We start from the raw sequence: 288358 nt of genomic DNA on the forward strand, positions 1-288358 counted from the left end.
TCGAGAATTTTTTAAGCTAATCGAGAAATTTTTGCGCAGAATTATAAAATTCGTTCATTTAAAGATAATACCGTGCAAAATAAAATGAAGTAAGTACTTATTTTTTAATTTAAATACAGTCGAAACAATATTGCATCATTTTTAAGAATGTAATTTCGCAAAGCAAGGTACAAAATTTAAGTGAAATTGGTCGAATGGTTTCTTATATATCAAATTTTATTTTTAATTATTTTACTTAATAACAGTTAGAAAATTTTTGAACAGTTAGTTTGCAAATTTTTACATCATTTTAAAAAAAGAAATTTTATTTTATATGAATAAATACAGAATTTGAACGAATAGTTTCTGAGAAATCGAATTTTAAACATACGACTTCTTTAAAATTCGATTTCTTAGGAATATGGCGAAATACGCAAAAATTAAGATTAAAATTAAGGCGTTCAAACTTAGGAGAATTCTCCTGACCAAATTATTGAGACCACGACCATATATATCCTAGATTGCAACTACCTTCTATATCAGGGGTGGCCAACCTGCGGCTCGCGAGCCACATGCGGCTCTTTGAAGGATTATTTGTGGTTCTCGATAAATGTACCCGAGTTCTCTTTTCATTTTTGTGCTATTATATTTTAAAAAATTATTATCATTCCATATCTTGGAAATTTGTAACAGAATCGAAATATCCTGAACTGCTTGTCGAATTATTTCAATATTCAGAACAACGTACTTATGTGAATAATTTTATTCCACTTTAAAATTCGTGTAACACCGATCAGTCTTAACTAACCAGCATCTCAAAGAATTACTGAGAAGTACTGTCAACAATTATTCACCAAATTTTAAAGAATTATCAAGAGAAGTAAAATAATTGCGTTTAATTTTTAATATTTAAATTCAATACACATATTTTGTACTTTTATTTGTATGTTTTCAATAAATATAATTTTTGTAAAAGAAAAATTTTAATACCTTTTTTGCATACCTATTAAATACGTATTTAATGGCGGCTCGCGAAAAATTTAAAATTTTGAAAAATGGCTCGACTATCAAGAAGCTTGGCCACCCCTGTTCTATATTTTGAGGATCAAGAAACGAACTCCGTCTGGAAAAAGGTATGTTTATTTAGAAAAAGTACGCTATTGTGTCTGATTTCGTTACGTAAAATATCGTGTGCACTAACTAATTAGTGTATCTGAAGTCACCCCCTTGAAACTCTTAAGTTTGAGTCCTAGTCCATGAAAATCCGATCATTAGATTGAAAGTTATTCAGGGTAGTTCTTTTTTAATTTGTGCTCACACTGCAGTATTATTTTTTTTTCTTTTACATGCAAATTATATTGCTTTTAGATGGTGTTATTATTTAAGTTAGGAGTAAAAAAGTAAGCAGTAGGTGTGAGCTAATTGGAGGGAAATTGTGTGTTTATAACGGAATAGACGCGAGTTTCAATTGGTCCCGCAGTAGTCTGATCGTAAAGACACGGTTCCCAGTAGAACACCGAAGTCAAGCATCACTGGCTGCGGTCAGTGTGCGGGTGGGAGACCACTTGGATCAGTCTGCATGGAGACCGAGGGTGTGCGGTATGGGTCCTCGTTAAACTGTTCGACCGTAAAGTGCTCGACTTCGCGTGCAGGTTGTTGGCTACCGAAGCTGGGGTGCCATCCCCTCTGCAGAGGCTCAAAATTGTGATGGCTTGTCTTCGGATCATCCTCAGGGATGTTTCCCAGACCGTCGCCAATAGCTCATTGTGCAGCTCTAGTGCGACGTAAATTAACTACAACAACCATCATGAATGATGTAGCCAATGTTAGTGGATTTGTCTGATATATCAAATATGCAGTATCAAGAAGAACTCGCAGAATGATGAGTCAGTTAAAACTTTATTTAATATGAAAGGAGTGATGACATGGCTTAACGAGGAAACAGAAATCAAATACCCAAATTCAACCAAATGTGCAAGAAAACTATTGTTACCGCTTCCATCTTCATTCTTAGCTGAATGTGGATTTAGTGCTGTAAATGATTTACTGGTAAAAAAAGAAATCGTCTAGATATAACACAACGAGGAGACTTAAGCTAACCAAATTGGAACCCAACATGAAATCTTTGTTCAGCAAGCATCAAGCGCAAGGATCTCATTATATTGCAAATTATATTGCTTTTAGATGGTGTTATTATTTAAGTTAGGAGTAAAAAAGTAAGCAGTAGGTGTGAGCTAATTGGAGGGAAATTGTGTGTTTATAACGGAATAGACGCGAGTTTCAATTGGTCCCGCAGTAGTCTGATCGTAAAGACACGGTTCCCAGTAGAACACCGAAGTCAAGCATCACTGGCTGCGGTCAGTGTGCGGGTGGGAGACCACTTGGATCAGTCTGCATGGAGACCGAGGGTGTGCGGTATGGGTCCTCGTTAAACTGTTCGACCGTAAAGTGCTCGACTTCGCGTGCAGGTTGTTGGCTACCGAAGCTGGGGTGCCATCCCCTCTGCAGAGGCTCAAAATTGTGATGGCTTGTCTTCGGATCATCCTCAGGGATGTTTCCCAGACCGTCGCCAATAGCTCATTGTGCAGCTCTAGTGCGACGTAAATTAACTACAACAACCATCATGAATGATGTAGCCAATGTTAGTGGATTTGTCTGATATATCAAATATGCAGTATCAAGAAGAACTCGCAGAATGATGAGTCAGTTAAAACTTTATTTAATATGAAAGGAGTGATGACATGGCTTAACGAGGAAACAGAAATCAAATACCCAAATTCAACCAAATGTGCAAGAAAACTATTGTTACCGCTTCCATCTTCATTCTTAGCTGAATGTGGATTTAGTGCTGTAAATGATTTACTGGTAAAAAAAGAAATCGTCTAGATATAACACAACGAGGAGACTTAAGCTAACCAAATTGGAACCCAACATGAAATCTTTGTTCAGCAAGCATCAAGCGCAAGGATCTCACTAAATTAAAATATTAAATTACTATAGAAAAATCGTTATTAAAATTATTTCGAATTTGAATTTTAGTTTTTCATTATATGTTTTGAAAATTTACTTACTGTGTTTCGTTAACAATTTCCTAGTGATTTCTTCCTAAAACCTATCATTTAAGTTTCTTAAGTGAACAATTGAATTTTTTAGTATTAAAAATTATGTATATGCTACATGGGGGGGGGGCATAAAATTATAGAAAGGCTTAGGTGGGGCATGGCACAAAAAAGGTTGGGAAACACTGCTTTAGATGCATCAATTAAAAGAATGAACTTTTACTCCAATACTTACAGGGTTCTAGAAAATATAGTTATATTTTGAATTCATTCTCGAATATTTTGCCTGTTGAAACTTATGATCAGACAGAATGACAAATAAATATATCTATTCATGATGTCATGTTATCATATTTAACAAAACAATTATGACAAGAAACTAATCTATATATATTTTTTAATATTCCAAAACGAAAAATGAAAAGTCAAAGCTTTTTTGCTCATTAAAAAAAATATTTTTGATGGTTTATCATGACAATGAATGATTGGTTGTTTTAATGTTTTGTCATCAGCAGTATTTATAGTTTCACTAATAAAATTTTCAAAAATGTATACTTTAAACTCAGAAAAATAATACTTGTAAAAGTTCTCAAAAAGTTAATAAGCACGAATAATAACTTTGACTACCCTATAAACTTTTGATTTAAACTATAAAAATTGCGCTCAACGCTACCTCCTACGGAAACAAATTGTCCTATTGTTACGGAAACAAATTGTCCTATTCTTAAAAATATGTTGTTGTTGTTGTTGTTTTTTTTCTAATTAAAGCAGCTTTTATTACTGATAATGATAACATTTATGAAATTTTTTAATGAAACTTTTGTATTAAAAATATTTTTCGTTATTTTAATTGTTTAAAGTATAAGCTGAGGTTAATGTTTTGTATTAGAATAAAAATTACCTTTGTTTATGTAAATTATTGGTGTGTAAAGGATATTTTATATTGTTTATTTCAAATAAGAGAGACATAACGTGGTTATCATATAAGATAAGAATAAAGTAGTAAATTTAAAAGAAGATTAATTGCATTATCAACCCAATCGTGTTAATTCCCCGCTTTTTGAATTAACGGTTTTTCTTCTTCTTTTTTTAATTTTCTTTCTTAAGTATATAAAACTACAACATGCACCATTTTTGTCAAAGGACTTGAAATTAGTTTCATTTCAATAAAATAAAGATAATACTGAAAGAATCGATTTAAAAAAAAGTATCTCGTAAAAGTAAAAAGAATTATCGGAACGACGAAATAAAATAATTTTTTCGAAGAACTTTATTTTTTGCGAATGTCTGAATATCAGAAGGGGCTATTATATTACCCCCCCCCCTCAATTTAATTTGATAGGAAAATAAAGTTTTCTATTTGAAAAATATTTTAAAATTTGAAAAATAAGTTGTTTTTTTTTTCTTTCTAAAATAGCCAATTTTACTTGCCTTTATTTTCGTAATTATCTAAATTTCAGAAGCGGGGAAGCTCATTTATCAACCTTTCACTTCAATTTCAGAAGAAAATAAAATTTTCTTTCTTGGAAAATAGTTTCATAGTTTAAATATTTTTCTTTTTAATTAACAATTTTTCTTGTCTTTAATTTCACACACTTTGAAATTTCAGAAAGGGTGAAACAATTTTGTTCGCCTCCTCATTTCAATCTCCTACCTGGAAAATAGAGAGAAAATTGAAGAAATTTTTTTTTCTTCTTTTTTTTACTTTACATTGTCAAATGTCAAAAGGCACATTATTCTCTTCTTCAATTTCATTTAAAAAAATCAGATTTTCTGTTTGGTGTATTTGCTTCGAAGTTGAGAAAGAATAACTTTTTTTTTCTTTAAAATTACTAATTTTACTTGACTTTGTCTTGGCAAATGTCAAGATATCAGAAAGGGCAAAGCACATTCACCCCTACACTTAAATTTTAGAGGAATATAAAGCTTTCTATCTAAAAAATAACTTCAAAATTGAAAAGAATATTTTTTTCAATTACCAATTTTTTTTTCTCTGAAATTGCTAATTTTACTTGACTTTGTCTTGGCAAATGTCAAGATATCAGAAGGGACAAAGCACATTCACCCCTGCACTTAAATTTTAGAGGAATATAAAGTTTTCTATCTAAAAAATTACTTCAAAATTGAAAAGAATATTTTTTTAAATTACCAATTTTTTTTCTCTGAAATTACTAATTTTACTTGACTTTGTCTTGGCAAATGTCAAGATATCAGAAGGGACAAAGCACATTCACCCCTGCACTTAAATTTTAGAGGAATATAAAGTTTTCTATCTAAAAAATTACTTCAAAATTGAAAAGAATATTTTTTAAATTACCAATTTTTTTTCTCTGAAATTACTAATTTTACTTGACTTTGTCTTGACAAATGTCAAGATATCAGAAGGGGCAAAGCACATTCACCCCTACACTTAAATTTTAGAGGAATATAAAGCTTTCTATCTAAAAAATAACTTCAAAATTGAAAAGAATATTTTTTTAAATTACCAATTTTTTTTTCTCTGAAATTGCTAATTTTACTTGACTTTGTCTTGGCAAATGTCAAGATATCAGAAGGGACAAAGCACATTCACCCCTGCACTTAAATTTTAGAGGAATATAAAGTTTTCTATCTAAAAAATTACTTCAAAATTGAAAAGAATATTTTTTTAAATTACCAATTTTTTTTCTCTGAAATTACTAATTTTACTTGACTTTGTCTTGACAAATGTCAAGATATCAGAAGGGGCAAAGCACATTCACCCCTGCACTTAAATTTTAGAGGAATATAAAGTTTTCTATCTAAAAAATAGCTTCAATATTGAAAGGAATTTTTTTTTTAAATTACCAATTTTACTTGACTTCATTTTTGTGAGTGTCTTAATTTTAGAAGGATTGAAACAAAATTGTTTGCTTCCTACTTAAAATTTAGAGGGGTGGGCTGCCCCCTCTAAAATCGAACAACTACGTCAGACAGAAGTACAATATGCAGAATGTGTTAACAATCAACTACATGCAGTTTTAGCCTTTCCTTCTATCTGAGAAGCGTTTTTTGATGTTTTGAGGGAGGGAAATAATTTTCAGAAAAAGTCCTGTTACCGTTTTTTACCATTCCCTTTATGTTAAAGTAGATATGCAACTTCAAACAAAGAAAAGAAACAGACACAAGTCACACACACAATTCTTAACAATTGCTTTTCTATAAAAAAAAATTTAAAAAAAAGAGAAATTTATTTTTGAAAAAATGGGATGTCCCTTCATATGGGGCCCCCTTAACCATATCTCTTCATATGGGAACGGGCCGATGCCCCGGCGTAGTCACGGTTTTTAAAGTTTTTATTAATTTTAAGTATGATGTACGAACAGAAGATATTTATGGATTATACATCAATTTTATTCTTATTCAAATAAGCAGCTTTTCCCCACCAAACCTTTCCGAAATTCAAATTTTCGACCCATTCTATTGCACTTGGTGATCTTATTTTGTTTAACAGGGGTATAATAAAGCAAATTTTGATGCAAGCATAATATTACTAAGTTAGCTATATTTCAACTGTTTAGCGATAAATTTTTGTCAAAGGACTTGAAATTAGTTTCATTTCAATCAAATAAAGATAATACTGATCTTAAAGAATCGATTTAAAAAAAAGTATCTCGTAAAAGTAAAAAGAATTATCGGAACGAGGAAATAAAATAATTTTTTCGAAGAACTTTATTTTTTGCGAATGTCTGAATATCAGAAGGGGCTATTATATTACCCCCCCCCCTCAATTTAATTTGATAGGAAAATAAAGTTTTCTATTTGAAAAATATTTTAAAATTTGAAAAATAAGTTGTTTTTTTTTTCTTTCTAAAATAGCCAATTTTACTTGCCTTTATTTTCGTAATTATCTAAATTTCAGAAGCGGGGAAGCTCATTTTTCAACCTTTCACTTCAATTTCAGAAGAAAATAAAATTTTCTTTCTTGGAAAATAGTTTCATAGTTTAAATATTTTTCTTTTTAATTAACAATTTTTCTTGTCTTTAATTTCACACACTTTGAAATTTCAGAAAGGGTGAAACAATTTTGTTCGCCTCCTCATTTCAATCTCCTACCTGGAAAATAGAGAGAAAATTGAAGAAATTTTTTTTTCTTCTTTTTTTTACTTTACATTGTCAAATGTCAAAAGGCACATTATTCTCTTCTTCAATTTCATTTAAAAAAATCAGATTTTCTGTTTGGTGTATTTGCTTCGAAGTTGAGAAAGAAGAACTTTTTTTTTCTTTAAAATTACTAATTTAAAATTACTTATTTAAAGAATATTTTTTTAAATTACCAATTTTTTTTTCTCTGAAATTGCTAATTTTACTTGACTTTGTCTTGGCAAATGTCAAGATATCAGAAGGGACAAAGCACATTCACCCCTGCACTTAAATTTTAGAGGAATATAAAGTTTTCTATCTAAAAAATTACTTCAAAATTGAAAAGAATATTTTTTTAAATTACCAATTTTTTTTCTCTGAAATTACTAATTTTACTTGACTTTGTCTTGACAAATGTCAAGATATCAGAAGGGGCAAAGCACATTCACCCCTACACTTAAATTTTAGAGGAATATAAAGCTTTCTATCTAAAAAATAACTTCAAAATTGAAAAGAATATTTTTTTAAATTACCAATTTTTTTTTCTCTGAAATTGCTAATTTTACTTGACTTTGTCTTGGCAAATGTCAAGATATCAGAAGGGACAAAGCACATTCACCCCTGCACTTAAATTTTAGAGGAATATAAAGTTTTCTATCTAAAAAATTACTTCAAAATTGAAAAGAATATTTTTTTAAATTACCAATTTTTTTTCTCTGAAATTACTAATTTTACTTGACTTTGTCTTGACAAATGTCAAGATATCAGAAGGGGCAAAGCACATTCACCCCTGCACTTAAATTTTAGAGGAATATAAAGTTTTCTATCTAAAAAATAGCTTCAATATTGAAAGGAATTTTTTTTTTAAATTACCAATTTTACTTGACTTCATTTTTGTGAGTGTCTTAATTTTAGAAGGATTGAAACAAAATTGTTTGCTTCCTACTTAAAATTTAGAGGGGTGGGCTGCCCCCTCTAAAATCGAACAACTACGTCAGACAGAAGTACAATATGCAGAATGTGTTAACAATCAACTACATGCAGTTTTAGCCTTTCCTTCTATCTGAGAAGCGTTTTTTGATGTTTTGAGGGAGGGAAATAATTTTCAGAAAAAGTCCTGTTACCGTTTTTTACCATTTCCTTTATGTTAAAGTAGATATGCAACTTCAAACAAAGAAAAGAAACAGACACAAGTCACACACACAATTCTTAACAATTGCTTTTCTATAAAAAAAAATTTAAAAAAAGAGAAATTTATTTTTGAAAAAATGGGATGTCCCTTCATATGGGGCCCCCTTAACCATATCTCTTCATATGGGAACGGGCCGATGCCCCGGCGTAGTCACGGTTTTTAAAGTTTTTATTAATTTTAAGTATGATGTACGAACAGAAGATATTTATGGATTATACATCAATTTTATTCTTATTCAAATAAGCAGCTTTTCCCCACCAAACCTTTCCGAAATTCAAATTTTCGACCCATTCTATTGCGCTTGGTGATCTTATTTTGTTTAACAGGGGTATAATAAAGCAAATTTTGATGCAAGCATAATATTACTAAGTTAGCTATATTTCAACTGTTTAGCGATAAATTTTTGTCAAAGGACTTGAAATTAGTTTCATTTCAATCAAATAAAGATAATACTGATCTTAAAGAATCGATTTAAAAAAAAGTATCTCGTAAAAGTAAAAAGAATTATCGGAACGAGGAAATAAAATAATTTTTTCGAAGAACTTTATTTTTTGCGAATGTCTGAATATCAGAAGGGGCTATTATATTACCCCCCCCCCCTCAATTTAATTTGATAGGAAAATAAAGTTTTCTATTTGAAAAATATTTTAAAATTTGAAAAATAAGTTGTTTTTTTTTTCTTTCTAAAATAGCCAATTTTACTTGCCTTTATTTTCGTAATTATCTAAATTTCAGAAGCGGGGAAGCTCATTTTTCAACCTTTCACTTCAATTTCAGAAGAAAATAAAATTTTCTTTCTTGGAAAATAGTTTCATAGTTTAAATATTTTTCTTTTTAATTAACAATTTTTCTTGTCTTTAATTTCACACACTTTGAAATTTCAGAAAGGGTGAAACAATTTTGTTCGCCTCCTCATTTCAATCTCCTACCTGGAAAATAGAGAGAAAATTGAAGAAATTTTTTTTTCTTCTTTTTTTTACTTTACATTGTCAAATGTCAAAAGGCACATTATTCTCTTCTTCAATTTCATTTAAAAAAATCAGATTTTCTGTTTGGTGTATTTGCTTCGAAGTTGAGAAAGAAGAACTTTTTTTTTCTTTAAAATTACTAATTTAAAATTACTTATTTAAAGAATATTTTTTTAAATTACCAATTTTTTTTTCTCTGAAATTGCTAATTTTACTTGACTTTGTCTTGGCAAATGTCAAGATATCAGAAGGGACAAAGCACATTCACCCCTGCACTTAAATTTTAGAGGAATATAAAGTTTTCTATCTAAAAAATTACTTCAAAATTGAAAAGAATATTTTTTTAAATTACCAATTTTTTTTTCTCTGAAATTGCTAATTTTACTTGACTTTGTCTTGGCAAATGTCAAGATATCAGAAGGGACAAAGCACATTCACCCCTGCACTTAAATTTTAGAGGAATATAAAGTTTTCTATCTAAAAAATTACTTCAAAATTGAAAAGAATATTTTTTTAAATTACCAATTTTTTTTCTCTGAAATTACTAATTTTACTTGACTTTGTCTTGACAAATGTCAAGATATCAGAAGGGGCAAAGCACATTCACCCCTGCACTTAAATTTTAGAGGAATATAAAGTTTTCTATCTAAAAAATAGCTTCAATATTGAAAGGAATTTTTTTTTTAAATTACCAATTTTACTTGACTTCATTTTTGTGAGTGTCTTAATTTTAGAAGGATTGAAACAAAATTGTTTGCTTCCTACTTAAAATTTAGAGGGGTGGGCTGCCCCCTCTAAAATCGAACAACTACGTCAGACAGAAGTACAATATGCAGAATGTGTTAACAATCAACTACATGCAGTTTTAGCCTTTCCTTCTATCTGAGAAGCGTTTTTTGATGTTTTGAGGGAGGGAAATAATTTTCAGAAAAAGTCCTGTTACCGTTTTTTACCATTTCCTTTATGTTAAAGTAGATATGCAACTTCAAACAAAGAAAAGAAACAGACACAAGTCACACACACAATTCTTAACAATTGCTTTTCTATAAAAAAAAATTTAAAAAAAAGAGAAATTTATTTTTGAAAAAATGGGATGTCCCTTCATATGGGGCCCCCTTAACCATATCTCTTCATATGGGAACGGGCCGATGCCCCGGCGTAGTCACGGTTTTTAAAGTTTTTATTAATTTTAAGTATGATGTACGAACAGAAGATATTTATGGATTATACATCAATTTTATTCTTATTCAAATAAGCAGCTTTTCCCCACCAAACCTTTCCGAAATTCAAATTTTCGACCCATTCTATTGCGCTTGGTGATCTTATTTTGTTTAACAGGGGTATAATAAAGCAAATTTTGATGCAAGCATAATATTACTAAGTTAGCTATATTTCAACTGTTTAGCGATAAATTTCCGTCAAAAAAAAAGTGGGTGAAATGGATGGTGAGATAATAGTGAAATTAAGAAAATTGAAGGAAAAAAGATTACAGTTTTTCTTTAAAATTCCCTGTTTTTTCCAAGTTTTTACCCCAATTTTATTGACTTTTCCAGGTTTTTTCAAAATGAAAAAAATTCCTGGCAATTCCAGGTGGGTGGCGACTCTGCAAATTTTGTAAAAGAATGAAATTCTAAAGAACCGTTTTACAAGGAAATGGGATGTAATGCCATCATTGTGATGATGTAATTTCAAGGATAAAGGTTCTTAAGAAGGAAGAAAAGATTTCCCCAAAATTAATGTAGAGGGAGAGATCAAAACAGAGAAACATATTAAAAGGTACACATATTACGACTAATAATAGTCGTAATGTGAGTAGGCCTGTGAGTAGCTTTGCGGGGGTCTTATTCTTTTCCTTATGCTTTTTAAAATAAGAAAAGCGATAAACATTAGAAAATTGCCCCTAGGGAGGGGAAAAGGAACTTTAGACAGGTTATTGATGTTTATTTTTTTATCCAGAATTGAATATAAGTTAACCCAACCCGATAAGATTAACAGTTCAAAATTTAGTAAAGTATTTGAATTAAAAGTACAGTTCTGCATCTAAACCTATTTACATGTGTATTAACATAAATTTTGTATCAAGCCAAGTAAAATAGTTTTCTGGATTTTTTTATGCACTAAATCAAGTGAGTCCAAAGCAAAGTTAACACAATCAATAAAATTATATAAGTTTTTGGACAAAAAAAAATTATACCTACTTACACATCCAACAATATTATGTAAACAATTAATTCAGCATTATTTCAAAGGTTCTTGTTTACACCAAATGCAACAAAACCAAAACATAATAAGGTGACAGAACAAGTAGTATAGAAGTAATGAGTATTTTATGAATGAAAATTGTTTTTTTAGATTAACCTTCGACACACACAACTTCTAAAATTTTAGAACTATTATTTCTAAATACTTAAAAATAAGTAAAACATAACTTAAGAAAGAATACCACACTTGCTTAGATAGCAATGTCAAATGTGTAAATAGGTCTAAATACAAAAATGAACGTATTATACATGGAATCTCAACTTCTAAACTATTATCGACTTGGGAAGTGTTGTCATTTGATTCATTAAAAATTATATAAAAACATTATCTTATTTGTGTTGAGAGTAGTGTTTTCATATTCTCCTTCCCCAGTAAGGGTCTCAAATGTCCATCATTGTTTTTCTTATTCTACAATGCATAAGATAAAAAATGAGGCTACTCACAATACTTACTAAAACGTTTGTTTCCCGAAATGCGGAAGTAGACAGAGTTTAAGGACAAACTAATTCTGATAATTTCCCAATTCCTCATATTGAACCGTGGTGTCTCAGGAGATAGAGCTTTCTCCTTCCAATGAGATGAACCGGGTTCGAATCCCAGCGTTGACTGGTCGATACGAATTCCATACCCTTGCCGTCAAGCTAACCTTGGGAGGTATTCCTCTCAGTGTAACGCAAATGCGGGTTAGTTCCATCAAAAAGTCCTCCACGAAGGCAAATTTCTCCCAATACTTGATCCAGGAGTTCCCTTGTCTTCTGGAATGGGTTTAAAATTACAGGGTTACAGAGTTGAACATTAGTAGTCGTAAACTCAAAATTAGGTCTGCTGTTCAATGACGGTTATAAAATATAATTCTTCATACAAATGAGCTTCTGGATACACAGCATGTGCATGTTGATAGACTAACAAAAATGGGAGAAAGGATTATTCTATTATCTTACATTGACTGTTAATTTAAAAGTAAAGGTATCTATTGTTAGACAAAGAGTTAATATCAGAGAAATTTCTCACAGTTCTAAGGAAGGATTTAGAACTAATGATTTATAATTAGAAATTCACTTTACGATGAAACTTGGTGTATTTTAAATATATCTAAACGGTGTTTATTCTTTAAAATAATAAAACACACTAGCCAACAGATTTTTGAGAAAAACACATTTGAAAATTAAGCATAATTTATAGACTAGTTAAATTAAAATTTCAATAGTGGCTATTTGGGTTTCTGTTCATACAATGGATTTTTATTTGTCATCTTAAAATAGATCTACGTAACGCAATTCTTTATAAACCAAGCTAGTATTGTGGGTGTAAACAATGAAATTTGCAGTCAGGAATTCTATAACTAAGAAAAGCAAACCAAAATTGATTTAATTTTTTGTTACTTGTTCTAATGCAGCATAAAAATTGCTTTTTTTTTCATCTTTAATAAATATTTAATCGCATATTTTGTGTTTTTAAGTATTTGTATCTAAAAATTGTTTTACAATACTTTATAACTGATCTCTTCCAGGCTAAAATTGCCATATTTTATAGATAAATTTAAAGATAAGTAAAGTGAACTATATAACACAAAATTCAGGGGGCGGACATACTAGACCCAATTCTATGTAGGATCTTTTGAGCCTGTATTGCCTCTGGGTATATACCTCACTCTTGTAGGAATACCAGGGTATTTTTCATCCCAAAACCAGGTAAAGAAAATTACTTTGAGACTAAAACATTTAGACCAATAAGCCTCACTTCCTGTTTGTTGAAAGCTATTGAAAAGCTTATTGAAAGATATTTTAGAGACTCTGTACTCATAGATAAGCCAATGTCCTCCTCACAGCAGTTTATCAACCTGGCATGTCAACAGACTCTGCTCTATATGAGCTCTCATATATGCATGAGAAAACTATCTCAGATAAGAGATTGCTCTGGCGTTGTGTATTGATATCGAAAGTGCTTTTGATTAAGTCCCTGTAGAGACACTATCATCAAAGCACTTAAAAATAGAGGCGTAAATTCGGTAATCACCGGGTGGATAGCCAATTTGCTATCCTCCAGGTATGTTTGTTCCTCTTTATTGGGTACAAGCATGAGAGTTCATGCTACCTCAGGGAGGGGTTTTATCCCCTATTCTATGGTGTATGGTTATGAACTCTTTGTTAATTCGGTTAAATGATCTTGGCGTTCCCAGTGTTGAGCATGCTGATGATGGTGTTATTGTTGTCAGAGGCAAGCATGGAAAAACGGTCTCTGAAATCATGAATGGTGCACTTCTAGAAGTAGCTAGATGGTGTTCTGACTCCGGCTTATCTGTAAACCCTTCCAAGATAAGTCTTGTAGGAATCACTAGAAAAAGACGTCTTAATCTATGTAATGTGCATTACCTAGACCAGGTGTGGCGAACCTTTATGCACCAACGAGCCATTTTTTTCTAAAAAAAATTTTAATGTTGTCATAGACGTGCCGACAAATAGTTTTGATTTCGTGATTATAGCGTAAGTAATAATACTAAATACTATCAACTCAAAAGTATTACGAAATAAAATACATTTTGCAATGTCTCAGTTATACGCATACGCGTAATTCAACTTTAAGTAGCATCAATGTGACTTCTGTTGTTGCAGATTAGATGACAAATAACTTATATTAGGGTTATAAGATGTTAGTTTAAACAGAACTGTTAATTAGTTTGCTAGTTATTTATTGTTAGCTTGTTTTTTTATGGTTATTAATTGCTTTTTTGCCTTTTGTTCAGTTTTTTGTGAATTTTAATTTAATTGTTATTATTCTTCATATCGGAACTTCGTAATCGGTAGCGTGCCCAAAATATCGTGTCACGTGCCATAAATGGCACGCGTGCCATTGGTTCGCCATCCCTGACCTAGACTATAGATTGGAACTCGCTGAGAATGTCAAGTTTCTCGGAGTTTATTATGACTCCAAACTTAACTGGGGTTATCATCTAGAATACTGTATCAGCAGGGCCAAGAAGATTTTCTGGTCTTGCAGAAATGCTATTGGTAAAACTTGGGGATTATCCCCCAGGATAGTTTACTGGATATACTCAATGATTATTAGTCCTATCATATGGCACAATTGTCTGATGGTCTAGGACTAGGTTGAACTCCGTCAGGTCTATTCTCAACAGACTACAAAGAATGGTCTGCGTAGCCTTGTCAGGCTGTCTCAGGACCACTCCCACAGCTGCTCTAGAGAGCTTACTTGGGCTTCTCCCATTGAATCTACGCACTGAGGTTGAAGCTCAGACTGCTATTAAGCGTCTTATGTACCTTGGCTTACGGAAAGAATACTTCAAACACTTGTCATGGGGTTACCTTATCTCATAAGTGGTGGATATTACCTCTGTTATTATGTCTAGTGATTACATGTCAGATAGGCTTTTCCTCCCTTCAAAAGTGAGTGATTATATGTCAGATAGGCTTTAAGCCATTCAAAATCATTTTTCCTACGAGAGATGAATGGCTTAAAGGCAAATGTCTAATATGATACACTGATGTTTCAAGGCTTGCTCCAATGATTGGTACCAAACTTCACTTTCCCTTAGGTAGTTATGCCATTATCTTGTGCTGCAAGATATGCTTAGACAGGGGATATCAAAATATGCCTGCTCTCCTATCACTATTAAGGTGTAAATTAACCTCTTTACTTGTGTGGGAGTGCTTCTTGGTCCTATGTGACCTCTCTACTCATAAAAAGATATACCTACATTGGGTACCTGGACATATGGGTATTCTTGGAAATGAGCTAGCTGATGAGGCAGCACGCACTGGCTTAAGTGCGATTTTCTAGGGCCCTGAACCAGCTTTGGGAATTTCTCCCACATCATTTAGGGCATCTATAGTCAAGCTCTATTGCAAAATTGCCCATGAGCAATGGCACAACACAGATGGTCAGAGACAGGCTAAGGAGATGAATCCTGACTGTCCCAGCGTATGTCAAAAAGAGCTTCTTAAGCTAAACAGGAACAGTTTGAGGAAGATCATTGGTCTTCTCACTGGACACTGCATCCTCACGAGACACCTATATGTAATGGGTAGTAAAACCATTCCTCTCCGTAGTGGTTCTCATTTTAGGAAGAGACTTCAAGACATATACTTTGTGATTGTGAGGTTTATTCTGCTCAAAGATTTCAGCATTTAGGACAACACTGCATTAAGGCCTGAGATGTGCAAAATGTTCCTGTAAGTTGTTTGCTGAATTTCATTTCAGCCATAAGGCTTTCTTTTTAATCATGATTTAGGGTTTGGGTACAATAGACCTCTGGTCTATGTGCCCTGCTCTTTGGAGCTGCACAATCTCTAAATCTATCTAATTTAAATATAATTTTGTTTAATTTATTGTATTTTTTAAATTATTAAATATTTCTTGATATCTAAACTACAGTAATAATTTTTTTCAATAAAATAAAAATGGTTAAAATAATATTTATAATTAAAACTGAATTCAAGACAAATATCCACAACTCGATATTTTAAAATGCTGGTACTATTAGTTTGTTATAAAAAGGTTCACTTGGTTTCATGTTTATACATTTAATAAGAATTAATTTTATAAGAACAAGCAATTAATAAGAAAAAGGTGGTTTTAACCTGTATTTGTCTGGCATTCAAATAGTGTTATCTGAAGTTGCCTTTTAACATGAATTTTGGTTAAATAATGATCAAGAAATATTAAATTCTTATTTCTTTTTAATACAGTAGGATAATAAACAATTCATACTCTTTTCAAATATTTCTGCCTGAAAAATTATTTTTAAATATTCCATATTTTATTTTTAAAAATGCCATACTTTTTCCTGGAGCACTGTTTTGCAGTGTATTTTGAGAACCTCAGATTTAGATAATACTGGAATTGACAATTTGAATTATGACATAACATAAAATCAGAGACATAACTTGGGACTTCATAATAATAGTATTGCCTGTTAATTAGTTTTTTTTTTCCTTTCAGTACCTCTGATGGAGCTTTTAGGTTTAGTCAACCTGGCTTATGTTTTATTTTGTCACTACCAAAATTTTGTCCGCTTTGCTTTTTATTTTAAAAAAATGATCAGTTTAGTTCGGCCAATTATCTACTGAAATTAATAATTCTGTCATGGGAGCAACATGTCTCCAAACATGTTGTTTTATTATTTAACTTGTTATTAAGGAACAGGGATATATATATATTTTTTTTACATGACCAATAATCATGTTAAACATATCCTCAGAAAAGTACATGTAATAAATGGATAAATATTTATTAACTGAAATAATAAATAAATTTTTTATTAATAAGATGCATCACCAGCTTTTTCAACAAAATAAGCACCTTTTAAGCACTTAAAAAATATTTTTAATCACTTTCCAAAAAAAAAAAAAATCACAATTATGATCTATGTAATAAAAAAAAATTCTATCGTTTAAAGTTCTCAATTTATAAACATAAAATCAATAAAATTAAAAAACATTTTTAAAAACTTTACATAATCATTATAAAATAACTAGTTTCTGATAAATATTGAAAGAAAACTGAGAAAAATCATGAATTTTTTGCAATTTAGAACGACAATCAACACGGCAAAGAAAAACAAATCTCTTTTTAAAAGAAAGAAAATTAAGCACTCTTTACAAACCCTGAATAAAAAAGCACCTTTAAGGGCTTTTAAAAAACATAAATAAAAAATAAGCACTTTTTTAAAACGCTACACACCCTGATTTATTATTATATACAATGGCGACTCAATAGAACAGCCCTTCTGATGTTCTAAAAATTTAATGCTATGCTTTCTAAAAGGAGATAATAAGAATGTCAAGTTCCAAATTATCTCCTATCTGCAGATTTGAGTACTAAATGCTTTAGCAATTTTATCGACATATTCAAAGGAAGAGGTACACTATTTTTTTTTTATACATTTAGCCCAGTACATCACTGAAGGTTTTAAACAACTCACATTATTTTATGTACACCCAGTGCTTCTTTTAAATTGAGTAAATAATTTTCGCTCTATGAGTCTCAAACATTTCTTTTCTTAGGCTTCAATCAAAAGTGTGTGCAAATTTGATTTAATTGCCCTAAAAAAATAGAAAAGCGATATAACCTCAAGTTACATTCTTTACATAGCTGCCATATTGTCAAACAATTTTCATACAGCAACGTTGGTATAAGTGGCAGACTAATATAATTTGTTTCAATTAGCTGAACGCTAATTTGTTTACTTAATGCATGAACACAATTTTTCATAAAAACTATTCTGTGTAGTGATAAAAATCTATGTGATTGTTAATAAATTATCAATAAAATTACATGATAAGGAAAGCTAATACTTTCTATCCACCATAAGGAATAAATTTTTAGAAATTTTTTTTTTTTAAAACTTAAGATTGTGTACCCACAATAACATTCAAGGAAATAAAGAACAATTTGAATTTCATTATAAAAAGTAAAATTTATTTTAAGAATAAAGATAAATGTTATTTCATTATACAAGGTGGGTAGGTCATTCAAGGTAGGGCTTCTCAGCCACATTGTTAAATAATCAATCCAGAAGAGCAAGGCATAAATTTTATTGGTATTAATACATTATAGATCATTATTGAGGTATTTTAAAGATGGATAAGTCAAAATAATAAGATGTTTGTAACACTTTGTAATAAATATTTTCACCACCCTTTTAACATCTTTTTCGAAAATGGTAATATCCTTACTACTTGCAATTGTATACTTCCTTAATGTATTTTTTATCAATTTAAATGTATAATAATTTTTCTAAAATGTTTAACTGTAATTTTACTCTGTAAAAATATATATATATATATATATATATATATATATATATATATATACTTCCTAATTGACACTGCCATATAAAGGGAATGGCACTTTCACTTATTTAGTCAAATATTTTATATTATAACCGTCGTTGAACAGCCGACCCAATTTCATGGGTTTACGACTACTAACGTTCAACTCTGTAGCCTTGTATTAGTCAAATATTGCACAGATGATGACTAAAATCAATTTATTGTCATATTTGCAATAAATTTAATTACAATTAAATTATTATATTTAATATAACAATCGCACATGATGGGACATAAAATCAAAAGTACTTCTGAACCCTTAAAAAATTCATTCATTTTACTAAATCACCCGAAGATTTAAATTAAATATGTCAATTATTAATAATTGAATATCCACAATTATCATTCATTGAAAATAAGAAAGAATGAGGAAAAAACATTAATTCGTTATAAATAATGAGTAGGATTAATTTATTAAGTCTTAAAATTGCTTTGTTTGAATATATGAATTATGTAATATTCAATGTTCACAATAAATATACAAGGAAATAAAAAGAAATATTAATTTATTACATAAACATAATAAATATAAGCAACAATATTAAGATTAATTCACTATATAAGTCACTTAAAGATTGTTTTGATTTGAATATGGCAGTTATCAGAAATTGAATATCTACAATTAAAATAAAATCAAAAAGAATCTACATTCTCTACAATTAAAATAAATCAAAAGGAAATAAATATGGAGCAATATTAATTCATTCCAGAAAAAAAATCTTGTATAGCTAATACTGTCAGATGTAGAGCTTCTTCTGATTGACTCTCTTGATTGATAGAAGTGAATTCAGAAAATTTCAGAAGCCTAAAATAAATAATAGATTATTTTTCATTGCTTAAAATCTTGAAATAATCTGTCACTAAGCCATTGTATTCTGGTCACATTATATAGAGTACTGAGAGGCATCTGAGTTTTAACTATAGTTTATTCACCAGGAGTTGGCACTTGGCTCCATTTTCATCACATGGTATCTGACAATGCTTTTTTACTATTTTTGGGAGAAAGATGTGAACAATCCTGAACAGGATTACTATTTGGCCATTGTATGACAAAAATATTTATTTTGCCATCCTTATTGGTTATTTTTTAACTTTAAATAATTAAATAATTAATAAATTTGATGACATTTCTCTTATTTGAGTGAACAGTTTGTCCTTTTTGAGACATTTTGCTGCAATATATTTAATTAGCTAGAGTAACGAAAGGTATAATAGCAGATCATAAAGTGAAGTAAGTAACTGAAAAAGAATTCACTGTTTACGTTTGGCGTGCATTAAGGGTTGTCTCAATTTCAAGGGTGGAGACTTTTCTCCTCTTATTACAGAGCGGAAATGAACTCTTCATCCGAGGAGGTGGGGCCGCCAACTACTGGTAAACGAACTATACACATGTAATTCAAAATTTGAAAGATAATTATACAAGCAAAGCAAAATAATACATTTTTTTGAGATAAAACTATAGTTTAATGAAAAAAAAGTCATAAATTAAAAACACCAGATTGATATATGTATAAAATATAAAAATAAATATATCTTTTGAATGTTAAATTAGACGAAACATTAAAAGTATTTTTTTCAACAAAAATCTAATTTAACACCATTATCACTTGAAAATGAGTAAATGTTTTAATTGAAACTGTGGTACAAAAACATTAGACAGTGATCGAAAGCTACGGATTAAATAATGATTCCCGTAATTTCAGGGAGATACATACATGATTTAAAACATTAAATTTTGGTATGTGTATCAAACAGGGTGGCCTAAACGTTTTTTTTTTTTTTTTTTTTTTTTTTACTACTTGGGCTTGAAAATTCTATTTTGTTGAATTGATTCTCTAAAATTTCTTTATAACTGTTCACCTTTTTATCTTTTGCAGCAATCTATTTTTATAATTTAGCATCAATAATAATTTAAAGAATTAACAATGTAGGAGAAAAACAGTTTGCAAAAATGTAACAATAGTGCAACATAGGCTCTGCCTTTCAAACAAAGATTCTCTAAAACGAATGAGTGGGATGAAATGCTGAAATAATCTATCATGAGGGTCAAGCTTATCCCCACTTTCAGTTGAAGGTTAACTTCATTATTGTACTTGTATTTATTATTCAACTTAATTATTTTTACTCGTATCTGAGTTTCAAAAATATACGATTTAGATGTCTAAGTAAAATGATGTTCCATGATAAGCACGTGAATAAAAAAGGAATGCATGAACTACTTTATTCTATATTTAATGCTAATTTTAACAAATTTTAGCTGCTTAATAACTTGATTTATTTATAACTGGGATATTATGAAAGAAGTAATGCGTTTGAAATCATTTCATGCTTTAATTTTACGCAAAAAAGAGATCATTTATTTATTTTTTATATATACCTTTTAAAAATTATTTTAAAGGTCCTTAGGTGTTTATCTTTGTTTTGTGTCGAACAATTTTATGACAAACAAGATTTATTTTATTTTATTAAATTATTATTATTTTATTGAATTATTGTAAGGATTTTTAGCTGTTTAATCATGTCTTTTAAGAGTATTTAGGTATTTAAAATTAAATCACAATAAAGCGACCTGATGAGATCTCGATTGTTCCATATGGGACAATTTTGCATCTAATAAGATTATTTTCATCAATTTATTGTTTTGATACCTTATTTTTTATTATATTTAAGTTCTTAATCGCTCTGTTTACATATAATTCAAGTACTTTAAATTGGTATTTATTAACCTAATGCATTAGAGATTGTGTTGCATCTGAATTGTGCATAATTGTAAATGGTACAATTTTGCGTACATTTGAAAAGTTATGATAAAAATTATCAAAATAAATAATGACTGATTTTTTAGTAAGTTCGCATACAGTAACTTATCGTATTTTCAATTATTATTTAAATGATTTTTAAATATTTAAAAACTTATTCTGTATATAACTTGTTATTTAAAACAGGTGCGTTAAATCCACAATTCATCATGCAGTAAAAATTTTTGTGGCACATCCAATGGCACAGCCTTTCAGATAAAAAACTTTACCTTTTTAGTCCAATTTCATTGGTGTGGCCTATATCCCAGGGCAGCGTATCTCCGCAAAATTACGGTATTTTAATCTTAAAAAACATTAAAATAGGAACTTGCAGGGTTCCCACTCTTTCAACAAAGCAAAAATTAAGCACTTTTAAGGAGTTTTCTGAAAAATTAAAGACTTTAAAAATAATGTAATTGTTTATCATTGAATATACATATACCACCAGTGACAGTGCTACTTATTTACCTTCCTAAAAAATTCAATAAATAAAAAAAATACTAAAAAAACAATTTTATTATAATGTAAGCAGAGATATAATTGTATTAATAAACAGGGATCGCCAAAAGATAACCAGGAATTTTTGCAAACCCGGGTCAATTTCTTTTTAAAAATAAGATTTTCAGATTGTTTAAAGTTAATGTCATTCAGATTGTAAAAGTTAACATATGAAACTAATTTGCATTCCCTTTTAAATGATTTCATTTAAATTGAACTGTAAAATTGAGTTCAGAAATAAAGATTTGCAATTTTTTTCCGGTATATTTAAAAAAAAAAAAAGAGTAAATAAAGAAGTTTGTTTAAAAAATTGAAAAAATTGTTTCATCAGGTTTTTATATTTCGCTACTAGATCAGCAAATGTGTTACATTTACTTTTATGATGAACTTAAACAAAATCATTTCCAGCCAAACCTATTATTAGGAAACTTTACATAATGTAACTAAACATTGTGGCAAAAAAACAAGAACTAATTTCAAAGCAACCAAAAATTTGAACAAAAGTTAAAAACAGTATATTAAGTTGCAATGTTAACTGAATAAAATGATTATTAAAAATCAAAGGATCTTTTAGATGAGTAGATTTAAATTTGTATGTAACAATCTGCTTATCCTTAAGAAATAAAAATAATAGCATAACAATCTAAAACTTCAACAAAAAAAATATATATTTAAAAAAAAAACTTAGTTTTCATCAAAAACCTAATAAACCCCAGGTTTTTGATGAAAAACCTAGGTAGGCAGGTTTCTTCAAACCCTGTTTCTTACAAATCTGTTTGATTTTTAGTACAATCATGTATTTTAAAAAAATTTTATGCTTTCTATGAATTTACAGTTACTTATTACAAATTGAAATATTATTTGGATTTATTTAAATCTTCCTAGATTTTAGGTAATAGTTTTCTAGCTCAAAATTTTTTTGACACTTCTGTTCATGGCGTTTTACTTAATTCCTATAAGCAGATGCGTTACCAGTAGAACTGAACTTCTTGAATTCTGTAATTTTAAAGGTTAGTGTGAGTCTTCTACTTATGTACCTCAAAACTGCCCCCCCACCCCAAAAAAAAAACAACCATCTCTTTTAAGTGCAGTATTCACCTTGTCCACACTGTTCTTTTCTTTTAGAATGCTCCACTCTATTCACACAGAGAATCATTCTTGGCAAAGGGCCGAATACATTAATGAAAAGACCAATATAATAATTAAAGGACTTGTTTTCTTCCCCTTGCCTGAAGCCCTCCCACACACATTACTTTTTGTCTCTCTAAAATGCTTTACCCTCAATGCATGGTCTAATTCTAAGTGATAAAAGAACAACATTTTGTTTTAAAAAATTGTTCATATCAACCATAGTGATTCAGAAAAATTAAGGATTTTTAAAAACCTTGAACCAAAATTAAGTACTTTTAAGGGCCTTTATTTTCCAAAATAAAAACTGAGCAGTTTTTAAGGTACCATGGGAACCCTGACCTGGCATTTAAAGTATAAAAAGTAATTACAATAAATACAAACAGCACTTTTTTTAAAGTGTTTTTAGACGGGGGCATAAAATTTTTCTAAATTAATGAATAAATAAAACAATTGTACGAGATTAGATTTTGGCTAGAAATTTATTTTTTACATTATTTAGAAACAAAATGGGCCTTGATATTATGGTTTTAAAGATGAAAAAGTAGTATAATAATTTCTTTCTGCTTCTCTATTAAATATTAACTTTTTAAACCATTTTTTTAATTTGTGGAATAATAATTTTAAAAAAGTGCCACCTTAAAAAGAAAAAAATTCAAATTTATAGCATTTTAGAAGGCAGGGTCATTAAGAATTAAATAAAATAATTGATAATTTGTAGCAGAAAAACCTTGAGTTCCCTAATATTGTTGAACTCCTAAGTATTTTTAAAAAGTATACTGCATTAGAATTTGGAAATAAAATCTCTGTAAATTATTTATAATTGGAGGTGCCAATACGTAAGGTTGCTTTCAGTAAGATTGGGAACTCTTCCTGTGATTACCAGAAAAGGTAGCAGACATATTAAATTTTTTCAATACTATAAGGTATTAAAAATATGTTGTTTGGTAATCTTCTCATTAATGCATTTTTAACTGAAAAGTATAAGTAATCCCATGATGTTAACATACTTAATACATGCAGTCTGTTTATTATTTTTTTAGAAATAAATGCCAAAAACTGAAAGTTAGGTGGCTTATGCCCATATAAAGTACAATTAATAGTTATTCATTTTATAAAAGAGTATTGAACACAATCGTGAGGAGTCTAAATCCTTATACGGTCAAAATCTCAGCATAATAAAATCCTAACAAACTAAAATTCTGACGTTATCAGATACCTATCATATTATTTTAATACTTTATTACACATTTTTTATTTGGGCTAACTAACTTTAGTAATTGGATATCTGAAGATTGATAACAGCGTGGTTTGCAGTTGTCTTGATATTTAAGGCTTGCAGTTGTTGATATTTCCGATTTTTTTTTAATGTCTAAAACATTCCATTTTCTACAAATACAGATGTGCATTTTAAAGGGACCATTTTGATTTTTATATTAAAATAGCACCTCATACTTTCCAACATTTTGAGATTTTAGTGAAAAATGTTTTAAGAGTAGTGAACTAAAGCAGAAATTTTGAAACAAAAACAATTTTTTTTTAAAAACTTTTATCATTGCTTCTAAATATGAGTATTTGTTCACTGTACATTTATATAACTGTTAAAATAAATTATATGTACTGATGACAAAAATTCCTTTAAATCTATTTTATTAAAACATTAATACAACACCTTAGTTACCACAAGAGAATATATTTTGTGTGACTACAGAAATTTTGAGGCTATTGAAGGGTGTGTAGTATTTCTCTCTTTATTTTACCGGTTTTCTCACAGAATTTATATAAAAGACTAAGACTTATTCAGCAATAATTTGTTAAACATTAATTATCACATTTACTAGTTATTAATATATTCAAAGTGACCTCCTTAACCCAGTAATATTATAACTTAGTAAGTTAAATTTAAATGTAATTAATTAGTTCTTAGTATTTGTTTTTGATAATGCTGACTGTACACTGAAATATGAATAAATTTTAAGAGACAAGAAAGTATGCTTATTAATCAAACTGTCATTTTCATCAATTTTGTAGGATTGTCTATGTTCAGATTTCACCCAGACCTTTATATATAGTCTATTAGAAAGAATTCCTTTTGAACAAAGCAACATGAATAGAGTACAAATCAGGGTTTGAAAAAACCCGGGGATTTTTGAAAAAACCCAACCCGCCTGGGTTTTATTGAAAAAACCCGGGGAAAATTGGGTTTTTTCATTTAGTGCTCATAAATTTCACTGTGAAAACTGCCATCACACCCCCTTATTGCACTTGTCTTTGAAAGTTTGCAGTTACTTGCTCTATCATTAAATCATAATTATTATTAATCATTTTAATTATTAAATCATAACTACAGACACTTAAAAACATACATTTATTATTTTATTAATATATGCATGCATTTTAAATAAATTACTAAGCTAATTAGCTCAATATATATGTTAATTTATTAATAAAAATTAGTAATTAATGATTGCTTTGCTAGTTTTAGTAAAAAAAAAAAAAAATTCTTTTACTAATTGACAATGTTTTTTAATAGAACGTGTAAAGCCCATCGAAAGAAATTATTGCCTTTTTAGAATAATAATGCCCTTTTTTTAAACTTTTGCACCCTGCCCTTTTTTCTGCCTAGAATGAGCTCTGAAAAGCACCAAGTGGGTTTTTTCAAAGTGGGCCCACTTGGGGAACCCTGGTTATATGTATTTTATATTAAGTTTAAATAACGCATTATCACTACCTATTTGAATCTTCTTTATTGTTAAGTGCATTACATTTCATAATTTTTTAAAATAGGAATTATAAAATATAAATGCAGTAATATAAAAGGAACAAGTTTATTAATCTTTTTGTTTTCACACACATTTATTTACTATATTTATTAAACATATGGATATTATCTATTATAAAATTATAATCTGTAAATATTTATAATCAGTAAAAACTAAAATTTCATCTGACTTGAGTTAAATAAAAAACTGAAATAAATATGTAATGGTCTTACATGTTTTTATAATAAGGTTAATAGAAAGTGAAATTAAAACTACGTATAATTATAAAGAGTATCAGTTACTTGTCCCATTTGTTTTCAAATAATTAACCCTAGGAAAATGATTTCATTTTTAGATAAATAATTTTGAAAAGTTCTCTTATAAAAAGTTTTAGCTTTTTTTTTTTTTTTAAAGCCAGAAAATAAAACTGTTTAAATTTGTTAATGTATCACTTGGTAAAAAAAGAAAAAAATTGTTTTTTTTTTCAATTTTTTTAAACATATGAATTAAAAATAATAACCTGTTTATAAATATATAAAGCATGCAACTATATTTGAAAAATTGATATTTTCAGAGTATATTATTTAAATTTTTATTTGATTTAATATCATTATGTTGTTTGGTTGAATAACACAGAGGCTAATGCCGGCAAATAAAGTATTTATTAAAACATAATATGAGGAAACAATAGTTCGCACACACAGTGCTACGCATCTGAATCAACCAACAACTAGCTAGCTTCTTCAACAAATATATATCTATTTCCCCTATCGGGAAGTCGTTGTATTACATCACGCAACTCGCGCAACTTATTCGAGAAGGAGAGGAAAAATGAGATTTTATTTGCATATTAACAACACTCCCCCTGCGAATAAATACACATTTTTCCACAAAATATAAAACATAAATATACTAAATTTCTCATACAACTTTAACTTATTAACAATTAATCAATTAAATTTATTTGTGACACAGTCCAAGTGAGCTTGTCAAAAGTTACAGCTTTAGTTAGGAAATCTGCGATCATTTCGTCCGTTTGCACATACTCTACTTTAATAATTTTGCCAATTATATCCTTTACGTAATGAAGTTTCAAATTTATATGTCTCGTTCTAGAAGATGATCTTGCACTATTCAACCAATCAATTGCAGATTGATTGTCAGACGAAATGGTCACAGGTTTCTTTACAAATATAGAACAATGCAATTCTTCCAATAAATTTAATATCCACATTAGTTCTCTACAGACACCACCTAAAGAAACAAGTTCCGTTTCACAAGTAGATAGAGCAACTGTTTTTTGTTATTGCTCTTCCATAAAATTAAAGAATCACCTAACATTACAATTTCTCCTGAAAATGATTTCCCATTTTCAGCATTTCCCCAGCTTGCATCGGCATGAGCATTCAAAAGTCCTGATTTGTTACTAAAAAATAATTTTTTATCCTTTGTACCATTGAGATATTTTAACACTCTTTTAGCTAAATTAAAATGTCGTTTCTCAGGTTTATGATTAAATTGAGATAAGTAGCTCATGACAAATGCTAAGTCTGGTCGTGTTCTGTTCGAGAGATATAAAAGTTCCCCTATTAATTCTTGATATTGTGTTTGGTTAACCATTTCGTTTGAACAATTAAAACTCCTATCCTCACCTCTTACGATTGGTGTTTTTACACATTTAGAATCAAGCATACCATGTTTCTGCAGTAAATAGTTTATATATTCAGTTTGAGACAAAGTTACGCCCTTCTCACTTTTATTTATTTCTATACCTAGAAATTTATTCTCTTTACTTTCTTTCACTTCAAATATCCGAGATAATTTTCCCACTATATCATTATACATTTGCAAATCTGAATAAATAACTATTAAGTCATCGACGTATATTCCAATATAAAAATACTTAGAATTCTCTATTCTAGTGAAAATACAATTATCCGAAGCTAGCTGTTTTAAACCAAGCTTTTCTAATTCCCGTTTAAGATGTAAATGCCAATTTCGATCTGATTGGGGTAATCCGTAAAGACTACGTTTTAACTTGCATACTTTATTTTCACCATACAAATGTTTAAAACCTGGGGGAATGGTCATATATACAGTTTCTTCTAAATTACTATAAAGATATGCAGTTTTAATATATAAAAATTTTACTTCTAAATTTAATTTTGCAGATAATGCTAACAACAAACGCAAAGATTCGGTACTTAACACGGGTGAATAAGACTCTAAATAATCGCGATTTTTTACTTGATTAAAACCTGCTGCTACTAACCCAGCTTTGTATTTATTTTCTTTCATAGTAAAAACCCATTTACTCTTAACTAATTTTACCTTTTCAGGTTTATCAACTAGATCCCAAACATCGTGTTCGTGAATAGAATTTAATTCTTCATTCATGGCTTCTTCCCATTTTAACCAATTTTTATCAAGTTTAGCTTCATCAAAATTACCCGGAATATTAGTTACTAAGTTTGAACTTGCTTTTTCCTTTATTCTATCTGATCGACGTACACCTAGGTCTAGTAACCTGTTCTCGTTTTCAATTATTCGTTGTTCATTTAATTCCCTAATCTTTTCTTTAGTTGAACCTACTGGACGACCGCGAGTTTTAGTTTCACTTAGATCTCTGGTATCTTTCAAATCCAGTGGAAATTCAAAACCTGTATTTTGGTCTTCTACATTAGTTTGGATATTAAAAAATTCATCGATGTCATTAGATTTATCCTTACTAAACAAATTACTGCTACCTAATAATTTCTCATTAAATTTTACTGAACGCTCTTCGATTACTTTATTTCTTTCAGGGTCGTAAATACGATAAGCTCGTCTTTCATTCGAATATCCCAACATAATACCTTTTTTACCAGGAATAGAAAGTTTGTGTCTTAAAGCTTTAGGAACGTGATAGTATACTGTAGATCCAAAAACACGTAGATATTTATAGTTCTGCTTTTTATTAAAGAATAATTCTTTTGGAACTTCAGTTTTACCTTTTCGAGGAGTTAGGTTAGTAACATGTGTTGCATAGGCTATTGCTTCAGCCCAAAAATTTAAAGGAAGTTTACTATCATAGATTAATGTTCTAGCTCTATCTAACAAAACTCTATTAGCTCGTTCAGCTTTACCCAAACTTTCTGGGTTGTACGGCACAGATTTTTCATGTGTAACTCCGCATTCAGTGAAATAAAACTCAAGATCTTTATTTACAAACTCAAGACCATTATCACTACGGAATTTCTTAATTTTCTTATTTATTAAGTTTTCGAATTTCAACTTAAAACTTACAATTTTATCAAATACTTCAGTTTTGTTCTTAAGAAAATAAGTGAAATACATGCCAGAAAAATCATCTACTAATATTAAAAAATATCTTGAATTACCTAAGGACTTAACTGGGAATGGTCCACACAAATCACCATGTATTAATTCTAAAGTTGTTGAACTTTGAGGAGTTAAAATACTAAAATGAGGTTTTCTGGTAATCTTAGAAATATCACATGATTCACAAGACAATTCATTATCAATTTTTAAATTTAACTCTTTACACATTTCACGCATATAATCAGCATTTAAATGACACAATCTTTTATGCCAAATTACATTCATTTCATCGTTATTTTTAACTTTGTTACACTCAGAAAGACATACCTCGTTATTAACATTAGGTTTTAGCTTAACTTCCAATTTTTTATTCACATTTAAAGCTTTCAAAACTACTCGTCCATTAGGAGCAATAATTAATACTGAGTTTGAATGTGATTTTACATTAAACCCCTTATCCATTAAACATGTAACTGACAGTAAATTATGACGTAATTCTGGTACATACAATACATTACTAATTATAATTTTGCATTATTACTTAGTGAAATAGCTTTAACAGTTCCGGTTCCTTTAGTATCTAATGTAAAAGCCTTACCTGCCTGGTATATTTTACTGTCGCAAGCATCTATAGATTCGAACCAGCGTTCATCCTTGCACATATGAGACGTGGCTCCGCTATCCAGGATCCAACATTCATCCACTTGTCCTTTCTGTTCAGCTGAAACTAAGGCGTAATCATCTGGAGTAGCACTTTCGGATACCAATGTCTCTTGAAAATTTGGTTTTCGGCGACCTTTTGCTCTGCTGGTCAATGTTTTGTAGCCCCTATCTGTTCCCACTTCTTGATGTTTCGAATAACAATCCTTTGCTATATGTCCCGGGAGTCTACAGGAGTAGCAAATTTTTCTAGGTAAACTCTTCTTCTGAGTAGCATATGCGGATTCCAAATTTCTATGTCCACGGGATTTCTGTAGTAAATCTTTTTCTTCTTCCCTTAAGACTTCAAGTATTTCTTCTATCGACTTTTCTCGTTGCGTTTTTAAAACTTGTTTTATGCGCTCATATTTTCCAGCTAGACCTCTGACCGTATAGAACGCCAATTCTCTGTCAGATATCCTCAGTCCCAAGGAAGCACACTTAGTCGATAATCCTTTAGCTCGAGCTATATAATCGTTTACGGCTTCTGAATCCAGCATTTCTAAGCTCTTAAGTTCGGCACCCGCATCAATCTTTCTATCTTCCTCAAGTCCAGTGTAGGTAGTTTTAATTCTTGTCCACAAAGCTTTTGCATTCTTTTCTTCTGCATATTGCAAAGCCTGTTCGTCTGATAGAGACAATTTCAAGTATGATACGGCATCTTGGTTTGTAGCTTCCCATACTTGCAATTTACCAGGGTCAGTTGGAGCTTCCTCTGTCACTGCCGACATTAGTTTCTTGAGGTTCAAAACTGCTTCCATTTTCATGGCCCAAAGATGATAATTAGTTCCAGTCAACTTCGGAATTCCAAAAGCTAAGTCTTTCTCCATGATGATCGTAAACCACGCTCTGCTACCACTGTTGTTTGGTTGAATAACACAGAGGCTAATGCCGGCAAATAAAGTATTTATTAAAACATAATATGAGGAAACAATAGTTCGCACACACAGTGCTACGCATCTGAATCAACCAACAACTAGCTAGCTTCTTCAACAAATATATATCTATTTCCCCTATCGGGAAGTCGTTGTATTACATCACGCAACTCGCGCAACTTATTCGAGAAGGAGAGGAAAAATGAGATTTTATTTGCATATTAACAACTTACTAAATATTACTTAATATAACTTAAATATTACTTTTTGAAAAAACCCACTTTAAGTTTTCAATAGTAGGTACCTACTATAAAATTATATGAAGATTCAAGTTTTTTTTACTTTACTAATATTAAAAACTTAATCATATAAATCATGCAACTCAATTTGACAAATTTATGCTGCACTATAAATTATATAAAAGTAAATGCAAAACAATAAGTTTTAGTAAAAAAAAATTTTTTTTTTTGAAAAAACCCACTTATCGTTCCAAGTGGGTTTTTTCAAGGTGGGCCCGCCCAATAAAACCCGGGCGGGTTTTTTCAAAGTGGGCCCACTTGGCGAACCCTGGTACAAATACTAATAAATTGGTTTTATAATAAAGAAGCATTCTCATTGTGGAAATACAGACCCAGAAGAAAATAACACGAACTACTTATAATCCATTATTACCTGAATTTGGGAAAATGCTTTTATCACCGATTCAGCAGTTCTTAAACCACTTTGGTATGCCCCATGCGCTGACGAAAAAGCATGCACATCTAAAGCTTCTCCAGCAAACATAATAATTGGCCACTGAAATAGATTTATGCAAACTTTAAAAAATTGTATTTCCCCATGAATTAATTTAAGAAATCCTCCACTGAAACAGTTATAAATTAAACAATTACAATGAAGTCTTATTATTATATGATTAATTTACAAATACAGTAGAGAACCATTTATCCGGTATCCAGATAACCGGGAAACCAGAAAACCGGGAAAAATTTTGCTCGAATTTCCCGCCATTTTAAACTAGAACGATTTTAAACTAGAACGAAAAAAAGCGGAAATTGGACTCATCCTTGAAGTTGAGTAGAGGAAAATGTAAGGAAGGGGAAGAATTTTTTCCCGTTTACCCAGAGAAACGTCATTTCCTCCGTGACCTTGAAGGCAGGCAAGGGAGGAATGTTTTATTTTTTCCTTTAGGCCGTCAATCAAACTCAAGGGTGTGGCATGCTGATTTCGTTTTCTGCTTGATTTAAGAGGGGGGTGGGGAAAATGCATTGCATGCATATCAGTGAACAGAAAAAGAAAAGAGAAAAATATATTTATTTGACATCGACTAATAAAAATAAAATCTTTTTCTTTTGAATAAATTCTTATTCTTTGGAAGTGCGGTATCAATTACAAGTTTTTCTTGGTGTGGAATCACATCTGCTGTAATTAAAAATCTTGTTTTTATCAACAAAAAAATAAAATAAAAGGAGAATTGTTTATTATTTTAAACATAGGATTATTTTATGAAGCAGATTGCAGTTTTGTTTTTCTGATTCCACTACGTTTGATTTTTTTTCTTTTCGCGATAAATTTCGCACTCAATAAATTCATTCTTTTTATTCATAAATTTTATCATTAGGTTTTTTTTTTTTTTTTTTTTTTTTTGAATTCCGTTGATCTTGCCTTGTTTCGGGTTTTAATATTTATGCTAGTGCCTTTTTTAATTATCGTTTCGGTTCGATAATTTTCAGTTCGATAAAGTTCTCCTTTTATTTTATCGTTTCCCCCGTATAATTAGGTATGAAATATATTGGGTTATTTAATCATTGGTTTTGTTTATATTATTTAATTTAGGAATTGTAATTATTTTTAAAAAATAAATATGAGAATTTTGTATTTTTTAAACTTGATTTTCTTGTCTAAACTTGCAAATTTTTTTGTTCTTTTAAATGTTATATTTCTACCATTTTTTTTTTTCTTTTTAAAGTTAGGAGTACCTTTCTTTTTTCTCTTACTTTATGCATTACACTTTTTCCTTGTAGTTCGGGTTCGATAAAACATCGATTAACGACACTTTTTGGTCGATCCAGAAAACCGGGAAATTCAGATATCCGGGATAGCGATGGTCCCGAGCATCCCGGATAATTGGTTCTCTACTGTATATATATATACAGTGTAAAGTCGTGTATCCGGAATCAGTGGGACTTCCAGAAGTCTGTACAATAGATTTTTCCGTATAATTGACCCCCCAAGGTAAACAAAGCTTAAAATGATTTAATAAATGATCTGAATCTAAGAAGCAAAAAATAAATAAACATTATTTTTAAGGGGAATAATGTTTTAGCATTAGAATATCTAATCAATCAAATATTAAATATTTTAGAAAAAATATATTATTGCTGAAAATATGGAAAACGATAAAAAAATTAAAGGTTACGAAAATATTTATCCGCCATTTTGAACTAGAACGATTCAAGCAGGAAGGGGAAATTCATGTCATTCTGGAACAAAGCTTTAAATGATCTAAATCTAAGAAACAAAAAATAAATAAACATTATTTTTAAAGGGAATAATGTTTTAATATTAGAATATCTAATCAATAAAATATGAAATATTAAAAAAAAAAATTGCTTAAAATATAGAAAACGAAAAAATATTGACATGTGAAAATAATAATCCGTCATTTTTAACTAGAATGATTCAAGCAAGAAAGGGAAATTCCCGTCATTCATTAAGGTGGGTAGGTGGAGGAGAAAAATTCATTTCCTCCTTATTTGTGAAAGAAAATAAGTGTAAAGAGGAGATCATTTAAGTTGAGGGTGGGGAAGTAACAAATTATTGTTTTCTCTCCAATCATTGGCTATCAATCAAGCATAAAGGCGGGGCACGCTGATCAGATTCTCTTTATTTTTTTCTTCTATGACTGAAAGAATCTGCTAAAGAAAGAACGTTACCCCCTTTCCCCCCGCCTTCTAAATATTGCATGGTATGGGGAAGAACGAATGTTTTGTTTCTCAAGGACGTGTATCCTTTTAGACCTATTCAAATTTTCCATTTTGACTCCCCCTCCACCTTAACGCTTACCCCGTTTACCCTTTTCCACAGTATTTCTTCTTTCAATAAAAAGGTTCCAGGAAATGCCTCTTTTACTAGCCACCTGCATGGGAAAGGAGGGGGGGAGGGGACTCAGTTGCGGTCTTTTGAAAACAAATCTCCCTCTTTTTCCTACATTCCAAGGGAGGAGCGTCACTCAATGATCTTGGTAGATCTTCACTTCCCCTTTCTGGTGATTTATGGGTTTGATGCATAAATCAGAGGTTCAGTGCAATCTAGAAAAAGAGAAAATGTGTCAAAAGACCTTTTTTTTTTTTAAAGGAAAGGGGAAGATGGAGAGATGTTTGTTTATTTTGATTGTTAAAAAGTGTCCGGGAAATCGACCCTTCCGGGGAAAAGGACGTCCGGATATGGGACGTTACACTGTATATATATATATATATATATATATATACACACACACTTATATATACACTGATTGCTAGAAAAATTGAACTAGTAAGTTGTCAGAACGAAGCAAATTTTTTACATATGTAAGTATAATGGTGATATAAGTAATTGATTAAAAAATCATAGCAAAATTATCATTAACTGCAGGGAAAAATAAAAATAGAGTTTTTAGTACCATCTCAGATCACCTCTGCAAATGCAGGATGTGATACAGTTGGGCATTGAGGCATACAAGTATCTTATGATGTCCTGCTGGGCAGTGACATTTTTGCTATGTTGGCAGAGCATTGCTTTGTTAAAAAATGGCTCTTGGAAGCACTGCCATGCGTGGCAACACATATGGCTAACGGATGTCACATACCTACAGCTTAGTAGTCATGATGATATGGATCGATATATGGGGTGATCGTGCATCGTATGCGATGGCACCCCCATACCTGCCAACCGTAATTTTTTAAATTGCAGAACATTTTATGCTAGGAGTGTACCTTTTGGAATGAAAGACCACTAGTATAGCAGGTAGATTAATGAGGGACCGTACTCATATTTAGTGATGTTTGCAGAAAATATGATCATTTTTATATAAACATTAGTCTTAGCCGTTTTTTTTAATCAGTAAACTTAATAAAATATTTGCATAAAAATTAAATACTTTTAATTATTTAAGTTTATTTAAAAATAAAAAAAACTAATACAGTTGTAAAAAACTTTTTCCATTTTTCATAATAATTAATTTATCGTTTCCTCAAATTTTTCATGGTGCAATAATGTTGTACAGTTGAACCTGCTTATCTCGAAAGCCTGTATTTCTCGAAATTTCTTAGTTTCCCGACATTAACGATTTAATTTTAATGTATTTTTCCAAGTTTATCTCGAAAGAATTTCTTTCAAAACCCGAAGGAGAATGTACATCATCGTAACCGATGCCTGGACAGCAGAACTTGTTCAAACAAGTTACATTAGAAGAACAGAAAAATTCCCAACCCCATGGGAAGTAAGAATGAGCAGATTGGGGGGTCGTTTCTTGGAATTTCCGGTTACTATTGTCACAGTCTCCCACCAATTGAGTGTATTCGGACAATGAAAAGTTGATTGATGAGGGGGGCGTCACCACTGGGCATCAGTTTCCACACATGGATAAGAACAACACAAAGAGAAATTCATTTTATCAGTAGAATTTTTTTAGGAGGTCGTTGGTTTGAGCGTCTCAGTTTTTTTTAAAACATTGTTCAATTGAATTTTGATTAAGTATGGCAGGGGCTAAACGTAAATTGAATGTTCTCTCCATTGAAGAAAAAATGAAAATTTTAACATTCTTGGACGGAAATCCATTAATGAAAAAAAAAACGAAGTTGCAGTGAAGTTCGGTTTACCAGCAAGCACTCTTTCTACAATCATTAAGAATCGAGAAGCTGTGGAGCAAAAATTTCATAGCAGCAACAAGAATGCGAAAAAAAGCCGAAAATGCACTTTTCCGGACGTGGATGAATGTGTTTTAAAATGGTTTACACAATGCAGGAGCAGCGGTATTCCTATCAGTTCCTATTACCAGCAAGCACTCTTTCTACAATTATTAAGAATCGAGAAGCTGTGGAGCAAAAATTTCATAGCAGCAACAAGAATGCGAAAAAAAAAGCCGAAAATGCACTTTTTCGGACGTGGATGAATGTGTTTTAAAATGGTTTACACAATGCAGGAGCAGCGGTATTCCTATCAGTGGACAAATAATGCAACGAAAAGCTGAGAATTTTGCTAAAGAGCTTGGCCATGAAGATAATTTTAAAGGCAGTAACGGATGGCTAGAAAGTTTTAAAAATAGGCACGATATTATTTTTCGAAAACTTTGTTTTGAAAGTGCATCTGTTCCGGAAAGTGTATGCGAAGACTGGATTAAAAACATTCCTGATTTAGTGAAAGGCTATGAGCCAAAAAATATTTTCAATGCTGACAAGACAGGACTGTTTTATCAATGTTTGCCAGACAAAACTGCTATGTTTAAAGATGAAGCATGCAGGGGAGGAAAACAAAGTAAAGCTCGTTTGACATTGCTCTTAGCTGCAAATGAAGCAGGCACAGGGAAACTTCCTCCTCTCATGATCGGACGCTCAGAAAAGCCTAGATGCTTTTCTAAAGTAAAATCCTTCCCTTTTCCATACAAAGCAAATAAAAAATCTTGGATGACGAGTGAAATCTTTGGAAATTGGTTAAAGTCCTTAGACAAATCCATGCGATTAAAAAAAAGAAAAATTATTCTTTTTATAGACAACTGAAGTGCGCATAACAATCTGCCTGAACTGAAAAATGTTTGTGTTAAGTATTTTCCCACAAACACCACCTCAAAGCTTCAACCTATGGATCAGGGAGTAATCAGAAGTTTTAAAGTTAACTACAGAAAACAGTTGATCCGCAAACTTGTAAATGCAATTGATGAAGGAAGTACCCTTCCCAAGATAAATGTACTGGATTCTATCAGAATGACAGACCACGCATGGAGAAATGTAACACAGAACACCATTCAAAATGGTTTTAAAAAAGCTGGGTTTAAGAATGAGTGTGAAGAAGAGACTGAAATTTTCAAAAAGGAAGCTGAAGAAACTTATATCACTGATGAGGAAATGATCAAAATAAATTCACAAGATTGGAATGCAATAAAATCTGGATTAAATGTGAACATTTCCTTTGAAGAATTTTTGCAAGTGGATGACGCCTTGGCCACATGTGGAACTTTGACAGATTCGGAAATCGTCGATAATGTCAGATGCATTTCTGAAGACGAAAATGAAGTAGACAAAGAGCATATAGAAGCACCGAAAGTGACAGTAAAGGAAGCTGAAAAAGCTGTGGAACGTTTAACAAACTTTCTTGAATGTCAAGAAAACGTTGGACACGAGGGGTTTGCTGCTCTCTCTAACATTCGAAAAATTATCGAATCAAAGAAAATCCGACGTCAGAAATCATTAAAAGACTACCTATGAGGTGCGTATGACTGTTAAAAACTTTTATTAGATGTAATTAATATGTAATCATAATTAAATTCTTTACAACATAAATGATTTAAAGTTTCTTTTAATTAAACATTGCTGCTCGAAATTCATTTTTTAAACTTACCTGTATATCTCGAAACCTCTCCATCTCAAATTTTTTTCCCTTTCCCGCGAGATTCAAGATAGGCAGGTTCGACTGTATTAAAATATCAGGATTCTAAATAACACATACAAATGCATGGTGCCAACTACCAACACCATGAAAAAATAAATTATATGTACAATGAAATATGCCCAAATATATTGTATCAAATAGTGATGATTTAAATTTGCGATTAAAAAATTGCATGTCGTATAAACATCATAGTTAAAGTAAGGATCGTAAAAATCAATAAGAAAAGCATCGCAAAAATTTATTTTTTTTAAAAAAAAGGATTAAATTTAGGATGAAATTAAAGTGAGTAATGCTTACCAAACAAAGTAATTATTGAAATACTTGATTTAAAATTCAGATGCCGCAATAAAAAGCAGAATATTAAAAACTATGTGAGAATGCATTACAAAAATTGCTAAGAAAATGATTAAAAAACAACTTGGATTTAAAATACAATCGGCAGAAATAATAAATACGGAAAAAAAAGTAATAAATTAAATGCACGATTTATAACTCACGAGGCATGTTATCGTAATAAATGTATAGGGGTAATTATAAACCAAGTGGAAATTCATAGTTATAAATGCCAAAAACAATTTAAACATCAACTGGATCTACAGAGCACGAATAACATAGCATGTAAAGAAAGGATTATTTAAATAGGCGATTTTAAATTTACATGTCGTAATAAAAATATGGGATTTTCACAATCATGTGGAAAAACATTCCAATTACTTAGTCTGAAAAAAATATTAAACATGCTTTCCACCAGATATCATCTCTGAGAGAAACTATGAATTAACGAAAAGAAGAATATTAAAATAGTCAGAGAATTACTTCCTTCTTCAGTAACAAGACAGGATCTTCTTTAAATTTGATTTTAGGTGTCCACACCTTTAGCTTTCTCATTACATATAGTTATTTTCAAAGTTTTAAACTTGCCTTCAAGACAGTTCAATTTACCCACACTTTCGAATGGCAGTTTAAAATTTTTTGTTGGTACTAGTATTATTCGTACCATTTAGATGGCCCACTCATTTTAATAAAATAACCCATTATACATAAATATACACTTTATACAATAAACATTATACAAAAATTTTAGTAAATCATTTTCAAAGAATGCAGATCATTTCATTAAGCGATTAGATCCATGGTTTGTTACGAGGGTCACTTGAGCTAAAAACACTAAAAAATACTCGTTTTCTTTCATAATTTATTGTAGGTCTTTCAAACCTCTGAAAGCTTATGTCAAAAACTGAAAATTTCTCTTCAATTACTGTAGGGTAGTGTGCATATATATAGCAAATATATATACACCAAAATTCATTTTGCCTTTTACATAATTTTTTTCCTCTCTAGCTCTTGGTTGTTTCTTGTGAAGCATTTCTTGTGAAACAGAATTTTAATTGTATATGCAAAGCAACACCAAGGGGAAAATATCTGATCTATTAGGTGAATTATGAGACATGGTTAAATTATACTAAATGACATAAATGCCAAAATTCATTAAATAATTTAAAACATAAATAAAATGCTTACCTGCAATTTTAGACCTGTGTTTGCAGTATAAGTAGAACATAATGGATATTGAAGGTCATGTAAGGTCGATTCAAATTCATAATAGCTTAGAGTGCGATTGCTGTATGCACCCCTCACATATGGATTTTGATACCATTTTGATCTGGAAAAAAAATTTCTGGTTTTAATAATTATCTTTTTCCTTTGTTTTTCAAAAGAATTATTTAAACATTTAATATTCACAGCAATCTTCAGTTAAACATATTGAGAGTATTCACTTGAGATACCTCCGATAACTGGCAAAGAAGATAATCTCAAGTAATCACTGTTCATACCTACGTTATATTATAGGTAGATTGCTAAGCAATTTCTGAATTGCACATAGTATGAATTGTTTATAAATAACTTTTTTAATAAAAGCTTTACATTATAGTAAAAAATATATTGGGGGTGTCCAGTTATTATATTTCTACTAACTGATAAAGGAGGTAATCAAAACTAAAAGATAGTTTAAATTCACAAGAGAGATGTTTTAGCCATCTAAAAAGTATATTGCTTTGTTTTCATCTTAAAACAATAGCTACAAATTATAAAGTAGTAAATAAACTTTTGTAAATTAATTAGGAAAAGTAGCATGGAAAATACAAATAAGATATACCAACACAATCAATAGACGGTGCAACTTAGGATTCAATGTTTTTTAAGCTAATAATCTGTTGACAATATAGCTCAAAATAAAATTCTAAATTTTTTTTAAAGGTATTTAGTACTTGTTTAAAATGTGTGTAAATTTAATCTTTTTTTTTTAATATTTCAAAAGCACCAGGCAGATGTGAACTTAGCTTTTCTGACAAAAGAAGATACAGAAATAAAAATGGTACAAAGGAGAGTATAAACAAATAAAATTAAACTATAAAAACAAAAAGGAATGAGTTAAAGTTTTAAATTATGTAAAAAGTTTCTTAGCCTCCTAACAACAGAAGTACATCCTTTATTTAGGGACAGATAGAGAGTGAGATGGTATGCAGCAAGCTGCTGCCTCCTAGGAGGCAATCAGAATAGTTGACGATATTATGTTCATAAAGGTGATCTTAAACGCAATTTTGCATGATCTTTATACCTGGCCAGCAGAATTGTTCAATACCTAGTGTAATTTCAGTCTTTCCCCTGATCTTTATTTTAACTTCTATGCATGCAAATTTCTCAAGGGAAAATTGATTCTTGAAGCTACAGATCTAAAGCACATTTTCTCAAAGGGGGATTTATTGGATAGTTCACTCTTTATTCGCCAAATGAAATGATGTATCAGAAAACCAGGGTGTGATATAAACAAACTAACTAGACTTCTAAATGAAATGAACTATTTGCTACTTTTGTACTTAGAACTTTTTTTTCTCCACATAAGAACTATAAATAACATGTATTTACACATTTGGCATTCAGATGCCCTTATCCCCAGTAGCTTAAATCCTTAATCAATTATTTCGCATAGTAAAAAAATCATTATTATTAGCTATTTTGAGTCTTTTAATATAGGTTTAATAAAAACTTATATAGTTTATACCTTTAGCCTTTACCAGGCTTTCTTTGTGTCATAAATTCCAAGTATAATATTACCTCAGTTAATCTTAAGAATCACAGTGTGGAGTCTGCTTAAGAGAAGGACATGCTAATTGAGAAATCCAATAATATTAAAATTATTTTAACCAAATCAATATTATGGTTAAATAAGTTCTTCAATCTTAAATCATGTTTTTTTTACAAGACAACAATTTTTCTGAAGTTCTAAGAAGAAGATATATATGAATGAATGATTATAAATATTATTATGAATGGTTCTGAATTCCCATAGTATAAAATGCTACCGTGATGTACACTGGTGGACAAAATTAAGAGATGGAAAGCATTTTCGCACATGCAAGGTACCCGCACACCGCTCCATGTGTTTGACAATGGTTCCATGAATGCCCAGAGGTACAGGCAGGAGGTCCTAGAGCCCAATGTGCGTCTTTTCAGGAGTGCTGTTGGCCCTGAGTTCAATACCTAGGGCCAACTAGGGTCTCTTGGGAGAGCTATTGCGATGCGTCATTCTCCCCCCAGAACCATTCTGAAGTCAAAAGTTGCTCTGGTGGAAGAATGGGAGGGTCTTCCACAAGTCCTCCTTAACTCCCTTATTAACAGCATGCATACTCGTTGTGCATGCTGTCTGTTTGTCAAGGGTGACCATACACCATACTAGAGGCAACACACACTGTACAAGCCTCACTTTTATTGTCATCTTTTATCCTTAAGTTCAGACTACATTGGATTTATTGGCAATAGGTCTTGCCAGTGAATGGCACTTTCATTTTTGTTTTGCATACTTTATTATCATGGAATAAGCTATATCCATACCAAATTTCATTTATTTATATTCAGTATTTTTTGAGATATTTGGGAAAATGTCTTCCATCTCTTAATTTTGTCCACCAGTGTAATGTTACAAATACTACAGTAATACTTACTTGGAAGGTGCAAGCTCCATTGAATTTTTGAATATGCATTAAAAGTAGTTGTGATGCACAATACTAACTCCCAATAATGTAAATAACCATTAGTCAAAAATCATAGGCAAAGTTTGGTTCACTATTTCCTACTTCTCACTTACCCACATGAAAATTTGTCCCCAACTTCACTTTAATAAATTATTTATAAAACTTTGAATTATTATTTATTTGAAAACTATACTATGTTATTATTTATTTGAAAACCTTGATTGAATTGCTATGTTAAATTACTATTACTTTGAATTACTATGGTATTATTTTGAAAGCCCTAAAAATTGATTTTTATTTCAAAATTTATGTTTAAAAGATGACATACAAAAAACAATTAATAATAAGGAGGAGAGCCCACTTTAAAGGGATTTAAAAGCTTTTTTTAAAAAGAAAATCACAGTCTGTGCCAAGTTAAGAGGGTGTTCACCTAGGAAGGGAGTTAATATTATGGTTAAAAAAGTTCTTCAATAACAGAATTTTACAGTTTAATGGTTTTTTCATAGAAGACAGCACATAACTTTGAAAATTGTGAGGTGTCTGCCCAGGAGGGGTAAAATCAGGTATAATGATGTTTCACTGTAAATTTCAGATGTATTTATTTCTCATATTTATTAATACATACTTTTTTCAATCTTTATCTTTTCAATAGATTTTCAATTATATTTCATTTTCTCATCCTTGTGTTGAACACGATTTTTATATTATTGCATTTAAAAAAACAAATATTGGACTAGAGGCTAATATAGATTATGAGTTGATGATTTTATGGAGCCTTTAGAAGTGATAACTTGAAAGTAATGGTACCTTTCCTACAAATTTAAATTTTTTATTGCTTGAATAATTAATGAAAATTATGAAAAAATTTATAATTGATAGAAAAAAACTACATTAAAATTTGGAAAAATGCAAACAAAATCGAACTGTACCTTCTTTTGCCTACTATTTTCTACCAGATCTCTGGAAACAATATATTACTTTTGGAACAAACACAATCCTGTAACAGATACAAAATAACTGTTACAGAAATTACTAACTATTTTTGCAAGTTTAAACGGCTTCAGCTATATATTTCATGATAGTCACAAATCAAGAGAATCAATGACTTCAAATTTGAATTATTTTATGGAGTTATATCACTTATGCATGTTAGATCATTTTGTTCAGATAAACACTAGGTGGCACTGATGCCCTGACAGGTGAAAGAACATATGAGATTACCAAAGAGTTAGTTTATTATTGAGAACAAAAAACGGAGAAGAATAAATAAGCATAAGAATAACTCAACATAGGAAACAAAATTAAACTTCATTTGCCCACAGCCATTGACAAGCATTTACTGAGACAAACCTAAGCTACTAATTATACTTTAGGTTAATTTTTTAAATACATAGCAAACTTTAAAAAAATCCATGGCTTAAAGAGTAAATATGTTTAATGAGGTCTTAGAGGTTGTAGAAAATTACCAATAACTTTTTACAGAGACAAAGTAGATATAATTGCTCAACTGAGATAATTTTGCTCAGGCAAATGAGGTTAAGTTGCTTAGGCTAAGTTTGAAATTTTTAATGAAATGTTCCGAAAAAGCAAAATGTTTTCATGGAAAAGTAAAATAAGTTTGAATGCGGGTAAGAAAATAACATTTCTTAAATCCATGATTAATGTCATGTCAAAATAAAAAAACTCTTCAAAAAAACAAAATTATAAATGGAAAGTTTTTTTTAAACCATATTTTTAAAGCTACAATTTACTCAAGAACCTACATCTCAATTCATTTGTTTGTATTTAGAACTGCAAAAACATTAACCAACTAAGTCTCCTTTGTCATCCATTGAGAAAATTGTGGAAAAATATTGTGTGTATATATATATATATATATGTAATAAGCGAGGCAACAGCCTCTATGTTATCCCGCCAGATGTCGCTCATCTGAATGAAATGCATAGAACTTTCTCGATGTAAATGAAGTCAGTCAGTTAATATTGTTTCTAAGTGAAACGGGTAACCTTAGTGGTTAAGACTCTAAGTTACTATGATATTAGTTAATTGAAATATGTTTCTATGTGAAACTTGGAACCTGTGTGGTTCAATCTTAGTTGTTTAAGAGTCTGTGTGACTCATGTTTTTATTAAAGAATAAGCATAATCATTAAATGTCTTGATTGACTTTATTAATGATAACCGAGGCATTTACATATATATATATAATGTGGAAAAGTATTGTAAAAAAGGCTGCTCTACATTCTTGAGTTAAAAATTCTTAATTTTTTCTTCTTTTTTTTTTGTCATCTTGCTGCTAGGACTGCATTTTTTGATAAGAATAATTATTTGGTAGCGAAATTTTCTTTTGATATTCTCATTTTATAACTTGCTCATATATTTCAAAATCTATATGTTTTCATTAAACAAAGTGGGATAGCTGAATAATAGAAAAACTTTCAATGTAAAAAGATATATTTAGTATGAAGTTTCATGCTTTTATTAGACAATTAATTTACATTTAATATTAGTATTGTTGGAAAAAAAAAACTTTTAAGTCAATGTCAAACTCAAATTGCACTCTGTAGCATGAAAGTTGTCTGAAGGTTTATTATCATTTCACTGAGATGAATTTTTTTTTTGTGTTCATAGTGGGATTTTAAAGTTACATTTGATATTGTGATATACTATTGTGATATTTATTGTACAAATGCTGCAAAAGTATACATTGAAGCAGTAATCATCTGTCCAAGCCTTTATTAAATTTAATTATTTTCTACAAAAAAATTTGGTCACATCATTGATTTTCATTTTTTTTTAAAGAATTTTATGAATAAAATAAATTTCATGAATAAAAACCGAAATTCAGCAATTTTTTAATTAATAAATAAAAATTTATAAGAAAATTGAATAATTTAGGGTGATATAGGGGTCATATTTTTTTAATGGTAACTGTTTTATATTAAACTGTTACTAAATATTGCTTTCAGACAGACATTTTATGTCATTTCATTTCACAGCCATCGTTGAACAGTCAACCAAATTTTAGTTTACGACTAACCAGGGTTGGGTTTTTGACGTCAAAAAGTAGTTTTTGACATGACAAGGGTATAATACTGGTTTAAACCGTCAAAAACCCGTCAAAAATGTCAAAAACTGAAGTTTGCCAAGAAAATATATAAACTTCAAAACTACCAACAGTTGCCATGCATTATATTGAAATTTAATTATACTACAGGTAATCAGCAGGTTTTAAAATATTTTTTAATTAAAATTAAGGTAAAATAACAGATTTAAAATCTCAGAAATTTATATTCAAATGCATGTGCAGAAAAATTTTGCACAAAAATTGTTTAAATATTTACATTTAAAAAATTTTTTTTCTTCTTTTTGATACTTAAGAAAATTAAAAGTTTATTACTATGCATTTTTGACATATAAGGAACATATAACTAATATTTATAAGGAACTTACAAGTTATGTTGTATAAATACAAACTTGATACAAGATACAAGTGTATAAAATTTTTTTTTTAATGTTATACCGAATATCTTTATTATCCAGTATGTTAATTTGAATTTAAAAGTAGTTATATTTATGAATAATGATAAATAAAATTCATATTGTTTATTACAATTATTTATAATTATTACACTTATCATTTTAAAACAATTTTTATCTCTTAATTTTTTTTTCTCCACTCGTATTAAGAATACAAATAATGCATATCTTGAAAGCAAGAAGTAATTATTCAACAGCTGAATATTTAGATATTCAACAAAACTATATCATATTCAGCAAAATGAATAGGCTGAATATACTGTAAATCGACAATAACTACTCTGTGTATTTAACAGAAAGCACTTAAATTTGTATTGTCTTATGTTAAAAAGATTATTAAGAAGATTTAAAAAAATATTAAAAAGATTTTTCTTTAAAAGAAGATGTCTAACAAAACTGCTAATGTTTATCTTTAAAAATGTCTAATTTTTAGTATAATCTATACTATACTATACACTAAATTTGGTTATAAATAAATTTCTTAATATTATCACTGCAGATTTTCAATAACACATGAAAATGAATACATAATATTACAAAAGATGTGAGTTTTCAAAAGTACAAGATTTTGGTTACTATTCAAAATATAAATGTTTCTTCAAAATTTAAAATTTATTTTTTCTAGAACATATTTAGAAACACTATCCTTTAAAAAATATATAAATTTTATGTATTAATTAAATTTCACATATGAATATAGGTTTTTGACATTTTCGACATTTTTGACAATGAGGTTTCTGACGTGACGGTTTAAACCATGGTTTAAACTGTCAAAAACTGTCACATGTCAAAAACCTGCCAACACTGCGACTAACAATGTTTAACTCCATAGCCTTGTACTTTTGAACCCAATACAGAAGTGAAGGGAACTCCTAGAGTAAGTATAGGGTGAAATTTGCCATCATGGAGAACTTTTTGATGAATTTTAACCTGCATTTGATTCAGAACCATTTTACTAATAACCAAATCTATCTCCTACATTTATTTCTTACCCATATTAATTTGGAGCTGATTGAGGAGCCATGGCCCACGCTACAAAAATAATGAAAGCAACAGATAATTTTTGACATGTTTAAGAAATAAGTTTAACCAGGGATGAAGGTACCAGTTAGCAAAAAAAGCTGAATTCTACATAAACGCAATCAAACATTATGAAATTAATAAATGTATGGATATTAAAAAGCTTTGAAAAAAACTGAATTCAGAGTAAAAGCTGAAAACTTTCATGCCTGTTTAACAGTAATTAATTGGGTTCATTTTAATATTTATTTTTTTTAAGTACATTTTGCTTTTGTGTCATTTTTTAATATCACTTATTTATTATTTAAAACGTATTTATATATAGTTGTTACAATCAACGCCTGACGTCTGCACTTGCACATTTAATCGCAGTATTGGTCCAGAAACATTGAAACTTGTATATTTCTATTGGTTTAAGTAAGATATCTGAAATCTAGAAATTTTGGAAATCAAGACCTTCCAAACCCCCTGAGTAGTTCGGTTTTTGATGTCATACTGTTACTTAACATATTAAACTGGAGTTTTCTTTACAAAATTAAATTGTAGGTTTACCTACAATTAAAATTAAATTGTAGGTAAACAGTTTACCTATATACTTTAAGCGGACTTGGTAGATCACTTTGATTACAGAAAATCTTCAAAAGTTTTGTAGAAATGAGGCAAATATCATCATCGCTTATCTCTTCACTTAGTTTAGCCTCTTTGCCACCAATCCAGCCTAGTAAAACATTCGGCAATTTTTTATCAATATCAAATCCTGTAATACCACGCACCCAAGGATTCTAAAAATATATTTTTATATCAGAATGCAACAAAAGTATAAAAAATAATCAATAAATACATATTTTGATGAGTACTATAAATTCAAATTAAATATTTTACTCAAGAAAATTTATACGGTTTAAACAAAAACCAAAGATTACTATAAAACCATTAAAGTACAAAATAAGATTCAATATTTATTTGGTATCCTACTACAGATATTATTTCAATTTCTTGAATTGTTAATGGTTTCCTAACTTTTAAATCGGAAATGTTTTCTTTATCATTTTTTCCCCTGAAAAAAGCACCCAAGCAGCAAAAAATTAAAAAAAGAATTACAAACAGTGAGCAGCTTTAAAATTAATGTTTTTCAACACTTCTCGAATTCCTCTTGTTGTAATTACACTGTATTTAAATATCGGGATTCTGTATTACATTGCATTAAAATATCGGAATACATGGCTTTAACTGCCGGGGAAAAAATTTGGATTGACGACAAAATAGGAGCCAAAATTGTATCAAAAAATGATTATTAAAATGCGTGATTAAACATATGCCCACCGTAATATCATTGTAGTTGTAAAAAAACACAGTATCGTCTAAATCACTTGGAAGAACATTACAATAGTTGCAATAACAACAAAAAAACACCACTTAAATTATGATAAAATCACAAAGAAAATATAGTGTGTTAATAAGTAATTATCTAAATGCACTATTTAAAATTTGCATGTCATAGTAAAATTCAGCATGTTCAAATGTAAAGCTATAACTGCTGAAAAACAGTAGAAAAACAACTGCGATATTTGATAAAATCAGTAAGATCAAAGAAAATCAGATAGCGATTATTTAAATGTGCAATTTGAAACTATCCTGTCATAATGATTTCGGAGTAAAAATTTGTCAAAATCATGAAAAAAAGTGTAGCAAAAAAAGTCTTTTTTTAAAAAAATTCATTCCGTTTTACAATGAAATCAGCAAAAATAAAGAGAGTCAAAAAGTATGTGATTAAAACGCAGAAAATACTAAATGCATGATTTAAAACTCACAAGTTGTAATATCGCATTAAATTTATTGGAATTTTAATCACATAGAAATTCATAAACAAACTGGCAAAAAAAAGATAAAAAAAATCACTTGGATTTGAGATGAAAGTAGCAATTTAAAAAAAAGCGAGACAAAAAGTGATTACTAAAATTCAAAATTCGCGTACCTCAATATTGTTATAAAAGTATTGAGTTTTTTAGAAACCGTGCATAACTCCAAAACACTTAAACAGTAAATTAATTAAATAGAAATTTAATTTTCTCTTGTTTCAATGACTTTAAAAATGGTTTAAATATTTATGACTTTGCATTTATTTATTTTAAAGTGGACCCTGTTTTAATTATCTCTGTAGTTTCTAATAACCAATAACCAGTACTAAATTTCAAAGTTTTGACAGTAATCAAAAGTAAAGAAATACCCAAAAATTTGAAATCTCAGAAATTTCTTTTAAGAACAAATTATTAAGAATGAAGCAAAGATATATGTTTAAAAAATTTACTTTTTATCTGAGGCTTTCTAGCAATATTACTTATTTAAGTTCTCAAGTGAACAACAGATTAAGTAACATATCTATTTTACAGGGGTTTTTTTTAAGAAGTTTTAGAATGTCAGATTTTCTACCAATGTATAAAAAATCAGGAGAATGATTGGTTAAACCAGGAGAAAATAAAAAAATACAGTAGTCTCATGAAAAATGAAATCTAACAAAGATATGCAATGTTCGAAAAACAGTGTCACTTTTTACACAACCAGGGCCTGAGGTAAGCATTCACCAGTTCACCAAATGCCATAAAATCTTAAAGTTGATGAATAAAATTGTGTTTTGGTGAATGATTTTTCCCACTGGAAAAAATATATATATATATTTAACGCAACCCTCAGAATTACATCAAAATGAATTTTTCTGAACAAATCAGTATTTTTTATTTGATTACTGTAATTTTCGATAGATGCACCGCACGACCAATTAGAATTAGGTCCAAATAATATAAGCCTGAAATAAACTACTGTAAAATAGTTTTCTATGGGAAAAAATTAATCATACAAAATTATTAAGATTTGTATTTGGCAAAGACTTTCAAAAATTGGCGAATACTTTTGATATCTGGCTAATAATTTGAAATCCTTAGAGCAGGCTCTGACAACAGACATATCTTATAATTTGATACTTAAGGCTAAATGCCAGTACAACTAATCTGAAAACTTAAAAATTATGCAATCTGCATTTTTTAATTTTTTTAAAAAAAGGTATCAATAATTGATTTTGTATTTATGATATGGCATTGGGTTGAGGAAAGTGATTTTCTGCCCACTACAATGAAGTTTCAGTTAAAACATTTTTGCTTATAATAAAATCATTTTTAGCTGATTATGTAATTTTTTGACAAATATTAACATTGATGGTTCTAACAAGATTAAACCACTGATTTATTTTAGCAGTTCCAAAATATTTTTAAGTTCTGTTATAATATGTTGAACAATTAGTTGTAATTTTTAAAAACAAAACACTTAATTTTAGAATATTTAAAATATCAAAATAAAGAAATAAATTAACATGTTAAGTAAAAATTTATAACTAATTAATGAAAAATATTAAAAAAAATTTACTTCAGAAATTGATGAAAAGGGTGGTTGGGGGAAACAAAAGGGGAAAGATTTAATTTTTAATAATAATTTTTTAATAATGGTTTAATTTTTACAAAATGGTTTGCAAAACAATTTTGATCTCAATTTGAACAAAGGGATGCTAATAAATGAATAGCAACAAATTAAATAATTAACAAAGATAATTTGACCTATTATTCTTGAGAGAAATGCTTATTTTTGTAATCATCACAACACTTTGCAAAGGCCTTAAAATATTCTCTTTTTTCTATGCCATAATTCAAGTTCCAAGCTACTATAATTTAAGTTCCAAGATTTTCTCTTGTATTACTGAAATAAATGTTTTTTACCTTTTAATTTCATTCTTTTTAGAAATGAAATTGAGAAAAAAATGAATTTTTTTCCTCCTTCTATTTCTCTTTTTTTCAAAATTTGTACTATCGTTTCATTTTTATATACACAATGTTAGTGGTCCTTACAATTGATGCATTTTAAATTTAAGGGCTCTTTTTAAATAATCATCCAAATATGTTTAAATAAATCTTATTTCCTAATTTTGATTTAGATGATTTTTTTTATGTAGGTCCCCTATAAACTGCTTTTCTTCCTTATGCTAAATAAATTGGTATAGCTATGTGATAAAATTGAGAAGAGGATTTTAATGTTTCAAGTGAATTTTTTATGACTATTAAAAAACGAGGTCCAGGGTAAATACTACAGCTCTGCATATGAATTCAATATTTTGAAGGAAAAAAAAAGCTAAACCTAAAAAGGGTAAATAAACATTTCCTATACAGTCACAATAAAAAATAATTATTCAAAGCTGATTTTTCTTTCTTTTTTTTAAAATTTTATCTAACAAATTAATATGCATAAAAAAGAATTTTGGAAAAAAATAGCATCGAAAAATAAACTACAAGACCTGAAAACTTTGACAAAGTACGTAAAAGACACATAAGCTTCATTTTCCGCTTTCATAATAACAAAATTACACTAGCATATAAATCTTTAGCAATTTCATGAGTTTCAAATTAAATATTTCTCAACGCTTTATGAATGTTTTAATGAGTAAAAATGTGAAAGTAAAAATGAATAAAATTTTGGGAATTAAAAAATATACATCAAGAAGTCTTTTTTTCTCTATATCAAACTCAACTATCAAAGGAGTTGAGCTTGATCAGGTTTGGTCTGAGAAATTCTTAAAGTTATACAAAATGGAGAAAGAAATTATAAATATGTTTGAATCATCTTTGCATCTTACAACCAAATGGATGTAAAATACAAGGCCGTCACCCACTCAGAATTTGATAAAAATAATATGCTGTACTTCAGATTCTTTATTTTTTTTTATTAAATTATACCAATATAATTTTAAAATCAGTATTGTTTGAAAGGTAGTTCAGTATTATACATTTGTCAGTTTTTAGATTTTTGCTCAATAGCTTTTTGCATGTGTAATTCAGGTTAAGATCATTTTTCAGCAAGATACAAATTGGTTTTTATACAATAAAAAATGTAAATTTAAAAAAAATCGTAAACATGAACTTACAGCATTAAATTATATAATATAACACGCAATTTTACAGGTTTACATTTTAGAGAAAAAATTCATAGAAATTCTAAAAGTTATCAAGCCTTATTTCTCCTTGTCAAAAAAAGCAACATTGTAATTTTTGACCTTCTTTAAAAGATTTAATGACGTTGAATGATAGTTTATCATGAAAAATTTACAACGAAAATAAATAAAAAATAGGAATTAAAATTTTACATGAAATCCAAGCAGGCAAGGGAAGGGGATTAAGAACAATGTACTAGATAAAATCTTGTTTATTTACCTCATTCAGTAACTTTTGATTTTCTTCATTAAGATTTTCATCCCAAACAAGTTGAATTCCAAGGTCATCTGGGTGCCAAAATGCTTTTTCATAAACTAAATAAAATTTGTTAATAACTCCAAAACCAAACCTATTAAGAGCATCACACTTATTATAAGGTAAAGATGGATTGAAAAATGAGTGACAGTTTTCTTTAAGGAACCCAAGAGATGCGGTAACAATAACACAATCAGCAGAGAAGGTTTCTCCATCATCACATTCAATTAAAACTGGTTTTTCATCTGAAAATTTTTTCTGTTTAAAATCAGGCTGCCATGTCAGTGTTTTAACTGGCTTATTTAGAATTAAATTACTTTTTGGCATGAAAGTTGCCAGAGCATCAATAATTGAAGAAAATCCTTTCTCAGTCATTATATGGTATACATCTGGATCACAATCATCCCAGTCAGCGTAACTTTGAGACGCAATTGTTTCTAGAGATTCACAAGCATTATCTATAAGTTCAAATCTTATATACCAGTCATACAATCCTTTTAATAATGGGATCCTCGATTGATCATTAATTGTGGTAAGATAAGAGTCAAAGGCATCTGAGAAGGCACTTAAAACAGATATTTTTTCATATGAATCTGCTTTCTCTAACATTGATTTAACATCATCTAAAACAGTTTTTACCTCATCAACTAATAAAGAATCAACAATATTTCCAGATGAAGTATAAAATACTCCTTTTCCTTCACAAGAGGAGGTATCTAACACAGAAGGTAAAATTCTGTTCTCTTTGGCAAATTTGTAGAGTTCATTATGAGAACCATGAATCCATTGAGCCCCTAGTTCGAGGAAGCCATTACCTAAATTTAAAAAAACTGAAATTTAATGAAAGTGTATTGATTTTATAATAAAACATATCTATGACAGGAAATAACTCCAATTTTCACACACAGTTTTGGTTGCTTTTTGGATGGTGGTTTTCCCAGTTTTAAAACCAAAACTGTGAAAAAACTGTTTCACAATTTCGAGTTGTTCCTCAAGGTTCATAAAATAAATATATTTAACTCTATTTGCTTTCTTTGCTATATTGAGTATTTTATAAAGTAAGAGCGATTGATTGTAAAAGAAAGAGTAACGCAAACATTAGAGCAGCCCAAAATTTTTCAAAAAAGATGTACTAAACCTAAATATATTTCCAAATAAGATGGCAAATCACTCTATGTAAAAAAAAAACATTTAAAAATTACTGGCACTGTTGCCACCATTTCAGAAAAATTTCCCCATTGGATGAAAAAATAATAAGTTTTGTGCATTTTTTGAAAAACATTTAAAGGAACTAAAATAATATTGATTATTCTTTGTATCCAAGTTATAAAATGACTCAGAAAATTGAAAGTCTTGGGTCCAAGGACATAAAGTCTAGTGACATGACTGTGGAGTTATTTTGGAAAGTATCCATATATTTTCTTTTGGAAGAACAAAATATCCTTTTTACAAAGGTAAATTTTCCAGATTGGGAGCAAGCAATGTTTTGATAGCTTTACAATATTAAAGGTACAAATTAAAAAGTAAAAAGATAAAATTTTGAACCTGAAACTTGGAAATATAATAAATACTTTATTAAATCAAACTAATTTAGTATAAAAATACCAAACATTGTGATGTGTTATTAATAAACTAAATTTTTAATTTATTATCACAATTGTTTATCATAATTAACTTTATCAAAGATAGCTACATTAATGTGTCCACAGTAGCCCCCAAAAACCATCTATCCAAACTAACCACATTGTGTCATTTATTCATTTAAGCACACTACCAAATAATAATAAGGCTGTTTAATTTTACATAATATATAAGCCTATTTTATTTTAACATATCTTCTAGTAATAAAAAAGAACTTACATTTCCACTACAAAAACTTTTATTTTTTTATTGCTACTAAACAATTGTGTTGGTATGCAACTGCACAAGATAGTTTTATACAGTTTTGCCATTTATCCAAAATTTATAGACAAATGAAATGACGGAAATATTTTAACAGTCCATACTAGCCTCTCATCCCCTAAAATCAAAGAAAAATAATTTGAGCAATATAAATGCTCATAAATTTATGGATTATACATCTTCTAAACATTTTTATCAGTTATTAATTATGTTTTCATAATTATGCTTTGTTTTCATTACTACTCATATTTTGAGGTTTGTTGAATTGAATTGAATGTAGGGTTTAATGGCACAAGATCCACAGAAGGACATGCCGCGTCAAACAATCGGTTTCAAAACGAATCTAAGGTAAAAAGCTTCCTGCTATTTCTTTTTCTAGAACTTTACACAACCTAACAAGAGTATTCTAAAGTGAATAAAATCAGCTAAAATATAAATACTATAAAACAAGATGAAACAGGATCAAAATGTGAATAAAATCAGATAAAAGTGTAAATAGAATAAAACAGTTATATACAGTATAAAATACCAACTGCGCCTAGAAACGAAAAAATGTTATCTTCATGGGTGTCTCCTAACAAATCCTCCAGAGATAAAATAGAACTACCAAAAAAGATCAAACGATAAAATTCAAAACATGGGAAAATAGTTAAAATAATAATAGAGCGTAAAACAATATTATATTAGAGTTGCACTGGGGAGGCGGTTCTCCAAACAGTAAATGTAGATGTGTCAAACGAGTGTGGCCGATTCGGAGACGGGTTAGCTTAACATCTGCGTGACGTAGACGTAATGCAGGTAAAGGGTTAATATCTGGTTCAACTGAGTGCAATTTGTTATTAATTTTAAGGTCCCACTGTTGTTGCCAGAGAGATGTGATAGACTGCCGAATGTGATGTTTTATGTCTGAGAAAGGTATGGATATAGTTAAAACATTGGTGGCAGATCGTGCAGCCAAACCAGCCAAGTTGTTCTCTGGTATACCGACGTGACTCGGTACCCAGCAGAATAGAATACTGAAACCATTATTGTGGAGAGTAATCAGCAAATGATTAATGAAATTTTGTGGTTTGTTACACAGATATGCTGATATCAAGTATGCATATATATAACGACTTAATTAGCAAACATTTGAAATATCTACAGTTTTTAAACTAGATTCTAAATTAATCTGCAATAATCACGTTATGTTGATAAAGCAAACTACGTCCTTCATCAAACAAGTACAGCATGGCAATTAGAACTTAATAATTTAAGTTTTTATAAAATTCTGATGTAATTATATGATTGGAAAACTGTATATAGATGATTTTATTTTATTTTGAAGGTGACATTGAAAAGGTAATGACTCTAATTCAAATTGGACATCAGAGATTAATGATCAATAAGAAAAATATTATGATTAGAATTAGTGTATGTGTATATTGATAAAACAATGGTTTTTATATTAATAACTATATTACAAATAACTTAATTATTAAAGAATATTTTTAATTCTAAATGCAATGTGCCTATTTCTCAAGATTTTCCTTAAAAAAACTTCTGAAGATGAGGACTCAATTAAATGAATATTTTCAATTGGTTCTTTGTTATTCGTTACTTTCAGGACAAAGCCATATTATGTCAAACATATTTTGTTATTACTTTTATTTCATTTTTATTATAAAACCAAAGATACTGCTTTATTCATGTTACATTATACAATTATTTATATTAGAATAATAAAAAATTCTCACAATATTGTTCACTGAAATGTTGAAATCAAGGAGTAATATTTAAGCATGTACCTTCTTAATATTTTTAAAGTATAAAATTTAAAACACAAACCTACAAAGTTCATAAAAAATTAATTTCATTAAAATTCTTTCTAGAAAAAATTCTGGTATTGATGCCCATATTTTATTATAAACAACATTTTTAAGTAGGAGAGGCTTTGCTATAAACCAATATTAAAAATAAGATGGAAATAACTCCATATAAAAGTTTAACATACCATGTTTAATAGAATTAATTCTGCCACCAATTCTATTTTGAGCTTCTAAAATAAGAACATCAGTAAAATGGTTTTTTGTGAGATAGGATCCACAAGCAAGACCAGCAATACCTGCTCCTATAATAACAATTTTCACTTCTTCCCTTCCCTTTAATGATAATAAATTTGCCATTTCACTAGAAATGCTATTTATTTCATCAAAATGTAGATGATTGTCTAGATTTCTAAAAAGAAAAGAAAAAAAAGTGTACATTTAGATACACAATTTGAAAATACTGAAATAATGTGACACTTTTAAATAAATTTTATTCACTCTCCATTTCTAAGCCAAGATAAAAGAGGAAGGCTGTGTGATGAGCTGAACAACCACATATAAAAGCAGTGTTTAGAGAAACCACAGACAGGGTGACTACTTTTTCTAATGCTGGCGGTGTGGTGACCTGTGGTTCTCCTGCAGATAACTGATTGACTCTAGCAAGGAGCCGACTATGATAGGAATTGGGCAAAGTCGCTAGGACCCCTATTCACAGACAAGGACACTGACCCAACTGAAAATCAAACTAAGGATTGGGACATGGAATGTTAGGACAATTCCAAGTTGCATAAAAAGTAGATTGTAAATGAATTGATAAATTATAACAGATATATTAGAAATTGTGGAATCTAGATGGTCACTTTTCAGTGAAGTAAGGACAACTTTTTGTTACCCTATCCTGTTTTCAGGAAATGATGCAAAACAGGAGAGGAGTTGCGATAATGATTAGTGAGAAGCAAGAAGAAGTCTACAGAACTGGCATCTGGTCAACAATAGAATTATTAAGACAAACTTCTATTCTAAATGCCAAATTAACAATTATGCAACCATATGCACCAACTGACAATGGTAAACGGTAAAGAAAACACAAATATGGAGTTTCAGGACAAGCTTCAAGAAACGATAAATAAAACACCAAAGTACAACCTGCTAATATTAATGGGGGATTGAAATGCTCAGGCTGGAAAGAGAGAAGTGGAAGAAGAACGTGACATAAGGTACAAAGGGATTGACGAGAGAAACAAAAATAAAGAAATTTTTACATCTTTTTGCAAAGTAAATAACCTTATAATAGGAGGTAGCTATTTTAAACATAAGGGAAAATGGACTTCAGCAGACAGTAAAACAACTAATCAAATTGACCACATTGTCATTAATGGTATTTTCAAAAGGTCATAACAAGATGTAAAAGTTAAAGAGAAGTGGGTGTGGCATCACTACTTTCTAATAATGGCTGTAATTAAACTAGAAATAGGCAGACACAATCAGAAGAAATAGGAGGGAATCAAATCAGGGGTCTGTCCAGACATTTTGTGAAAGGTCCGTTTTCGCAAAATTGTGAAAAAATTACTTGTAATTTATAAATATAAAACAAATGTTAAGTCACAATCTTTCAACCAGGGTCCTGCTTTTATGAATTTGTGCAAATAGGGTCCTGTTATTGCAAAAAACATTGTTTTTTCAATGAGTTTTTAAATTGTAAATTGATACAAGATTATACTCAACACTGTAAAACTATAATTAAAAAAAATTAATTTTTAAAAATAAACAGCAATTGCTGCTTCTAAATTAGAGATGCAACATACAAATATCTGGTATTTAGCCTGCTGAACGCAGAATATTCATTTCGGAAGAATATAGGAAGACGCGTCTGCCGAAGACAAAACTTAGATTGTTTACATCCGTCTTTATTTTTTTCCCCTTGAGAAGGGTTTATTCGATTAACAAAACAATAACAAAGATAAACAAATTTGTGAAGGGTCCAATTAAAAGAAAAATCATTTTGTGAAGGGTCCATTTTAAAGTTACAATATTTTGTGAAGGGTCCGTTTTCATGAAATAATATTTTGTGAAGGATCTGTTAATGGACCCAAATTTCTTCTAAACAGATCCCTGCAAATACAACATCCAAAAACTTTAAGATTAAAATTAAAAAAAAAAAATTTCATCATGGGACTATGGGTGTTGCAGAGATTCAATTTTTGAGGGGAACAAAACAAATTTACAGTCACAATGGTTCTCTAAATTCCACACACAAGAAAAAAATTCTTCAGAGTGTAAAATACTGGCAATAAGATTGTTCCCCCCCCCCCCTCTTTCTTGTTTATAGCTTTAAGGAATTTAAATCATAATAATTTTTAAAAAATTTCTTAATTTGACAGAAACATTGAAGGGGAGTTCAATAATTGAGGAGACATATATGCCAAAGAAACCCACCCATGGAACTGAAAAACAGATTTGCAGCTTTAGAGGAGAGGCTATAGATGATAAAATGCAAGAAGAAAAAAAAGAGAGAGTGGATCTTATAACAACCAAGAGAAGTTCTTGGAATAATGGGAAAAGTAACTAAGAAAGAATTGATAGTTGGAAATACACTAATATTTATAGATTAAACAGGGTACATATAGAGACAAGAAGAAAATTATGTATTAAGTCCTTAAAGGAGTCAAAAACTTTAAGGACTTAATACATAATATGGTTAAAATATTTTTTATGCATTGGGAATTAATATAAAAAATATTGCCCTATTCAAAGGTAAAAAAATACTTTCATTTAAGTTTTTATTCTTAACTCTTATAACAATTTATTAGATGCAAGAAAACACACATTTTCAAGAAAGAAAAAGAAACTGAGAATTATTAGAATTTGAAATTCAGGATTTTTACATTTGATCCAATACTATTTTAAAATGAATTTTATTATTATTTAATTTGCACAATTTTATTCAAATATACAGTGGGCAAGAAAAAAAGAAAAAAATATCGCCCTGAATAACTGTTATTCAAATGATTGGAATTTCACATATTAAGTGTCAATCCTAATGGTTCCTGGGAGTGACCTTAAATATGCAAATTCAGTCGAAATTATTATTTTAATAATTATTCTTTTTCTTTATTATTTAAATTAATTGTAGATGAAAAATTTTGAATTATGAGGTATAAATTTTTTTTGTACCATATTAATCTACGTATTTTTTTTTATTGCAAAATCTTAAGTTTAAACAATTTTTATTTGATAGAAGCCGACAAAAACTAAAATAAATTATTTTTAAAAAAGTAATTTGGAGACAATGAAGAAAAATTTAAATGGGGTGATGAATATTTAAATGTGGTTAACTTACAAGGAACTTGACTTACGAGTAAAATTTCATTCAGATGTTTTTTGCTAATATTCAATAGCTAATCTTTTTTTTTTTAAATTATAAAATACGATGTTTCTTTTTTAGTCGTCTAAAAATTTATTCATAATTTAATAAAGAGATTTGAATAAAACATTATATTCAACTAATGTTGAGTTTTATAAAAGCATGTTTTTAATAGAACGTGATTATACATCAGTTTTTTTTTAATTTAATTTTTTAGTTCTTTTTATTTATTTATTATTCTGCTATTTGAAAAACTATCAAAAAGGAAATATTTTAAGTACCTATAATACTGAAATAGTCTCTTAGCTTCACGAAAACCGCTTTCACAGGCTCCATGTACAGTAGAAAAATAATATTCATGAGAGGCTTCACCAGCAAATAATAATACAGGAGTCTGAAATAAGAAAATTAATTTGCAAATTGCATTAGAAATTTGACAATATTGTCCACAATATTTATTAACAACTATTTATTTATAAAATGTTAAGAAATAAGCACCCATAAATACTAAAATTATTGGAGAAACATACATTAAAGACAAATTAATGTCAAGTCAACATAAGTCATTCTCTGTACCATTAAAGAAACCCTCACAAAGTAACTTTATAAATATGAAATATTACATTGAAAAAATGACGCTTCATTAATATAAAAACCTTCGCAGTCTAAATCTGTAACTGAAATACCAGCTTTAAGGGTGCTACCCCACAGTGGGCATTAGAGACTTTTAGGGAAGAGGGGCACTAGAGCTTTCCACAGAATCAGTAAGAATTTGCAGAAGAAGTTTTAAAAAATAAGTACACTTGGAAATTAATAGTTTTGTTAAAATTTTCTATTGAAAAATCAGTTATAAGTATTTTAACTCAGCATTTATTACATTTCATTAAAGTAGTAATTAATACAGCAATAAAATAAAAAAAGTATTAATACATTTTAGTACGAAAAAAAAACACTTTTACATTGCTTGATATCCTTAAATTTTTTTGTTGTCTATTGAAGCTTTTAAATGTAAAGATTAAAAATGTAGCAACCACAGCGCCACCTGGACAGGCAGTAGATGCTCAGACTTTGGACAGAATGGACCTTTTTTCCCCTCCTTCTCATAATTATTCAAATTTATGTTTTTGCATGTGCTATTTGTTATTAATAAAAATAATTGGCTTTAAGCTTTTCTTTATTTAAACCCCCGAGATCTAGCCAGGGCCACAAACAAGTACTGATTTCGTTAGAAATAATTATTGGACAACTTGCACCAAAATCCTTTATCTTAAAATTAGCAAGAAGATTCTGTAGTGTACACTTAAGTTGAAGAGCCGTGTGACATTATTTGTTTTTTAAAACTAGAAACTGTGTTCACTCGGCTACCCCATAAACATCAGTCTCTATTTCCCCTAAAAGCTCGAAAATTGTTTGACATATTCAAATAAGAATTTATTATCAAAGAAAAAAATCTAATTTATTTTTTGAGAAACTAAAGGTATATAGACTTCCCTTGCATATTTTTCTCAAAAGAACTTTAGATTTATAATAGTTATTTTTTAAAATGCAAAACTCTTTAATAAATTTGAAATGTGTTTGTTTCAGAACTAGATTTACTGGTGATAGAACATTGATAGATTTCAGGCTACCTCATTACAGTCCAAAATCACTAAAATTTTAACATATAACACCATTTTTCAAACAATTGCATAAAATATGCGAAGTATTATAACTGATTTTACAAAGTAACTTCAAAATAATTGATTATTCAATTTTATGGTGATGTATTGAATTTTAAACTATACAAACAGCTTCACATGAAAATTTTCAAAAATAATTCTTAATAGTAATACATTTGTAAATCGAAAACCTTTAGTAAATTAGCCTTCTGATTCGAGAATATCTTATGAAAATGTTCAACAATAAAAATAAAAAGATTTTTTTTTAAAAAATTCCCTTTGGGGGCATAGAAAATTTTTTGTCTTGTAAAGTTGATGAACCAAAAAAGGTTGGGAAACTAAGTTTTAAAGGAAGGCTACTGTAGTTAATGTACTTTAGTTAGGTTAATTGATCTTTGAAAGCAATATTAGCATCAAAACACAACCATTATTTCTTCTGTCTCAAGGAGTTGAAATTGAGTCCACAATAAACAAAATAGCTTGTTTATTAAGTTTCATGCCCTAACAAAGAAAATATCATTTCTGGCTCCTTTTTCTCTTAAAACTTTCTGTTTTTTTCTCTTCTTTTTGATTATTTAATGAAAATAAGTACTGTTTGTTCTCTAATGGTTTGCATCATGTTGTGTGCAATTTGTATGTAAAATGGATTGCAAAGTCAGACTTGTTTTGGCCTCACCACTAGTCTCCCTTACCCTTGAGAACTATAAATCAAAATAGGATTCCTCCTGATTTATCAAGGAAGACAGGTTATTATTATTTCTAGCACTATTTTAATAGAATCAGTATGATATCTTTTGAATTATGCCTTCTGTGTGGGAATGCTCCAAATTAAAAGATGTTGACACTGGAAATACTTAAATTTTGAACTTTTGCATTTATATTGGACGGCATAAAGCCAATTGGCCGAGACTGGGGGTAGGATTAAAAAAAAAAAGAGATTTTGTGCCAGGGTTTCTTTTTTGAAATTATAAGAAAAATAGTTTAGAGCCTTGTGAAAAATATCTCTTTCAAAAACAAAGGTCCTATTTTTATGAAATATACATATCATGGAAATATAAAAACTTTTAAATACTAAAAAATAAAATGAAGAAATGCTTTTGAAATAGAAAAGTGAATTAGTCTAAAGGAATTTTGTAAAAAGGTTTTTTCTTGGAGCTTTTATTTAGAGATGGATCTTCTTTTAAAATTTGGAGTTTTGTGAAGGACTTTTTTTTTAATAAAAAATAAAATAAACAAGTATAAGGTGGGCTGTTTGGCTTTTCAAAAAAATAACAACAATAACAATAAAAACTTAATAGGAAACATCTTTAGTAATGCTTGACTTACAGATAATTTTGTACAAGTACCGAGTAAAAGTTTTGTTGGAGAAATTGGCAGCTTTGGTTCTGATAAGAGAATATAATAATTATCAAATAAGAAAATTAGGACACCAATTTAAAATCAGGGCAATTTTAAGTGCACTAAATATAAGATTATTTAACTTATAGAATATATTTAGGAATAAAATAGTCAAAAAAAAGTGCAATATAAATATTTTATACTTTTTGTCAAATAATAAATAATTTTATTAGGGAAAATATTATTTAATTTAATTTTTTTTAATAAATAAAAGCAAAAAGAGACTAATGACAAAGAAATCGTATTCAATAAATATTAAGAATAAAATACATAAAATCACAAAAATAAATAAATGATTATAAGGTTGAATGTTGTATAATCAATCAAATAAAAATTTTATAAAGTAACATAAAAATTGGAACTGCAAAACACACTGACAATAAATTTTTTAAAAAAGAGAGAATCCAGTAAAATTAGTAAATAGAAATTTTTTAACAATACTAGCAATTTCAAAAACATGTTAATGAAAGAATTAAGAAAATTATACTTAATTGAAGTTCACGTCGAACACAAGTCAACATTTTAGATTCCCATAACCCCACCACCACTATGCTCTTTTTTTTTCCTATCCCTTTATTGTTGATGACTAAAAGTAATAAATATCTATCAAAAATCTATAACAATTTATCAAAAAATATAAATGTATGAAAAACACAAGGTACACATGTCTTTCAATAATTACATGTTCCAACAAAAGTTTTGATTAGTGGCTGGAAAATAATAGTTGCTTTTAAGGGCTTGGTGCAATAAAGTGATTAATTAGAGTATTTACCAATTTTTTTTTCAATGTGGGCTTGCACATTTCGGAAAAATTAAATGCACCTTTAAACTTTCACTTTAAGAAGGTGAAACATAAGTTCAAAATCAAGAGATAAAACAATTTTCCCTCACTTAACATTGCTGGAATACTAATCATAAGTAAGAGTTTTCATCTTCTAATATCATTCAATGCTGTTTTTTTTCTATTGATCTGGATTTTCGGGATTCATTTCATTTTTTAAAAAGACTCTTATAATTTAGTTAAACTACTTTTCTACTATCCTGTTGTTTTAAATGATTGGAAATAATTTTTTTTCTTAATTTTTATATTATGTAATGCCTGGACTTCTTACCATACCACACTTCTTATCTTTCAACTTTTGTTTAGTTATCTTATTTAAGCTTATTCCATTATCTTTATTGCTTTCCTATATTATTTTTTTTCTATATCTCATTGTTTCCCTCTTAAATTATGCATTTTGACATACAAAAAAGTACTTCATTATTAGTAAAAAAAACTAAAGTTTGTCTTTACGTGCCATTATTTCTGCTTTTTTCATATTGTTTAGCTTTATTCATATATGATTTTTTTTTTTTCAATTGGAAACACAGATCTGTATGTCCGAGATAAAGGACACCAGGTCCATTTGTTTTTAAATTTCAGTTGATACCATGCCCGTGAATTAAACTTTTCACTCTATCTATGTCCCAACATAATTATATATATATATATATATATATATATATATATATATATATATATATATATATATATATATATATATATACATATTGGTGTAATTAGTAATAGAAAACCTTCTGTGATTAGCTGAACAATGTTAAAATTAAGTTGAAAAAAGTCTCCTCTCCTCAAAAATTACATTTTTGTGACATGTCTTTGCATCTAATCTACAGATATAATTCAAAGAACATAAAACAAACCCCATGAGAATATTCAGGATCAGCAATATCTTTGTGCGATATATTTTTACTGTCACAGTTCGTGGAAACATATGAATAAGAGCCAAGTGTGTAAGGATCCTTAGACCAGGATGACCTAAAAAGAATTTCAAAATACACATTAAATACAATTCAAAATAACATTTAGCTAAACACATATTGTTCACAGAAGGTAACAAGCGAAAGTACCCAATTTCAATCAGCATCTAAAAAACAGTACTCTATCATCTGTAACGTATGAAACTGTTTGTAACAATCTATTTGTATCTTATGAAACTGAATTTGAAAATTACGTATGGAATTCTCTCAGCTTTCTCTACCAATGTATGGTTATGGTTTACTGCATTCTTTTATCACCAATAGTATTAGAGGTTTTTCATTTTGACCTCTTTCATTAGGTATCTTCTATTTATTTAGCAGGTCCGAACATTTTGTTTGTGATAACTTATATACAAATAAAAAACATTTTTTGATAATAAATAATGATTGTTAAATAAAGAAAAAATAATTATAGCAATAAAAACTTTTAATTTCAAAATAATCATACCCATAAATAAAAGAATTTTCTTTTTAATTAAGAATTTAATTTTAAAGAGAGAAAGGTTGTTAAAAGAAAGATTTCTTTACAATTCTATTACTTAAGAAAAGTAATAAATTGTGCTTATCATATTTAAAATTGTACTTATTCGGTGTGAAAATGAGATTTTATAAATACTGATGTAGTTGCCACTTCTGAATTTTATGAAAAATATCAGGAAATAACAATATATATTGAAATAGTTTAAATTAAAACACCAAGGAGCAAGTTAAAACATCAAAAAGGGTGAAAAATGTGATTAATTTATTAAAAAAGGTGACTCTCATTAAAAAAAAAACTTTAAATTAATACTTTTTAACTCTATAGGAGTTTAATTTCTTTATTTCTCTTGTAATTTCTTTTCTAGCTCTTTCTCTTGGGTTTTTTTTTTTTTCTTTTTTTTTTGCCTCTCTTTTATTTCTCTCTTCCAGTATCTTTCATTTTTACATTCTTCCATGTAGATCACAGATTTTATTAGCTTTTTATCTACATTTAATCAGTTTATTAAAATTTATCACTCAATGGCACAAAATAAGAAAAGTTAAAAATACTCTTTTAAAACATATTTTATGGTTAAAACTGCTTTTAGATATCTGTCATTGCTGTCTTATATTCCCTTAAATCATAGTTTGAAACTGAAAACCTCTGCTTTTTATTCTTCATGCAATAGAGTGAGAGCTGCTCTGATAATTTTCCCAACATATGAAAATTGATAATCCCTAGAACGTCTTTCTTTTTTTTCTTTTTTTTGGAAATATATTTATGTCAACAAGTATAAATCTTTATATTTGCACCAAGGTCACTTTTCTCAATTGAAGCAATTTCCTTCCAGGAAATAACTTCAGGAACATTAAAAGACATCATTTTAGCAGCTGTAACTAAATATCTACAACTTTGTTTCTGCCTTTCACTTGGATTTAAAAACCCAAATGCTTTTAATGATAAATTTGACAAGCATTTAGTATGTTTAGTGGTTGCAATATAATGCTCTTGACCTTTAGATAAAAACTATTTCATGCCTGCAATTGAAAGTTAAGAGTTTTCTTCTTAGACCTCTCCACTAACTACTAACGATTGAAAAGGAATAAGATTTACCAGATTTATTTAGTTGAAAACAAAGTATTTTATGGTATATGTATTTAAATTTTTATTGACTATAATTATTTGCAAGCATGCTTTAAATATATTTTTGTATAGACATCCATGTCTATACAAATAGTAGTATAGAGAGTAAATTACTCCAAATCACCTTCACTAAATTTTCCTTCAATTTTATTTTTTGAACATCCAGTCCTGATTTAAACGTAGTGGATATATTTAAAAAAAATATAAGCTTATGTTTTTATGTATGCATTTTCAAAACAATCATATTTAGAAAAAGGTTTTTTACTACCATGATAAAAAAAGGAAAACACTGTATTTAAAAATATAAGTTTAAAATTATGCCTAGCTAAACCGTTTTGGCAACTAAGAAAAAATAATTAGGTGCCATTGCACCTAAATGTCACAAAAACTATTGGTTAGCATACCAAAAAAAAAAAAAAACTACTTAAAATTTAGAAAGAGTTACCTTAAAATATTTGATGGTGAGGACAATTCTCTTTCGAAAATGTACTCTAAAAGAAACAAACAATCTTCTATAACTTTTTCATCTGATAAATACTCTACAGAAACAGCACCTTTACCAACAACCCAAGCACACAACATGTTCGGATGATGAAGAGTGTAAGCAAATCTATTGATATCTTTAATCCATTCACCAGTCTGAAAGAAAATTAGTTTTTAACATTATAGGAAAGACCATTCATTAAAATATTTGAATAATGCCTTTCAAAACTTGAAGAAACTCGAAACTTTTATTTATTGTTACATTAACCTAATAAAATTTTAATTAGTAAAATAGGAAATATTAGTGCAAGCTTTCAGATTATTATTTGTCACACATGTATATTATTTAAGTAAATAATTAATGCATTTATTTAAAGTTTAAATGAACTTTAAAATAAAGGTGAATTTAAAATATTGGATTAGAGTAAACTGCAGTTAAGACGTTACCTCCCCCAAATTTTATTGCAATTAATTTGGTACTTATTACAGCATTTGGTACCTTGATTAATCTAAAATATCTTATTTTCATGTTTTCTAATAATTATTCTCAAAAATTACATTCAAATAGGCTCATAAATAGTTATTTTATCATACAGCTCTAATAGAAATAGCTATTTTATTGTTTATTGCTTAACAAACGATGTTTCCCTAGTGGAAAATTTTTTTCCAGATTACATATATCAGACTACTTTTAAAAAGAGCAGGCAAACTAAAAAAATATTCTTAGTTTCATTTAAGTATAATAAAGACAATTTTTATTACAAAAGAATTTCATTAAGTTACTTTGCTATATTGTATTTTGGTATTTAATTTTTTTTTTTTTTTTTAAGTCACATTAAAAGTTGTCAGATGTAAAAAAAATATTTGAAAATAAAAAGAAGTTTTTGTCAAGGGAGAAAAAAAAAACATTCTTTTCCTGAAATTACCAATTGTTTTTTACTTTATTGTAGTGAATATCATAGTTTCAGAAGGGGCGAAGCACATTATTCTCCCTCATAATTCCCTCTAAATTTCAGAGGAAAATAAAGTTTTCTATTTTGAAAAATAGCTTAAACAGGATGTGTAGTAGCCAAATTTTTCAACAAAAGCCTTTAAATGCCTTTTAAGCACTATAAAGAAAATCATAATTAGGGTCTGTGCACTAATAAAACCTTTTTCTTCGTATTATAGAAAGTTATTCATATATATATATATATATATATATATATATATATATATATATATATATATATATATATATATATATATATATATATATATATATATATATAAGCTCAAAATGAAGAATAAAACAAAGAAAAATTAAAGACGTATGAAAAAAGGGGGAAATAATAAGTAAAAAAATAACAAACAGTTTTAAAAAAAAGGGATGAAATTTTATTTAAAAAACCGGAAAAAAAAGATATAATCTTTTCATCAGCCCACACGATTATATCCGTAAAACAGAGTGCTTTCTGATATTGTATCAATAAAGCCAAAGCAAAATATATTAATACAATAGTGTGAGGAGCACTCAAATATTCCCTTTTTTTTTTTTTAAACTGTTGTTTGTTATATTTTTTACTTATTATTTCCCCCTTTTTTCATATGTCTTCAATTTTTCTTTGTTTCATTCTTCATTTTGAGCTTATCTAACGGGTTCTGTTTACTTGCAGCTTAAGAGCAATAAATGAAACTTATTGTTTTTCTTAACTTTCTTCGTGCTTTCGTGTATTTATTTATTTATTATATATATATATATACAGTAAGGGACCCCTAATCTGGCATCCCAAAATCCGGCAGGACCCGAAATTCGGTACTTAATCCTACCTAAATTTTTTTTAAGAAATTTTTTTTGATATGAGAAAAAAAATCAGTCATATTCTCTTTTTATTTGGAATTTTTTCTCTTGAAGTAAGTAACTATATTTTATCGTTTAAAAATAAAAAAAAAGCATGAAAAAATAAATAAATCTGTGTCAAACAAAACATCTGTTCCTGAAGCAGTTTAAAATAAAGTGAAAGTAAAAACATCTGCATTTCCAATGAACAAAATAAAGAAATACAAGTTGGGAGAAACTGATCAATCAATCTTGACAGCTGTGAAGTGCTTTACTGGTTTGTTCCCATATTTCCCCCTCCTGTTTGACCATAAATTAGCCACACCCTGTTGACATTGAAACTACCATGTGGTGTACAAAATGGATTCTATCATTCTATCTCTTTTGCTTTTTTTTATTCGATTCATTTATTATTAACTGTAACTTTTGTTTGTTAATTGTTAACTTGTTTTTTTTTTTTTAATCCTTATTAGTGGTTTGCTTCTTTTTTGTAGTTATTCACTGTTAGTTTCTTAGCATTAATTGCTATTTTTTTTTTTTTTTTTTTTTGCAGTTTCTTGTTAGCTTTCTTTCTTTTTTGCGAGGTGAGCGTCTTTTGTTAAAACAAAATGTTATGTAAAGAAAAAATGAGAACAATAACCTTGCACTGAAGAAATAACGATTATTTCTTTTTCGGAGGATTCAGATTATTTCATCTTGAATTATTTCTTTAGATTATTTCTCCTTGATTATATTATATAGATTATTATTTTAATTAATGAAATTTCTTAAGATGGGACAGTTTTAAATTCACCCCATCATAATCTACAATTGGAACTTGGCTAAATGTATTGGTTTTTCTGAAATTATCAGCATATTTGAATTATTGTAATATATGGGCGCCATATTAGAATTTCCGGAAGAGGTCTGATATTCGGCAAATTCCGAAATACGGAATTTCATCGGTCCCGTGAGTGCCGGATTTCGGGTCCTATACTGTATATATATAGGACAAAATAATAGGAACACCTGTGAAAGTATGGAGTCGTCCTTCGACCCCCCAATAAACGGCGGACACATGTCGCAAGAGTGTGCCACCTAGTGGTGATGAAAGGAAAGGTATCAAAGGTATCTGCATACCTGCCAACTTTTACACATTTGGCGTAAAATTTTATTTTCATATTTAAAATGGTAGTAAATATAAACTATTTTTTCTTTTATAAACTTAATTTTTAAATGATTTTGATCACCACTATTCTTAAAAAAATTAAGCACATATATTAATATGCGTTACTATCATTGCTGTCAGCTTAATTATTTTTGAATACAACGTATTTTTTTTTACTTAAAATTGAAATTTTAATTCCATTTTAATACCACTGGGAAAAATGATAATGGAAGGGATTAAAAGTTGGCAGGTCTGTATCTGTCTAGCATTTGGCAGTGTGTGTTGCATGAGGAAAATCTGTTCCTTGCAATGCGAGATTATGTCCGACCTCTCTGAACTTAAAAGAGGCATGATAATTGGAGTTCGCGTTGCAGCAGCGTCCTTGTCCAGTACAGCGAACCTGGTGGGTCTTTCAAGGACTCTGTCGGCATACAAAAAGTTGGGTAAGGTGTCTTCTACAAAGCACAACAGCGGCAGGAAGTCGAAGTTGTCGGACCGTGATAGATGGGTGTTAAAGAGGGTAGTCACTCGAAAACGCAAGACAACACTGCCGGTGATAACGTCCGAGATGAATACCACCTTCAGAACATCCATGACAACTATTCAACGGGAGTTGCATGCTGCTAACATTCATGGCCGAGTAGCTATTCTGAAACCGTTAGTTTCAGTGCGGAATGCTTTAAAGAGACTACAGTGGTGCCAAGACCACCTATAATGGACACAACTGCAATGGGCAGGGGTGATTGTGAGCTCAAGTCAAAATTCCGGAAAATTTCTTGCGTAAAAAAGAAAAAAGTTTCAATCGAAAAAAATTTAAACAAGGTTTTTTCCTTTTTCTCAATATTTCTAAGTTTACTTAAAATATATTTAAAACTTTACACATACCTATACCATTTACACATACCTATGTGGACTTGGAGAAGTAATTGAAATTTAGAAACATGTCTTTCTTTCTTGAGTTTATGATTATAATAACTATTTACTGATAAAAAATGAATATTAATCTTGCATATAAGCTTATAAAGTATCCGGCTCTCCCTTACAAATTATATAAACTGTGTTTTTTAAGATTTGAAAATTGAAACCTTTAAAACCTTTGAATGAAAAATTAACCTTTGAAAATTTGATTTCCGGAAACTTTTGTAATCAATTATTTTTTGAAATGTCTGAACCTTCGATATCCGGAAACTTCCGGATCGGTTAGCAAAAAATCCGGAAATCCGGATTTTTTCCAGAGCACAATCAGCCCTGAATGGGAACAAATCATCTGGTCTGATGAATCCTCCTTTCGACTATTCCAGACCATCGGACGTATGTTCGTGTGGCGAACGCCGGCAGAAGTATTTCATGTTGACTGCCTGGTTCCAACCGTGAAACATGGAAGTGGTTCTGTAATGGTGTGAGGAGCTATATCTACCCGTGAATTGGGGCCTCTCGTTGTCCTGAAGGGGGTGGTCAAAGGTGACCATTACCAAAGAATTCTCACAGATCATCTCCACCCTATGCTTCATACTCTCTCCAGGAGAACGTCCTGTGTTCCAAGATGACAATGCCTCTGTTCAAATGTCTCACTGAGTTCAAGCAATGGTTAAATGAGTAAATGAGCAGAATAATGAAGAGGAACATCTAACGTGGTGTGCTCAGTCCCTTGATCTCAATTTCCTCCTCCACTCTCTGAACTCGAGACGGTTCTGCAAGAGGAATGGCTGCAAATTCCGATAAACTTTGTTCAAGACCTTTATTTGTCAATCCCACGTCGAATGCAGGCTGTCATTCAGGCCAAGGGTGGCCCAACTCCTTATTAATAAAATACTTTAATTTTTTCACAGGTGTTCCTATTATTTTGTCCTATACCGGTATAAACAAAATGCAAAAACGTTATCAAAAACTTAACATGATTAAGAAAAAATAGCTAATTTCAGAGAGGCAACTCTTTTCTTGATTATATTAACCACCATAAAACAATTTAAGAAGAATTTTAAATATATTCAATATTGATTTGAAATTAAATTTTGTGAATTAATAATTACTTTATTTGATAACATAAAAATGAATGATTATAATTCAAAATTATAATTAGTTAAACTATAATTTGAAAAGTTATCGGGTCTATTTTTTAGATTTAAATAAAAGTTATTTATATAAGAATATTCAACAAAGCATTAACAAGATTAACATTATTGATCATACTGAATTTATAAAGATATTTAAAAAATGAAGCAAAGAAAACTTAATAAACTCATATTACTAACATAAATTAGTGAATGGTTCCTATTAAATTTTTATTAAAATTTGTTACTTTGTTCAGCATTTCATTAATAAAACTATTAAAAAAAAATTCAATAGTTTTGGAGTCTAAATACAATTAGTATTGAAGCTAAATATTTTTGTCAGAAGTAAATTATTATATAGCCTCCACATTTATATTTAATAAATCTGATAATTGAATTTTTATTTAAATTATTTTTAAATCAAATCATCAAGAGATGAATTGAAGTTTTTTGGAATGAGACATCCAAATTAATATACGATTTTTTAATGCATTTGCTAAATTTTAAAATATAAACCCCTCACTTCACACTTTTTTAAAAAATCTTGCCTTAAAATATTATTGAGTTTGTTTCATAAAATAAATTAAGAGCCCTGAAAATTTTATAAGTAATAAAGTGCAATAAAAAATCTAAACTTTTTAAGCAACTAGTCGACGGTCCCTTAGGTAAAAGATTATATGTTTAAAAACATCAACTAATTCTTTTCTTTATTAAATTTAATGAATAAAAGAGAGACATTTTGAAGTGATGAAGCTTTGTAATTGTTGACTGCTCTCCACATAAAAAGACATAATTAGTGAATGATCCCCAAGTCAAGTTCAAAGATTATGGTACTGATTTATAAATAGAATAGTGCAAGGCCATTGGCTTGCAAGTGCCGAATACAATGGTACTTCACCAGACATGAAATTAACAAGAGAAATAAAATTTTCTTTTGCTATTAGGGAAAATTTTTGGGAACGTTTAGTTGGTCCCCATAACCAGCAAAAATTCGAGAAATATTTTTTTAATTCGATTTCAAAGGGTGAAAAATGAAGCCTGAAATCAGGAATCTCTTGCAAAATGCAACCGAGTTGCTTATAAGAGTTCAAGAACCCTTCCAACCGAATCCAGCTCAATGTAAGCACGTGCGGACTTGCAAGTACTTCATCAAACATGTAAAATAATTGGCGCTTTCTTAAGGTACGTCAATTGTTGAATGGAAGTGTTGAAAGGAAACATCACGAAAACCACCTTTTTTGCATAATTCGTGGCAGAAACCGGTGAAGCAAAAAATCTCTTTTTGGAAAAGGGAAAATTAAGAACTTTTTAAAAACATCCAATGAAAGAAGCAATTTTAAGGGGTTTTAAAAAACAGAAATAAGCACCTATAAGCACTTTTTAAAAATGCTATGCACTCTGTTAAAAGTTGAAAAAAGAATACTAATTTTACTTGTATTAATACTACTAATTTACTTAGATTATCCAATGAAAAAAGCAACTTTAAGGGCTTTTAAAAAACGGAAATAAACACCTTTAACCCACTGGCGGTTAAGGAAATGGGCAAAATTGGGAAAATGTTTCTCCCCTACACACAGTTCCCCTATCAGTTTACATGGGAAAACCGGTTTTGCTATGCAGAGAAGACTGCAGGTTAAAATGCGACTTTTTACGTGCAGAACCGTCAGTGGGTTAAAAAACACTATGCACTCCGTTTAAAGCACTCTGTTAAAATGCTATGCACTCCGTCTGAAAAAAGAATACAAATTTTACTTGACTTTATTTTTGTGAATGTCTAGATTTCAGAAGGAGCGAAGTACATTCTTCACCCCCTCACTTTAATTTAAGAGGAAAATATATTTTTCTATTTGGAAAATAATGTTTCCTTTTTGAAAAATAACTTCTAAGTTGAAGATTAAAAAAAAAATTCTTCTAAAATTACCTAATCTGGAAATATACCAAACTTGAAATATTTCCAGATTGTTAAGGGTTCATAACATCTATGAAACTAATTTGTATTTCATTTTGAATTATTTCATTAAAATTGAATTAGGTTTAAAGAAAAAAATTTCTCTGTCTGTTAAATTAAGTTTCATAAACAAAACAAAAAAATTGTGTAAATTAAGAAATTTAGGAAAAACTGTTAAAAACTTATTCGAAGAACAAGTTTTTATATTTCATTGGTTAATGATATCCATCATCTGTTCAGTTGTAGACCAATCTTGAAAAAGAAAATTCATAATTTTTGAACCAAAATGCTTCATATATAAGCAACTTATGGATATAACAAATAAAACTGTTTTATTTCTCAATGTAACATATAAATTGGTTAAAAACCATTTTTTAAAGTTGTCAGCACATCCCTATGGCCAGAAAATTGTTAAGGTTGCTTAACTAATAAATATCTACCTATAAATCCTTTCATCATTTAAAGGTATTTACTTATAGAATTTCTTGTATCATCCTTTATTCATATTATTCTCAATTATGTAACAATATTGAAAATGGTAAGTAACTTAATCATGTTGAAATTATTACTTAACAGCAAATGCGTTATGTTTACTTTTAAAAATTATTTTACAAAATAAGTTTTGTATCACACAGTTAGAAAGCTAACTCTACATGTTAAGAAAATATTTTAATCACAGTACAAATAATCCTCCCCCCTTCAAAAGTAGAGAGAAATACCTTTCAACTCAGAGAATCCTTTATCCAATTTTTTTTTTTTTTTTACCAAATTAAAATTAACATTGCCTAAAGTGGGTATTGTATAATGCAATTAAAAAGTGTTATGGCTTGAAAGCTTGTAACGAGAGAAAACCTTATATTTATGTCACAAAGATAATTTGTTAGAATTTGTCCCAGCTTACTTTAGCTTTAAAAATACAATAAATAAAATCACTTACTTGTGTTGAGTTATTAAAATATTCTTTCAACTTTTTATCCCACAATACATTTATCACAGTACATTCATCCCAAAAGGGTATTTCAAAGTTCAAGAAAACCTTGTTCACCACTCCAAACCCCAAACAAGATATCACATTTAGTTTCTTTTCACTAAGGCTGGGATAAAATAGTGATTGGGAATATTCTTTCAAATAACCTAAAGGAACAGTTACAACAACATGATGAGCTAAGTATTCTTTTCCATTTTCACAAAATACCATAACACCTTCATCACCTGACCAATCAATTTTAGTAACATGGCTATTTTTTAAAATCCAATTCTGCGGGATATTTTGGAGAAATACATCTAAAATGCTTTGATATCCTTGCTGAAGTTCAACGGTCTGATGACCGTCACATTCCTTATAAGCACACAAAGATGTCTTAGACAAGACTTCCAAACTACAACAACCATTTAATTCACATTGAAATTTACAAAACCAGTCAAAAACTGCTTCTAAAGTATCAGTATAAGATTGATGTGCTATTTTAAATTTATTAAATTGCTCTTTCATATGATTAAGAACATTAACTTTTGTGTCATCATCAATAGATTCCATTTTTTCATACAGATATTCAATTAACAAATGAACAATTTTCTTAGTTTCTTCAGGTAAAAATCCACAGTCTTCAATTGTCTTTATATAACTGGGAGCATTTTCATCAACGAGATCTTTTGATTTTGCAATATTATAAATAATATTGTTTTTTTGGCCATGAATCCACTGGGCACCCATTTCTATATGATGAGGACCTATAAAATATATTTCTTTTCAACAACTAAATTAAAAAATATATTTCTTAAAATAAATATACATGCAACAAATGAACGATTCAAGATGAAAATGCAGTATTTCAGGGTTTAATCTTTATTCACTTAGTTCTTGTTAAAAAAATTTGATTATAAGAATGCTTATCTTCTTAAAAAAAACATAAGAAATTTTTTGTTAAATATCTATTTTTATTTACCATATCGAATTTAACATATGCATCAACTCAATGAAACCCCTTTGTAATTTCTAAAAAATATGAATAAGCGATCACTACCGAATAAACGCAACCACTTTAACAAGTTGACATTTTTATGTCATAGCTGTGTCAAAATCAAATTGAAACATCCATTGCCTGTGGGGGGAAAAAAGACGGAATGGAACAATTGATAGGGGAGGAGAAAAATGGTGTAAGAATTGATAGTAGAAAGAAAAAAAGGTTTCGTATTTACAGAATTATACAAGATCAGTAAAAACTGATTTTTGCAAGGGTGCATAGTTTTGCTCTTGTTTTAAGGGAAACAAAAAGAGAATGTTTTGTTCCAAGAAACTGGTTATCATAACCATTAACACATCAATGTTCTAAAAATGAAACACTGAATTTGAATTTAATGAGCAATTAAAGTCAAAATAATATTATTTTATAATATGAAGTATTTCAGATGCGTCTTAGCAGCAGGCAGGGCCCCCAGGCACAGAAATTTTTTTGGGTCACTATCATGTCATACTGCTTAAAATCAAACTAAAAAACTTCACATACAGAAAATAAATCATTTTTAAGATACACAACAATTTTAACAAATTTAAATACATTTTAATTATCCCAAATACTCAGTCCACATAAAATAAAGCATTTTAAACTATGCATAATTTAAAAGACAAAATTGAGATGCTAACCAGCCGCAATCCTCAAATAATAAAACAATTTTCACAACCATGGAAGCTGATTAAAATAATTAAATTAAAAATATATAAAGGTATAAAAAAGAAATCTAATAAGTATGAATTATTTAGTCAAACTTAGTTATTAAAACATATTTTAATGCAAATCTGACATAGCCAGTTTAAAAGTTGCTGTCCAATAGTGCTGTGTAATTCTAAACTCTTTCAATTATTACTTTATTTAACTAATTTTAAATACTAAACAGAGTAGTGGTCAAGCATTTTTAGAGACATTATGACTTAACATAAAACTTGCTCACATTTATTTTTCACTGATATTTTTTTCAGGAACGCAATGATTTCTGAACATTTTAAAATAACATATTTATATTTGTTTAAAGTGATGCAAATTCACTTCAGTATTAAACTCAAAATTATGTGAAAATTTATCTTTTCTAAATTAAAAAAATATTTATATAAAAAAATTCATGTTAAAAAGATTTTTTTAGCAAATCATTTGTTTTAAATCTCATTGGTTTAAACAAGCCAGTTCAACTCTGCATTAAAATATACTTAGAGTCATGAGACATGAAAAACTTTTCAGCTAAATACTTATCTGATTTTTTACTACTGTACTTACATGAAATAATTATTGTATGACATTGACATTAAAATGACAACACTAACCGAAGAACTTAGTGGAATAACCAGCTAACTGAAATTTTAGTGGATTTGAGTAAATGAGTTCTAAAGTTTATATGTTCCTCCTTTTTGAGGAAGATCATTGGTCTTCACATTTGACACTGTAACCTTGGGAGACACCTACACATAATGGGTATTGAATTTGATTCTCTTTGTCGAGCTTGTCATCTTGAGGAAGAGACTTCACGATATATATTTTGTGATTGTGAGGTCTATTCTGCCCAAAGATTTGAGCATTTAAGGCAATATTGCATTAAGGCCTAGGAATTGAAAGATATTCCTGTCAGGTGTTTGCTGAATTTTATTTCAGCCATAAAGCTTTCTAGTTAATCATGATTTAAGGTTTGGGTAGAATACACCTCTGGTCGATGTGCCCTGCTCTTTGGAGCTGCCCAACCTCTAAATCTAATCATGGCCTGAACAGAAAGTTTAGCATTAGTCAACGATGATTGACGTAACACTCACTCAACATTTTAATATACCTTCATCAAACCATAAGTCATCAGCGGAAATTTAAAAAGGATGCAAGAAAAAATAAAATAAAATAGCAGATACATTTAAAGTAAGTTTTCTTTCTTTTATTTAACTTAAATTTATAAAAATATAATTGTTCACGCTGTTAAAATTTGTTTTTGAATACTTTTATTGAATTTCATTTTTCAATTATGTTCGTGATGAATTCTTAGTACAGTGTAACGTCCCATATCCGGACGTCCCTTTTCCGGAAGGGTCGATTTCCCGGACACTTTTTAACAATCAAAATAAACAAACATTTCTTCATCTTTCCCTCTCCTTTAAAAAAAAAAAAAAAAACGAAGTCTTTTGACAGGTTTTTCCCCTTCTCAGCTTCTAGAGATCTATGCATGAACCCTTAAATCAACAGAAGATCTACTAAGACCATGACGCTCCTCCTCTGGAATGCAGGAAATGGGGGGGGGGTGTTTTCAAAAGAGCACAACTGAGTCCCCTCCCTCTCCCTTCTTTCTATGCAGCTGGCTAGTAAAAGAGGCATTTCCTGGAACCTTTTTGAATGTTAAACTGGAGGGGGAATCCCCTTTAGTCACACAAGAAAAAATAAAGAGAACCCAATTAGCATGCCACGCCTTTATGCTTGATTGATAACCAATGATGGGAGAGAAAATAAGAATTTGTCACTACCCCGCCCTCAACTTGAATGACAAGTAAGGAGGAAATGAATTTTTCTTCTCCACCTACCCACCTTATTGAATGACAGGAATTTCCCCTTCTTGCTTGAATCGTTCTAGTTCAAAATGGTGGAGAGAGCAATTAATATTTTCATAACTGGGAATTTTTTTCGTTTTCTATATTTATTTTTAGAATAGCAATAATTATTTTTTTTCTAATATTTTGTTTATGATTGATTAGATATCATTCTTATACTAAAACATTATTTCCCGAAAAATAATGTTTATTTATTTTCTGTTTCTTAGATTCAGATCATTTTAAGCTTTGTTTACCTTGGAAGTCAATTATACGGAAAAATCAAATATACGGACTTCGGAAAGTCCCGCCGATTCCGGATACGCGACTTTCCATTGTATAACTTATTTTTTCTTTTATAATACTCATGCTGTTTCATGAATTTTTTTTCTCTTAATGCTTTTATTAATTTTAAAATTTGTATACAACAACTTTCCTCTTAAATAAATTATCTTAATTTCGGTTTTACTAAAATTATAACTAACTTCTTATAATAATTGCAATTCTTTATTGCGTAATGAGACAATGAACATGAGTAACATCGGTTTCCACTGCAGATAATAATTACAAAAATTGCTAAAAATCTTTTTAACAAAACCAGTAGTTTTGCACTTTTTTCGGAAATATTTCGCAAAATAGGTTTTGACAAAAATCATGCAATTAAGCAGTGTAGTGACAACTCTTTCAAGGTATTCATTAAGACTTCGTAACGAAAATGTATTAATGTTAGTGGTCACCACTCATCAAGTAGAAACTAAAAAAGATTGGCCACAAAAATATATCAATATTATTTATTACATTTCTTATTATTTGCTTGTTATTCACCCCGGAATGCGAAAATAAAAAGTGTCCCCAAAAGATTATATTCTATTAGTTTAAAAAAAAAAAAAAAACACTTCAACAAGATGAGTATTGCTGCAGTTTTCAATAAAGAAAAATGGGAAAAATAATAATGAATTTAAATAAATAAAAAAAACTGAAATTATAAATTGTAGTACAATTAAGTAACTGTTTGCAACCAGCATTCTTTTATTCAAAAAGTGTAATCCAAAACGTCTCACATGAAAATTAATCAGAACCTTTTTTCTTATTTCCCCCTTTTTTTTCAAAAGGATGAATTACATGCTGAATCAGTTATAGGAACATAAATTTTCTTGCTTAACCTCACCCTTTTACTGAATCCTTTTCTATGTTCATCATTAAACACACAAGCACACTTGACCCTAAGGTCATGCATAGCAGGTATTTTTCATGTTTAGGCTACTGAAGAAGAGTAATATTTTTTTAAATCTGAAGTTTTATTTTAAATGTTTTCAACTTAATGATATTAATTCAAAATCAAAACAAACTAAGTATTTTCTTTAAAGTATTATTACTAATGTAATTAATAATTCTATCAAAAAATAGAAGTTGACTAAAAAAGTAGCAATTTTTAGAGAGCTTTTTAAAAATTTTAAGACAATTTTGAATTAATTAAATCTTTCTTCTATATTTCAAGTTCAAATAAGATACTCTAAAGTATGCACTTGTAAAACTCGCATAGAGTTTTATACTTAATGATTTTGATTTAAAATCAAAACAAGGTAAGTTATGTCTTTAAAGCAGTGTAATTAAAGTAATTGTTTTATCAAAGAATAAAAATAAACTGAAAGAAAAGCAATAAAACAAAAACAAAAAAAAAAACGTTTATAAAAATTTGCAGACAATTTTGAATTACATTTTTCTTACAAGTACAAATAAAATAATCTAAACAATGCACTCATTAAACTCCAAAATATGCAAAAGTTTTAAATACTTATGTATGCATTTTAAATATTTCTTGAAAAAAATATCAGAATCAAAATAATCATGATTTAGATAATAAAAAATTATTTAAATCAAATAAAAAGTTTTTTTTTCCTCCAAAATTTTAAAATCAGCAACTTTTTCAGTGCCAATCATTTTATCAATAAACATATCAAATCAATATAATAAAAATCAATCAATAGTTCTATAGCCGACCGGCCTGTGTAGGGGCAGGGAACTGTCCTTGCATCAGAAAGGTCCCGGGTTTGAATCCCGGGCAAGGCATGGATGTTTTCTTCTCGCTCTGTGTGTTCTATGTCCTTTCTCCCTTGTGTGTGAATGTGACCCACCCTATAAACGGGCTGTGGTTATTTGAATGGCGTGGCAGAAGTCGATTTCCTCACCATAGATGGCGCCACTGAAAAACAGGAACAATCGCACCCCCACTGCCTAAACAGGCATACGCCAAAAAAAAATTATAAAAAATAGTTCTATAAATATATATAGCTTTTTTTTATTTCTTTGCATGTGTGGGTAAAGTACTGAGTTAAATCCCTAATAAGTCATCAAAATGAATATGTAGTATCTTAATTTGGATATCTTAAATTGGGGAGAGTATCAAAGGATATTGTGAAAATGTATTGTGGCATTTTAACACTACACATAACCCAATTAATGAAGATATTAATTTTCTTAAATGGCAAGTTCTCCTTTATTTAGGGTTTGAAAAACATCAGTTACCAAAATTTCACAATATGACTAATTTGTTTATAGATGAAGTTTTATTTTTGACTGGCTTTTAAATCTAATCAATGTTTCCCATCACATAAAATTAAAATTCTCTAGATTTTAACCAATTTTTTCATATTTATATATACACAAAATGGTTATTTTATGACAAATAATCAAAAGGAAGCTTTATTTCACTTGATAAAAAGTGCCTATTTACTCCACAAAAGTGCCCTTTTCAATAAATGCTTCCTGCCTCTTTTCAAAAGAAATGTGAACATTGGAAATTGGCAAAATGAAAGTGCATCAAAAATTGAATATTTCAATGTGTGATTTGAAACTCACGTGTTGTAATAATATTGTAATAAAAATATGGGATCTTCAAAACGACGTAAAAAAGCGTAGCAATAATTGCTATAAAAAAATTATTTAGATTTACGATGAAAACTGCATAAATAAAGCACATCAAAAGCGGTTAATTAAATGTGCGATTTATAACTCACCAGTTGTAATATCGTAACAAAGGTATCAGGATTTTAAAAATCTCATGGAAATTTTTAGTTATAAATGCCAAAAAACGACCAAAAGCTCACTTGGAATTATGATGAAATCAACAAAATTAAAACCAGCCAAAAAGTTATTGCTTAAATTTGAAATTTGTTTATTGTAATATCGTACTAAAAATATTATGTTTTTTAAAACCATTAGGAATTCTGTAACATTGAGAAAGCGTTTGAGAAAAAACATAGATTTATAAGAGAATCTGCGCAAATTGAGCTCATCGAAATATAGTGATTAAATGATATAATGATTATAATGTGTGATTCAAAATTTTCCAATTTTTTTTCTCACCAAAAAAAAAATATATCATGGTAGTCAGAGGCTTCTGTAGGTCACAGATGAACAGTCAGAGGGCCGCATATGGCTCTCCAGCTGTGCTCTCTTAATTTATAATAAGTAAATAAAAAAAACAATCACCCAAGTTGAATAAAACTCCCTTCAATTTTGCTCAAATAAAAATGCCCGCTATGACTTACCAAGTTTTATAGTCTTTAATCTTCCTCCAATTCGATCTTGCGCTTCAAGTATACAAACTTCATTAAAGCCCAATTCTTTCAAACAAAATGCACATGCTAGACCTGACATACCAGCACCAATAATAACAATTCTTTTAGTGCGAAAGTTACTCATTCTTATGGAAATAGGTAATATCTAAAAATTAGAGTAAAAAAGATTCTGTTAATAAGAAACAAAAAGTATACCACTTGCATTATATTCCTATAACAATTGCATTTTCATTCAGTACTTTTTCACATTTACAGGATGACCAATAAGTTCTCATAACAATCCAGTATAATTTAATATTGATATCCTAACAAATCCATGAAATAAAAATTTTAATATCTAATAATTTTTAACATAAAACCTTATGTAGTATTAGAATCTAATGCAAATACAGTCGAACCCCGCTATAGTGAACCTGGGATATAGTGAACACTCGGATGTAGTGAACTTTTTTAGCGGTCCCGTCCGTATTCCTATTTAAATAATGTTATTTTTAACGCTTATAGTGAACAGCTTAGAACTTAGAAACTCGGTTATAGTGGACTCAAATTTCATTTCTTTAAATATCTTTTTCAGTCCTCCATCTTTAAACTTGTAGGTGTTGGGACTGAAAATGAATGCATTCCTATAAAATGTGTCATATTACTCTCCTTTATGCTTATCACTTTTAACTATACTGTAATAAATGTCAAACAGATCATTTATCTTATACTCCCCCCTCCCTGACAAGCCTCGCTTTCTCTCTTTTCCCCAAGCTTGCTCTACACAGTGTTTTCATCATAGAAAAAAAATGGGTGAGAATTTCTCACCCTTTCTCAAAAACAGGGTGAGATTTCAGAAAGTTAAGTGAGATTTTTAAACACTGAAAAAATACAAATAGACTTGAAAAAAAAATTTCTTTCATTATAATACATTTTTAACGTCTTCTATTTTTTAAAGCATTGAATATTCTTGCTGCATCATCATAGAAGATTTTGCCTTTACTAGGTATTTGTCCATCTTACATTAGTGCATAAAAAATTTGAACGTCTTACATGAAAGAACCTTACCTGCGGTAAACACGTGGTTGCAGAGAAATGTGTTCTGAAAGGGGTTCCGTGGCTCGGAGGGGTTGTGTTCTGTTGTTCGAAAAAGTTCTGAACAATACTGGTAAATAGGGAATCTAGATAACGGGGCAAATGTTGAAAATAATGAAAGATCCAGGAAGAAAAGTGAAATGGATTTTATTCTAATTGGCGTAATTCGAAGCTTTTTCCAAAATGCGAGAAAAGAAAAAAATATGCGAGATTCTCGCGTTCTCGCGCTGTGGTGAAAACACTGTCTACAACTAGTTAACTTGGCCACCTGCTGAATTTTTGGAATTTTCTTATCTGTTCAAACCATATTCTTTACAAATCACCCCTTGACAATCAAAAAGGGGAACAATTTAACTCATTCTACAGCTGCTCTCTTCATATTCTTACATTATCTATTTGAGACAAGATTTTTATTTCAAAAGCAGTGAAAATGGCAAATTCTCTTAAGAGAAAAGCGTTTTCGATAGACGACGAAGTTAAAATTGTAAAGCATATTGATGATGGAACCAATCAATCGACACTGTGTAAGGAATTTTCCTTGTCAAAATCTACGGTTACTAATCGAAGTGCAATTCTTGCGGCATACGACAAAAACATGGTTTCATCGAAAAAACTGCGTGGAGCTGAAAGAGAAAACGTAGAAGATGCTTTGTTAAGATGGTTCGAAATCTTGTTCAAAATGTAAAAATCTTGCATTCTTTGCACATTGTAGATAAGAAAATTGATGAACTCAATTTAAAATCAAATTGTGTTCAATCAAAAATCACAAATTTTTTTCATAAAAAGTGAAAATAAAACTAATATTTAGCGACGTAATTACTTTTTCCATCAATTTTTGCTTTATTATCTGTTAATTAGTTAATAATTTTTTTAAATAACTTATGCAAAATTGCAAAGCCAATTTTCAATCATTCAACTGTCTTATGCAAAAAATATTCTTCAAAAAATTTGGATATAGTGAACCATCGGTTATAGTGGACACATTACTGAGTCCGCAGACGGTTCACTATAGCGGGGTTCGACTGTAGGTTCAAAGCTTTTAAAATAACAAAAATACAGAGAATATTGCCATAAAATAAATTTTATTAGTAACCTTACTTTTAAAAAAAATGCTGAGTCATAATAAAAGTGCCTAAAAAAAGAAAAACAGAAAAAACAAATTTTTCTTAGTTTCTGAAACCAAACTTTAATACTGAAAATCACACTTTTCTATGTTACTGGTTATTTATATTACAGTACAGGGAAAGAGTAAATTAATAGTATGAGACGTTCTGTTAAAATGCTAGGCTATTAAAATGGAAAAAATGGACAGCAAAAAATGGAAAAAAATCCTTCTCAAAATATCAAAAAAATGACAAAATTGACTTGTCTGTTTTTTTTTAAGTAATATCTATAAAAATTCAAAAAACTTGGAAAAATACATTTCTAAAAAATATTCTGTCGAATATTTGACTGATCCAACTGAATTTTTCACAGAAGGGCCAAATACTCGTTACATCCCCAATTTAAATCCAATGTTATTGCAACTTGAGAAATTCATAAAATGGAGGAAAACTTGAATTTTCAAACTGCTCATTGTTTCTAATTTAGACTTCAATTTTTTGTTGCCTAAGTGATCCTTTTCGATAAAGAAAAAGGAAAATGTTTACGATGTAAAAAGTCTAATAATTAATAAAATGAAATAATAAAGTACATTACAAAATAAGCATGGAATTTTATTTTGAACTATCAGTTTTGTTCTTATTTTAGGCTTTTGTTTAAAACCTATAAATTTTCTTCAATTAAAATATTAATTTGAATTTAAATTACTTAATTAAGACTAAATTTTTTCCTACTTTTATTCTGTGGGCATTGCAGTTTTTTTTAATTTATTAGAATTTAATTCGACAATGAATTTTCGTATTGCATGATATGATAAAAAAAAAAAAACATTTCTTTTCTTCAATGTTTATTCATTTTGATAAATCTATTGTTCATATGATAAAAATAGAAATTCTTTTTTTTGTAAAAAAAAAAGTATAAAGTTTTTTTATTTTTGAATGAATTCCAATAATGGAACACCTTTAATTTTTTACAAATATGTTACTAAGTTTATTGATAAAAAAAAATAGAACGCTAATGTTTAAATAAACATTATTACATTTGTCATTAACATGTCTAAATACATGTGCGGCCCTTCGTTAGCCAACCTGCCGTGCAAGAGGCCCTTCGCTCAAAAAGGTTGTGCACCCCTAATTTAAATAATCCTTATTTTCCTAAATAAATGCGAACACTTGCATTTAAATTATTTATGCTTTCATAAATTTTGATTTACTTAATATTTTCCTTTAAGATAGAATTATTTTAAAAATTAAACTTATTACTTTTTTGTATACTTTTGTGAATTTAAACATTAATTTTCTCTCTAACTGGCATAATTCAATGAATTTTCTTTTTTTAAATAATAAATTTTAAAAATAAAATAGCACGAACTGTTAATTCCAAATTCCTTTCCGTTAATTCTAAACAGAATATTTTAAAGTTATCAAAATGTGGAAAGAAAAAAATTCTGTTTTATTATAATATATTACAATGTTGAAAATTTACAAAAGTTCTATTTTTTGAATAAATACCTTTTATCTCAAAATGCACTTTAAAATGTTCGTTTTATTCTATTTTCAGTTCAGAATATTTAATAATTTTATCAAATATTTTTAAACTGCATATATTTCTTCATTAATTTATAAATGAAAATTCAGTTATTTGTGAATAAATATTCTTGGTATTTCAGAAAAGAATAAACTAAAATATTTTGATCATCAATATAAAAATATATGAAGTATTTATTGCATAACTTTAGCATATTATCTAAGATCAATTTTAAGAAGGTATTTATGCTTAACACTATTTGATAATGAAAATCAGTATGCTATTTGTAGTTATGATTAAGATTATATTGTGATTTGTTAATTTAATTATAGTTTTAAAATTTCATTATGATACTCTAACATCTATCTAAACTTGTATACAGTGATAAAAATTAAGTTTTTCTGTACTTCCTTCCCTAAAACATTGAAAGAGACTAACAGTTTTAAATTCTTAAGAAATTCATTTTTTTAAATATTCATAGAAATTCATTTTTTTAATAAGCATATGAATTTGGAATAGCAAATTCATATGCTTATTCATGGATAAAAAAAATCTGTTAGCAGAAGATTGGTTACATTATTTTAGACAAAGACATCAAAATCTTTCTCTTTGCCAACCTTAAGCAACAAGTTCATCACGAGCCACAAACTTCAATCAACTTAATGTTTCAGCATTTTTCAAAACTGTTTATGAATGTTACTACTTTGGACCTAAGAATATTTATAATTTTGATTGGTTAGCAAAACTATAGTTGGGAGGGGGAAGGACGAAAAGAAATTTTGTTCCCTGAACTATTTGGTTTCTTGTAGTAAAAAAATTTAAAATATTTGAAAACTTTCAAGCTAATTGTTTTTCCTTCTCTTTTTTTTTTTCTAAGTGAAATAAAAATTCCCAGTTTTAGGAAAAAAAATTTGCACTCTAACAGAAGAGCCGTGCCGATTGTACTAACCATTTTCCAAAAGCATATTAACTTTTAAATCAAATTGATGAAAGTGTAGGACTCATTTGTAAACAGACGCAATGAAAATATAAGAATAGTCCTGTTACAAAAAATGTAAGTTTGGAAATGTTTATAATGCTTAAAATTTTTAAAGTAGCTGAAATTTTAAAAATTATCTTTAAACTAGAATAGTAAAAGTAAGTAATTTATGTTAGTTCAATGCAAACAAAGGTTGGTCCATTGTACCAAGGAGATAGAACACAGTTATCCATTTTGCGAATGCACAAAGTGTATTTTTTTTATTTTATATATATATGATACTATGTAATTATTGTTGCAAAAAATTAAAATACGACCAGAAAGGTTTAAAGAGTGCTTGTTGATTTTTTCAGGAATGTTATATTTTTACTTCATGTAAAAAATAAATAAAAAAATACACAACTGGAATATTTTGCCCCATCCTTATGTATGCTTATAGCTTTTTCAATTGTACAAATTAAACTTTTTTACATTTTTCAATCATGTTTTATTTTCGAAGCATTAAACAAAAATTTCGAGTTCTTTTAGATCACTAAAGAAAACTTTGAAAATACTTTAAGGCCACAAAACTGTTGGGACCCTACGAATTAGATATTCTATAATAATTTAAAAATTAACTCCCTTGAGGCCCTTTTTTTAATAGTTGACCATCAATTTTACAAATTATGTGTACTAACAAAAATATGCATACATATAAATAATATTTAATGGCATTAAATTGTTTTCTCGATGTATTCTGAAAGGATTAGTTCCTTTCTTGGACGCTTGATTACATTGTTTTAAATAAAATAAATTTTTAAAAAAACACTTGAACATAGAAAACCAGATTCGCTGCAATAAAATTATGATAACTAAATGCATTCGGTGAAGAATATAATTAAATGAATATGATTTGTATAATCAATCCTTTTATTATTCAAATAAATTTATTTAAAAACCAAAGGATGTCAGCATGTTACACTAAATTAAAAAATTTCACCATTAAATGGAAAATCGAAAAATGTTTAAATTTAAATCACGTTTCAATCTTACTTTTCCAGGAAATAAAGTAGTAGTAGTAGTAATCCTATGAACCGTTTCGTCACTTTGTGCTTTATACATGCGCTTGCAGCTTTCATTGATTAAGAAAAATAAAATTGCTAGGTTGGCTGTTGTAGTTCATTTACGTCGCACTAGAGCTGCAGAATGGGCGACAGTCTGGTTGATTGATTGATTTGTTCATTTACTTCGCACTAGAGCTGCACAATGGGCTATTGGCGACGGTCTAGGAAACATCCCTGAGGATGATCCGAAGACATACCATCACAATTTTGATCCTCTGCAGAGGGGATGGCACCCCCGCTTCGGTAGCCCGACGACCTGCACGCGAAGTCGAGCACTTTACGGTAGAACAGTTTAACGAAGACCAATACCGCGCACCCTCGGTCCCTACGCAGACTGATCCAAGTGGTCACCCACCCGCACACTGACCGCAACCAGTGATGCTTGACTTCGGTGATCTGCTGGGAACCATGTCTTAACGATCAGTCCACTGCGAGCCAGGTAGGTAGGTTAATTATTTATGTAGCACTAGAGTTTCCCAATGGGCTATTGGCGACAGTCGGGGAAACATCCCTGAATATGATCCGAAGATATGCCATCACAATTTCGGTTCTCTGCAGAGGGGATGGCTCATCTGCTTTGGTAGCCAGACGACCTGCGTGCGAAATCGAGCACTTTAACGGTAGAACAGTTTAACAAGGACCGATAAGCTTTTGCAACGCTCGAATGCGCCATCTGGGGAAGAGACTGGTTTCATGCCTTTGGCCCCTTTCCTGCTCCTTTCAGTTGTATAGGAATATACTACGATATTTCTCCTTTTCTTAATATTATAGTTTTTTAATGAATAAAAGTATTTTTGTAAATTTCCATGATGCTTTCTTTTAGAACTATGTTTAATGTAGTTTTCAGTTCCATATAATTTCCAGTTCCAATAGTTTTCAGTTCCAAAAAATATTAATTTGAAAGAAAATCAAGACAGAAACTACCGTACTTCCTTCTTCTATGACTCTCCACACGCTAATAGTGAAAGCATGCGAAGTGTTACCATAGGTAGAGAGTTCTGCTCTACGCCACCTGCAGCCTATTTCGATTGCCGATACAGCGAACCCCTGGTACTTACGCAGGCTGATCAAAATGGTCAAATTGAATGTAGGGTTTAGTGGCACAAGGTTAAAAAAAGGGACATGCTGCGCCAAAGACGCGGATTTAAACAGAATTAAATGTAGTTGTAGTTTATTTACGTCGCACTAGAGCTGCACAATGGGCTATTGGCGACGGTCTGGGAAACATCCCTGAGGATGATCCGAAGACATGCCATCACAATTTTGAGCCTCTGCAGAGGGGATGGCACCCCCGCTTTGGTAGTCCGACGACCTGCACGCGAAGTCGAGCACTTTACGGTAAAACAGTTTAACGAGGACCAATACCGCACACCCTCGGTCCCTACGCAGACTGATCCAAGTGGTCACCCACCCGCACACTGACCGCAGCCAGTGATGCTTGACTTCGGTGATCTGCTGGGAATCGTCTCTTAACGATCAGTCCACTGCGTGACACAGAATTAAAAGCAAAGTAGAACGCATGTATAAAATCAGATGAGATAATGCAAATTCTAAAACAATGGTGTAAAGTTACATATATTAAAATCAATAACACTTCATGGTAAAATTACTAAAATGGTAAGAAGTATGAAACAATTATATACAACTTCAAATTCCAATAGCGTGTAAAAATGCAAAGATGTTAGGATGGTGATTTTTATCTAACTAGTCTTTTATTCATAAAAACGTGCTTCCAAAAAAGGTAAGGTGATGTTGGTTAAAATATGAGCCAGAGATTAATATATGATGAATTGAAAGTAAAACTTTGCAAGTATAGCATCCAGGAGGCGGTTCTCCGAACAGCAAATGAAGATGAGTCAGCCGAGTATGTCCTATACGAAGGCGGATGAGCTTGACATTTGCTTCACGTAATTACAACTCAGGCCTCGGCCCTAACGTGGATTTAATAGTATGCAGTTTGTTCTAAATTTGTTAATCCCAGTGTTGCTGCAGCAAAGACATAGTAAAATGTCGTATGTAATTCTTCATGTCAGAAATGGGAACTTATAGTGTTAATGGAGTTGTAGCAGATCGGGCAGCAGAGTCAGCCATGTCGTTACCTGAAATGACTGGGGATCCAACAAAACAAAATGTTAAAACCATTTTCGTAAAGACTAACTAACAGATGTTTAATGATTCATAAAATAGGGTGAGCTTCGCTGTTTATATGATTCAGCTGGCGTAAAACACTTAGGCTGTAAGAGTAAATGTTGCAAAACTTTCGTGCGGTCAGTGATGAGATAAGTCGTAGAGCTATGAGAATGGCTACAGCTTCAGCAGTAAATACAGAGCGTATGGACGGTATGATATAACTGTATGTTCGATCAACTATAATGATTCCACTACCAACATGTCCTGGAGATTTTGACCCATCCGTAAATACGGAAATATACTGGGAATACTCATGACGATGAGAGATGAATAGCCAAATATACACGTTAGGAGCTATACTGGATTTTCTGTATGAAGCAAATAGAGAATGAAAGTGATATGACGAAGTAACACAAGGCTTGTTAAGAAAGCAATAGGTTGATTGAGATGGTGATTCGCAAAAATTGAATGTCTGAATGACATGCGAGTATTAAAAGGGGGTATGTATGAGGGTCGCGCATCATGTAATAGTCGTAAGCTTAGTGGAATAATCTCATGTCGAAGAGGATGTGAGTTAGATAACATAACATGAAAGTAAAATGTAAGACAGAGCTACATACGTCTAAAATATATAAGTGATAAATTACATATACTATATAAACTTTCGACTGGGGACGTTCGAAATGAGTCGCTGCAGAGTCGTATTGCAGTATGATGCACTATAGCCAACCGATTCAAATTTGTAGCAGTTGCAGTGCCATAGACTGAGCAAGCGTAATCTATGCATGATAATATCAATGCTTTGTAGATTCTGATAAGGGTGATGTTCTCCGCATCCCAGAAAGTATTTAAGAGAACACGTAACACATTTAAAGTTTTTTCACAACGTTTTCTAAAATAAAGATTATGGGGCGGAAAAGTGAGCTTGTTGTCAAAAATTATGTCGAAATATTTTGTGTCCTAAATATACATTAATAATATTTTCAAACTTTTTGATTTTGTATGCATATATATATATATATATATATATATATATATATATATATATATATATATATATATATATATATATATATATATATATATATATATATATATATATATATATATATATATATATATATATATATATATATATATAATAGTGTCTTTATTAACGTTAAAATGAGGAAATTTGATGTGAATACTTCGTCTTACAACAAGGCCCTATATTTCCTCTAAATATTGACTTATATTATTCATATCGGGCCAGGTATTATATTACCGGGTACTAGTGCACTCTACCAGAGGAAATAATTATAGGCCTAATAAGGGGCTAACAATGCGGCCCTATAGGTTACTATGTATGTTTATATACAATAGTGTCTTTACTAGCGTTAAAATGAGGAAATTCGATGTCCATATTCTGATTTACAAGATGGCTCTATATTTCCTCTTAATATTGACCCAAATTATTCATATTGGACCAGGTGTTATATTACCTGGTACTAGTGTACCCTATAGGAAATAATAAACTAGTACCCGGTAATATAATACCTGGTTCAATTTGAATATTATGGTTCAATATTAAGGGAAATATAGACCCATGTTTTAATACAGAATATTGATTTCGAATTTCCTCATTTTAACGCTAATAAAGACACGGTTATATATAAGCATACATAATAACAGTACGATACAAAAAACAGTAGTTTGTAGCAATTTCTGGCAACTGCTTGTTACATTTGTTTAATGAATGTTAAATGCTATTGTTAAATGCTCAAATTAAACTAATTTTTCGAATCTAATTACTACTTCATGGGTCCTTTAGTGCAGGGATGGCGAACCAATGGCACGCGTGCCATTTACGGCACGTGACACAATATTCTGGGCACCCCACCGATCACAAAGTTCACTATGAAGCATATTAACAATTAAATTTTTAAAAAAGTAAATAAAATAAACAATTATAAACAAAAACATTTACAATTAATGCCAATGTTATTGTTTTATAACTATAAAAAACAAGCTAACAATAAATAACTAGCAAAAAAACAAAAATTGACAGTCCTGCTTAAACTAGCATCTTACAACCTAATATAAGTTATTAGTCATTTAATCTGAAACAACAGAAGTCACACTAATATTACTTTAAGTTAAATTACGCGTATAACTGAAACATTGCAAAAAGTTTTTTTTTTCGTAGTAAATAAAGAGTTTTGAGTTGATAGTATTTAGTATTATTATTTTCCCAGTAATCACGAAGTCAAAATTATTTGACGGCACGTCTATGACCTCATTAAACAGTTTTTTGAAAAAATGGCACGTTGGTGCATAAAGGTTCGCCACCCCTGCTTTAGTGGATGCTAGGAGAATGCCCTTACAGCTGAGCGCTAATAAGAATTTGAATTGAATTACTGATATTAAATTAGCCAATAATAGCTAATTTATCACTTTGGGTCCACCACCAAATGCGAATGTACTCTCAAGAAACATTGATGTTTATTCTATTGAAGAAAGCTTATCTTCTTGTTGTTTTTTTTGTCCCGCAGTGGACTGATCTTAAGGACACGGTTCCCAACAGAACTCTGAAGTCAAGTTTCACTGGCTGCTGTCAGTAAGCGTGTGAGAGCGCAGGTGCTTAGGGACTGAGGGTGTTCCGTATCGGTCCTCGTAACGCTCTTCGACCGTAAAGTGCTCGATTTCGAGAGGAAGTCGTCGGGCCAACAAAGCAGAGAGCTATCCACCCTGCAGATTATCAAAATTGCGATGGCATGTCTTCGGATCATCCTCACAGGAATGTTTCCCAGACTGTCACTAATAGCCCATTGTCCAGCTTAAGTGCGACGTAGATAAAATACCCACCTATCTACCAACCTTTGTACTGTATTTCTTAGTGAAAATAATACTTAACAAAATTTATTAGATTTGATAATTGTCTAGCTTTTCTTAAATTCGCTGTCGAGAAAGGCAAAAAAAAAAAAAAAAAAAAAAATTGGAAGTTTAAAGGAACAAATTTTTAGAAAATGGTTTAACTAATTGGGTCTTGTAAATGTGAATAAATATTTCGAAATGATTGATTACGTTTGAATAAGCTAATTTTTTTATTCCGACCTTCTTCTAAAAGTACTGAAATAGTGACTACATCTCCAAAGTAGTTTGTAGTTGCATTTAAAAAAAAAGGTAGTTGTAGCTTTACTTAACTTGTTGTAGCATTTGCTAAAATAATGTAGTTTTTTCATCCACTGCTCTCGATCATGATCGGAGATGCGCGTAAATCCTTTGATTAGTAAGATAAGGGATCATTTGCCCTTTCTGCGTAAATATATATAGGCATGGAACAGATATCGTATTCGAACGAGATCCTGATTGGCGAGTTTTTCGCTGCTGAAAATCTATCAACTAATCAGGTTCTCAATCCCAGGCAAAAAAATCAGTTTCCATGCCTCCGACCACTGTCCAAAGAGGAAAAAAAAGTTGCTGACGAAAACCCTTTCGGAAAAGATGTTAATATTTCGTTTCAGTACACATGAGTTGGCATCAATGGTTTGATTTATAAACTAGCAGAAGAGTATGGCGCGTACGTGTGTATCATGTAAATATCAAACAGGAAAAATGAGAAATCAGAAAGTTTTAAGGATTCTTTTACTCTATAACGTATTAGAAACTGTTTACAGAGTTGTACAGGCAGCAGATAGCCGTACACATGGTACAGCACCATTATTATATATTAAAGATGACAGAAAAAGATTTGTTTCTGTCTCTGTGTAGTTTGTGTTTACATGAGATATATTTACATGAGAACATTATTATATATTGTTTTTAAGTATTTTATTATACACAAAATAAATGGATAAAATATTTTTATCATTTCGTATATTAATGGTTTAACACAGTTTTGATACTTATAAGTTTTCAGAAAAACTTTGGGTTCTACCTTAGTTTAGTTGAAGTTTACATGCAAATATATTGTTTTAAAACCTTTTTCAAAACTCTAAGTAATAAATAAAGTTTATTTCTTATAACTCGTTTAATTATGGTTTCAATTTTATGAACATGCACCCAAAATTATCAAATTCTTAAAAGATTTGCAATGAAGTGTAATTTGTGAGAAATTTTAAACAACCAGTGATATAATCTTGTTTTTTTTTCACAGTTACGTTTCCTGTATCTATAAAACTACATCGAATAGTATTATTTACTTCACTAAAATCTTAAGATTTCCGTATCGTGATCTGTGGCAGAATAATCACAAAGTCTTGGCAACTTTCAGGCAGCAACCCATGAGAAACTATTAAAACATATCACAGAAAGAAACCAACTCAAGTTGTATAACTCGTAGTAACACCTGGGCAAGCCTCTACATGTTTTTCAAGATTTTCCTGTTTGAAATCAAATTGGCGATTGTTGTTGGCTTGGCTGATCACATTACGGAAATATCTCCAAAATCTCTGTTAAAATAAAAATATTTAAGTATTAAGTAATGATGCTGTTGAAAATAAAAATCATGGAATTTTTGAAATATTGCATACTGAATGCATATGAATATATGGGCAATTCCATGGCGACTAACGTTAGATTTTGATAGTTTTTTTATTTTTAGATTTTCATTGATAAATATTTATCACTTTTTTAAAAAAAATGATATGAGTTGTTTTCCAATAGTCTAATATTATTATGTATGTATGAAAGAAGGATGAAAATTTGAAATGATTTATTTAGAATAAAAATATTACGTGATCTTTCTATTTTGTGATCTTTAGCACCATCTACAGCCGCCAAGGTGCCAAATGAATTTTAAACTTGCAATTTTAAAAAAATAAAAAACAAATAGACATTTGATTGGTGTTTGCTACAAGTAAAAACCTTCAAGTTCTATGATGTTTTTGTTTAGTTTCTCGCTGGTTGCTGCCCGCAAGTTACCGATTATTCTGACGCAGATCATGATACAGAAATCTTCCTAAAAAATAAAATGTGATTGATGTTACATAGAAAGAACATATTTTTATTTTGATATTCTCATTTTTCTAAACGCAATAATCCGTTTATTTAAAAAAAAAATTATTTAAAAAATTCAAATTAACAGGAAGCGTTGAAAGTACATATGATATGTAGAAAGTGGAAAATCGAAGAAAATCCCTTGTGACTGATACTACAATTTTTATGTGATTGATGTTGCAAATACAAACTATATTTGAATTTTAATAAACTTTTTAATTATTGTTTTAAATAAAAATTAAAATTTGACATTTTAGATATAAAATAGTTATTAAAAAACTAAGAAATTTGTTAATCTAGGAATGCTATTAAATGTTCATTTTTTGTTATGTTGTCCTTTGTATCAAGAAATTGTTCACAGTTGCTTATATTGTAATAAATTACAAATTTTTATTGCATCTTTACTATAGTGTGGCGAAAACTATGTTTTTTGTAGATAAACTGATAGACTTTCCATTTGGCTAATTTAGGCAAGTGCCAGAGATTAGGGCAAAAAATTCAAGTTTGAACTATTTTAAAATGTTGAACAAAAATTTCATGTTTTTTTATCCTCTGGAAGATTTATGTGGGAAAAAATGCTTTTCATTTTTTTTATCTGAGATTTTTTAAAATAGGTAACAAATACAGAACTGACAAACACAGGCCTGAAATAAATACAGGGCTGGGTCTTCCATTAGAAGAACATAATAAAATGCGTAGGGTCAGCAGAGAAAAAGGCAGAAAATAATATAACAATTCACATAAAAATATATTTATAACAAAAAAAAAATGTGTACCTTTGTATATTTCTTATCAAAGATTAAAATAAATTCATCAATTATACTTTTTTTACTTGACATTGTTTTCCTGTGAATAATTTTCCAGAATACCTTTGTATGACTTATACTCATGTTGATCTTTGAATTGATCTGTATATCTGTTATTTATCAAAAATATCCTTTTGGTCATGTTTCAACTTTAATATACAGTGCACAAAAAGAAAAATAAATGGACTGCCTTCAGAGCCGGATTATACCTTTCGTAGGCCCTAGGCACAGCCGTTTTTGGGCCCTCCCCTCCTTCCGCCACTCCTCCTCTCTTTTCAAAATATATGCTAAAATTTTCTTGCATATTTTTTTTAACATTTTTATTAATATGGATTTTAATTTACAAATTTGTTTATCGAACTTTATCTGCAATACCGACATACTGCCGATATTGCAGTTGATATCGATAATACCATTATGATTAGTTCGATCGATAACTATGTAAACACTTCATGTCAACAATACAACAACAAATCAGCAAAGAAAACAGGGACATTGATAGTGAGATTAATTACAAGAAATATTTATACTACATTATACATTATTACTTCATCGTTTTCATGATACTACTATGATATGATAACTAAGTGAAGGAAATTAACATTGTCGTAAGTAAATCTTTTGAAATTATGAATGCAGAAGGAATTATGAATGCAAATGCAGAAGGAGAAAGATCTTTCTCCAGATTAAAATTGATAAAAAATTATTTGCGTTCAACAATGAATCAAGATCGTTTGGCATCGCTCGCACTTATGTCTATTGAATACAACATTTTGCGTAGTTTGGAATTCGACAACATAATACAAGATTTCGTTGAATCCAAAAATAGCAAAAAAGTAATATATTAGATCATAAGATTCTGTAAAATAATTTATTACTGAAAAATATTATATTTTTATTTATATCTTCATAATTTTGTGCAAAATACACTTGTTGTTTTTAAAGCTAAATTATTTTTGTCAGCAAATTTTTTTCTCCCAAGTTTTTCGTAGGCCCCTGAATTTCGTAGGCCCTAGGCACGTGCCTATAGGTTAATCCGGCCCTGACTGCCCTGAATGACTTTTGATCTAATGATTTTCACATTCGAGGACTCTATCTTAATGGTTCAAGAGGGTGATCTCAAATATGCTAATTAGTTAGTGCAGATGATATTTTAAGTTACAAAGCCAGACACAAAATTGTACTTTCTCGGAATAAACATCCCTTTTTTCACCAAGAAATATTGGGGTTAGCTGCAATCTGAGAAAAATGGTCCCAACAGTTTAGTCAGGAGAGTGGTCCAAAGCTTAGACCCCATAATGTTAGCTTTACTTTTTGTGTATTTCACCATTTTTTGAGAAATTTTTGAGCGAATTGAAAATTTTTTTTTGTGTCATTTTCAATTCGCTCAAATTATCCATGGCTAAACAATAAAGTTTGCTTAGCCATGGACAATTCCATGCAAAAAATAAATTTTAGGGAATATATATTATTTTTTATTATTTTATTTAATAATAGTCGAAGACTTTTGAATTGTAAGGTATGCAAAAAATTGCATACCTTACTATTCCAAATTTTTTTAAACTATTGTTAAGTAAACTGATCAAAAAATAATAAAAACTCACTAAAAATTATGTTTTGCATGAAATTATGTGTGGCTGAGCTAATTTTATAATAGTAAGCAAAATGTTTTTATTTTGCTTGAAAATTTCTCTAGATATGGCGGATTATGCAAAAAGTAAAATTAACATTAAGGGGTCTAACTTTGGATTGCTCTCCAGTACAAACCATTGAGACTAATATTTCCCAGATTGGGATTACCCTTTATATTTTAGGGGTCAGAAATCCAAATCCGTAGAAAAAAAGGTATGTTTATTCAGAGAAAATACGTTTTTGTATCTGATTTTGTAGCTCAAAATATCGTCTGCACTAATTACTTAGCATATTCGAGGTAATACCCTCAAACGGTTAAGATTGAGTCCTCGGACATGAAGATCATTAGATGAAGCACTTTTTCATAGATGAAGGTTGACATGGTGAATAGTCACAATCCCCACAGTTGTGACCTTCGGATGTGATATAAACATGCCCTCCTTGGCAGAAGCGCCCATTACGATTTGAACAAGTCTACTTCGATGGATGATCCACACATTGGACTTTTGACGGGGACATTGACCTCATCACGTTGTTGCTTCTCAGTCTCGATTACACACAGCGTACAACATATACACTCAACTGCCAAGGGCAACACAGGAGTGACCACGACCTTGAACTTAATACAGCTCTCATTATCAGCACTCAAAAATACGGTGATCTTAATACAGCTCTCCCAGCTTTTCACAAAACAGCAATGAATCAACTAGTGGTATCCATTCATTGAATTCTATTACAGCTATAATTCTGGTGGGGGAGTACTGTAGTGTATCTACCACTTCAATAATATAATTCCAATTCTCTACTGTATAAAACAAGTTAACTCGATTCTATGGTGTGGTACCTTTTCATAGATGAAGGTTGACATGGTCGATAGCAACTATCCCCATAATCTGTATAAATATATACCAAATTATCTGTAAATTATCCAAAGTGATTCTGACTCAAATATGCTTCCATTTTGCTTGAAAATTGCCACCAACTTCATGTAAAATATTTTATTCATCATGAGTATAAGATATTTAACATGAAGTTGATGGCAGTGTTTTATCTAATGTTACTGATAAACAAATGAAATAAATTTTAAATTATTCATGCTTTTTTGTAGCTTTTGTGCATGTGGATGGTGATTTGAGGTATTTAATGGATGGTGTATCAATGGAGATGCAGGAAGTATGTATTGTTTCTACTGAAAATTATCAGTCTATTTTAAAAGCTTTAATGTAGGGTAATATTGCTACAATTATATGAAGTTTCATCTGAGTTAATATTGCATATTCTGTTAGTTATGGAAACCAAGATAGTCTCTGAAATTTTAGGAAATTAATTTTAAAGGGTTATGAAGTCTGATGGTAATCATTAAAATATCGGGAGGGGGGGGGGGGCATGTGGATTTAACTTATGCAAGTCTTGCTCTAATTTAAAAAGTCTTCAATTTTAAGATGTCTAAATTTTTTAATTATTTATATTGTTTTATAAATCTCTTAGAAACTAGAGTCTCTACATTTATGCAATTTATTCTGCAACTAAATTTTTAAATCAGTTCTAGTTATTTAATTTCTAACAAAAATATTTAATTTGGCTTTTATATAGCACATCAAATATCCTGAAATTGGAAAGTAGAACTCAAGTTTGATGCCTACACGTCTTGCAGACTGATAATTCAAACGATCTGCTACAAATATACCCCCCCCAAATGTCCTCACGCTGTTAATTTTATTATCAATACATTCATTCTCATAGTCAGCGTTTCTAAAGTAATGTTATGTTTTTGTTCATGTACCGATTTCATTATAGCAAAGAAATAAGTTGAAGTTTGTACCAATTGTGTGATGTTTTCTCAATTAAACCACAGTTATGATTTAAGGATAAATAAAAATTAGCATTATTTTAAAAGCAGTTGTAATGTATAAAAGCAAATTGTTTTGTAAAAGTAAACAGGTGAAAGTTACTATTGATTTTTCCATAAAATTTTAGCATTGTTTTGGAAGCAGTTGTAATGTCTAAAAGTGAATTGATTTGTAAAAGAGAACGAGTGAAAGTTAATGTTAATTTTGAAATCATAAAAAAAGATTTATAAAAAAGCAGATCTTGCAGTCCATATTTTTTAAATAAAATCTAATAAAAAAAGTTCAAGAAATTGAAGGTTTAGTGCAAACAAATTTTTCATTTCCTTCGAAGTAAAAAAAACTTTTTTCAGTAGTTATTCTTATGCATTTTTATGTTTGTAAAATCCCATTATTTTTGAATATAATATTGTTACAACTAGGAGTTTTGACTTATGAATTTAAATAATCAATTTTTGACACCCTTTATTGCTGATTTCATCTTATTTGTAAGTGGTTTTGTTAATTTTTTTGTTCTGTTAATGCCATGCATATTAATATTTGAAATTCTGAAAAAAATATTATTATAATTCATGAAATTCAAAAAGTGGAAGAATACATGTAATTTTAATTATTTGTTATTGTGTTTCTAATTTTTTTGTAGTTTAGAAACTGCTTTCTTACCAAAATTACGAATTTAACATTCACTAAATATAAATGTTCTCAAGTTGAAGTTTATTCTTAACCAAATACTGATTCTAACTTTCTGTTAGTATAGCTTTATTTTAATTTAAATAATTTTGAAATCTATAAGTTTTCTTTAATTAAAGTATTTAATTTGCACTTATATGAGCCATAAAATATTTTTTTTTTACTTTTATTCTATGAACATTAAGCTTTTTTATTGTGTTTTTAAATGAAATTTTTTCATGTAAAATTATGAAGAAAAGAACCATTACTTTTTCTTAATGTTTATTTTGATAAATCTGTTTTTTGATAAGCAGGGAATATTTTTTTTTAAAAATAAATATCAGTTCTGCCTTTTTTAGTTATAAATGAATTCTAATTGTTAAAGCTATTCATTCTTATGTAAATATATTTCACTGAGTTGACCAATAAGAAAGATTTATATAAAAATTATCATAATTGTCGTCAACAGCTTTTCAATGGTCAACTTGTGTGTCTTTTCACTCAGAAAGGTTGTCCATCCCTGTCATAGATTATTGTCTAAATTATAGAACATATAAACTTTCATATCATTTAAAGGGGTTGTTTTTTAATTACTTAAATCACTATGTGATTTGCACAGAAAAGTGTTATTTTCTCTATAATAATCTTTTTTATGAAATAAGTCAACATTATGGAAATGTGTTAAAAAGAGTATGCATCAAACATTCAGAAATAAATAATGTTAAGTTAAATTGAAAATGAAGAGGTTAAATCTAAGAATAAAAAGAAAATCATGTTATAGAAATATTTCAGTTATCATATATCAAATTATACTATATTGATTATAAAAACTGTAAGTTTTTTCTTTTTTAAATAATACAATAATAACTTTGATTTTCAGTTTATCAGAGAAGAAGATACATCTGCAATAAGGTAAATATTACTACTTGATGTTTTTGTATTTGCTATTTTGTAGAAATTAATATTCATTAATAATTAAAAACTAATAATGCTAGGCTTTAACATTTTTAAAATTTCTTTTAGATTATAAGAATGTAATATTAGATATTTTTTTTAGTTTTACAGACCTAAATGAAGAAAATTTAAATGCTTACGCTAGCCCCATTGCTTTTCATCCTCCCATGTTAAATTTTCACAATCAGTAAGTAGATTTTCTTATTTAAAGAATTTTATTACTTCTTTTTTATGTTACTTGGGAGAAAATCATTTATTCAATATTATAATGTAAGTTGTGACCGAAGTGCCAAAAGCTAAAGGTTTTAAAGTTTATTTACTGTATAAGCTTGTCACTGAAATTGTACTTCTTGAAAAGAAATTTTTATTTCTAAAACATAGAAAAGTTGAAAAATCTTGAACAAAATATCTTGTATAGAACTTTTATAGGGCATTTCATATAAGTTACTATGAATAATTTAAAACTGTGAGACATAGTATTCTCACAAAATGTGTAGGCTAAAACAGATTTATATAGGAGACAATATTGGTAGTTGTCATCCTGTCGACCATGATAATGAGTATTAATGTGCATATTCATTCAAAAACTCTTTTAAATTTCTTCAGTACTTTTTTCTGATTTTATTTCATGCATTATTTCATATAAAAATTCATTATAAAAACAAAAAAAATTAGTTTCTTAAAGCATGAGAAAAATAGTTTTTGAAGCAGAAAATTGATCTTTTTAATTATGATTTTTTCATATATTGTGCCAGCATAAGCTCAATTTTATTGTTTGAATAAGAGTTGACACCCTCTTTTTTTTGTTATTTTGGTACTGAAACAGTTAAATATTAAATCATTTTCATTAATCCTCAAGATTTTTTCATACTTTTAATTTATATTTTTGGTGTTATCTGCTACTTACTTCAGATATAATTTTCATGTATCTTTAATTGATCTTTTAAATACTGAAAACAATTTTTAGGGATTAAGTATGATCTTAGAGTCAGGAGACTAGCAAAAACAAAGGTGGTATGAAGGAATGGTGCAAACATTTAATTAATGCTAATACAGTAAAGAACCTCTTATCCGGAAACCAGATAACTGGAACAAAATTCGATAAATTTTCCTGCCATTTATAACAGAAAATTTTTCCTTGTAAGATATTATGATTTTTCTTTTTTTTTAAAAAAAGATGTTTACTTTTCCATCATTTTAGAAATGATCATTAGCTCCCTACACTGTCAGGAGATATAAGAGCCTTGAACTATATATCATCAATCATTACCTTTCTCACCCCCTACTTCGTTGTTTCTTTTCTATCATAACTCAGTGAGAAAGGGTGTCTCATTGAACACCTGTTTTCTTAGCATCTGGTCCTTAAACACACTGAGTCATTACTACCCACTTCTCACTGTAGGAGTCATCGTGTCTGTTGATTGCTCAGGAGGAGAGAGTTAAATCAAATAATTTTATTTGTCTCCTTTGATTCTTAGAAATCTCTTAAAGTATTCCTTAACTCAATATTTGAGAAGAAAATTTTTTTTTCTTCATTAATTATCTTTGATTAATGAAGTGTTAAATTGAAATAAAATCAGTAAATTCCCTTTCGTGTAGAGCAAGTTAAGAAACAAAAAATTTATCATTCTGATGATAGGAAACTTTTTTTATGGGTGAAATTTATAGAATTATTGTAAATCCCAGAAATCGTCAAAAACGTGAGACGCACATGACGTTTATCAGTGTTGATCAATGTTGATGTGAAAGGACCTGGCTACTTGAAATCTACCCCCTTTCCCAGAATAAAATATATGATGTCTGTGATGCCATGTTAAAGAATTTGACAAAATAAAATAAGTAGAAGATCTATTTATAAAATAGCATTCCCAACTATTTACACATAGTTACGTCGCCTTGGATTTGTCGAATAAGTAACGCTGATTTTTAAATTTTGTTCAATACCTATAGAAAGATGAAACTAAAGAACTGATTTAAATTTTTTAAAGGCTAAATTTTTATAGCTAATTTTTGATGGCTTCCATTATTCATTCTCTAGTCAGCTAGGCTAGAGCTTTGAATAGTTCACCTTCAAAGTATTGTTTATTTTGTTGATGGGTAACCTTTATTCCGTGGGAGTGAATTTTGAAACATCACCATTTAGAAATCTAACAGAGAATACTTGGAAGAAGGAGGAACAGTTTGAAGGAAAGGGCCTTCATGCTCTTAAGAAGTCCCTATTCTTTCCTGGTTTATCTATTCCTCCTTTTTCTCTTTTTTTCCAGCTTTGACAAGCTTGTTATTAGTTAAGAAAATCTAAAACTTGGATTAGTTATTGATAAAATTCCTCAGAGATAATAAAACTTTTTCAGAATCAATAGTAAAATTAATGATTCATCTATATTTTGTCTACATACATGTGATTCTTTCATCAATTGATGAAAATTCACCAATTCAATAAATTTGGTATGGCAGATTTTTACCATTTTAAATATTAGACACTGCGCCGGAATCCTCTATTATCATGATTCATATTCATATGATTTTTATATAAACATTGATTTTCATATTATTTGATTTTCATATTTTAATATTGAAAAGTTACATATTTTAACTTGTATTCACATGATTTAAAAATCCTCCATCATGATTCATACCCATAATCCACATAATTTAAAACTCCCTTGTCCCAATTTGTATTTACATACTTTTAAAATTAATATTGATTGGCATTTATACGTTTTAAGAATCCAATGTATGGATTAAGAATCCATACATTGTATGAATTCGTATTCGTTTGTGATATCAAACATCCATTTTCGTATTTACATGATTGAAAATTGCGCATCGTGATTCGTATTCAAGCGATTTAAAAGTCCACTATCTCGATTTTTTAGACATTTTTAAAATGAATATTGCAACTTGTATTTATGCATTTTTGAAATCACCATCACATTTCTCATTCACGTGTTTAATTCAAATATTGATTTCTGTATTTATACTTTTTTTTAAAAATTACACATTACGATTTATATTCACACGATTTAAACATTCTTTATTGTGCGTCATATTTACAGAATTTCGAAATCCAATACCATGATTCTTGTAAGAAATAAGTTTTTTCTTAAACTAGTTACTAAAATGATGTAATATTCTTCATTGGTCAATTCAATTATTAATATTAGTTCAAACATGCAAGTAATTTATTAAACAAGTATGGTACATAAACTGTTATCTTGATATCAAAATTTTGCTCATGAAAGTTTCAGGATTTTTTACATACTGAAAAAGTAACATGAGTATGCTTAAAAAAAATTCCTTCATCAGTATATATATGTATATGAAGTATGTATATATATGTGTGTATATATTATATGCATATCTATATATACAACTTGTGTATATATATATATATATGCATATAAACAAGAAAATAATTCTTTTTTCATGAACTATTCTTTCAACTTTTTTTCATTAAAATGAGATTTAGTACTAGTTCAGTATGTCTCCATAATGATTCGAATATCTGGAAAAGGTAGAATTATGCATTAATTCCATGTATCCACAAGACATAATGACTCGTACAACTTTTTCATAACAACATATAAGAAATATAGATATTATGTTGCAAAATCAAAGTAGATGATGCCAAAAGTATGTAATTCGACAGTTTTGGAAAAAGTTTATGTACTTAAGTTTTAATGGAACATTTGGTCAAGAATATGATTCAAAGATTATGTAGATTTTAATCTTAATACTGATCATTAAAATGCATGATCTAAATATATCTCAAGTATGTGTAATTGCTTCACAAATCATTGATTTCAAATCATAATTTCAATATTAAGAGCTTGTAAATCATGCTTTGGCCAATTGGAAAATAACTTGAATTTGCTTAAAATATTGTGTCAAAAACCTATCAGAAGTTCAGATAATCTGAACAATTCAACATGCCATAATCTCAATTAACTTAAATGAGTAGAGTTTTACTGATTTATTAAAAAAATGAAAACTTAAGTAGTAAAATAAGAATGCAAACCATGTTAACAAATGTAAATTGGTACATATTTCTTTCTCATCAGAACTGATATAGTAAAAAATATTGTAGTTAATTTAATAGTAATATCTCTTGCTATTTTTTACTAATGAAACTTGATAATAATTTGTTATTTTTATTTTATTTTAGTCCTGTTGGCATGCCTCATATGGAGCGTGTTATTGTTCAAAATTTAAGCCCTGATACAAGTATTCATATGCTATCCATATCAGGAAATACTTTACATACTCATTGTTCATTTTTTCAAGAAAAGGTAATTTTTATCATTTTATTAATTTAAAATCTTTTGAATTCATTTATGTTGTATAATTGTTACATTTTTTTTACCCTCCACTTCACGCTTTTTAAAAGTGCACAATAATAATTATTTTCATATGCAGGTTTATTCAGGAAATCAAAGAAAAATACAGAAATTTTTTTTTTGAGGGGGTGGGACCAATTTTTTTTCATTTTGAATATCTGCAAAACTGTGTGTACAATGTTATAAATTCACTGATACCCAACAGAATTGTAAACAATTGTATCTTTGTAATAATAAGCACAATATCATCAAAAATCAAATAAAACTGAATTATAAGAAATTAAATGACTGAATCTTCAAATTGCAATTCTAAACGCTAAATCATCTGACAAATCAGAACAGCAATAATTTTCTTACATAAATGGCTGTAGGTTCTAAGCTAGTGAAGCTACCCTTACTGAGACAAACACCTTTACAGATTTTCCAAACAGTTTTAATTATAGAGGACAGAAGAGACAATCCTCTTCAAACTTATCTTTGATCTGCAAAAGCTTAGAATTAAGCGGTAAATCTCAAGAATTTTAGAAGCTATAAATCTTACTATAATATATATTTAGAACTTATTTTATCTTCAAAAGTAAAATCCGTTATCAGTAAACATTTCAATAAATATGTGGTAATATTTGTTTTTCAAAATGACTAATTTGTTTTTGTTATTCTTTCAATTTTTTTTATGTTCCTCACAGTTTTTAAAATTTTTTATTTTTTTAAATTATTAATTTATATTGATTGTCAAAAAGAACTGATATGTTTAAATTAACTTGAGCTGTAAACACTAGTTGATATCAATTAATGATTAAGTCCATTTATGTTCATTGTGAGAAATTACAGTTTAAAACTTTATATTTAATATAACTTACTATTGATTATTTTTTTTATTTAATTTGTTGTTTGATGTAGCAGAATTGCTTTTTCTCTTTGACCTGTTATGGTAATTGATAAAACATATTATGTAGCGCATTTAAAGTAAATAAATTCTTTTAAGAAATACTATTTGTTTTCTGTTGATCTAGACCTTTTGATTGTTTTTTTTTTATCATTAATTTAGTTAGAAAACTAGATACTACTTAATTTTAATTCAAGTAAATTTTATTAAAGGTATTGTGAAATTGAACAGTGTTTAGTTTTTATATCGAATATTTCTTTATTATTATGAATTTTTTACTCAATTTTGTTTCATGAGAATCTATTTAGTCAATTTATGTAATATAAAGTTTAAACTTGTCTTCATTTTTAAATTTAAAATTTGTTAAACTTTTGACTCGTGTCAATGAAGATTTAACTCTACAAAACTTTTCACCTTGATTGTATAGCTAAAAAAGAAGAAAAATCTAAGTTTCCTTCAAATGATTCTACTCTTAATATCTCATGTTGTAATCATTTATTATTTTAATTCAGATTTCATCGTTTTTCATTGTTTCATTGTTTTTCAGTGTGATAAAAGTTTTTGAATGCCTCAAAGCAAATTTAAGCATTATGCAATTATTTTAACTCCTTTTTTTTACAAACGCAACTAATCTGAAATCACTTCCTGCTCTATCACTCTCAGCCATTATATTGGTAGAATAATTTCCATTCCATGATTGTGTCCATACTTATATTTTTTTTCATTCGAACATCCATATCTAAATCCTTTATATTCAGTGTCAGTGCTTCCTCTTGTAATCTCTTTGTCAGTGTTTACTAACAAAGTGTTAACATGAGCCTCATTTCTTTACAGAGCTGGTTCTTTCCTGCATGTAACTATAAACATATGTAATTACAGTTGGCATGTAGCTATAAACGAAAGGATTTTGTAAACACTTACATTTGTCTATTATGTCTTAGCTAAGTTTCTATAAAATAACAAAGGCTTTTGATCTTTATCTTAATTTTATCAGCAAAACTTTTTCTTTAGTTAATCCTTATTTCTACCATTTTGTGAAAATAAAAACAAAACTTTCAAGAGTTTAAAACCCAAGTAACACAAACGTGGAAAATTTTCTCAAAAAGAATATTCTTTTAAATTTTTTTCCTTCATATTATATTGCCTAAAAAATCAGATTGCATAAGAGTCGTAGAGTAACATTTGATGGATATCTTTAATAATATTGAAAAAATTTCCGAGACAATATTCTCCCAATATCTTTTTCCAAATTTATATAGTGTCATAAATTAGACATTTTAAAAAAATCATATGAATGTCATTTTAAGATATATGAAGATATCTTTTTGTGATATTCTGCCAATGTCTGACATTTGATGTGTACAATATTTTACTGATCTTAGCAAATGTATAATAAATATTTTACTATCCTGTTTAATAATTCAAATATTCAGTTGGTATTAATACAATTTATTTTTAATATCTCTCAGGTGTACAAGATAGCACTAAAAATAAAGTTATTCTTGACAAAATTATTACAATATTTACGATGAAAATCTGTCACCGTTTTTTGAAGTAATACGGTGTATCTCTAAAATTACTTTGAATAAATAATGGCATTTTTATTGTGCAAATAATTAACATTAATAATTCTGTCATCAATCTTGTTAATATTCAGACTAATTTTGCATATCTGATGAATATTCAATATAAGTCAGATAAATACCTGTAAAATAGTTGTACAATGGTGAACATTCAGTAAAATATTCAATATACGTAAGATAAATGTGTGTAAAATTTTGTGTAAAGATCTTAACAGCATTAAGTAAATGACAGGTATTCACATAGAATTGATACACATAATTTGAGTATCTGTATTAAGCTTATATCTGATAATATAAATGTCTTTGAAATTATTTACAAATGTGGCTATTCAATTTTTAAGAAATGTCTGTTTAGCATTTTAAATGTATTTTTTCCTATCTCAATGCTTTTACATAACTACCAATTACTCAATATTTGAAGAAATTATTACTAGCTTACATTAAAATTTCATATACATAAACAGTTTTATGTGTAAAAAGGAATTGTAATTTTATAAACTTTTAAAATTGATATGTATCTGTGAATAATGAAGTTATTTAGTTTTTCCAATTTGTTATGGTTGAGTAATTTCATAACTAATCTACCAATGATCAAAATGGCACACAGTTTGTATTTAGTTTATTTTTTGCTCATAGGTATAACTCACAGAATGTATGCAAAATATCAAGTCTCAGATTTTTTTTTTATCCATTTGTTTCCTAGTAATGCATTTTTAAATTTTTGAAAGTCCACAATTTCTAAAAAGTTAAATGTAGTGTCCTTTTATTCAGTTTTTAATGGAATTTTATAGAATATACAATAAGTTAATTTTTAATTTTCTAAAAAAATATATATTTGAAACTTTTTTTAGCAAGGTGTGTGCCAAGTTTTAAAATGATATTCTGATGCAATAATAAAGAAAAATTATTTTTTTTAGTGTAACTTCGGCAAATGAATCCATAAAAACCATATTATGTGGTGTTTTGATAACATTTTTTGTATAAAAGAAATGAATTCATGTTACTTCATGATTTATATATTGTTGAACTAAAATTATTTTTATCTTTATGAACCTATATCAATACCATCCTCAAATGTCGTTAAAAAAATGTCAAATTAAATATATTTTTTTAAAAATTTAGAATTTAAGTTTTTAACTGCTTCTCCCTGATTATCCCGAGTAAACTCAGGCATGGCAGAATTCATCAATACATTTTGTTTTATCAAGTTTTTATTCGGCCAGAAGCAAAACAAAAAATATTAATAATCTGCTATGATAGGAAGTTTGCCAATTTGTGTTTGGGAGTTTAGCTATTTGTGGGACTGCAGACGTATTTTGTACAATTGTATATACGATGGTTGATGAATTTACATAGAAAAAAGAGTAAAAAAAATGGCGTTTAAGAGCGAAAGTGAAAGTAATGCAGATGATTTTTTAGATTATGAAGATGTGAACATATACAAAGACTAATATTTAACTTTTTTCATTTGCCCGAGATAATTTGGGATAGTAAACTGATGGTAAATTAATTATTTTTTACACATAAGCAAATTAAAATTTCAACTTAAAACTTGTATATTATGTTTTGTTTTAGTTCCTTGTATTTATTAATGAAATAAAAAAAATATGTTGATTTTTTGTATTTTTTTTTCAAAAAAATTGGCAAGGGAAGCTGTTAAAAAAAGATATTTTATAAAATGCCATCAAAAACTTAATAAAAAAAATTAAATTCAACTCTCCAGATCAATTAGTTCTTATGTTACAACTGTTTAAAAATTATAAAACTAAAATTCGTGAATTTTTTAAAATTAGGAACTTGAAAACAAATGTTGTATAAAATATGAAGCAATATGTCAGAACCAGGTTTAACAACCATGCCAATAATAATTTAAGTCTTAATTGCAATCTAAATTTTTTTTATTTATTTGATTAAATGTGAAATTACTTAGAATAATCAAAGTTGCATAAGTTTAAAAGTATTAATATAAAAATTTATATTGCAATAGTTGTAAATATTTAAAGAATATTAATTTTTCAGAAGCAGAATTCATCCTGTAAAGAAGCCATGAAAAGTAATAACAATCAAAAGAAAATAACTATTATTTAATTTTTTTGAATACAAAGTTAAAAATTCTAATGTTTTTCATTTCAAAAGTTTTATATTTAAACTTATTCTTAATTTAATCAAGCTGACAATTATTTCAAGCACAGTAACATTTTAACTATAACTATATTTATAGTTTTTCACTTTAAGTTAAATAATTTTTTATATATTTCATACAAAGTCAATTGAAGGCAGAACAATAAAATTTTGTATTGCACTTATCAACTATAGTTCGTCTATGGTAAGAACTCACCCCGCTACAAAGTCTGAGGTTGTCTGCTACTATGAAAACAAGAGTTGCTCATTTCAGAGAGGGTAGCTTCTCTCTACTTTAGGGCTAACACAGTAGACCCTTCAAGAAAGATTTCCTTTCTTTCCCCGACCTGAGCGATTCAAAACCTGTGCTAAATAATGACCCCACACCCATACTTGAAATAGTTATACCTCGTTACTATGGCCAGGGCCACTGGTCCAAACAAATGGTTCATACTTTAGACAAACTATACCACAATTTTGTTAAGAAAATTTTGATTTTAATCTCTTCTGTATTGAAACTATTATCTATTATCTAAAACTTGCAAAAATGAATGTTTTTTAAAAATATTTTTGGAACTTATATAAATTTAATTATTAAATATTTAACGTATATTTATGCGAATTATTTGTTGTAGATATGTATTTGGTCTTTTAAACTTTTCTTTCCTTTTTTATGAGATCTCTTTCTGTTCATTCTTCTAGGGGGCTCAAAAATAATTAATTTTTCATTTCATATCTTATTTGTATTTATTTGCTCATTGATCATAGTTTTCCAAAATTTTCTCATTAAAAATAATGAGTAATGTAATTAATACATGCTGACAGTTTGGATTTCATTTTGTTCTTATAGGTTATTCCACCTGGAGGGAATACTAGTTTTGATGTAGTATTACTGGCTCGAGAGGAAGGCATAGTTGAAGATACATTATTTATTCATACATCATTAGGCTCTTTTAAATTTCAGGTAAAAATTATGTCATAACCAATTAAAGCAGTTTTTTATGCCATATATTTACATTGTCTTTTCGCTCTTTTTTTGGTATAATTTTATTAAGAATAATTCCTGTTAAATTCGCTATGATGAATCATGTACTTTTAAGTAATGATCCTGCATTAATTGATTTAAAATACTCTGATAAAAACTCAAGTAATAAAAGTTTAACAACTTACTGTGTTCTACTCTGTGTAATACTAACAATCTTTTCTTTTTCATGTGACTTACATTACAGGCATGGGAATTTGCCTCTCTACCCACTCTGGGAATTTACCTTATTAAGCAGGTCCTATAATCCCCAAAAGCATTCTAAAAATAACCATCTTTTTTATGTAATAGTTAGTTGCTTTGCTTAATTCATATAATTGATTTCATCAGCTTTCTTAGACAATCAAATTTCAATTGAATTGGCCATAGTATTGATGATTTTAGCTCTTGTGCTATTGAACCCTATACTTAATCTAATTCATTATGTAGGTTTTAAAAGTAATAGTGTATATAACATTGCTGCACTATTATCGCAATTTTTTTTTAAAGGATAAGGCCATTCTAATAGCTAGAAAATAAAAAGTTTTTTTTGTAGGAACAAAAATTTTTGTGTATTTATAAACTTCATTTTATATTTTTCTTGTTAATTATTGATTAAATATAACTTTGACAATCAAGGCAGTGGACAGATGAGTTATGTGGGGCATCGGATTTTGTCTGTTTAATAAGTGAGAAATATGTAGGATATTTTTTGTTTACCAATTAATGTAAAAATTGTGCGTTTCTTAAAAAAAGTTCAGAATCCCCAAAAAATCTTTTATAATCGAAATATTGTGCAAGAAAATGAAAATATTTTGAGTAATTCTGTAAATAATGTAATTTTAAAGGCACAATTAGTGGGTAAAGATTTGTTCAAGGTATAAACTTGACAGAACTGAAATATAGCTCCAAGAAAAATGCTTTTGAAGTTTTGTTATTAATGTATAATAAACAAAAAGAAAATGGCAACAATAACAATATGGGTTGGTACAAATTGAGTTATATGTGTATTTAGTTCTTCACAGATTGTCTTTTTGAAGCAAACATAAATTTCAAAAACACTTAAAAAAACTGATAATATATAAAATATGATTTTAAATTAATCATAAATTACATTGATTTCTATCTGTAAAAACAATTTTATTATAATATTTGCATATAAAATAAATTTCTTTAAATTAAATTTTAATGCATTTTCATTTGTGTTAGGTGTACCACCAACTTAACCCCTTACCAAGCGGTTAATTTTCAAGAAAACGGTTATAAAAGTGCCTTTTTTTTTATCCCTGAAAATTGATTAGTGCTGAAATCTAGTTTAAAATAAAACTAATTATCTACAATCACCTTAAAAATATCCTGGTACTACCACCTGGTGTGTAAAGTGAGAAATAAAATGTTTTCCTGCAAAAGAAATGAATTAGTTTTATTCTTATTGGCGCGTTACTACTGAACACTCCAGCCCGGCAATATCACGGGATCGAGAAACATATGGCAAAACCTCACCCCCTCAGTCTTTTTTTAACAGTCTTTTTTTTTTTAAAGATTTTGAATTAGCATTTAATTTAAATGCTTTTAATTTAAACTTTATTAGTTTTTTGTCAAGTCGTTTAAGTAGTTATATTTGGTATTAAAGTAAAAAAGTGTGTAAGAAAAAAATAAAATAAAAACAATGCCAAATTATCCCTTACATTTGATAATATAAATTTAAATTGTTTTATTAATTTCCAAAAATCAAAAGCTTTGTACTCATTTATCAAAAGTGAAAATAGGCCAAAATATTTATTTGTTAAGTTTGAAATATTTAAAATTGACTTTATTTATCCTGACATGTTGAGATACTCGCGTTTTTGCGATCATTAAAAAAGATTTTTTTCCAATTTCTCAAACATGGAAAAAAACATTACACTTGCTATCAATATGTCAAATTTCCAATAGTTACATCATTTTCAGTTTATTCTCTCAATTGATATCATAATAAATGCATGCTTTACTAAATTTTTTCACTTGACTACATCTCTTCTCTTCATTAGTATTATTTTTTAAATAAGTTATTTATGACAGAAATTCTTTTGAAAATTTGATAAAAATTTTCAGTCATTAATTTCTCACTTTTCAGGTGTCTGCTGTTGGAATTCCAAACCCTTATAGGCTGAGGCCGTTTGTTGGTGTTAAAATGCCCTTAAATAGCAGTTATTCTTCGATTATTTACATGCACAATCCTCATAGTTCAACATTACAGGTATGTTTAATTTATTGTAAAGGCTTTTGCTTTATGTTAGGATATTAAGTTTTGTGTTTCTGTCCTCAGTAAGTGATTAGGGGAGATAGGGTTACATAATTTTTGAAATATAGGTGAAAGGGAGATTATTACTATAAATTGTTTTATCTTCATTTTCATCTTTAACAGCTGGGTGGGATTACAGTTTCAGAGTAGTATAGGTTGAACAATCATGATTTAGATACCCAGTAGCATTAATTTAGACATGAATAACATATTAACTCTATCATTGTTAAAAATTAGGCAATATCAATTAGTTGCTTATGTTGCATTTGCTCTGAAATTTTTTTTATATATTTTTAGTTAGGTTAATAATAACTCAGTTAAGACTATTATTACCAATGCTGTGGAAAATAATTGCTTTATTTTCTGAGTATTATTTCAACTTAAATATTGAAAGTTTTACAAATTCATCTTGATGTCTTATATAACAGCTGTGATAAATTATCATTAAATTTTGGCAAATTTCAATGAAATTTTCCTCATTATATTTTAATGCAATATTGGTTGTTGCTGGTTGTCATTGTTAATAAAAACCTAATAATAATGATTGTTTTTATTTCTTTTTGTAAATTTATCCAAGATTTCCTAAATAATATATTTATTTATAGCTGACAGAAATGTACTCGAGTGGTGGAGATCTACATTTAGAATTGCCTGAGGGAGAGAATGAAGCTCCAAAGTCTCTTTGGGTAAGATTTCAGAGTGGAATTTATTTATTAATGATTCTTAATTAGTATAATTGTTGTGTTTTTATATTATATGTTTATGTAGCTATGGTTCTTAAATTTTTATTTTATGTAGTTCTTTTCAAGACAGTTTTGTTTAATGATTAATTCAAGTAATAAAAAATTTTCTTACCAATTTCTTTTTTCTGTGTTTTTTTTTAAATTTATTGATTTTTTGTATATTTTTTTATTTTTATAATTACAGGAAATTCCACCATATGAAACAAAACCCATTATTAAAGCAAATTTTATTGCACGCACAGAGAAAAATCACACAGCTTTTATTCGAATAAGGACAAACTGTTCTGGTCAAGATTATTTATTATTACCTGTTGAAGTTGATGTGACTTCATGTAAGTTTTTTTTTAAATCACTAAAATATGTTTGTTTTGTAATTTTTTTAATTTCATTTAATTTTATAATTTGTTTTTAGCTCCAGGTATATACTGTCCCATTGAAGTTCTTGATTTTGGAGTTCTAAGAAGTCAAGATGAAGCTAAAACATTAACTCTTTCATTACTTAATTCTGGACAAAAACATGTTCATATCGTTGTATGTAATTTATTTACTTATTTTTTTATAAAAACATGTTTTTTTTTACTGAGAATTTATATTAATATATATTGAATATGAAATGTATTCTGTTACTATATTTTAGCATTGAAATTATTTTTTCAGAATGTAATTGCTACTCCAGTCAATGAAGCTGTAGATGTGAAATTTGTTCCTGCTAAGATACCACCAGATACCGTATTCAGTACTCAAATAGCTACAATCACATTTAACCGTTAGTAGAAATTTTACTTATTAGAATTTTCATTAGCAATTTTTCTCTTTTTTGTAAGTTTTCAAAATATTGTCTCAACTGAAATATAATTTTTTAGGTTTTTCTGCTGTTAAAGAAACGCCAATTAAATTTCCAAATGGCATTTTATGTATATTTATTTTGACTTCATTTTTTAAAGCATAATTTTTTAAAATTTTTTTTATTTAAGATATTTTGTTATGAAAAATTGTTTGCTGTATTCTTAACCAATAACAACTTTATATCTTTGTAAATTTACCTTTTCACAAGGGCTCGGTAAGAAAGTATATTGGTCTGCTAAGCGGCTCTCTCTGCGACTACTGGGTGGGGACTATAAAAGAGAAGTGCTGATCACAAAAATAAAGTTGGTAACGAGGGTGAAACAATTTTATCTTCCCACTGCTTTTCTTAACTCCGTACACTACCTCTAAGACCACTGTAGATAAGAATGATAGGATAGCCAACCGAGGAAATTTCCGATGCTTTTACATAACTTGAAAAACATGGGAAATCTCCTTTAGTGGTTTGATTAGATTCAGCGAAGAAAAAAAAATTCCACTACCAACCCTTTGTAAGTGACTTGCCTGTTCTATGCTATAGTAATTTTCAAAACACATTCTTATGTTCACCATTAGCTCCATGTGAAATTTTTTCCATGTTGTTGTTTTCAAGTTCATCCACACACAATTCTGATTGAAAATAATTTCTGAATGTCCATAAATATATTTATGCTCAATACTAAAAATAAATGAAAAATAATAAAAAAATTTCTTTCCTGCCTTTAAGTTTTATATCAATTATATATTTACAAGGATTTTGTCAAAACAAACTATAAAATATTGTCTAAAGTTATATAAAGTTTTTAATGTTTGTTATTATTTTTCTCTTTATTAATATCTGATTGATTTATTTCAAAAAATATCTTTGTAATTTTAGTAAATTTATTAAACAATTCACATTTAGTTTTTTTTTTTTTTCAAGTCTTTTTCAAGAAGTCTTAACCAAATGTTTATTTTAAAATGGATATAAATTTTTTTTAAATGTAAGTTGTCATTGTTTTACAATAATTCAGAGCTATGATAGAGGAGATTTAAGTTATTGCTAGAAAAGATGTAAAATTTAAATTCAAATATTGGCTTTTTGCTATCTTGTTGTTATATAAAATTACAGCAAATTTGAACTTTTTCTCTTTTTAGTTAAATTTTTTTTCTGTTTTCTATTAAATATGAAAAATAACGCACAAATTGAACATTGTATGAAAAAAAAAACCCATCAAAGATTGCAACTGACTATAAGAACGGAAGACGCCCGGTGGCTGAGTGGTAGTGCTTCGCGATATCATGCCACAGGTCCGTGGTTCGATCCTTAAGCTGTGAAAGTTTGACTCAGCCTTTCATCCCTTCAGTGGGTCGATAAAATGAGTACCAAGCATGCTTAAGAACTAAACACTGGGGGTTCCGAGTTAGGCTGACCACCCAACCGGAATGTCTGCTCTAGCACCCCAGAGCCCAAAGGTCAAGAAAACTGAGATGGGCTATCGCGCCACTGAGTTTAGTTTAGTATAAGAATGGAAAGATGAACAAATGAGTATTCAAACTTGGGATATATGCTCAAAAGTAGATGGGAAATGTAAAGAACCTTTTCACCCCTTATTTTAAAGAAAGTGAGACCTCATATAGCGACCAAAACAATAGGATGCATCCCTCAGTAGTTTCATTCTCTCTCTAAACTGTGGAGAAGATTTCTTCCCCTATTCTTAGTTGAAAGTGTTACAAATCTCTGGTTGAACCCAATATGCAGGTATGATAACTTATCAAAGGCCCTGGAAAAGGTTAAGTTATATTTTTGAAAGCAATTATACATTCGTTTTATTAATACTGTGATTGATACTTTCTATTTACTGATACTTTTCTATTTACTGATACTTTTCTATTTTTATAGCTTCTAGAGCATTGCATACGAAGCAGTGTTGTGGAAAAATTGTTATTAAATCGAAAAATAATCAATATAAATTACAAATACCTTATCAAGTGAAATTATTGAAGGGGTAAGCTCAGCTTTTATTATACATAAAATTTATCAACTATTTTTTACTAAAAATATTTCATTTTAAATGCTTGCAACTTTTTCAGTATTTTATTTCCAGCTTTTTATTAATATATTGAACAATTTTTGTTTGATATTAAGAAACATACAGTTTGTATTAATTATGATTTACACAAAATTGAGTTATTTTGAAAAGGAAAATAAAAACTCAGTCAAATTATATTTCTTAAAGCAATATAATTTGACCAGCAACTAAGAATCTTAGTTGCTGGTAACAATATGATTTACTGCAGGAAATATATTTTTTATAAATAATATTGCTGGCAAGGTTTGCTGTCTAATCTTAAATTATAAAATAAATAAATTAATAAGGCTTTTGTATGTGGGAGCAATCTAAAATAACAAATAAAATTTCTTAGTGAGTTTGAGAACTATGTGAAAATTTTACCACCAGAACAATGAAAAAGTATTGCTAGAAGTTGGTATAATATATAAGGCTTTTGTATATGGAGGCAACCCAAAATAACAAAATTTTCTAGTGAGTTTTAGAATTTTATGAAAATTTAACCACCACAAGAATGGAAAAGTATTGCTAGAAATTATTATATCTCAATATGGATTGAAAATTCTGTAAGAAATTTTTTTTCCTTAAAATAGGTAAATTTGAAATAATGAAAATATTTCACTTTATTTTTTTTGATGGAAGATATGAGTTAGTTATGAACCTTTTGAAGTTTCCCCTACAATTTTATTAAAGCTTTTAATTATCTTAAAATATAAGAAGTTTTTTTAATATGTTAATATTTTTTGTTCTCAATTGAAATTTTAACTGTAAATTGTGAATTTCTTTGGTAATAATGAAACTTTTATGCAATTCTAATCTTTTAAAGATTTTTTTTTTGTGATTCTGTTTTTATTAATTCTTGTCAAATCTTATTTGAAAATTGCAAATTTTAATTTGATTTAATAGTTTTTAAAGTTAATTTTAAATTGTAGTGGAAAAAATTATAATTTTCATTGTCCTTTATTCAGAAATCAAAAGTTTTAAGAAATCATTGTTCTTAATGGTTAACTTACAATAGATAACTACTTTTTTATTAAAATTAAATTTGTTTTCAACTTAATCTATTGTTTATCTATTGAATTTGATATCTGAAATTTTTAGGCAAACTATGTACTCAGTGGCGTATCTAGGGTATGGCAAGTATGGCGAATGCCATGGGCGCATTATTTCAAAAAGGCGCAAAATCGATCAACATCAACGATTTTTTTTACTTAAAAATTTTATTAAGTGTTTTTTTTAAATTCATATATATATATATATATATATATATATATATATATATATATATATATATATATATATATATATATATATATATATATATATATATATATATATATATATATATATATATATATATATACAGAGAGAGAGAGAGAGAGAGAGTTAGTTAGAGGGCGAATTAAAATCAAGTATACAACATTTAACCATTTCAAGTGGGCTCGAAAAGAAGACATCGTCTTTTGAGGGACTCTTTTTGTCACTGGGAGAGTGAAGTATGAAAGGGAACCGCTAATCGTAAAACAAAGTAGGTGACAAGCGTCAAACAATTCAGGTTAAATATAATTTGTTAATGTTCATGAATACATTCACGTTAAATACTAAAATAAGTAACTGAAAAAAATATCTTTGTCCTTTCTGCTGTTATATTTACGACGATTTCGGCAAAAACAAAATTTTAATTATAAAATCATAATTTAAAGAATAATGCTTAATTTTTAATAATTATTACTCTCGTTGCTAACTTTTTGATACATTCCAATTAAAATATTTTTAATTTTAGAAAATTTCTTAAATAATTCCCATTTAATTTTCATCAAAATCCTTTTACTAAAAGTCTTTTAACCACATATATAATTTCAGATGCATTTAAAATTTTCGAAAATGTAGCTTATCATTGCTTCACAACAAGTCAAAGCTGTAATAGAAAGAATTTAAGTTATCGCCAGGGCCGGATTAAGAACCTCAGAGGCCCTAAGTACTTATATTTTTGGATGCTCCTTAAATATAATTAAGAAGATCAATATAAATAAATAAAATATTTTTCTTAAGGAAAACTAAAGTTTACAAAAATAAATAAATTTTTATAACTGCAAAATTTAACACTTTTTGCAGAGAATCTGGTGGAAATCAAAATTTTTCAATTAACTCTGTGAATGTTTTTTAAGACTAATCAAATATTCTTCGATTTTAGAGGAAAATTAATATAATTCCTGGTATTTCATTTTTAAAAATTCATTTTAAAAATTGCCTTTCAAATCTATTAAATATAACCTAATTTTATTTTCAAACTTTCCGGGTGTTACGTAATGTTTTCGAATATGCTTTTTAAATTTTTAATAAAAATATTTTCACTGCGGGTGTCAAGTTAATATTCACGTAAAAAAAAAAAATATCGAACTTTAACCAATTTTTATGGAGAATACAAAAGGTTAATTCAGTATATAAACGAAATTAGTAATTAATAAAAATAACAAACAACTCTTTTTTTTCTATCTCCTAGAATGTTGAGAAACCTGAGACAGTTCTCCATGAATTAATAAAAGATTTCTTATTATCTACCGCATTTATTATTATTATTAATTCAACTATTTCGCTTTTTGTGTCAAAATCGGTTTGCTTCCACTCCTTTGAAAAACGTAGTGTTAAGTTTATTTTACATTATTATTTTATTCATAATAATCAATCAAAAATATTCTATACATTTAATGTGTTTAATGTAAAACAATTTAAAGTTCTGAATTAATAATAAACTTAATTTATAATTAAACCGTTACATGCTGCTTCACTTTAATTTCATGTTTGTGAAAATTAACAACAGAAAGTGAGTTTTGTATATAAGTGATAGTGTGATTATTTTAGAACGCACAATCATGGTTATACATAAAAATAAAATAATTAACTAATTAATATAATAATTAACTAATTAATATTAATATAGTTTATATAGCCTGTGCTATGTATGATGTTATAGCTTTTGAGTAGTAAATATATCGATATATCAAATTTCTTCTTCCTCGGCAATGCATAACGCATTTATTTAAAACCATGTACTTTTCAATAATAAGAACAGAAAAGAAATCCTAAAAATATTTATTGATTTTTATTTAGAATAGTTTACTTTGATATTCATTTCAGTTTAAAATAATTTACTTAAAAAAATGCTTTCGACTTGGATTATTTGATATTATTTATGTATATTTGAAAATACCATACGTTAAAATTAAACTATAATAAAGAAGCTGAATCCTTAAATTTAAAATATTTATCTATATGAAAAAATTGAGTAAAAATATAAGAGACTAAAAGAAAATGAAAGACGAACGAACGAATTTTAGGATGTTCAAAAGTGGGTGAGAAATGTAAAGAAACTTTTTCTCCTTATCTAAAGGAAAGTGAGACCTCCCATAGTGCATCCCACTGTAACTTTACTCTTTCTTTTGAAGAAGTCCCCCATTCTTAAACAAGAAAAGATAAGAGAAAGACCAGAATGCAGAGAATCCATGATCCCTGAATAAATTTTTATTTTCTTTATTTTTTCACTACCACAAGCAAAGAGAAAAGAATTTGTTCCTCCTCTTCCTATCACATTACAAGATTGTAGTCGTTCTAAAAAGGCAATTAATCAGGGAACCTCTTCAGGCAGAGATAGATCTTTGGTGATGACCAGAGGACAGAGAAATGTAAAATCCATAGGGTGTCTCATGCTTGTAAATCTTCAGTTTCATCAGGGGTTAAAATCTCTTTGAAAAACGTTTTCGGGATGTGTTGAATAGATTTAAAAAAGAACCCCTGCTGTAAATTAGTGTAAATCCTTCCAAAACAGGAAATATTTATCATCCATGGTGGGAATCACCTCCACAAAAGTGTGAAATACTAAAAATGGGACATCTTAAAAAATAATTTTATATCAAATTTAATAATTAAATAATTGTATATCTGCATAAACCAAGAAACAAAACATAAATTTTGCTACCACTAGAAAAAAGTTTCCCATTAAACAGAGCAAGTTGGCATCTCTATATACATATAGATCGAGAGGGACATTTGGCTCTCCCCCCTTTTAATTTTATAAATTAGAATTTATAATATTTTTTAGTTTCTATTATTGCTGTTTTATATGAAAAAACATTTAACATGCACAAGGAATTTTTTGTAGTAATAATTAAACATTGTATAATTAAATATTCGTTAATGCTTTATTATTAAAATTAATATGTAGTAAAAAAAAAGATAAATGTTAAAATTTCAAATGTTATTGGGGACATAATTTTTTAAATTTTCTGAAAATTTATTGCGATAGGTAAATAATTTTTTGTTTACAAGTAAGTAACATTCATGAAGTAACATGCTTTTCTTTTTATTTATTAATAGATAAATTTTGAATTTAACCACTTGTAAAAGTTTGATCTTTTTTTTCTCCTTTGAATGGTTAGGAAGCATATCGTCAGTTGTTGGCATTTTTTTTTTTTTTTTTTTTTTTTTGTACTCTAAGTTACAGAAGTATATTCACTCACAATTTTAATTATATTTTAATGCTTTAAATATGAATTGCAATAATCCTTCTACTTACAAATTGAAATTTTTTCTTCTAATTTTTAAAGACATGTTTGTTCTGAATTTTTAAATTATATTCAGTTAATATTTATCAAACTGTCTTTGACTTTGAAATTGAATCAACTTCTTCCTTATTTCTCGGCCACAAAATTTCGCAAATCTTTCTCCTATATTTTTTCTTTTTTTTCAGATTGCCATTTTCTTCCCTTTTTTTTAAATAAAAAATAGATAAAATAAATACTACTTTTTTAATTTTATATAAATACTATTCTTTTAATTTTCAAGTGTTTTACAATATATGTTACTTACATTACATTTATATCATCCCATATCACATTGCTTGAAAAAAATTGGTATACTATTTTCAAATGGGTTTATTAAGTGTCTTCCATTTATATATTATATTTATATATTATATTTATTTCTTATAATCAAAGTAAAATGGTAGCAAAATAATATTAATGTTATAATGTGCAGTTTATAACCCAATCATTACAACAGTTTAGTAACTTGAAAGAAAAAGTTATCAATAAAGTGATAATCACAATAATATTTATTCATTAAATAATTATCTTTATTTTAAGAATATATTTAGAAATGTATTTCCATAAAGATGCAAAAAGTCATCTTCTCGAATATTTCAATGATTTATATTTTTTTCTTTTTCTTTAAAAACAACTTAATTTACACAATTATAAACGACCTTTATAATTGCGCAGAATTTTTTTTTTACTTTGCTTGAAAATCTCTCTAGGTACTTCTCAGATTGCGATTACCCCCTAAATTTTGGGATTCAGAAATCCAAATCCGTCGAAAAAATGGCATGTATAAACAGAAACTTCAGAGAAAGTACGTTTTAGTATCTGATTTCGTAACTTAAAATATCATACCTGCACCTATTAATTATCATATTTTAAGTCACCCCTTGAACCATTGAGATGAGAAGAAAGTGAAGATCTGATCATTAGATCAAAAGTTATCAGGATGGTCCGTTTATTTATTTTTTTGCGCACTGAACGTCTAAAAATTCATAATTCGAATTTGTTTAATATTTTGCTTTATTTTTAATTTGTTCCATTGTGATGCGAAGAGAATTTTTCATATTTTTTTTTTTTAATTAAATATGCTAGAATGTATTCTGGTCTATTTTTTTACTTTTTGCCTTTTTTTTTACTGTTAGCAAAAGAATTATTTCTAGATATTCTTAAAACTAATCGTCAGCTTCCCCTAATTTATTTCTCAATAAAAAATGTATTATTGTCGTTATTAAGTCTTGTTTTGTATGTAATTGTGTGTATATTTTTTCTTATTATCTGTTTTTATATAAGGATTGTAAAACGTAATTATATTAAGAGCATCAGTTTTTTTATTTTATTGAACAGTAAATAAACTAATCAAAATATATCTTTTTTTTATTGTTGCTATTTTATTCGTAATTATCATAACAAATCGTAATTATTTACATTGTAATCTTTAATGAATTTATTATATCGCGCTGATTTTATTTTGATGTTAGCAAAGCGTGATTATTTAAAAAAAATCAATTTCCTTCAGTTTTAATTTTGAAAATGTTGAGTAATCATCCGGTTATGTTATAGTTCTTCTTTAACTCAGAGCTACATTTGTTGTGTGTACGTAATTCTGTTACCAAATTATATTTGTAAAACTTTAAAATATAATTGTGCTTAATTAAACAACTTCTTAGAATTTTTATTGACAATTGAAAAAACGCAATAGAATCTTCTATAAATATGATAAAAAAGGTATTTTAATTTCTTACCGATGAGGATTTCGAATACACGTGAATGCATAACAATTAAAAAGAGATAATTTTATTGTTATATTTAATATTTATTTATCAATTTTTTTTTTAAAATTCAATTCAATCTTTTTGTGATATTGTCAAAAGAATTAAATACTTCAAACAATGCTTTTATTTTGTATTGGATAAAAAAAAAAAAGAATTTTAATATTTTAGTAAGGGCGCCAGTAAGAGGTTTGCCATAGGCGCTTCTTTCCATAGATACGCCTCTGTATGTACTTGTTAGATAGTTTAAGGTTGTTACTTAAACAATTTTTTTGCTATTAAATGTAAAAATATGACAGTACTAAAATCAGAAAACATTTAAGCTCAAGACTCTTTACCTAAACTGATGAAAAAGATAACATTTATTAAGATAAAAGTGTCTTTTTATATCTTTTGTTTATGGAGTTATTGTTTTCCGAATAATATTATATTTAAGTGTCAAAATATTTTACATTTTCTAACAAATTTAAAACTTAAAATATTTATTTTTCAGATCACTTGATTATAACAAAAACTGCACACGATTTTATGTGGGGCTACAAAATAACAGCAGTTTTCGAGATCGAGAATTTAATATTACAAATAGTTTTAATGTTGTGATTATAGTGTATGGTATTTCACTGCCACATGAAGCAGAAGAACATTTTTCAGTGAGTGATAATTTTTTTTGAAATTTGAAAGTTTTTTGTTTGCCTATGTTTTTTTAAAATTTTTTCATATGCATACAACATAAATTGTATATAATTTATTTTATTCAGTTAGAACTGTATTATTTAATAAATAGTATATAAACTAATTCAGTAAAAAAAAAATACTTTTATTATTAGGAAATTCTAAAATTTCTAATGATATAATTAGTACTATTAGAACTCTATGGCACTTACAAAGGCTATTCTTAATATTCTCAACTGGTCTAAGAAATATTTCTTTAAAAGAAAAATTGTATTTACTGAATTGAAATTATGTATTTTCATCAATATTTTTTCATAATAGCATTTTATTTAATTAACTGTAGGAAGCAAATTCCACCACTCTCTGCCTATTTCCAAGGTCCCAAAATAGTAACATTTTTAGTTATTTAATGGTTTTAAAAAGTGTTGAAAGGTGATTATTTTTGGTTTTCATTTTTTAAAATTCATTTTTTTATTAGGCATTTTTAAAAAATGCTTAGTTTTCCCATTTCAAAAATGAGATTTTTTCTTTACCATACCAATTTTCACCACATATTATGCAAAAGCATGCTTTTCAAATTGTTCTATTCAACATTTTCACAGTTCATTAAACCACAATTCATTTCGGCCTACCGTCGGTCCATAGCGTATGAAATCGTCAAACATTTTGCATGTTTGATGAAATATTTGCGAGTTCGCATGTGCATCCATATGAGCTGAGTTTGGTGAGATTCTAGCACTCTCATGTGCAATCTGTTGCTCTCAGTTCAACTCTGCTATTCTCAGTTTCAGGCTTCATTTTCCACCCTTTGAAAGCGAACCAAAAAATCTATTGATCCTTTTATGGTGGCAAAGAGTTCTTTGTCAGAAACTTGTTATCATGATCATGTAAAATCTTTGAAAATTATTTTATATTTTCTTTATGTATATAGTGCTAAAAATATTTTTGAGTGCTTAAAAAGTACTTAAAAGGTGCTTATGTTTTGTTGAAAGATTTTGCTATGCACTCTGTATTTATTATTTTATTTTTTTGCTTTCCCAGCTAAATTATACACTAAAAGTTATAAGCATTAACTGATGATTCTTATATATTTCTTCTTCTGATTCGTCTTTAATGTAAGAGTTGTTCAAAGTAGCTGCTTATCTATTTAGTGTTCTATCTTCCATAAAGGAACAAACAGCTACATTTGTTCACCCAATTACAATCTAGAAAAACCATAGTGATATCCACCAAGAGTCCAGATAATTAAATTTAAAGTAAATATTTGTATAGCTTATAATATTGTGAGAATATCTTTGTGCTGGAATAAATAAAATAAAAAATGCCATAACTAAGCTCAACTTAAAACACAGGCATGTTCTTGCAATGACTTTTGAATGCATATTATATTGATTTCTGTTTTGTTATATTACTATTCATTTGCCAACTGGCATTAATTTCAAAAAGATGTTGTTGAGTAATACAGAGATGATAGTGCTCCGGAAAAATCTGGATTTTTCACTAACAGCGATTCGGAAGTTTTCGGAAACCCAAGGTCCAGAAGTTTCAAATAATCATCTATCACATTTATGTATGAAAATTCTTGTATATTTTATTTAGAAATATTAGAACTAGAATTTATACTCGGCAGCTCTTTCATTTGTAAATATTTTTTCTGGTATAATAATATATGTGATTTGACATAAAAGTAAACTTATATATAAATATCCATTTAAATTATGCTGCATATAATTTATTTAGAATTTCATGTTTTGAAAATATCAAAAATGTGATTTTATAAAGCCATTAATTTTTTGAAATCTGTCATTCATGATTTCTACTCAAGAAATTTTCAGGATTTTTGAGTTGGGCTCGCAATCACCCCTGGTTATAGTTACAACAACTACACACGTTCAATTAAGAAAATATTTTACTACTTTCTGAAATAAAATATTCTTTTATATCTATCTAAATGCTAATTTAAAAGATAAGAGTTTAGAACTGTTTCAATAATTTTAATATCATGATTTACTATTGCTTAAATTGAACAAAAAATAGTTAATATTTTTAATGATTCTTGCAAAACTTTTCACAAGTTTATTTATTAACATTCATATTATACATCAAGGTACAGGGTTGCCAAAATAAGCCAGCGTGGAAAATATAAAGCCAGTCTGGAAAATATAAGTTATAATTGACATTCTAAATGTTTTATAGGCTGCTTTTATTTTGGCCTCACTGTACACTTTATTTGAAAGGACAATGTATCAAAATCACTTTTGGTTTTTAACTATTGCCTTTGTCTTTTTTTTAAGTAAGTTTTTATTAGCTTAAAAAAAGGTTTTTATTTGCTAATTTAACAAATAAATGTGTCTTGATCTTTGTAAATTTTTTTTATCTAGAATTGATATAATTTTAATATAATTTTCAATTGAATTATATTTTTCGTTTACTATTTTTACTTGTATTAACTGTATATGTATTCTTTAAAACTAGCATTGTCATTAAATGATTGTTTGCTTTTACAATTTATTGTATTTGAAGCTCGTTAATTATTATTTTCTTCACTTCTAGGTAAAATTTATTGAACCAGTAATTTTAAAACCTGCACAGTCAGCAACTGTTGCTTTTTTATCTTTTAAGCCATCAATTTCAGATTTACATCTAATATCTTATTTGAGACTTCATACCAATATTTCTTATTTTGACATTCCTCTTCTGTGTTTCACTGGAAGATTAAAAGTGGTAAGTTTTTTTTCCAATTATTTTTGTGCAAAACACTTGGGTGTTGTTAGAGGCAGAAAGTGATTATATCTCCCCCTTAGTATTTAGAAAACTCTAAAAGTTCCCCTAAATATTTCAGATAAATAAAAATTTTTTTTATAAATCATCATTGATTTAAATTAATCAAAGTTAGAAATAAGAAAGAGATAAAAACAATTAATCTCTTTACAAATATTTTGTGGGTGTGAATTTTTCTTTTTCTTAAGTATGAAATTAAGAGAGCTATTAACTGAGCATTTTAATTTCCTAATTTTCTCCCCTTCAAAAATTTGACCTCTGCAACACCCAAGTAATGTATATAATATAAAACTATTTACCTTCCTCCCTTCAAATAAACAAACCAACTTTTAATGGGTGCTCAATACCATTATTTTTTTTTAATTGATTAACCGTAAATATATGCTTATTTTTTATGAGATCTTTTTTTTCCTCTCCAAAAAGTATTGTAAGAGCCATTGTGGCTTAGGGGATAGAACGCTGGCCTCTCAATCAGGAGAACAGGGTCTCGCTCTGACCACAGTGCTAACGTAGAATATCATCAGTGGTAGATGGATCATGGGTTAGAGTCCCCTTGCCATGAGGTTAACCGTGGGAGGATTTTGTGGTTTTCCTCTCCATGTAATGCAAATGCGGGCTAGATCCATCAAAAAGTCCTCGACAAAGGCAAATTTCTCCCAATAGTTGATCCAGGAATTCCCTTATCTTCTGGGTCAGGTTCAAAATTACAAGGCTACGGAGTTGAACATTGGTAATTGTAAACCTTAAATTGGGTCGACTGTTGAGCAGCTATTATAATATGAAATATAAAATAAAAAAATAATGTAAAATATCAAGAAAATATAATAGTGAAATCTTTCTTTCCACCCTGATCTAATTTGATTTTGTAACAATATTTGTGATTTTCTATTCACAATAAAATTTAGTCATTTTAATGTTTGTGTTATCTATCTTTCAGTTCTTGCCACATGCAATTAATGAAAGTTTCATCGACTTTGGTACCCTTGGAATGGGTGATAAACGCACTGTTGTTTTTGCTGTGATCAATGAAAATCCTGTTGATGTATGTCATTTATTAAATTTGGATTGTAGAATTATTAGTTAGAATGAAAGACTTGTTTTTTATTTACGTTTTATAAATGGAAAGCTATATTAATCTTAGTTAAATTAGTATATTTATTATTATTTAGTTAGAAAATTATCTAAAGTTATTTTGTAAATAGAAAGCTTGAAAAAGCTGTTAAAAAGAAACTGTCATAAATTGCTTCAGAAAAGCAGAAATCCTCCCCAGATAGAATGAAACCGAAAGGGACATAGAAAGTGTAAATGAGGGGGAGGAACCCGAAATAAACAATGAACTAATGAACCTATTTTTCTCTTATACAGAAAATTCTGATTTTGAAAGTGGAGCCCAGGTTTTATGTTGGTTGTTTCATACATTATCCCGCTTCTTACATCATGTTCTAATAGTCCGGGAAATACTTTATTCAGATAGTGTTAAATTATTTCGGATTTTAGGTTATCCTTTTTTAGAAAGTCCCCCTTCATATGTTTTTTTAACAGTTCAAATTCATATTTTCTCAACAAACCTTGCACCAATTTTTTTCGAGTTCTTGCTTTCTTTTTTTTTTTTTTTCTCCTTTAAGAAAAAAAATTGTTTAATAGTTGTTTTAAGCTGTTCTGACATATGTTTGTTGTGAATGTTTTACTTAAGGGGATTTCCCCCTTAAGTAAAAAAAAAATGTGGAATGGACAAAGTACGGAAAGAATGGTTAAAGGAAGTATGGGAGCTTTAATTGTAAAATGTTCACTTGAATTTTTTTAACAGTTCAAATTCATATTTTCTCAACAAACCTTGCACCAATTTTTTTCGAGTTCTTGCTTTCTTTTTTTTTTTTTTTCTCCTTTAAGAAAAAGAATTGTTTAATAGTTGTTTTAAGCTGTTCTGACATATGTTTGTTGTGAATGTTTTACTTAAGGGGATTTCCCCCTTAAGTAAAAAAAAATGTGGAATGGACAAAGTACGGAAAGAATGGTTAAAGGAAGTATGGGAGCTTTAATTGTAAAATGTTCACTTGAATTTTTTTCCATCAAATTGTTATTTCTAAATCTTGGATTCCAATCATTTAAAGAACGTTGCACTAAACATTTGGTCAGGTAAACCTTTCTTTTTCTTAATTCCTGTAATCTGCAAGATGGTTTTAAAGCAAAATTAAATGATCAGGAAGCTTTGAATTTGATTTCTACATCATTGAACAAAGTCGACTAAAATGTATTACAAGTGGGTTTAATAAAGCAGGCTCATCAATCAGAACATCGACCTTCGGAGTAAAATTGAATGACTGAAGATCTTTTGAAATTGATGATGCTTAATTTCGACTGCAACACAGATCCCATTACATTTCAATTTCTTCAATATCTGTTTTAATCCCCGCTTCTGATGCTTTTGATTAAAACAATGAAGATGATTAAAAAATATCGAAAGATGCCCACAATTGATCAAGAGTTCCAAAGCTTAAAAATTCTAAAAATATAAAAATTTACTAATAACAAAAAGCTAATATCAGCAATATTTATTTGCTTTTGTAAACAAAAAAGCAAATTTGCAAACATTAGTAAGTATTGTTTGGGATATTGTTTAAATAATATTTAAAAACGAAAAACAAGTAAATGTTGAAAATTTTTTCTACTGGTTCATCTCTTAAGTGTCAATTTTTAAAAATACGCTTTTATTTTTTTTAACCTTGATTTTATGTTTTCCCGGTTTGTTCGTGACTCCACTGGACTAGCGTTTTTAAATGCTAGTCCAGTGGAGAACACAAAATCAGGGGTCCATTGTATATAGTGTGATAGGTGATATTAAAATAAATTATTCTTCTTTGGTTTTTCTTTGAACAAAATTCATTTGGATTTATTGTTTATTTTAAGACAAGATTTCAGATTGCTTATTTAAAACTAAGATCGTTTCATTTTCACTTTTATCAATTTGGAAGCTTATTTTAATGATTTTTAATTGATTAATTATTAGATTCATATTTTATTGGTTACTTCAAATTAAAATTAAAAAATTCATAATTTTAGTTAGAAAGTTATTGAAATACATCTTATATACTAGTATTGTTTGTATTTTTTCGTATATTTAATACCTTCTTAATGGTTTTTATGTAACAAATTAAATTGTATGTATGCGTATTTAGAACACTTGTGTTAAGTCTGCAATCAATACTTGCTTTGGTATAGTAAAATTCAGTTCGGTGTTACGGACAAAAAGCCTTTTTTTAATTGTTTTTGTGGAGCTGTGTATCTGCAAATTTACTGTATGTCTGAACTTGCTGAAAGCTATGTTTTCTGTTATATTTTAATGCTGGCCACATAAGTTCTTGAAATACATTGCTAGTCATTAAAATTATGTTTATAAATTAATATAATTTTAAATGTATCTTTGTATATCTAATTAGTGTAAAATTCTGTCTTAAGTATGAAATTTGATTTAAGTATTTCATATTTATCAATGTTATTACAATAATATTGAATGTCCCATTTATTAGGTAAATTTAAAATTTTGGGGCTCTAATGCAAGTAAAACTTACGTTGAACTCGTTGGAGTGGACAAAGGTAATGCCAGCACATTAGCATGGAGGCAAAATTTTTCATCAATGGCTCGCAGTGTAAGTATATTTTAAATTTGTTTTAGTTGTTAGTCATAGCCTTTTTTTTATTTAAATGTTTTTTTTCCTAATTTTTTATATCAATTAAGATAAATTTTGAATCACATTTATGAAAAAGAAGTGATAATATGATAAATGTTAACATAAAATTGATAATTGATTTGTTTGTCTATATTTTTATCAAGCTAATTATAAGCATTAATAGTGTAAATTTTTGTATACAACAATTGCTTGTACAACAGATGTATAATTGCTTTTCCTTGGAACTAAATTATTTAAATATGGCACATTAAAAGTTTTGACTTCCATATGAAAACTATATATTTTTTTATTATTTTGTTTTTATATTGCTGAATCTGATCATAGTTGCTTGCTTTATAGATCAGCTGTTCTACCTATTTCTTTTTTCTCTTTTTTTGTGCTGCTTAATATTCAAGCTTTCATACTTTTTAAGGGTGCTTTTCTTTCTGTTGAAATGCACCCATTGATCTTCCCCTATTCTTACATTAGACTTAGCTTCTGACGTTGGTCGTTGGTCAATTAACTTATTTGGAAGCGTAATATCTTTTATGTGTGGTACAGAATTACCGATGAAATAAGCCATGCCATTTGCTATAAATGTTTCTGAAAATTTATAAGATATTTGTTAATATCTTGCTCTGTTTTATTCTATCTTTGCTTGTATAGATGACCTATGCTGCATTATTCAAATGTGTTGATATGGTATTTTAGTGCAAAAATATTTTTTTTTCAAAAATGATTAAATTTTTGTATTAACTAATTCACTAGGAATTGTTATACTTTAATTGCTATCTGAAACTTTATTGTTTACTTAAATGAATAAAGTAAGAAAATGTATCTCATTTTTATTCATATATGTGAAAAAAAATCCAAAATTAATAATTTTTAATATAATAATCATCATGACAGAGTGGAAATCCTTTTTATGTAATATATAAATACTTTAAATATGTAAAGTATTAGTACTGTTTAGAATAAAGTCTATCTAAAGTATTTCTCAATAAATATATGTTTCACATAAACACATCAGAAGATTTATTTTTTAGTTCATAACTTTTTGGCCTTTTAATATGACATATTCAAGCACCTTGTTGCAGAAATCCTAATAACTTCATTGATGAAATACCGATTCATTTTTTTATAGATAAACCTAAGCACTGTGCCAGTATAATATAAATTTACTATTAAAATTCCTTAAACTTCCTCTTTAAGTGTAATGCTAGTTATCGCTTTCAAATGTGACATAAATTTAAACTAGTTTTCCGAAATAAAATATCTTTTTAACTTGATATTACTCATTGTTAAATGTGAATTTTCTGTTTTTCTAACCTATTAAATATTTTAGAGGATTACAATATATTGGATATTAGTGAATTGTGGAAAGATAATAATTCGTCATAATAATTCGTTTATTTGATTATATACTTAATAAATAAAAAATCATCTTTTTTTTGTTTAAATAAAATTTTTAACAGGTTTTATTTCTGTTTCTTTTCTTTTCTGTAAATGAAAGTATATGTTTGAGTTCTCTTTTAGCTAATTCTGAAACCTCAACATTACGCAATATTTAGAATTGGTATTACCGCTCCTAATCATGAAGGTTTGTTTCAAGGTCAAGCATTTGTTGAAACACAATATGAAGTATGAATTACTTTTCATTTTACTACATTCCTTGTTATTTATGTTTTGAAATTTCACTATCTCTATTTCTCATTTTGTTAAATACTTATTGATTTGATAAGAAAAAAGTTTTAGGAAGTTTTTCATATGAATTTTACTTCAAAAGTACATTGAAAAATGAGTCTTGAAAATTTGTAGCAATAATAATTTATGTATTATAATTGAAAAATTATTTACATACCCAAAGGTATACATCACATTATAATTTTTAAAACCCTTGTTAAATAAATAATGTGTGGCAAAATGTTATAAATTTTATTAGTTTCTGAGAAAAGTATAGACATAAAATATAATTGGGATTCTGCTTATGTGGATTTTAAAACTTGAAATAGTAATGTGATATTAGACACAATGTACCCTATTTACTTCTATTATTCATTAATTTGTAACTATTTTAATTGTTTATTTTAAACTTTTAATTATTTCACAATGAGGTTTTCAAAAGTTGTGAGTCTTTTAAAGTGTGTATGGTAAATTTAGCCAGCATTTATATAATGTGCCATTATTTTGACAAATAAGCTCAGGCAAAGAATATACATGGGAAAGAAGTCTAGCTTCCATAGGCATAATGTAAACCAGTCCTCTATGGTTTTGTGGTTTCTGTGTTTAAAGGAGAAAACAACAGTCAGTAGCACATCAGCAGAGGTTGAAGAAGGTGAAGAAGAAAGGTTTTTCTTTTTGATTATTGTTGGTTTGTCTTGCATTTTTACACTATTAATAAACAATGATCTTTTAAAGCTACGGATTTTTTTTTTTTTGAGAATGCATTTATCTCACACATCTTGATTAAATCTGCTAACACAATTTGACATAGAAAGAAAGAATAAAAGGGCAGTTTGTGGGAGGTAGCATACCTAACCATACATGTTCTAACATGCAGCACGTGTTCCAACAACTGGTACTCAGATGACATAGCTCCAGATTGTCTCTTTACTTCTTAGGCACTTGTGCTAGAGCTAAGTACATATGATACTCTGTTCAATCTGAGTATGTTACTCATTCTGTTTTCCTGGTGTAGTTTACCACACCGTACAATTCCCTGTATTACTTATGTAATCAAAGAACTGGACTTCTCCTTTCTACATTGTTAAGCTCAGGTGTATCATGAAACTCTAGAATTATATGTATATTTGACTAATTTTATGTAAACTACATTTCCCCCCAGTTCTCTGCATCAGAAGTTGTAGTTAAGCAATGATGTAAAAGAATAAGCAAAATGATGTGCATAAAAATTAAAGAGGAACATAATTCACTTGTAATCATCTAATGTGTCATGGTTTGGCCAACCCTTTCATAGAGTTAGAACTGTTTATTTATTTTTTGTTCTGTTGAATATTAGAGATTGCTTTGAATACGTTTTGAAGTTATAGCTTATAAAAACATACTTTATTATTGCCTGGGAAGTTTTACCATCTGATTGAGCTGAATTGAAACGATGACTGATAAAATAAATGTGATATAACTTACCCTAATATTTCCTGGTTAGCTACAAATCTGATGATTTGAGCAAACTAAGTTTCAATGTATGCTATTCTAATGTTAACTTCATGCTTCTACATATTATTTAATTGAAATTCCTGTCTATCAACAACTCAAAGTTTGAAGCTGCAGTTTTAGTGGCAATTAAAATTTTTTTATCAGTCTTATTAGCTTTTTCACCCCTGGATTATTTGATATGCAAACTTTTACTAGAACGAAAGTAATTTATTAAGCTATAACAATAAAAGCTAAATAAGGTCTTATTTTCTTACTTACACCACTAACAAAACTTTAACTTGGAATTTTTTAGCAATGATTTGTTTATTTGCAAATTAGCATGAAAAACGCAATAACAGATAACTTAGTTAGTGTTAATAGTGTGCGAAGTAAGTGTGCGAAGCTCCAAAGTGTTTCTTTAAAGCAAAATTAGATGTGAAAAATATTTTAATAACTTAATTTCACATAGTACTTTTTCATCATTATCAAATAAATTCGTAGTTTTTATTATTATAATTTTTTCTGTGTTTCATACATAAATAATTGGTTTTTATTATTTTATTTGAAATAAAGAATATAATTTTATTACAACTCCTATTTTTTTAAATAATAATAAAAGTTTTTTTTTCCAGAAAATAAATGTTCCTTTTAACTTAAGAACTGCAAAGGGTGCATTGCGAGTTGATGAAATATTTTTTGAAAATTCCTTTCCAGTAAGCATTTTAAATTTTAACTTACCTTATATTCTATTTTTTTAAAATCAGTTTTGGTTTAGGATTCTTTCTTTTTCTAAAGTATCTTTACTTTAACTATGACTAATCCTATGACTTTTCTTGTCCTAAGTACAGAATTACAATAGCTTTAAAATTTGTTATGAGTTAGCTTCTGACATTTCTATCAGTAAGTAAATGTTATTGTTCATGCAAATTTACTGATTCACGCCTTCATTTTTTAAGGCGTGAAAAGAATGAAGGGAAAATAAATGATTTCCACAAATAACAAAAGTATTCTTATACAAGAGTAGAAATTAGTAGTTTGTCATAAAGCTTATTCTACTTTTGTTACGATGATTTATAATTAACCCCAAGAAATTTTTTTTTCAAGAAACTGTACTACAACACTCTTAAATGGAATGAATGTGGAAAAAAATTTTCATAGTATTTATTGCATTTTTCTGAGAAACTTCAAAAAGTACCTTGTTTAAATCTTAGACTGATAAGTTAACTTAATTTTTTTAAATCGAAACTTGCTGTAAAGTATGAAAAAGAGTTGATAACTTTTAAACTACAGAGGAAAGTCCCATATTCAGAATTGTTTGGATGGAAAATGGATTTCTTCAGTTAATAGGTTTTTAAGGCCTAATTTAATAATAATAAAAAAAACTGAAACAAGGACCAAAATTTAGTAGATTTTTTTTTTCAAAAACATCAAACATCTATAATTTAAAGCAAAACAAATCTTGTCTGCTGGTGTTCTTTTTATACACAATAAATATTCAGCTTCATTAATACTAATAGTTTATTCTTCCTAAAGTTTGTTTTTGTTCCACTGTTCTTGTCATTTCAACAACTCTTTTACTGCACTTATTGAGGCAAAATAAATATTTAACTATCATAGAAGCAGCAAGATGAAAATTTGCTTTTCTGAAAAATAAAAAGTTTTGCTTATTTTGATTGATAAGTGTCCGGAAAATAAACGGTTCCGGTAAGTGAACTTAGTTCTGTATATGATTATATTAATTTTTTATAGTTTAAGTTCAGTTCTTCATAACTAAACAATGCATTGCCTTCTTGTTTGTTATGTTTGTGACTGTTACTTTCGCAATAAATCATATTTGCTTGATATACAAATGACAGAAAGGGCTAAAATGTTTCATATTTTCTGCAATAAAAAAGATCTTTTATGCAATCTCTAACTGGTGGTTAAATTTTTTTGTACTTTGTTTGCTATTTTCTCATTCATTTCATTGTTTCTCATTCTTTACTTTCTTTAAGTGTAAAAAGATTCAGTATAGAAAAGTACAGCATGAAACAATTTATTATTTGTTGCATTTGACTTTTAGCAAGCTTGGTTGTTTAGGCTGCAACCTTGCCTGAAATGGCTAATATTAGTTACATGATATATAGATAATTTAGTTTAATTATTTAAAATTATATACATTTTATTATTTTATTATCTCAGCAATTGAAACAGTTCTTATCTCTAATAGACACTTTTTGATTATTTTAGGGCAAAATATCTACTCAAAGTTTATATGTCCACAGTACCTTTTCACATTCCATGACTATAACGGGTATTACTACTGTGCCTGATGATTCTAGGTTTATGTTTGATCCTTTAAAACATAGCTCTCCTGTACTACATCCTAACTCCAGAACTTTGGTATGTATGAGATCAATAGTGGCAAGTTTTAGGTTAACAGCAGTTAATATTACTTCCGTTAATGTTAGATGTGATTGAAATAGTTTTTATTTAAAGTAATCTCACAGGAGAAAAAAATTTCATCCTCCAAGTATTGAGCCATGGTAACAATTTTACTTATCTTTCCCTTCTAGGTACTCAGGGCTGCTAACTTTTTGTGCTCAGGGGAAAAATTTTTTAATTGTAGTTAAGTTTATGTTTTGATGTATGAATATTTGTTTTGCAAATTTATTTAATGTTTTTTCCATACCACTACATGTCAGTGATTCTAAAGTTCATATGAAACGCCACTTAATGAAAATTCTCAGGTTGTAAAATTTTTAAATGTTGGAAAAATTAACAAAAATTCAAGAAACTTTAATGTTTAACTATCTGCCACTCTATTAAATATTTTGTAAAAGATGTAGTTGTTGGTAGCCCTGCATACTATTTTCTCATTGAATAAAGGTTTTTTTGGACCAAGAAAGCTACCAACTTAAAGTTTGAAAAAAGCTAATATTTATACTCATTGAGTTAACGAAGATTCAAAATTTCTTAGCTATCTGCTATGTATGATAATTGATTTGCCATGATAGTTTATAAACCACTTCATTTAAAAATGAGCTTTCCTCCTTCCTTGGAAAAAAAATGGAAAATAAGTTAACTGATATAACAAAAAACTAAAATGCCTTAATGTTAATTTTACCCCAAACTTTTACCAAATTCTGATCATCTAGAAAAAGGCATGCCTGCATGGTAAATAAGCATATCTGCTAGTTGAAATATGGGTATTGAGCTCAAAATACTATAACAAATTCTTTGAAAGTTTTTATAAGAAATTCTAATAAAATTCTTGATAATTTTTAAATTTGTAAAAAGGTCAATTGCCTGGATAGAAAAAATTATTGTAATAAGGTCTGTTTTTCAAGGAATTTAATATTTTTAATCTAATTAAATTGAAGTAAAAATCTAGTAGTCTAGATTTTGACAAGATTGCATGAACTAAAGTCGAATGTTGAATTACAAATTTTTTGTTATGTTGATAAGGTTACTTGATACAAGAAGCCTTGTAAAGACAACCATCTATAAACTAATGTTTGAATAATGTAGTTTATTGTAAATCATTTGTGTTAGTTATGTATAGCTATAATTCTTTTTTTAAAGGTAGGGAAAATGCATTTTGATCACAGAAAATACTGTAAACAGAAGTGTTATAGTGGCCTACCAACTACTACTTCAAGTGAGTTTTATGTGATCCTTTTAGCATTTAAATAGTTTTAAACGATGTATTTTTCTTCTTTGATTTAATGTTGCTTTATTTGCTAAACTCTTAAGGTTATAAGTTAATTTTTTTTCTTCACAAATCTAGTGAAAATTCAGAATTGTATGTATATACAGTGTAACGTCCCATATCCGGACGTCCCTTTTCCGGAAGGATCGATTTCCTGAACACTTTTTAACAATTAAAATAAACATCTCTTCATCTTCCCCTTTCTTAAAAAAAAAGGACCTTTTGACATGTTTTCTTTTCTAGCTTGCATTGAACCCCCTGATTTATGCATTGAACCTATAAATCACAAAGGGGAACAGAAGATCTACCAAGACCATTGAGTGACCATTAGTGATGCTCCTACTTTGGAATGCAGGGAAAGAGGGAGATTTGTTTTCAAAAGATTGCAACTGAGTCCCTTCCCCCCTCCTTTCCTATGTAGCTGGCTAGTGAAAGAGGCACTTCCTGAAACCAAGAAAAGGGTAAACACACCAAGCGTTAACGTTTGGAGAGGGAATCAAAATGGAAAATTTAAATAGGTCTAAAAGGATGCACGTCCTTGAGAAACATTAGTTCTTCCCCATACCATGTAATATTTAGGAGGCGGGGGGGAAAAAAGGGGGTAACATTCTTTCTTTAGCAGATTCTTTCAGTCATACAAGAAAAAATAAAGAGAACCCCATCAGCTTGCCCCACCTTTATGCTTGATTGATAGCCAATGATTGGAGAGAAAACAATAATTTGTAACTTCCCCGCCCTCAACTTGAATGATCTACTCTTTACACTTATTTTCTTTCACAAATACGGAGGAAATGAATTTTTCTCCTCCACCTACCCATTTTAATGAATAACAGGAATTTCCCTTTCTTGCTTGAATCGTTCTAGTTAAAAATGACGGATTATTATTTTCATAACTATAATTTTTTTTTCATTTTCTATATTTTAAGCAATAATTTTTTTTCTAATATTTCATATTTGATTCATTGGATAATCTAATACTAAAACATTATCCCCTTTAAAAATAATGTTTATTTATTTTTTGCTTCTTAGATTTAGATCATTTTAAGCTTTGTTCCAGAATGACGTGAATTTCCCCTTCCTGTTTGAATCGTTCTTGTTCAAAATGGCGGATTAATATTTTCATAACTGTCAAATTTTTTTAGTTTTCTAAATTTTCAGCAATATTTTTTTTCTAATACATATTTTATGTTTGATTGATTAGATATTCTAATACTAAGACATTATTCCCCTTAAAAATAATGTTTATTTATTTTTTGCTCAGATTCAGATCGTTTATTAGATCATTTTAAGCTTTGTTTACCTAGGGGGTCTATTATACCTAATCGGAAAAATCTATTATACGGACTTCTGGAAGTCCCACCAATTCCGGATACACGACTTTACACTGTATTAATATTACTTAGGTAAAGGTGTATCAACTTTATTTTGACACAAAACGTCATTATTTATTTCTTTATATTTTTTTTGCTCAGCTCAGATTTATGAAGCAGATAATATTGTAGATAATTTAAAATGAAGTTATTCAGAGAAATGAGCACATTATTATAAATTTATTTGGATAGTTTTGACTGAAGGAGAGTATTGTGGGGTTTAAATTTCTTCTTTTCCTGGAGCAAGAAGAAGAAATAAACAAATAAATTTATTATTTATTCTGTAAAAAAACTTTGTTTCAATATGCACAATAGCAGTTTATTTAAACATTTTTGGAGCAATATATTGTGTATTTCCTACCTGAATTGAGTAATTACATAGTTACATGTATATATAAAAAAATGAGATTTGACTAAAGAAATTGTTTGAATTAGATCAAAATATCAGTTACACAAGTAATAAATGTTTTATTTTCAATGAGATTCCTATGAATAACATCATATATTTTATTGTAAAAGTTTAACTTAAAAAAGTAATCACTAAAAATTAGTTTAACTTTAAAGTCCTTGCATTTTCTAACATTAAAACAGTTATTCTATTGCATATATACCATTTTGTAAGTTTTATGTCATTTTATTACCCATTGCTAAAAATTAAGTAATATAATTTTAAAATGAAGCTGTTTTTTACTCAAATATATTATGAGCATATACTAAATTTTATTTGTTGACTCTATTTAAACCAGAGTTCGTGATTTTTTTAAAAAAAATAAAAAAATCGGATTATTTTGATTTAAATCAGATTTTTTTGATTTAAATCAGATTTTTTTGATTTTTATTTAAATACACTATAAGAGCTTTAATTTATGATCAAAAAAACTTTATAAATGTTTAATCAAAATTAAATTAATGTTAAAACTATATTATAACAATATTTTAGAAGCTCTAACTTACTAAAATAATTTTTCATTATAATGCGTAGCGACCATTTTGATACAAAGACATGATTGAAGTTAAAAGACAAGATAAAATAGATAATTTAAGGAATACTACTTTAACTAATAACACAAAGTTTCAATTAGCACAGCATAATTTTAATTTAAAATTGTGATCTCTTTTTTTTTCTCATGATTTATAAAATGGCAAAATAAATGCAACAGATTGTGTTTATAAATGTTGTTATTCATCAAAAAATAAATATTCAATCTATATATTTTTATGTTAAAATATTCATTTTTAATCCTTTATCAAAATACATAAGTTAAGCTAAAAAACATTTTTAAAAAAATCTATGTACTCATTGGAATTTTTTTTCACAAAAGAAAATCTGATAATTTCAAAGATACCGTAAACATATTATGAGAAGAAAAATAAAAACCAGTTAATAACCCTACTGCTTCAAATAGACTTTGATAGGGAAGAATGACACTATATCAGGAAAAAAATATCTGAACTCAGCTTTTTTTTTTCTTTCTATTTTTGGCATATTAAGGTAATTTCTTTTTAATATAACCTCAAGCTTTAGAAATATAGAAATTTCCATCAATAAACTATAATGTAGATTTGAATTCCATGCTTTTTTAATCAAAAGGTAGAATTTTAATTAACATTTGCTTTTTGAAAAAAAAAAGCATGTTTATTTACTTTCTACAGCTATGCAAGTCTATATTAAGACAGCATTAAATATTTACTTTAATCTGTACTTTCAATGTTAAGAATCAAAAGATTTTTAAACATGTAATTTTAAATGTGTTTAACACACTCCAAGAAAGAAAGTAATTTTGTTAACTAAAATGAATTAATGCAGCAATTCATTTAAAATAAATTTTAAAACTAAGAAAAGAAAATAGTAAAAGTATCAATAATTTAAAACACTGTTTTTTAACTTTTAAAATCAATATATTATATATATAAAAATCAGTTGATTTAAATCAATGATTTTTTTAAAAAAATCATTTGATTTTAATCATGATTTAAATCGGGATTTAAGTCAAGCTGATTTAAATCAACGAACCCTGATTTAAACTAGTTTCAACAATCAAGTATATGTTTAAATCATTATAAGGTTTAAACCACTATTAGGTTTAAATTATTATTAGGTTTTAAGAAGTATTTATTGGCATAGTTTATAATCATTTGTGTTAAAGAAATTATGATGGGTAAAACTGTCTTTGAAAATTCCTAGTTGTACCATTTTCCTTAAATTTTATGTAACCAACACTGATAAATAGTCTAACGCTATTACAGTTTAATGTACAGAAATGCTTCAATATCAGGAGTTAATGGTTTTGATTTATCTATCTGTGATAAGGAAATTTTTCTAAATTCCCAAACTTGTTTTTGGGCATCATTGGTAACATAGCTTTTAATACTATATGCTATGACTTCCTTTTGAACAAAATTTTTAAAAATTAAAACATTATTAGATTTATCAGCAAAATATCAATATTTTTATATCAGATCTAAGCAGTTATTTTGGTTTGCCTAAAACAACATTCTGTTGGATGATCAATGACAAAATAGCTTCAGTTTGTACTGAGCAGATAAAATTTTTTTCTCCTTTTTTTCATAATATGAAGAAGTATTGTAGTTACTTTTTTAAAAAAAATCATTTTTATTTTCAGTGGGACATCAGTGGTTGTTAGGTATGGCTTTACCTCCTGATGTTGGTGATATGGATCGAGACTTGTTTCGTACCCTTTGTAAACGATGGCATAGTTTAATTGATTTAGAAGAGCGAACGTAAGTTTAATATACTAAATTTATCTTTCATAATTTATTTGTGTTATTCTAAACTTTAATTATTTTTCAGGACTAATATAACTTTAAGAATAGACACTACTGAAGTTAGAGGTTATTTATTAAAAGCTCATGCATCTTTACAATGGCCCCGTTTGTTTAGCAGATATAGATTGAAATTTCCTATCACACAAATTGGTAACCGCACAGTATGTATCTTTTATTGTTTTATATCTTTTCCTGTTTCCTCTTTATTTTTGGTTTAAATTTTTAAATAATTCTATTTTCAATGATTTTCTACTATTAAGTTTTCAAATGACCAATTGTATTGCAATATCCATCTGCTATCTATCTACTGATATCCATTTTTATTTAAATGATTGCTTTTGTTTTATTACACTTTGTTTTATTGCTTTTGTTTATGATTGCTTTTGTTTTGTTAATTTCTAAATTGTTAAAGCCTGTTTCTATGAAATAATGCTAGTGTTTTTCAGTGTATTCATTTCTTTACCTACTCCAAAGAAACATTTATATCTTGTTATATTTATCAACTATAAAACATATATTTTTTGAATTTTGTGAAATGTATATGACTAAATCTAAAAATTAAAAAGTCTGAGGTGGGTTTGTTTAAATAACTTTTGATTTATCAGACTAAAAACTGAATTTATGTATGAGGATGTTTTTCTTTTAAAATTAACTTTACTAATTTGTGCTTATGCAAATAAAATGCTATCACATGATATTTTAATGAAAAACCAAAGGTTTTGTTTAAAACCTAATTTCAACTAAAGCTGTAAACAGGAACAATCATAATTATTTGAACTTAATTTAGTATAATTATAGTTTTAGGAGATAAACCTTTTGTTTTTTAACTACTCCATTGACAATTATTATCAATATTAAAACTAAAATATCAATAGAGCTTGACTGAAACTAAGGATTTTTTGGCATTTTTTATCAATTTTTTTATTGTGGCTTATAATTATAAGGTATGCAAAGCTATAAAGCATCTATTATATTAAAAAAATGCTGCTTTATTTTTTTATTTTATTTAAGCAGCCTCTATCACACCTGTACGCAATTGCAACATTTATTAGTTATAGCTAAAATAAATTTCTTTTTAAAATCATGGTACCAGAGAAAATAGCATTTAATGGAGTATATATCAATGTTATTCTATGTTAATACAATTTTACTATAACAGCTGCACAGGTAGTTATAAAACGTCATTGGCAGTCTTTCTGCTTGCACTTGTTTTTATATTAACTGTATTAAAACTTCTTTTTATTAATTTTTTAACCAATAGAATTACAGTAAATTCTCAGTATTAACATATTTCCAGCTTGTTCCCATTTTAGTTCCTGTATTAATATTGTAATAGAAATTCTGGTATTTAGTAGTGCTTGTGAAACTATTTTATGGAAATACTGACCAGGGTTGCCACTCTTTAGGGAAAACCTGGAAAATACAGGGAATTTAAAAATCTGCTAAAATAACAGGGAAAAGGCAGAGAATTTTGAATTTTTCCTTACTGACTAGGAAAAAACAGGGAATTTAATTTAAAAAATGCAGACCTCTCAGAGCACTATCTTTGGGATATTTAAAGATGATGGTTCAGCTATATTATATTATTTCATTTATAATAGCATTATTTGTTTAATGTTGTTCTGTTTCTTATTTCATCAAGATTTTAAAGGAAATAAAGCTAGCATTTTTGTCATAATATAGTTCATAAGAGCCCAGTGAACATTTTCTTTTCTTTCCTTATTATAAATGAAGACTAAATCATCATTGTTAAAGGAATCTTCATGTTTTTATTTATGTCACCACTTATTCCAAGTTGACTTTCATAGACACATGGTATCACACCCTAAGGTGAATGTCCTGATTGCACTGATCAGTGAAAGAAATTCTTGTTCTTCATTCTTTGGTGAATATTTCAATTAGAAAAAAAATAGAAGGATATTTTTAAATCAGTTAAAAATACAAACATTAAAAATTCTTAGTAATTTGTAATTGCCAAAAAGAAAATTGGAAAATCTCTTGGATGTGTAATCCTATGCTCAAAATCCTTCATAACCAACAATTTGTCATACAATCTGAAATTCAATACTTTAAGAAAAACCATTCCATTCACTTTAATGTAAACTGATTTTTATTCTACCTTTAAGAATTTTATGAAAGAATAATCATAAATTTTTAAATTTTAGGTCAAAGATTTTACTCTTGAAAATCCCTCTAGTTTGCCCATCTTGGTACAAGTACTTCCTGTTTCTTTATATCCAAATCCTACTAATATAATTAATGCATTGAGAGAAAGATACGGTGATGAATTGGGTTTTAGTAATATAGCTAAAGACACTGATATCTTTACTTTAGAAGATTTAGAAGAAAATAATGTAAGTCATTATTATAAATTTTTGTGTTTTGTTATAATGTAACTTTTAGGATCCTTGTGGTGTGTTGTATTTTAAAAATTTAATTTATTAATAATTTTTAAGAACTATATTTTTATTGTTTTTTAATATTAAAAAAAATCCTTTTAATCCTTTTTTTTAATGAGTAATTGAAATTTGTACTAGTTTTTTCTGGGGAATGAGAATTTTTTCTTCCAGTCTCCTATATTGTTGGAAAATTTCATTATTAATTTCAAAAAATTACCTACACTTAGGGAATGTTTTGAAATAAGTACTCAGAAGGTAAAAAATTTTGTCTCTCTAATAAATTACTATCTCTCTTTGAAAATTTAATGTACAAGCCTATTGTGCTTATATTAAGCTTATTATGTTCTTTTAACTTTACTGTTCCTTCTCATTATTGGCAATATTAAAAAATTTCCTTTTTTTATAAAAAAAATTAAGATACTCAATCTGTTAAAAATTTATAAATACCAATTTCTGTTTATTTTCTGTATTCACAAAAGACATTCCTGCAATTGTTTGATTCAGTTTTTAAAAAATCTTATTATTCATGAAGGATTCCATTTAATTGCTATTTCGTATGATCATGTATATATATATATATATATTAAGTTGCATAAATCTACAGTTATTTTCATCATTTTCATTTTATCCATTGCACCTCAGTATTGCTCACATTAATTCTATTGTGCAATATAATAGTAATAAGGATCTTAGAAAGTCACGTAAATTAGTGAAATTATTTATTTTTTTAGAAATCTGTTGAATTAACAATTCCTGCTCAACCAATCAGCGTAGCACTAGTGTTACTACTTGAACAACTTAGTTTATTAATGAAAATTAAACTGTACTATTAACACCAAAAATGTATTTTTTCTAATGAATTTCAAAAGTTAGTTTAAATGTTCTATTGCCTTTGTATTTAATATTATTCCTCCATGTTTAATTGTATAGGTTACAGAAAAATCCTTATTATGTATTATTTCTACATTAATTATAATGTAGAATTTCATACGATTGCATTATCATAAATATTCACTTAATAAAAATCTTATCTTTTAGCTGGCAGCTATAAAAATCTATATTAATATCATATATCATCAATATTAGTATCAATATTATTAATAATACTATCAATATTAATAATGCAAATTTCATATTTAAAATACGCATTTTGGATATGGAAATATATTTAGACATTTTAAACTTGTTAGTAATATTTTATATTATTAGAGTTGATACCTTGTTACTGCATATTGTATCATCTCAATAAGTGTGCTATCATTTTATTTCTACTTTTTTGTACATTTTATTTTACATTTATTTTTAATTTCCTCTAAACTGTGTTTTATAGCCTCATCCTGATAATCATATACCAGCATATAGAAAAAGTCTTGAAGAATTTTTTGGTATTCAGTCGCATAAAAAAAGTATTGCTATGCTCCTTACGCCTGGTATGAGAGTACGAATTCAAGTTGGCTTCACACCTAAAGATGATACACTGAAATCATCCCTTATATTAATCAGGTTAAAGGTTTTAAATATTAGTTGAAATAACTTAGACTTTTTTTTATATAAGTAGTTTAACAAAATAGTATTCAGCTTTAAACTATTTTTCGTGACAAAAGCATGCTTTTATGAAGTCAAAATACTGAATTTTCTAGAAGAAACAACTAGATTGTTTTGTCTATTTAAACTTCTACTAAACTTTACTGCATAATTTTTAGATTCAGTGATGAGTTTCTCCTTTGATAAAGTGTTTGTAGTTAGGAAAAAAAATTAACCAGCACTTCTTGTTTGCCACATTTTACAAATTAATGCTCTTTAGTGAGATAGTTTGTTTTTCAAGTTAACAGCTTGTTTAAATAAGGTTGATTACTTACTTAAAAACTACAAAATGAATAACTTCATTAACTCTTAATATAAATTGAGAAACATTCCATTTTCTTTGAAAAAAAGCTTATATGTTAAGATTTCTATCACTGTATTTATGTGAAAGATAATGAAAGAAAATTGACACTGTCTTTTTTTTATTATTTTTGTATCAAGTATATTAGTAACCTCATTAACTTTAGTTTGGTCATTTTAGAATTTCTGTTTTACAACAGTAAGAACTGGTTCCTCTCTAAGTTTTGCTTCTGTTTCAAAATTAGAATTTTTTTAATGAAAAAAATTTAGAACTTCAGGGCTGATTGCGCTCCGGAAAAAATCCGGATTTCCGGATTTTTCGCTAACAGTGATCCGGAAGTTTCCGGAGATCGAAGGTCCAGACGTTTAAAAAAAATCATTGATCACAGAAGTTTCCAGAAATCAAATTTTCAAAAGTGGAACTTAAAAACACAGTTTATTTTGTTTGTAAGGGAGAGCCAGATACATTTTTTATCAGTAAATAGTTATAATCATAAACTCAAGAAAGTAAGACATATTTGTAAATTTTAATTACTTCTCCTAGAAAAACCTAGTTTAAATTTTTTTCTAATTTTTCAATTTAAATTTTTTTTTTTAACTCGGGAAATTTTCCGGAATTTTGACTTGGGCTCACAATCACCCCTGGAACTTAAAATATTATGAATCTCTCTTATTAACCTAGTCCTTTTTTTGTGATACATGCCCTCTTTTGCTGAAGAGTGTCTTTTTTGGAGAATAAAGTATCTCTTTTCAGCTTCTAGCACCATTCCTTTTTAAGGCCAAGAATTAACTTTTTTTTTTATTTTTCTTAAAAATATTCAAATAACCCATTTTTTTTAAATGTATAACTTCCCAGAATTGTGTTAGCTAAATTTTACTTTTTTAATCATCACATTTTCTAATTTGAGCACAACAATTTCAATGTTTAATCAGTGCTTATACAAAACTTAACCTATTACCTTCTCAGCTAGATTGATTATAATTTATAGGATATCCTTATGATGTTCAAAACTATCATTTATCTTTTGCAAATATCTGTGAGGGTATAGTATCATTCCTCATATTATGAATCTTTTTTTTCTTTTTAATCATAATTTCTAATTGCATCATTTATGGTTCGTGAATTTATAATACTACTTTTTATTTTTGTTTTTTATTTGTCTTACACTAATCAAAATATAGCATTCTACTTTTGTTCTTGTTCTTTGGTTATATATACAATACATACAATATTATGTAATGTCTTAATTTTTTTGAAATACGTTTTACTATAGATGTGTGGGGTAGACACAAGTATGATTTATTTAAGTTTTATTTTTAGAGTTTTCAACTCAGTGAGTGGCTATGCAATAATATAATAATGAAATTAAGATTATTAAAAAAAAGCTTCTTTTGTTGTGATAAAAATTGTATTCCATTTATTGATAATAATCAAGCTGAAAATATGTAAATATAAGTTATTTTATTAAATTGTCTCCTGTTAATTGTCTTTTATTGATTGTATTACTCTGCATACCCTTCACAATAGAGCACAACAGATGTACTAAAAGAATGTACTGATAATTTTTTTGGTAACTAGAAATGATATGCTTATGAAATAAGTAAATTATGAAATTATTTATGGACTAAAATTTTACTAGAGTTCTTTGGTAACTTTCATAGTTGTTTAGTAATTAGTACAGTAAATTGTAATGTTTTTATCACATTAACTGCATGTAGTTACTTGATAATTATATCTATAGGCAATTTGAAATCATACTTGTGTTCTGTTCCAACATCTAAACTAACTTTTAAAATTGATTTAAGAACTTGTTTAATATTAAAAAAAATTTCTTCTTTATTTAGAAATAATTTAACAGTTATGGATGCTTTACTTGTTCATGGTCAAGGTGGATATGGGCAAATCAAATTTGGCAATATATCACCAGGCAGCGATTCAGTTCTTATGTTTGAGCTCAATGAACGCCTCTTAAAAGACTGTGACAGTAATTATTTTTTATCAAACTTTAACATAAATTTTTCTTCTGTTCTTCTTTCATGAAGATATTTTTTTTTATATATTTTTAGATTCTAATTCACCAAAATATGTTGCACCTAACTTCACTGTGAGAAGAGCCTTCACTGCTAGAAATACTGGAGCATTACCCATCTATATCAAAGGATTTGATATTAATGGTAAACCATGCCAAGGATATGGCTTTAGGATCTTAAACTGTCAGGGTTTTGAATTAAAGCCAAATGCCAGTAAAAAAATTGATATTGCGTAAGTTAGTTACCTAATTATATCAAAGTCTTACCTGATTATTAATTTAAAATGTATTAATCTTTTATTCTATAGTAATATTCTCTATGCCTTTTCATTTTTATAGATACACTCCAGATTTTTCTCTGACCCATGTTGAAAGAACTCTGAATATCCGTACTAGTCAAGGTCCTGATGGTCAAATTTTACAATATACCCTTTTAGCTACTGTACCTAAGAATCTTCTTATATATTGCTCAAAATCACTGCCTAGACCATATTGGGAACCTTATGCTTACATCAGCTTTATTATTCTTTCCTTGATTATGACTTTCTCTGTTGGTATGTGTGGATATCTTGACAGCCAACGACTGTTGCACAGTACTTTCTTCCCTTTCATTACAGTTGGTCTTCATGCAGAAAAAATTGAAAAAGAAAATGTTTTTGATTTAAATGCTATGTGCTCATCTCCTATAGAAAATAACAGGTAATTCTAATAATTAAGTTAATACACATGTTGAAAAACTTGTGCATTTTTAACTTCAGTTTTTCATTAATTTACAAAAAATTTTTATGAGTACCTGTACTATGTGTTAGATAGGAAAATGAATTATGGTTAAATCAATAAGCACCTTTTTAGAGAAGAAAAAAAAGTAAAATTAATAACTTGTTAGAAAGAAAAGATAAAACATTTAACATGAATGATGAAATTGTTAATTACTATCTTTTGATAAATTTTGTTTTGCATAAAGAAAATTATAAATGATACAATGTTTACAGCTCATTGTTCAACAGAAGTTTAATTTCTTTAAATAATTATAATTTCAATAAAACTTTTCAGTTCTTTTTAATTTTGTGCAAATTGAGTTTGTATTCCTGTTTGGTTTTGACGATAAAGATACAAACCATTATACTTCAAACAAATAGTTTTAAATTTTAATTAACATATTTACTATAGTTATTCAAACATGTTAGACTATATGTGAGGTTTACAAGAATGCTAAATTTTTAGAAGTTTGCGTCTAGAAAAGTAGCCTAACATCTTAAACTTTTATGTTTAATTTGACTAAAACATTGGATGCCAATAACAACTCTAGATGCTATGGCTACTGGATTTGTAGAATATATTTCTGCATTTGTGCTCTTTCTATATTGTTGTTCTAATTGTATAATGGTTTGTTAACAATAATTAAATCAATATCAATTTAGAAAATTGTTCCTTATGGAAATACTTTCTATTAACTTTTCAAATAACTATGAACTTCCTAATTATTTTTCTATAAAAGTCTTGACTCTGAATTTTTTAAAAGCAGTTCATAATCTTGAAATTTTCTGCTTAGTAACTGTGCTGGTAAATTTAGTTATGTCATTTAAATACACATGTAAATGAAACATTTATCCCCTGATGAAAAGAACAATTAAATTGAGTTTTTTTATATGCAGATTTATTTAGCAAGTTCTATAAGCATATTATAAACACACACATACACACACACACACATATATAATATATATGTATATATATATATATAGATAGATAGATAGATAGATATTTTGTAGTGGAAATATTGTAGTAAACATACTTTAATAAATTCGTTTACCGTATTATCGGCAAAAGCGCCACACATCGATAAAAAAGAAATTTTTTTAAAAAAACTTATAGTAAGCGCCGCAATGGCGCTAAACAGCACATATCAGCATCCTTTTAGAAGAGACCTTTAAATTACCATTTAGAATATCTGTATAATAAAAAATTAAATTTTTTTATGCATTTCATAAAGTAAAGTTTTAATTTCTAAATTATAATAAAAAATTTCTTTTTCAGCAAAAAAAAGCAACAAAGAAAGTTCTCTTTCAGCAAAAAAAAGAAAACAACAAAACAATATGAAATAAAGTTGTTCTTACCAGTTGGCACCGCGCCAAAAAACAGAAGAACAGCAAAAAAATATTTTTATGAATTAACGCAGAACTGATTACAGAAATCCGTAAAACAATGTAATAAGAAAAATAAAATAAAAATTTATTAAAAGAAAGATTTTAAAATTTATTACCGTTAACAATTTGAGGAAAAACTAATACATAATAACGAAACAGCTAATAATAACGAAATAACTAATAATAACAAGAATAAGAAATAACTAAACAGGCCCCAAAAAAATTCTGAAGGAATGGGCGAAGGAGAAATAAGTTTCACTTTCACAATCTTTGGGAGTGGAATTTTAGTGGGTAGAATGCCCTCTCCTGCAATGGAAATAACCCAATGTGACTCAACTTAGAAAGAGAAGAAAATGTTTAAAAGAGGGGTGTACCCCACCTCCTCCACGTGTCATTTCTATTGGAGCTGTTTGGGAGGCATCAATCAGTTATATTTTAAAGGGGTTGGGGAAAAGAAAAGGGTATGGGACCCCTAATCCAGTACTCCAAAATTCAGCACTTAATCTGATCTAATTTTTTTTAAGAAATCTATATTGATAAGACAAAAAAAAATCAGCTATATTCTTTTTATTTGGAATTTTATTCTGTTGAAGTATCTTACTTTATTTTATCTTTTAAAAATAAGAAAGAATCTTGAAAAAAAATAATAAATCTGTGTCAAAGGAAACATCTGTTTCTTAAGCAGTTTAAAATAAATTGATAAGTAAAAACACCAGCATTTCCAATGAACAAAATAAAGAAATGCAAGTTGGAAAAAACTGATCAATCAATCTTGACTACTGGGCTTGTGCTTTACTGATTTGTCCCCACATTTCCCTCCTCTGTTTGTCCATAAATTGGCCACACCCAGTTGACATTGAAACTTCCATGTGGACAACAAAATGAATTCTATCCCTTTTGCGGTTTTTTATTTGATTCATAAATTTTTTTATTTTGCCGCTTTTTATTAGTTATTAACTGCTAATTTTTTTTTGTTAATAGTTAGCTTGTTTTTTTTCTTACTAATAGTTGTTTGCTTGTTTTTTTTTATCGTTATTAGTTTTTAGCTTGTTTTTTGTTGTTATTCATTGTTAGTTTCTTAGCATTAATTGTTGCATGTTTTTTTTTTTGTTGTTGTTGTTCCTTGTTAGCTTTTTTTTTCTTGCAAGGTAAGCGTCTTTTGTTAAAACAAAATGTTATCTAAAAGAAAAAACGAGAACTATGATCTTGCTCCAAAGAAGAAACGATTATTTCTTCTTCATAGGATTCGGATTATTTCTTCTTGATTATATTATATAGATTATTATTTTGATTAGTAAAATTTCTTAAGATGGGCCAGTTTTAAATTCACCCCATCATAATCTATGATCGAAACTTGACTAAATTTATTGGTTTTTCTGAAATTAACAATGGAATTGAATTATAGTGATATTTTGGGGCCATATTGGAATTTCTGAAAGAGATCCGAAGTTCGTCATTTCGTCCCACAGTGGGTGTCGAATTTAGGGTCCTATTACTTACTTTTCTGTTCTCTCAAATTACAATTGCCGATGTTCTGCAGCAGATCGCGATACGGGCGAATATTTCGTCGACTTCGTTATTAATTTTTTTTAATAGTCTTTCTCTCAGAAAATTATTGAATCTTAAATAACTTTCCTTTAAAAAATTTTTTGCTACTAAAAAATATTTCGTCGGAAGCGCCGCATGTAGGAAAAAAACAAAATTTTTTTCGATAGCGCCGTGGAGCTTCTGCCGAAAAATACAGTATATTGTCTAAATTATTGGTGGAAATTTTTTTTTGAGTGAAGGGCCACTTGCCAAGCAGATAGATTAACAAGAGGTCGCATGCATATTTAGTTATGTTAGCCGCAAATATGATAATTTTTATATAAACACTAGTGTACCAAGCAGTTTTTTTATTATTTAACATATTTGCAAAAAATTAAATAATTTTAATTATTTGAATTTTTAAAAAAATTAAAAACTGATACTTTTAAAAAACTTTTTCCAGTTTTCACAATAATTTATTTAAAAAAAATTCAAATATATATATATTTATATATATATATTTTTTTTTTTGGGGAGGGGTATAAATTTTAACCAAAGAAGAAAAAAAACTGTAGAGCTTACAGAATGAAAATGCAAAGAAAAAATGTATGCATTTTATAGAGAAATATAAATTTGAACTAAACATTTTTATTAACGAAAATTTATAATGTTTTAGCAAAAACCAAAAATTAAAACAAATCCTGTATAGTACAAAATTAAATTCAGTATTCATTTAGTATTAGTTCTAGATTTCTTGAATTAGAAGAGGTCTTAAGAATTTTAAATGGAAAAGATTTTCTTTTTAGCTTCTTCCTAAAAAAATCACCTAAGCTAAAATATTTTTAAACAAAATAAAATACAAACAGTAAGCAGTTTAAAAACTCTCATTTTCCTCTTGCTTTCGAATTTTTCAGGGTGCAATTACATTGTATTAAAAAATCGGGATTCTAAATACCACATACAAATGCATATTGCTAACTACCTTAATGACCGAAAAATAACTTTACTTACGATGAAAAATGCACAAATAAATTGTATCTAATAGTGATTATTTATAAATTTATCTGTCATATTAACATTGTAGTTAAAAGTAACGGGATCATAAAAATCACAAAGTAAAGCATCACAAAAATTGCTAAAAAGAAGGAAGAAAAAAAATATTGCATTTACGATGAAATTAGCCTGAGCAAATTGCCCCAATGAAGTGCCCAATAAGTAATTTTTGAAATACGGGATATAAGATTCACATGTTGTAATAAAATCAGAAATTTTAAAACTATGTGAGCATGCATTGCCGAAACTGCCAAAAAAATGATTGAAAAACTGCTTGGATTTACAATGCAATCAGCACAAATTAAGGACGGCAAAAAAGTGATAAATGAAATGCGCGGCTTATAATTTGCAAATCTTAATAAATGTATTGGGAATTTATAAGCCAAGTGGAAATTAGTAGTTATAAATGCCGAAGAACGATCTGCAGGTCAAAAAGTGATTTTTTAAATGAACGATTTGAAATTTGTGTGTCATGATAACATCGTAATAAGAATATTGGATTTTCAAAATCACATGGAAAACGTACTAATAACTTTCTTTCGGAAAATATAAAATTGGAAAAAATAAAGCACACCAAAATGTGATCAGTTAGATATGCGATTTTATACCGCACGAGTTGTAATAAATGTATCAGGAATTTATAAAGCACATGGAAATTAGTAGTTATAAATGCCAAAAAACGATCTAAACGTCACTTGTATTTATGATGAACTGGGCGAAAGCAAAGCATCTCAAAAAGTGATTTGAAACACGCGTGTTTAAATAATATTGTAATAAAAATTTTGGATTTCTGAAATCACGTGGTAAAGCATAGCAATAGCTACCTTTAAAAAAATCATTTAGATTTGTGATGAAATCGGTACAAATAAAGAACGTCAAAAAGTGATAAGTTAAATGCGCAATTCATAACTTACAAATTGTAAATGTATCAGAATCTTAAAAACCCTGTGGAATTCAGTAATTATAAGTGCCTAAAAACGATCGAAAGGTCTCTTGGATTTATGATGAAATCGGCAAAAATTACTCTAATTCAAAATTCGCATTTTGTAAATTCGTATTAAAAATATTTCTTCTTTTAAAACTATGTGGAGTTTTGTAGCAATAATCAATGAAAAGCTGATTAAGAAACAACATGAATTTGCAATAGAATCAGAGCAAAATGAGCGCATTGCGCGATTCAAAATTTTCGAAAATTATTTTATTTTTCGATAAAGAAAATTGCATTGCGTTCAGAAGCTCTTTCCGGGCGCACATCAGCAGTCAGTCGGCCGCGGGTTGTGCACCCTTAGTCTAAATACTTATAATTGAAATTTGACCTACAACGTCTCTTAGTATGTCTGCAGTTTCATGTTTAAATAAATAAATAAAAACTTTGCAATAAATAAATTGTCAAATAACTTTGCTTATTATTAACAGCATATTATGAATGGATATTTTAATTAAATTAATAAATGTTTTAAATCTTTACAACCTAAATATTTTATCCTCATTTGGCAATAGAGATCAGTGAATTAGTTGCTTTTTTTTCCTTCTCTAAACCATAATGAGAAATTATTTTTACAATTTTTTTGCGCATCATCTCCTCAAAGAATTTTTTGGAATTTGAATTCATTTGGAAGAAATTTTTTCCAAGAATTTTGAATGCCATGTTAACCAGTTCAGAAGATCTATTTTGAATCATTATGATGAGTAATGTTTAGATTAGGCGAGTGGCTGGTGCTCACTTTAACAAGGTCAGTAGGATTTCTTTAATTAGTTTGCAAATGGGTACCTAGTATTAAGAGAAGTATACTTTCCAATGGCATTTTTTTTTTGTTGAAAATTTATGTGAGATGTTACAGCGAACTTACTGAGTGACCTAAATAATTAACTTGTCAAATAATTTTTAGCTCAAAAATTTCGTTTTTTAGCAATCATCTATATTTATTTTTAGATTTATATTGGATCAGAAGTTGGAATAATTTTATTTATAAAAAAACTGTTATGAATATATTTATTTATTTTAAAGTGCTTATTGAAATTCAAACATTAATTATGCCAAAGCTGATTTAGCAGATTTTTAATTTTGACTTTTTTTTCTCATTTAGCTACATCAAAAATTGTTATCAAACTGATACAAAGAAAAAGAAAGAAAATGGAATAGATCATTTAACAATCATTGAAACAAATTCTGTATCAAATTCCATAAAAAGTTTTGGAACTCTCACATCAAAAAGGAAAGAATCATTAAATTCCAAAGAATTTGATGACCATTTGAGTGAAAATAGTAGACCTTCAAGGAAAAAATCTTCTAAATTAAGACAATCTATGGAAAATTATTGTTTAGAGCCGGATCTCATTGAAATTAAAAAATCTCAACCGAGAAATAGCTGGACTAGGTTTCTAAAACCACCTTTTTCATTTCATTCATGTTCAAATATTAATAATAAGCCTAGTGTTGCCACGCAAACAACCCCTGATTCCTCAGATGACCCTTTAAAATCTTTGAAAGAATTTGATATCATGGGAGATGAAAATATTAATCTTTTTATCAATATTGAAAATAATCCTCATTGTAAAACAAAAAATAAAAATGATAGCAAATATGGTGAAACCAGAAATTCCATTAAAAAAATTAACGATTCTTTACCTGAAGAAGAAACATCATCTACCACTACTGAGACTTCAACTGCAGAATCAGATATTAGTGAAAAGGTAGTTGTTTATTCAATTGTTGTTGTTGGTAGTTGTTATATCAATTTGCAAAAGTTGTTTATTTAATTGTGGTAGTTGTTAAAGCAATTTTATTCAATATGCATCAGTTCTAGTGTTACATTGCTTTAGTGTATTATTAATTTTTGTTGTGAGAATGTATATTTAAATTTTTGTGTAAGTCATTTTCTTTTGCACATTAATGCTCAAGTCACTTTTTCTTTCAATTATATTTTTTATCCTATTATTTATTACTTGATATTACATCAATGGTTGATCTACAAAATATTGAAAAAAAATGTTATCTGAAAATCATTTGTTATATTTGAATACTTAAACCCCTTAAATTTAGAAACATAATTCAATTAGAAAAATGTATTCTGATAAATGAATTCAATAAAATGTCAGTTAATTATAAATAAATAAGTTAAAAGAAAAAAAAACTAGCCATCTAATATTGAGACTAAATAGAAAAAAAAAGTAGAAAATTACAAAAAAATTTAAAATTTAATAAGTTCTATTAACTGTGTGTTTAGCTGCAAATACATAATTCATAGAACCCATAATATTAGATAAAAATACAAAGAAAACATGGAAAGGAATAAAAAGTAGAAAACATTTAAATAAAGAAAAAGGACGATAAAAATTAAAAATGAATTAAAGTTAGATAATAAAAGAACAAAGATAAAATCTCAGTATCAGCTCACACAATTATAGCTGCAAAAATAGTGCTTTCTAATATAGCCAAAGCAAAATAAATCAATGCAAGAGTGTGAGAAGCACCAAAGTGGAAGAGAGAGAAAAAAGAAGCTAATTTGAAAATGAAAGTATCAAACAAAACTCACAAAATTTTTTTTAAAAAAATGCAGAATAAAATAAAAATCAAAACACACATCTTGCAAAAATGATTTAAAAATATTTCCGTAACTTTGTTGTCAGATTACAAATTTTAATTAGAGGGTAGTGGGATTTATTTTTAAAACTCGCTCTTACTGAAGTACAGAACCTCGTTTGATTTGTCTGTTACCTTGAATTGCTCAATAACTAGATTTGCACAAGGTAATAATATATTATACTGAATAATTCAAAGTTTATAATTAATAAAAGGTATAAATTTAAATACAAAATTTTAATTTTGTGACTTTTAGAGAAATTATTTTCATTTATTGAAAAATACTATTTGAATATTTCAGGAGGTTGTTGGTTAGCTATATAATTTTTTAAGATGCAGATTTGCTTGAATCAGATTTGCACATGGTAAAACTATCAATTTAGATAATAAAAAGATTTTTATGCAATTATATTCCTTTATTAATTTTTACACACCTAACTCAATGATTTTGTAATTTGATTACATTTGTTATATATCCATGATTTTTAATCAAATTTTGAAAAATTGTGTCTACTGGTTTTTTGGATAAATAATTATTACTGCAATTTTAATTCTATTTACTTGATTAAAAATATTATTTGAATAAATATTTTTAGAAACGTTAGAATTAAATGGCTACTTAGTTACGAAAATATTTTTGAATTATTTTTGCATTCAGATGTTCATACGCTCATGATCCCCATTCATTCTTCTTGCTTTATATGTTTCTACTTGTGTTTTATTTTGTATTTTTCTTGAACGTTTGTGAATTTTCTTTGATAATGTGGTAGTTTTGAATGTTTCGTCTTTCTCCTTCTATCTTTTGGTGCTCCCGACAGTATTGTATTGATATATTTTGATATGGCTTGATTGATACAATATTAGAATATTTTTGTGGATGTAATCCTGTGAGCTGATGACGAGATTGTCTCTTTTGGTTGTTTTATTATCTAACTTTAACTAATTTTTTAAATATTTTTTCTTTCTTTCTTCTATATATATGTATATATATATATACAGTGAAATTTCAGTTAAATGGACACTCTCGGGAGTTATAAAATTATTGTACATACAAGAGTTTTTCCTCAGAGTTTAAAGCAGAAACAGAATTTTTTTTTTTTCAAATTTAGAAAAAGTGTTGTCCGGTTTGTAGAGATAGAAAATTATGTTTAAAGGCATAAATGATTGTCTGCAGCCAGTTAGGGGAGTGTCTGTTTTACAGAGAAGGTACATACTGGCTTATTCATACAAGATTCACCAAAATTAAAAATATGTCTGTAATGAGAGGCTTATGCTGGGCATTATCTGTCTTCTTTTTTTTATATCAATAATACTTTTATATCCATTTTAAATTTTTGATTAAAAGTGAAAATAAAGATGAAGTAAAAGTTGCCGAAAATTAAACAAAAGACTGAAGTTATTCTAACAATTAATTAAGTAATATTTTTGATTCTTTAACTGTTGACTTGGTACTCAATTTGCAGAAAAATATTCCTGTATCGTGCTATAATTCAGTTTTCTCAAAGTTAAGCAATCAAAAATTAATAACAATAGTCGGCTTAAAAAATGCTAATAATTTAACCAGGCTGTTGAGAGTTAAAAAATTTGTGTATTGAAAAATTGATAAAACATATTTTTGTTTTTTTAACTTTCAGTTGCTACAAGAAATGTAATGAGCCAAAATTATTAAATAAGGTTGCATATTATTTCATGAATATAACTTTTAATAATCCTCATTTTCCTACAAGTATCTCTTAGAGTCTTTAAATATTATGATTTATTAAGAAACACAATGTCATGAAAGAATTTTCAAAAACTATTGTCATACTCTTCTCAGTTTTTATAAAGATTATATCACATAATGTATATTTATGTGGTTCTTTGTAGAATCGATAATATTTTTTAAATATATTAATGTAATATTGGCCTTTAATGTAAGACAGTTTCCTTTTTTATGTGTGGTTCAGATATGCAACCTGCTTTGTTTTTCCTAAAATATACAATGAAGTATTTTATGTAAAGTTACTTGATTAAATGAATGTTATTGTTTCTTTCGATGTCTTCAAGATTGTGCCCAAAATTTTCACTTTAGAATAGGTTCAATTATTGATACTAAAGAGAGTTTGAAATTTTCGAATTTATGCTCAGGTTAAATACTATTTTAAAATGTTTTTAAACTTAATTTAAGTCATTAAAATGCTACCTAATATTTTAAGTATGACTAGTTATTAATTTTCAAAGCATTATGTATTTATACTAATTAGTTGAAATTTCCTTCCATGATTTATTTTTTCATTCGAATAGTGTGAGTTCGAATAGTTCTTTTCGTGCATAGCGTTTTTAAAAGGTGCTTATTTTAGGTTTTCGTTTTTTAAAAGCCCTTAAAGGTGCTTTTTTATTGAGTACTTTTGGAAAGTGTTTAATTTTGCCTTATAGAAAATGAGATTTTTTCCCATTACCGTGTCTATTTTCTGCACATATTATGCAAAAGCCTTGTTTTCACATTGTTCTATTCACCATTTTTACAATTCATTTAAACAATGCATTTTGGCGTACCGTCGATCCATAGCATATGAAAGTGCCAAACATTTTACATGCTTGATGATATATTTGCGGGTCCCCATGTGCAAATACTGAGCTGGGTCAGGTGAGATTCTTGCACTCTTATGTGCAACTCTGCTGCATTTTGAAAGATATTCTCAATTTCAGGCTTCATTTTCCACTATCTGAAATCGAACCAAAAAATCTCTTGATCCTTTTATGGTAGCTAATATCATCATGAAAAGAATTCTTTGTCAGAAACTAGTTATTTTATTATGATCATGTTAATTCTTTGAAAATTATTTTGCATTTTGTTAATGTATGTAGTGCTTTATCTTTATTACTAAAGAGTACTTAGAGGGTGCTTATTTTATGTTGAAAGATTTGGCTACACACCCTGAATAGTACAAAACTATTTTGGTATACAGCATTTAGCAAACATGGACTGTTAGTTTTTTTTATTTATGAATCGAAATAAAAAGATCGATCAGTTTATACATATATAAACTTTAGATATAAACTTTAGCAATTTGAATAGGGCTCATTACTCTTGGTACACCACTAATATATGAAGGGTTATTGACATTATCTTGAATTGTTCAAGAAATATCTTTTTGAGAAAACACCTAAATTTCCATGTAGGTACTGAAATACGTATGTATATTCTGCTGTTATGAAATTTTAATTATGGAATCGTATTATTACTTACCTGAGAACAATACTAAGAATCAGCTTGGTATAAAATGTTACCTTTGAAAAAAAGTGTGGTTTATAAATGTATGTCTCAAGGTTTCATTAGTATATATGGAAGATTTGGGTGCATAGAATCTTGTTTTTTTTTACTTAAAATATTTATTATTTATATTTTAACTTTATTGTTAAAAAGTTTTCTAAATGTTTCAATCAATACATTAGGTAACATTACATTATTATGCATATTAATAGGCTTATTGTAGTATGCAAATCTTTCAATTTTTTTTGTTCAGTTAAGAATTTCTTTTAGCTGCATGTTTTAACGTAATATATTCTTATCCCACTGAATGTTTTGGCTTTTTCTAAAATACAAGCTGTTTTTTTTTTTCTAAGCAAAAAAGAATGAGATTTCTTTTCATCTTCTTATATTATAAGCTAAAAAAAATAGCTCCCATATTTTTTTAAAAAAAATTAAACCTTTGAAAAAATTTTCACCAAATTTTAATTTGTCAATTGTTAAAAAAATTTTTTTTTTACATTTTTGTTTTCTTATTTGTGTCAATAAGCTCTAATTGTGCTTCAATTGAATTTATAATAAATCTTTAAAATCTAATTTGTCTGAACCATAATTTCTGGAATTTTTTAACAAAGACTAACTGGCAACTTTGTATGAGTTTCTTTTGAAACATAAAAAAAATCTTTGTTAAATAACAGTTATTAAATTTTAAATTTAATTATTATCTTTTAAGTTTCTATCTTTTACTGTATTGTTTTTCAAGAATCTCAACACAATCAAGCATTTGTAATTAATTAATTATATTGTATTGGCATAAATTTTTTATAATTCTTAAAACAAAAACTTAATTATTTTAGTAAAATAAAATTATGCTACTTAATTTTTTTAAATAATGAAATCATTAATTCATAAAATGTTTGTATAAGGCTAAAGTGTCAAATTTATTTATTAACAGTTGTCAAGATTCAACATAAAATAAAAGTTAGTTGATATTTTTATAACATATTAATTAATGTTTTAATATTTAGGATAATCGTTTGCCAGATGTTTGTGTTACTTCAAAACCACAGAAAACAAGATATTCTAAAAATAAATCCAAAGAACTAAACTCTCCTCACATTTGCCATAATTTATCAGTGGAAAATATAAATGATGAAGATTTTGGTATCAATTCAAAAACTCGAAGCCATAAGAAAATAAAAGTTGAATCTGGAAAAGTCTTCAATAGTGATGCTATTCGACCAAAGTAAGTTAGTTCTAAGTTGAAATTGTTTCCATGCATCAATATTTTATTTTAAACTGTTTCAGTTCATGTTGTTTTGTTTAAATTTTAGCACTTTAGAACTGCCCTACAAATTAAAATCTGTGTCTGAAGATGAAAAGAAAGTGATAGAAATGCCTTCCAAAGATAGTTCTTCACTGTGTATGAAAAATTCAGGTATGCTTAAAATAATTTCAAAATGATTTTATTGTTCTCATAATATGAAACATCTATAAAAAAAGACCTGAAAATTAAAATTTTTGGGTAGTATCCAGTGGCCAGTAGATTCGAATGACCTTAGCGGCCACTTTTTCCTCAAATCTAACGAATCAGTAGCTGATATTGATAGGTCCTTTTCATTTTTTTGCTTGAATTAATTATTATTTATAAAAAAAACTTCATATTAGAAATGATCTACAGGTAGGAAAAGTTAATTTAACTGTAAAAGTAATATAAATATGTGACAAAATTAAGTTGAACTTATTAACTTTAAAGAACTTAATGTAAAAATATTTAGGGAAACAAAATTTACTTAATGTACACATTACAACTTTGAAGTATGTGAATTTTTAAAGAACTCTCCCTCCACATGAATTTTTGCACCACAAAATTGATGGATTCTGGAGGATCAAAATTTTGAATGGTGACATTATACATTTTACGAAAAAATTCTGTTTCCAGAGTCTCTTTCTATGTTGCTTACTTTTATCATTAAATGATTTTTAAAAAAAGTAATAGGAAAAAGTGACCAGTTGTTTATTTAATTTAGGTTCGCCCCCCCCCTTTTTTTTTACTCACCAACGTGGTGAGTGGTTATTTTCAGGTCTAACAAAAATTCAAAATTAACCTCCACACTCTTTTTAAAAATCTACTAAGAATGCAGCTTGGATTTTTTTAAGAAAGAAGATGACTTCTGCAAGAAATTTGAGAAAAATCACCCAAACAAGACTGAATTAATCTTTTGCTTGGCTTCAGCGCATGCATTTTTTTCCCTTCAGATTTTGATTACTGTAAAGCTTCATATTTTTAATCTAATTGTACATTTGTAGATGTTGGAATAAAATTCATTCATTAATATTCATGTCTTTTCAAACATGATTGGTTTGGAGACGTCCACCCCTCTTACAGGAATTTAGTCAAAATTACGATGAGGAGCTTAATTCAAATTAAGTTTTACGTATAAAAGTATAAATTCAGGGTTCTCACGGTCCTTGAGAGTCCTTGAATTTTTTTTTGCTAAATTTAGGTCCTTGAAAGTGCTTGAAAAACGTCTTAGGTCCTTGAAAAACTTGATAGGTCCTTGAATTTGTCCAATACTGCCGGCGACCTTTTTTATAAAACACCCGCGGATCTATCTCGTTCTTTCTGTTTTGTTCCCGAGCTCTCTCACGTGGTTTTTAACGCCACCGTTTCTAACTGGGCCTAGCGTCTTGGTGTCTGCCAAGCGCGCGGAGCACAGTAGACAATCAATGCGTTCGGGGCGAGACTCCACTTTATCATCTTTCTTAGATCTTCTTTTTTCTTATCAAAACTGGAATACTCTCGAATTTCGTAACAATATGTACCTTGTAGTTTTCAATAAATTTGCCGTTTTACCATCCGCACTTGTCCTTTTGTTTGCGTCATTTCAAAACTTTATTGTAAAGCGTATTCGCAAAGGCACAGCTTCGTATTTGTGTTATGTAGTTTAGGAAAGTTATGCCTGGGAAGTACTATTTTAATCCCCAATGGATGGATAATCAAGCTTATAAAGAATGGATTTTATCGATGCCCGAAAAGAAGTTCAGAGCCAAGTGCCGATTATGCATGAAGGAGATCGATATCGCAAAAATGGAAGAATCTGCTCTGAAATCACACATGAAAGAAAGGTAAAACAAAAAAGCAGTCTCATGCCCTGAGTTCTCTTTTTCCAAAGACATCAACATCTAATTCATCTGGTGTAAATACTCCTTCATCATCATGTGCACTATGTGAAACAGAAACTTTAATGGCCGAGGTAACATTGTCTTCTTATCTGGTCAAAAGGAATGTGCTTGATGCTGAAATTCTCTGGAGTCTGAAGTGCATCACTAGTAATTATTCATGTAACTCCTGTGAAGGGATTAGTAAATTGTTCTCCAAAATGTTTGCTGATAGCTGTATAGCTAGACAATTTTTTTGTAGTGCCACAAAGTGAGCCTATTTGGGCTCCTTTGGATTGGCACTATACTTCAAAGGGATTCTTATAAATGAGCTGAAGAATGTTGATTGTTACACTGTACTCTTTGATGAGATGTTAAATCAGTCTCTACAATCTAAGCAGATGGACATTATGGTAAGGAATTGATAATAAAGTTTGCACTAAGTATCTTACCTCCCAATTTATGGGTCATGGAACTGCAGAAAATATTTTGTCCTCTTTTTACAAATGCATGGATGATGGTTAAAAGCTCTCTAAAATACTTCAATTATCCATGGATGGACCCTATGTCAATTGGAAATTCTATTAGAAGCTTCAGTGTGAATTAAAAGAGAAATATTCCCACCGGGTCATATTCATTGGCAGTTGTGGATAACACATAACGAATAATGCTTTTAAACATGGTGAAAATGGGATATGTTCCATCTAATTTTTATTTTCAGAAAGAATTGTTGCTGCATAACATTTAGAGAAGGTTGTGTAAATTATAGATGAATAATTTCAGAAACGATGTTTAATAGAGGAGAGGGAGGGTTATGGAATAGTCATGGAATATGGAATACCTAAGATTTAGCTCTGTCTTTCATGCAGCCTTCACATGGAAATACACAGGATTAAAGGATTTCACCATTAACACCTCATTACCATTAGTTATAGATTGTGCTGAAAATGATTTTGTGAATTAATATGTAAAACCAGTAGGGTTGTTTTTAAAAAAATATAAATTTTAGTCCATAATACATATACTCTCTTCTCTCTATATAGGCAAAGCATTTAGGTATTATATTTGAAATTAATTATTGCCACAACAAGCATTGTTGCTTTTAGTAAAATAGAAGAGAATAATTTTTAAAATTGGGTCTTAGATTAAGGTCCTTGAAAATTTTGTTGAGGTCCTTGAAAAGTCCTGGAAAGTCCTTGAATTTCAATCTCATCATAGAGTGGGAACCCTGAAATTGGAGGCAGTTATTGTGGGGCTTCAAAGTCATCCCACTGTATCAAACAGCAAAAATTTCATTTTTGTGCTATCAGCACTAAAAACTAAGCCTGGTTTTTTCTGTTTCTAGTTTTAGAAACTTTAATAAACATAATGTAAAATTTGTATTTTGTCTAAATTTGTTTTGTATTTAAATTTTTCTTTAAAATAAATTCTACTGAAATCCTGAGCTTTTCAAAAACGTTTTTAGAAAATATTACTTTATTAAAAATAATTGCATTTTAGCTTCAATGTTATGTTTAAATTCTGCTTGTTAATTATTAGTGTAATAAACAGAATTCGTTGGTTGAAGTTTGAAGTAATAGAAAGCTTACATGTTCAAAATTATTGATTCTATTCTATTTTAATTTCAGAAAATCATGATGCTGTAGTGGAATGTTCACAAAATTTGGCTCTACAACAAGGGTTTCATAATTATCTGTGGTCTAAACCTTCAGATGGCACAAAATCTTCTCTGTCATTTGAATCATTTACAAAATTCCCTTCAACATACTCGGCAGTTGTTAGTAAAGATATACTAAGTAATGATACAGAAAAGAACAGTAACCTATGTGAAGTCAACAAAAATTGTTTAGAATCATTAAAACTAAGTAAGTCATTTATTGTCGACATTTTATGGTTTTACATTAAAAATGATTTTATATCCTAATAACATAATAATTGAAATACAAAGTTGTTAGCTAAAATAGATGTTGCTGTTTACCACAAAGATTGTTTTTAATTCTTATTATTAAGTTGCCCAAGTTTTTATTATAAACTAAATAACTTTATTTATACCAAATTTTAGTGTTCTGCGTTCTTGAAAATATTACTTTAGTTTTTGGTTTAGAAATATTTATTAATGTGTTATTGCTTAGCTCTTCTGCTATTGAGATTAGTTAGGAATACATTTCAACTATGCAGCAACAATATTTCTTTTGCATTTGTATGTTACAAAATTATGTTGTAATTCAATGGAATTATTGCTGCTGTACTATTTTATCATACTATTATCAAAATTCTTGGAATGCATGTTTATTAATTATGGAAAAAATGAATTCAGTACTATAGCAAAATTACTATTGTAATATACTATTACCTTGAAAAATACTGTAACAGAGTACGTTTTTAAAAAGTTTTTAGGAATCGCTTAAACATGCTTTTTTTCATTGGGTGTTTTTAAAAAATGCTTAATTTTCCCTTCTCCAAAATGAGATATTTTTTTCTTTACCATGTTGATTTTCTTCACAAATTATCTAAAAAGACATTGTTCTATTCAACGTTTTTACAATTAATTCAACCCCAATCTATTTCGGCCTACAGTCGCTCCGTCAAAAATACCACCGTTTTACATGTTCGATGAAATATTTGCGGATCCACCTGTGCATATACTGAGTAGAAAGGATTTTTATCCTCTCATGTGCAAATCTGCTGCATTTTGAAAAAGATTCTCAATTTCAGGTTTCACTTTTCGCCCTCTCAAATTGAACCAAAAAATCTCTAAAATTTTTGCTGATTACAGGGACCAGCTAAACATTGCAAATTTTTGTTCACTAATAGCGATAGAAATTTTAATTTCTCTTGTTAATTTCATCGTTGGTGACGCTCCATCGTCTTTATCACTGTCAAGCTAATGACTTCGCGATATTCTATTTATAGATCTGTAGCATAACCTTTGAACTTGAGGGATCATTCACTAATTACATTTCTTGTGGGTCCCCTAAACAGTCAATAATCTCAAAGCTTCATCATGTCAAATTTTCCATCTCCCTTTTATTCCTTTAATTTAAGAAATAATTGAGAATTTTAAGAGCGATATTTTTACCTGAGGGACCGTTCACCAATTGCAGGAAATTTTTTAAAACTTTTATTGTACTTTACAGGGGTGAGATTTTTCTCTTTTGTCTCGAATTTCAGCTTTGCAAAAACTCCTCTCTAAAAGTTTCGTTTTTTAAAATTTATTTTTTATAAGTATTCCGCTTTTTCTGAGAATTCATTTGTTGAAATAAAATTATATTTATTTCGGATTTTCAAGGATAAGCAGAAAATGCAAACTATGTACCGGCCAACCCTTCTTCATTTTTTCTTATTTTAGCTCTTTTCTCCACTTTTACGTACAGAAAATAACATTTTCGTGTTTTTACGTATTTAGCGCTGTCTTATAGGTCTCGCCTAAAAGTTTCTCCCCTACCTGAATGATTGATGGAGTGGGCGGAGGTACTCTATTGAAAAACCTCACCTGTTCCCGAAGATCATTACTCGCCAAATCTTTATGATGCCAACGACGATAAAGAGTCTCAAATGGAAAACTGATTTACCTTGTTTTTGAGAGACTTAGTTGATTAATTCTTCCTTTAGTGGGAGAGTGAAACTTGCGGAATTTTTCGGATGCACAAGGGATTTGAGTTAAAACATTACACGACATTTCCGAGTGTTTTTGTCATGAGTACCGTTCAAATGACGAGGGGGGGAACTCCGATGCTAACTTTTTGAAGATTATCTATACATATTGTGTGTCTTCGTATATTTTTTATACTTAAATTTTAAGGGCATACTGCATTGCATTATCTGATTGAAAATGCTGGGAATAATCAAACTGTAGCATTTGCTTTTTTATTTTTTTTTTTTTGAAACCTCAAAATGATAGTAAAAAAAATCAGTATGCCACAATGATAGCTATTTATGGAATTCAAGTGAAGATGCTACTGTTCATAAAAGGTGCTTTATGAATAGTAACATGATATTACCATAAAAGATGCTTTATGATTAAAATTTTCTTACTATGTTATATTCAAAAAACTCATAAACATTAAAAGACTCGATTAAAAATTTTTTTTTACAAAATAATAAAAAAAAAGATTTAAAAAAAAGATATTCGTGGCACTTCAGTTTTATAACACATGGATCAATAAGTCCCGAGACTAACAATGAAAACAACATTTTTTTTGCAAAATTTTTTTTTATTCATCAACATAATCACCTTTTAGGGTGATACAATCGTTCCAACACTTTTCCAATTTTTCAATACCATGTTTATAAAAAAAATTATCTTTCGCTTCAAAATAAGCTTCAGTTTCAGCGATGACCTCCTCATTTGAGCCAAATCTTTTTCCCTGGAGCACTTTTTTAAGATCAGCAAAGAGCCAGTAGTCACTGGGGGCTAAATCTGGCGAGTATGGGGGGTGGGGAAGCAGATCAAAGCCCAATTCGTTCAATTTTGCCATTGTTTTCATCGACTTGTGGCAGGGTGCATTGTCTTGGTGAAAAAGGATTTTTTTCTCTGCATGTGCGGTCGTTTTTTTGCGATTTCCTCCTTCAAACGCACCAGCAAGTCAATATAATAATCACTGTTGATCGATTTACCTTTTTCGAGGTAGTCAATGAAAATCACGCCATGCGTATCCCAAAAAACTGACGCCATGACTTTGCCAGCTGACTGCTGCGTTTTCGGACGCTTCGGACGGCTTTCGCCAGCTGTGCGCCACTCAGATGACTGCCGCTTCGACTCTGGAGTGTAGTGATGTAACCATGTTTCGTCCATGGTCACGTAACGATAAACAGCTTTCTGAATCATCGACTCGTTGCTGTTTTTGTTCCATCAAAAGCAATCGCAGCACCCACTTGGAAAAAACCTTTTTCATGCTCAATTTTTCATGAAGGATAGTAAATACACTTCCATATGATATCTGTGTCATCTCAGCAATCTCACGGAGCTTCACTTTACGATCTTCCATTATAATTTCTGTCACTTCACTCACATTTTCCGGTGTAACGGCTTCCACAGGTCTACCTGAGTGTTCCGCGTCATTTGTGTCGGTACGACCACGTTTAAACTCGGCAAACCACCGACAAATCGTTGCTTTTGATGGACAAGAGTCCGGGTAACATTTGTCAATCCATTGTTTTGCTTGCACAGTGTTTTTACCCATTAAAAAACAATGTTTTATCAGAACACGAAACTCTGTTTTTTCCATTTTTTAAACAAACTACAAAACGACTTTACTCCAACCTCGATAACTCAGCTGTTTCTGGTCCGATCGACTTAAAATTTTGACACGTTTCAAGCAAAGGTTAGTACTCTAGAAAGACCTGGTTACTGGTTTACTACGAGCGCCATCTCTGGGTTAGTCTCGGAACTTATTGATCCATGTGTTAAAGCAATGCTTTAAATTTTTTTATAAAGAATGCTTTTGTTGCTGTTGATTCATTTGTCGTCGTCGTAAAATGTAGGTGAAAAATTACAAAGGTAGCATATTAATAATCTTTTGACGTAGATTGGAGACTGGTGTGCGTTTTAAAAAAAAAATTTCTGATGCTCTAGTTATAAGCAAAAATATATTTAGGTATTTTTTACTTATAAAAAACACTCGAATAGTTACTAAAAATTCGTTTAGATTATCTGGAAATAACTTGTGTATTTTTATTAAAAGCGTTATTCGAAAGTTCTTTTTTTTTTTTTTTTATAAAATTGTATCAATAATTCTTACTCAAAAGTATATCAATAATTAATTTTGTAATTTCAATAATGAATAATTGTTCTTCTTAATTTAAATCTAAATAACTGCACATTTGAAGATTGTTTGGAAGTGTCATGTTTAGAAAATTTTAATTTTAACGCAGGAAAAACAATGATGTTTCATGTTGTGTTTTATAATCAAAAATTATTAAAATGCTAAATATAATATTTTCACTTATTTTGACTTAAATTATTCTAAAATAATGAGAAAAATATAAAAATTCCAGTTAAAAAATTAACGATTTAAAATATTGTAGTGTAAAATAAGTGAAAGAGTAAGAGTGAATCAGTACAGGAATAAAAAGTATTAAAAATTAACAAAACAATAAATTTTTCCTTTATGAGCACCTGTTATATTGGGTATGGGTTGATAAGGAGTTGAATTTCCAGTTTTGTTTGTAAAAGAGGGAAGAGATAACAACACTATCTATCACTTTTTAAGGTTGGCTCCAAGCAAACAAAATGGCTCAGTTTGAGTATGTCGAATCAATTTGAGGTGGTAAATTAGTTTTATTTAATCAATTTTTATTTAGAATAAGGATGAAACACAAAACGAAAATCTATTATAAGTGTATTTCAGATGATTGCAAAGCTTCCTTAATTCTAGAAAATGATCATATAATACGTCATAAAGCTCAGCATATCCATGCGCCTGATAAGACGCATGGGTATGCTGAGCTTTACAACTGTACTGGTTTATCAAAAGTTGTATAGCATATAATTATTTAAAAAAAATACCTATTTCAAACAATGTCAACATCGTTGTTTTTTCATTTGTTATTACATTTTGCTAATGTTCTTTTGTATCACCATTTTGTTTTCTTTGATACTCGTCCAGATACTTTATCCTCTTTTAATAGTTCTGATTGTTCCATGCAGTTAAACTTTGTCTGCAGTAATTACTTCCTTATAAATACCAGTTTTTTTGGATTCATTAAATTAAAAAGTTCTTTCAGATGTTCTAAATACCCGCCCGTGAATATTCCCCGATAGGCCATTATTTTTTTAATCGTTTAGTAAAAGTCGTCAAGTCAAATTTACCAAATATTCTAAACTTAAAGGGAAAAAAAAATATTGATCCTATGTGAAATGGAATTAATAGTAGTTTACATATTCTTCAGATTATTGATTATACAAGTCAATCAAATAAAAATTCAAAAATTGAAGCAAATTACAGTTTGTGCATACATTCAAGACTATTTTTAATGCTTACGAACCTTTACGAATATTTTGTGCATTAGAATAATCTCTAAATATCTCTCAATAGATAAAAATTAAATTAAAAAAAAATCAGAAATTATTAATTTTTGAGGTCTTTTAAACCCTTAAGATGGACACTTTGTCAGTAATCATTTGATTATAGTCTATCAAAATTAATTTAATGTGACTTTAAAATATTCTTAGAGATAGGAATGATTTACTGTGGATTATTGATAGACGCTCTACTTCCACATGTTTGTGCGAGTAATTATTCAACAGAGAATACAACTATTGAGTAACAATAATACATACTGCCCTACAATGATGGTCGAGACACTTTCAGATTTTGACATTTTTATTAATTTCTCAAGAAATACTAAGATTATTTTATAACTTCAGAGATACTTAGGTCATTCGTAGGGTTTAATTTAGCAATAAAAATTTAGTCGTCCAAGGGCCACCTTGGTATTCATTTAATTGTCATTAAATTTAATATGGTAGACAAATTTTAAAAAAAAATTGAACTTTACAATTGTATATTTTTTTATAGTTCACATGAAAAATTAACAAAACAATATTAATAGAATTAGTAGTATAATATCAATAGAATTATCACTCAAGTAACGCAAACTCAGTTCCTAAAGATCTTTCACAAAAAAATTAGTTCTGAAATTAAGGGTTTCCTTGTCTTCTGAGTTAGCTTCCATGATAAAATAGCAATCACATGGTATATCTTTTCCCTAATCTACAGGATGATTAGTTTGGAGTGGAGACGTGATTTTCATTACTTTTTAAAGAATGCATTAAATTCTTAATCACATGTTTAATATATAATAAATATATAAAAATGTTAAATGGTTGAAAATGTTAAATATATAAAAACATTTCTAAAATTATTCCGCGCATGCATAGAGTGAAAAAACTACTTTAAAAGCTCATATCTTGAGAAATTTTTAAATTTTTTTTATATAAACTTAAAAATAGCAATTTCAATAGTAATTGAAAATAGTTCTGAAAATTTCGTTGATTATCTGCGGAGTTATAGCCCAAAAAGATGCAAGAAAAAATTACTATTTTATTAAAATTTTAAGTATGGAGGGATTTGCAAACAACAACCAAAGTTATCAATGCAAATTAAAATCTTTTATTTCATCTATCCATCATCAATTTTTTTTTAATCTTTCATTCAAATTAATTGCTTTATTTTTTGGCATAAGGTGTTCAAAAATACTTGTTTTCGTTTGTAATTCATTGCTGTTCTTTGAAAGCTTTGAAACATTTTTTTTAAGTATGAGAAATTTCATGACCTAAACACGACTAAAGTAGTTCTTGAGAAATAATTCCAATTGGATTTAAACTACTTTCTTTTAATTCTGCTATTCAAACTTTTTTCAATGTCCCTACCTCATAAATTATTGGTCCAGATTTTATTAGATTTTTCCATGATTCAATGTTATTTTGTGACTGTGATATAACGTATAATTCTTTCCTCCTTTTCCCTTCTTCACTCAGATACTTCCCAAAATCACAATTGGCCAAATAAATGGTAACCAGTTAACAACACAAATATTTATTAACAAAGAAAAAAAATGAAGTTTGAAGAAAATTAATATAACCAATCCACCTAAACAATTCGCTTCCGCTCTCCATCAGAGCGTTCCCTCCTCTGTCTTTTTACAACATCTACCTTGATGACAGCGCCATCACAACATGGAGGCATGACACCCCCCCGACAAGATTGCGCTACACCTGGTATAGCGAAATCTGATCCACACAGTAGGATAATATATATATAAAAATATATTTAACACTTAATTGTAAATAAAACATATGAATAGAATACTTGTTACAAATACTTACACATAAACTATGTAAAATGAAAATAGTAGAAATATGACAGATGTATAGTTGCCTGGCTATAACACATAATATATACAATAAACAAATCAAATTGGTTATAACACATATACAAATCAAATTTCTATAAAACTGGTATGTATAAACAATTACAGATGAAAAGAATCCTTGATACAATTGATACGATATTGCAATAGATATTCAATTTCAATAATACTCATATATATATTTACAGATGAAAAGAAGCCTTGTTATAAAGCAGGTTATCATATGTTAGATTGTTTTTTAATAAGTACACAAAACATTTAATCACTTACTAGTCTTGATAGACCATCAGCATTTTTTAACTGAGCACCTGGGCAGTGTGTGATATGAATATTGTACCTTTGGAGGGCTAAAGCCCACCGTTGCAACTTAGCAGATTGGGGTGCTGACTTCTGTAAAAATATTAAAGGATTATGATCAGTTATAATGTCGATATTCGCACCAAATACGTAATTTTCGAACTTTTTAATCGACCATACTACAGCATACGCTTCACGTTCAATCGTAGCCCAGTTCTGCTGCACTTTGTTCAGTTTTTGGCTAGCAAAACTGATGGGGCAAAGTTGACCGTTATCATCTCTTTGGGATAAGCAAGCACCAACACCATAGGAACTTGCATCACACTGTATAACATACGTTTTTTTAGGATCTGGAGTATAAAGAGAAGGAGCTTCAATCAACTTCTTCTTTAGTTTTTGGAAGGATAATTCCTCTACGTCAGTCCAAGGAATAAGCTCTGGAACTTTCTTTTTGGTTAAATCCGTCAGTGGTTTTGCTATCTCAGCATAATTTTGTATATAATTTCTGTAGTAATTAAAGAGACCTAACGCACTTTTTAAGGCTGACTTAGTTTTCGGTGTTTCGATGATTTCCATAGCACGAAGCTTTTCAGGATCTGGTTCATGTCTACCATCTCCTATAATATGACCTAAATACTTGATTTGTGTTTTTGCGAAAACACATTTCTTGACATTAACAGTGAATTTTAGATTAGTTAATTTAGACAGTACCATATCTAATTGTTTAAGATGTGTATCCCAGTCACAAGAAAATATTGCTATATCATCGAGATATGCTTTGCAGAATTCACGATATTCACTTAAAGCACTGTTCATCACTTTCTGAAAAGAAGCTGCTGCGTTGCGGAGACCGAATGGCATTACCTTCCATCTATATTGAGCTTGATGAGTTTTAAACGAAGTAAGATCACGGCTTTCCTCTTCTAAAGGAATTTCCCAGTACCCTTTTAATACATCTAGGCAAGTTATAATTTTAGCATGTCCAATTTGGTTGATGAGATCTGATGAATTTTCCATTGGGTAATCAAAAGGTTTTGTTACAGCATTTAAATGTCTGAAATCGATGCATAAACGCATACTACCATCCTTCTTTGCCACGCAAACTACTGGGTAAGCAATGTCTGCTTCACTGGGCTCAATAAGACCTAGATTTTCTAATTCTGAAATTTGTTTGTCAACTTCAGTCTTTAAAGATTCGGGGATTTTGTAAATGTAGGGTTTCTTCCTCTCAGTACCTGGTATTAATCGAATTTTATGTTCACCTACATTAGCGACTTGTACTTTACCGGAGAATAATGATGCATGCTTGTGCAAAAGCTCAAGCAACTATGTTTGTTTACTTTCTTCTAAATGACTAACATCTACCTCAATGTCATCTTTTCCTAACGAAGGTGTTATAATTGGTGTAGGATGAATTTCACCAAATTCAACATCATCTTCAAAAATAACTCCCACGGTTTGTGTTCTAGCATGAAAATGTCTTATTTTGTTAGCATGAATATGTCGCACATTGCCATCTGGTAATTTAACCTTATATGAATTAGGATTAACTCGTTCTATTATTTCGCCTGGTCCTGTCCATCTTGCGTATAGTTTATTCGAAGAATCCGGAATGAGTAAATAGACTAATTCACCTTTCTTAAACTCTTTCATTCTTGTACTTCGATTAAAATAATGAGCATAAGAATTTTGTTTCTTAGTCGTAGTCAAAGAAGCGAGATCTGCGGCCTTTTCCAAATTTATTTTTAATTCCTGTAAATAATCTACAGCCGAATTGCTAAGATTTAGGGGTAATGGAATCTCACCTGACCAAGAAGATTTTAGAACTGACAAAGGGCCTCTAGCTTCGCGTCCATACATAAGTTTAAAAGGAGATATTCCCGTCGTACAATTTGGTACTTCGCGGTACGCAAAAAGTAAATATGGAATATGTTTATCCCAATCGGTAGGATCTGAACGGATAACATGGTGTAACATCTGTTTAAATATCCTATTCCATTTCTCTACTAAACCATTTGAAGCTGGGTAAGATGGAGTGGAAAATCTAGGACTTGCTCCTAACCTATTTTCAAATTCTTTCGTCAATTGCGAAGTAAAATTAGTACCCTGGTCACTGCAAATTACTTCTGGAATTCCGGTACGCATGAATATCTCTAAAAGGGCATCGCATGTTGTCTTAGCAGACAAATTTTTTAGTGGGACGACTTCGGGCCATCTAGAATTTTGATCAATTAAACATAAACAATACTTATGTTTTCTACCCGAGGGTGGAACAATTTCTCCAATTAAATCTATATTTACCGTGTGAAAGGGATATGGAGCTCTAACGACAGGGGTTATAGGAATTTTATCAGATTTTCGCTCCGGACTTTTTAATTGACAATTTTTGCAGGTTTTGCAATAATTTTCAACATCTTTTGAAACATTAGGCCAATAAAAAGATAATTTTATGCGTTCCTTAGTTTTTCGTATTCCTAAATGATTCTCATTATGAGCTAATTGAAGAACTTTATCCCTATAAATTTTAGGTAATACTAATTGATATATTGTATCGCCACAAATTTTATCTTTATGAAATAATAAATCATCCCGCAAAAAGAAATTATTCTTTTTCAAGCTAGCATCTTTAAAAGAATTCTTTAAAGTTAAACAATCTTTCTGCATTTCTCGAAATTTATTAGCCTCCGAATATTCATCGCTAGAACTGCATAATTTATTAGTATTCGACATTAAATAAATACCGCACCCTGTTTCACTTTCTTCTGATTGTGAAAATGAATCCTCTGACCTTGATGAACTTTTATTCATTTCTTCCCCCTCGTCTACTGACGTGTCGCATTCTAAAACTAAAGTGTTTTCAATTTTAGCTGAATCATCATTTTGATAAATCAAAGAATTATAAGCGTCCGGTGTAATTAAACAAGGGATGTTTAGTTTATCTGTTAAAGCAAACAAAATATTTGAACTATAAAATAGACAATCGTCAGGGTTTTTATAATAAACAGGCAATATAGCTAATTTCGCCTCGACTTGTTCTTTAAATGCGGATTGTAAAATTATTTTTCCCTTAGCTTCTATTTCTAAAGACGGAAGTAGGGACATATTCAAAATAGAGATCTCAGCCCCGCTATCGATGATCGCGTCTATTTGTCTACTTGCAATAGAAATTGTGACTTTTTGTAACGGGTACAAATTAATTTCATTTAAAGTCTTAGAACTCTGCAAATGTTTCGAATTTACATTTGTAACAACTGCAGTATTATCACTGGATTTATTCATAGACGTTTGTGTGTTACTTCGCGTTTTGTTTTGAATATCATTACCGCTTTTATTTGAATGATCATAGTATTTATTTCTTCTATTTGGGCAACTCTTAGCCATATGTGAGTTACTAGAACAGATATAACATTCGCATGTGTGGGGAAAATATTTGTTTTCTCTAGTAAATGGTGGTTTTCTCAAAGGTGGTGGAACATACTTAGTGTTTCCATTCGGATTGCGATTGTTAACCGAATTATCATACAATTCTGAAAAATTTCTACCTTTAGAGGTAAACCAATTATCGCACAATTCAGCGATCTGCCTAGGTTTAAGCCAAGTATCTAATTGTTTTATTCTAACATAGCTTCGAGTTTCGTTGTCTAACGCACTTAGTAATCTATCGCTAACTATTAATTCATTCAGCGTTTCAAAATCTTTTACATTTTTAAGTTCACAATAAAAATCCCAATTGGCTCTTAATCTACTAGCAAATTGCATATGGTTTTCATTTTTGATCTTTTGGCGTTTAGAAAAGTTTCTAGACAGGCTTCTGGGGTAGGTTGGAATTCTTTTAAAATTAAAGCTTTAACTTTAGGATAATCTTTTATTTCTTCCGCGTTTGCATAAACTACCAAATGTGCCGCTCGTTCACCTAACAAATTAAATAATATTTCGACTTTTAATTCTTCCGGAACATTTTTTATTACAAATGCTTTTTCAAGAGACGTAAAAAACAAATTCCAAGATTCGGGTTTACTAGGAACGGAAATAGTTAAAGTTTTAACGCTTTTGATTAATGTTTCTAAGTTATTATTATTTGAACTAAAATCATTCCCTACATTGGAGTTAGAGCTATTACTCTCTGTCTGCATTCTAGTTAATTCTAATTGTGCTTTAACAATCTCAAGCCTAGTCTTCTCGAGTTCTAATGCTGCTTCAGTTGTTGTTTTGTTTTGATTCTTTTCTGCATTTAACAATTCTGCTTCTTTTCTCTCTCGTTCAATACGTTCGGTAACTGTAGTAATTAAAAATTCTTTAACAAAATCAAAGTCATTTTTAAATTGATCACTTTTTTCTATCAAATCTTTTAAATCAACAACTTTATGCTCCGATTTTACTTCTAAACCTAATTCTTCGGCAGCTACTACCAAATCTTCTTTTTTCATCCCCCTTATGTTAAACATAATTGTTCTATTTATTTCTATTCCCAAAATAATTATAATTTCTCTAAATCACAATTATTCTCCTCTTTAAGAATATCACTTAAAATCAATACTTCTCATAATTCAATTCTTAAAATGTTTCTTATAAACAGAATATGATAAATCTCATACCTTGATTTATGCTCTGTTTCTCGTATGAGAGCGTGCTGTGATATAACGTATAATTCTTTCCTCCTTTTCCCTTCTTCACTCAGATACTTCCCAAAATCACAATTGGCCAAATAAATGGTAACCAGTTAACAACACAAATATTTATTAACAAAGAAAAAAAATGAAGTTTGAAGAAAATTAATATAACCAATCCACCTAAACAATTCGCTTCCGCTCTCCATCAGAGCGTTCCCTCCTCTGTCTTTTTACAACATCTACCTTGATGACAGCGCCATCACAACATGGAGGCATGACAGTGACATCTAATAAAAACCAAAAATTCAACTTTACTTTTAAAAGAATTTTAAAATTATAGTTTACAGGCATTGTTTATTGAGATATTCTATGTGTAAAAAAAGTTTTCTGTACATTTTTTTTCTTTTTGTATAAAATATAATTTCATTTAAATTTAAAAAAATTTTTGGATTGAGCAAATTGATTTACATTCCTTCATTTCGTATGACAAAAACCAACTAACTATATTTAATTTATTTTAGTAAAAGGTGATTTTTCTGAAAGCTAATAAATTGTCGAAAAATTTATTTGCGAAAAAGAACAACTAAGTTTTAAAAAGAAAGGCTTCAGGATCAAGATTTTTGAAAAAGTAAGAAAAAACTTTGGATCTGGGGAAAAAAAGAGAGTTAATTATAAAACCGCATTTAACAATGTTGTGCTTAATAATAATAAATAAAATTGACGTGAAAATATTTTGTTAATACCATTACAGACTATTGAATGATTTCTCAGTTCTGTACTGAACATGAATTTAATTTAGTTCTTTAGTTCGCAAGTCTGTATCACGGCTTGAATATCAATGCATAGAAATAGTTTCAATCATTATCTCATAAAATCTTGAGAAAAATAATTATTTTTTCTAATTATGTTTTTACGGTGCAGTTACTATATTATGTTAAATTCTTATATGTGTCGCATTTTCAAACCTCATTCATACAGACGATACATTTTATGGTTTAAAATTATTAATCATAATAATAACATTATGATCGATTTCATAAAATTTAATTTACGTAATAATTGTACTCAGTGAAAAATTAGATTTGAACTACAATTAAAAAAATTCTTGAAGACTTCAAATATTTCTTTAATGCGATTGTTAATAACGACTTCCAATGTTTAGAAAAAATGTTCTGATAATTGAAACTTTATTTATTTTTATAGTTTATTTAAAATTGCAGAAACACTACATAAATCTATTTCAATTCGTTAGACAAGATAAGCTATTCATGAAATGGTGGTAAGTCAAGGTACAGCTCTTTCGCTTCTTTCATTCTTAGAAAATTTTCCCACTGATAGCTAAGACTTTTCCCTCTCATGACTAAGACTTCCATCTCACTCTTGCGGAGAGGAAAAATCCTTCTTCATACCAGGAAAAATAGTAACCTTGTTATAAGAAAAACGCCAAGAGAAAATAGCTGTATCATACCAAGAGAGTATTAAGCCAAGTCCGTTCTAGGGGGGCTTTTTAACGCAACTGAAAGCAATTATCCTTATCTTGACAGCTGAAGTTTGGGCGAGGTCTACAATGAACCGTTTTTAGCTTGTTGTTTGCTGGCGCGAAAGCAAACGAAATAATAAAAAAAAATAGTGGCGGATTTGCGGTGAAAATATTTATATGCTCATTCAATTAATCTTGTAGATTTTTATTTATTATGGCTAAACAAAAACAATACAAAAAGCCTTTAAGAAATCCCAAGCCCAGAATCTGATGATATCTCGATTCTTATTTGCATAATTTAAATATCGTACATTGCGATTCTTATTTACGAGATTTAAAATTCCGATATCGCGATTTGTGTTAACGCTTTTTTAAAATCGCGATTTTATTATCAAATATCGATTTTCGTATTTATCTGATTTAAAAGTTTCGCGTTTTGATTCTTATTCACACAATCTAAATATCGTACATTGTGATTCTTATTTACGAGATTAAAAAATCCAATACCATTGTGTGTCCCACTTATGTATGCATATACATTTGAACATACAATGTGCGTAAGTAAGAATATACTATGTACTAGATACAATGTATGTAAGCATTCAACTTTTTTAACTTATTCATGCAAGCATTTGTATACAGTGCTCGTTCGTGTATATATACGCATAAACAGACAGCATTGTTAAGTGCTCATGTATGTTCAACATATTTATAATTTTGCGCAATAACTATTTTTGCAATTATTCTGTTAGATTATGATTGCTGGTAACAATGACTGCTTTTATAATTGTACATATTGATTTCATTGATTGCTTAAAATAAAAGATTTCGGTCATTCGGACATTCTCTCTGTGTAGTAATAGTAAAATATGTGCAAATTTTGTGAGGGAACTAAGAGTTTTTTAATAACAAAAAGATTAATTTTTTCGCAAGAAATTAGTAGCCTTTAATTTTTACTTATAATGTATCTTTTGAGCCAGTAAGATTTGTTTTCTGTTACAAAAATGTGTCATGTGTTTAGTTAATGTCTTAAAAATATTGTGTAAGGTTTTCAAAAATGTTATCTTCTACAGACTGAGTTTGCTTAATTCTAATTTACAATTAAATAGATATTTATGTTCTGAAAATTGAATTTGTTTTTTTTTATCAAGCAAATTTTCTCAATTAATATTTATTAAGTGAGTTCACCAGACTGTGCTAACAGTTAATTTGTGTACAATTCAATAATTAGTTTAAAAATTATGGTAATTTTTCCTAATTTTAAGCTGATTTCGATTAGTTGTGCTCTTACATCCTTAATACAAGTATTTCTTTCAATCTCTCTAGTATAAATTATTATTTTTTTTAATAAAATCGGTGTTCTTTGCTAAATTTTAGAGTTTGAATTAATATGTAAGTTTTTCTAAAATGTCTGTTATATTTGAAACAAACTAAATTTCAACTTATTCTCTACAAATTTATTTAGATTCCTCCAGATCTAAATGTCAAAATTATCAATCTGCAATCAAAACTTCTATTAATCAGTCATCTATGGGTCAAAATGCTTGGAATATTGAAAGTGGTGACATTAGTTCAGATTTACAAGACAAACTCTCTGGCTCAAAGTTAAGGTGTTGGATGTTAAAAACCAATGAATTCTGCTCTTCGACTGATATTGCTCCAGATCTTGAAAGAAAAGAAAATGACTTAATTCATGGATGCCAAAATCTTTCAAGGCAAAATGGTATGTATGATATATAACTGACATATAGACCAGGGTACTTCTCAAATGTTTTATAAATATTTCATAAAATATTTAAATACTTGAAATATTATTTTAAGGATGAATAAATTAGTCTAAAGTACTTATTTCAACCTATCTCTTAAATAATAACCTGGTTTGATGTTGATAGCATTAGTAATGTAACTTTACCTATTGCTGCCATTTATTAAGGATATTATCAGATGCTGATCTTATTTAAACTTTATACTCTTACTTTTATTCTTTCAGTGTTAGATCGGTTCAGTTAACAAACATTATACACTTGATATGTATATATATAAAACTTTGAGTTTCTTTACCAACACCTTAAATTTTACTATACATTAAAATACTATATTAATAATTACACCTTTTATCTTACTTTTTATAACTTCAAACTATTTTGCTTTGTAACATTTATATTGTAATAAGCATACTTAATAATGCAAATTATTAATTAAATATTGATTTATTTCATTTTATTTGCAGAATTTAATTTAGAAAATGTACAATAAAACAGCATAACCAAACTTAGACTAACCCTCTATATGCAAAATAAATATATGATTTAAATTTTTCTGCATAAATGTTTAGCAATGTAATTGAAAATAATAGATGGATTTTTTTTATTCTTTATAATTATTTTATTGAGAAATTATAAGTAGTAAACTGAAGTTGAGTTTTTTTAACTTTAAATTTTGAATATAGATTCTTCTTCTTTAAATAAACCAGTATCTTGGATTGGAAAGTCACAAATATCTTTACTGCAAGCTTTACAAACAGAACGTCAACTGAGACTTGAAGCATATGATAAACAACCTGAAGTTTATGGTATGTTAATTACATTACTGAAATATTTACTATTATTCTTTTACTTTTTAGAAAAGGAAACTATGGTTATGTGTTACTTTAATTTTTAAAGATTTTGTGCAAGTTTATCAGAAATTAAAATCATATTTATTCTTATCAATTCTATTAATTTGAACTTAATATAGTGAAATATTAATTTAAAAAATTTTCAAAATTATTTTATGTGTATTGATGTGATGTGAGTTTTTTAAACTTTATCTTTTCATCTTAAAATATTTATATGGATGTTTTTTTTTCTTCAGAAGATTGGCCAGGGTTTGATTTAACACCTATCAGGGAAAGTTTTTGGGATACAAATTATAGTCCAAATTCAGATTCCTGGACAGAAAAATCTGGCACTACTAATTTAAATTTAGACCTTAGTGGAGCTATTAATCCTCATGTAAGTACCCTTTTTTAACTGTAGCTATAGAACTAGATCTCAAGTGTTTGCGTGTACATTTAATAACATATCGGTTACCTTAACTTGAGTAAAGGGAATTGATTGTCAATGATAAATTCTAAACAGAAAATAGTTATAAAATTTTCAGTTATCATGTTTCAATGAATTTAACTATATCACTGTAAAATATCCCAAATCAGTTTTTATTTTTAACTTATGGTTTAAAATTACTGATTTTAGATTATTTGAAAATTACTGGTTATTTCCTTTTTATTTCCTTACAAAGCATCCAAAGTGTTTATTTAAAAAGGATAGAATTCTCCACTAACAACATACTGTAGCATTTTTATTTAACAAAAATTATAACTTTTATTGCTCCTTTAAATGTTGATAAAACTGGAAGATGGAATTGAAATTGAGGTTTATGAAATTGGGAGAAATTTGTAATCATCACTGCTCTTTGTAATTATCAATGCTCTTTGTAGATGCATGGCAACCTAATAGCTGTAACGAATTCAAATTATTCCCAAGAGATATTTGAATAAAAATATTTAAAATATTAGAGCAATGACAAAGAAGATTTAACTAAGAAAATGTTTTATGGTAACTGATTAGGAAATATGTCAGAAATTTTTCTTGTAATATAAAGAAATATTTTGATGCAAAATTCAAGTTAATACAATTTGATTGTATTTTTTTTCTCCATTTACATCCATTTCACTGCAGCTTTAAACCACCTTAACAACAGTAAACTGCTCTTAAACACAGAGCTTTGCTCAAAATTGGGTCAGACTTATTGTAGTCCTGTACTAGTTTTTTCTCTGAATACTGCAAACTGCTTTGCAGTGTGTCCCAATTAAATAATTAGTGCCATAACAGCAAAGAAAACCAATGAGAACTAAACACATGCATTAAAGTCAACATCTAAACACATATTCAAAAGGAGTAATTCACTTACTCCTTTGGAACAAAACTTTGTGAACAAGACAAATAAGTGAAAAAGGAAATTAAGAAAAAAAGTGCCATGTCGAAATAAAGCCACTTCTGATAATATCCAAAATATCCATTACATATTATCTCAAGTGTCAATGATGTCAGTCTTCAATTCTACCACAGATTAAAACTACTTTTTGCATATACAGACTTACTGATTATAGATCTACATGTTTTCTTGGGGATTTAGGTCATGAGAAATTGGTGGTTATTCATGAAATACTCCTTGTTGTTGAAAAACTGCCACTTTAAAGATTTTACAATGTAAATAAAGGCATTCTTTTTTTGAAAAATGGAAATTTAGGTCACTAATTCTTTTTTCAAAGGCCAGTAAATGAGCTTCTGGCATTTTTTTGTAATCAATAGACTATATGCAGCCTGGGGGAAAGGCCACATTAAGTTTACTACCATAACTGAATCCTTTCCATAACATTTATGAGTCTCCTGACTGTTGTCCATTTTGAGATAAGTTTCTCTCTTTTTTTTCTCATCTACTATTTTACTTTATATATCCTACAAGAAATTTGCGGTATAAAAACAAATTAGCTATACCTCATGGTGAAAGCTAACTACAAGCAAACGCGAGTATAAAATAAGAGACTAAAGATGATCCAGGCAGTTTTATATGCCATTATAACGGAATGAGAATAGTAAAGAATTTCTTCTCCATTACACAGTAAGGTAGATACTCATTAAATATGAGAGAAGGCTTCAGATTTGGTGGGAAACTTAGCTTAGCATCTTCCCCATGCTGTATGGAGGCTACCTTTAATTAAAAATGCATTGGTGGCATAAGTAAAATTTTCCAGCAGGCAATGGTTCCTATTACTTTGCAAAATCTTCAGAGTGTTGGTTTTATGGATAATAGGCTGCATGTTACGAAGGGCTTGCCCTTTCACTTGACCTATATTCTTGAGAAAACAGGGAGACTATTCACAGTAAGTCTGAATTCATCAAAAATATCAGTTTTCAGTTTGTGTTGGTATTAGAAGATGCCAACATTGAAAATCTGGAATAATATGTATGCTAACTTCCACCAGGGTTTAGTAATTGGTAAGTAACATTCTATATAAACATGTGAGGGCGGAGTTATCGACCATGCCAACCTTCATCTATCAAAAGGTACCTCGTGATTGAATCAAGTTGGCATGTCTTATATACAAGTGAATTGATGTTTAATTTTCGTAGTGGTAGTTACTCCACAAACATGTAGGATATTTTTGCGATATTCAGAAGTGGTTTTATTTTCAAGAGACACTTTTTTCCCATTCTTTTTTTCTTATTCAATGTTTTTTCTTGTCTAGGTCAAGTAGAAAGTGGATTTGAGTAGGAATTCTCCAGGTCGAGTAGGAATTCCTTCTAAATATGTGTTAAGATATAAACTTACTTAATATATAGATTTGATTTTCTTTGCATTGAGTAATTTCACAAAATAAGGTAGCTATATTTTAGGTAGCTATATTAGTAGCTATATTACACACTATAGAATAACCATATTTGCAAAATATTTTTCGATTCTTCTCCAAAAAGACTTCATGAGAAAGCTAGCTTTCTTTAGGATAAATAATGGTATCAAGTACTGAGATATTCTTGTAATATTTCATTCTTTTCTCCTTAGTTTATTATGTTGCATTATTTCACTATTATGTGTTCATACATAAAATTTGTCATTTATAATTCCAGATTTGTTTTTCCGTTAAGTCCTCCATTTAATTAAACACGGACACTTCTCACAAAATTTTATTAAGCTTGCTCTAAATAAATTCTGGTGACAGAAAAATCTTTTAAAGCAAGTGCATTTACCAAAGATTCTTCATTTTGATTATGTTTGTGAAATTGATAAATTATCTTTGATTAATACTTTGCTTGGTAGAAAAAACTCTTTCTCCCATTTCTTTTAAGATATAAAAAAAGTTTCTATTCTAGATTTCTTTAAAACTAATAAAAATTTCTTAGCCTGTTTACTCAAAAATGCTTCTAAACACCAACACCCAGTCATATTACTGCACTTAGTATAACTAGAGTTACTGAAGCAACCCTAGAATAGCTATGTATGGTGTGTGAGCAATTGCTCTCGGCCACAATGAAATTTGTTTGTTCTTTCTTTCCCTGCTTTCCTGTTTCTTGCATTTTTTTTACCAAAAGCCTTTTTCTGCATGCAATATTTTTAACAATAACTTATTTTTATGTTCTCAAATACTGAAATATCACTTTTGGTTACAGCCAAATTTATCACCAAACAATATATGGGAACATTCAATTCCACCTACGACTTGGGAACCTGAAACATCATGGTCATCTTCTTGTGACAACTGCGGTTTCGTTAGTAGTAATGGACTGAGTGATAATGTTGTGATGGCACCTGAAGATAGTGGTATTGAAAAAAAGGTATAATACTTAACACCTCTTAAAGTTTTACTAGGGAGATGCCGAAAGTGTTACTTGCCATTGTTATTAACTACATGAAAGTGTAATTATTGGCTATAAATCTTATGCTGTGAGAAATACACCTAGGAAAAGTGTGTAGCCGTAAAACAACTGATTACATATCATTCAGTTAGTGAAAATCAACTATTTAAAAACAATTCTTTATTTTTATACTAGAGCAAAATAGAAATATTTTGCCGTACGATTTTTTTATAGGAGAAAAATACTATTTATTAAAATTATTATAGTTTGTGGCCCTGTGACAGAATCATAGCGCCATGGTGACATTGTCGCAGAGCGTTACAGAGCTCTTGCAGAAAGATTTTTTTCTGGGGAGAAACAATTTTGGTTTTCTTTTCTGTAGAAATTTACACGTTAAATTTAAATAGTACATTTAAATTATCACTTTTTGTCACATTCAATTTACGTTGATAGTATCAGATATCCCTGATTGTTTTGATTGTATTTTCGGCATTTATTGATTTTCATATGGTTTTTAATTATTCCAATATATTTCAGACGATATGGGAAATTCGAATCGTGCATTCGAGTATTTACTTTTTAAAGCAACAATTCTATCGTTTTTTTGGCAATTATTGTTTTTTATTTCCATATAGTTTTTAAAATCCAATCTTAGTTATTAACTATCAAATCTTGAAACGAAATACGTAACCTCTTTTTGAATATTCCGATTCACGTGATTTCTTCGTTGATCTGTTTTTCAGCATTTACTGCTACGGATTTCATGATTTTAAATTATTTTTTTTAAATGTGTTAGTGATTTACAAAATGCAATAAAGGAAATAATTAGTGAGTTTTTCTCCCCAACAATATGCTGGAATGTCACCCATTATATTATAATGAAATAAATATTACATATTCTTTTAAAAATAATATATTGTCTTTGTAAACACAGCGTTTTTCTTACCTTGAATTAGTGACATACGTCTTTGTTATTATTGAAAGTATCTTGCAGAAAGATATTAGTGCTAGAGTTTTGTCGCAGAAAGCCTGAAAAATTCTGTCATAGGAGTTTGTGATTGGGTTTGTAGGAGTTTGTGATCTTGTTAATGTTATTTCATATATTAACTCATTTTTCTGTGAATTACTTTTACTTTTCTTTAATTCTGGTGACGGTTGTTATTTAATTGAACATTTTTTTGCTATTTTTTAGGAATCTGCTACAACTGAATTCGACCCTTTCCATACCCCAAGCCCTCTTTGGATTTCGCCCCTTAATGACAAACAAACTTTTTCAAGCACTTCAGGTGCAAATACATGGTCTTTCAGCTTGTTTTCTGATCCTTCTCAAGTTTTAATGACTGAAAATGCTCATGATTCAAGAGAGGAAATAATTGATGTAAAGACTGAAACTTCAACCATTTGATTTTATTGAAAAATTTAAAACTAATTAAAATTCATTTCTGTCTATTCTAAGTATTTAAATCTGTAAATGTACTAATTTCATGTATTTGCTGTAAAGTGTGGTTAATACTTTCTTTGAGTGTTACTAATATATACTTAAAAAATTAAGTACAAACTATTCAACTAAATTTCAGATGTTTTTGGTGAAATTTTTTTTTCTAATAATATAGTTAATTTACGTGTCATAACTTGTTTAGTTCCCTAGATCCTTGTAAATCTTATAACACTATTTATATATCGTTAATCCCGTATGTATTTGGAAAAACATTGGAAACATTTGGAAAAACATTAGTTAAAAACATTGTTAATTGAGAAATAGTTCATATTAAGCTATATTTTCTCTTATAACTCTGATGGTTAAGCACCACTGCAAATTTGAACTCAAAACTCTCTTACTCTGCAACAATTTCCAAATAAAAAGCATAAAAGAAGTGGCTTAATGTGTAAGAAGGCAGTGCATTCAACTTTTTTTAAAAAAAAGCTTGAACTACCACTCAAAAAGTTGATTTTATTTTGTATTTGTTATGACATTTTTAAGTTTTATTGAAAGTATAAAACTCCTTTCAAGATTTAGTGATATGTATATAACTTTTTTTTATAAAAAAATTATTGTATTGTCCGTAAACATGTTTCGACATGAAGCAATGACTACTGAATTTGAAATCTTGCAAGTCTAATGTTTATCAAATAAAAAAAACTAATCAAATTTGAGCAATAAAACTACAATCTGATCAATTTAAACACACTATTTGATATGTTGGTGAATTTTTTTGAAAATGAAGTACTAATAAAACTGCAATCTGATCAATTTAAATACATTATTTGATATGTTGGTGAATTTTTTTAAAAATAAGATACTTACATTTTAATGTATTATCTAACTTTTAGTGACAATTTATGTCATTGTGTATTCATAACATAGACATATACCTATTAGTTTTAAAATTGTTACAGATTAGAAATTACTAAATTATTTATATGTCTACAAATTTATTTACAACTTCGTTGATTTTTTTTTTTTGTGGGTTAATATTAATATTTTTTAAAAAAACTTCTTAGAAAAATTTCCTCACTTTTTCTTCATTGCTCAAATTTTACATTAAATAACAGAAAGAGAAATCATTTTATATTGTTAAAAGGTTGCTAAGGTTAGGATGAAATATTTTCAGTTAAACACTTATAAAATCAAGCTAAGAAAAATATTTAAAAATTGCTATGCACCCATATTTTTATTCACCTTCATCCATCAGAACAATTTTGTACCAAGATTATTATTTTGTAGTACAATCAAGTTTCTATTGAGCTTTTTAATATCAATGTGAAACTGAACTCTTTTAATAGCTGCCTCTTTCCTTATTCAAAGTAAAGTATTGTTAGCACTTTTTATTGATGCAATAATGTTCTCTACAATGAAAAGCTACAATTAAGTGATTAAATTCCCTGCAATATTTAAAACTTCCAATTGTGTGTATGTCCCAATTGTATTTTGTTTTAACTGTCATTTTAAATTGGCATTAGTTACAAGTGTGTTATTTGCATCTTGCACATTGTTTTTTTTAAAACATTTGAAGAGTGAAAATTATTAGTGTTTGTTAAACTATTATTTTTTTCTTTGTGCTAATTCTTTTACAGGTTTATTTTCATCACAAACTATGTATTTCTATCTAAATATATATTAAGTTTATTTATATTATGGTAGACTACTCCTGAATATCCGGCTCTTAATTCTGTGACATGGTTACAGAAAATCCTTCTGAGTTATATGCAAAATCATTTCACCATTTGAAAATCAAGATCATTTGAAAAGAACTTACGAAGTTGTATAATAATACTTAAAGTATTAAGGATTTTCTAAAACTTAAGCTATTTTGCCAACACTTCAGTCCTATAAATGTAAGCCTACTGAAGTATTTATCCTTATAAATTTATGTTTTCTCCCCTTCTATTGAAGCAATATATTTATATCCCTATTTTTTAGAGAAATAAAAAGAGAATTAATTTTTGCTTTAAATTTAATTTCACATCAAATTTTCTTTTAATATGCATTTTAATCACTTTGTTTGTTACTTCAAATATTTATTTTAAAATTTACCGTTCATATTTCAATTTCTTATAAAACACAAATACCACAACTATAACTTTACTATTTTCTTTTTTGAAGATAAAATTTTTTAGTGATTAATCAGATGATTGAGAACATTTTGTTAATTAATTTATGCAATGCTGTTCACTTCTGCAAATGATATCGTTAAATTCTTATTTTACACGGAATGTTTTGTAAATAATTTTAAATTTATTTACATATTTTTGGAGTGATTTTTTTTCATGTGAGAGAAAAAAATTTTCTTTTGGTGATCAAAAATCTATTTTCTAAATGTTTGAAATGTTCAAGATCTGTCAGACAGTTGGTTTGCTATTGGTTGATTTCATAACTTAAGAGTTCAAATTGAATTCTTTACAGTTTAAAGTATATAAATGTGTTTATATTCAGTATCCTATTTATTTCTGTAAAATCTTCCAATACTTCTGCAGTTTTATTAGACACAGTTTTCTAATTATAAATGAATCAATTTATATAATTTATTTGTGAAAATCAAATTCTAAGTCATATAGAGTTTTTCTTTTATTTTAACCTTTGGGTGTTGTTTTTCAATGTCTGTCTGTGTCTAACATTGCATTTGTCTGTTTTTTTTTGTTTGTGTTTCATACTTACTGTTATTTTATTTTTGTAAAATACAACTGAATTATCAGGTTAAATCTTATTTTTTCAAATGTGTGTTTTTTAGATGCTTGCAACTCAAATATAATTTTGGCTTTATTAAAATTTTGAGTTAAGTATTTTGCTTATGATATCCATTCTGTATTCATGCGTATTGTATTGTTTTAATTTTAAAGAAACTTTAAAAGCCTTTTAACATTTAGCACCTGGGCAATGCTGTAGGATTTTTTTTATTGTTGTGCACCATTTCTCCATTGAGTAACAAAAGAATAAACCACTGAAACGTTAAGTAAAATGGTTGAAAATTTTAGGTTACACACTTATCAGGTTGAAGTATACTTGAATTGCAAGTATTCACTGTGAAAGAGTTATTTTAATTTATACATCATTTCAATTTATTTTGTAATTGTCAAAATGTGCAAATGTAAATAAAATATATTTTTCATAAGTATTCATGGTAAAAATAAGAAAGTCCCAGTTTGAACCCTGCATGATGAAATATATTCTGTATATAATGCTCATGCTTTAAAAAGCTGGTTTATCCCATATTTATGAAAAATAATTATTAACAAACTGTCAGTGAACATTAAATAGACATTACTGTGATATTTTTATTTCAATGAAAGTATTTAGCAATAACAAAAGTCAACTTAATTTTTAACCCCTTTAAGCATATCATTATTTACCTCATTACTGTGCAACTGATATTATAACTTGATAAATGTTCTAATATTAAAAGCATTATATTTTCTTTTATTAACCTTTTGCTTATGGCACTTAGCATGATAACACCTGTTATTTTGTTCCATCTGTTGTACTAGCTGTTACAAAGGGTTAAGATGTATGTTCACTGTATAATAATTCTGCACATTCACTCAATGTGAATCTGTTGTTTTGCTGCAAGATGCTCATATAAATGCCCATTTTTTTGGGACCTGTTAATTTTTATTATATTTCTTCGTATTATATTTTGTACAAACTAATATAATAGTTTAATTTGTAAATTTCCTGAAAGCATTTTCTGTTAGTTACTGTAAAGTTAAGAATATGTGTATTAAAAATATATAATTTTAAGTATTTATATGACTTATGTTCCAAAAGTGCCAATTTTTGCTATGCTCATTCTTTATAGTTAATTGAGGCAAATCAATATAGATATAGGTATGAAAGGATATACCACAGGATTTAACATTAGTGGATTTGGTTTATGTTATTAATGTATCTGATATTTTAAATTAATAACTACTCTTAACACTGTTTTATTCCATAAAGAAATACCACTACTGTACAAATCATTATATGAAATTTTTACACAATTTAAAAGAGTTGGAAAGCTTGAAAAAGGTCATGGATAGTTTCTCTGTTTAATTTAGTTGAACAACGGGTACACCACTTATCTTTTAAAAAATTACTTGCATTCGCAAGTAATTTTGGTTTGTGATGCATATTAGGAAAAATATTGCAGTTTATAATTTTGCACTGATTTTTTTTCTGCCTATATTAGTGAATCTGCTTATTTGAATATCTTAAACATTAATTTTTTTTCAATCAACTTATTATAAATTATTTATAAATTTTACTAAAATGTTTCTGTTATGTCTATTTCTAAATCTTATTTATTTTTATATTCTTTTTCTGAATCTTTAAGTTAATCCAAGTGTTAGGCATACTTGTATTGAAAAGTTGTGTTAAAAGTATCACTAATTGTCTACATTATATTTAAAGCAAGATTTAATAAAATGCTAATAAATCATAGACCTCTGATTTTCCAATTGAAACAAAAAGCAATTTTAGCTCTTTTTAAATATTATAAAAGAAATAAAGTTGAGATACTACATATGTATTGATCAAGTATAGAAAGTTAAAAAAAAAGTTAAATATTTAATGAAACAAAATATTTATTTTTCAAAAAATTCAAATATTAAAATAAAATTTGTATTTTACAGAAGTGAGACATAATTTTACATAAAGATCTCTATATTTCTGAAAATTCTAAATCTAGCGTTGTCATTTCAGAAATACTACTGCATAATGGATATAACAAAAATTATTTATTAAAACCCTTGCTAAAATTTTATATAATACAAAGTAACAATTTTGGTTGATATTACAAGAGACCTATGTTCTACAAAATTAAATCTCTCCAATTCACTGGGAGTTAAACATTATTTTTTGGTGTATTTCTATAAAATACTGTAGGTACTATAATTTAAAGTGATAAAACAATCATGATCAGTACATGTTATAAATTTGTCGTTAGTCTTAATATTTTTTTCTCCATATTTATTGCTTCTAGCTAATATTTACAAACAATTATGTATAATGAAACATTTATATGGAAATTAAATTTTTTGAAAAATAAAATAGGAAAATACTTTTTTATTTAGTCTTATTATCATTATTTTAACTAATGTTAATATTTATTTCTTCAGCTTTTGATTTAATTTTGAGATTGTAAAATGAAATAATTTCAAATGCTTAATAAATAAATTTCCTTAGTTTCATTTTGATAATTTATGCTAGTCTTTATTTATTGTATTTATTACATAGCTTAATTTTTCTGTAAATTATTCAATATTTATGATAAATAAACTTACTTTTGGGACCTGAAAAGATATTGAGTGTATTTTGTAATGCTTTATCTGTTTGATTGATAAATAAAAGATAGGGTTGCAAGTTTGTCGCGGGTACGAATTCCTGAGAATTAATTGTAAATTATTCAATATTTATGATAAATAAACTTACTTTTGGGACCTGAAAAAGATATTGAGTGTATTTTGTAATGCTTTATCTGTTTGATTGATAAATAAAAGATAGGGTTGCAAGTTTGTCGCGGGCACGAATTCCTGAGAATTAACGTTTTTTTTAAGCCTACAAATATTTTGATTTACCAAAAATTTTCTAAAATGTGAGATATTTCGGTTTTTTAATATTACAGTTTAGCATCAATTAGCTCTTTACTGTTGGTTCAATATTGATAATGTATAAGGTCTTTCTACTACAACATTTCTGTTATGCCACAAGCCTGGCATGCAACATCTTGACACGAATTCCTGATCACAAACAAAGTGGTTTCCTTCTTGCTTGTTATATGCTTTTATTATTTGTACCATATCCATGTCTTTCAATGCATAACACCAAAACTTTTCTACAGCTGAATTTAAGAAAATTTTTTCCAAATTTAGCTTGAATTTTCTGCAATTTTTTGGTAGTACTTATTCCCCCGCTACAAGCTTGCAATGTTAATAATAGATGTTTTTATTTTTTTTAATATGTTTATTTTTTCAGAATAAGAGTGAGAATTTGAAGTATAATTTATGTATTTATTCCTAAAATAATTATTTCCATGTAAATTAAAATGCTAAACATTTTTGTGCGAGTTATATTTAGATTCATTGAATATGTTTTTGTTACAATAATTTTGTTTTTTTTTTCTGTAATTTTTTTTTTAGATTCAACGAATATATGAATGTGTGTCTTGAAAGTTTCAAATATAAATGTCATGTTTCAATGTCTTATACTCATTTTCCCATGCAGCTATGATCGTATAATTTGCGAAATTTTTTTCAAGAATGGCGACTGAACTAAGTTTCTTTTTACCATTCTTAACTTTTTGCAATTTATGTTTTGTTTATGGAGTTAATAAATTATGCAGTGAAAGATATGTAAATCTACCAACTCGTGAGTTAACAGAAATAGTATCATTCTGTTAAAATGTTATCTCTTTGAAATGATCGTACAAAAGAATTTCATAGATATATTATATAAAAATTTAAGCTAGGTATGAAACTATATACGGCTACTTTAACTGTCTTATACACATATTAAAATGTGTAGATCTAATTGATAATAAAAATAACATTCTTGTGCTTGTTCAGGTGGAAACATAAATAATGCACTAAATTTACGTAAATTAAACCTTTATTGCTGCTGGGTTATCTATGTTGTTGTACAATTTTTTTTAGTCTTTGTCAAAAGAAAACCACACTACAGCAAGTGTATTAAAACTTATACTGAATGCTAATAATTACATTTAATGCTAATAATTCAAATTAGAAATTTAATAAAATTGTTTATTTTTTCTCAGTTACATTTTTTCAAAACTTTCTTTAATTTATTAACTACAGTAATAAATTCTTTATTACTATGTAAAATGCAGTGTTTTTTTCTCTTTCAATTTCTAAATTTAAATTTTCAATTGTTCTTCGCAATTCTATTGAATACTGTTCCGTATTTATAAATTACGCTCTTGGTGTTGGAGCATCTCCCTTGGCGCACTGTAATTACACCAACTTGGCAAGCACAACCTTTTCTAAACTCAGTCTATGTTTGTACGCCAACGCAGTCCACGCACATACACCCTAAACGGAAATGCTAATAGACTCATTTTAGTAAAAAACACATTTTTACTGTTCATTTACGCTACCTCCGCACATTTTGGTCCTTAGCGACGCGGAGGTGATCCAGATCCTATGGAATACTTAAAGTGTTATGATTGAATTTAATAAATTCATTCCGCTAAATATGGCAAATATCATAGCGCTAAACCGCAAGCCTGGCAGCATCAAAAAGCCAGCTGACGAAATTAAATAATGTTCTCACAAAAAGACGAGACAAGATGGACATCTCTGAGCTTCAGGCTCAATTGGATATTGTGCTTAGTATCCAACAGAAATTCGAAACGCTAAAAGATGACTACTACAAAATCGCAATGGAAGATTAAAGTTGAGGCCTCTCTTTTCGAAGTGGATAACGACATTCAAAAATTAGAGGTAAGCTTTAAAACCTCTATGCAAAATCAAAGTGTTGATAATTCTATTATCAGTGATCAGCCTAAAAAGACGTAAATTAAACTTCCGAAAATTCCACTTCCGTTTTTCAGCGGAAAATTCGAGAAATGGAACTTGTTCCCAACACAATTCAATAGCCTAATTAGTGAAAATCTTGAACTTTCTGACTATGAAAAATTACATTATTTACGCGGATCTCTTAAAGGAGAAGCTAAAATCATAGAAACTGTTGACGATAACTTTTCTTCACTATATTTAAAGCGTTAGAATAACGCTATGAAAACAAAATAAAAATTGTTAACTGTCGTATCAAAAACATTTTAAATATTCATCCCTTAAAGTATGAATCAGGCAGGGATCTCCGTAAAGTATTGGATAACATTTTGAAAAACCTCAGATCAATAAAAATCTGATTTCGAACGAGATGAATTATCCAACGCTTTATTATTAAATATTGTACTCGATAAATTAGACAGAGACACGCGCAAACAATTTGAATTAACATTGAAAGATAACGATGTGCCTGAATTTGATAATTTCCTCGAATTCTTGAAAGGAGATGTCAAATTTTAAACAATATTCAAACTAACATTTCTTCTAAATTTAATCCCGATATATCGAAATCTTTTTTTGTTAAAGACAAATCTCCTAAGTTGTGTATCGCTTGTAAAATACAAACACACGTTCTGTATCATTGCAATGCATTTCAAGAAATGAAGTTATAAAAGTTTAGATTATTTACAAAGAATCGCCTTTGTAAAAATTGTTTAAGTGATTTTCACCCATTATCCAAATGTAACTCCAAAAGTTCTTGTTTCGTTTATAAGAAAAACTTAAATCATCGCACATTCCTTCATGAATATTCTACACCGTCAATCATGACAGCTAGTTATGACATTCAAGAGAATGAAACCAGACTCGCGACGCCTCGTTTTTCTGTTACGGAATTAAGAGCATTTTGATAAACACAGCAATAACATAAGTCAGAGAAGCATAGGCGTCCTATACTCAGCTAGCGAGAGTTCTTTCCTCTCGCCATCCGCGCAGACTTCTTGGGATTGAAAAAAAACAAGAAATAAACATCCCGATTTGCGGTTTGAATGATACATCATTAAATATAAAGAAAAAAAGTATCAGCTTTTTTATCGAATGAAAATAATGATTCGCATTGGGAATAAATTTATTAATTGTTACCACTGTAACAAATTTCACACCTTCTAAATGTTTCGAACTTGAACATTCCCACGGGGAAGTTAAATTAGCTGATCCATAATTTTTTATTCCTCAAAAAATATACATTCTATTAGGTGTAGAATTATTTATTTCATTATTGAATGGCGATAAAATAAAACTGGCAGACTACTTATTCTTGCAATCAAGTTGTTTCGGCTATCTTGTTTCAGGTGTTATTTCAAACAATAATTTTTATAACACTCCAAAACATTGTTTTTTAACTAAAAACTTAGACATTCTTATTAAAACTCTCAAACGCTTTTGGGAAATTGAAAAAATCGAAACAAACGAAACTTGCAGCGATGAATTAAAATATTGTAACGAACATTTCGCGAAATCGCATTATAGAAAACCGGATGGTAGATACGTTGTGGAAATGCCATTCAAACCTGATTTTTCCGAAGGAATGTTAGGAAATTCTAAGACAGTCGCATCAAAAAGACTAGACCAGTTACGGACGCGATCCCGCCATGCTAACGCTTTATTCAGAATTCCTCAGCGAATATGAATTGTTACAACATATGGAAGAGATTAAGGAAAATTCATATGTCACAAACGGATACTTTCTACACATCACGGTGTGTTACGCCCATCAAACAAAACTACTTAACTTCGTGTAGTTTTCAACGCGAGTGCGAAAACTTCCTGTGGACATTCTTTAAATGATTTATTGTGCAAAGGAGGAGTGTTTCAGGAAGAATCTCTTCTTGGTCCTAATTAGATTTAGAAAACACGCTTATGCATTTACAGCAGATATAATACAAATGTTCAGGATGATTGAGGTTAATCCTCCGCAAACCGAGTTTCAAAGAATTCTATGGAAGAACAGTAAAACCGCACCAACTAAAGTTTATGAGTTGCGAACTGTAACATACGGTACGGCATCCGCTCCCTACTTAGCAACAAGGGTTCTGCAACAACTTGCCCTATAGGAACATAAGGACTTTCCTTTAGCGTCAAAGGCAGTACTTCAAGACTTTTATATGGATGATAGCCTCTCTAGTGCTCCAGAACTTAGCGAGTTCGAAAAGCTCAAATCTGAATTAACACAGCTGCTCCAACGAGGAGGCATGACTTTGCACAAATGGTGCTCCAACAAGGCTTCATCAACTGAACTTAAGGAATTCTCGCTTGGCCAAAATTTTGATGAGATAATGGTCAAACCTTTAGGAATGTTTTGGAACAGTTTAACGGATTCATTTGCGTATAAGGTTACCTCCAGTACAGATTGCAACTACACCAAACGAGAAGTATTTTCACAAATAGCTCACATCTATGACCCACTAAGACCTGTCATTGCCAAAGCTAAAATATTCATACAGCAATTGTGGTTGCTTCAATTAGACTGGAACGAAACACTACCTCCAGATGTATCCAAACAATGCGAAAACTTCATTAAAACTACCGGATATAGAATGCATTCATGTTCCCAGATGTTTCCTGCAAGTTCGTAAGGTTGCACGGATTTGCAGACGCATCTCCAAAGGCTTATAGAGCCGTGATTTACATACAAAATGTATATAACTCCAATGAAGTAACTACCCAACTTCTTAGTAGTAAATAGCGGGTTGCACCACCCAAATCCATGACAATCCCTAGGCACGAGCTTTGCTCCTGTCTACTTCTCTCAAAACTTACACAGAAGGCCATAGCAGCAATATGACTCAAAATCGACTCATAATATATTCAGATTCAACAATATCCCTAGCATGCACAAACTCTCCTTCTAATTTGCTCAAAACATTTGTAAGCAACCGAGTGTCTCAAATCCAGCAACTTTCTAAAGATTTCCAATGGAAATAAATTCCATCAGGGCTTAACCCCGCAGACTTGATTTCCAGAGGACTTGATGTTAAGGCCCTTGCAGCTAGTGAACTGTGGTTTAAAGGACCAGACTTTTCGAAATTAAACTTACCTGATCTTCAGAGTGTGCAAATTTCTAGTGGCTCAACCGACAAACTTTATATTGGTAAGTTGAAGCCAGTTTCCAGAGAACTTTTGACTTTAAATAATGACTAAATTTTTAGATGATTTTCTAGTTATCACTAATGACTTTCACAAATTAATCAGAATTCTGGCATTTATTTTTAGGTTTGCCCAAAACTGCAAATTTCCTGAAAGGGTAAGATGATTCCTTCAAACAGTAGGAATACATGAACGCGGAAAAGGTGCTCTTAAAAAATTGTCAAAGGAAGTATTTTTCTTCTGAGATCTCTGCTTTAGAAAAACGATCGCCAGTTCTATCTACTAGTAAGTTAAAATTTCTTAATCCCTTCATAGATCGAATGTGGGTGGCAGACTTGTGCATTCTAATTTAAGTTAGAAACACCCAGTTATTCTTCCGACGGGAAATAAATTAGTTAAGTTCATATTTCAGTACTACCATAAACGAGATTTCCATGTAGGCCCTCAAGCCCTTCTAAAGTCGTTCATGAGTGAGTAGAATGCTTCGGAAACAAGCAAGTTGTCGCGAATCAAATTATGGGGGACCTTCCTGCAGAAAGAGTTACACCTAGTTCAACATTTTTAAATGCAGGAATCGATTTATGTGGGCCGTTCGAAATAAAATATAGGGGACTGGTAATCATCAGAAAATATATGTTGCTTTATTTGTATGTATGGCAACCAAAGATATACACATAGAGTTTGTCTCGGATTTTAAGTCCGAAGCTCTAATCGCAACCTTAAAAAGATTTTTTGCGCGTCGTGGCAGAAGCTCCATGATTTTTAGCGACTATGCGGCTAATTTTACAGGAGCTTCCGCAGAACTTAAACGCTTATACAAACTAAAGTAAGGTAGCGAAGACGTTTCGAATATGCTTTTCTCCGAAGGTATCAGATGGAAATTTTTGCCTCCTAGGGCTCCCAACTTCGGCGGTCTTGGGAGGCTGGCGTGAAAGCTTTCAAATATCATTTTAAGAGAGTGGCAGGCCCCACAAGACTAACGCTTGAAGAGTTTTTAACAGTAATCACTCAGATAGAGGGCATCCTCAATTCGAGACCTCTCACTCCCCTAACTACTGATACTGACGAATTTCAAGTTTTAACTCCGGGCCATTTCCTTATAGGAAAACCAATAAATTGGATACCAGAACCTAATTTCATCGACAAAACAGACAATCGTCTTAATAGATGGCAAAGGGTTCAAAAATTAGTGCTAACTATTTGGAGACATTGGCAAAGCAGTTATTTGAGTCATTTACAACAGCACTCAAAGTGGCTGCTGAAAAAACAAAATTTATGTTCTGGCATGCTAGTTCTTAAGGAGGACATCCAACTTATCACTGGCCTTTAGGTCGAATCATTAGAGTAATTTCAGGTTCAGATGGCAAGGTGAGAGTAGCGGATATTCGCTCAGCGAAAGGAAATTTTATGACTAATTCCAAAACTTGCATTTTGCCTATAGTAGATAATTTTGAGTTGAATTGAAATGTTCATTTGTATCTGTTTAATTATTACACTGATTGTATTTATTTACTGATTGTATAATTATTGAGTTGCTTTATTTCTTTAACTTTAATAAGAAAAATAGCGATGTAACTTTATATAAATTTTTCCTTATTGAAACATGCATATTTCAACACCGGGTGGAATGTTTCGTATTTGTAAATTACATTCTTGGCGTTGGAGCATCTCCCTTGGTACACTGTAATTACGCCAACTTGGCAAGCACAATCTTTTCTAAACTCAGTCTATGTTTGTACGCCAACACAGTCCATGCATCTAAACCCGAAAGGGAAACGCAAATAAACTCATTTTTAGTAAAAAAACAAATTTTTACTCTTCATTTACGCTACCTCCACACAAATACTATACCTCATGATCTGGTTTGAATACTAAATATTACACTGAATTTAAGCTAGAAAGATTAACTTATTAAATAATTGTTACAAGAGCTTTGTTCTTCTAATTTTTATAACTAATTCGTGTTCCTTACATTACCTTCGTTTTATAACAATTTTTATACATTACTTGAATTTTGGAATTTTAAGATTCAGACTACAGATTAACAAGTTTTACATTATTTGATAAAAGAAATTTTTTTGCACTTGAAAATACATTTTCTACATTATCAAATGACTTTTAAAAAATTATCTTTTTAAAAAACTGATATGTATTAGAAAAAAAAATAATCGAAAGTCCCATCAACTATGTTTGTTTTATTTCAATGTTGATAATCCTTTTGACTTCCATTGAAATAAGAGATTTAAAGACTGAAAATTTTCAAAGGTTGAAAGTAGATAACTAAAAATTGAAGATGACACAAAACATGACCAGTTTATTAACAAGCACTGAAATATAATACAGAACATAAAAAACTTCATAAAACTTACAACCATTCTTTAGATCAAGTGCAAGTAGAAATATTGAAGATTTTTCAAGAAAATGAGTTGAATGTAGAAAAGTGAGCATTAAATATAAGTTCATCTTTTGAGTGACCATGTTCTTGACACTTGTACAGGTTTACCTATGATAAATATAAAGTTGAGAGAACATGGCCCACATACATTTTAAATAAAGTAGAATATTTTATTCATGATTAGATATTTTGTAGAGCATTATCAATCGTGGTTGCTGTGGAAAACTATAATAAAAATAAAAAGCTCAAGTATTTCAGGGTTTGTAAATAAGTTGCAACTGAGAGAGTTTTCTGCTCTAGGTAATTTAATGTGAATTACAAGCATAATGATATATCAAGAACAGTGATTTTCTAGACCAATTATACAAATGAAATTACCAAAAATTTTTTCTATGTAACTCAAAGGACATTTACAGGAATGATGGTCATTGAAGGTTGGCTTAAAATAACCATAGCATAATATTATATAGATTGTAAACAAGAATTTCCCTATTCTGAAACAATTAAATCCGACAAACTCCAGTCAACAAAGGCATGTTAGGCTTTGTATGTTGTTAAAGGAGTTTTAACTTAGGTTGTTTAACCCCTTCTATTAAGATTTAATAATAATGATTATGCGTGAAATAACTTTAATTTTTATTGAAAGAAAAATTGTTTCATTTTATAATTTTTACATATTGTTATTTGAAATTTTATTTTTGATATGGATATTGTAATTTGTTGTCGAATATCAAAACTTAACTAAACGAAAAACGAGATATAATTAAATTTGTTCACTTACCTGAAGTGATTAACTTAAAAAGTTCTAACTTGTTGAAAATTTTCTAAGTTAAACAATTTGTCTTAATTTATATGGAAAGAAAAACTTGACTTTTGATCTGTTTGCTATTATCGGTAAATGCAAGTAATTGGTGGAGAGTTGGTAAGCTCAAGGCAGGTGTGGGAAACTTATGTACTTGGGAAGCCTTTTCTAACTAAACTTCTACTCCTTATTGGGCTCCAAATATAGGGCACCAAACAGAACATAAATAATCAGGCCAAATATGGTTGTCAATAATATTTTCAGTGACATACAAAATGATCAGGCCCATTTCTTTCTTGCTGTGTACGAACCTCAGTGAAAACCATACGACTAAATATGCCCATCAAATAGTTTCACAAGTGACCCAAAGCTGCAACTGTATCCTTTGCTCACCAATGCTTTGATTTGTTATTTGCACACATTGTCAACACAAATGATTTGATGTTTAACATTTAGAATTATAGGAAAACCTGTCAACAAAACCTTGATGTATTGGGGTAAGTAAAGTGAAATAAAATTTTTTCTATTTCTTTTCTTCAATATTCATTCAACAATCTCACAATTATTATTCAAGTCAAATGCGTAGTCTTATGTTTTGGGGAATTTTTATTTTTGAATTAATAGTTATCTGTCATGAGCAGAAGAATAATCTGAATTTTCTTTCATTGTTACAATTTAAATACTTTTATAAAAGATAAATAATAGGGATGATTGCATATCGTGATGTGTCTCGTCAACTACAATCGCCAAGGTACCAAATGGATAGTTAATTTTGAGAAATTGTTAAAAATCTATTGAAAGATAAAAAATGATTTATTATTGCCCAATACCGTGTTGTGCTTATAGAGTCAAATGCATTTATTACACAGTTTAATGCATTCAAAATTTTATTGTGGGTTATGAACATTGAGTTAGATTTATATTTATTCATATTAACATAACGTTAAGGTTCTGTGCATATAAACTATTGCATCAATTTTTGATTTTTATATTAATAAGTTTCTATGCATTAATGTTACATATATATACTTTATAAAGTTCTTTAATTACAATGTTGAATAGGACTTGTTAATTTTGAATAATCTAAAATGATTTTAGAGTTTGTTGAGATTTATATTTAACTGTAAGTACCTACCTATGTTACTTGTTCTCTTAAAGATGTGTGTATTTAGGGATGTAATATTTTATATTAAAATTATTTTCTTATACATGTAGATTTTATGTGTTATTTGCTGTTATAGCTACATATGCGGAAGTCCTTGATAGCAGTGCAATTATAAAATGCAAAATGATATAGTTATGCAATTGTGTTCATTAGAATACAATAATAAAATTAAAACCACCCTATTTCTTTTTATTAATACTATATTCTTTATACATTTAGGTACTAATGAGGTGGAGGAAAGACTTAAAAACTACAAATTGATAGCCCAGGTCCATGATATATTATTATTATGTAACAGCCTTTGTCTACAACAGGCTGTAGTGTTTTGGAAAATAAATAATTGTAGGTAAATCATTATTTGGAAATTTATTCACTATTATTTGGTTATCATGACAATGAACACCCATATTTATTACATTCATTAAACTAGTAAAAAAATATGATTCATTCAACCAATGAAGTACAAGTAATTAGACATTTTTTTTACTATTGTAATTGCAGATCTAAATCTAAATTTATCAGATCTTTAGTAATATAATTGATATATTACATATACATTTGAATGATAACAACTATGGGATGTGACAGAGAAATACTTCGGAGATAAACTCTGAGAATTTGATGAAGATTTTATAGGTATTAGAACTGATAGAAGCTCCATAACCTGAAAATTAGTTGCCAAACTACAACAATAAGAAGTAAAACGAATTAGCTAAAAGTTATATTTTTTGTTTTGTTTCATGCTTACATTTACCTTTTTAAATTTATTTGTGCATTCCTACCACTTGTTTCCTCGTAATTTAAGGAAATTATCAAGATGTTTTTCTTATATTAAGTCTTTTTAGTGGAATTGTTTATTTTTCAAAACTAGATTTTATTAAAAAAATTGTTGAATTATTAGTGACTTTAAAGTAATGTCAATAACAGGTAAATATTCTTAACATGGTGTGCTTGTTGTATAGCGAGTTCTCTATTCTATATTTTTAGTTTTCAAAAATAAAAGATTGCATAGTTTTAATAACTCTATGATTTTTGCAAACTTAATTAGATTTTCATTATAATTTAACTCCCTTCCCATTGCATTTTAGCTGCTAATTTTTTGGATATGGTTTATCTATAATTTCTTCAAACATCCATGCAAATTGTTCTATGAGTTTTAAAAAATTCGAAACTGATGATATTTATAAGTTATACATAAAATTATAGTTCTTACCGCATAAGTGTACCTATAATTATCAAAATTAAGTTAATTTGCCGCGTTGAAGTTAATTCTTTTCAGTTTAAAAACCTTGTTATTTGTTCATTTTCAAAAATTCAAGAGTGAGTCTGAACTTTTGACCAGTACTGCATATATATACATACACTGTCAGAAAAAAATCCTTATTCCAAGGAGGTGTTGTGTTGGAAAAACGATGATGAGAAAATGATGATGTCTATTCAACTTTTGCATAAGTTTGGCACTAGTATCACCACTGTGAACATGCAAATTAGGGTTGCTTTAAAATACGTATTCTACTGTTCGTAAGCGTTATTTTTGTTAAATTATGACACAGTAAGTTGCTGTTAGTCAAGAATGCTTTTAAGAAGACCCAGAAGACATTATCAACAGCTCACTAACTTTCAATGTGGTCGTGTAATAGGGCTATGATCAGGTGGATTTTCTTTCCATGATATTGCAAAAAGACTGGGGAGAAATATATCTTTTGTGCATGATTGTTAGCAGCAGTGGTCAAGGGAGGGTACTGCTTTAAGAAGACTTGGTTCTGGATGGCCATGTGGCACTACTCAGAGGGAAGACCAGCTTATTGCTGTGACGCACCACACTACGGCTGCATCAGAAATTTGAGCTGCAGTTTGCACTAAAGTGACACAACAAATTGTTACAAATCGGCTACTTTAAGTACAGCTTCTACTCACCCTAAACCACTGTCGTTTACGCCGAGAGTGATGTCAAATTACAGCTCACTGGAGGACAGTGTGGAGATTTACTATGTTTTTTCATTTATTTTTTATGAAAGTTTGTTCTGCCTATGTACCAGTGATAGCCATATATTGGCTAGAAAAAGGCCAGCTGAGAGCCTGCTACTGACCAGTCTCTGGCCTAATCACACTGGACCTACACTTGGAGTTATGGTCTGGGTAGCTATTTGATATGACAGCAGGAGAAATATCGTGGTTATTCCACGCACCTTGACTGCAAATTTCTACGTCAACCAGGTTAATCAACCTGTTTTGTTGTTATTCATGAGCAGCATTCAAGGGGGTATTTTCCAATAGGATAACGCTCGCCCTCATACTGCTCTTGTAGCCCAGAATGCCCTACAGAACGACAACATGTTGCTTCGGCCCACTAGATCACCAAATCCTTCAACAATCAAGCACATATGGGACATCATTGGACAACAACTTCAGCGTCATCCATAACAAGCATTAACTATCCTCCTATAGACTAACCAAAGGCAACCATGGAAACTATATCCCACAAAAGAATATATGGCATCTGTATAACACAATGCATGCCCATTTACATGCTTGCATTCAAAATTCTGGTGGTTACACTGGTTATTACTGAACTAGTATTTTGCATTTGACATGGTTTTTCAATTAATTACATTAACCTGTAATCTTGAAACAATTAAATATCCTTCTTAGACAAACGCATAGCCGAAATTTCATTACTCTACAATAATTGTTTGTTGGTGTTGGAATTTTTTTCCATCAGCATTATATATACACACATATATACATATATATATACCTTACAATGATGGAAAAGACACTTTCCGCTTTTAATATTTTTTTTTTAGTTTCTCAGGAAATGCTTTGATCTATATTTTCTAAGTTTAGAGATGTTTAGTTGATGTGATTTTTCATACTTAGCAATAAAATTTGAAGCTTTAGGAGGCTACAATAAATTACGAAAGAAAACAAGTATTTTTGTATTTTTGAACACCCTATGCCAGAAAATCAAGCAATAAGCTTGAAACTTGTATCTATTACTTTGGTTTTTATTTTTAATAACTGAATAAAGTTTTGTTAACCTAGAATTAATATTTCTGGAGATTTTTATAAAAAATTAACTTTTCCACCTTATGTTTTTTCTTAATAACTTTATAGACGTTCAATGGAATTGAACTAAATTTTTAGAGCAATTTAAAATTAAATACAAAATTAGCGATTAAAAATTAAAAAACTTTTTGTTAAAAACTGTGCAAACTATGAGTATTTAAGCTAGTTCTCTTATACTGTGAATGCACTCACAAAAATTTGAAATTTTTTTTTCATGATTTTAAAGCAATGAAAAAAAAAATTGATTTGAATATTTTAAAAATTTGAAAAGTTTCAAGTAATTTTCTAACTAGTTTCTGTACTTTTTAAAAGAAAGCTCAAAACGTTTAATCGTTTTGAACTTTCTTTCAAGAAGTACAAAAACAACTTAGAAAATTGCTTGGAACGTGTTAGGATTTTAAGATATTTAAATAAAGCTTTTCTCATTAGTTGCCAAATACGATTCCCTACAAAATTATGAAAAAACTTTCTTAAATTTTTTTTTGCGTATGTGCAGTATAAAAGAACTAGCTTAAATACTTATATTTTGTGCTGTTTTTAAAATTTTAAATCAACTATTTTGTAACTAATCTGAAATTTCTGCAAAAATTTTGTTTAATTCCATAGAATATCTATAAAATTATAATGAAAAAACAGTAAAAAAAAAATTAAGTTTTTATAAAAATGTCCATATTTCCATAAATATTTCTTCTATGTTCATAAAACTTTATCAACTTCAGTAATCTATACAAGTTACAAGCTTATCGCTTTATTTTCTGGCATAGGGTGTTCAAAAAAACTTTTCTTTCGTAATTTAATGTAGGTCGTTAAAACCTCTGAAAGTTCTAAATTTTAGTGCCAAGTATGAAAAATCGCATGAAGTAAACATCTCTAAAGTTACAAAGTAATAATTTAAATAGTTCTTGAGAAATTTAAAAATATGTCAAAAACTGAAAGTGTCTCTTCCATTATCTTAGGGTAGTGTATATACCTAATTACAATTACTATAAGGCTCCAAGTTAGAAAAACTCCAGATTGCTGATATTTTATGATTTTCCAGATTTTGGGTATCTAAAATAGATTTTAAATTGTTAAAAAAGATTGCTGTAATAGCTTGTGACTTTTTCTTAACTGAGTGCGATCTCTTTTATGTTTTCTTCTTTTAATAGCTGCTGCGAGCAAAAAAAGTTAACAGAAAGTCTTCAAGAAAAAGTATCTAAAGATAAGGGTTATTGGCTATTTATTAGCAGGAATTATCCCAGGAAAAAACAACCAGTTTCACTACAAGTCCCAAATGGCCATAATAATTACATCACTTTAGTGAAATTTATTAATTGTGAAAATAAATCATAAGCTTTCTTTCAACAAAGCTTTCTTCCATTTAAAAAAAAACTTTATACATTTTCTTTTTACTGGGTACGAATATTTCACGATAGCGTAAGTTGAGAGAAATATATTTCAGTTTACCTTGTTTGGCGTTAACATTATTTAATATTATTAATGGAGCCATTTTAACTTCAATAAAAAGAAAATTTTGCTTAGTTTAAAAATTTTCCAGTTTTTGTTTAAAATGAAATTATTTTCATTTTTTAAAAGGTATTTGTACTTGTCAGTTACAATTTAACTAGTCATTAACTTTTAGAAGGAAATCGTTAGGCTAAAAATTACAAAGATGAACAAAAATATCCAGGGGCAATTGGTGCCACTGTATCACAAATATGAACTAAAAACTCTAGGAAATAGCTGACAGCATATCATGCAAATACATTAAAAAAAATGCCAAGTGAAAGGAAACTGTAAGCAAAGAAATTATAAAGAAAAAACAAAAACAAAAAGTGATAGAAAACTATATAAGAGTGAAACTAAGTCTAGAAAAAATCTAAGAACTGATGAATTACCTGATTCATTAAAAGTGGTCAGTGACAATCTTTTTAACCTCTCTTCAAGATAAGCTTCAGATGAAAATCTCTTTGAAGTAATAGGTAGAACTACAAGAATTTAAATCTTTTGTTACACAACAATTACAAATTAAAAGTTAAAATGTTAGAACAAATTAAAAATACAATTATAAAAAACTTATGATTCCTAAAAATATAAAGAATTCTCAGTTCTCAGTGTTCCGGAATAAAAATTGCGTAGAAATTTGCTGCTGATCTCATGCTAGTGTAGGATACTACTCTAATGACTATCATCTACTGGCTCATGATCCACAGCGAACATGTTTAAAGAAGAATGCTTTTTTTTTATTGTTATTTGCATTACAATGTAAATGGAAAGATGTAAGGTTTCACAAGTTTACTATATCATCTTTAAACACATCTTTTTTATTAATTGAATTTATTCTAGTTCAATTTGATCATTTTTAAGATGATTTTTGTTTCATTATATCAAAACATTTTACAGGATTAATTGTAAACATAGAAAAAGTTTCCTGCAAAGCAATTAGTTTAGAATTTACTATTTAATTTATATGAATGCTGAAATAAATATGACAGTAAATTTGGGGGTTCAAAACTCATACGAATTCTTAAGACTTGGTAGAAACTTGAAATAAAAAAGAATTATATAAGACAGAAAACCCCGATGTAGATAGCTAGGTGATAAATAAAGATGTACGAATGACAAGACAATTATGGGTAGAAAACTATTTTTTTACAGATACTTTAAGAAAGTATGTGAGTAGTCAGCAAGAAAAAAAAAGAAAAAAAAAAGAGGATACTTAATGATCAAACAAATTTTTATCTACTGAAAGGAAATCTTTGTGATTAGAGAGGCTCATCTAAGGCATGCTAAGTAATTAATGCAGAAAATATACATTACATTACAAATAAGACAAAAAAAAAAACACACTTTTCCCAAATAAACATACCTTTAAAAGCAGATTTGGATTTCTTACCCTCCAGATATGAAAGAAGGTAGTCACAATTTAGATTCTATGTTCATAAAAGTTAAGACTGAAGAAGACCAGTTAAAATCTTAGATTTCTTAATGATATTCTTGCTTTTTTGTATTTCATTACATCTTTAGAGCTTTCATTATCGAATTGAGCAGTCATTGAACAGTTTTTGTACCTATTTATGAAGTTCTTTTATCCTAAGGTAATTTCTTACATAAAATATGTTTATTTTGTGTAAGCTTTAAAATTATGATAATATGCTTTAAAGTTATGAAGAAATAATAATAAGTTATAAAATTTTCTTCATGTAAAAAAAGTCAAATTTTCATAAGCAATAATCTGCAACATCATTGTACAAATATACTAAGAATTAAATATAAGTAAATTTTCAGATTTTCCTTCATTTATTTCAAATAAATTGGCATAATTTTAAAAAAAAAGTATTAAAATATTTCAATTAATTATCATTTGCACTCTTGGTCGATGTTAAAAGTGTCCTCTTCCTCGGCCTTGTTGAATAGATATTATGTCATTCTGTGTTTCTTAGAGGGGCAGAAAGTACAAATTCTGCATTTATTAGCCATACTTTTAGTTTGTGATCTTTACAATATTCAAAATATTTTTGATGCCTATTTTCATGAAACTAAACATTCGACTGGTAGACAATGGTTGCAGCAAATATCAAAAAGTAACAAGTGTACATATCACCTTTGAATTACTCATTTTACTAATTATGACGGTACTGTGAGTGAAGTAGTTTGAGCGCTAAAGGAATATTTTGAATTCGTAAAACTGGCAGGAGCGAATTATTAGACAAATGTTTAGTTATCTAAGGATATATTAAGTAATTTTTAATGAAAAAAAAATTTAAATTTGAGCAAAATTAAGTGAATAGTTATTGAAAAATTAACTTAAAAAACCAGCAAAAAACTTATGAGCCTAAACTTCCTTCTGGTAATACTATTAGAACCATATATTACAGATTGCAGCAGTGGCAACTTATCATTGGGGTCAGAAATCTAAATCTGTCAAAATAAAACTACATTTATTCAAAAAAACGTTAATAACTGCACTTAATGTTAAACTTAAAGTGATAGCTGCATTTATTGATGAGCATATTTTATTTTGATCCCTTAAATCATGAAGATTCAATTCAGTGAAATACGGAAAAATCAAATCGAAAATTATGACGGGAAATTTATTTTTTATTTTATTGGTTGCACACATTCCGGTTTATAACAACTTCTCACTATTCACTGTTATACATGCTTCACTACAGTATCACCTTTATTGTTAACCACTTTAAAATCTTCCCAGATCTTGAAAATATTTAAGATTCTGGTATTGTGATCAGTTGCAGCTCTTCATAAAGTGTAAGTCTGTCATTGCAGCAAACTTAAATTGTTCCAGCTTATGAGCATGATTCTACATTAAATGATTAGCACAGAATTGTAACTATTGAGCTAGTAAACAGTTGATCCAGTCCTTTATGTCAATGAGATACAGTTTTGTTTCTTAGTTTTGTTTTACTTAAGGGTTTTCCACATTGAGCTTTGAATAACCCCGTAGTCTTAAAGACATTATAAGCTAAAGACTGAATGTTGGAAAAAATATTTTGAAATCACCCTGTATTTGTTTTCTGTAAACTCACAAAAATAAAACAAAGGAACATTTTAAACAACAAAATATATTTCATCACATAGTCCTATACATTATTACTCTCCATACATTAAAATAAGATAGAAAAGGAGATACAAATGCATGAAACAACAAAAATAAGGTAGAAATGTATGGAACAACCAATCTGTTTTACAATCGAACTCTTTATCTGCATTGTTTTGAAAATCTAAAATGTTAAAAACTTTAAGCAATACTAATTGAAATAATACTATAAACTGTATTAAAGTTTGACCTGAAATTTTATCTTTATCTCTGAGACTATGCATTTATAAGATTTTGCCAAAATAATAAATTTAGTAAAGTTCAAACAATGATCATAGAGTAAATGCTATTAACAATTCAAATGTGTGGCTTGTAATTTTTCAGACTTCTATACTTTTTGCTTTCCTGCTTAACATACAAGTGTTTCCCAAAAGTATTTCTAAGCATTTTAAGCTGAAAATTCAGAACTGAACTATCTGGAGGATCAGTGCAAAGAGGGCTAATTATAATTATTATATTTTAGTGATCAGACATGAATGCAGCAAACTGTCATGCATAATTATGATGACCCATTTTGTCTTTTAAAAAAAGGCAAGAGGCTAATAAAATAACATCACCACAGCCCTATGAACACTTTCCATCACTTTTACTTTAATATCAGGTAAATAAATTATTTTTCTGTTTCATTAAATTTCTGTCATTATTTTATTTATAGCAGTCACATATTTTAAAATAAATAAGGGTAACATTATTTTTCAAATAATAAATGTATTAAAACTTTAGCATTTTGTAAGATTGAAATTTATAATGAGCTGTTTCATAAACCATTAAATTTTCTAAAATTTATTCTCAGCATACCTTTTATAACATTTATCTTTTAAAGATATTTTTTTTAACCACAGAAAAAATGAGATTTCACCGCTTTTTTCATCTAAAGTTTATGAAGTAAAGCAAAAGACAACCTTTTTATGTCGTTATTATCCTTGTATAACTAATAAAATACCAATGATTATCATCTCCAGTCAAATATAATGATAAAAATATTATTTATAACAATTCATGAAAACAACTTACGGATATACTGAACTTATAAGCAATTTTTTTAAAGTCTAATCTTTAAAGAGTTTATTTTAAATAACAACTTTTTATGTTAGTTTACAAAATAATTTCTAAAATTTATTATTTATTCATTTCTTTTACAAGGAAATATTACAGAAAAATTAAACCAATCATCTGAGAGACATTATCTATCTGACTGTAGTACATAATGGCATTAAGTCCAACAGCTTTAAAGTCATATTAAGTGACAAACGAATATAAAATTTTAAGAAATTGTGTAAAAAAATTGATATGTTAAACTTTTGTGACATTAAATTTTGAACTAGTAAAGAATTTTACTCAAATTAGAATTTGAAGCTATTTTAAAAGGCTGTAGCCTTAACACTAAACATAACATAACTGGTCAAATGACTGTTTAAGATCTTTTGCATCAAAAATGCACTTATCATCTTATCGTTTATGCACATTTGATTTCATGACTTTATATAACAATATTACAGTTAATATTCTATTAATATTTTTTTTGTACTTTGTTTGTTTCGAATAATACTTGTCATATATCTATTTCTACCACAACCAGTCATTTGACAGGAAGAACAATTTATTGCTTTATAAGGTTATCGGAGTAGAAATTACGATGTAATGCGTGTTCAACGTATTGCATTCGATTAGTTTCACATTTTTTCTAAGACTGTTGCATAGTTAGTTCAATCAGAATAACTGTGAATTCAAATTTCAAGAAAGTACCTAAACTTTTAGATTGGCCTTTTTGTGTAAGAAAAAGGGACAAAAACTAAATGTTTTGGTAAGTAGCTTATATTTTATTTTGATAGCTTTACTTCATTTCTAACTAACTGTTAATTTTTACCCAGAAAAATGTTGAAACAATCAAGACAGCACAAGTTCTTAGAAGAAATAATATTAATTATAAGAATAATTATAATTCTTATAATTATATCTTATGATTATTCTTATAAGTAATTATAAGAATAATCATAGGAATTATATAAACAGTAATTAGAAGAAATATGTTTGTGGAAAATGTACAATGGAAACACGCTGTATATGTAAAAAATGTGTTGAGCAATGAATAAAAAATTCTTATTCTTTGTGTTTGTAATGCATAAAAATTGGCAATATACAATTTTGTTTAGTTCTAATAAAGTTTTTTTTAGTTTATTTCCTTCCTAAATTTCATACATTCAATCAAGAAACATAAAGTCTGGTCATTTGACCGGCTATGGTAGAAATATATATACATTAAGTGTTGGTAGGTTTAGTGTTAAGAGCACACAATCGAAGAGGTTGCAGCCCAATTCTTTAATTAATTGTTATTACTTTACAATTTTCACACACTCTCTCTCTTATCAGCTATATAATATAATTTTAAAAACTCTCAGCACATCTTGGTTAAACCAACATTAAAATGATTGATAATTTATGATACATTCATATTTTTGTACGTATTATGTATTCGTATTATGATACATTCATATTATTCATTCATATATATATTTCATTCATTTCATATGTTTGGATTAAAAGAGAGAAAAGTATAGAATACCATCATCTTCTTCATGTGGGATAGAAATGAAATTATCAACTTGATCCTCACACCAAGATGGTCTCTGTTTTAGCTCTTCAACAAACTTGGAAATCAATTTATCCATCATATTAGCCTGAAAAATATCATAAATTCAAAAGTTATTGTTTTTGAAAATAAAAGAGGATACATAATATTTTAAGAATATTTTTCATCAATTATAAAAAAATACTCAAATGAAACCATCAAAAGCTTTTGCAATGTGGCTATTCAAGAAAATTTTAACTAATCTACAAAAATTTTAGTAAAACATTAAATTTTAATTAAATTTGAAAATATAACAAAATGTAATGAATTTTAAACATCAGTTCAAATTGAAAATTAGAGACATTACTTGACCTGATTTTGACTTGGGTTTTAGGAAAAATTAAAATAATTTTTAACAGTCAACATTTTGTCTAAATTGAAATTTTGAAAGCTACATGACAGTTCGATTTAGCTACTCAACATAACATTTGAGTTCCTTACATTATTTCACAGTTGGCCATCAAATGTTAATCTTTTAAAGATTTTTTGTAGCAGTCATTTGAAAAAACATTATAAGCATAAATTACTTAAAATGTTTAATGAAAACACAAATAGTACAGTTAAAAAAAAAAACATACAGATGTTTAAAAAAACTCCCAAAACATGCTAAAATCTAGTGAAAAGCTTAATTTCGTAAAAGAAAATTATTAATCCTCTCTTTATTTACTATTTATATAATTGGTTATGAGACTAAACAATAAAAATAATTATGCGTTTTACTTATTTATTAGTTATCCGAAACTAAATTTTGGTTTTGAAAATAAAACCAGATATACAACTGTACCATAATCAGGCTAAAAAAATTTACTAATCATAATGACAGGTAATTTCAGTCTCATCAAAATAAATTTGAATACTCACAAATTTATTGAAATCTGCAAAGTGCCACCATGAATTTTTATTTAATAATATATTTTTTTTTAAATTTTTACTTTGTATGCCATACATAAATTTATCATATAGTAAATATGTCCAGCAATAGATTCAACATAAAATAAGGAAGTAAAAATAATTTAAAATAAATCTTGTTTTTCTTCAAAAAAAAAGTCTTCTTATTATTTTTAGAATTTCTAGAAAAACAAAAGAATAACATAATACAAGGTAGGTCAAACCTATAATCCTGTGCACTAAATCTGAGTGTATAATTCTGTAATAAATTGACTTATTGGTTCTTGCTCTTTTCATTTTTCATTAACATTTGGAAATATTCTTCTATACTTTGCATGAAGTTCATAATAAGGTTAATCAAACATTGTAATCAGAATGTTTCTCAGAATATGAGTTTAACTATTGATTTTCATTTTTGCGCCAGTTTAAATCCCACTCCTTACAATATTTTAAGAGCTAAACACCAATTATCAAAGAATTTCAAAGAAAAACTGAACATAACTGTTAAATTATCAATTTAGATAATGAAAAAATTATTTAATACCTGGTGTGAAAATATCTGTATGAGTTTTGAATCTCTTGCACGTTGATTGGGAATTTTAAATTGAATGAAAAGACAAGGTAAACAATCAGGATTTTCAGGTTTCAGAGAGGCATAATCCCAGGACAAATTTCGAAATTTCATACTTAGGAGTAGACACTGCAATTGTAAATGATATTTAATCAACTGGTATAGAATTTAATACACCTTAAAAATTAAAGCTATTGGGAGTACAAATACCTTTTCTATAAAAAAATTAGCAGTTTATTATGAAAAAGACGGTGCATTATCTTTTATTCTAAGTATTCCCCATTACTAGACATTACTTTTCCCCATCTTTCTGGGAGCATTCAAATACCACGTCAGAAGAACTCATCATCTGTCAAGGCAAGGTCTGGTGAAGTGACGGGTAGGACTTCCCATTGAAGTGTTTTCAAATTGGTTTTGACCGGCTTCACAACATGTGGATGAGCATTATCATGCAGGAGAATAATTTTGTCATGTCTGGAGTAGAACTGGACTAGTTTTTCTTTGGGTGCTTGGCTCAATTTTATTAATTGTGTTCAGTAGAGAGATCTAGTAATGGTTTTGCTTGGTTTAAGCAACTTATAATCGACAACGCTAATTTGATCCCACCAAATACACAGCATGAGTTTTTTCCCTAAGTATTTGGTTTGGATGTAGATGTTGTAGTATAACCAAGTGCTTTCCACAATCTCCTCTTTTTTGGGTTATCATAGTGAATCCATTTTTCATTGCCAGTGGCTATACAATGCAGAAAACCCCTTTTCTTATGTCTGGAAAGCAGCATTCCACTCATGCGAAATTGATGTTCAATGTCTCTTGGATGGAACCCAACTTCCTTGTTTTTGGATCATTCCCAGCGATTTTTAATGATCTGAAATTGCTTACTGAGTCACTTGTAATGTAAGAACAAGTTCTTTTTGTGTTTGGGACAAATCTTCTTTCAATAATTCCTCCAATTCCTAGTCCTTTTCAGCCTTTCACTGCGTTCATTGTCTTCCACCTCAAACTTACCGTTTTTAAACTTCTGAAGCCACTCACGACAACTTCTCTCACTTAAAGCAGCCTCACAATATGCTTCTCCAAGCAATCGATGTGCCTCAGTTGCAGATTTCTTCAAATGAAAGAAGTAAATCAAAAGTTTCCGCAAATGCTTATTTGGCAAAAAACTTGGCATTTTTGCACAAAAACAATTACGTAATGCTAATACAGAATCACTAATACTTTAAAGTTAATATTGTTACCAGATGAACAAACTTACAATAAGACGTTTAACACCAGTCAATTTCTATGTAACCTTCTAGTAGTGCCATCTTGTGATGAACAGCGGGAACTTATTTGTACATTCAATACATGCATAGAAAAATTTAATTTTTAGCAATCAGTTTCAAAATTAGCTCAATAAAATAAATTATTTTTAATGTTTGTGTTAATTTTCAACTTTCTTAATCATTAAAATGAAGAAAAGTTTTTTGCTTCATTAAATATGCATTTTGTAAAACCTCTGTCTGTAAAACTTCAGAAAATATTAATCAGGCTTTTAAACCAAACACTTTAGTAAGAAATGAATATAATTAACAAGTGATTCCTCTATTTAAAAAAAAAAAAAAAAAAAAGAATAAAAATTTTTAAAATTAAGGAACAATATTGAAGCAAAGCTATTATGTCACCACAGTCAATTGTAAGTTGATATTGTTGCTACAGTCAGTCAATTGTACTTTTGTTAGTTTATAATTGGGATATAATTTATACTTGCATTTAAATATTTTATATTTTAAATTTAAAAAAATGGTCTAATCTATTACAAATTTTCAAACTTTAGCCAACCATTATATAAGAACCAAAAAGCATTGTATGCATTGATACTAATTTATAAATTAAAAATATCTGGGGAGATAAACCATATAATTAATAGAACTATGTAATTTTTAAAAAAAATACAATACTTTCAATTAACTGTAATTATTTTAATTTATTAGCATTAATTATAAATGATTTAAAAATGTACAATACAATATATAATACTTGATCAAAAGGAACTTAATTACAGAGTTAAGGAAAACGTTATAGACAATCGTACCATAAACAAATTTCTTTTTTTAGCTTTGGGCAGTAATTTCATTCAATGAAGGAATATTTAATACTGAAATAACAGTTTTTAAGAAAATCAAAAACAAGCTATGTCAAATACACATTTTAATATATTATTGTAAAAATGTTATAGTCAGAAATAATCTTTTTTACTTTAAACTTTTAATTAATAACTTTATTCTAGTGAAAATATTCAGGTCTTTAATTTTTACTAGCATAGAAAAATGCTACATTTTATTTAAAAAAATATTTTTAAGAGATCCATTGTGTTTTGTATTTTTCAAATTCAATGTACTTAAATTTTATTTTATTAACTAAATATTAAAATTCATATTTCGAAAAACAAAATTTTTTTAATAAAATATTAAATTATAAAATATACTTGTTAAATATTTAACAATATATACAGTAGAGCAAAAAAAAAAAAAAAAAAAAAAGACTTAATGATGATTGTAAATAGGAATTATGAACTGAAAACAGTAAAGCAACTTATATCAGTGTCCAAAAATTGAAAAAGAAAGTGAAGGTTATATAGTTTTTGGGAAATAGCAATCAAAAGATCTTTGTTTTTTAACCTCTTAACGATCGGTTAGTTTTCAAGAAAACAGTTGTAAAAGTGCCTATTTTTTTGTATTTGTATTACGTATTTGATTAGTGCTGCAACTAGTTTAAAGTAAACTAACTATCTACAATTACCTTAAAAATATCCTAGTACTGCCATCAGGTGAGCAAAATGAGAAATAAAATGTTTTCCAGGCAAAAGAAATGAATTAGTTTTATTCTTATTGGCGTGTTACTACTGAACACTTCTCCCCGTCATTTTCACGGGAGCGAGAAGGAAGGGGTTAATCCTTTCTATTACAAAATTGTTTTCAAATTCTTTCACTTAAATTTCTATTTATGAAAGGTTATTTTATATCTAAAAAAAAAAAAACATATTCTTTTATTTCAAATTTCATATTCTGTAATATAAAACTATTAAAATTCATATGATATATTCCTTAAAATTATAACTGTTCTAATCATTATTGAACAACAAAAAGCAAGAAATAAATGTGATAAGGTCTTTTTTATTAGCTGTGAAAATCTTTGATTCCCAACAAGTCTTTACTTTCTAATCCTACAAGTCATCTGAGTTGGAAATGTTTCATTCAAGAAATAAGGTAAAAAAATAACCATTTATAAAAGATCCAAAAATATCTGATGATTTCATTTTGCGAAATTTAGCAAATTATAGTATCTTCACAACATTTTGATGTTAGACAAACTAAATCTATTGAAAAAGGATATGTTTATTTAAGTAAAAAACTCTTTTGTGTCTCATTTTGTTACTTAATTGATAGTAAGTACTAATTAATAAGCATATTTAAAGCAAGACTCAATCAAGCATATCCAAGATTTTTTTCCTACTTCTACATTATTATTAAGCAAAAAAATGTTAAAACTTTGAACAAGAAGTAGAAATAATTGAAAAAATTACAATACATTAATCATACAGTAGTAAATGAAAAATATGAAATATGAAAAAATTATACACTTACATGGTCTGCAGCATCTATTAAATGAACACCTTCTCGGTTGATACCTATCAACACCTTCTTATCAAAATGATCAAGCAAAAGAGCTAAACCTTTCGTGGGTTTTTCAACTTGGCCATGGAAGAAAGCTGAACTGCAAAAAACATCCATATTAGACTGAAGCATAAGAAATTAAAAGTCACATAAAAAATTAAAATTTTAATTTCGCTTTTTAAACTCAAAAGACTCATAGGATTTCTGAAATACTTGCCGAATAAAGCTTTACATTTTAATTAGGAGCTTAAAAATAAAGTTTTCACTTCATGACCATGCTGCCAAACTTTTTTAATCATTGACCTCCAAATATTTTATAATTATCTTATTGACACCCTTTTAAAAATTAATTAACTGTTTCTTAAATGATTTATTATATTTTGACAAAATCAAATTTTAACAGAAATCTATGAGATGGATGTGTTGATGATTATTGGCTAGATTTACAACATTTGGTTTGAAATATGCTAGTTTCAGTCTAAATCCCCTTCTCAATTCATTTCTCTGCTTTTTTAAAATAGAATTAACATGACTGAAGCCAAATTCAATCATATATGAGCTTGGAAATGTAGCATTACAAAAGAAAAACGTTTTTTTCCTCAATGCCCACCCGGGGAATGACCTTTCATCAATACAAGCATCTAAAAGGGCAGTATTGTTGGCCACTCCTTCAGGGGCACCATATTAGGTGGGTCAACGTTGCTCCCACAGTAAGAACAGATAGTATAAAGAATGAAAGAACATCCCTGCCTTACCCAGGATTCGAACCCAGAACCTTTCTGATGCAAGGCCAGACCCCTTCACAGTCCAGTCGGCAAAAGAAAAATGTAGCATTACAAAGTTTAGGGTACTTTACATGTACTCTTTATATTCATCTAAAATTTACTCATTATTTAAAAGCATCTTTGCTTCAAGATCAACTAATAATTCATTGACTTAATCTTGGAAATGACTGTCAATATTTTCAACTTGAACAGAAAGTGGCACAATAATCCATTCTGGGATATTTATATTTTCGATATTTCCAAAGCAAAATTTAAAATCATCACTAAAGTTTTAAATTCTTCATGAGTGAATAACATTAGTATCCCTTCATTGACCAATAATCAACTCCATAGGTCCTCATGACTTACAGGTATGCATTGCTTTTCTTCCGTGAATCATGGGAGGTTTACTTTCAAGGAGGAACCACGTTTCCTATCAAGTGATAGGTAAGTGTTAGGGGATGTACACCAAATAATTGAAACCGGACTGAGGACTAAAAGCTCCCATTTGGTATCATATGTCTAAGTTGAATAACTGAGCAAATAGGAAAATTATATTGATTTATCTCCAGCTACATCTATAATTATGTATTTATATCAAGCTTTTTAATATATTCTTTCTTATCGACAAAAATATTTTTTAAGGTTGAAATAAATATTCTTGTAGGTAGTTGCTGTAGATCTTTTAATTATTTCTATATCTTTGAAAAGATTCTAAAAACAATTTATGGTGTTAAACTTCATTATTAGGGTACCCTTTCCATAAACGTTTGTTATTAGGGTACTCTCCCATTAAAAAAAAGAACAGAAATCTAATCATCAAGGCGTTCATATAAATTGAACATTTATTCAGACACTTGACAAATGATCGATTAACAACTCCATAGGGCTTAATGCCTAGTAGATATTGCTGTGTTCTTCTGTTCTGTGCATCATGGGAGGTTCACCTTCAAGGAGGTATTGACATGTTTCCTATCAAGCAATGGGGAGGTAGTAGGGGGTTTAAACCTAATAATTGGAACTGACTGAGGAAGTGATGTAGAACTAAATGCTTCTATATGGTATCATATGACTAACTTGAATATCTTTGTATATAGGAAAAACATTTTCATTTCTCTGTCAATACATTTGAAATTATGAATATATATCAAATTTCTTTACCTATTTGTTTGGTATTGTAAATATTATAGTTTTTAAAGTATAAATAAATATCAATGTAAACAGTTATTATAGATTATTAAATTATTTTCATATTAGGTGGCTGGGCCACCTCTTCAGAAATTCTGATGCCGTCCCTGCCAAAAAAGTGACTTTTTCCACAATTGAAGGGACGAGACGTAGGGGACGACCACCTACAAGATGGATAGACGACGTTGAAAAGGACCTCAAGCTATTGGGAGTCAGCCGATGGCGGGCCGTCGCACCGGACAGGGCCAGATGGAGGAAAATCTGCGAGTCAGCCTTGGCCTGTGAAAGGCTGTTGCGCTTATGAAGAAGAAGAAGAAATTATTTTCATATCATTGCAAGTGTTCTAAAAAGAATTTATGTCATTAAACTTTGTTATAAATGTACCCTTTCTGTAAACAGACAGCTGTTGTAAGCAGACAATTTTTTGGTCCCAAGAGTGTCTGCTTGATGAAGGTTTCTTTGCATATTCCCAGGGGTCAATATCGACCACTTTGATGTCCCATGACCAAGAGAAGAGTTTTCAAAACCTAATTATTAAGTAATGATAAATGATACTCATTTTTCTTTTTTCTGAAACAATTATTTAATTTAATAAGAATTTTTTAAGAAACAAAAGTAAGTAGGAAGTAGCAGAAAAATTTAAGTACAATAGAAACAGTACAATAATTTATGTACAATAGTAGCAGAAAAAATTAAGTACATATTTCAAGAGTTTCAATGCACAACATGGTTTGAATTCTTAAAGAAGTCCCAAAATTCGAAGAAATGTTTTGCTTTAATGGAAATTTTTAAGAAAGTTGTAACTTTATTTTATAAATTAAATAACAGATGAGAAAATTAGGTTTATCGTGCACTTACCCATAATAAGGTAAAGCCCAACAAAATTCCATGTATTTTCGCAATAATTTATATCTGGTAGTGTTAACAGATATGCTTTTATATCTATCCAAAAGTCTGTGTTCTGGACCGGGCTTAGCGCTGACATTAAGAAAAGCCCAACGGTTCTTGCAAGCATAATCAGGAAGATACTCATTTATCTTACTTCTACAAATAAACGTATAAAAGCATTCATAAATCAAATATTTTAATTTAATTTAAAAATACAGAAAATAAAATAAAGAATATAAAATAAGGAATTTAAAGTAGCTTTCTTTTTGAACAGCAAAATTTAATTTGAGCTTAGATTCAATTTTCTATTACACAGGGGTCGCATTCCCCCTAAAATTCCTAAAACTATGTGTAAACCCTAAAATTCCTAAAAATCTGATAAAAGTTTGTTGGTGTTCCTAAAAAATTAGAGTTATAGGCTAAATATAAATAAAAATGCAATAATCTAAAATATAAGAATTTAACTACATTAATTAAAACTGTTTTAATTTTGCCACATGGGAATTCTGATCCTGAGAGAGGTTTTTCGATAAATAAAGCAATGCTTAATGTGAGTCACCATGAGAGTACTATTATGTCTCTTAGACTAAACAAAGATACCATTCAAAATTATGGAGGAGTGTTGAAGATCACCACAACACTATTGAGGGCAGTAAAAGAATCTCACAAATCATATCAAGAATATATTAGAAAAATGATCATGATTAATTTGTTTTTCTCTTAACTTCAAATATAAATTGCTGATTTGAAATCTAATAATATCACACAATAGTTTTTCTTAATAAAGTAAGGTAAAGGGTAATAATAAAGTTTTGATTAAGAAGGTAAAAATTAAATAAAAATCCAAGTTGGTGTTAATTTATTTTTTCTCTTGATTTATTCTCACTTTTGCCTGTTCCTGAATTATGCACTTAATTTCTGATAGGTAATATGTAAAGTTGAAATTTCATTTTTACACTTTAGAGATTTCATTCTTGACTTAATAAATTTCAGAGCTTTATTTTATGGCTAGCAATCATTTATATGTGTGGATGAATTGTAATAATCTTCTGTTATGTAATAAACTACCGTGTGATCTGCTTTTATCCTAGCAAAATCATATATTACCCCTAAAATTTACCTAAAATTTTTTGAAAAAAGTTCCTAAAATTACCCTAAAATTTTAAAAAACTTTGCTGCTACCCCTGATTACAGTTAAAAAAAACCAATTATCCATGATACTCGGGACCATCACTATCCCGGATGGCTGAATTTCCCGATTTTCTGTATTGGATAAAGAGTTTTGTTAATCGATGTTTTATTGAACCGAAATTACAATGAAAAAGAGTAACATATTTTAAAATGAGAAAAGAAAGAAAAGAAGCTCTCCTAAATAAAAAAAATGGCAGAAAAATAGCATTTAAATTAATAAAAACATCTACACATTTAGACGAGAAAAACAAGCTTAAAAAATAAAAAATTCACATATATATTTTTTGGAAGATTTATTAAAATCACCAAATTAACTTATATATAAAATAAAACCAATGATTAAAAAAACGCATTATATTTCATGCCTAATTATAAGGAAAAAAGAAAACGATAAAATAAAAGGAAAACTTATTAATCAAATTAAATAAAAACAACTCTTGAAAATTACCAAATGGAAACGATAGTTAAAAAAGCACTATAATAAATATTAGAACCCCTGACAAGGCAGAATATTATAAGACTAAGTGAATTAAAAAAAATTACGAATATAAATTATGAATAAAAAGAACTAACATATTGAGTATGAAATTTATCATGATAAGTGAAAAAAAAGAAAAAAACAAACTCAAAACGTAGTGGAATCAGAAAAGTATCACTTTAAAAAAAAAAGCTACAATTTGCTTCATAAAATAATAGTCTGTGAAATGAACTGATGAACTTATTTTGCTCCGATATGGAGAGCTCTGATTTTGATGTATAGTGATATCTGTAATCAATACCTGCATTAGTAAAGTAAAATCCGACGTGGTATGTACGATGGTGTGGCGTGCCCAACAAAAATTATTTTTTTGGGCTTGACGTATATACCAGGGAGGCGTTACTCCCCAAAATTACGGTATATACATATATTATTCTTAATAACCTGTTCCTAGCTTAAGAAAGTCATTATTGAATTAAGTCAGTTCTTATATTTTTTGTGATTAAATTTAAAGTAAATTTAATTTATTGAAAATTGATATGACTTATAAAAAGAAAAATTAAAAAAACCAGAAAGCTAATGCACCTCAACATTTATTTATCAGATTAATTACCTAAAGAATTTAACAGTATGATATTGCTGATAAAAAAAAACTAATTCTAAGTGAGCTTGAGTACATGATGTCACAATCTAGAAAATATTTTTAACAAAACTGTTTTTATAAACTTTATTTTAAAATTTTTCTTTTTAATTTTAATAAAATTTTTAATATCCTCATAAGTTCCTTGTTTAATCAAAGAAGATAATTATTTCATTAAATCAGTACTTTTAAAATTTTTTTCAATTAAATTCAAAGTTAACTCTATTCATTAAAATTTGGTCTAACTTATACATTTCAAAATAGAAAATAAAAAATTACTAGCAGCAAATGTTGTAAAAAACAATTTAGGATTTATTTATCTGATGAATTACCTGAAAAATTCCGCAGTGTGAATTTGAGGATTAAAAGGACCAAGTTCTAAGCGAGCTTGAATACCAGCCAAAACATCACAATCTTGAATTTCACAGGGGTAACGTCCTTTAAGTACATTATATTTAGCTTCTTCATAAAGAAGTTCCAATATTTTCATATCACAGATCTAGAAAATAAAGTGAATATTAAAAGAAAATATCATGACTTAAAAGAAGGATAGTCGTTTTTCTATTCTATTTGAATGCTGAACAAGAACTAGGTAAGTCATTCATGTCCTGTAACTAGTATTCATAAATTTTGTTCAGCTATTTTTTGAATATTTAATAAACTTTTTTGGTTGGCTACTCAACTTGAATTGAGTTAAAATAATTTTTTTTATGAAATTAATAAAAAAAAAATATTACGATTTAAGTCCTAACAAGAAAAATAAAATATGCCAGAAGATATAAATTTGCATATTTTAGTAAGAGGAAAACCAATAATTTGCATAGCATATACAAAATATTTCATTTTTGCTACATTGAATAATATTAAACAGGAACTGTGATGAAAAAGTAGATAAATGAGAAACATATAAACAGGGCTTAATTGTATTAAATGTTCTTATTTTAAACTAAAAGATTAAATAATAAGATAATTTATTCAAAATGTTTATTATACACCTAAAAAAGGTTTTTCTACCTTTACATTTTAGAGCATTTAATAAATTTAAATTAATATATTTGGTATATTAAAAACTTATGTGTTGCAAACTTTATATACTACATGCAAAGACATTAACATATTTGAAATATAAAACAAATAGGAAAAAAACTTACTCGCATCTCATCCTGCTTATCATAGAACACATTTCTCTTCAAGTACAGTTCTGGTTCATCTGAAATATTATGATTTAACACATTTGATTATTTCTAAATTATTATGATAATTATAACAACTAAGAAAATACATTGAACATTTTTTTTAACCTAAAATATTTTCAAAGTACATTTTTCATCATCAGTAAAAATGATTTTTCTTTTTGAAAATTTTGTGTTTCCGATTGCATGATTTTCATAAAATTGTATTTTACAATTTATAATTTAGACATAATGATTTTTAACTTATATTTACATTAAAAGTTCAATACATCATTAAATATATTTATTTCTATTTTTGTTTATATCTTAAATTGTGCATGAACATAAATTTTCAAGCCTATTTGTAACTTATTATTCAATATTATTTGAAACTTTGATATTTATTTTATTTTAATTAAGAGCCTCAGCTCTAAGCTAAAGTTACAATTCTGACTTGTTTTAGAGATAACAAGAAAATTTTTGCTTAACTTTTAGAATATGAAAGGTAATAGTTGCATGCCAAATTTAATTGCAGTGTTATGTTGATTGCATTTAAGCAGTTTAGAATAGTTACATAAAGGTTATCTTTAACACATAATTGTCAAATTTACAATCTTTCAAAAAATGAAATGTTTGTAAAGTTAAATAGATAAATTGGTTGGAACTACAATGGTTATAAAAACTATAGTTCATTGTTTAGCAATAAATAAGATCATTGGTTCCCAACATATTTTGACCTATTCTCTTTTTTCACTATTGCTAGAAGTTCATTCATCTGTTTCCAAAACTCAAAACATCTCTCAGGTTCAGATTATTTCTTAACATGGCTTCAAGAATTAAACAACAAATGCACAAAAAATATTTTGATGTACACCAATAATTGTTAAGTTCCCAAACGAATTATTTAAACAAAATAATTGAAAAATATTTAAATTCTTAGGAAAAAATTATTATTACAGGTGATATTAATCACTTTTTATTCAACAAAACACCTGTGAATTTTAATTTGTTATTTCTTGAATGCATGGAGTTAACAATGTAGGTCACTTGCAATATTCAATCTATTTCCTTGAGATATTCTAATTTGCAACAGAGTTGAAAAGCCTAACACACGATTAATTGTTACAATTGGAAACAATGTACTGACAGAATATTATTTTTTTTCTATTTCTTGGATGCATGGAGAAGTTTTGGAAAGGTTCAACACAAGTCACTTTTAATGTCTAAGTTGTCTTTACTCTTTTAGTTGTCTGTATGTGTAACAAAGATGAGTCAACATAAATGGTAAAAATATTTTTTAAAAGCACTTCCTCCACTCTAAGATAAGACTCAGTGACTGATTTCTTTTAAAAAATGTCTTTAGCAAGGAAATTAAATTTCAGTTCAAGAAGTTCCACTTTTTAAACAGGCAAATTAAGTAAATTTTGTATTAAATCTAACTCTTTATGAGAGATCCTTCTCCTGTTAGGAACCTTTGTTTAAGATTAAGTAAAGTTTGCAATTTATTTAAGATTTTTTCAGGCTGGATGTTCTTTTTTATACTACAATTAGTTTTTTCATTTGCAATGCTTTTTTAAGTGTAGCAAATAATTCTACGAGTGAAGCAAGTTTTATAAATGAAAATGTGCAAATATAAGCTATTTTTTCAATAAAAAAAAATCACATAAAAATTTAATATTTAATAAAAACACAACAAATTATTTTTAATTAAAACAGAAAAATATTACCATTGATTTTATTCAGTTTCTAGGCACAGCCAGCAAAAAGAAAAAATTCCTTTACTCTGAATAACTTTTGATCTGATCACCAGCTTTTTAAGTGTTTAAGATATAAGAAATTCTAGGCATAAAAAAATGGGAGGTAGAAATCTGATAACTATTATTCCCTTCTAACGATTAAGAATGACTTTTAGTGAATGAAAATCATTAGATCAAACTTATATTAAGAGATAAATCATGTTCTCAGTTAAATCATGCTTAGATCAAGTTTTTTTTTTCTCATTTCATTGTATAAGATGTGTGTTATAATACAAGGCAAAGTAACACAACATTAAAAAAACTTTGATAGAAAGCAAAAATTAAGAAACTATGTTGAAAAATTATGTGTAATTGAAAAAATTTTATATTGTTTTTATAGAGTATGAAAGAGTAAATAATTTGATTTTATACTGATAAATGGCAGTAGTTATTCTTAGATAAAGTTGAATATGATATTTTTTAAGGATTGTATATGATGAGATTAGAACAGTCCAGCTGGTCAAAGTTATCAATTTGTATTATGTGGGTATATGTGAAATAAGTGTGGCATCTTTAGATAGTTAATTAACCCACTGACGGTTCTGCACGTAATAAGTCGCATTTTAGCCTGCAGTTTTCTCAGCAGAGCAAAACCGGTTTTCCCATGTTAATGGATAGAGGAACTGTGTGTAGGTGGGAAACATTCTCCCAATTTTGCCCATTTCCTTAACCGCCAGTGGGTTAATGGCATGCTTTACCCCAACTAAAACTAACACAAACCCTTTTCTTCCCAAGCAAAGTGATGTATTAGTTTTTAAAGAATGATTTGTTTTAATTGAAATGATTTTTGTCTATTTATGACAATAAGAAATTCTTAAAAGCTCATTAAATACTTTTTAAAATAAGTCTTGGATGAAAAAAACTTTCTTTAAAATTTTCAAAATTTTAAATTACTTTAATTAAATTGATAACACAACTTGATAATACAACTTTTGCAGAAAAAGATAACCTCGAATTTTATTTTAAGATAAGTTACATTTAAACTTTTTAAAGCCCTTATTATTCAAAAATATTTCTTATTTTTGATGAGAAAATTTTTTTATAATCATAATTCTACACTACTACTTATAGAGTTTTAACAGCAAATATATGCAAACAAATAATCAAGTTGCTAACTTGCATTTGGACATCAGTACATTAGATGAAAACTATAAGAGCAATGAAAGAGCATATGATGCAAGATATCTGAAACATAGGTATTACATAACCATAGCACCATAGGTATTACATAAGAGGAGATGGCACTACCACACTGGAAGCTTTATCACATGCTTCAATTCCAAATTTAACTTCTTATTAAATTCTTCCACATTTTTGAGTTACTTCACATTCTCATTTAGTGCTCTTTATTCATATCTCTACCTTTTAATTAGTCTGAAAAAGGCTAATACTTTCATTTCAATTATGAGGAAACGTTTAATATCCCTGGCAATGCAAAACAAATTTATAACCATTCAAGAATTGGAAAAACATCTTTCTACTTCAATATTTAGTTTATGCTTAAAATCAGAACTACAGTTAATAAATAACTAGAAGAAATTAATACTAACCATTAGAATAAATTTATACCCATTGTCTATTAATAAAATTTAACATTATCAATAGATTTTAAAATATATTTTACTAATAAAATCATAAATAGAATCAATAAAAAAAAAATTGCACAAGAATGTAAATTAAAAAAAAAAAGTTTACTTGGAGCAAAAAACAAAGAAACTAAAATATAAAAAGAACTGAACCTTTATCAAGGTGTTTAGTGGTAGCAGATGTATACTTCAAAAGCAGGGTCATCCATTGTTGTCGTGTGTGATACGGTCTTTGGAAACTTGTTAGCTGTAATTCTTACAAATAAAAAACAATAATGTTACCAGGAATAATCAGCATATTATAATTAGTAATTATTGTTAAACTTTTGAATTGAAGATTTTAAAAATTAAAATCTTCAATTCAATATGTTAGGTTTCTTATCTTCAATATAGCAAAAGACTCTGAAGCAAGAGGGTGCACTTGTACATTGCCCGAAATCAAAAATTAAACTTTTACAATTAGTACTAGTTGTGTTTTTAATATGCTATATTAAATTTACTCAGATTTATAAAATAAATAAAAAAGTTTCATTTCTTAATTTAAAGTTTATTTTTTTTACATCAATTAACTTACTTTTGACTTAAATTTTCAAAAATTAACCTTCACTGAATATTTTACTTAATCTGGACTTGATTGACCTTAACCTAAATATAACTTAAAAACAGCTATTACTTTTAACTCTATGATAATCATTTTATAAAATTGTATAAAACAATTCCTGTGTACCAAAAATTTTATTAACTTTACTAATTATTCGAATGGTTCGTGTAAATTTATGAAAATATTTTATTTAATATAAATTACCAAGCATAGGAGAAACAAGCCAAAGGGAGAATACATCTCTAGCACTTGTAGGTAGAGAAAGATCTTGATCATCTTGTAATATCAATTCCATAAGTTCTTGTACAGTTGCTTGAGATGGATTTTCACATTCAACACACAGCACAACTTTATTCATTAATAAAACGCATATGTCTTCTTCTATGTAAGAGAAAAATAATATGATTTTATTAGAAGCAATAAATTTTAAAGAGTAAAAAATAAAAACTTATTTATCTAATATTATAAAAGTGTTACTGTAAATTCAAAAATGTGTTTCAAAGGATAATGATTTTAAAAGTTTAATTTAAAATCAATTTTTCAGAAATTTAGGAAAAATTCCTCATTAAATTAAAGCTGAATTTTAAATGGAATTTATTTTTTTATATCAACCAACCATTCCTCTAAAATTTTTCATTAAGCCTAACATTTCATTACTTTAGAACTCATTACAGTAAATCAGTTTGTTGGCCATTTATCAGTTTATGCATTCAGTAAAAATTTTGTTATGAATAAAACTAAACTGGCACACTAAATTTTTGCATGTATTTCACCCAATCAAAGAAAACATTTTTAAATTTACTTTTTGTTTGTTTTTGAGATCTTTGTGCAGTTTCTCGATGCCATTCAGTAGAAGTATTTGGCAGATAGCATGTCTGCGATGGCTGTGAAGGTAGAGGATGACGTGGAATATATTCTGGATGTATAGTTCTGTAACCAACTTGATATGAACGAGGTAGTTCCCATTCTTGCACTCTATCATCACTAATTTGCAAAGGAGCTAAAATTTAACAAAAGAAATCAAATGCAGTGCAGCTTTTTTGTAGAAATTATTCTAGACAAAGGAAAATAATAGTGACAGCAATAAGAATGTCACAGATCTTTCAATACATAGGATTCAGTTTGTATGCACAAACACAAGGGCGATTCTTATCAAATGCGACAACTTTCAGTATATGCAGCAAAAATCCTACTATAAATTGGTAATTTTTTTTAAAACTTCAGTTAAGGCCATAATTAATAGCTTTTTAAGATGATTTTACACTAATTTTAAAAATTATATGCAAATAAAAATATATGTTGGGTTCTAAATGTCATTTTCCTGACATTTTACAAAGAATACTTTAAATAATTACTTGTTTTAAAACTCCCTTTACATTTTTTGCGTTAAATTTTTTACATCTAAACTGATATTAGCATTTTTAGTGTATTTGCACAAGAAATGACTTAAAAAATATTTCATAAATAAAAATTTTCTGTTAATAATTTACATATCACAAGAAAATATGTCATTTTTCCTGGCCACTTATTTTCATTTCTCTATAACCTACATAAATGGTGCTAGTGGTAATTTTTTTGTCTAAGTATATGATTGGTAAGCCATTTCGTTATAACATATCTTCCAGTGGGCACACAGAAGACAGTTACAGAGAAAAACCCATTTAAAGAGATCATAACATATATAACAAAATCTAAACTAAATCATAACATAACAAAACTAAACAAACATCAAAACTAACATCATAACAAACTAAATCATAACATAAAATATATTATTCAGTCTGAGCTTCTTTAGAAAAAAAAACATTAACAACATAAATATAAATTTCATTCCTAAAAGTAGAAGAAAATAGAAGTAAACAGCTACAAAATTTCAAGTGTCATTATCCTGGCTATTGGCATTATCAGATAAAATTTATTAGATCACCTATACTGTTATTTTATCTATACATTTCTCTATAAATACACACACATATACATATTTAAGGTTTTCTGCGAAATAATGTTTTTTTATAGCCATATATGCTTTTGTCAAGTAAAACAAAAGGATCCTGGTCTTTTGATCTAAGAATATTTTAAACTAGTTTAAAATTGGACCTTTCTAATGAATATAATTTAGATATTCTCAAAAGATAAACAAAAATTCATATTTTTTGACTTTCTCTTGAAAAATAACAAATGGTCTACTATGGAAAATAACATATAGTTATATGGTCTACTGTCCTAAAAGAAATTATTGGATTATTAGCTAAAGGTAACCATAGTAACATTTACCTAAACTAATAGAGAAAGATTATTTTCTTCTCAGGTTCTTTAGTCAGTCTACTCAATCAAATGCGAGAGAGAGAGAGAACAAATTTCAGTTTTTTTTCCTGCCATCAAAATAAATTCTTAATTAAAATGTTCTCTTAATTAAAATAATCTGCAGAATGAGGATAAATAAATTCTTAAGTTTTCAGCCATACTGTATGATATGTTTGTATCATATTTTATAAAAGCATTTAAATTCAAACCACATTATCTAATATTAACAGCTAATTTTTTTTTAAAGATTTCCACTTTAAATCTTTACCAATATAAAATTTAACCCTTGTTAGCAGCTAATTGTTTAAGGATTTTCAATTAAAAATTGCCAAATTATAAGCTTTTAATTTTTCAGCAAGAAGTCAGAAATCAATCAACTCCAATACTTGCCATCAACTTGCTGCTTTTGCAAAAATTTGCACACTACTGAGATTTGTGAAATGATCAGAAAAGAACTGCAATTCTAGAGTAGGCGAGCATAATGCAAAGCCCTTTAAATGTATAAATGATGAAAGATGCATGTGATGATAAAAATGGTATTCTTTTAACATATGACAAAAATAATAAATATATATGCTTTTAAACCAAAATTCAATCCAAATTTTAAAATTAACATTCAGTACATAGTTCGGAAAAATTCAAACATCTTAACCCTAAATACTGCTTCTAAAATGTAAATAATAAATATATATGCTTCTAAATCAAAATTCAATACAAAATTTAAAACTAACATTCAGTACATAGTTAGGAAAAATGTAAACATTTTGATGCATCTTGACCCTAAATACTACTTTAAAATAAATTTTTAGAATAATTAAACATTACATTTGTAACTAGACAAAACAAATATTTTTTCTACACCACTAGTCAACCACTTGTTTCCCAAACTACTAGTCAATGCATTCACTCAAAAATTTGATAAGCTATCTCCAAGAAAAATTAATCAACTAAATTTTAGACCCTAATTTTCAACTAACATACCACATCAGTGGCTGATAAAATATTGTGACCGATGCACTTTTTCATATTCAGAATCTTTTTACACAAAATCATTAAAATTATTCTGATATTCAAACAAAGGATCCTTATTTTCCGATACTTATTTTTAAAGTTAGCATAAACATAAAATGTAGAAGTAAATTTCACTAGCAACTAATGACATATATTAATTATATCATTCAAAATAGGCTTAGTTTTTAATGTCTGAGTCTTTTATATATCATATTACTACTCAGTAAATGAAATGTATACAGTTTTCATTTATTCTATTATCTTATTATTTAATTGTCATGACACTTAAACAGTGTTGACACTTACTGAACATTTTGAATCAGCTATGAATAGAAAAATCTTCTCTAATATTTAAATTTTAGAAAGATTTTTCAAAATAAGTAACTAAGTTAGTAGCCCTGTGGCAGAATTTTTTCGGGATTTCTGTGACAAACTTTGTTAGCACTAATATTTTGCTTTCAGATACTTTTAATTATATCAATTACTAATTTAAAGTAACAGAAACGTTGTGTTTAGAGAAGAAAGTAAAGAATAAAAATGTATAAAAATTTTTCATTGTAAAAATAATATTTTTTTAATTCTAATATTATATGCGATTTTCTCGCATTTTGCAGGTGGAGAAAATTAACTAATTATTTCCTTTTTCGAATTTTGTAACTCAAGACACAAATTAAAATTCGTAAATAAATTAAACGATAGTAAATTAAAATTCGTAGATAAATTAAAATTCATACATAAATTAAAAATCGTAAAATGGCAGCAACTGTCAAAATAAAAATCACGAATCTTTAAAAAAGAGATCCTCAAATAAGTGTATGTAAAATATGGATTTCTTTAAATGAAAAAAAAGGAAAGAAAGAACATCATTTCTACAGTTAACTATCTTTTAAACTTTCGCAATTTCTGAATTTTTTATTTTAGATTAATATTTTGAAATTCTAGCTGAAGAAAGTCATTAAAGATTTTTTTTTTAAAAAAAAATCTCAATTGAGATTAGAAAAATCACGATTATTTCCTTCCTCTCTGAAGCGCAAAAAAGACATCTTCTAAAAAAAATTTTGCAGAAAAAAAAACTTTTTTCAAGAAATTATGCAGAAAGGAAAACCAAAAATTTCCCCTTCCCAAATGAAAAATCTTTCTGCAAAAACTATGTAATGTTCTGCTACAATGTTGCTGTGCTGCCGCAATTCTGTCACGAGGGTTAGTAGTTAAATAAATAAAGATTTTCATACATCCAAAAGTTTTTTTTCTTAAAAGTTTTAAAGGTATCAGTTCTTAAATAAATTGAAGATTTACTAAAAACCTCTCATAATAGAAACACACACATAATATTAACACATACATAATCTTAAGAAAATCAAGCTTGAACATAAATTGTGGAAAAGCTCTGTGCCTTTTAGCATTGCAATTAAAAGATAAGTAATGTAAAATACAAAGTGTAAATATATGTGCAAAATATAAGTAATGTAAAATAAAGTATTCTTTACCTGTAGATGATGAGTGAGGAGAATAATGGAATGAATGTGGTGAATAATCATACCCAGTTTCACATCTCATGACTGGACGATTACGAGTACGAGTTCCAGCATCAAAGTATCTTAAGTCATTTTCCATTTGAAAAACATTAAAATGTTGATTGCCTGCGAGGATTTATTGTAGTTTTATCTTTTAAGGTAAAGATCATATTTTCTATAACAAAAAAAAATTTCATTACATTAATAATAAAAATACATTCTAAAATTAAATTAATCAATATCTTCAATACTTACAGTTTTATTATTTAAAGGTAGCGGGAAGAACCAAACATGAGCATTTATCATCATATTAAAAAAAAAAAATCTAAAATATAAAAATTCATAATTACAGGTAGAACCCGATAAGCTTAACTAATAGTAAATATAATCAACTTTCAGCAAAATGATTAATTTTTTAATGCTATTTTGACTTACCTATGATCGTATAACTTATTCGAGATAGTGTCTGTAGTGAGTAGCTAATAAATTTTCTAGATCTTATTAAATATTTTATGCAATGAAAACGTTAGAATTATATACATTTTGTTTCGTTTTTCGTTACTTGATGACATGTATTCAGATAATAAATAATTTTACACGGTTGGTTTAAGATTAAGTTAAGTTTTACAAAGAAAATACAATACTATAAAAATTAAATACTTAAATAATTTAGAAAATAAACACTTATAAAAAAATAAAAGCATGGAAAAACGAAGTTCATTAAGTCACAGTCACCCTTTTATAATAGTATTTTTTAATATATACCAATCAGGCAAAAATTGCCGATGTATTTACAAAATTCCCAAACAAAAACTAGATTATCCAAACAAACGATAGTTGTTGCCAAAGATATATTTTTACAAGAAATAAGTGCATTACAATTTGGAGGCCAACGTGGCCAAGAGACTAAAGTCTCAGGTATTTTCCAGTTCAAAAGATGTTATAAATATTTTTTTCGCTGATCATACAGCTGTATTTAATTTTTAAAATTTCCAATGTCACAACAATCAATGTAACATTTTAATTTTTTATACCTGTTGTTTGACATGGCAGCATGTCAAACATTGAATACTAAACATGCAGTAGAGCTGGAGCTACAAACTTTGCATCTTTTCATAAACATAATTTCAGAAAAAAGGGGGATTTTTGAAGCATTATTTAGTAACACGCAGTATTGAGTTTAAAAAAAAAAATTCTGTGAAAGTGTTGCATACAGTAATAGTTATTTCGTAATAAAATCTTTATTTATTTCATATTTGTTTTTAAAATGTAACTGGCTACTAAAAACCCGCCAGCAACATACAATGTCGAAGATTTGTTTATTTATTTTGGTTGTCTTATGTAGTGATGTTTTAGCGCTCATTGAAGATGATTATTCGAATATTAAAACATCTGGCAGCAAAATGAAAGCTAAAATTGGCGATATCGAGCGTGAAAAAAGAAAAGAAATTGTTAAGAATTATTTGGAAACGTTACCTAAAACACAAAATGATTGGGTTGACCCTTACGATATGTCATTACCATCACAAGAGTCAAAAGACATGGACAATGAATACAAGCCTGTATTTAGTGATATAAGCGGTGAAGTTATTGGCTTAAATGCCATGTCAAAAGATAATACTGAGATTGTCATTAAAGATTCTGGCAAGCTTTTTCATAATCCTAAACATCAATTATGCGTTCTTGATAGCATATATATTTCTCGATGGTTGAAAATGTTGATTTTAAAAATTGAAACTGACTCTTTCTTTAAACCCAGTGCACTTGTCATTCCCCTTAATTCAGATTCCCTATCTGAACTTAAAACAATATCAACTAAAACTTTAAATATCGGAGAACTTGATGAGCTTGTTTCTAATTTGATATCTAAAACAACTGTGACTAGTAAAGAAACATATGACTGGGCAAATTTTTCATATGATTTTGGATACGGATTATTAGTATTATTGGGTACTGGTTTATTTGCTTATTTGTTTTATATTCTTTTTATCCTCAGACCTATTTGGACTATATTTTGGTGTATCATTTTTATTTGTATATTTTGGCATTGGATGCATTTGTATCAAAAGAAAGTTGCATATAAACATGCTCAATTAGCATCAATGACGATCCCTTCTGAGTGTAGAAAAAATGATTTCAGTTTTCTTGAATCCATTCAAGAATATTTTAAAAGTTTTTTCAGAGTTAGCGATTGCACAAAGTACTATGAGGCACTTATGGTGGATCCAATTTGGGAAGTTAGTTTTTCAGTTGCATTCTCTGAAGCATTGTCCGCAGCTCTCTTTCAGCCTATGTATTCCGGATCAAAAGCATTAAACGCTTCAGCAAAACAGTTGCTTGATGGTTTATCTCTTTCAAGCACTATAATACTTTTAGGGTTTTTATTTTTATTGATTTTAATGTTTTTTGGTTATCGTATAAAGTTACCATTTTTTATGGGTGCAATAGAACCTGGTTATACTCAGCGAAATTATGTTGAAGATGTAAAACCTACTAGAACTATTAGTGCATTGGGTGGTTTCATACAGAAATCTAAGGAAATTATTGATAGAGAAGATCGTAAAACTTCGGGCTTGTTTAAAAATAAATCTTATAAAGATTGTAGTTGCGACTCCCCGAATCGAATCAAATGTAATGAAAATGTTACTTCAAAATATGGCTCTGAAGAAGATTGTCTCTGTGCTTCTCAGTTAACTTGTAAAGACTGTAAAAGAACACCAATAGAATATCATCCTGATCAAGTGTCGAAAGTTGGAGAAGAACTAAAGAGTTGTACATTTTGTAAAAAGCATGTTGCAAATGATAATTCTCCTTGTAGAAGAAACAATTCGTGTTTTGGAAGTGACAAATGTTATAATTTATCTAAAATTAGTGGCCCAACTGAGTTAGCTGATGTTGATCAGGACAAAATTGTAGAAAACGCTTGTTCTGCCTGTGAATCTAATCAGTTGAAACCAAATATTTGCTGTGGAATGTCTGAACAAAATACATGAAGTTTTAATGGTACTTTTTTCTTCCCTTTGCTAATATTTGTAAAGTGTTTTAATATTTTTGCATATTTTAATTTTATTATATTTTCTTTGTATATCAACTTAAAAAAAATATTTTTGCCAAACATTTTAATTGTTTTATAATTGCTGATTCATGGTGCGTAGCATTTTTAAAAAGAGCTTAAATGTACCTATTTGCGATTTTTGTTCTCTAAAAACCCTTAAAGGCGCATTTCTTATAGGGAGTTTTTAAAAGATGTTTAATAAGATTTCTTAATATAGAATTATCGAAAATAAGATTTCTTTCTTTACAATGTTGATTTTTACTACGTATTATGTATAAGCGCGGTTTTCATATTGTTCTATTAAATGTCTTCACAATTCATTCAAACACTGCATTTAGGCATACTTGTCACTCTGTAGTGTATGAAAGTGCCAATCATTGTACATGTTTGATGAAATACTTCTGGGTCCGCATGTGCGTCTACTGAGCTGGGTTTGGTGAGATTCTTGCACTCTCAAGGGCAACTCTGCTGCATTTTGCAACATATTCTCAATTTCAGGCTTCATTTTCCACCCACTGAAAATCTCTCGATCTTTTTTTATGTTGGCTAATATAATCAAGAAAAAAGTTCTTTATCAGAAACTAGTTATTTTGTCATGATCATGTAAAGTCTTTGAAAATTATATTGCATTTTGTTAATGTATGTAATGCTTTAAAATATTTTTAGTGCTTAAAAAGTGCTTATTTTTTGTTGAAAGATTCAGCTACGCACCCTGTGATGAGAATATGTTTGTATTTATCAGTTTATTTTTTATGAACTGACTAAGTGCAAAAGCTTATTTTAATGAAGATTTTAATGTTAATCATTTATATAAATACAGTACAGAACCCGTTATCCGGAAATCAGAAAACCGGAAAACCGGAATGAAATTCGATAAATTTTCCCGCCATTTTTTTAAAGAATATTTTTTTTCCTCATAATATTTTAGGATTTTTCTTTCTTTTTTGAAAGATGTTTACCTTACCATTATTTTGGAAATAATCATTAGTGTATTACTTCATCGTTTTTTCTTCTTTTTATGATTATTTCCAAAATTTTTTTTTTTTAGTTGGGTTTAACAATAAAAAAAACTGCTTTTTGCAGCGATTCAGAAAACCGGAAAAATCAGTTATCCGGAATAGCGATGGTCCCGATCGTTCCGGATAATCGGTACCTTACTGTAGTTATGTAGTGGCTGATAAAAATTTTATGTTTGCTTCAATGAAGAAGCATTTTCTGAAATGAGTTTTCCTCTTTTTAAAAAAAAGCCAATATATCTTGATTGTTAAAAAGTTGAAAAACATTTTCATTGTCTTTTTTGGAAGTTATTTTTTGTTCATAAAATTTTGTATATTTAAAAATATTCTTCATGTATTGCATAGAGACTTGTTCCATTCTTATATCTTCATTATCTCGTTTAAAATAAAGTGAATAACTGTTTAAAAATATTCAATAATGCTTTGATTCTATCCTTTTAATTGCATTTACAGACTAATTCTTACGGAAAAAACTCAGGATTTTTTAAAAAGAAATAATCGCATCACAGAGGTGCTCATGATTTCTATTAGGTTTTTTTTTGAATAGATAGGTGGTAAATGATAGAGAGGAATAAATTGTAAAATAATTTTTATATGTACTTAATAAGATGGAATTCTAATAGATCATATCCAGAAAAAATATGAATTATTAATTTTCTTAAAATGAATTGTTCATCTCTAATTTTTGACTATTGACATTTTTAAGAAAAGTTTGTATATATTATAAAGGTACACTGTTTTAAAAAATTTTACTTAAATGATTCTAAGTAAAACTATATATTTTATTTAATATGATGTCTAGAACTGAGAAAATTCAATATTTTAATTTTGGTAATTTTTTCACCAATTTTCTTTCTTTTATCAATTTTTTTTTCATTTTTATTATATTTTCTTATTACCTAAAACTGAAAATGTCAGTTATTTTTTTATGAAAATTTTATTATTGTTTGCATTTATAGTTAATATACTTAAAATGAATAGTTTTCTGATTTTTGTCAGGATGAGGTTTCAGGAAAATACTTGTATATTTTATTAAAATTTTGATTTTAAACTTTAACTGCAGCATGTAAAGAAAAAATTTTCTTAAAAATTCAATCAATATTCTTATCAATATTTAATATCAATTCTTATCAATATATTAATACCAATTCTTATCAATATTTAATATCGATTCTTATCAATATATTAATACCAATTCTTATCAATACTTAATGTATTATTTAGGTATATTATATGCAATATATATGTTTATATATACAGTGAAACCTGTTACAAACACTCCTACAAAGCAGATACCTCTCATTATAGACATATTTCCCCTGTGAATCTTCTATGAATAAGCCACTATGTACCTTCTTCAAAAAACAGGACACGGACAGTCACTTAAGCTCTGGAACGTTATTTCCTATCTCTACAAACCAGACACCAATTTTTCTGATTTTTTTTTAAAAAAAAAAACTTCAAATTCTAAGGAAAAAATTATGCAACTTCTCACTAATTTTAAAGCATGTAATTTTTTTTCTTCCTAATCCACAACTAAAAATAAGGTATTTCGCTACTAAAAAAATCATTCTCCTTTCACCTTCCTTTGTCTTTGCAAGGAAAGGAGAGAAAATGATACTGCTCATATGAAATATTTCAGGCAGTGTCATCTTTTCACCTGGATTATACTGGTTGAGACCCCACATGCTAATATGATGCTTTAACCACTTCTCTAAAAAAAATTTTTGATAAAAAAAAATGCAGAAAATCAGCATATTTTTTTATTTCATCATTAAATACAAGGAACTAAAATGAAGCATATTACACATGTTGAAATTTTAAATTTTTTTATGTGTAAAAAACATTTAATTTGCTATCAGTTTTCGATCCAGAGTCATCTCGGGCAAGTGAAGAAAGTTAAATATCATTCTTTGTATGATAATTTTTAAAAGTGTATACATTAAGTGATACTTTCCAAACGCCAGTGAAGAAATACCCTATTTTTTTTTAACTCTCTTTTTTTCTATGTAAAGTCAACAACTACCGTATAAGCAATCGCACAAAACACGTTTGCAGTCCCGCAATCTAACAGCATAACTCCCAAGCAAGCTTCTAATCACAGCAGAATTTTTTTTTAATTTGCTTCTTACCTAGTAAAAACTTGAGAAAATAAAACACTGAAAAATTCTTCAACGCCCGAGTTTTCTCTGGATAATTAATATTTGCATTATAATCGTATCCGAGTTAACTGGGGATAATCAGGGAAGCAGTTAAATGCTCTCAATTTCTGTTCCCCACTGTGAATTCCTATCTATTTATTATCAATTTGGAGACTATAACACAGTTGGGTTATAAAAAAAGAACAGAAATCTAGTCATTGAGGTGTTCATATAAATGAAGCGTTTATTTAGACGTATGACAAATGTTCAATTGAGAATATAACAGCTCCATAAAGCCAGAGCTCATTCTAGGCAGAAAAAAGGACAGGGTGCATAAGTTTAAAAAAAGGGCATTATTATTCTAAAAAGGCAATAATTTCTCTCTGTGGGCTTTACACGTTCTATTAAATAACATTGCCAATTAGTAAAAGAATTTTTTTTAAACTTTACTAAAAGTAGCAAAGCAATCATATTAATTACTAATTTTTATTAATAAATTAACAGATATATCGAGTTAATGAGCTAATTAGCTTAGTAATTTATTTAAAATGCATGCATATATTAATTAAATTATAAATGTATGTTTTTGAGTGTCTGTAGTTATGATTTAATAATTAAAATGATTAATAATAATTATGATTTAATGATAGTGGAAGTAACTGCAAACTTTCAACGACAAGCGCAACAAGGGGGTGTGATGGGTATTTTTCCTTTCCCATATAAATCTATGTATTGACAGCAATGACAAACAAAATAAAAAGAGTTAAAAACAACAAAAGTTTAAAAAATTCATTGTAGAGTTTGGGAAAAAAATAAAGACGGGTTAAGGAAAGAAAGGGTATGGAGTCTATTACATCAGGACACTAATTTACTTCAGGGGCAACAGGGTGGATTCTTTTGACTAAAAGGGCAGCAGGGTGCTGCGCCCTGTTTACCCTGCCTAGAATGAGCTCTGATAAAGCCTTGTGGAGAGAGTTGTTATTGAACATGTCAACCTTCATCTATGGAAAGGTATCCAAGCATAGAATCGAGTTAACATGTCTTATATACTAGTGATTTTGAATTGTATTTTTGTAGTGGTAGACATACTACAGCCTCATGCCTTACAGATATGCAATGCTTTCTTTTTTTTTCTGTGCATAGTGCCAGGTTTACTTTCAAGAAGGTATTACCATGTTTCCTATCAAGTGATGGGGAGGTGTTAGGGGGTGAAACCTAATAATCGAACCGTTTGAGGGAGTGATGTAGGACTAAAATCGGTATCATATGACTAACTTGTATGTCTGTGTAAATAGGAAACACATACTAATTTCTCTGTAGCTTCATCTAGAATTATGTATACATATCAAATGTTTTCCTATATATTTTGTAGCAAAAAAAATATTTTTTAAAGTTTAATAAATAGATTATTTAATCTTTTGTATATCATTGCAATTGTTCTAAAAGCAATTTATGGCATTAAACTTTATTATTACTGTACACTTCCCGCATGAACAGACAACTCTTGTAAGTGGCCAATTTTATCGCTCCCAAGATCATCCGTTTAACCGAAGTTTCACTGTATATACACACAATTTATTTATTTGTTCTTTCTCATTGAGAAGTAAATGCTCATTTTAGAAAAAAATTAATAGAATGTTTTAAACAGAACAGATTGCAAACTTCATTTAGAAATTGTATTAATTTTTATAATTAAAAAAATTTATATTGATATTTCAAAAATTGAATAATAGTTAGAATAAATGAAAGAAAATTTTCAGGAAGGATTTTTGAACCTATTCAAGTAAACAATTAACAGTGGAAGCTAAGAAACAATAGTGAATTTGACCGTTTATTTAAATAAAATGAATCATTCGATTCTTTAAAGTGAGGCACATGGTATCTGGTATCACTATGCCAAACGAGGAGAATTAACTATTCTAAGGGGTTGAGAAAATTTTTTAAGCTAGAAACCAATGGAAAAAACTCCTACAGGGGTTTAAATTTTTTAGAAAAAATTTATTTCAGAGATATATGGTCCCAAAATGGGTGACTTAGCACCTTACAAGGTTAACAAAACCACTTTTGTCACATTGTTGCTATTTGAATCTGTAAAGGATATCTTTCTCTCTGGTCAAAAAATGGAATCTCATTTTGGAACCTTCCTAAATATACTACTCTGAAACACCTTTAAAATAATCGTAACCCCTAGTTTAAATGGTTACCACTATTGTTCATATACGATGTCAATAAACTCAGTTGCATGAATAAATTATTTTTATTGGTTTTTTTCATTTGAAGAAAATTGTGAGAATTATGCTTAAATTTGAAACTTTTTAAAAAAAATAGAAATTTCATGACAGAATTATAGAAAAAAAATTCCAACAAAACCTAATCATTCAATATTTAAAGAGAGAAATCAAAATATATTGATTTCAATTATTCAAGGAGACAAAAAAAAAATCTAAATCGGAGGTTTTTCAAAATGTGTCTGAATGATTCTTAATAAATATATGAGCAAAAGGAAAGAAATGTTTTTTTTTTATATTTTCATAAATGTGATTTTTTTTTGTATATATTTTTATATATCTGTTATTCAAATGTTCAGTGTTTAAATTAAATTCATAATATGTTATTTATAAATGAATTTAAACAGTACTACAATAAACTTTAACAAAACAATTTTTAAATGCAAGTAATGAGATGAAATTCTTATGTTTTATAACCAAAAAAAAAAAAAAAAAAAACATTTAAAACAAAAACTGTATTTATATGCTGAAAAAGAATTCTGTGTCTTGAGATTAGAAGTATGTGTATGCATTTTTTCATTTATATATGTATATATAAATGAGTATATTATGTTCTTTTATTTTTAAATAAAAATGTATATTTATGGAAAGGGCAGGAAATGTTTGTTTGTGTATTTGATAATAAAATGCATTGCCGAATGCCCCAAATACCAATTTTTATTTTCTATAAACCCTGTTTCATTAGGTAGTTAACAATCATTAACTATCTAATTTAATTTAATTAAATGTTACAACATAGATTTATTATTTTTTATCATTTAAAATTTGCATTTACTCATATGTGTTATCATATTTTTCTTTAAAATGAGCCTATTATTATTATTATAAATTTTTTTTTTTGGATGGCATGTTTGATTTAATTGCAAAGGAAAATCTGTTTTTATTAGTAGAATTGCTATTATGTCAATTTTCCTTTGATGTGTACTATAGCACTATTTTTCTTCTTCTTTTTAATTGCCATTTTTGATTCTCAGTAAAGCATGTGTAAAAAAAAAAAAAAAAAACGAAACAACTTGGTATTTTTTACTCTCCATAAATATGTGATATTTTTTTGTGTATGTTTTTAAAATCCTGTTATTAAAATGTTGAACATTGTTTAATTTTGAATAAATGAATTTAAACAGTGTGTTAAGTCTTATTTTGTCAAATTAATATTTTTTGCACTAAGGAGAAAAAATTTGTTTATAATGTTCATGCATAATTAAAAATTTCCACATGAACTGAAAGTCCTGTTTTAAATTTTTTTAAAATTTGTATTTTGATTATGTTTTTAAAAATAATATCCGGAAACTGAATTTAAAATACTTATACTAGTATTTGTTTGAAGGAAAGGATTTGTTAAGCGCATCTTAATCTATGTAAGCATTTCATGTGAATTAAAAAAGGTAAACTGCAATTGAATTAAAAAGGGCAAAATGCAATTTAAGTCATTCTTTCAGTAATGAAATTTATGCACTAGAACCTCTGTATTCTGACATTTGCCTGCCTTGACTATTGGAATTACATTTTCCAGATTGCTTTGTACTTTAAGGGTCAACTAAGCAAAAATATTTCGAAAAAATATTTGTTTATTCAATGAAAGTAGATTTTTGTGACTGATTTCGTATTTTAAAATAATTCTGCACTAATTAATATCAGATTGAGTCCTATTCCATGAAAATCTGTTTCTTTTTTTGATAGAAATTTATTCTGAGAGTTCCCCCCCCCCCCGCTCTGTGTAACCTATCCTTTAGCAATGACTTATAGATAGCAGCAGGCTACAAGAAGACTAATGAAATCTCCTTTTTTCCTGCCTACTAGTAATGCAATTTCAAATATGTTGATTTGGTTTATTTTTTGTAATATGCTATGTATATAAAATATAACTAATTATAAACTTAAATTTTTATGACATATTTTTGTTAAAAAATATTTAACTTGGTCAGGACCTGCAAAAGGAGAAAAAAGTGCTTTCCCAGGCCCGCACCCTTAACATGCGAGAACCGGACACGAATTTACAATCCAGCTGCCTTTAAGGACTTGTGTAGCGTATCTACCACTACAAAATTACAACTACAATTCACTAGTATATAAGACATGTTAACTCGACTCTATGTTGGGGTACCTTTTCATAGATGACGGTTGACATGGTCTGTAACTACTCTCCCCACATTGGTGACCTTCGGACGTGATGTGAACACGCCTACCTTGGCAAAAACGCCCACTTTGATCTGGATACGCCTACATCGGCAGTAACGCCTACTTCGTTGGATGGTCCACATTGAACAGTTGACTTGCTACTTGTGACTGCATCATTATCCACCTCCTCACGCAGTTGCTACTCAGTCTCATCTCGATCACACACAACGTCGGCTTGCATACTTGTGATTACTCGACTGCTAACGGCAACAGAGGAGCGACTACGACCGTGAAGTTAATACACCTCTCACATTCAGCACTCAAAAAATACGGTGATCTTAATACAGCTCTCCCGGCTTCGCACAAAATAGCAATGAATCAACTAGTGGCATCCATTCATCGAATTCTATCATAGCTATAATTCTGGTGGGGGAGTACTGTAGCGTATCTACCACTACAACTTGTTCTCTTTTTTTGAGATTTAAACATTGCTTGTTGTTGGTTCCAATTATGGAACAAGCTTTTCTTTCTTTTAAAATTTGTTACCTGAACTAAAACAAGATAGCCGTGTGCTATACAAGATGAAAATTTTCAATTTATCTTATTAATGTTTTAGACAGAAAGTATTCGCTTTGAAGGAAACGTTTTTAATTCAAGCTTTTTACTTCAAACGTTGTTATATATGGATGGGTGGTCTAATGTAAACAATAACAAGCGTCCTTAAACCGGAAGAAATTTAGAAAATTTCCGGTGTATCCCTCCGCTTATGTTATGTCTACGAGGCGATGTGTGAACAAGCCAAATATTCTATGCAGTTTTGTCATTGTAATTTGGGTTCAAATCTGAACATAATCGTACCATTCATAAGAGCTTTCAGAAATGTATTGATTCTCAGAGGTCGTAAGGCCAAAAAAAATTTTGGAAAGTTAATATCTCACTGTGAATAATTCTTAAGGTTTGCCATGTTTTGTATTTATCCCTTATTTGGCTACATTTGAATAAAATATCTTTTTAAGTTAGCCTAATTAGAAAATATTCTAATGATTATAATATTAATATGATAATGCTGAAGTTTAAAGGCTGAAAGAAAGAACTCGGTACATGTGAAATACTGCAAAAGATATGATGCAATAATATGATGGCGCGTTTTTTCAATCTGCGGCGTAAAAATATATCGGAAGCAATAACCCGGAAGTCTTGAAAGAGCAATTTTACCACTAGCGCCACCACACTTAGCTTTACACGATCACCCATCCATATGATGAAGAAACTACTCCAGTTTTGTTAGATATTTATTGGTTTGTCTTTTGAAGAATTCTTCAACTGTGACGTGTCTTATTCAATCTTAGAATGTAAAGAAGATACAAAAAATGTAATTTAAGAGAATTGTTGAGATCGTCTAGCGAACTTTTCTTCAATTTCTTTCTCTATTTATTTTATTTTTTACATTAAAAAGCTTTTTTTCGTAGTTAGTTTATCGATTCTGCGTTATGAAATGTAATCAAAATTGATTAACGGTTTAAGCCGTCGTATGCGTGGGGTAAGCGAGGAACTGGAGTAATCTCTTTCGAACTTTATAGGGACCCTTCGCTAATCGTATCCAAGGAAGATTTTTTTTTTAACAATGATTTTTAAAAAAAAAAATTACTTTTGGCTTTCTTCTGCCGAAACTATTGGAACTATATTTTCCAGATTACGGTTATCTACCATATTTTAATGGTCAAAAATCTTGTTTATTCAGAATCCTTAAATGTTTCATCAGAAATGTCAATTCATTAAATGTTTATTCATAGGAAAACCCTAACCTAAACCAGAGAACACTAATTAATTAGCATATTTTGAGGGCAATCTTTTAAACCATTAAGATGAACATTTAGCTTATGAAAATCCCATTATTCGAACGAAACTTATACAAAGTAATATTTTTTTTTTAATTTTCGCACTGTAAGTTGTAAACTTGTAAATAAACAGTCCTTTGAAACTGAATGAATCATTTATCCAACTCCGGTATTTTAATTAAGTGAGACATAAAATAGATCAAATAATTATTTTTGGAATAAAATATTAAAATTATTGGCAATATTATATTTCCATTATTATATTTGCATATTTATTTCCTTAAAAAGTTTCTTCGATTGGATAAAATATCTAAAAAAATATGCTTAAAAGTTTTTGTTTGTACTATTCAGAATAAGAAAAAAATTATTGTCTCAATCTTTTATAGAAAATGTTTACTGTTTGCTTTCTAACTTTTTCTTTATTCTTTTTTAGTAGGAACTAGTATATTAAAAACCACTGGGAATTTAATGCTTTTAAAAGAATGGAAATAAATGGAGTCTATATTTTCTGAGAAAAAGGAAAAATAAATATTTTTGAATAAGTTATACCTTAGGTTTCAAAAGTAAAACGTATGTTATCTAAGTTGGAATGTAGCAAGAAAGTATGAAATGTGTATTAGCAGTAAGTAAGAAATAGGTTTAAGTGTTTTAATAAAAAATTTCGTATTTTGAATCATGGTATAAACGCGACAATGAAAGCAAAATAAATGAATCTTCATTTTTTTCTCTAGTTATTCGAGTAATACTTTGAGTTCAGTAATACTCGAACAATATTCAATCGTTTATTGCTATAACTATTTTAAATAATTAAATAATCTTTTTTAATTTTTTTTCTTCTTTTGAATACTTTTGATGTTAGAAAATAAAATACAGCTAAACTGAAAGTTTCTTTTTTAGTTTGTTCTAAATGCAAAATTTGAAATTAAAAAAAAATAAATAAATAAGCAAAGGAAAAAAAGCTTAATAGTTTCCAAAAATAACAATGAAAAACAACTATAAAAAATATTTATTTCGAAGTAATCAACCGATTAGTTTGGTATAAGAAATGACGTAATTTAACAATTGTATACTTTAATTAAAAAAAAAAAAACGGCCTTTAATAATTTAAGCATTGAAAAGAAATAAAAATATTAGTGCATGCGATTAGCTATAATTTAATCGAAACCAAATAAAAATCAGTTAAATAGTTTCTACGAACTCGAAGAGACTTATTTTTCTATGAATAACACATTTGAAGATTTAATTTTTCGTATCTGCTGCATGTATCACAACTTGAATTTCTTAGCTCTAATTCTTCCATTTGATGATTTCTATCCCGTCTTCGCTGTCATTGATCTCAATAATTATTGGTCAGAGTTTTTAGTTGTTTCTTACTTAAATATTAATTTAGTGTTCCTAATTTTAAAGGGATTCTAAATATAAACTGGTTGCTTCAAAATTGCTGCTTATTATGCCGTAAAGTAATAGTGAAAAATGCTGTACTGTGTTCAAAAATATAAACGGATCATCCTCAATAACTTTTGATCCTAATTTTCCGATCTTCACGTTCTAGGACTCAATCTTAACGGTTCGAGGGGCGGGTAACCTCAAATATGCTAATAATTAGTACAGACGATATTTTAAGTTGCGAAATGAGATCCAAAACCGTACTTTCTATGAAAAAATATTAATTTTTTTCAATTGATTCGGATTTCTAACCCCCTACATATGTGGGGGGGGGGGGGGGTGTGTGGCCTCAGTCTAGGAAATATGGTCGCAATAGTTTGGTCAGGAGAGCAAACCCAAAATTTGAACCCCTTAATTTTAATTTTACTTTTTGCGTATTTCGCACTCTCTCGAGAACTTTTTATAAGAATTGAAAAATTTTTGCACACAATTATAAAATTCGTTTATCCAAGGATAATTCCATGCAAAAAATAAACTTAAGTGAGTATTTATTATTTTTTATTACTTTATTTTATACTAGCTGAAAAAATTTGGATTGTAAGGTATACAGTTTCTTATATCATTTTAAAGAATGTAATTTTAAATGACAAAATACAAAATTTGAACAAAATTGGTCGAATAGTTTCTGGGAAATCATATTTTGCAAAAGTCGTATTTTTAAAATTCGATTTCTCAGGAACTATTCGACAGATTTTGCACAAAATTTGTATTGTGCCATATAAATGTACATTCTTTAATATGATTCAAGAAATAGTATACCTTACAATTCAAAATTTTTTCGATTAGTGTAAAATAAAATAATAAATACTCACTAAAATTTATTTTTTGTGTGGAATTATCTGTGGCTAAACAAATTTTATAATTGTGATCAAAAAATTTCCAATTCGCTTGGAAATTTCTCGAGGTATGGCGAAATATGCAAAAAGTAAAATTAATATGAAGGGGTCCAGACAACGGACCGCTCTCCAGACTAGACTTTTTAAATATTGTAAAAAATTCATACATTCTTTTCACGTTTTTTTCGTTTTACTTAACTAGTTAATATGTTTACTTAAAATTTTTACATGAAATAAACTTCGAACAGCAAATTCGAGAATACAAAAATTCAATATACTTTAAAACTGCGTTCCAATATTGCAGTCGGAATTCAACTAAATCTTAAAAAAAAATTGGTTTTGTTTGCATTTTTCTTGATAGCATTATATTCTATCATTAAAAACGTATTAAAATATTTCAAAAAACTGACTCAAAAGTATTGTTAACAGTTTATTACATTTACAGAGCGCTAAAAATAAATAGAAAACCCTGAATAATTTTCGATGTTATGATCGGATCTTCAGATTCTAGAACTCAATCTTAATGGTTCGAAGGGTTAACCTCAAATATGCTAATTAATTAGTCGAGACGATACTTTTTACGAAATCAGACTAAAAACGCACTTACTCAGAAAAAACGTACAGTTTTTTCGATGGATTCGGATATCTGGTCGGTTTTCCGGTTAAATAGTTCCGGAGAAATCAAATTTTAAATATACAACTTTTTTTAAAAAATTCGATTTCTCAGGAACTACTGGACCGATTTGGCTCAAATTCTGTATTTTACCTCGTAAAATTAAATTTTTTAAGATGATGTCAAAAATTGTATACCTTACGATTCAAAAATTTTACGCTATTATTAAACAAAATTATATACATAAAAAAATATAATTCCAAAAGTTATTTTTTGCACAGAATTATCTTTGGATTAACGAATTTTATAATTGTGCGCAAAATTTTTTCAATTCGCTTAAATAATTCTTGAGAAGTAGCGAAATACGCAAAAAGTAAATTTAACATTAAAGGTCCCAAACTTTCGATCTCTCTCTTTACTGAACTATGGGGACCATATTTCCCAGATTGTGGCTATCCCCTATACTTTTGGGGTCAGAAATCCAAATCCATCATGAAAAAGATATATATGGGTTATTCTCACGAAAACTGTCATTTTTCAGTTCATAAAATCCCAAGAAAGTAAAGTGAATAAAAAGCTCTGAAACTTTTTATATTAATAGAAATATGTAATGGCATTATAAAGAAAGTATATATCCTATGAATTATACTTAATATTTAAATTAATTAATTTTTGTAAATAATTAGTTTATAATTAATTAATTTATAGTAATTAATAATTAATTAATTAATTTAATAAATAAATTAATTAATTTAATAAATTAATTTATAAATTTTTTAATTTATTTTTCAAATTAATTAATAAGTAAATTAATTATTTTCACTATTTAAAAAGTGAGGGAATGACACTAATAGTGAGGGAATGATATTTTATTTTAATACATGTTTTTATCTAAGTTACATCTACCTAAAGTTTGAAAATGATAACATACTAAGTATATCTAATATTTATTATAATTTAGTCTTATATATTTAATAGTTTTTACAGGTTTGGGAAATAAAATTGACTGGCACGATTGAACAAAAAAAAATTTATAATATACTCATCTTGAATCATTCCCTCACTTTATACACTAGTGAGGGAATGACGAATTCAATAAAATTTAAAAATAACAGTTAGGCCTAATTAATTTCTGAAGTCAATCACATACAATTATATTCATACAAGAAAGCAACATATAATTATCCACTTTCTCGATGAAGTTGTATTTTATTTTACTCTAAAAAATGACATGAGGGAATGACAAATGTAAAAAATTTTACCTGGTTTGATTTATTCAAATTTATTCCACAGCAAAACTTCTTTAAGTTGAAGATGGAAACATACTGCAATTTTGTTCTATGATGCCAGTTGTTAACTTCTGAAGTTTTTATTAAAATATTTTTATTCTAGGAAGATTGCAGGTGATAAGAACATTGTTGTGAGGGAATGACGCGAAACACTGGGGACAAAGTTTAAAATAGTGCTGTGTTAATATTTTTATCAGAAATTAAATATAAAGTTGATTTTCTGAATTCTATATTTCAGTATTCTGAAATAAAAAACACGAATTTGTAAAAAAAATTTTTTTATTTCAGAAACAGTTTTTTTCTTTTTTTAAATCAGCAGTGGGGACAAGTGAGGGAATGACATATTGGTATATTTTAATTACCTAAAATAAATAAAAAATAAAAATTGATAATTTTATTTTTATTCTTTTGTTAGCTTGCATTCCGAAGGACACTTTCCCTGAATTTTTTTTTTCGTAAGCTGTAAAACAAACATAAAATATACTGGGGACATGAAAATGACTGTTTTTGTGAGAATGAGCCATATATATATGCAAAGAAAATACGTTTTTGTATCCAATTTTGCAACCTAAAATATCGTCTGCCCTTATTAATTAGGATATTTGAGGTTATCCACTCGAACCATTATGGTTGAATCCTAGAGCGTGAAAATCTCACCATTAGATCCAAAGTTATTCAGAGCGTTCCCTTTTTTGCGCACTGTACAACTATTCCAAAACCTTTTTTAAGTTCTAAGCGTACTTTTTCACTAATCATTTTTCAGAATTATTTTTTTTACCAAAATTTAAATTATTATCGTTTCTTGAAAACAAATTAGCATTGCATTTGTGACTTCCATTTCGATTGTGAGTTCTTTAAAATTAAAATAAATCAATAAGAATATGCTGTATTCTTTCTTACTTTTAATTTGCATTCAACAACTTAATTGAAGATTTCGTTCTCATTTTTTTCATAGTTAGAGCTCTTTTAATGCAAATCGAGTGTACCTTTGTTTAATTCCTATCTTTGAATTTATTGGACCTTTTCAAAAGAAGTTCTTTTAAAATGTTCATTTGAAAAATCTTTCCTATAAGTAACTGGAGTTTTATTTCTTGAATAAAATATATAATGTTATAATGTTGCTTCGTGTTTATTATAAATTCTATAAGTCTGTAAACTTAAGATACAGAGTTTACTAAATTAGACTGACCTATTTTAAAAATTTAAAGCAAGAACATTAGCATTAACATTAAAAAAAATTGCAACAAATTCCAATAACAATGTATAGGTTATGGTTTAAGTAATAAATCTGGTTATTATAAAATCTGGTTGATATTATTAATAACCAATGATTATTAATAATATCCTGGTTTTTGATAAAGGCGTGCACATAAAATTATGCACATTAATCAGACGTAAATTGCAAAAGGTTAGAACATCTAAAAAAACTTGTGTTTATAATTTATGCTCGATTATTAAAAATAAATAAATAAAGTTAGTTTTTAATTTTTCAGACAATATATTTCCTTAACACTCTAGACCTCAAGTTTTAAAAGGACATTTTGAGTACACGCCCTTTTATCTTTTTTTCCCTAAGAATGAAATAAGTGTTAAACTTCAAAAGCTGTTTTTTTCAAAATAACGTTTTCATTTCCGCAAACTCGATAACATTTCAATTTTCATCGAATTAACATCGAATTTTAAAGATACTAGGACTACTGTAATTTATTTTGCTGGTAAAAGTTGTTTTTATTTCATTTATAATTTCTGATCGATCGCATGATAAACGCATGATATTTAATCAATTGAAAATTATAAATTTAGCCAAAAATATCTTACGTGTACGGAAACTACATTACTTGTAAACGTGCTGATGAAATTTTAAATTTGATGAAATTTCAAAATTAAACACATTTTTGAGTAGGAAAAGAAGAAAATTGAGAAAATTCCATTTAAGAAGTACTTGGATCATTTAGGTATTCATAAATGCACTATACAGATTGTTCCGTAAAAACTACCATTAATATGAAATTTTAAAATCCTTATCAAAAATGAAAGCAAAATGTATACACAATGGAGGTTCCAAATTAAAATTTAAGCAAGGAAAAAACAAAAACATTATTTTTGTATTACTAAAATTGCTTGTTATAATATTCAAGTAAGGTGTCCATAGGTAGAATTGCAATTTGATGGTCGATTTGAGGTCAACAAAGTGGTATTTTAATTGTTTTTGCCAGTTTCTTAATTGTTTACAGATAGTAACCTTGACCAGAGATTCCCAATTTTTTACGGTTATAGAACCCTAAATGATCGAGTATCTTTTGGAGGAACCTCAAACATATGAATAAAATTTATTAGCAGCTGTGAATATATAGATCAAAGAAAGAAGAACAATTATTTTGATAACATTAATGTGAAGAATAAAATGTTTTTCAATAATCGTCTTTATCAATAAAACTCTTAAAATAATAGGTTTAACGTCTTAGTTGAATTCGCAGGCCTGAAGTCTAGTTCTGAAATTGTTTTGGATGTATACATTAGCTGAAAATGAATAAAATAAACTAAATTATGGTTTTCGAAAAAGAACTATTATAATCATTGAGAACAGTTATCAGCAAAAACATAGTTCGTTATTCTTGAATTCGATCATTTTATTTCAAACTGAGAAATTTGACGAAAAATAGGGGAGAGTGAGGTCAATTGTAACATTTTTTACTTAACTATTTTTAACTAACAAAAAAATCCAATATATTATTAGTATTAATTGACAGACGAGTAAAGTAGACTATCCTCTACTAGAAAAAAAAAATAAATACCTTATTTTAAATGTTATTATATTAGTTATTAACAATTTTCGACAGTCGTGCACTTGTTACAATTGTCCCCACTTACGGGGTCAATTGTAACAGCTCATAAATTCACATAAAACATAGTTAATTATACATATTATCATAGTTGAGATATATTTTTTTATTGATCAAAATAGTAGTGATATTTTAGGAGTAAAAATAATAATGAGCAGAAACCTAAAGGGTTAAACTTTTAACTTTAAGGGGTTAAAAATTTTAATTTATGCTGTGAAAGGTGACAAATAAAATAATGCGCATGCAACATAACATAAATGATAAAGGAAACTATCGGTGGTTCTTAAAGAGTTTAGTAATGGTTTGTAAACATAAGATTATTTATTTTCAGCTGTTACAATCGTTCCTTTACTTATTGTTACAATTGTCCCCAAGACGCCATTTCAGCTTCATTTGTTAAAAACAATACTAGTTAATTACCAAAACTAATTTTCTTTATTGAAATGTTAATTAAGGTGTCCACTTACATATTCAGTTAATAATTTTTATTTGTTTAAACAAAATTACTTTGTTACAATATAATATTCTAATACCAAAAAAAAGTACTTACGTAGCGTGAAAATATCTTTTGTGATGTAACTCTTTCAAAAGTACATAAAAATGGTTGCCAGCAGGGGTGTTTATGTAGATTTATTAAATACACCTTGTGCGCCACCTAGGAACCAAATCTAGAACCCGACACTCGAAATTTTTGCTCTGTTACAATCGTACTCTGTTACAATTGACCCCACTCTCCCCTACTGATGCAATTTTGTACAAATTTTGTCTTTTATTTGGTGGCATTTTATTTAAATAATATGTATCATAAAAATAACCAAACTTTCAAATAAATAATGATTTATTTTTTTGATATAAACATAATTACAAGTTTCAAAAATTATCAACGATTTAAAATACTTAAACTCTCGGAACGGAGCCCCAGCGTTCCGTGTAACACCATTGTTGATCAATATGCAACGTTGGACCAACTTAACAGGTTTAACTGTATCGATCAATTAAGTAAAAATTTGCTTAATTTATCTTGATGAAAGTTGGAAAAATAATAACAAAGTTCTTTTCCTTAACATTATCTATTGCGAGGTAATTTAAAAAATGCAATTAAATATATTACCGGGGAAGAATGTTTTAGCCATTGTTAATTACGCTAATTCCAATGTTCCATAAGAAAAGAAAAGTTCGACTGAAATATAATTTGGAACTAAATTATTTTAAACAGAAGCTTTATTATCTTCCTAGAAATACTTTATAATTCCCCTCCGGCCTTTCTGATGCGAATTCAAACAAAGAACTAATTCAATTACTGTAGATAATGGGAAAGATAATTTGATAAATCTTCAAGAATGTGTCTGAATGGTTTGTCGGACAACTTTTCATTTGGGAGAAGAAATAAATAAAAATTCTGAGCACCTAATTTAATCCACTTCGTTCTTTCAAATAATTTTTTTTACATCAGATTAAACGGCCGAAATATCTTTCGATTATTAGCAAGTACTCTTTGGTGTTAAGGAGAAATTTTGTCAAATAATCCCTTGTTTTGGGGAATTTTATCACATAATCCCTTGTTTTGGGGAAATTTTGTCACATAATCCCTTGTTTTGGGGAAATTTTGCCAAATAATCCCTTGTTTTGGAGAAATTTTGTCACATAATCAGGCAAAATTTCTCAATATATCATTCTGGAGAGATACTATCAAATAATCCACTGTTTAGAAGAAATTTTCGTTAAATAATTCCTTGTTCCGGAGTAAATATTTTCAAGCAATTTACTGTTTAGAAAAGGCTTTAACCCACTTTTCAAGGAAAGTTTTGTTAAATAATTCCAAATTGCTTAGTAAATTTTCTCAAACATTTTAATGTTTAGGAGAAACTTTTATCAAATAATCCACTATTTAGAGGAAATGTTTGCTAAATAATTTTTTGTTTCAGGGGGAATTTTCTCAGACAATCTACTGTTTAGGAAAAATTTTAATAAATAATCCACTGCTTAGAAAACATTTCTGGCTTATAATTCCCGGTTTTAGGATAAATTTTTCAACTATCTACTGCTTAGGAGAGTTGTAGTTCATTTACGTTGCACTAGAGCTGCACAATGAGCTTTTGGCGACGGTCTGGGAAACATCCCTGAGGATGATCCGAAGACATGCCATCACAATTTTGATCCTCTGCAGAGGGGAAGGCACTCCTGCTTCTGTAGCCAGACGAGCTGCACGCGAAGTCGAGCACTTTAAGGTGGAACAGTTTAACGAGGACCAATACCGCACACCCTCAGTCCCTACGCAGACTATTCCAAGTGGTCACCCACCCGCACACTGACCGCAGCCAGTGATGCTTGACTTCGGTGATCTGCTGGGAACCGTGTCTTAACGATCTGTCCACTGCGGGACTTGTTTAGGAGAGATTTTGACAAATAATCCACTGTTTTAGGGAAAAAAAATTCAAATAATCACGGATATTCTTGATTATTCCCATCAATATCAAATTTTTCCTTCTAATTTCCGACCAACAAACCTGTTTTAATATAAATTTTCCCTAAATATATACTTGATTGCTCCCTTATGAATTAAGATTAGGTTCTATTAAAAGCAGTTAAACTATGATATTCGTCTGTAAACTATAAAGAAACAATTAATTTAAATTTAACTTTTAACATAATATTAATCACAGATTGAACTTACCTAACTGAAATATAAGCATAATATATAAAATAGAGGAGAAAAATTGATTTTCTTACGCTGTACTTCATGTTCAATACTCAACCTCGGTATGTTTTCAACACAAAATATAAAAATAGTTATTATAATACATTATTTTAGAGGAAGATATTCGATAACTTACTACAGGTTACCTTATGGTGAAGCTTTCTATTCTGATCCACTCGTCCTACCAGCCGTAAGCAGAATGTTAGTATGTACACTGAGAAAAAATATGGTCAAAACTATCAAAATATGGTAAAATTTACCGCGTTTCTGGTGTTCTATAGGAGCACGAAAACCTCAGCAATTTTCCGGAATAGCTTTGGTATTGATTTTGGTGAAATTAACAATAAATTATAATTTTATAATTTGTGATAAAATTTATTAATTGCGGTAAAATTTAGTAATTTTATCATGATACCTTAGATTATGGCATAAAAATGATTTATTCGCTTAATTTTACATTTCAGTTTTGTACATTTTACTAAATGAGTGGTAAAAAGAACTATAATTTTGAAAAACAGAATTTCCGATAAACCGTTACAAAATCAACGGAAAAACTACGAAATGAAAAGTTTAAAAATCGTATATTTTGGTTTTCATTACCTGAATTATGATTTTTAGAGCGATGTCATTACCATACAGTTCGGTAATTTTACCAGAATTATTTTCTTCGTGTAAAAATCAGATCATGACACTCAGGTAAATTATGGGCAAAACTACCAGAATATGGTAAAATTTACCGTGTTTCTAACTTTATGGGAACACCAAAAAGTTTGTTAATTTTTACCGAAGAGCCTTTGGAAAAATTAACAATAAAATTAAGTTTCATACTATAGGATAAAATTTGGTAACTGGTAAAATTTGGTAATTTATCATAATTTCGTAGAATTCATAAAACTATTTATTCTGTTAAGTTTAGTTTTTAGTCTAGTGTAAAAAATACTAGACTAAATATGTGGTTATAAGAACTATACTTTTGAATACCAGAATTTCCTTCAAATCGTCACCATTTTAAAGGAAAAATTACCAAACGAATAGTTTAAAAACAATATGTTTTGGTTTTATTAACCAGGAATATTTTTGTTCTTTTTTTTATTGGTACTATAATTACCATAAAGTATTGTAATTTTCCAGATTTGGATTGAAAGTCATTCCGTTCCGTTTCTCGCACAAGTCTCTCACCTTTTTTAAAAACTGCAGAAGAATTAAATGGAAAATTTCTTGAAAAAATTTATAGAACTATATTTTTTAACCTTAAATGCACGCAATGATATTTCTTCAGCATAAAATATGTATTATAACTCACACAATAAAAAAAAAATGTTTTGAAATAAATTGTCAAACCAGCGCTTTTTTTGTCGTCATAAAACAGGATCTAGTGATAAATATGTAATGTTATTAATGATGTGACAAAGATTAAAAATAATGCTTTGTTCATAAAAGTTTAACATGTCTTGAAAGAGAAAGATAAATTTAATCATTTTTTTTCACAACACAAAACAAAGTAAAATATGTAATTAATAATTTGTTTCATATTGAAAAAGAGAAAAATGTGGCAGATGATTGAAAGTTAAAAAAACAAGATCGCTGAGTAAAAAATTTTTGAAAATAAAAATTCATCTTTCAGTGGAGCACAATTTGCTTAAAATGACAAGACTAATTCCATAAAATTTTCTTTACTTAAATAAAAAAATATTTTAGATGATATTAGTGATTGCAGTACAATATAAAGATTGAATATTTCATCAATTATTAATTTAGAAAAATGTTAGTCGTTAGTGTTAATTACGTTAAAACTATATTTTAAGCATAGACTGCTTTCAGCTAAAGTTCTAAAAATTTTTTTAATTTTATATTCTTTATAAAAAAAAGAGGCAATCTAAAATTAGCTTTTTACTTTTTCATATCGTAAAAATTTTTTAATGACTTACATCTAGGATTATAAAGAATGTGAATAGATTTACTTTTTTCAACTTGGCCCAACAATCCAACAGTTGTTCGAAATAATAGTCAATAATTTCTAACAAAAGTTTTTAGGGGATTTTTGTTGAATTGTGAATTTTCTTGTCATCATTAAGAGGCATTGCAATTAATTTTTCTTTGTACTTACACGAAGTTCTTGAAACTCTCGTCGAATTTTTATGTTAAAAATATATTCGTATAAAAATTTTTTTTTTTATTTAAAAAAAATTATACTGGGTGTACCAAAAGCTATTAACGATTTGAAAAATTATTTTAAGAAAAACGGGAGAAGATTTAAACGTACGTTTTGTTGTGATCTGCCAAGGAAACCAATTACTTTTTTCTCATATAATTTCAAAATTAGTTGGAAAACTTCTCGACAGATGACGCTTTTAATTAAGTAAAAGTTTAAAACAATGCTTTCATGGTACCTACTATTATTGCCACAATGTGGTCCAGTCGGGAAGGGAAATTAACCGTCTTCCAATTAATTGCTTCTATTTGGACTAATTTGGCATGAGCGAACAGTCATATAATTCTAACATAATTTGGTCTCTAATTTGAAATTAGAGTTTTTCCAGACAGAAGCGCAATCTGTGGACAAACTTTGTTACTAAATTTGAATTTGGTAAGAAAAATGTAGCAAACCGTACATCTCCTTTATCTTTAAGCGGTTTTTCACCCTCATGTTTATTTTTAGGACACTTCCCAGATAGCAAAATAAAGTTTATTTTCCCTCAGTAAAAACCTTTCAATGTAAACCTAAAAAGGCTTGTAATACGGCTTACGTGTAAACCTTCTAACCTTAAAACGAGATCTGTAACAATCTGCTCTATTCTACCCTAATCCAAAACCTTGGAAAACAACCTTCTATATAAAAACCTTAAATTGAGGTTGACTTAAGGTTTTCACTTGCTGAAAATAATCTTTTAATAAGGCTATTCTCAAGGTGAAAATAATCTTAAATCTCGGTAATTATAAATATCGGTATTATTTCTTTTGGCAAAGTCTTGTATGCTCAGATAAAATCAACCTTTTTTTAAATATTTTTTTTTTAATTCAAGATCAAAATGATTCCTCGTGCACCACTGAAAAAGTACAACACGAGGCTTACTGACGTAAGTATGGTAGCAAACAATGTGGGATATTTAAACAGAAATACATACTAAAAGGGCATGTAAAATTTAGAAAAGAAAAATAATAATAATAAAAAATAATAATAATTAAAAACATTTACAAAAAGGGTGGTTTGCAATCTTCTCACCAAGTTAAAGTGTGTTACAGTTAAGTATTGTATAAGTTGACTTTAACCATTGTATATTTAAGTATGGTATTGATCTTGAAAAGTACTATACTGAACTTGATGAGGAGCATTATATACTTTCGTTAAGATTAATATAATCTCGATATTTGAAAACTAGTTGAAAATGAAATGAAAATCGGCTATGGTTATTTAGATTTTTGCGATATCTAATCAACCAGTAATCTGAAACAATATAGTTCCTATTTTATATTCTAATTTTTATAAACAATACAACACTTACGAATACTTGATAAAATATGAAGTTCATTCCATTAAAAAGTTCATGAATATATAATGATTTTGACAAACGAATAAAAGAATAAATAAACGATGGACTTAAGTTAAAAAAAAATCAGGAAATGATTTCTATATTTATTTAACCCATGTCCAACTTTTTTCCAATAATATGTTTTATGCTAATAATATTGTCGTGAAATTAGTTGAGCAATTACGGAATAGAATAATTTAAGAAAGTTGAAAAACCGTTGAAAAATTTTGGGACGCGATGAACAACTCTAAAGAAATACCAAATTCTGCCGGCCAGGTGGCCGAGCGGTTAGCGTGCCTGACTGCGGAGCCAGTGGCTGCGGGTTCGAATCCCGCTTTGGGCATGGATGTTTCTTTCTCTCCATCTGTGTTCTATGTCCTTTCTCCTTTGTGTGTGAATGTGTGAATGAGATCCGCCCTATAAACGGGTTGTGGTAGTGTGACGTGGGCGACGCTGCTCCACCGCCGTGGCTTCGCCACAGGTGCCCACTGGGTAACGAAAAGAGAGTTAGCAGTTCTGGCACTTTCTGTGGCCAATGGACAGTAGTTCCAAGTGCCCGCCATTTAAAAAAAAAAAAAAATACCAAATTCTAAAATTATGCTAAATCGGGAAAAAAATTATTACAATTAGTGCTGTAAAAAGTAATAATCTACATTTCATGGAAATATAATTTAACAACAATAAACAATAATAACCAACTAGAGCTTTTATTATGCTTAAAAAGTGCGAGTATTTTTTGAGATGGTAATAAAACACATGTTTCTTCTTATTAAAAGTCAGACATCTCTGTATTACTTTTAACTGGAAAATCAGTTTCTCTGTTAACTAAAGAATAGGGGTTATCACTTTTTACCTGCAAGCTTCCAATTATATGAAATAAATTATTTTATGAAACCAAGTAAATTTATTTTTTGTAACTTACTCGATATTTCTTGAAATTGCAAAAATCTATTTTCTAGCCTGACTGGGAAATAAAAATGTTTTATTAAGCAAACACTTGATACGATGCCATTAAATATCAAGACTTAAAAATAACTTGTTTTAAAGAAATAAAAAAATGTAAGGTCTGTTAGCATACAATGCATTTTAGATCTATCAATAAAAGTGATTATGGGTTTGAAAACTTTATAAGTGTAAAACAAATACTTTCTAAAAGAAATCGATTTATTGGATCTTTTTAATTAGAACTCGCTGAATTTCAAATTTCGATTTTCGATAAAAACATTTAACTAAACGCTCTTTTGATATATGACTCACTAATTCGATTATTATTCTTCAACTCAGACATTTATTCATAAAATACACTTTTGTAAATTCTCTGGTCTACTGCACTGTAAAAAATTCCGGATCAAATTATGGTATTAAGTACCGGCACTTTGAGTGCATCATCAATAAAATATATCTAACCGTAAAATTCATTTTTACCGTAAAATATTATAATAACGTAATTTTACGGTAATATTTATTTAATTACAGTGATTCAGAAATTTTATGGTAATTATTACAGTAAAAATTATAGTATATCAGATTTTTTGTCCCAGACCCCTATTTTGAAATGGATTCTTATAGATTTGAAACAGTAAGGAGTTTTACTTACTTAAGATCAATTATTACTATTGACAATAGAAGGATTCCTGAAATGAAAAAAAACCAACTCTATCTGGCAACTAGGGCTGTCTATCGGCTGAGAAGATTAATTAAATCTGGGTTTCTTTCTAGAAAAGCAAAGTTCTTAATGTACAAATCTCTTGTCACGCCAATCTTGACAGACGCTTCTGAAGCTTGGATAGTGACAAAACTGGAGGGAAAAATTTATCAATATATTTGAGAGAAAGATTTTGCGGAGTATACTTAGTCGTGTAAATGAAAACAATAACTGGAGAGGGTGATTTAACTTTGAACTGTACAAGATTTATAAACAACCCGATATTATTAAATGCATAAGAATAAATAAAATGAATTGGATGACCCACGTGATTCGAATGAGTGATGACAATTCAATAAAAAAGATACTGCTTTTTAGACCCACTAGAACAAGAAAGCGGGGGAGACCGCGGTTGAAATGGGCTGACTCGGTGGAGTGTGATTTTCTTGCAATTAATGAAAAGAGTTGGAGATCGAAGATAAATCGGAAGTCGTTATGAAGAGATCTTCAGAGGAAGGCATTGGCCCACATTGGGCTGTCTGGCCAATTATGATGATGATGAGATTTTTTGTTCCTGTAAAAAAAGTACGGTGAAAAGTACTGGCACCCTGGATGCCTGTACTTTTTACCGCAATGTGATCCGAATATTTTTACGATGTACTGTTAGATGAAATAGATGTTTAAGTATTTGTAGTAAATAATACAAGCGTCTCTAAAGCATTCAAGTAATACTTTAAATTAAAATATTAATTGTCATTTAAATCAAATTGACATATTTTAAGCATTTTTTCAACACACGAGTAAAATTAAAGAATAAAAAAAACTTAGTGTTTTTAATTATATTAGCTTTATAGCAATAACTAAAAAAAAAGAATAAAATGTATGGGAAATCAAATTTGTTCACTAAAATTATAATGAAACAATTGTTTTTAAAAATACAAAAATTTTCAAACTGTATGTAAATATTGTCAAAATGTTTGGAATTTTCAAAAATTATTAATGAAATTTTTGACGCTCAAGAAGTTTTTTATTTGCTTTTATATCGTATTATGATTAATAACTAATTAATTAGCGTATTTAGTTGCCCCTTTAAACTATAAATATTGCAATTTTAAACGTAAAAAAACTCACACTTATATTTTCATTCGAAATCTAAACATAAGATATTTTATCCGAGTGTGATCTTTTTCTTTGCAAAACACGAAATACAAGATTAAAATCTATTTTCTACTATCTGAGACATTTTCGCCATGGTTGCATATTTTCTTCAAGACTTCATATTTTTTTTTTAGGTGGTATAAGAGAATTTTCAAGTAGTATAGTTTTTGGAATAGTTTATTTTTAAATTTTTATGTAATATTTCCTAGTACTTTGTACGAACATTATGCTATAATATATTACCCCTTTCAAATGTGAAGCTGTTTTGCAAGAAAGAGTAATGTGGATTTGATAGAGAGGTATTTTTTTTATGTTGTTTTAAACTCCGTTTGTGAGATTTGAAACGAATTCTCAGCTTTGATATTTTTCTTTCCCAGTTATGTTATACATTTCTTAACAAAGAAGGCTTTCATAGTATATTCTTTAGAAGTGTTTATTATTTAAATGATACGCATTATTTATTTAAACATAATTATAATATAAATTATAATTTTATACTCGCAATAGTAACTTCCCTAAGCATAACTTATGTTTGTATGTATGAAACATACTTAAGGAAGTTAAATTACCTTATTGTAAATGGAGACTAAAAAATGATTTTTATCAACAAACATGTGATTCAAAATTAAAAAATAATAATTACAAGAGGTATTACCCGTAAATAAAGTATAAGAAAAGAATCTAAATGAAATGCATAAAAAATTTAAAGTACAGTGCTCAAAAATTAACGGACCACCCTGAATAACTTTCGATCTAATGATTGGATCTTCATGTTCTAGGACTCAATCTAAATGGTTCGAGAGGATGACCTCAAATATGACCTCATATCTTTTTCATGATGGATTTGGATTTCTGACGCCGAAAGTATAGGGGGTAGCCGCAATCTGGGAAATATGGTCCTGAAATTTTGATCAGGAGAATCCAAAATTTGGGACCCTCAATTCTAATTTATTTTTGGCTTATTTTGCTATATTTTATGAATTTTTTAAACGAATTGAAATATTTTGTTCACGCAATTATAAAATTTGTTTGTCCAAGGATAAATTCATGCAAAAAATAACTTTAAGTTAATATTTGTTATTTTTTATTACTTTATTTAATAGTGGTCGTTGTTTGCTTTGAATAAATGAAAAGTTTCAAAGTTTTAAAACGTAAAGCACAGAATTTTTTAAATCATTAAAAAAATTAATTTCGCGAGGTAGAATACAACATTTGAGCAAAATCGGTTGAATAGTTCCTGAGAAATCAAATTTTAACGATACGACTTTCTTAAAATTCGAATATATAAAAAAATCTGAATATATATAATATATAATCTGAATATCTATCTGAATATATAAAAAAAACATCTTTTTACAAAATTATTTTACCTATTACCTTCAAATTTCGATTTTATCTTAAATGCTAAAACTATATTTTTACGTAATTATACTTATATTTTTTCACAAACATGCAGACAAACGTGGTATTGTTGATTTATTAGAGAATTCTATGAAATGATCGTCAATTTTTAATTGTTACTTCAAAACTTTATTTTAATTATTATTTGTTTTTATCGTTAAATGACTGTTTTATTGACCTTTATGTTCCTAAATGAAGCTTAAAAATGTTTTGTTTGGTTTCGATTAAATTTTAAAAAGTCTTCGAGATTGGACTTAGCTACCACCTCATGAGAATTAACTGTAGCGGCATAAAGTAATTACGCAATGGGAGATTTCCCTTTCATTAGCAAAGCGATTAAGTAATGGCTGTTTTTTCTCATTAATTTAGGGTTAAAAATAGGAAGTTTCATTTATATTAAATATATTTTTCTCTCCAAAGGATAATATGTTTTTAATAAAGAAGAGTTTTGAAGAGATGAATGAAAAAAAAAAAAAAAAGAAAATTATCAAGCTTTTTTTTAACTCATATCGTAACAAGATAATTAATTTAATTTGAGATTTGTTAAGATTTTGTACTGATGCATGTTAAGTTCACGGAAAAAAATCCTGGTATGGAACTGGTGAAAAAAATTAAATCTGGTTAATAAAACCAAAATATACGGTATTCAAACCATTCATTTGGACAATTTTACCGTTCCTATGGTAACGGTAAACTGGTTTTAAAGTTCCTATTACCAAATATTTAGTAAAAATACAAAACTGAAAAGTGAATTTAATCGAATAATGCTTTTTATGCGATGCTAATGGCTATATCACACGAGAGAAAATATGTGCAACTGCAAGTGTAACTGCAAGTGTAAGTGCAACTGTAAGTGAAATTTCTCCAAAAATCGCTCGTGTGATATAGAAATTACGGTTGCACGAAATATCTGCAAACGTTCAGGCAATTTCTTTCATGAACCAATCAGATCGTTCGCTTTTTATGACGTTTCAATTTTATGTGATGACATATACAAATGTAAATAAAAATGGCGGCGACGTTAGGAAGAGGATGATCGGATGAAATTTTTTTATAGATGAGACGGAACAAGTTTTTAGTTTAATAATAACATTTCCTTTAAAATGAAAGCATTAAAAATACTTTCGCACTATGAGATGACCATCTCAATGCAGTTGATGTACTACCATAACAGGAACCTGCGCACGATTTTAGTATCGGTAAGTATAGTACATTATTTTTGCTATAAATTTTCTTTTAAAATATTTATTTATTTTAAGCTAATAAAATTAAAACTTATTATAATTTGTTCCGATCAAAGTTTTAATTACTTTAAATAGAAATAATTTCTATTTTTATATATGTAAAGAATTATACAGGCGAAAAGCTTTACTTTGAAATATTCGCCAAGCAACTCGCCAAACTTTGTTTCAGTATTATAACATAAAATATAATAATGATTATATTTCTTTATTTTTAAATTTTAATCTTTGTTTCTGTTGATTGTAAAAGCATGTGTCCGATTATTTGAAAGTTTTATAATTATTAGTGAAATAATTATTTTATTCTTCCCTAAGAATTCCTTTAATTTTTGAAAATCTCATTTTAAAACAAGTTAGAAAATATGTGTGGTAAATACTTACCTTGCTTCTCACAAAGTTACCCCATTTTCCAGTAATTATTGAAAAGTATTACAAGAAAGGTAGTATATTATATATAAAAAGTAATTATTAAAAATGCAAATTCCCAATCTCCTTGTCTGTTTCTACATTCATCCCTTCTATTTTTTTTTTTTTGTGTATGATGATTTGCATAATATTTTGTTTATAATTATTCAAAGTTAACTAATGATACTTTACTTTTTATTTATACTTCACATTTATCTCTTGATACTTAGCTTTTCTATAATGACAGTAAGTATGTAAGTGTACCTTACTAATTTTTCAATATACTTACATTTTTAAGAGTCTTCGTTTATAAATACAATTTATTTTTCTTGAAACAAATTTCAATCCAAACATAAGAACTACAAAACTAAACACACCTGCCATCTTTCATTAGTGTATAGAATAATCTTAGAACTATAATCAAAATATCTGTCAAACTTAAAATAAGTTTAAAAGGGATACCTAAGGACTTAAATGATTTCAAATTAATGGCATTTAATCTTCCTTATTCTAATAATGTGTTGGTAAAATTTTATCATGAAAGTGATTTCTTTCTTTTATTTCAGATATTTCGTATAATCCTGTAAGGTTTATCTGGTAAAGAAGGAAAGAGATGTAATACTGTTTTTATGGAAGAAATTAAAAAATAAGAAATAAAAATGAATAATGTTCTAAATGTTTCACTTGACAATAAATAATTTTTTTTTAAAATTGATTCTTGTATTATTTAAAATGCAAAACAAAACACGTAAAGGGCTATAACAAAATAATATGATACATTAAAAGTATGTTCTTAATAAAATATTGTTTTTTTTTCATAGTTATAAATAAATTTTAATTTATATACTGTATATTACAATAAATTTGTCCCAAAATAAATCCTATAATTTTTAATTAAATTATCTTATACCAATAATGAATGTTTTAAATTTTACAATAATAAAATGTAAGTATGACATTGAAAATTCTCTTATATTTAAAGAGCAATTTTACTAAGAAAGTGGAAAAAATAATTTTCATAAAAGTGATATTCCTGATATGCAATGTGTAAATGAATAAAATTGATGATCCCTTCATGTAATGTAAATTAATTTGATGAAAATAAAATTCTGAGACATTGTAGTATAGACAAGTCTGACATTATTTATTATGTATTTTTTAGACTCAATTTAAAAAATAGAATTGATTTGATAGATCTAATAGTTTTGATGTTATAAATATTTTATGAGTGAAAGGTAATTCAAAAATTTTATATTTCATACATTAAACCATCATTTCTTCTACAGAATTATTTCAAAGGACTATGTTTTTGAATTAAGCTTAAAAAATAAATTTGAAGAAATGCCTTACTTGATTAGATAGCAATGTCAGTTGCATAAAGTGGTATAAGTCATAAAATTGTCCTTTCTACACATTAAACTTTTTATAAATTTTCGAATTGTTAAACTATTAAATCAGACAGCTTGTTTTTATTCTCATTCGATTTAGTGTTTACATAGATAATGATACCGCACTTGCCTAGCTAGCATTTTACATAGTAAATATATATAAATAAACTATGCTTTTACAGGGTGCGGAGCCAAATCTTTCAACAAAAAATAAGCAACTTTTAAGAACATTTTAGGCACTCAAAAAATATTTTAAAGCTCTAGGTAAATTGACAAAATGCAAAATAATTCTCAGACTTTACATGATCATGATAAAATAACTAGAATTTGACAAAGAACTGTTTTCTTGATTATATTAGCCATCAAAAAAATGATCAAGAGATTTTTCGGTTCGATTTCAGAGGGTGGAAAATAAAGCCTGAAATTGAGAATATCTTGCAAAATACAGCATGAGAGAGCAAGAATCTCACCGAACCCAGCTCACTAGACGCACATGCGGACTCGCAAGTATTTCACCAAACCTGTAAAATGATTGGCGTTTACATACGCTATGGACTGACGGTACGCTGAAATTGATCATGGTTGAATGAATTCTGCTGTTGTTGTTAATTTACGTCGCACTAGAGCTGCACAATGGGCTATTGGCGACGGTCTGGGAAACATCCCGGAGGATGATCCGAAGACATGCCATCACAATTTTGATCCTCTGCGGAGGGGATGGCACCCCCGCCTCGGTAGCCCGACGACCTGCGAGCGAAGTTGAGCACTTTGCGGTAGCACAGTTTAACAAGGACCCATACCGCACACCCTCGGTCCCTACGCAGACTGATCCAAGTGGTCACCCACCCGCACACTGACCATAGCCAGTGATGCTTGACTTCGGTGATCTGCTGGGAACCGTGTCTTAACGATCAGTCCAGTGCGGGACGAATGAATTCTGAAAACGTGAAATAGAAAAATGTGAAAAGTACGTTTTTACATAATATGTGGCGAAAATCGCCATTCCTTTTCATAAATCTCTTTTTCGAAAAAGGAAAATAAGGCACTTTTTAAAAACACTTATTAAGAAAAGCACCTTTAAGGGCCTTTAAAAAATGAAAATCAAAAATAAGCACCTTTAAGCACTTTTTAAAAACGCTACGCACCATGTTTTATACCTTAGTCACTCAAATCAAGATAAAGAAAATCGTCAAAATTCTAGATAGTATTTAAGTCCATCCCCCTTTCACCCCCTTATCCTTTTAGGGACACAACATGAAATTCATTGATATCTTAATATCATTTTATATTATGAGGTAGAAATCATAATCCTTTTTATACTTTGCTACTTCACTTAAAAAACACTTTTTAAAAATGCTACGCACCATGTTTTATACATTAGTCACTCAAATCAACGTAAAAAAATCGTCAAAATTCTAGATAGTATTTAAGTCCATCCCCCTTTCACCCCCTTATCTTTTTAGGGACGCAGCATGAAATTCAATGATATCTTAATATTATCTCATATTATGAGGTAGAAATCATAATCCTTTTTATACTATGCTACTTCACTAATGGGGAAATAAAGTTTTCAGAATTTTAATTTCCTGCTGAAGAAAAGACTTAACACAAATACAAATGTAAAAAATTAAATCAAAATCAATCAATATTCCACAGCATCTTTACGAACATCGTTGAGAAACTATGATATAATAGAATCATATGATAAAATTAAATATGAGCCAAAAGTAAAGATAAATAACAAAATATGGTAACCCAATTTCATGCAACCGTTCAGGCAATTAAGCAACCCTTTCGGCAACTCCGAACGGAGGAATTTCACTTACAGTTGCACTTACACTTGCAGTTACACTTGCAGTTGCACATATTTTTCTCTCGTGTGATAGAGGCATAAGGTACCATTAGTTATGGTACCTTAGTTATGGTATTAATGAATTTTACCACATTTACCAAACTATGTCACCCATTATAAAACCATGTTATATTGTTAATTTTAGCGAATTCCCAAACGCTACGGTTAAAGTTACCGAGTTTTTTGATGTTCCAACAGAGTCAGAAACACGGTAATTTTACTACATTCTGGTAGTTTTGCCCATATTTTTTTCTCGGTGTCAAAAAAATTACAAAAATATTTGCTTCGTTGCTTAAGAAGAATAGTAATAAAGGAAAAAAACATTGATAAGTTGCGTATAAATTTTAAATTTCTCTCAAAAGACCTAACCATCCATTGAAATATGAGGTATATTAAAATTTATGATGCATTGAAATTCGTCCCGCAGTGGACTGATCATCAAGACACGGTTCCCAACAGATCACTAAAGTCAAGAATCACTGGCTGTGGTCAGTGTGCGGGTGGGTGACCACTTGGATCAACCTGCGTAGGGACCGAGGGTGTGCGGTATGGGTCCTCGTTAAACTGTTCTACCGTAAAGTGCACGACTTCGCGTGCAGGTCGTCGGGCTACCGAAGAGGGGGTGCTATCCCCTCTTCAGAGGATCAAAATTGTGATGGCATGTCTTTGGATCATCCTGAGGGATGTTTCCCAGACCGTCACCAATAGCCCATTGTACAACTCTTGTGTGACGTAAATGAACTACAACAACAACTAATGTTAAAACAAACCAAACCAGTTGCTTTTAGCTATGTTGATGTGTTTAAACTAGCGATGTCACTTAAAAAATATCTCAAGATGTATGAGTTCATTGGTCAAGTTATACAATTCAGCATTTATTTGCATGCTATTAAATTTTATTGTAAGGGTCGGCATTCTTCAGTGAGTTTGGGTTTTCGTATACTTAAATATTTCTTTATTCATTCACATGCGTATACAGGCTTCTGTGTTCAATATATAGAAAAGCTTATAAAGCCTTGTTAAATTGGAAAACAGATAGCACAACTTAGAGAAAAATAGCATAAATATAAATCCGAGACTTAGGAAGATTTGAACCTGTTACCTATTAGATTCACTGAATTTGGTAGAGGAATAAAACTCCGATGCCACAGTGTTACCACTTTTCGCCTATTTCCCTTCCTTTTCAATTTTTAGGTCAAGACGGTTGTCAATGATTGCTCTATATAGCTTTGAATTTCTAAGTAGATATGACCGAAGAAAAATGACATACCGGGAGTTTCTAGTATTGGGATACGATTAAAAAGATCAAAGCTTCCAGTTGAGGAATCTCGGCCATTTTCAACCACATAATATACTAGTGTCTATTAGAACAAGGTCTTGCCTTACACTTCGTTGCAAAACGGTCTTCGATTTACGTATCTTTGGATCTACAGCACTTCCCGTGGAATGGTTCTAAAAAAGCAGCAGTTGTACAGACAACACTTTAAAGTACACAGTTTCCCTTCACATCTATGTCTAAATTGAGGAATTGGTCCGCATTGTCTTTTGTGCAGCTCTAGTGTGACGTAAATAAAGTACCTACTTAAGGTACGCAGAGATCCATTTTTGACAAAGGTGCACGAACTTTCTACTTTTTAAGGTCCTAGACAAGACTATCTTTTAATTTAGCAATGAAACACGCTTGCTTTTCGCTTATAACTGTTAGAGTGTTTCAGTTGAACTCGCATATCCTCTGCCCCTAAATAACATTCTTAATTCTTTTACCTTATCACCAACTTTAAACACTTGCCAAATTAAAGAACCTATGACATAAATTACTGAAGGACATTGTCAAAAGATAATAAAAAATACATTGAATACTTCGTAAATTGAATTTGCTACATTCAAGTTTTTCGCGGAAATTGCTGTTGTTATAGTTCATTTACGTCGCACTAGAGCTGCACAATAGGCTATTGGCGACGGTCTTTGAGACATCCCTGAGGATGATCCGAAGACATGCCATCGCAATTTTGATCCTCCGCAGAGGGGATGGCACCCTAGCATCGGTAGCCTGATGACCTGCACGCGAATGTGTCCCGCGGAGAGACAATGTTTTCGGTGACTTAAGCAATCAGTGCAGCATCTAAGATAAAGCATTTATTTGTTTTATTTATTAGAATTACATACATTTGCAGGCTTGTGCGCTCAGTTATAGGCTTATAAACCTTTGTCAAATAGAAGATTAGATAGAACAATGCAGAGAAGGACAGCACAAAGATACATCGAGGGTAACAGCGATATTCGAATCCGCTACTTTCACACTTTGCACAGCTTTTGGTGAGCGATACCGCCTGGCCATGGAAGCCTCTCTAAAATAAAGCAAAAAGAGAAAATTGACAGCCGGAAGCGATTTCTTGTACGAATTCATTTTTATAAAAGGTGCTTGCAAGCTTTATCGGTGACTGCGTTGGCTTGTCGCAATGCAGTCGGTACTTTGTTCGGCGTTCCTGATGTGGCATGTGCCATAATGTTCTTTTATTCTGTTCGTTTTTGTGTCAGACGTAGTTTCTATGTTTTATCTGAATGACACAATTTTTGAAGTTTTACTTTTCAAGATATATTTGGCACTTGCCTAATGTCTGCATTTAAGTAAATTTGATACGCATTTTGGAAGAATTGGAAGGATGTCTAAAGCATTTTTGCTTTGTTTAGACATTTTTCTAACATGAAATAGTCACAATTTCTAAGTTTAAAACAAGGATCATGGCACTTATACGGTATCGTAAATACTGTAAAAAGCACATTACTAGGTAATAATTCCTTCAAACATTTTTCAAATTATCTACAAATCGAAACTTCTGCCTTTCTCTTCAGGAAATAAAGTTTAGAAATTCCTTTTGGAACACATTGTTAGGTAAAGTAATTGAAGATCAAAGGAAAAAAGATCAATTCCTTTCTTCATATAAATAAAGTTTGGATTACAGTCTGTTTCTTTTTAAGGATAGCTAAGTCTATACAAATCAATAACTTGGAAAATCTGTTCTCTGAGAGTTATTACACAGCTAAGGTGTGTGGTTACTCAATGAATAATTCTATTCCGTGCCCTTCCGTATTTTTTTCTCAGAATTTGCTTTCATGTATATTAACAGTTTCCCTCTAGATTTTAAATTGTTCATTTTAAAACTACATAACGTGTTCAATAAAAAAAACCCTTTGAAAAAGTGTAAATCCTAGATTTTTGTTTTTCCAATAGTTAAAAGTACGTTAAATTCAATTTAATAAAGTTTTGAAATTTAGATTATTTAAGAAATGGGGTGGGAGTTCTTCACTTTTTATCAAATTCGCTTCCTACACTACTTTTCTCTAAAAATTAATAGCGTTACATTTTACTTGTTTAGAGTTTCACTAATTGTTCACGTGACACTACTATGTTGGTTATAGCTTGATCTTTTAAATCTAGGATCTAATTATCATAGTTCTTGTCGGAGTCTAAAATGGATTTTGAACTCTGCTGCCTGCCTACATCCGATGGTAAAATGGATTTTGGACTCTGCTGCCTACATCCGATGGTAAAATTGATTTTGGACTCTGCTGCCTACATCCGATGGTAAAATTGATTTTGGACTCTGCTGCCTACATCCGATGGTAAAATTGATTTTGGACTCTGCTGCCTACATCCGATGGTAAAATTGATTTTGGACTCTGCTGCCTACATCCGATGGTAAAATTGATTTTGGACTCTGCTGCCTACATCCGATGGTAAAATTGATTTTGGACTCTGCTGCCTACATCCGATGGTAAAATTGATTTTGGACTCTGCTGCCTACATCCGATGGTAAAATTGATTTTGGACTCTGCTGCCTACATCCGATGGTAAAATTGATTTTGGACTCTGCTGCCTACATCCGATGGTAAAATTGATTTTGGACTCTGCTGCCTACATCCGATGGTAAAATTGATTTTGGACTCTGCTGCCTACATCCGATGGTAAAATTGATTTTGGACTCTGCTGCCTACATCCGATGGTAAAATTGATTTTGGACCCTGCTGCCTACATCCGATGGTAAAATTGATTTTGGTCTCTGCTGCCTACATCCGATGGTAAAATTGATTTTGGTCTCGCCTGATTACATCTAGAGATGGAAGACTTCAGAGGAAAGTTAAGGTAAAAATTTCATATAAAACTTAAATTTTCTAGACTTACTGGAATGTATAAAGTTTCTCTGAACTTATCTCGTTATACAAAAGATTTACCTTGTAAATTTAATGTTTATAATGTTTATAAATGTTTTTAATGTTTATAAATACGATTTTTTTTAAAATTCCGATTAAGAGTATGAAGCATTTTAATTTCGCATTGAAAGTAAGGAAAATACTTAAGAAATTTGACTGTTTTTAGTTAAATTCTCACTTTAATCAGCTCAGAATGTGTGTATATACAAATAACGAGCGTTAGACAGTATCTCTATTCCATTTTGTCTTTTCGTCTGTTTAAATTTGTTACCTTGTCTGTGCCTTTAGTATGTCTAGTATAGCTGCATCCTACTGCTAATTCAAATATTCAATGTTCTTAAGGCCCCTTTAAAAATTTAAGTATTGAATTTCCTGAAACTTGACATTTATCTTAAAGTTCATTTTATAAACATGTCAGATATGAACTTTTCTGGAAAGAGGCATTATTTGAGTAAATGAGTTTCACCATCTGTAGTTTTCATTATACTCAATTTTTAATAGTTTGGTATGTTTAGCTCACTGCAGTAACAATTTTTTTTGGTGCTATTGAACTGTTTAATTCCAATCAAAGTATTAGTATATTATGGAGGAATGTAAGAATTTTGTCATAAACTTTTAGTTTCTTTGCGGAAGTTTTCAATAGGAGCATATTTAATGAATTAACTATTTTAAAACCAGTTTTTGTATTAATAGTACTTATCCAGGAACTGATAAATTTAAGACTAAAGGACTCCATTTCTCCACTTTCAGCTCTTAATTTTTTTGCTGACTGTATATGGCATCTTTTGCTGACTCCACTGTAAAAAAATTGGTATATGTTGATCTGAGATTAAATATTAAATTTCTGACTGAAATTTTGCTCTTTACTTTATTTCCAAAAAATTAAATTTGTTTTCAGTAAAATCACTACTTTTAAAATTTGTTTTCAAATGAAATATTTTTACAGAATCACTCCTGCAACGATAGCTTGGGTAGCAAATTTTCGAGACAGCTTATTCCCCAGTTGTAACCTTTATCTTAAGTTGAACCTTCGAGACGTCTGGTTGTGACTTATCTTACCAGTTTTAAGACTGCTACAATAATTGCGAAGTTATTCCACTAAAACAACGTTAAATAAATTTCTTTAGAATTTAAACATTGCGTAAAATATTAGTGCAAGATATTGAAAAATGAGCAATTAGTTATAATATTGTCATAATTATTCAATGGTTGACTTAGTAGCTATTTTTCATGTAATAAACGATACAAAATTCTAACGTCAGATACACTCCTGCTCAATTCCTAAATGATACTGGCTTTTCTGTGGTGTTTAAAATATGTAAGTTTCAAATTTGAAGGCTAATGTAAACTAGGTTCCGACATTTAAATGAGTGACAAATTATGTAAATTCATATTTAGTGAAGAAAATCATTAACTGAAGTTCAAATGTAGTTTTAATATACTTTTCGAATTTTTTTCTCCAAATCTTTAAAAACACACTATAAATTTCTTTAAAACATATCAATGATTCTGCTACTTTCAACGCAGTTATAAATATGTTTAGTTTACAGCATTAGAACTAATTGAATATGGGAAAGGGATTAAGTGAAAGATTTCTGAAGTTTAATAAAATGGTAATATTAATGAGTATCTTAATGCGCTTAAACAGTTTTGAATCTAGGAATTAGTAAAGAAGCTGAGAATACTCATTCTCAAGGCGACGCGATTCAAATTTAATCAAAGGTTTTCTCAAAGTCAAAATTAAATTTTTACATATCTAGAATTGTTTGAAATCAAAGTCAATGGGAGCTAACAGCTGTATTTATGTAACTTAAAGAATAAATTGAAAATTTTAATTCCAGTTGACCATACGACCCATCTTAATTGTAACAATAGGTTCTTTTGATAAAGTTTAATTTACGAACGAGTAGACTTTACCACATTTTTAAGGTGCTTCGGTCTTAAACCTATGTTTTAATAGCACACTGTCTATAGTATGCTCATTACTATATGATCCCCCAACAATCTGTCCTAGAAGAGTCTGTCTAAATATTAAACCTAATTTTGTTTTCAGTGAAATGAATGGATAAGTTATACAATTTCCTGTTTCATTTTGTCAACATCGAGTCAAGTTTTTAAATTCTGAAAAACTCTAACGTTGTGCTACAAATTCGAACACCCGTGAGATCATGCTGGTAATTCCCTTAAAACCGTAGTTTAAGATCACAATAACCAAATTTTGGAAATTTACAAAAAGGAAAATAATAGGAAATAAGATTTATTAAATGTAGGTTTCTTTCTAGAGAAGCAAAGTTCTTAATCTACAAAACTCTTGTTAGGTCAATCTAAACACACGTTTATAATTCTGATGGTCTGATAAATTCTTTTCCTTTATCAAATGCATACCTTAAACTCAGAAAATTAATACAGTGAGTTCTCAAAAAGTTAATTAGCGCAAATAATTACTTTGATCCTATGTGATTTTGATTTAAAACTATTAAACTTTATTAAACTAAACCCTTCTCTAAATGTTACGGAAACAAATTGTCCCATTCTTAAAAATATTGTTTTTTTTCTAATTACAGCAGTTTTTATTACTGATAATAACATTTTATGGAATATTTTGATTTTGTATTAAAAATATTTGTTCGTTATTTTAATTGTTTAAAGTATAAGCTGAGGTTAATTTTTTTGAATCTGAATAAAAATTACCTTTGTTTATATAAATTGGTGTATAAATGATTTTATATGGTTTATTTCAAATAAACGAGAATAAATGTGTAACAGATTTAGTGTTTCAACTCTGCTCTACATAGTATCGTTATCCTGTGAGATAATAAAATGGTAAATTTAAAAGATTAATTACTCAACTGAGTCTTGTTATTTCCCTGTTTTCTGAATTAAGTTTTTCTTTCTTTTCTTAAGTATATAAAACTGTAATTGGTAGCTTTTTTTGTCAATGAAAGCAAAGGACTCTTTAAATTAGTTTAATTTCAATAAATTAAAGAATGCTGACATTCAGGAATCTATATAAGAAAGTTTCTCGTAAAAGTCTAAAAAATTATCGAAACAATGAAATAAAATATTTTTCGTATTACTTTATTTATTGACTGAAAAACAGTGATTTAAACTAAAATAGTGCGAATGATGACATATTTTCAATTCTCAACGAAACAATGTTTATATCTTTTTATTAAATTGAATGCGTTTAATTAAATTAAATCTGATTTTTTTATGAAGATAAAAGTTGCATTTTATTTTTGAATAAAAACAAAGTTGTTAAAAAGCATAAAAAATCAAACTTTCAACAATCCAAATTCCAATTTTAAAAATTTAAAGGTCTTAATAATTTAAAAATATAAGAACAAAATCCATGCACACAATAAACTGTAAAATCATGAACTAAAGTGAAGGAAATTTGATATACGAGCATAAAAAAGGCATTTTATGTGACCATTCATATTAAACAACTCTAACAGTACATAAATACACACTTTTAAATGTTTTAAATGAGTTAATGCAAACATTTTCGTACCTCCTTTGAAATAAAATTATTTTTGGTTCTTGTTCAAAGAAAATTTTTATTCAGAATGAGAAGTATTGATATAAAGATTCATGTTGAAAAAAGTTGCAAATAATTTTAATTAGTCTCAATTAAAGTTAAATTTTAATTTCAAAAATTGAACAAAATAAAAGTTAGCAGAAAATTTATATCTGAAATTAAAAATTAATTTAAATGAGCCAAAAACTGGAATTTGACAATGAGACCGTTTGTCTTAAATATTGTCTTGACAAAATGACTAAATTAAATGTCAACAAGACTCATCCCCTTGGATCCCCTAAAAGCTTACATCTGTTTTCCAAGAACATCTAGCTTAGTTAGAAATCTTATCGGACATATAGATTCTGTCAATATATAGCATTTTATAAAAGTGCAAAAGAGCCCAGGGTCATAAAAATGATTAAGGCAATTTAAAGAAGCAAAAGGACATTTTCTCATTGCAAAATGAGATTGCTATTTTTTGGGGAGTGAGATAATTGTGGGTCATCTCTGTGGGTGGTACGAATGTGCATTTTATTACTCATTCCAGGGTAGGGTAAGGGTGGCAATCTTTTTGGTTTTCTAAACACTTGCCTTATTTTTTATGCTGTGCTCTTCTGTTTTCGTATTTTAGTTTCAATTTTTTTAAAAATCAAAAGTTGTCATATGTAGCAAAAATTGAAACAAAACAGAAGTATTTATCTCTTGGGGGGGGAGTTTTCCATTTCAGTTTGGAAAATAACTACTAAATTGAAGAAAGATAATATTTTTCTGAAATTACCAATTCTATTTTACTTTATTGTAGCGAATGTCAAAGTCTTAGCACATCCTCCCCCTCAATTAAATTTCAGAGGAAAATAGTTTTCTATTTGGAAAATAGCAAATAAGAGTCAAATATTTTGAATCAAAATTAATTGAAATTTAAATATTAATCTGTATTTATTGAAAATAAGAGTTAAATATTAATCGAATGTCTGAATTTCATAAGGGGTGAAATATATCCTTCATCCCCTCACTTTAAGAAAAAGTGACTTTTTCTATTTGGAAAATAGCGTCCAAGTTTTGAAACAAACTTTTTTTCTGAAATTTCTAACTTTACTTAATTTTATTCTGTTAATGTCTATATTTCAGAAGATGTGAAACATATTTTTCGCCCCCTCACTTTTATATCAGAGGAAAACAAAGTTTTCTGTTTGGAAAATAGATTCAAAGATGAGTTTTTAATTATCAATTTTTCTTTATTTTATTTTTGCGCATGTCAATTTCAGTAGGGGCGAAACACTTTATATTCTTCCTAAATAGTAATGATGGGACGAACAAAGTTTTCCACCCGGAAAATATAGTGAAAAATTGGAAATTTTTTTTTTTCTTTTGCTTTTACAAATGTGAAGCTCATTATTAACCAATTTAATTTAGTTTAATTTCCACTTGGTATATAGCTTCCAAGTTTTGAAAGAATAGCTTTTTTCTTTTCTCTAAAATTGTCAATTTTACTTGACTTCATCTTGTCGAATGACTAAATCTCAGAAGGAGCAAAGTGCATTATTCTGCCCCCCCTTAACTTTTAGAGAAATATAAAGTTTTCTATGAGAAAAATAGCTTTAAAATTGAAAAAAAAATCTTAAATTACCGAATTTACTTGACCTTATCTTTGTGAGTGACTAAATTTCAGAAGGGGCTAAAGCATTGTTTGCCCCTTCACTTAAATTTTAGAGGGACCCTCTGCCGGTTGGCACGCCACTGGGTCTGACACCAGATAGTAGTTAGTAGTGGAAACGACTGAGTGAAACAGAAGTACGATAAACAGAAAGTGTTAACAATCAACTACATGCAGTTGTGGCCCCTCCCTTTCTCTGCGAACCGTGCTTGTTCTTTTGAGAAAGGGAAATAATTCTCGGAAAAAGGATTTAAACAGTTTTTAAGCTTACCTTTATGTTAAAATAGATTGCATATTACAAAAAGATTTGCAGCAATTTTATCTTCCCAAAATTTCTTTCCTATCTATGCAAAAGAGCAACTTAATTTTTAAAAATTTGGTGTGGCCCCTTCATGAGGCCTCCTTGACCATGTGGGTCCCGGGGATATGACAAGACTGCCGCGGCGCGGTTACGCCCTGCCTCCAGGACTCTAAACGGCTGGTCAGATGATAGTTTAACAACTAAATGAAATAGTTTCGGGGCAAAACGGTTTCACCTTGATATACTTAATTGGGTATCGAAATGGGCTACAGGTGGCGTTGAGCAGAACTCTCAACCTATGGCAACACTTCGAATGCTTTCACCATTAGCCTGTGGAAAGTCGTAGAAGAATGATGTACGTTAGTTTCTGTCTTGATTTTCATATAGATTAAAATCTTAAGTTAGGAAACTACATGTAACTGAAAACTACATATGATCTAAAAGAAAGCTTCATTACCGAAGTTGAGAGAATACTCACTGCAAGGCGACGCGATTCAGATTTAATTAAAGGTTTCCTTAAGTTTAAATTTTTACACATTTAGAATTAGATTCAAAATTCACGTCAACGGGACAGAAACATTTACGTAACTTTATTAAAGAATAAATTGAAAATGTCAATTCCAGTTGACCAGTCGTAATATTCTTAACAGATGGATCTTGATAAAGATAGTTTAATTTACGAATGAGTAGACTTTACCACATTTTTAAGGTGCTGCGGTCTTAAACCCATGTTTTAATAGCACACTGTCTATAGTATGCTCATTACTGTATGATATCCCAACAATCTGTCCTAGAAGAGTGTCTATCTCTAGATTAAACCTAATTTCTTTTTTAGTGAAATGAATGACTAAGACACAAAATTCCTAGATTTTATTTCGCAAATATTGAGTCAAATTTTCAATTTTGCAAAACTGTAACAATGTGCTACAAATTTCAACACCTATGAGATCATGCTGGTAATTGCCATAAAAGAGTAGTTTAAGTTCACAATGACCAAACTTTGGAAATTTGCAAAAAGGAAAATAATAGGAAATAAGATTTATTAAATGTAGGTTTCTTTCTAGAGAAACAAAGTTCTTAATCTACAAAACTCTTATCAGGTCAATCTAAACATACGTTTATAATTCTGATGGTCTGATAAATTTTCCTTTATCAAATGCATACCTTAAACTCAGAAAAATAATAGAGTGAGTTCTCAAAAAGTTAATTAGCTCAAATAGTTACTTTGATCCTATATGATTTTGATTTAAAACTATTAAAAACTTTATTAAAAACTAAAAACCCTTCTCCAAATGTTACGGAAACAAATTGTCCCATTCTTAAAAATATTGTTTTTTTTTTCTAATTAAAGCAGTTTTTATTACTGATAATAACATTTTACGGAATATTTTAATTTTGTATTAAAAATATTTGTTCGTTATTTCAATTGTTTAAAGTATAAGCTGAGGTTAATTTTTTGAATCTGAATTTACAAAAAGGAAAATAATACGAAATAAGATTTATTAAATGTAGGTTTCTTTCTAGAGAAACAAAGTTCTTAATCTACAAAACTCTTATCAGGTCAATCTAAACATACGTTTATAATTCTGATGGTCTGATAAATTTTCCTTTATCAAATGCATACCTTAAACTCAGAAAAATAATAGAGTGAGTTCTCAAAAAGTTAATTAGCTCAAATAGTTACTTTGATCCTATATGATTTTGATTTAAAACTATTAAAAACTTTATTAAAAACTAAAAACCCTTCTCCAAATGTTACGGAAACAAATTGTCCCATTCTTAAAAATATTGTTTTTTTTTTCTAATTAAAGCAGTTTTTATTACTGATAATAACATTTTACGGAATATTTTAATTTTGTATTAAAAATATTTGTTCGTTATTTCAATTGTTTAAAGTATAAGCTGAGGTTAATTTTTTGAATCTGAATTTACAAAAAGGAAAATAATACGAAATAAGATTTATTAAATGTAGGTTTCTTTCTAGAGAAACAAAGTTCTTAATCTACAAAACTCTTATCAGGTCAATCTAAACATACGTTTATAATTCTGATGGTCTGATAAATTTTCCTTTATCAAATGCATACCTTAAACTCAGAAAAATAATAGAGTGAGTTCTCAAAAAGTTAATTAGCTCAAATAGTTACTTTGATCCTATATGATTTTGATTTAAAACTATTAAAAACTTTATTAAAAACTAAAAACCCTTCTCCAAATGTTACGGAAACAAATTGTCCCATTCTTAAAAATATTGTTTTTTTTTTCTAATTAAAGCAGTTTTTATTACTGATAATAACATTTTACGGAATATTTTAATTTTGTATTAAAAATATTTGTTCGTTATTTCAATTGTTTAAAGTATAAGCTGAGGTTAATTTTTTGAATCTGAATTTACAAAAAGGAAAATAATACGAAATAAGATTTATTAAATGTAGGTTTCTTTCTAGAGAGACAAAGTTCTTAATCTACAAAACTCTTGTCATGCCAATCTAAACATACTTTTCTGAAGCTTGGACAATGACAAAACTGGAGGGGTAAATTGTATCTAAATATTTGAGAGATAAATTTTGCGAAGTATGCTTGGTGGTGTAAATGAAAACAATAACTGGAGATTTAACTTTGAACTGAACAAAATTTATTAGCAACCCGATATTATTAAATACATAAAAATAAGTAGAATAAATTGGATGGCCCACGTGATTCGAATGAGTGATAATACGGTAAAAAGAAGTTGATTTTTAAACCCACTGGAATAAGAAAGCGGGGAAGACTGCGGTTGAGATGGGCTGACTTGGTGGAGTCTAATTTTCTTGCAATTAATGAAAAGAATTGGAGATCAAAGATAAATCCGAAGAAATTATGGAGAAATATTCAGAGGAGGGCTCACATTAGGCTGTCGGGCCAACTATGATGAGGGTCTTATTTTGATCAAAATAGTTTAATTTACAAACGAGTAGCCTTTACCACATTTTAAGGTGTCTCGAGTCTTAAACAAATGTTTTAATAGCACACTGTTTATAGCATGATCATCACGATATGATCATGATAATAAGCAGTTCTAGAAGAGTTGGTCTATCTCAAGATTAAACCCAATTTCTTTCCTTTTTTATTGAAATGAATGGCTGAGTTACACAATTTCCCGGTTTTATTTCGTTAACATTGAATCAAATTTTTAATTTTTTGCAAAACTCTAACAAAGTCAAACACCCATAAAATCATGCCCGCAATCAATGTGTTTTGCAGAAAATAAAGTCCAAGTAAGCAAATTTAATGATTAGCTATTTTGACAAATCTTTCCAATATTGAAAAGACTATTTAGTCCTTTGACAGGTCTTCGTATTTAGGCACAATTGCCTCCTGCGCAGTTTGTGAGCTGTTAAGGACTCTAGACAGCAGGTCCGATGATAGATTTCCAATTAAATCAAATAGTTTCGGGGCAAAACTGCTTCGTCTTCATATACTTTATAGTTTAAAACATCGGAACATGCAATAAGCTTTTTACATTTCTAGACTAGAATTCCCCTCAAGAGTTAGAAATATTGTAAAACTATTTTATGTCACTTATTAAAAATTAGTTAATAATAATTAGTCACTTCAGCAACATACTCAAGATTATTTTAAATATGGGTAAGAGACAGAATAAAGCTTTGGAAAATTTTTCGTGCAATGTTGCTAAAAGTATCTGATAAGATAAAGTCTTGAAATATTCGCAATTTGATATTACTTCAGATTTACGTTAAACTTCAAGTTTTCAAGACTTCAGTTTGAGTCTAATAAAATTCGTAATCTTTGAAACAAAACATTAGATTTCGCTTGAATTTTGAACAAAAATCCTAGCTTGTTTTTAACATTTTAGTACCGGAATTCTCTACCATAAACTGTAACAGCACCGGAGGCTTAAGCATTTTTAATACCGATTGGCTGATTTATGTGTAGTGTAATGCAAATGCCAACAATAATGCAAAATGGTTATGGAAGCAAACATTAGGTTCATAAAAAAAACATGAAATAAGTGAACTAAACTCATATAAAATTTACTTAAGCAATTCAATCAAAATTGAAGCAAAATAAACATCTAAGATTCCTTTCCGTAAAATATATTAAGTCTGTATATCATTTAAACAAAAATTAAGCGTAATTCACTGGTTAAAATTAACTGAATGTTTTTAATTTTGATCAAATCACATCTAGTCACACATTTTGAAGTAAAATCAACAATTTAAAATGTTTTGTTTCCTATTGAAGTACATAGTTACTGTAGCGATATTCCTGCAATCTGACTAGTTTTCCGAGTTTTGCTAAAGTACTTTTGTGAAAGTAAATTACCTCCTAAAAGAAATCATTACACTTCATACTCGTAGCTGATTGTTAAATTTTTGTGCAAGCAAAATTTAACTTCATTTGTAGCTGTACAAACGTCAAATTTTTATTGTTTGCTTTTGGCTGAATTAGTACCTAAAATAGTTTAAAATCATAATTGTAGTACACGATCACGCTACTTTGTAGTCATGTCAAACGACTTATAACTTTTATTTTTAATAACGACCAATTCACCTCATGATTCAGGAATTTCGCTCCTGGCTATTTATTACTATTAATTACTATGGTTTAATGGCTATTAATTACTAATCCAGAACTAACCTTATAACATACTTAATATCCTAACAATAATTAAACTTCAGTAGGAAACAAGTATTTTAAATTGCACAGAATAGAATAAAATAGAATGACATTAGCATAGAGGCAGTTTTTAATTTGCTGGTTAAGATTCTTAGCAGTAACTATAAAACTATTATAAATTATGTAAGTAGATATTTTAACTATGCAAAGTTTAACTTTTATTTAAATTTTGTAGTGATGTTCAATCAGGATTTTTGAATAAATATAAAACGTTAACGTATACTTAATTCTTTAAAAATCTCCAATGAAAATAGTTTGATAAGAAACTCTCAGCAATAGTGATAAGACTTAATTAATCCAAAAATGCATAACACTTTATTTGAATAAGCTTTTGTATTTGAAAATTTCTGACAAACCTATACTTTAAACAGATTAGTAGAAAGGTATTAAATATTTAGAACAATTCACGACAACAAATTTTTAGTTCTGAATGTTCCATTATACCGTTCAAGTTCATTAGATGTTAAAAGCAAGTGGGGATTTGAATTTTCTAAATTTTAAAGAAAACAAATTTTTTTTGATTTTTTTTCTCTCCAGCAAATTAACTATCTAGCCATTGCATGAAAAAACTTAATTTTCAGACTTGGTAAATGTGATCACCGTAAGCGTAGAATATTTTATTTGCCCAGTTTTATTCTACCGACATGGATACGATTTAAAGAATACGAAAGGTTTTCCAATCCTTTAGCCTCTTACTTATAGGATTAATTTTCAGCAACGCTAGTGAATAAAGAATATTCTAGTGAATTTTTGTTTTACTTTGACTGAAACTAAAGTAAAAATTCGAAATGAGTTATTGACATTGTTTCCGCTGACCAAAATAATCTAACGTGAAGCTGAAAACATAAAACAGCGGCATTTAAGATTTTTTCATAGTTCAAAAAGATAAAAGCAAATTTAACTAATTTCAAGCTTGCTTAAACAATAGATTTTAATATTCACTCATGGTTATTTTGGGATATAAGCACTGCCAAAATTGCCAGTTTTTAGCTTTTGAAATTTTTAAGTTCTTTGCATTCAAGTAATAATTGTATTATCAAATTGCTTCAATGGGATTTTTACGGGACAAAAGTACTTAAAATTATGCATTTACACCACTAAGTTATATTTCAAACCTACAGTATCCGTGATCAATCTCTTTCGGTAGTTGATCTTTAAAAATTTACAATAAATTTCTTAATTGAACATTCAATCTTTCTCAGACTATTATCACATCTATTGGAAGGTTTTAAATTTTTATTCCAAAATTTAAAAGTTTTGTTACATGAAAACAGGGTTGGAAAAACAATACTTTTATAAAAAACCAGGTCTTCTAATATAACCTTTATATAAAACAAAAGGTTAAATATTTTTTCTAATTAAAATTAACTTTACTTTTAAAAAGTACTTCATAGAAATCCCCCACTCGACTGAGTATTGGTCACACCCGGTTAACACGTCTTTATTTACTGTCCTTATTGCAATACGTGTCATCTTCCAACTATTCATCACATTATAATAATTTGTCCATGTTTTTCGTTCTCAAACGTTTCCACAACGTTTTACCTTTTTTGGGAGTTCCATTTTATGCATGTAGGATTTGTTGGATGACATTCATCATCCTAATATTTTTGCGTTTTTACGTGACATCGGTATTTTAACTGCATATTAGTTTTAACGCCTTCACAATTTTATTCACTTCCCTAAATATTTTACTATTTTACGTAATTCGTTTATTATATATTCTGTCCATACATTTTATCCGATTTTATTCACTTAATACCATTTGATCAAATTTGGTTTCATGACCATTAAAGTGCAACATGCATTTTAGTTTTGATCTATTATCATATTGTTTGGCGCAGCATGTCCTTCTTTGAACTTTGTGCCATTAAATCCTATATTCAATTCATAGAAATATAAAGAATTAAAATATTAATTTTTGTTCCATAAATATGCGAACATAATAAAATGTATTACTCAAGATTTTGTTCTCAGTTCTTCAAAATTCCACTTAACCTGGCAATAAATATTTAATCTGTTATTTTAGTAGTTGGTAATAGCAGTAAATTTGAATTGAATAAAGGTAAAAATCGCTTAAAAATATATGCTTTATTTCAATGTTCTGTTGGTTTCGAATCTGTTTCATTTTAAACAATAAGAAATACTGAGACTTAATCTTAAATGTACTTTACGTAGAAACGCTCTGAAAGCAAATTCTTAAGCATTTAAAAATTGCACATTAATGTTTATTCAAATTAACATATTGCCAACTAGTTATTAAGCTTAAAATTGTAAAGTGAATTTAATCTTTTCATTCGATTATAATCAATCAAAAAGAATTATATAAATAAAAATATTTTTTGAAGCAATTTAGTACACCATGTAATCATATGACAAAATTATGGCAAAGAGATAGTTTTTTTAATATTCCAAAACTGAAAATGATAGTCTGCTTTTTTGCTAATTAAAAAAAAATTCTTTTTAATGGTTTGTCATGACAATGAATTTTAATTGCTACGGATTTCTGAGCTGAAAGTGCAATGACTTTGAAAAAAAAATTCAATTAATATCTTTACCATTGGTTATAATAAGGTTTGAAAATATATAAATCTCAAAACTGCAGAAAAAGTGGGAAAGTTAAATAAAATTAAAGAAATCTTAAAGGAAATGAGTTTCTCATCTTGATCCGGTTAATTTATCTGTTTTTAAATAGGAATGGCCATCTAAAAAACTTAAAAAGTTATTTAATTCATTAACAGAAATGCTCATTTTGAAGAAATAATAATTTATAATTCTGATGGTTGGATAAATTCTCTTCCTCCATCAAATGCATGCCTTCAACTGAGAAAAATAATACACAAAAAGAGTTCTCAAAGTTAATTAGCACAAATAATTACTTTGATTATCCTATATGATTTTGATTAAAAAAAAACTACATAAATTGTTCTCAATTCTACTCCCTCTCCAAATGATATGGAAACAAATTGTCCCCTTCTTAAAAATACTGTTTTTTTTTCTATTTTTAATATATCAAAAGTTGTCATATGTAGCAAAAATTGAAACAAAACAGAAGTATATTTCTCTTTGGGGGGGGGGGGGAAGTTTTCCATTTCAATTTCGAAAATAGCTACTAAATTGAAGAAAGATAATATTTTTCTGAAATTACCAATACTATTTTACTTTATTGTAGCGAATGTCAGTCTTAGCACATCCTCTCTCTCAATTAAATTTCAGAATAGAATAGTTTTCTATTTGGATAATAGCAAATAAGAGTCAAATATTTTGAATCGAAATTAATTAAAATTTAAATATTAATCTGTATTTATTGAAAATAAGAGTTAAATATTAATCGAATGTCTGAATTTCAGAAGGGGTGAAGTATATTCTTCACCCCCTCACTTTAAGAAAAATTGCGTTTTCTATTTGGAAAATAGATTCAAAGATGAGTTTTTTAATTATCAATTTTTCTTTACTTTATTTTTGCGCATGTCAAAATTTCAGTAGGGGCGAAACACTTTGTTCGTCCCATCATTACTATTTAGGAAGAAAATAAAGTTCTCTACCCGGAAAATATAGTGAAGATTAAAAATGTTTTTTCTACTTTGTTTTTACTCATTATTAGCCCATTTAGTTTAATTTCAAAAAGAAATAAAATTTCCCTCTTGGTATACAGCCTCAAAGTTGTGAAAGAATGGTTCTTTTCTCTAAAATTGTCAATTTTACTCGACTTTGTCTTGGCGAATGACTAAATCTCAGAAGGGGCAAAGTACATTATTCTGCCCTTCCCCACTTATCTTTTAGAGGAGTATCAAGTTTCCTATCTGAAAAATAGTCTCAAAATTGAAAAAAAAAATCTTTTAAATTATCGAATTTACTTGACCTTATCTTTGAGTGACTAAATTTCAGAAGGGGCGTAAAACATTGTTTGCCCAATCACTTAAATTTTAGAGGGACCCTCTGCCCCTTTACGGTTGGCATGCCACTGGGTCTGACAATAGTTAGTTGTGGAAACAACTAAGTGAAACACAAGTACGATAAACACAAAGTGTTAACTACATGCAGTTGTGGCCTTTCCCCTTCTCTGCGAACCGAGTTTGTTCTTTTGAGAAAGGAAAATAATTCTCGGAAAAAGTCTTTTAACTGGTTTTAAGCTTACCTTTATGTTAAAATAGATATGCAATTAAAAGATTTTCAGCAATTGTATCTTCCCAAAATTTCTTTCCTATCTATGCAAAAGAGCAACTTAATTTTTAAAAATTTGGCATGGCCCCTTCATGAGGCCCCTTGATCATCGAGCCTCGGGGCTGTGCCCCGACTGCCGCTGAGTAGTTACGGCCCTCCAGGACTCTAAACGGCTGGTCAGATAGTTTTCCAACTAAATGAAATAGTTTTGGGGCAAAACGGTTTCGCCTTCATATACTTTATTGGCAATCGAAATGGGCTACAAGTGGCGTAGAGCAGAACTCTCAACCTATGGAAACACTTATTCTATGGCAGAAGTATTTTTTAAAAGTAAAGATAATTTTAATTTCGAATAATATTTAACCATTTGTTTCAAATAAAGGTTATATTAAAAAGTGATTTTTAATATTGTCTTTCTAGCCCTGTTTTTATGCAATACAAGCCTTAAATTTTGGAAATAAAAATTTAAAACCATCCAAGAGAAGTGACGATCGAAACACTACAGGTGGCGAAGAGCAGAAGAGCAGAGCTACTTATGGCAACACGTCGCATGCTTTCACCATTAGCGTGTGGATAGTCATAGAAGAATGATGTACGTTGGTTTCTGTCTTTATTTTCAAATAGATTAAAACCTTAAGTTAGGAAACTATATGGAACTGAAAACTACATTAAGCATGGTTCTAAAAGAAAGCCCCATTGAAATCTTAAATATTTTTAACAATTCAATACGAAAAATATTAAAGGAAAAATATCGTAGAACATTCCTATGTAACTGAAACGTTGAGGACCGGGAAGAGCCAAAGGCATGGAACAGGTCTTCTCCCCAGATGGCGTATTCGAGAGTTGCAATAGCCTGTAGTATGAAACATTGAAACATACAATATTTTTTACTTTTCCAGACTAGAATTCCCCTTAAGAACTGGAAATATTGTAAAACTATTTTGTTACTTATTGAAAATTAATTCTACTTGGTCCCTTCAGCAACATACTCGATTATTTCAAATATGAGTAAGAGACAGAATAAAGCTATGGAAAATTTTTGTACAATGTTGCTAAAATCATCTAATAGGATTAAAATAGATTTCAAATATGCGGAATTTGATAATACTTCAGATTCACGTCAAACTTCAAGTTTGGAAGATTTAAGTTGGAGTCTTTTTATAATTCGTAATCTTGGAAACAAAACCATAAAAAGGTTAGATTTCGCTTGAATTTTGAACTAAAATCCCAGCTTGTTTTTAACATTTTTAGAACTGGAATTCTTTATCATTAACTGGAACAGCAACGGATGTTCAAACATTCTTAATACCTATTGTGATTGGCTAAAAGTTATATCTGCATTGTAACGCAAATGCCAAAATTAATGCAAAATGGTTATAGAAACAAGCATCGGGTTCACAAAAAACATGAAAATAGAACTAAACTCGTATAAAATTTACTTAAGCAATACAATCAAAATTGAAGCAAAATAAACAGGAAAGTTTCCTTTCCATAAAATATATTAAGTCCGTAAATAATTTAAACAATAACTGAGATAATTCACTGATTAAAATTAACAGAATGTTTTTAGTTTTGGTCACATGACATTGAGTTTATTGAAGTTCGTCACACAGTTCGAGAACTTTTTCAACAGTTTAAAATGTTTTGTTTCCTATTGAAGTACATAGTTACTGTAGCGACATTCCTGCAATCTGGCTAGTTTTCTGAGTTTTGCTAAAGTACTTTTGTGAAAGTAAATTATCTCCTCCAAAAAATCATTACACTTCATACTCTTAGTTGATTGTTAGATTTTTGTACAAGCAAAATTTAACTTATCACTTTTTGCTGAATAAACGAAATTTTTTATTTTGGTTGAATTATTGTCTAAAAATAGTATAAAATAACAATTGTAGTACACGATCACGCTTTGTAGTCGTGTAAAACTACTTAACTTTTTTATTTTAATTGCGACCAATTCACCTCATGATTCAGGAATTTCGCTCCAGGCTATTTATTACTATTAATTACTATGGTTTAATGGCTATTAATTACTAATCCAGAACTAACCTTATAACATAATATCCTAACTATAACTAAACTTCAGTAGGAAACAAGTATTTTAAATTGCGCGGAATAGGTAAAATATAATAGAACAGAATGACATTGGCATAGATGCAGTTTTTTACTTGCTGGTTAAGATTCTTTGCAGTGACGATATAACTATTATAAATTATTTACACACAATCTTTAACTTTTATTTAAACTTTGTAGTGATGGTCTATCAGGCTTTTTGAACAAATATAAAAACGTTAACGTATACTTTGCTACCACTTTAAAAATCCCTAATGAAAATAGTTGAATAAACAACCCTCACCAATAGTGATAAGACTTAATTAATCCAAAAATGTATACCACTTTATTTAAATAAGCCTTTGTATTCTTTGAGAACTTGTGACAAACCTATACTTTAAACAGATTATTATAAAGGTATTAAATATTTAGAAAAATTCACGCCAGCAGATTCTTAGTTCTGAATGTTCCATTAAAGTTAAATATTCATTAAATGTTAAAAACATGTGGGAATTTGGTTCTAAATTTTAAAGAAATCTGTTTTCTTTGCTTTTTCAGCAAGTTAACAATCTAGCAATTACATGAAAAAACTTAATTTTCATAGACTTGTAAATTTGATCATCGTAAGCGTGCACTATTTTTAGTCGTTCAGTTTTATTCTACCGGCATGGATACGATTTTTATATAGAGAATTCCAAGAATTTTCCAATCCTTCAGTCTCTCTTACTCATATGCTTAATTTTCAGCAACGCCAGTGAATGAAAAATGGAATTTTTTTTTACTTTAACTGAAACTAAAATTTAAAAAAATTCTAAATTAGCTATTTAAATTGTTTCCCCACTCCAAACTCTAACGTGAAGCTGAAGACTTTAAACAGTGGCATTTAAGAATTTTTTCATAGTTCAGAAAAACTAAACAAACCGAATTTAACTAATTTCAAGTTTGATTAAACAATTGAATTTAATATTCATTCATGGTTATTTTGGGATGTATGTAGTGCAAAAATTGCCAGTTTTTAGTTTTTGACATTTTTAAGTTTGTTCTTTGCATTTAAGTAATGATAGTCTAATCACATTATTTGGATTCAGTGCGATTTTTGCGGGACTAAAGTACTTAAAATTATGAACTTACACCACTAAGTTATATTTCAAGCCTATAATATCCGTCATTAATCTCTTTCGCCAGTCAGTCTTTATAAATTGACAATAAATTTCTTAATTGAACATTAAACCTTTTTCGTAAAACTTTAACACAAACGTAAGCAGTCTTTGTTGTAATGGGCGATTGCAACGCTCTAATACGCCATCTGGGGAGGAGACTGATTCCATGCCTTTCTCCTTCCCTCTCCACCGCTTTTCAGTTATATAGGACTGTACTACCATATTTTCCCTTTAATATTTTTCGTTTTTAATTAATACAAATATTTTTTATTTCCATGATGCCTTCTTTTAGAACTATGTTTAATGTAGTTTTCAGTTCCATATAGTTTCCCTACTTAAAATGTTTTAATCTGTATATGAAAGTCAAGACAGAAACTAACGTACTTCCTTCTTCTATGACTCGCCACACGCTTATGGTGAAAGCATGCGACGTGTTGCCATAAGTAGCTCTGCTTTTCTGCTCTTCGCCACCTGTAGTGTTTCGATCGCCAATTCTCTTGGAAGGTTTTAAATTTTAATTCCAAAATTTAAGTCTTGTATTGCATAAAAAAAGGGTTAGAAAAAAAATATTAAAAATCAGTCCCTTTAATAGAACCTTTATTTAAAACAAAAAGTTAGATATTATTCGAAATTAAAATTATCGTACTTTTAAAAAATACTTCATAGAAATTTCTTTTAATCGAGTAATACTGTGAATAAAGAACGAAAATATTAATTTTTGTTCCATAAATATGCGAACATGATAAAATGTATTAATAATCATTTTGAATATGCTTAGTTTTTCCAAATTACACTTAACCTGCGAATAAACATTCAATTTGTTATTTTAGTAGTTCGCGATAGCTGTAAATTTGTATTTAAAGGTAAAAAAAATTATAATAAAATACATAAAATATTTGTATTTAAAGGTTTAAAAATATATACTTTCCTTCCATCTTCCGTTAGTTTCTAATCTGTTTTATTTTAAATATTAAGACTTAACCTTAAATTTACTCCAGTTTACTTTGCGTAGAAACATGTTTAAACCATATTCTTCGCAAGTGTTTAAATATTGCACTTTGATGTTTATTTAAATTAACATATTCCCAATTAGTAATTAAACTCGAATTTGTAAAGGGAACTTAATCTTTGTATTCGGTTATAATAAAACAAAAATTGTATAAAAATGAATATATTTTCAAACCAAGCTTGGAGTTTTAAAAGCTCTGTTTAAACTAGGCTACCCTGCATAAGTTTTGTGAAGTAATATAAGATTATGAATATTAATTTCTTCTGTTTGAATATCAAAGAAGTGTAAATGTTAAAATTTCAAGATAATTTCATTGAAGTAAATATTTACTGTTTGTTTGACTGAGTTTATTTTAATCGATCTAGTCTAACAAATCAGTTTTTTAGCACAATATTGAAAAAAAAGTATTTATTTCGTGATTGATAAACATAAATACTTGTTCAAAAGTGAAATTAAACGCTTATCAGCACTGAAAATTATTTTAAGAAACTAAGTGTTTGCACATTTAATCTATTATTAGACATAATTCTAAAAGAATTTTATTTTTAACTTGCTTTTAGGCGCGGTAAGACCAAAACAGGGCTCTTGCGCTAAAAGTTTGCATAAATCTGAAGAAAAGAGCTCAATTGGTTGAATTATTTTTAATACTTTGTAACCTTGTTCTCAAAGTTGGGTTAAAACTAATAAAAGGCTTAATCTGGGAATGATTTTAGTTTTTTTCGAAATAATGCATCAGTCAGCCTTGTGATGGATAACTAGTCAAATTTTCATTTTGTAATGTAGCTGAATTAACTGTTAATAGAGCTTAAAGCCAAAACTTCTTTCCGCATAAAAGGAACTTCTTTGCTCTAAAAAATCCGGTTCAGAAAGTATGCAGAGGTTTTCCCTTCATCATAAATACACAAAGCAAAACTAGTTACGTATTAGAATCGGTTGACTCTCTTTCCTTGCTTCAGAGATAGCCTTACTTATGAAACTGAAACATCAAATCAAAACAGTTACGATGCCTCGCGCGTTGTGCGTCAGTGAGACTCAATGACCCATCTACAAGTGGTATTTGACTTACGATGTTAACTTTATATTGTAACAGCATTCGGAACTAACTGTCAACACGGACATTGGAACATGGACCTATTGTGATAAAGCTAAAATGGTCTGATTTACAATTTGCGATATTTTGTCCGAAGTTTGGTTGAGAACGCATTGTACATTAGTTTTTCGGGTATAGCTACTAATGTACTATAAGGAAAAGTTTCTTCTTAGGCTTAAATTCCCAGAAAACCACGTGGACAAATTCATTGTTTTGGCTAAATATGAATCCTTGCTCTACAAGCTAAATTTACAAGCTTGAACGAAAAATTCCGAAGTGGCTGAATCGAATGTGAGGTTCGAATTGGTAGTGGTAGACGGCCGTTCTGCTCCCTCTTCGAGCTTCACACTCGTTCGGTCATCTCGGAACTTTTTGTTATACTGTTCGTAGACTAGTGAGGGCTGGGATGGCTTAGAGTAGGACCTGAACTGCGACTTAGGTTGTAGATTCGTGACCAGAAATCTCGGAGTTCCAACTCTACCTAGCTACGAACTGTTTGCGCGAAATGGAGAAGTAGGCAAAATTTTATTTTGTGACGTACCAAAGTTAATTAAAACTCAGTCAGTTAACAATTTAAAGTAAAAACTTGAGTATTTTCCTCAAAAATATAAACGATATAAAATGTCATTTGCTCTGAATATAAATAGAAATCCGTTCTGAAGTATTGGACAAGATTTTCTTCCTCATAATA

The 288358-nt window shown here is 28.6% G+C and overlaps 4 protein-coding genes and 1 long non-coding RNA gene across 14 annotated transcripts; 3 read left to right on the top strand and 2 right to left on the bottom strand.

Annotated features, from left to right (window-relative positions):
- Positions 1 to 18901: 18901 nt before the first annotated feature.
- Positions 18902 to 85990, bottom strand: LOC107453502 (uncharacterized). 10 transcript variants are annotated; one of them, XR_015430889.1, is made up of 13 exons: positions 85859 to 85990; positions 80116 to 80290; positions 72950 to 73743; positions 65010 to 65203; positions 62845 to 62959; positions 58369 to 58481; positions 54909 to 55132; positions 50978 to 51828; positions 46317 to 46510; positions 40200 to 40304; positions 38657 to 38798; positions 31166 to 31288; positions 18902 to 19217 (listed from the first exon to the last, which is right to left on the bottom strand). XR_015430889.1 is itself a non-coding variant. In XM_087156107.1 (12 exons), exons 1-12 carry the CDS (start codon positions 85925 to 85927, stop codon positions 19200 to 19202), a joined length of 3012 nt encoding a protein of 1003 aa, XP_087012233.1. In that variant the 5' UTR covers positions 85928 to 85989; the 3' UTR covers positions 18902 to 19199. The 10 variants fall into 10 exon arrangements, 7 of the variants coding, with proteins under 7 accessions (XP_087012233.1, XP_087012235.1, XP_087012236.1 ...); XM_087156107.1 differs by lacking the exon at positions 40200 to 40304 and having other exon boundaries at positions 85859 to 85989; XM_087156109.1 differs by lacking the exon at positions 40200 to 40304 and having other exon boundaries at positions 85806 to 85882.
- Positions 85991 to 91474: 5484 nt separating this feature from the next.
- Positions 91475 to 183835, top strand: Tmem131 (Transmembrane protein 131). The gene is made up of 36 exons (XM_016070370.4): positions 91475 to 91747; positions 96583 to 96647; positions 98871 to 98902; positions 99048 to 99131; positions 103110 to 103233; positions 108722 to 108835; positions 111009 to 111131; positions 111782 to 111862; positions 112104 to 112251; positions 112332 to 112450; positions 112577 to 112685; positions 114645 to 114750; positions 121671 to 121827; positions 124403 to 124573; positions 125568 to 125672; positions 128158 to 128277; positions 129835 to 129939; positions 132087 to 132167; positions 133684 to 133836; positions 135019 to 135094; positions 139140 to 139257; positions 139328 to 139463; positions 141468 to 141656; positions 143032 to 143204; positions 145431 to 145570; positions 145653 to 145848; positions 145955 to 146314; positions 152430 to 153036; positions 158183 to 158400; positions 158489 to 158592; positions 161945 to 162181; positions 177043 to 177300; positions 178027 to 178149; positions 178431 to 178570; positions 181787 to 181951; positions 183165 to 183835. Exons 1-36 carry the CDS (start codon positions 91612 to 91614, stop codon positions 183375 to 183377), a joined length of 5586 nt encoding a protein of 1861 aa, XP_015925856.2. The 5' UTR covers positions 91475 to 91611; the 3' UTR covers positions 183378 to 183835.
- Positions 183836 to 196409: 12574 nt separating this feature from the next.
- Bili (FERM domain-containing protein 8 Bili) lies at positions 196410 to 229888 on the bottom strand. The gene is made up of 14 exons (XM_016070375.4): positions 229463 to 229888; positions 229283 to 229352; positions 229001 to 229202; positions 225001 to 225198; positions 224403 to 224579; positions 223751 to 223852; positions 220195 to 220253; positions 219376 to 219542; positions 216705 to 216890; positions 213865 to 213994; positions 210212 to 210367; positions 208714 to 208828; positions 203431 to 203520; positions 196410 to 196625 (listed from the first exon to the last, which is right to left on the bottom strand). Exons 3-14 carry the CDS (start codon positions 229125 to 229127, stop codon positions 196582 to 196584), a joined length of 1551 nt encoding a protein of 516 aa, XP_015925861.1. The 5' UTR covers positions 229128 to 229202; positions 229283 to 229352; positions 229463 to 229888; the 3' UTR covers positions 196410 to 196581.
- A 204-nt stretch (positions 229889 to 230092) lies between these two features.
- Positions 230093 to 233514, top strand: LOC122269915 (uncharacterized). Its single transcript, XM_043045262.3, has one exon. It carries the CDS (start codon positions 230332 to 230334, stop codon positions 232018 to 232020), a length of 1689 nt encoding a protein of 562 aa, XP_042901196.1. The 5' UTR covers positions 230093 to 230331; the 3' UTR covers positions 232021 to 233514.
- Positions 233515 to 266284: 32770 nt separating this feature from the next.
- Positions 266285 to 273276, top strand: LOC147801104 (uncharacterized). The gene is made up of 2 exons (XR_015430702.1): positions 266285 to 266617; positions 267268 to 273276. It is a non-coding gene; the product is annotated as an uncharacterized LOC147801104 (long non-coding RNA).
- Positions 273277 to 288358: the final 15082 nt, after the last annotated feature.

The sequence above is a fragment of the Parasteatoda tepidariorum genome, chromosome 12, assembly GCF_982258835.1.
Source record: "Parasteatoda tepidariorum strain Cologne lab strain chromosome 12, Ptep-v5.0, whole genome shotgun sequence".
NCBI lineage: Eukaryota > Metazoa > Arthropoda > Arachnida > Araneae > Theridiidae > Parasteatoda > Parasteatoda tepidariorum.

Excerpts from the sequence above, each read along its gene's own strand:
- Tmem131 (XM_016070370.4), top strand. The coding sequence starts at position 91,612 with ATGGCGCGTACGTGTGTATCATGTAAATATCAAACAGGAAAAATGAGA. Across the intron at positions 91,748-96,582 it reads AGCAGATAGCCGTACACATG|CTTTTGTGCATGTGGATGGT; the intron begins GTACAGCACCAT and ends GCTTTTTTGTAG. Across the intron at positions 178,571-181,786 it reads GTGGAGCTATTAATCCTCAT|CCAAATTTATCACCAAACAA; the intron begins GTAAGTACCCTT and ends TTTTGGTTACAG.
- LOC107453502 (XM_087156107.1), bottom strand. The coding sequence starts at position 85,927 with ATGTATAAAGCACAAAGTGACGAAACGGTTCATAGGATTACTACTACT. Across the intron at positions 51,829-54,908 it reads AATTAATTCTATTAAACATG|GTAATGGCTTCCTCGAACTA; the intron begins GTATGTTAAACT and ends TTTTAAATTTAG. Across the intron at positions 46,511-50,977 it reads ATCAAAAGTTACTGAATGAG|AATCCTTGGGTGCGTGGTAT; the intron begins GTAAATAAACAA and ends ATATATTTTTAG.
- Bili (XM_016070375.4), bottom strand. The coding sequence starts at position 229,127 with ATGGAAAATGACTTAAGATACTTTGATGCTGGAACTCGTACTCGTAAT. Across the intron at positions 224,580-225,000 it reads ATCTCAAAAACAAACAAAAA|AAGAAGACATATGCGTTTTA; the intron begins GTAAATTTAAAA and ends TCTCTTACATAG. Across the intron at positions 196,626-203,430 it reads GACCACTTTTAATGAATCAG|GTAAACCTGTACAAGTGTCA; the intron begins GTAATTCATCAG and ends TATTTATCATAG.
- LOC122269915 (XM_043045262.3), top strand. The coding sequence starts at position 230,332 with ATGTCGAAGATTTGTTTATTTATTTTGGTTGTCTTATGTAGTGATGTT.